Raw genomic sequence first — 288358 nt, forward strand, 5'->3', positions numbered from 1 at the left:
GATATCTCAAATATGAAAATCTGAAGCAACATTAAGCATCACCAGGTATATACTTCCATTATCCTCTGTATTCAATCTTAAGTGTGTAATGCACATTTTCTTACTACATGAGCAACTCGCAAGCAGTAAATAGCTGTATTCATGGCTTGGTTATTGGGTATTGCTGCTTTTATATATTTTCATTACGGTAGATTAGACCCTGCCTCTACTGTGGTTCTGTTTCAGCTTCTTTAGAAAGAAATATTACATATTTAAATTTTTTTATGATAGACATGATTTGTAAAGCTCAAATAACACTTCATTACCTATAGAATGTAGGTCGATTACAGTAATATAAAATAATAATATAAAAATTATTTAAAAAAAACAAACCCTTGGAGAAATGACATGAAGTACACAATGAAACATCCCACAGAAGACAACAACTAAACAAGCAAATTCGCAGAGGGATAATATGGCAAATAGGAGAAAAGACCAGCATCTTTTCTGTGTTTTTTGCTTTCAGTCTATTTCTTTTTGTTTTTAAAACTCCAGCTTAAACAAAAAAAGTCTTGATGTATTCTTGAATCATTTTAATCATATAGTCAATCATACAATATCAACTGACGTACTGTGGTTAAAAAATGCTTTTTTCTGCAAATTTCCTCTTGTTCAACTTTTTCGTTGCTCTTGCTGAAAAGCTTTCAAATGACCAAAGTAATTTGATATACAAAGATAAACTAAATAATTGTAAAAATCAGTTTTTATCTAAATGAACTCGGCCAAATGTTTTATTTGAATATGAAAAGCCAGTCTTGATGTCTAATAGATCTTTAGAATCATAAAATCACTTACAAAATCTGTCTGACAACACAAAAAAAAGAAAGGAGCTTCAAAAGGAACATAGAATGATTTGAGAGAGATATATTTGGAGATTCTGGGGAGGCATGCAATAATATTTTTACACCGAAATATTCTGTGCACTGACATGACTGATGTAGATGTTTTTTATTTTTAAGATGTTTGTCCTGTTACTAAGAGTTGAAAACTGTATTATAGGAACCGTGTTTGATTTAAAAATGAACGCTCCATCAGTGCCATATTCAGCGATCAGTACAAGGACTTGGTTTGTGCATCAAGAGGAATCGGCTGGATGAGCTGATCATGAAGGCCAGCTCTGTGATTGGATGCCCCTTAGACTCGATGCAGGAGGTGGGAAACAAAAGGATCCAAACTAAGACATTATCCAACATCTCTGTTGGATAATGTCTCCCACCCCATGCATTAAGCTGTTGCTAAGCTGGAGAGCTCCTTCAGTGACAGACTGCTGTACCCTAAATGCACCAGGGAGTGTTATCACAGATCCTTTCTCCCAGCAGCTGAGACTCTATAACCATTACTGTTCCCAATAACCTTAATAAATTGTTACATTCATGCTGATTTTTGCACAGTTTCTGTCATAGTCACTAAATAAATGCTGCTGTGATCTACTACTGTAAAAATGTCCACAGGTGTATAATGATGTGTTCTCCAGATGCACAGTATTTTATATTGTAAAAACACTGTAGATTACATTATTTTATTACATTTTTTTAACCCTGACACTGATTTTGTTATTTTTTATACTCTCTAAAGGTTCATATTTGTGTGACCACTTTTGCTGTAATGCTTTTGTAACACCACAATTTCCCCAATGTGCGACGATAAACGGATTTTCTACTCTATCTAAGACTATGATATAAAGTACAACAAAGCACCTCTGATGTTAATAAAAAAAATAGAGATTTGAAGTATCTTAGCCAAAGTTTTACATGGAATACAATTGAGACCCAAGCATTTTACTTTGTGTCTAAACTAAATCAGTTCTCCCCAAAAGAATGGGGCAAAAATTCCTATTAATAAATTTAAAACACTAATCATAATTTAAAATAACAGTGGGATGGCAGTTGTCAAAACAGCCTGCTTCTTGGAATTTTAATGCAACTTCAGCTACGCTTACTGCAGGAACACTTTCATATTTCATTAGAGGAAACAAACAAAAATATGAACAGAGTTATTCTAGAGCAAATACACAAGTTCAAGAGATTCAAACTTTACACACACCACATAAATAAAAATCCAGCATAATATTACAGGACTAATATGTTAAGTACCCTCATTACCTTATGGTATATGTGTCAATCTGATTATAGTGCCTCCTACACTCCAACAGCACATTTTAAAACAAGTAATCAAACATTGATTCTTATGCAAGCGCTAATTTGCAGAGCACTAGATTACTACTTAAGGTCATCCAAATACAAAACCCTGTCAACATCAGTGTGACCTCATCAGTAATTACAGGTCAAACATTATGGAAATGAATTTGTGTGTGTTTGACAGGGTCAATTTTCTGTCAATATGTTCAATGTTTGATCTCTCAAGGTCCTTCTGTTGTGCACCCAAAGGACGGCAGGTTCATGGCGGGTTTTAAAAAGCTAGATTCATAAAAAGGGAAGGACACTTTTTATTGTCCAGTTTCTGCTAAACAGAAAGAAATACTTAAACATAGCTGCCAAATCAAATATAAGCAAAGCAGGGACCCCGTTGGCCTCTGGCAGGCTGATGAAAGCCAAGTCCATCAAGGTCTGAAATTCTGAATATGTTGGAAGGGAACTTTTTAAGTTTTGGGACTTTTTCCTCTTCCAAAATTAATACAAGTTATATTCTGCTTTGATCCTCTGGGAAGCCAAAGGTGATGTTTTCATTAGACAATAGTGTAAATAAAAGACATGAGGAGAGGACCCCCCGCCAGCAAAGCATCATGGGAAGAAGCTTTAGGGAGAGCCCACACAAGTAGCTGATAAGGATACTAAAAGGCCCAACAAAGGCAAAAGCTTTGAGTTAACCATTCTGTATGATCTCCTTATTATATTTGGAATATACTGTACAGTATCTTGCAAAGAATTCACACCCTTCAAAAGTTTTCACATTTTGTTAACTTACAACCACAACTGTCATGATTGTGCCCTTTGTGGACTTTAGTTCCTCTTTGATTTGTTTTTCTGTGTTTTCTTGTTGATTTGTTTCTTTTCCATTTTGTGTTATATTTAAGCAGTGTTGTATTTGTCTGAGTTGCTCTCTGTTTCCAATAGTGCCAGTCTCCTTTCCCTTAGCCCCTTCGAGTTACTTTTGTCTTCACCTGCTTCTCATCAGATAATTAGTTCTCCTATTGTTTCTGTCTACCATATATACGCCTCCTATTCAGTTCCTCTTTGCTGATTCCTCTTCCTTTCTTTGCCCCCCGTGTGATTTCCCTGTGATCTCCTGGATTTTGGTTTAATCTCTGTTGCTCTTTGGACCTGCAATAACTTAACAATAACTCATCTGTCTCCTTCCGTCTCTACATTTGGGTCCTCATAAACCTCCACACATCCTGACACACTAATAGGTTTTATTCCTACTTTGAGTGAGAGAAGCTGTCCATAGGACAGGTAACCATGCACACGTTAAAGTTGAGAAAATACACCATTGTTAAAAGAAATCCGCTACCTGTGAAGGAAGATTATCTAATCAAATGTGACCAAACAAATTAATTTGTGGTGGAAAAAGTTTTTCTTTATTCACTGTAAAACATGCAAACACCTTTATTTTATATTATATACACAAGTGTTGATTATCATGATGTGGGGATCTTCACTTGGGACAACGTAGCTAGGAAAAGGATGGAGCTACATGTAAACTTGGCCAGGAAAGACTCACACAGAGAAAAAGCAGCCATTATGGTATTTTATTGACATGAAGAAATATGTCTTTGGTGTTTAGATGCAGGCAGAAGACATCGGTGCTGAATGCAATAGATCTGCAGGAGCGGGTAGATCTATGTTCCCCCTAGAGTCTGACAATGGAGATGTGATGGAGGCTAAAGAATGAGAGGAGCTACTGTATGGGAAGGCCAGTGGAATGAAGGTGGTAAAGGTGGTGAAGGGGAAGACAAGGGTTACTTCTAAAGCCAGAGCATCATTGGCTTTAGAGGTTTAAATGAAGATGAATCAATAATAACAGGCTAAGGTGAGGGAGTGGTGGCACATCGACGGGCTGGAGCAGGTGGCGATTGGTAGGCAGGTAAAAGTTTTGTAGTTGTTTAGCTGTTATGCTTCATTGCATGAACTTCAAAAGAGTAAAGGACAAATAAGACTTGAGACCCTGCTGGAGGTTCTTCTACCAGCAGAACGAACCTAAACATATGGCTAGAATTAACAAGTAATTATTTAGATCAATGTGGTCTTTGTCTTTACCTTACTAATGCTGATAATCTATAGCAAGTGATAAACAGTCAGGGAAATTTAATCTCTAGATGTACAAAGTTGGAGGCTGTGGTTGGATACCAAAAACCTGTTGCTGCTTTTTCAAGCATATGTGGGTCTTTAGAATATTGACTTTTCAGATGAAAAAAGGCAAATTAATGCATCATTGTCTTTTCACATTACAGTAATGTAATGTTGATAAAAAAATGCTAGAAATATGACGGACTGACATTTGACTTTGCTACCAAATGTCTAATTCTGTGCAGCTTCTTTACTTGAACAAAGTAATTCAGAGTGGATGTTTTTTTTTTTTTTTTTTTTTTATGGAAAAATAAAACAAAAAGAAAAGATGCAAACTATTTGTCACCATACTTGGACAAAGGAGTGCTTTAAGCTAAATACAAACAAAGAGAACTATCTGCTAATCTTCATCATTTTAATTTAGTTTAGTAGCATAACAGTAATTGCCAATTAAATCAAAATGAAACTACAGTTAATGCTAATGGAATTGCAATTAAGCTGGAAGGAACCTGTTCATAACCTGGCCTTATTACAGTTTATCTAAATCACAACAGAAAACAGTTTCTTTTTTTTTTCGTCTTTGAGCTGCAAAGCAATTTCCTTAGCACACCAAAATATACCTGCAGACCAATAGAGATCGTATTGGACATGATTCCTACGGTTGTTTTTCTAAAAGGTGACAGAAATCTGAAGCTAAAGCTTGCAGTGCTTTTGACCTCTCTGTGGTATTATCTGATTACACTTCTGGCAGCTGAACAATGCTACACCTCTGAGGACAGGAGCAAGACATACTGTACATGCATTCATGAAGCTCAGCGGCTGAAAGAGCTCAGAGAAGTACAGTATGTGCAGTAAAATATATAAACTGAAAACTCTTGTTTTTTGTAGAAGTTAACCTTGTCCAAGCTGTAGTTGCAATCTGAATCAGTGTGTGTACAATAAAAAAATATCGAGTGAGTAAATTAAGAAACCGCAGCTGCATTGAGACAATGTTTATAATCAGCTTGAAGGGCTCGGATAAACACAGGTGTTGATGTGTCTTTAGAGTTAAAATAAATAAATAAAAAACTACAATAAAAAAAACCATGATAAACTCTGTAGAGAAAACAAACATACTCGTATAATTTATAGTTTTGACCAGTAACATTTACTCTTAGCCATAAATTTTATAAATTATTCTGAATTCTTAGATTGAGTGATTTTGGGTTATTGGTTTGAATGTATTTCTGATGTGGTGTCATGTACAGAAGTTCAAAATTATGCATTCTGGCTCAAAAGTATCCTAGGCCCCTTTAAAAAATTGGGCAAACCCCAACGAGCCACAGGTGCGGGGCCACACACACCTGCCAACACAGCCACCTGTGGAAGAGAATCGGCAGAACACAGAATCCTGACACTGATTAATAGATTTGATTTTTAGAGCAGAACCAAATTTTAATCACTGTCCTTTTTTTTAATTAATTTATTTTATTTTTTACTGAAATTACATTATGAAATATTCAGATAACCTGCTCTTTTTTTTTTTCTTTCCAAATTCACTTTTGAGGTAGATTTGAGATCATTGTCTGGTTGTCTACCTTTTTACCATTTTGGAAGACTAAAGTGAGTCCACATTTTTGTTGTTTCATGCATATTGTCTTTTTCAACAAAATGAATGTGCTTAAAATGAATTTGCTAAAATGGCTATGTTGGTCCCTGAATAAAAAAAAGAAGCTAGTTTAATGTCAACAGAGATGGTGCCAATCAGGATAGAAAACCTCTCCAGTACCTTAAAGATACATTATAAAATACTTGAGACATGAAGTTCACTTGTGGATTATAGTTATGTAGCATTATTTGATTGATCCCTAGAAATCCAGTTTTTAAAACCTGGGAAATTCCTGTGAAGAAGAAGAACATCACGCCACACACTTGGTACACTCTTCTTCTTTACTTCTCTTGTTAAAGCATAGTTCACTTTCTTGCTACCAAACCAGTGGCCATTGAATTAATGCCTTTAACCTTTAAAGTATTCCAAACAGGGATCCTTGGCAAAATTGCAAATCTAACATTGTATAGGCTAAAGAGCAACCTCCTCATTAAAAAACATCACAAGCCAAAAATTACACCGGGGGAAAAGTGTATTTATGAGGAGTGTAAGAATATGTTTAGTGTCTGCCCCTCTGTGTCTCTGCTGAGTGCTTGTATATGTCTGTATGGGTGAAAGGGTAACATTGTGTGAATGTGACTGGATAAATGTGAAGTTGTCTCTGTCTACTTGTCAGATTCGATGTTTGTCTCCCCCGCCCCACCTACTGTACTTAACATCCTAGGCCCCGAGTGTAAGCAAGGTCTGCCTCTTCCCACTTCTTATGCTCCTCACCAGTGATCTCTGTCTGATGGTTCTATAAATGTAGGGATGGGTACTTCAGTAGGTGCTGTCTCATTTCTTGTGGCTGTCGGGCAGGGCCTAGGCCTCCTGGTCCTCTGGGTTCCCTTCCCCCAGACCTCAGACCCCAGGGCTCAACTCCGGGTCCACAAAAAGTTATCTGTGACAGGCCACGCAGTGTGGAACCTTGGCACTATGGCCTCCAGGGTCTGGCCCCTAAAGGACTTTTGGGTTTGATCCCTTGGGGGTCGGGCCCATGAGTCTCTTGTCTGACCTTCTCTGGTGAGTGCAGCCTTCTCTATGTCTGTCCTCCTTGTGTCTTAATGATCTGGGGTGCATTTTGATATCTGTTGCTGTGATCATCTCCTTATTGTTTCTGGGCCTTGTAGGGCAAGTGTAGGGCCACCTGCATCTGCTATTAAGCATATTTTAGTTCTGAAGAAACTTTAATACTTTATACACGCCCATGCATTCCTAGCATGGGAGTTTGGTTCCAGGTTTTCATGGATACACACTAATACTAAAACTAAATAAGCTGCAGCTACATACACATATATATATATATATATATATACCACAATTAAAAATATAGGTTTTGCCTTCCACACACATGGATATCTAAGGGATAGCGACTGCTCTTCGAGGTTTTTTATGCTTACTTTGGTTGTCTGTTGTCTCCTTTTTGTTGTTATGCTCTCTGTTTTCTGTTCCTCTCATCTCATACAGGTATGGGAGCACACCTCTAGGAGTTACTGTAACTTCTGTGTTATCTCTTTTTTATGTTTTTCTTTTATTTTCTCTTTATTCATGCAATCTTTCCTGTCTTTATCTCTTTCTCTCTCCCTTTAGTTCTCCATTTCTTTCTCACCTCCCTTTACATCTCTGTAGTATATGAATTTACTCCCTAAATAATTTTAAATAAAGTTTCATATACAAGTACCATAAATAACCTTATTTAACAGTCATAATGGTAGGCTTGTGAAAGCAAAGTTGTACGACTATCCTCTACCTTTGGGACATCTATTCCCACAGCCTATTTGGGAAAACAGGACACAAAAAAAGAAAAACAAAGAAGTAGAGGCAAATTCAACTAAAAATGTAATAGCTAAAGCTAACAATGATTTCATTTGCAGCATGAGGATGAGCACTGGCCTCTTAAACTGCTTATTTTGTTGCAGCAAATAAATACCTGGAGCAAAATTTTGCAGTCATTCTCATAAGTAATAAGCCTCCCTACAAAAGAAAAAAATGATAAATCCCCTACACTTAAACATAAAAACAGGGATTTTCATCCCAATTTAAAATTTCCAAAACAACAAAGATACCACCGAAATCAAATACTGTTTTGGAAAAAGAAAGGTATTCTGAAATTCAACTATTCCAACCCCAGTTAATCAAAACTATATGAACTATGCTTCATAGCCTACTCTTTGGCAGAAAGACAATTTTATTTAAACTAAATCTTTCAATTATTCCCAGACATACATATCCAGGCAGAAATTTAAGAGAAACCGATATAAATTATAAATTCAAACTTGGGCAACTACTGTCTGTCTACTGAATCTAATTGCAATACTTCCCTATCATACCCGTTACAAATAGAATGTTGTGTTTTGTTTCATGCATCTTGAGAATCAGCTAATTGTCAAAGAGTTGGCAGCGGAAAAGCGGCAGAGAGTTTAATCTGACCACAATGACATGTTTGATTGGTCAGAGTGCGGCTCGGTACACGGGGGGGGGGAGGCAGCAGTTCTCTCTTGTGGCAGCGGAGAACAAACATAAATCTTCTTCAACAATCTATTTTCCATCATACTTATTCACAGGGGACATCTCAAAGTGGTCTTTACCCTTTCTGTCAATGGCTGCCCTCATCCATCAATTTCATAGAGAATTATACCCAGGATCGATGTAGTTCACGACCGCTGAGCATTTGTCGAGGGGCGGTGGAGGTGGCTGTGGTGGGGAGGGCAGGGGTGTTGGGACTGGGTGCATGCATCACTGCTTGTTCTCAGCACTCTGATGGATACTTCTCCTTTGCCACCCGCTCATGCTTGGATAATTCACACCATGTCATGAAAACAAAACTCTGTTTTTCCTCGTCATTAAGGTCTGCCTTCTCCCCACAATTATGAACTTAGAAGTGACCAAGTAAACAAGGAAAGATTCTCCAGTAAATGGAAGCAATCTACCAAATGAATAACAGCCTTTATGCCAAAATTGTTTTAATTTTGCTTTTAAGGATTTATATGCAGCTTATACTTAATTAGTTTAAAAACACTTGGGTGGCCATTGTTGCACTATGCTAAAATTAAAACTGCATGAAATGGATGCCTGCTCACTACAGCTTACACTCCAGCATGAAAAGAAAACAATAAACTGTCAGAATGCCATATTATGTATTTGCTGTTAGCACAAAACAAAAGATATAATAAAAAAAAATAAATAAAAAAAAATAAAACATGTTTAATTTCATGGTGGAGCTGCAAAAGCTTCAAGTTTGGTTGCATTGTTTTGCCTTTCTATAAAAGCTGTCATTAAAAAAGTATTTTTAAAGAAAGACATAATTGTGGTGTGCGGAAAAAGAAACAATCTATTTGACTATTTTGGATTTTTTAACAGATATAACAATGCATCTGCAAATATGTTCCGGATGCATAATGAAGCTTTGAGGAACTGTAGCACAATACCTAATTGCTCCTTCTGAAACATTGATGAATTAGATTAGAGCGTGGCTGGGATCAAATTCATAAATCAAATTACAGTACCTTTCCTTTTGCATGCATAAAGAGTCGATGATTCTTTAGATGACATCCTCAAATTGAAGGGGATGACTAAAGTAAATGAAGTAGGCTTGATTATGTGTATTCTCACTCCAGCATAGTCTTCAATACATTTTTTAACAACAGGGACCATTAGGTACTAATATATACCAGTTAAGCCTCAGCATAACTGAATTATTAAATCTGTCAGTCAATATCCCATTACAGCCCTCTTATGAATAGTTGATTTAAATGACAAGGCTTGTCATGCATTTAGGTCCTGTGTGACAGCTTGCAGGCATATAAACAGCAATTTTTTCACATTTGGCTGCATCATAATCCCAAACTGTAATTTAAAATTCTTAGAATTATGTCATTGACAAAAGAATCTTGACCTTTCTTTTTGTATCATCAGTTCAGTTCAATAAAATAAGTTTGATGCTGCACACTGGACCGTTGAAAAAAAAGGTTTCACTAATATTTTGAAATTACACACTTCTATTTTAGGTTTCAAAATAGAAAAAAAGCATCTTTTGCAAAAAAAATAGGATGGATTTTTTTTCGATTAGATATTAATATTTAATAACCAAAAACAAAAAATTCTTTCTTTTTCAACCCAATGAAGAAGAAGAAACTGTTATGGTTCTCCCCTTTGCAACTTCTTTTTGAGTTTCTTTTTTGAGTTTTCAGTTTTATTTCATTCTGTTTTGTTAGTCATTGGTTTGCCTGGTTGCATTTCTTGAGTTAGTCTCTGTTGCAGGCTGCTGAATGGTGCAGTGGGTAGCACTGCTGCCTTGCAGCAAGAAGGTTCTGGGTTCAATTCCTGGCCCAGAATCTTTCCGCATGGAGTTTACGTGTTCTCCCTGAACATGTGTGGGTTCTCTCTGGGTACTCTGGCTTCCTCCCACAGTTAAAAAATATGAATGTTAGGTTAACTGGCTTCTCTAAATTCTCCTTAGGTGTGTGTGTGTGTGTGAATGGTTGTTTGTCTCTGTGTTGCCCTGCGATGGACTGGCGACCTGTTCAGGGTGTACCCCGCCTCTTGCCTGTAGACAGCTGGAGACAGGCACCAGCACCCCTTGTAACCCCCACTCTATGGCTCCATTCACACTGCAGCCTGAAGTGACCCAAATCCAAATGTTTTGCCCATATGCGACCTGGATCTGATCTTTTCATGACAGTGTGAACAACACAGATCCGATTTTTTCCAATGCGACACTTGGCTATGTGGTCCTGAATCCGATACGAATCTGATCTTTTCAAATGCGACCTGTGTCTGAACGGCCAGGTCGCATTCATCCGACCTGAACATCATTAATACCCCACAAAGGTCACTATTCTGCATCTTGCTGCGCAGAAGCGGCAAGAAAAACAACAACCATGGCAGATGATGATGCGGAGAGCAGTATTTATCTTTAACCATATTGAAAAGAATGAGTCTTTATGGTCGGAAAAGACTGCTAGATTTGCGCTGGCACTATCATCCATGTTTACTTCCATAAACATAGAGCACGCTGGCCTGTGACTTCATTGCGTCCTCTACTGCGCATGCGGGACACTTGCGTTGTATGACTGCAGTTCACACAGGAGATCACATACAAGTCGCATATATTTGGAAATATGAACGGGAACGCAAAAAAAATCGTATTTCACAAAAAAATCAAAATTGAGCATTAAGGCCTGCAGAGTGAACGTAGCCTAAGTTGCCCCCTTGTGCCAGTGTTCTTTTTCATAGCTCCCTTCCAATTACTTCTATCCACACCTGCTCCCTATCAGCTGATTAGCCCATTCTTTGTTCTGGCTCCCATATATGAACCTCCTGTGCAGTTCCTCATTGCTGGTTTCTTGTTGTAACTTGTAACTAGCTCCCAATGTGTGTTTTCCCAGGTTTTTGTTTTCCTGTATTTTGTTCTTGAACTTTGTTTCTCTTTACTTTTTTGATTACATTAAACCTGTAAGAATCATCTCTGTGTTTGGGTCCTCAACAAACCTCCACCCAACTTTTACAGAAATAGGTTTATAAAAAAATTAATAATTAAAGCTTTACAGATTCTGTCATCTAAATTCAATACATTTATGGTCATAAAAAAATCCTAAATTGTTTGTTTGTTACTATAACTGAATTTAAAAGTATTTGTTGGTTCATTTTTAGCCAAAGATATTTAAAACTACTGTTCAAAGATCCACTTGGCGCTCCAGAGCTCCTGGTTGCAGAACCCATTTATAAATCAGAAGCCTCTGTGCTACAGAAAGTAATACGTAATTGTGATGTTTAGGGAATCTGATAAATGTTTTTAAAAATTACATTTACACAGACTGTACAGCTTACATTTTCTTTTCTTTATTTTTATTGATAATGTATATTTTTAAGTCAGAGCCACATAGCTGATCCACATGTTGTTCTGAAATTTTAATGTTTGGCTCCTCTGATCAAGCAACATCTTCTACATGTTTCTGAGTCCCCAATGGTTTTTGATAACCCTCAAAGGGTTTTTTTTTCTTCTCGCAATGCCTTTCTTCTAAAGGTCTTTTTTTTAACTGACATGTGGACAAACTCTTCCATCAGAGGTGTGAATCTCTCCTGGTGCTATAAAGTAAGCATGGATCCTTTACGTGTTTTACCTTTTTTTTATATAATTTTTTTTACCCTCTTGTTTGTCATTTTTGGTTTGATGGAACCAAATGGTAGTCTTGGAAGATTTTCTTGTTCTGCCTTCTAGATGATGCATTTCACAATGCTGGGTAAGATGCTTAACGCTTGAGAGGTTTGTTTTATAACCCAAAAAACAACCTTCTTTAGAATCCATTGGTTTAGTTTATCAATTAGAAACTTCAGTAAAAGACATGGAGGGCTGTGGCTGTATGTTACAAAATGAGAAAAAAATAAATTAGTATAAATACTTGTTTTTCTTTGATAAGTCTTTGTAGATACTGTATATGGTACAAAATATGAGTTTATTTCAAGTTCATTTAATTCAAACACTTGGTTTACTTTCTTAAAGCACTGACATGTTAAGACAGTCTCATGGTGCTTTTTAATTATGGCTGTCATGTAGAACATGTTTGTTTACAGTCACTTAGGTTGTAAATTAACTGTCAAAAGTAAAAGAAACAAAACATTAAATAAGCCCCAACCTGGAACTACATTTTACAAACGTGATCCTGTTTTTAAAACTCCTGTTTCTTTCTAAAATACAAGTCTCTCTGCTGCACAGAATCCAACACACACACACTTAAGACATTAAGTCCTCAACCTGGACCGTGTTTCTGAGGGATATTGGCATGTAGACGAGATTGATGAAAATTACTTTGAGAGCATTTATTTCCTCTAATACCAGTGAAAGAGGAGTGAGCACTCAGGAGATATTTGATCTGAATTAGGGAAACTGATGAAGCAATTGATTAATTGGAATTTAAGCCATCAGTCACTGGAGCCATCAGCAGCATCATTTACATTCCAAACAATCAGCTGATGGTCCAATAGGACACTGGGTATTAATACACAAGAGTCAATGTGATACAGCCACGTCGCCACCAACCCTCATTGACACGCTCAATGACACTTTCAATCCCTACTTGATCAAATTGCGTATATTTGGTGATTATCAGACAAACTCAGTGAATCCTATGAATTATTAATTTTTATTCAGTTTTTGACAGATTAAGACTTAAGAAAAGAGTAAAACAAACAGTCTTAGCCATTTAACTTTGTAGTATAGTCCAGTAATAAATCAGCACATATTTAAATTAGGAAGCATTTAATTTACAGTTTTATGCTACACAGTCAGATTTTACAAATATTGATGTGTAAAATAATGGGATATTACATACAAATAGAGGTTTGCTTTAAAAATGTAAAAATAAAATAAAGTGATAAACATTAAATTTTTTGTATAGGGAATATATGTATTCACTATACATATATATATATATATATATATATATATATATATATATATATATATATATATATATATATATATATACACACACACATATATATGTTAATATTAAAGCCTGATGGAGCTCTTTAGCAACACTTTGAGGCAATCACTGAAATCACGTGTTTTCTCTAATATTCAGAAAACATTCAGTAAGATTTCTGCCCCTGTGACAGTTTTTATTTAGAATTGTTTTTTCTTTTAATTTACAAATAAAAAAAAAAACAATTTTGCATTTTACTAAATTATCCTTTAATACATATTAGTTTTTTTTTGTTTTTTTTAGCACTTTTTCAGTTTCCTCTTATTTTGATTACTGGTGTGAATATATATATATATATATATATATATATATATATATATATATATATATATATATATATATATATATATATATATATATATATATATATATGTGAGTGTGTGTGCATGTATAACCAACAGCTATGCTTTGTCAGTAATTGGATATCCTGCTGGGATAGTAAGTTGGCTTAAGGAAGAATTTCACATCACTGATGGTGCAACACAAAAGTTACTCCTCATAGTGTGCTGGATTCCCTTCTAAATCCATTATCCACAAACTTTACTCTAAGCGAAAGGATAGAAGAACAGCCCAATTGAGCATCAGAGCCACCATACCACAGACAGAAAGCTAAAGTGGCTGGTAAGAGCAAATCCCACCAATAGGTTGAGAGGTTTGGACTGGACCAGAGCAATAGAGGCCCAGATCTACCGTATCAGGCAAGATCCCACATTAGGCAAGAGGCAAAGAGGCCCCATAAACAACCAAGCATCTCACAGCAGAGTGCAAGATGCTAGCAGGAAAGGAATATATGGAACATCATAACTCAGTGGCAGATATAGTATATAGAAACATCTGTGCAGTATACAAACTGGAGAACCCCAGGTTTAAATGGAAGCCACCTCCCAATTTGGTGAAGAACGATACAGCTAAGATCCTGTGGAGGCTTGCAGATACAAATAGACAAAATATTGTGATCATTGAGATAGATGACAGATGACAGGAGTACAGTAGAGATCAATGTGACCAGTCTCAAATGTTGGAAGCATCAGGAAAAAAGAACATGAGAAACTGGAGAAAGACCACAGGCTCAGGGATGGACTAGAAAGTGCCTGAAAGGTGAAGGAAAGTGTTCTGTCCATTGTCATTGGAGCACCAGGGGCAGCAGCCCCCACACTGGAGAAGTGGCTCCGAATGATACTATGAGAAACACCTGACATTCTAAGAAAAGCCAAGATATTATGAAGAACCCACAAGCTCCCCTCCAAGGCCTCTGGCAGAGGACCACAGCCTGAAATGAAAAAGCCACCTTTGCCACCTAGGAAGATACGTATATATAAGTATATATATTGATATATAGAGAGAAGGGATCAACTCCAAGCAAAGCTAGTGCAAGAATAAAGTTACCATTGGTTAGACGATTTTATGAACAATTAAATGTCTTCTTTATTTTAACATATATATCTACATCTTAAAGCGAATTCCTCTACACTGTTTCACTTTTAGCCAAAATTATTTTCCTCTGTCTTTTAAGTAATAGATATCTTTGATGAATGACTTCATTCAATCAGTACTCTTTTTATGATATGCTATGATAGTTTTTACAGACACACTCGAAGCATTTTTGTCACTATAGAATCAGGACAAAAAAAAAAATTAAACAGCACAACAAAGTATCAAGTTTACTGTGACTCACAACATGAGCCACAGTGCTGGAACTCCTAAAAGGTCATGTATAACCATTAGCTTAGTTTCACCAGACTACAAATAGTTTTTGTTCTCATGCTCTGGCACCGATTTGCAAAGACACAAACATGAATTATACGTCGGCCTATATGATTCACTGAAGGCAGTGATTGTCCTTTCAAAGTGCCCATTACAGAGGCCTATCATTGCGACATCAAGCCCTCCTTCCCATTGACAGTGCTGACGTTTTCCCACTTGGCCTGAGCCCCCTACTGACAGCCATGCCAGTATCGCTCCCTTCCACCCTCCTTCTCTGTCTTCGCTCCCTCACCCGGCTGCTGCTCTCACATTGTTAGATTTTGCTGAAGAAGTTAGTCATCAGTTGAAACAGCAGAGTGTAGTAATGAAATCTGCCTGCCACATCAATAGTCTTTACTGTTGCCAGTTTGCTTTACGTTTTCTTTTCTTCTGAGTGTATTTGTTTGGTTTAGTGCAGCAGGAATAGTGATTTTTGCACCAACTGACATGTGAGGCAAAGTGACTCAACTATTTGTAAGGTAAAACGTGTGAATCACATATGTGTAACTTTTTATAAGCTGCCTATTATTCTTTCTTATGGTAAATCATTTATCATCGCCTAATAAGGTCTCATTAATGTGTGTTTTCCACAAAGGGCAGCCGGTTTATATAGCTTGTTGCCCCCATGGCTGATTGACTCATAGTGCTGCTGTGACTCGGTTCTTTTGCTCCATCTTAGAGATCTAATTAAGTAGCCGGGGTGAAAAGTGACAGAGAAACAGCCCCAGTAAACAGACTGTACTGATAGGACCGTGGCAGCAGTAGGCCCACTCCTATCCACTGATGGGTGTCAAAACATTGCCTCCAATCAAGTCCTCTGCACAGACATGGAAGTGAGCAGCTGAAACAAGATTAAAGAATTCTGGAAGCACTTCAGGCAGATGCACATGAACCAAAGATAAACTTCAACAGGCCACATCTACCAACTTTGCTTCAGTCATTTGTCATTTTCGATAATAGTATATTTCCAAGCAGGCTGAATTGGGATTCTATTCAGTTACAGCCTTGTCAAAAAGCACCTTCAGGTATTTGACCTATCTAATATATATATATATATATATATATATATATATATTTGTATATATATCTAAAGTTGTTTTTTTTATTTTGGGGAGAAACGTTTTTTTTTTTTTTTGGAAGTGTAAAATAAATAGATTGAAAGCTGATATGATCCACATAAAAGAGCAGAATATCTTAAATTGTTTCTCCAACTAAATGACAAGCAGATATTTATTACAGTTAGCAGCTATAGCTACTTATTAAAGAAAATGACAGCTACATCTGGTTAATTAAAAGAAATATGCAAAAAAATTTAATTAACCCCCCCCCCCCCCCCACACACACACATACACACACACACACACGCACACACACCGACACACCTCCACACTAAAATTATTGCTAACCATCCCTAACAATAAGATTAAAAACATTAAGAGATTAGTCCATACTGGTAAAGGTGGTTGCAGATTATAATCAGGCTTGAAGAATTTTTTAACAGGAAACCTTTCAGCAGATTTCTCATATGGATCACAGGAAGGGAGTAAAATATATAATTTATCAGTCAGTTAGTATCTTAAGAATATTTTTTATTTGCTATGTTAAGGTGAATTGTTGCCAGTGGGTCGAAAAAGAAGCTTTTCCTGGATGCCTATAAACAGTATATACTGTAATAAAAAAAGTGCAATACTGTAATAAAAAAAAGTGCAATACTTTTTCTTACTTTTTCATTAATTGAAATTCATACATTATAAAGATTTCTTACATATTTCTTAATTTCTTGTTGTTTTGATCAAGGATTACAGATAATTAAAATCCCAAATTCAATCATTAACACTCTCCAATTGGAAAATAACTCACAAGTCATTGCTTAAGAGGCCGGTTTGTGAAGGAGTGCTTACTGAAACTACTTTGTAGAGAGTAAAGTGGAAGGAAAAAATGTGGGATGAAATTGTGCTTTAGCAACAAGTAAATGTCTTTATTTGGAAGGGATTGAGGTTAGAGTCAGTACATCGAGATCCACTATGCATAGACAAATCCTAGACATTGGCTACCAATGTTACACTCATGTAAAGCCGTGTGTTTTAAACAGGGTAAGGAGAGAAAGAACTGAAATGTTACTCATTGGTCTAAAAAACTTGATTCAGAAGTTTTGACATCTTTAAGAAGCAAAGGTCTCCGGGTCTGAAAGAATGGTGCAGAGTAATAAAGTGTTCCTCCAAATGTAGTGTGAATGTTGTGTGGTCAGTGATAATTCGGGGTGTTCCTTTGTTGATCTGGTCAGCAAACTGGCCTGAGATTAACATTTTTTCAGTTCCGTAAAGTCAGTTTAAATTTTTTTATTTAATTTGTGTGTATCTAAACCCTTAAAGAAAAATATTATAATGTCAATTTGCAGATGAATAAACAACAAACTTCTTTATCTAAACTTGGCATCAGCAGCTGATCTTTCAACACAATCTGTTTGAGGCTCATCATGTATGAAGGTACACATATAAAGCTTCACCAATGAGCAGTCACAAAAAAATTGTTATTTACACCCACTTAACCCTCAGTTGCACACGCACTCAGAATGACACGCAAATGAACATGCATATACACATCCTGCCAGTCGACGCCCCTGTGCCAGCCAGCCATCTGGTCAAAACATGATCATCATATGCAATCTGCCCACCCAGCCTGGCACTGATTCACCATGCCAACACTCCAATTACCCTCATCGTGCCAACAGCGCAGGAGAAAACCAAACAGTGTGCAGGCACCACAATGGGACCCACCTGTGCCGGGAGGGGCACAGTTGCCTGGGAATTTGTTGCAGAGGTTAGCGGAACAGGAATGGGGGAGACTTGCTCTACTTTTTACATACATTGAGAAACATAGTGCAAGACTTTTCTTGTTTTATAGTCAGGTAAAAAAAAAAAGTATCATATCTACAATACTCCTACAACTTTATTTTACATTTTGTGATGTTAAATTTCAATCTAATGTATTATTTATATATATATATTCTATTCCATTCTATGCTATTCTGTTCTATTCTATTCTATTTAAAACTAATGCAAATAAACTGTCTTGTTAAGTCACCCAATATTTTTTTTCCACTATACATGCATTTAATTTAGTTTCAGTATAAATACAGCAGTTCTGTGAAAGGCTTGGAGTTTTGTTTTCAGATAAGTGAATAAAAAATGTCATGATGGACAATAAACACACCAGAAAGCATTGAAACGCTGTTTGAAACAGTTTACAAATCCCCCAAAATGATGTAATATTCAAGTTTTGACTATTTAGAAATAAAAAGAGCATGGGACACATACAAACCTAACAAGGGATGGGCATCCAACCAAACAGAAAGGAAAGTATTAAAGAATAATCTAAGTGTAACGCCACAGATATCCACAGCTTAGGTGGGAAACTGTCTAAATACCACTCATATTTGTAAAGCACTTCAGAAATATTGCCTTTGAGGCAGAATAGAAAGAAGGCCATATTTAAAAAATCTACTGTTTAAAATTAGTTAAAAGACATAGGGGGACAATTTAAAAATTACAAGACATAAAACCTTTTAAAGGCACTCTAGTTATGAGTGTAATTTCTAAACAGCTTAACCAACTCAGTTATGCTTAACTGAGATGTTTTTCTTCAAAAAGAAATAATACATTAAAATAAAATAAAAAATAAAAAAAAAACATTAAAGAGTTGGGCATTGTGAAATTGAATACAAAAGATCCTAAATGATGGATTTTGCCTCATAAGCTGAGCCTGAAATCTTCTTCTTCAGCCCATTTCTGTCGGTAAGCCCCCTGGCTCAACAGTAATCAATCTCTCAGCCCATCTCCCTTTTCTTAATTTTAATTTTCCCTTTCCTAACCCATGCTAATTCACCCCCCTCTGCTGTATGATCCATGGACCAGAGGCCTCGGCAGCACAGAGTGCCAGGAAGGGTCACTGTCAATTATATCCATTTAATACCCACTTATGTCTGCAACATCGTCTTCCTCCTGGGGTCACACAGACTTCGCCCTGCGCTTTATCCAATAATCTCACAGAATATAGGCTCGGATATTCCGAAAGATCAATGTCATTAACAGGGAGACACAGAATGCATTTGATTATGGATGTAATTAGTACAGGCTTGAGGGGGCTTGCTCTTATGCACAAAGAGGCAAAATCCATTTAGTATCAAAATTGCCTTAAAAGTGGACACCACTCTCAGATCATTTTTGCAACTGATGACCACCATAATGCAATTAGTATCACTAATGACAAGAAATTGGGGCTCATTTACATAATACTGAAATCTAACTTTGACAGATAGTGGAGAGCATTAAGTGTGGCTGAAAGATGTCCCAGCATGTGGTCAGAAGGTTCATTTTACCATGACCAGTCACTGTAAAGTCAAATGTTGGGCTGGACACTGAGAATCAGAATTGGAATTAGAATTACTTTGCTAAGCCCTTGCGGGAAGTTCTTCATCCATTCACAAACCCGTTCACATGTGACAGGAAAAGAAGTTGTCCAGACAAAAGGGTCTCCGTGAATAGCTGCATTAAGGGGATAAGAAATTGAAAATTTTGTCAAATGGCTAAAGAATATAAGGTTGGAATCACTTTACAGAACCTCAAATCTGCTCTCCACTGATTGGCAACCTAAATTTAAAGTCTGTCCCCTGGTGACTTTAACTCTGCGTCATCACATCACCCTGCTCTGTAACTTTGTTGTTCTGCTTCTCCAGCAAAGTGTCTCTCAGGTTTTTGACTATGTGCATATACCTCAACTTAAAAGTATTATTACTGCTGCTGTTATTTATAACTCTGCTTTAAATTCAGTCAACTTTACACATCTACCACATTATGTTTTTGTTCATTTCTGTGTAACCAAGCTCAAGCTCAGTCAGACTGAATGCTGACTTCTTGCGATCAGAAGTGTTCTCATATTGCCACAAATTCTGAAACTATTCCAGGTCAAAGTTTTGATTGAACAATTCCAAGGCATTCATTTAATTAGCTTTAAACGTAACCATTTTAACTTTGGCTCTTTGTTTTTAGGTTTTTGTCGTGCTAGAGTCTCTCTCCCAAGCAAAAGTCTTTTGTAGCATCTAACAGGTTTTCTTCATGCGTCACGGTGGGGATGGTGAATTGAAGGCAGTGAATCTGCAGTATTTCCATCCCAACTAGTCTGTTAAATATACTACTATACTGCAACTACAGTTGCTCAGTGGGTAGGGAAGTTGCTCAGATCTAGCTTCTCCTTGCCACATGTTGACATCCTGCTGGAGTTCTATAAAGGGCGTATTTGGGAAGTGGACAACTTAAAGATTATGTAAATGTTTAAATAGGATTATTTTAATTAATCTTGAGCTGTGGATCTTTGCAAATCAGCCAGAGTTCCCATTCACCTATTTGCTGCATTAACGCCCTTTTACTCACTGGTCTGTCAGTTTAAGTTGATGACTACATCTACAGGTTTTCAGTTGTACCCTTTTCTTTCCATTTCCAGACAATGCTTGAAACTGTTCTCTCTAAGATATTTAAAGATTGTGTCTTTTGTTAAATCTTTCCCGCTTTGTCATTGACCTGTTTCTCTGAGTGCTTTGGTCTTTAAATTGCTGTTTTATCAAAAATGTTCTCTAACAAACAACAGAAGAGTTTCGACAGAAGATCCTGGTAAAATATTAACACATATGTGGTTGCAATGTGAATTAAAACATGTCTCTGGGGGGGGGGGGGGGTGAATATTGTTTCAGGGGACTGTAGAGGATTGTTGGTTTTCAGTGGGCTCCTGTTGCTCTGGATGTGAAAGGGAACAGGCAAAATGACATGGCAGAGGAGAGTTTCTGTTATGTGTATTGGATTGCAACTACCCTGAAATTGAAGCCTGTGTGTTGACAAGGTACGGCCACTTAGAATGGGGAGATAACCGCAGTGACAGGTACATTTTTTATATAATATCATCAACCGGTTATGCTGCACAAGGGGAGAGGTTTAATATAAAAGCATGAGCAACCCTCTCTATCTACGACACCTGGCATGAATATGATCTTGTAACACCTTGTAATTTGTTAATTATAAGGACCAACAACTGATAGCATGTGTGCTTTGCATGTTAACAAAACCTCTCAGCTTTTCATGATATTCAATTATTAGCTTGTATATGCTTGGGTAGATTAAAGGACCCTATCAAATGATGGAAAAAAAGAAGGGGAGAACAGCCTTATAATGTCTTTCTGATTTTTCTTTATAATGCAGCTGAACCACCATACATGCACACGTGCTAAAATCTTCCTCTGTTTTCCATCAAGCTGCTGTGTAGTGGCAACGTTAAATGTAGGTGGTAAGCTCATATATCTAATTATACAATAGCCAAACATTTTTTGTTAATGAAATGGAAGGAGCGTAATTGAAAACTTCAGCATAATTATTGCTTGGCAAGTTTCTGGCCTCGGAAAATTGCACATGTAGGAAGAGGTCTCAGCAGGAGAACCTCTGACTTATGAATCAAGCTGTTACAAAAACTCCTTACAGTGAGGCACATAATCACAGCACAGGGATGAAACTGTTTTTAATAACAATGATACAATGATAAGATGCTGACAGTACGTACTGCAGCTGCATAGTGAAATTATCATTAAAACTGTACTTTCATCAAGCTTTTTGTTTGTTAGCAAAAATCCTTCACAAATTAAGCTGAAAAGTGAAAGTAGCGCGAAGATGTTTTAAAGGAATAGTACACCCAAAACATGATTAGCCTTCATTTTCTACTCACCCCCATGCTGAACAACACTCTGGAGTACTTTTTTGATATCTCAAATGCATCTGGAGATCTGGGAGGCTTCTTGCTGTCTGCTGACATTCAAATAATGGAGGTCTATGGTGACCGAGGCAGAAAGGTCCATAAAAGTCCACAAAAAACGTGTCAATATTCCTCCATACTGCTCGTCCAATGTATTCCAAGTGTCCTGAGTGGGTAGCATCCAGAATTTACTCGAAACGAAGTCATTTAGAATGATTTTAGAGCATAAACAGTAGTGTATAGGATTTCCTGAAAGCGCGCACATGCGCGCTCACGACGCTACGGAAGCCGGCAGACCAAACCAGATGAAAGTGCGCATTCAGCGTCTGCTCTGCCAATAATGCAAGCGTAGAAGAAGAAATGTGCTGTTTACCTGTGCAAAGAAAGAAACAACAAAAGAAAAATGTCTGAGGACTTCAGTGTTGAGGAAGAGCATGAGTTCTTTGCCGAGCTGAATGCGCTGGTTTGGTCTGCCGGCTTCCGTAGCGTCGTGAGCGCGCATGTGCGCGCTTTCAGGAAATCCTATACACTACTGTTTATGCTCTAAAAACATTCTAAATGACTTTGTTTCAAGTAAATTCTGGATGCTACCCACTCAGGACACTTGGAATACATTGGACGAGCAGTATGGAGGAATATTGACACGTTTTTTGTGGACTTTTATGGACCTTTCTGTCTCGGTCACCATAGACCTCCATTATTTGAATGTCAGCAGACAGCAAGAAGCCTCCCAGATCTCCAGATGCATTTGAGATATCAAAAAAGTACTCCAGAGTGTTGTTCAGCATGGGGGTGAGTAGAAAATGAAGGCTAATCATGTTTTGGGTGTACTATTCCTTTAACCTCTGAAGCAGCAAAAGGCAAACTTATATACGGTAATATAACTTTATATTGGATTTTATGACAGTACAAAACTGAGTCTGCAAGAGGAAATGACATAAGAAACCCCTTGAGGTGATGTCCCTACTCATTTAAACACCTACTCCAAAATAGCTTGTACAACTTATATTTTCATTTTGATTATTTTTGATTCACTGAATCAGAGCATTAGTCACATTCACTCCTAAAAATGTGTAACTGTCTCAAAAGTTAAAAGCTTAACTATATTTTAGTCATGAAGAACCATTTACTCAAACTCGTCAGGAGGCTGTGTAAACGTTCCTTTGTTGCTGTTGTTGTCAGCACAAGGGTCTTACCAAAAGCAAATGTTACAGATTTTTCTTGTTTCTGTTACCCAAATGACCCAAATCCAAATGATTTCTACTTTCTTTCTTGGCCCTAAATGGGTTTTTAAGCTGCAGGTGATCTCTCTAAGTGAATGAGATTGAGACCTCAAAGTAAAAATATATCTTGCTTGGTTTAGGGCGCAGCAGAAAATTTAACAAGGGAGTCATGTGAAAGTAGAGGCTGGAAATATTAGCATCATAATTGTCAGTTTTCACTCTTCCTTCCTTCCTTCCTTCCTTCCTTCCTTCCTTCCTTCCTTCCTTCCTTCCTTCCTTCCTTCCTTCCTTCCTTCCTTCCTTCCTTCCTTCCTTCCTTCCTTCCTTCTGAATGATAATACAAAATTATTTCAACCTCTATAAAAGCTGTAATGAATAAAAATAAAAAATACTTTCACAATAAAAGCATTTAGATGTCTGCTGAACATAAAAACATATTTTTTTAAACCTTCACAATAAAAGCCTTAACATATCTACCAGCACTAAAATAAAGCAATGATTTTGGCTCCACTTTAGCTAAATAGATAATATTGATAAACCTCATCTAATACAATATTCATAACATTTTTTTTCTAAGAATCAATAAACACATAATGTTCTCATTCATGGTTGTACTTTCACTTGCTAATCATAAAAGAAAAAAAAAATGTTACACAAATTATGTGCCGGCAACAGAGCTTCTTTGAAAGGGAGCAGGTATTTGGATAAATTGGGACATCACCTCATAGGTCCTTCCGTAAAGAAACCAAAGCAGCCAAGACATATAAATCCAGGTCAGAGTGTCTTGGCAGCTGGGCTAACAATGTTTGTCACAACTGCTCTCTTTCCATCTCGAGCTCAAATGAGAGAAGTCAGAGAAATATGGGATTACCATGAGTTATTTATGAAGCTGAAACCCAAGAGCCCTCTTTATGAAATCATCTCCGCTGATTGGGGTGTTTTTTTCTCTTTTTTTCCCCCTTTTGTTCACCATGCAGCATCTGATATGATTTTAAATGGGTTGACATCAAAGCTGACTATGTAAAGTATGAGTAGCTTTGCACACGTTCAATCAAAATACAGATCTTTATCGGCATCCTGCTGATTGATGCCAGAGAATTGTTTTGAAACAGATACCGGAGCTTTCAAAGTTGGACTGGATTTTTTTTTTACCACTATTAAGTTCTTCAAGCTGATTAGGTATATTTTTTTGTTAAGAAGAAAGAAAGAATGAAAGAAATGTTATTGCTTTTTACATTCAATTGCAATTGCAATTTTTTCTATTTTATATAATGAGTTCTACCAAACGTTTTGTTACATTTATAAGTAATACCCACAGTTTTAGTTTAGCTTTAAGAGAGTAATATGCAAATAAAAGTATGTTTGGAAAAGAAGACAGTGTTGCTGTAACCGCTATACGTTCACATTTGTAAACCTACACCTAGCAGAGAAATACACAAGGACACAATCAATGGCAGCTCATAGTTAATGAACTTTCTGACCTTTAGGAAAATGTACACTGCTTGACCAGATTCTGACTGTTTAATAATTCAGGTAAACCCTAAGAGAGATGCAGAGAGGAGCATCTTTCACCATGTTCAGTCAGCGATATTATTTTGCTCAAATGGAGGGCTTGACATTTTATATCGCACAAAATAAGACAGTAACGATAAAGCTCATTATGGGGTGTTGGGTGGTTGTTGTAAGAGATTCTTAATGAATCTTGGATGTAATACTGAGGGTAAAATCGCAGTAGAATAACAATATGCTTTGTTAATATAAAGGGAAAATGAAGTTGTTGCTTCAGGTGTTTTGTTGAAGAAGTCATGGCAGAGTGGTGAGGAGGTACCGGAGTAGCTTCAGCTGTCATTGAGAGCTTCTGAATGGCAGATCATGAGTGCATTATTGATGAGTTTCAGTTTACGTTTCAGCTCTAGAGGAAATGATAAGATGTAATGCAATGGTCCACTGTGATCATGTACAGCTTTGTCCTACATACTGTGTTGTCGGTGGCTAAAATGGCAACCTGCTACTTGGGCATATCGCTTTTTCTTATTTTGCTGTAGACAAGGTTCTGTTTGAACTTTGGTAAAATAAAAGAAAATAAAAAAGAAACGTTAAAATTTTCAATGTTCCACTTAGAAGAATAACCTTCAACTAGAGTTTGACAATCTAATATGGCTGCCGTTGAATAGGTATAGTTGCTATAATAACCTGTTCATCTGGTCAACTGAAGGAAAGTTATATTTTTTGACTATATTTTACAGTTTTTGAATGATCTTTACATTTAAGCATCAATTTAAAAAAAGAGATACTGAAATGTAAATTTCTAACACTTAAATAAATGATGTGAGATTCAATTTTTCTTTTAACTTGGCCTTTTTAGGTAGTTATTTCTAAAGCTTAGTTGCATTGAAACTAAATGTTGCCTCGCCTCAGTTGTTGTCCTGGGAAAAAAAAGAGTGAATTGATCTCCAACAATGTTAAGGGCCTTAATGATTTATACTCTGAAATGTGTTCAACACCATAAGTATTTCTTACAGAGCAACAGCATTATTTTAAAGCCTATAAATCAAAAAAGGAAGCCAGTGGAGCTTTATGAAGACTTTTGTGTAATGAAACAAATTTACTGGTGTTTGTCGGGTACTGGCTGCACAGCCTCTACTTATTGAATAAGCTGCAGCTTTCCGATTGACTTTTTTACAGTCACTGGTAAAGACAGATTAGACTAATACAACCGGTTTAAAATAAAACCGTGCTCTGCTTTTCTCTTTGTCCAGTGTTGACAGTAACCGCTCTTACTCAGGATGTACATAAAACATTTTCAATTGAACTCTGACTCCATAAGGACAGCTTGCATTCTTCTACTTCTTTAACCTTAGGATTCTTTGTACCAAAACAGAAATTTAGTCATTTTTACATAGCGTTGGAGAAAATTCACATCCCCTACCTCTGATATTACTATTAGGGCCTGGACTAATTTTGATTAACTAATTAGAAGCATTTTTTTTTTATTAAAGCAATGATTGTTCTTACATACAAACCAAAATCTCTAGTGGTAACCTTTGTTCTTGCTGTTTTTTATACACCTGTAAATCTGACACAGATTGGCATCAAAAGAAATGGCCCACTAGGTGTATTTAGGCCTAAAAACTATAGCTTGAATTGAATACCTCAAATTGGTATGGATATCTAACTAGTGGTCCATCCACGGTCGCCATAATAAGTGCTAAATATCCAAACAGTGCTGGCAGTTAGGAAGGAGCCAGGACCAGGAACATGGAGTTTTTGTATAACTTGATTAACGAGAAAAAGTAGCCTTAGCGGTAAATGCTTTTATTTCAATAAATGCTGCACACTGAATAGCAATTTTTATGCCCGTAAAGGTAATTCTTTAAGCAGAGCTGAACAATTCTATCAGTATTTTCCTGAAGCTGCACATCTTGGACAAACTCACCTCGCCTGTAAACACCACCTCACTGGTCAAGAGGGCAGAGAAGCACTTGTACTTCCTGCGGAGGACGAGGAGAGCCCACCTGCCTTCACCCATCCTCATGACCTTCTACAGAAGCACCATAGAGAGCATTCTGACCAGCTGTCTCACTGTGTGGTGTGGAGGCTGCAGCGCCTGAAAGAACATAAGGAAAGAGGCGAGGAAAGCAGAGAGGATCATTGGGGCTCCTCTTCCCTCCATATAAGACATTTCATCCCAGCGCTCCGTGTTCCAAGCCCGTAACATTATCAGTGACCCCTCACTCCCCGACCATAGACTGTTCTACCTGCTGTCCTCTGCAAAGATGCATTGCAGCATCTGCAGGATGCAGGACCAGCAGGTTCTGCAACAGCTTTTTTTAGTAAAAGTGTTTTTGCTCTACCAAAATTGCTAAACTTTTGTAATCCTTTTAAATAGGACACAACTCAATGCTCTACTTCATTTAGTAAGTAACTAGGTTGTAAAATTTAATTGTATCATACCACTAATTACTACACTGGCTATATGTGTCATGGGTCAGAACGGGGGACCCATTCTAGACAGACAGTGGGTTTATTCAAAAACCATTAATGTCAAACCGGCGGATCGCAGTAGCAGCAGCTAGTGCGTCTATCACAGGAAACTCTGCAGAAAGGAAACACAGGTTAGTGACCAGTGACGGGTTTTATAGGCCCGTCAGATAGCATTCCCCCCTGATGTCATTTACGTTGAGTTGCAATAAATGCAAAACTTTCTGCAGGTACTTGTCTTTGTCGTCCACTCTTTTCAGCTGGCTTTTGAAACACGCGGCGAGAAAGTAGGAGCCAGCGGGTGAGGGTTACGGGGGCGAGAAACGCAAAAGTAATGCAATAGTTACTTTTACTAGTAACTAGTTACTTTTATTGTGGAGTAACTCAGTTAGTAACTCAGTTACTTTTTGGGAAAAGAATTAGTAACTATAACTAATTACTTTTTTAAAATAACTTGCTCAACACTGTTAGTGACAACATAAATTACTAACCTGGTTTACATGTTAAGTCCGTGCCCAGAGAACAAGGTATCCATCCGGTGGCTGCCAACAAGATGCGGCGGGAACCGCCCAGAGTGTCCCAGATGATGCAGCCCTGGAGAACAAACAGGAGTCTGGTGACAGGTCAGGCAAAGAGAGCAGAACAGTAAAAGGCAGGATCCATGGTTGAGAGGCAGCCCAGGAAACCAGAAATTCTAAGGTACGCTAAAAACACTCTCACCACAGGCTGTAGAGAATAATAATAATCTGGCCTTGATGTCTGGATGCAAGCAGCCTAAATAGATGCAGGAGCAGGTGGATCAGATGAGCAGTGATGAGAAAACATGCAGAGTTAGAGAGGTGAATAGAATGAGTATTTAAATCAGTCATCACCACCAAGACCATGACACTATGACTATAAGAGACAGGAGTTAGATGGGGGCAGAGAAATATTTTGTGACATCAGTAAAACCGCCCAATCTCTGACACTCTGTGGGAGAACCACAGGTAAGTGACTATGATCATCTGACAGAAGATGATGATCTCAATGAGTCACTTAGCTGGTTTACAGTTCAGTCCATCACCCTTGAAGGGGGTCCAAGCCAGCCGATGGGCTGACACGGGGCGCATCACCCATAGTGTCACCGGTGCAGCAGCTCCAGAGGATTAGCAGGAAGCCGAACCTGGTCAGGGATACAGAACAGGCAGAAACAGACCGAAAATGCAGGATCCAGGGTTCCAGGCATCCTAGAGCTCCCAGGCAGGTTCAGAGTCCAGAAGCCCGACCAGGCAGACACGCACAGGAGCAGACAGGATCAGGTGCAGACGGGCAGGCTTAGATGAAGAGGGTAGCTGAGACAGGACGTGGAACCAGAACTTGAACAGGACCTTTAAACTGGTCTCCGCCTAGGAGCCAGGCTTACTGGAATAAAAACTGAACCTCCCCGCATAAAGAGCCAAAAACCCAGAGGACTCAGCAGGGGAGGAACAGCGGACAAGCAGGAGACGAGACAGACTCTCTTTCCTCTGGCCGCCAGGATCCTGGACATGAACCTTAGAATGAACAGAATGGAACAGACTGAACAGAAACAACTTGTAATGATCTGGCCATGATAGCTGGAACTGAGCCCAATATAAGGGCAACTGGCAGGTGAATGAGATGAGTGATGATTAGGAGCTGGAAAGAGTAAAGCAGATGAAAGATGAAAAATAGCACGTTGTGGGAACCGACTGCTCCTTGTGGGCCTCAATGCCTTGACCTCATGAGGGGATTTGCTGTTTTTGAGTCAGGCTTCACGTTAAGACATGACTTTTATTTAGGTTGGGGTTAGGGTTAGGTTTGAACCCATAATGGTTAGTTTTAGGCTGAGGGTCATGGTTAGGATGTAGAATTTAATGGATGCCAATGGAAAGACCCCACAAAGATACTGACACAAGTTTGTTTGTTTGCTTGTGTTTGTGTACCATGTGTTATTCTGTAATAGACTGGTAATCTTTCCAGGGTAGAGCCTCTTTCCTAGTTAGCACTGAGAAGAGGCATCCATTATAGATACTGAATGGGTCTTATAGCACACATTTTCCCAGTAAGCAGATCAGGGCCAGGTTTACATCTAGCCTGAAGAGTGAGATGACAGCATCTGGCATAGATGGCAAATTACCTGCCGGGATCATTTACTGAGCTGTTCAGCATGAAGAGTGTCGCACTACAATCCTCAGTTTAAACATATATCACATCTTGCTTTAACAAAATAAATCCAATTGATGTTTATAGTACCACATGAATGGAAATGAATAGGGATTGGAATTGGAATCCTCAGATCAAGCTAATCTTTGCTTCTAAGGACTAGAACCCTTACATTAGGCTTTTGGTTCCTATTGGGGTTTGTATGGTATGTATAAAGATGCAAGCCATGTTGATATCAAACTCAAATTATTATTAGGTTATGTTAATAACAGTTAAAAGACTTGCTGGACCTCTGGCAGGAAGAGATTCAGTAGAAAGGGAGTTCATGATTTTGCAAAATGTTGCTAATTTTTCTTTTTTTTAGACAAAGAATTCAAGTTTCTTTATAACAGAAAGAAGGAGCATGGAACATACAATTTTCATATCATGCTATATGCTTATATACGTATATTAGCAGGGCAGTGTATAAAAATAAAGTGAAACAGCAGTTTGCTATATAGATAACAGATAAAAATCTGCCTCTTTAACCAACTTGGTTATTATTGCTGTGCATATGGTGTTTTCTGGCCCTACACATATAATCAATACCCCGAGGCAATTTCAAACTTGATCACTTTAGAAGGATTATTGCTTGGAAGCAAGGCTTTTACATTGATCCCCTCATCATGTCAATCATTGACAGTGACAACTCTGAACTCTTCAGATTCCACACATCAGCAAGCCCTGTTCCCAATCAGTCTGCATCAAAAAAGAGCATGAGTGAAGATGGAGTTGCAGGATGTGCTGAGCCTAGCTTTCTTGCTCCTTTTTATTTACACAGTAATGTACTTCAAGCATCAGTCCGCTTTTTAGGTTTCTATCATTAGGCTACAGTAAATCCTACTCTCATCACTTTGAAGATTTATTTACAAAGGTATAAGGTAATTGAGGATATAAATTCTTCAAAGATTAAATCAAATTCAACAACAACAGAAAATCTGTGAATGATCTGCCTCTCATTGCATAACATATGGATTATTAAGTCAGATCCAGAATTGCTAAGTTTCTAAAAAAGACTGCTACCGCTAAGTCTAGTTCTTTTAGGCATGACTTTATTCTTTTCTGCAGTTGCAGCAGGAGCCTAAATCTCATCTAATGAGTAACAGATAGTAGAAGCTGGTTCAAATCAGTGTTGGGAAACTAGGGCTGGCTGGTGAAACATAGAGTGAGTTGTAATATCCTCATTTTCTCCCAGCTGGAGCAGACTAGAAGCATGTAACCGATAGTGTCTGCATGCATATTTTACCACCGCAGACCAGGTGTAGCCTTTCAGCCCTCACACAGGAACTGAATTGATTTGACTAAGGTAGATCATAAGACATGTAAAGAATGTCTCTATTAAGCCTGTTAAAGCCAATGATGATTAATTCCAAGGAAAATGGGATGAAATGCCATAAAAACTCGTTTAACTCGTTTTGCTGCATTTTTGTAAGAGGGAGGGATAATATTCAGCTTCACAAAAATATGTGGGTCTTGTTTGTAACAGGTGGACTGCCCCCTTTTATGCAGAGTCCTTGCCTAGTGATGATAGGAGTGGAAAATGAACAGATGGACTTTGGCTCTGCCTGTAGTAACACTAGTGCCTCCCAAACGCTGGAATATGATTTGAGCTACTTCCATATGTCTATGCATCCAACGATCATGCGCCTTGGCTAAATGGCCAAGGGGATATCCCTTTGGCTGACTGGTCAGTGTGCATGACCTGTGAGTCTGGGGATTGAATCCCGCCCAGATAGTGTTAATGGACTCACTCTTCGAGACAGGGAGAGGACTTCCTTCATCCACATGGAGCCTGGAGAGCCTGGAGAACAGTGTTGGACAGTCAGTTTAGTGCAAAAAGGGGGGTTCTTTTGGGTTCCTTCCTTTGGAGGTGGATGTTGGATTTTAGATGGTGCTCCTAGAGGAGATCCTAAGTTAGTACAAGAACTTGCTTGAGGGCTATTTCCCCTCAAAAAAAAACTCTGCATAACATGCTGGGAAATGTCACATAGAAGAGTAATGTCTGGGTTCCCTTTTTAGACGTGTTGAGACTCATACAACAAAATTTTGTATTTTTGTCATTGATTTCTCTTACTTTTTCTCATACTATTGGCTCTTACGAACACGCCACGTTAGATTTCAGCAAACATTCTGAACTTCAGTAAATTACTTTTTTTTAGTAAATTAATGTTTTTAAATTATCCTCATAAACCTAATGTAGTCCACCTGTGCATAAGTAAGCCCATGTTCCTGATAAATGTAAATCGGCATAATTACCGCCACAATAATACCATATAAGGGGATTCCCAGGTTTGTTGTTTCAAAGAATTGGCTTTGAAGGTGAAGATGAGAGACTTTATCAGTTTGGTGATTGTGGATTTCCTGACTGAGAGCTGAGCAGCAGAATTTAAACACTAGTAAGAACCAAGCGGTGAAATTAATCACACAAGCTTTAATTGGTGTGGTTGCACTGTTACAGAAGTAAAAATAAAGTAAAAATAAAAAAATTAAAGAGTTAGTAAAAAATACTGATGGGGGCAAGAGGTGAAACATACTGTATGATGTAAAAGTCATGATCTTGGCACTGATGACTGGCTTAATGGTTCATTCCATTCACCTGCCTAGCTCTGCCCAGTTTTCTCATTACTGTTTATCTCCTCCACCTGCTCCTGCCCCTTTTTTAAGCTGCTTGCCCACAGTCATCAATACCAGTTGTTGTAATAACTTGATACTGACCTGTTTCTGCTTTTGGAGCCTGTCTGTCCCTGTTCTGATCTGTTTGCCTGACTTGTCCTCGGTCTCCTGCTGGATTGTGCCTGCTTACGACCCTGGATCAATCTCCTAACCGTGCCATGGATTTCTTCTTTACTTCTTTGGATCTCTGATCTACAGACATGGACTTCTATTTAATTCATTGACACTGGCTTTGGCCTCTCCTTCTCGAATCTCCAGCTCTCACTCGTCTGCTGGCTTCTGCTCGTCTGCCTTCTCAGCCGCTTTCTTGGCTTTAGCTCCTGGAATTTTCTGGATGGCATCCACCGCTTGCTGTGGAAAATCATCCGGCTGGATTCCACTCCTTCCTCTGGGCTCGGATTGAACTTTATAACCAGGTTGGTGACTCACACGCTCATAATAATCCTCCGTCAGAGTCACTAACCTGTGTATTCCCCTCTACAGAGATTTCTGCCTTTTTTGCCCTAGCTGCTGAGTCGCAGATTCGACACACTGTCAATAAACACTATGGTAAATCACTTCAGTCTGTTCTGGGTCCAAGGTTCTGAGTTCTGACAGTAAATGCTTAATGTGAGTTGTCTATAGACCAACACGACACGGCATTCTGCTAAATCTCCATTTAATACACAGACCCAAACCCAAACAATCCACATTTTATGTAATAACAAAGCCAAGGAGCTGTCATGGAGTAAAATGAAAGCAACTGTTATCGTCAGAGGACTTTCAAGCAGCAAGTTGCTAAACTTTATTCTAAACTTTATCTATTTTTTTGTTCTTGATGTTATTTCAATAGTAGATTGATCTTGCATAGAACTCATGTACTTTCTTTTGACGAAATGACAGCAAAATAAACCCCTGGATACCGAAATGCCAGTTGCAGGTGCAGTGACCAATAGTTTGTTTATCAGCAAATAAAAAATGAATTTATAATTGCAGAATTGCATAATATACAATTATGTAGCCTAATAAAATTGACAATTTCTTCTAATTAACAACACATGTAGCAATTTATTAAAAGAGTAGGTTTGGATAACAGCTGACTGAGCTATCCTGTGTCAAGCTTGGAGCAATTCTAAAATTTGTTTGTGCCTCAGAGAAGATTAGAAATAGGAGTAAAATGGTGAATGCAAAATTTTTTAAATCACTTGTGTGAATGATTTCAGAATGAATTTGTTCTTAATAAAAGCTTCTTACATGAGGCCCATTCTTCTAATAACCCAGTCTAAGATAAGGAAGAAATACATTTTTATATGGGTAAAATCCCATAGGATGGACATTAGGTGATGCTACCTTGAGAAAAGGTAAAAGTGAAATAACTGTTTAAAGCTATATATAACAACACTATAGCTATACTGACCTATCCATACACAAAAATCATGGTTCATCAACCCAATTAAACTAAATTAAGTGATTGTTAAGCATTGGATGTATAAAATGTAAATCTAACCTCACTCATAATGGCTTTTGATAATGAGGAAGCTCATCTTGGTCATAATACTGAATTGGAATCTAATCATTGAATTGTTACAATAAGTCAAGACAGTTTATTGGCATGGAATTCCATAATGGCTCAGATCAATAGCAACCAAGGAGGGATTCCTCACAGTAGGATTTGATGTATTTGAATAAGTGTCGTTAGGGGGAATAGGCTTATGAGAAGAAGCCCTTACCAAGCAATTAATTATTTGTAGGAGTGATTTTGACTTATTGAGAATTACTGCAGAATTTATTGCTTCTCGAGTAAAAAAAAAAAAAAAACTTTGAAAAACCTTCAAATCAGGAGGAATTAAGCAGAGAACATGAGCAAATAAAGCAAACAACTTCTGAGAATAAAAGACTAAATCAGGCTTGTGCCCTTCTGATCCTTCCACCCCCTTTGAGATATATCTGTGGCTGGAATAATATAAGGCTTAAGGAAGCAGCTCGTGAGATAAAAGGGCCACATCACAATGATGATCTCTATCGATCCGCAACCTTGGGAACACAGAGAAGGTCCGGCATTTGTCACGTTGAAGCTGAACCCAATAGCTGATCTGCAACGCACTCTGATGAATTGGCCCTGTTCACCAAGTTTGTTTAATTGATGACATGTTCCTTTTCAGGTGCACCACCACTACGTTTCATGCATTCATTGATTTTTCAAAAGAACCCGATCTTCCATTCTGTTTTTTTCAAATGTTTTTAAACACCTTAGTACATTACAAACCCATGGCCACCTTAACCAGATCACAGTGTCAAAGGAAGACAGCAAGCGTTGAATTGGCATCTCAAGCCCCTGTCACACCTTGATGATTTAGACCAGTGTATGCCTGACGTACGGAAAATCTGGCAAAAACCCTGGCATACGTTGGATAAGTTATGGTTACATTTTGTATAAGTTATGACCATGTTGAAACACGCTGGCACACGTAGACATACGGCAAGTATGTATGCCAGCGTATGCCATATGTGGGGCAAAATTTACAGGTAACTTATCTGATCGTTAATATACATTAAGTGTAAGTTAGTCTTACGTCGTGGCATCTAGCTTATCCAAAACCTATGAGTAACTTGTGCATAACTTATGCGTAACTTATCAAGAACTTATCTTCAACGCATATCAACGATTTTACATGTTCCAGACAACCTCTGAATGGGTTTCTAACTCTCGGCTACTGTATAATGGCGTATTGGCAGCGTTTTGGTATGAAAAGGGGGTTCACAGGAGGAAACTGTCAGTTCTCCTCCAGACTGCAGCATCCCATCACAAGGTGAGTGAGAAGGTGAGTGTGAGGGATCCTCCCTGCACTCACTCCCAAGACCAACAAGCTTCCTAACAAACATGACGCTTAATCTGCTGCGACTGCAAACCTTCTTTCTTTCCTTTTTTTTTTTTTTTCTCGTTATTCTTTTTTTGGGGTCAGCGGTAAACAGCAGCCAGGTTAATACCGTGATCAAAGACATCGTTTTATGCAAAACGGGCGCATCCGGAGGCGTCCAGGCTTTAACTGATGCTTCGTAATGCCTATGAAATGATGCACAAGCATCATTTCATAGGCATTACGCTGCTGTGCATAATGCATAAGTTAGGCTGTTGTTGGACAAAAGTTCTGGACTTGTTATGAATACTCTATGTATACTCCCAAAATTGAAAAAAAAATCATGTAAAATTCAGTGTATGCCAGCATTTTAGGACATTCTGGGACATCGGGCATACACTGTCTAAATCGACAAGGTGTGACAGGGCCCTCAACAACTTGCCAAGTTTTTAAAGATCAAAGGATATAATTTTGGTTTATTTCTTTTAGAAACCAAGGTACTTCACTTGCAGCTGTATTTTGCCACAACTAAAAAAATTAAATTTCCCTTCAGATATGTTTTCTATCCTTAAATTCATTCATGCATTCATAAGTAGACAGGAAATATTGATGTATTTCCCTAGCAAGGTAGCTATCTAGTTTATTGAAAAAAAAAAATATATATAGCAGTCTCTAGTTCAGTTGAAGAATAATTCAAGTTTAGGACTTGGGAAAAGTTAAAATAATGTAATGGGATATGAATTTGAAAATCAGGACATGGTGTTCATCTTTTGCCAATAGTCAAGGCTGAAATTCAAATTATGATCAGGTAAATTTTTGCCCTAATTTAAAGGGATATTTCACTTCTTGTAAAAAAAAAATAATAATAAAAAACTTAAACAGTAATATCTTATAATAATTAGATAACTCTCCTGGCATTTTCATTTTTTATGAAGTCAGGTTAGCTGGTCCTGGAGGTTAAATTTAGTGTTCTATAAAACATAAAGCCAAATTCTACTATGCTAACTTCAGACACCAAAATTATCATACTTGTCTGTTAGCCTTTATATTGAAAGGGAAAGCTATTTACAATGAGTTGATAATGATTTTTGCTGAAATGTTTGTCGGAATAAGTGTATCATGATTGTGGTATGAAGCTGTACATATGATCTTCCTGTAAGAAACACAAACAGGGAAGGATGACAATGGTCAGAGTTACAAAAAAAAGTTAGAGAATAATTGATCCAAAATTGTATCCCTTTGAAATAAAATAAATAAACATGTTTGGGGACATCAATGTTTTAGATCATAGTCATAGCTGCATCATCATCTTAGATGCAATAATATTAGGGTAAAATCGATTTAGATTTATTACCAACAATAATGTCATATCTCAAAACCCCTAAGAGCTCCTTAATTGTATATTTAAAAATTAGCAATTTTGTGCTGTATGCTGGGAATATGAAGCTAAGGCGGAAATTCAACTGAAGAAACTCTGATTACTTCCAATCAATCTGAGGCTGATCCGCCTCCGATGCAGCCAATCCGCTTCAAGCTACATTTCCTCGATGCCCAATCATCTTCCAGCACTCAACTTAAAAGCAACTCCAAATCATCTCTCGGCCTGCTCTTCAACAAGCGCAAGATCCGTCGCTCCTATGTCGGACTTTGATTCAGACAACCCACCTCCATCCCCTTCTCCACCATTGTAGTAAGCTCATCCGACTCCTCCTTGATGCTCCTTCAACCTCACCTTCAGTGTGTAGTCCCTCCAGACTTTCATGGAGTTCCTTGTCACTTCAAACGGTCCCGCAGAAGACCGCCATGTTGAGCCTGGTTCTGCCAGAGATTTCTTCCCAAAGGGGAGTTTTTTCTCTCCACAGTAGCTTCATGCTTGCTCTTCATGGACAGTTCATGGACAGTTTATGCAAACTTTGTTCACTGTGACATCTGACTCAAGCATCACCTTGCATACCAGCCCCTATGGATTAACCAACTTCATCTATCTAAACTCCACCAGCAGTTTCAGGCCCGGGGGAAATATCCTTATTCTCATACATCAGTTTATCTGCATTAAAGTATAAATCAGCGTTTATGTTTCCTGAGCGCCAAAGTTCTATTGAAACCATTGTATCAATAAACTCTTCTAATTGCATCTTTCTCTCTCTGTGAGTTTTTCAGATTGAAATAGCCTGACATGGAAACACCAGTAAGAATTTATACATATATATACATATATATATATATATATATATATATATATATATATATATATATATATATATATATATATATATATACATATATATATATTTATACCTATACATTTATATATATATATATATATATATACATATATACCTATATACATATATATATATATATACATATATACGTATATATATATATATATATATATATATATATATATATATATATATATATATATATGTATATATATATATATACATATATACCTATATACATATATATATATATATATATATATATACATATATACCTATATACATATATATATATATATATATATATATATATACATATATATATATATATATATACATATATACGTATATGTATATATATATATATATATATATATGTATATATATATATATGTATGTATATGTATATATATATATATATATATATGTATATATATATATATGTATGTATATGTATATATATATATATATATGTATATATATATATGTATATGTATATATATATATATGTATATGTATATATATGTATATATATATATGTATATATACATATAAATTATGTAACTACTGTTTTTTCTGAAACCAAAATTCATACCTGATCTGCTCCCAGTAGTTCTGTTGACTTTTTCTTCTGCTGTTGGTCGTTGGCCCAGCCACACAGTCTTCTCTTTTACAGATTTATGTGATCATGTATAGTTTGGACTCTAACGCCACAATTATCTGCAAACGATGCAAGAAGTTCCAGTGAACTGTCTGTAATCCCTTTATTATGGAAAAAGACAAAGACATACACAAGAAATGGAGTTTATATACCTGAAAATCAGTACTCAATGGGTTAGACATTAAAACAAATCATTTTACCTCCACTGTCTTAGCTCACATTGCACCCACAGGTCTAACACTAACACAGGCAGGAAAAAGGTAGATATGGTAAAACTGCAATTGATAACAGCTGTTTAGAAATTTTGAACATAATCTCAAATATAAAGTTATAAGCTATATCTATGCAACTTCACCTGCAGTGACACACTTTGTATTGTTTGAGGTATTGAGGATATTTTCTTATTTCTCTGTCTTGCTGCACCTTATGGTCTCATATGATCCTCGTTATAAGACTGTGATCACTAATTTGCTGATTGCATTCAGAAAATCTTGTGGACTGTAGTAACAGGCATTCTCTGATGCGCCACACTGAGTTGTTTATCGCTCACTATAGCAAACAGTTAATGCTTCAAACGTCAGCTAGACTGAAGTGCATGACGCCTCAGCAATTCTCAACAGCCCATACGGGAAAGTATTTTCAATCGGTAACCACAAAATGCTTTTTTTTTCAGGGGATCCAGAGTGCACAACTTTGTCATCTTGAACCCCCCCGCCCATGAAAACTTACACTTGCCGGAGGAGCCAAGCAACCAGTCAAGCGCTAGCAGGGCAGCTTCTGGCCATCAAGGGAAATTCCAAGCTAATGGGACTTCAGACTTTCCAGTGTATCTTTACCGTCCACTGATTATCGGAGGACTTTTATCATGCAGACACACACACAAGCCTACACCTTTCACACTCTCTTAACTTTTAGTTTGCACTTCAGGTGGATGCACATGCTTTAGACAAACAAAAGTGGAAGAGATGTGGGTGGGAATTTGACAGATGAATGACCAAAGACCAAATTTGTGGGGCCATTAAAGCAGCACAGAATTTAGGCAAATATAAAGGACAACCAACGAAGCACCTCAGTAAGCTGCGGATTGACTCAACGACTGAGACGTGGAAGTAAAGAACAAAAGATGCCAAAGCAACAAAAGCAATTAAACTGTGTAAGAAAAAAAAAAGGGGAAAAAAAAAAAGAAAAACACACTTTTGGATTTAAAGCACCTATCTCCAATCCCACAGCCTTGAGAATGGGATTGGATTACTGTCGGTAAGATTTACTCCCGAGGCTCTTCACCACTACATCATCGCAGGGCCCCCTGCCTCTGGATCAATGGGGATATTTACTGCGCCTGTTTCAGGGAGACTTTCACAGTAGGCAGGGCATTAAACAAACAGCCGACAGGCCCGTCCCAATGATGGCCTGTCTGTTCACACTGTGCTGTGCCCAAATGTCACACACCTTCACATCCAACAGGTAGCAGACAAAAACAAGTGCAGCTAAAAGAAGAGGAGTTCAGGGTATGTGCTCCATAGAGACTTAAGAAAAAGCTGGCGCTTATTTTATAAAAAGGGAAAAAAGTGTAAAAAGAGAAATGCTAAGGCATGTTTATTTAGATAATTAGCCTTGTAACTTACTCTGAAACTACACTTGTTAAAGACCTCTTAAATGGACATGGCTGAAATGATCCATTGTCTGGTTTCTATTAAAAGTTCTTCACTAGTAAAATACAATTACAGGGCTATATTACATTGTATTCTATTGCCTAATGGAAAAGTAATAAAATTCTAAATGGAAAATCTGGAAAAGGTTGTTTTTCTAAAGAAATTACATTCATACAGAGTCATACGTTGTAACCTCATGTGACCACATGTTGAGCAAACATGCCATCAGGGTCCAAATCACGCAAATTTTTTTCCCAGAACCAAAAAGGCTACACAAATATGATATAAATGTGAGAGGCATTACTATTTTTTTTGTCCTAGACAACAGCCTCCTCATATGCGGATGCTGACTGTCTGCAAAATGATTTGCTAAATGCAAGCGCATGAGTGAAAGCATGAGTGGAATGTGATTTGTTGTCAGACAAATATCAGCAAAAATGGACGCCCTAACAGAGGAAAAATAGTCAGCATGAGGTTTCTTCATTACTTGGCTATTTCACTGACTAAGCTCCCGGCGATCAGCTGACAGAGCAATGTTAGACAATGGGTCTACATGTGGGAGCACCGTGCATTACCGGATCAGCCCGAAAAGAGCTCTCCAGCGGTTAACTCCCATCCGTCAACATGAAAAGTAATATCTGTGTAAAAGTGATTGGGGGCTGGAGTGGGTTACAGAAAAATAAACACTCCGGGCTCAGTGGTGAAAGCCCCTATAAGCTGGACTTTGATAGACCAGTCATTGCCTGGCAGCAGTGGTTTATGTCCTGGGTGACTAACTGGTTTTTGCAGCAGGAGTCATAAATGTTATTCTTGCACTGAAGGGGGCATTCTCCTTATTATTTCACATTTTAACCATATTTAGGTTCTGCATATATATATATATATATATATATATATATCTGCGCTGCTGATTTAACATTTATATGCATCTGCTCCAATGTTAAGATGTATATGTTGAAAAACTAAGTGGGTTTATTTTTTCTGATTGGGCTTACAGTAACTGTTTCATTTTGATCTTAAAGAATGACTCTCCTTGACAAAATTGTATGTAAGGACAAGCTAATTTGACTTTACTGTGAGGAATTTAGGATCTGACTTAAATTGTAGTCCTTCACCAAGTCATTAGACACAGATAAGCATTAAAAAGCTCTTTTGATCTTGGTGATTACATCAAGGCCAAGCTTTCATCTTGCAGCTAATGTGGATGTACGTTTTACATTGTGAAGATATTGCTTTTTCATCTATTTCCAGGAATAGTCCTTTTTTCTTCCTTTGCTGTTTTTTTCTTTTTCAAACATGAGACAAATATGAATTTTGTCACAATGTGAGGTTGTGCAAATAAATGTGTGTCTGCACATATGTATACCATGTGTCCAGTGTCCAGCGCTGCAAGGGAAGAATAATGCAGGCTAGCTGCCATCGGTGCACCGATATCATATTCAGTAATGTTATTTTACGAGTTATGATGTTACTCTGACACATTGTTACCTTCATGGTAGTTGCACAGCTTTGGCAGACATCTTAGCTTGAAAAGGAAGCCTCTTCAGCAAGATCTCAACATTTTACTCAAAACTGGTTAATTTCTAAAATGTGTTGCTTTATAATTTGTAGTGGCCTGGCCTCAAATCTAGTGTCATTTGATGTTGTAAATATCTTTTGTGTCATGTTGTTTCAGAGATAAACATACAGAAATACTCAAAAACTGGGATAAAAAGTTATTTTTATAATTTTTATTTCAAAAGAATATTATTTTATATGATTAATTCTTAAATAATTAAAACTAAATGCTTCAATTAGGCTTGATATGGATTATGAAAGACAGATTAGCTTTTAGCTACAGCTGTGTATGTTTTCTCATGAACAAATATTTATAAATCAAAACAAGACAAAATAAAATTGCTTAAAAATATTTTTCTTTCCCTTTTAATTTCTTGTTTTTGAAATCTCCAACTCTAAAAAGCCTATTTCGAAATATATAAATTCTGTTTGTAATATGCCTCTTAAAACAAAACTATTACTGGATAGATACAAAATATGAAAAAAAAAAAAAAGAAAAAAAAAAGCAATTTCTTCTTTACTTTTCTTTTTAAATAAGTTCTGTTTTTAGGTTGAATTATTATAAAACAATTCTATATTTTTAAGAATAATCAACAAAAAATAGATTATCTACTAATATAATGTAATCAAATTAAAAAGCAAGCATTTTAATAAAGGTGATAAGTAATAGGAATAAAAATTTATTTTATGGTTTGTTTTTTATTTTCTGACGGTTAATACGGTTAAATGTGACAAATTATGTTGATAATGTGATAAGTTAAATGCTGTTGTTAAATGTGACAAGTTACAACTCCACAGAAGATAGCGAGACCATTCAAACACACACCTGTTTTCCTTTTTTATTTAAGGGGGGATTGGATTGGGCGATGGGTTTGCACTCTGACGAGATGCAACAGATGCAATAACAGAAACCGACTCAGTCAGCTGGAGCAGTGGTTTGCTGAAAACAATGAAAACAGCACGTGATAGATAGCTCAGTCAAAAGGTTAACGGTAAATCACAGACAAAAACGTCTTGTTTTTAAAAAGTGCATTCACAAACATGACAAATAACTCTCAACTCATGATGTCTATTTTATGTGATAGAAAATATGCATACCTGTTTTAGATTTGTCTGTATTTCTATACATAGATATTTCTTCAAAAGATCACCTCTTTTTTCCTTCTCTTTTACAAAGGTTAAAATCAGGGTTGGTGGTTATAGCAGCTTTGGATATCTTATGCCTCCTTATCACATGAGAAGATACACATTGTGTCAACAGATATCCAAATAAAACCTACAATTTCTCTCTGTTGATCAACTCAACTGACAAACTGTCTTTAATAACAGAGATAATCATCAGTGAAGCCTGCTGTTTATAAAAAAAAAAAGAACTCAATAAAATGCTTGGGCTGTTAAATATATATTTGAATACCCGCTTTTTTTTGTCAATATCATAAATACTAAAGACACGGGACAACATTATAAGACAATGCTGAGAGACTAAATGTAAAGATTAAAATAGTCTAAACGTTATTTTTCAAGTTTTCTAGTTCATGAGAAAAAAGGCTGTATCAAGCGAGCACAAAAACACTACACTTCGATCTTTTCTTCAGTGTTGTCACGGCCCTTAGATTTAAAGAGCAACCTTTTACAGGACAACTGGACAAAAGTCAGAATCTCTTTGAACAAAAAGATGTTCTTATGTGAGTTTGTCCTGTCCGTAAAATATGCTTGCCCATTGTCACTTAGGCAGAATCCTGGTTTCCAAAGGAATTCATAAAAGCAGTCAAACATACCAATAAAAACAAATAAGTACCATGCATATCTTGCAAGACGACATATTCTCAAACAAGAGACACAGATTTCTTTGTATAGACGAAATATCAAGTGAGAAGGGAATGGGTGAAAGGCAAAGGCCTCTAATCAATACTAAATACCATAATTCCAAAACCAAACAAAAATGTAATCTGTACAAAGAGAAGTATGCATGAGTTCAAACTGGATCAGCAGTTTTCTTCCTCAGGAATTGTCTCATCATACTTTAGTCTTTATGAAACTGCTACAATACAGAAGTCTTTAATTGATCCCAATCTCTTTGTTCTCCTCCATATATCTGGAAAAGGGTCGACTGGATGGAACCTCCAGACCAGACTTCTCCATACCCGTGATGGGAGAGCTTCTGCCAGTGTGAACACGATCCATACCTACTGGCATGGCTCCTAACGAAGTGATTCCTGCACCACCGAGGCTGACAGGGAGCTGGGTGATGCCCCCGTTCTGAATTACAGATATTTCATTGTTCTTCATGGCCAGACCATTGGTGATGGCAGCTGCATACTGGTTCCAGAAGCCTGGGTCAACGTTCATGGCCCGGGCTGCCAGATCCTTCTGAAACATCTCACTAAACTTCATGGCGTCCCCGCCAAGAAGGGCCATGGGATTCTCCACTGATAAGCGTCGACCCCTCCGGGCAGGAGCGTTGTTCCACATATGTGTTCCCATGTGAACCTAAAGGCAGTAACAACAAAAAAAAAAACAATATGTAAGCACTGTTACTGTTTTCTTGTCAGACCAAACTTTAAATACTACACCAATAGCATGTTATTATCCAAAATAAAATGGAACATTTATATTTTACAGGAGTAAAATAAACCCACCTAAAAGAACAATACAATCAGCATCTTAAGTCAATCATGTTTAACTCCAACCCTCAAATGGACTGTAGCCTGGATGTTTTAAATATGTATCTGCTTTAGCATATCAATTTTAGGTGACATTATTACCTATATACTATGTATTTAATTCAATAAAGGCCGAAAAACAAATCGTTCATTTATATGGGCTTGTTTAACATTTAAAATGTCTAGAACATATAACACCTTCCTTGAGGACTAACACTACGGAACACTGCTAAGATCAGGGGTGTTCAAGTTCCGTCCTCAAGATCTACTATCCTGCAAATTTTTGATACACCTAATTTTTAACACAATTAAATCAAATGAGTGGCTCTTTACCATACCTCTGCCGGCCAAATCAGGGGACTGAGACTTTAGATTCAGGTTGCTTAGAAAAGAGATGTATCTAAAAGTTACAGGACGCTAACTGGACTTGAGCACCCCTGGATTAGATCAAGCAAAAGTCTCCAGAATAAGACAATAAACACATTTCCAAGAATATTGTTGTGAATCTAATGTTTAAATGTCAGTTTATCTGCAACAAGAATGACCAATTGTAAAAGTTTATAAAATTTTGTCTTGGGTCTTACTTTCAAATTGCCCTTTGTGGTAAAGGCCCTTCCACAAATAGAGCAGGCAAAAGGCTTCTCTCCTGTGTGTGTGCGCTCATGGATTTGAAGTGCACTAGCTGAGGAAAAGTTTTTCCCACATGAGTGGCAGTTGTGCTGCTTAGGGGTGCGACGCGGAGGTGGGGGTGCCAACATAGGGTTGATTGTGGGACTCATGGTGGTCTGAGGTGCTGCGGCTGGAACCTGAATCCCCACAGGCAGGTGAGAGTTGTCACTCAAAGACTTTCCATGTCCATTCATTTCCATTTTAATCATGTTTGATGCTGTACTGGCTAAATTGGGAGTATTTAGTCCTAAAAAAAAGCACAAAGGTACAATTTTAAAGATTAATGACTTAAATCTTAAAAATGGTAATTGAACACAATAGGATGATTATATACATTTAATAAATATGTCTGACTGTGCCCAAATTAAGCAAGGTTGTTGCCATCTAAAATGTTCTATTCTAAGAAAATAACTTAAATATAAGGGAAATGTGTGCACACTCACCCCGATCTCTGTTTAGAAATAACATGTTGAAGGGGCTCTCCTCCTTAATAAGGTTCCTGCCAGGTTGAGTGGCAGTCAAGTCTAGGATCCCGGTGCCTTCAGTAGTAGAAAGGGGAGATGGGGTCTCTGATTTTTCTGACTTCACTGTTGCCAAGCCAGCAGTATTGTTCTCTTGGCCCTCCTCTGCTGTCATTGCACTACTGGTGTTATTATTATTGAGCGTAGCTGGGGATTTGGATTGCTGGCTCTCAGAATGGCTGTGAGCTGGGGACAAATGCTGCATAGAGCCTGAGGACTCTGACAAAGCCGGGCTTCCCAAGCTCTGACCTTCAGCATCTCCCACAGCAGTTAGGGGATCAGTTGTAAAGCAGTCAGTCTCTCCAGGAAAACTGCTTCCATTCTGTGCTGTCTTATGGCCAAATGTGCGAGTTATATTGGCAGTAGAGTCAATCATCTTCATCTGGTTTTCCATTGCAGCAATACTAGAAATTATAGAAGTTGGGGGTGAGCTCCCAGGTGAGTACGGCTTAGAAGGGTCCACTTCTCCATCTTTTAAGTCCACTTCGTCATCCATAGCCTGCTCCATTTCATCAAGGAGGTCATCATCATAGTTACTCATTGCATCTAGGCTCTTTTCATCAAAAGATATGTCAGTTTCCATCTCCTGCAGATTGTCAGGGACAGGGGTGTTGGGAATCTGTCCACCCATATGCATACGGATGTGTTGTTGGAGCACAACAGCATTGGTGAATTTTTTCTGACATATAGGACAGGAGTGCTGGACTCTTAGTGGGGGTTTTGACCTGTGGACACCAAAGTGTGTCTTTAGATTTCCCTTAGTAGTGAATGCTCGTCCACATATCTTGCATTTGAAAGGCCTCTCACCAGTGTGGATACGGTAGTGCATCTTTAGAGCACTCTGGCAGCTCAGAACACGGTGGCAGATGACACACTGGTTGGGGTCGGTCATCTTCTTATCAATGTTTTCAACAAGCTGCTGCAACTTTGACGTTTCAGAGGTTTGCATAGAATCCAATAGTCCTCCAAAGGGAAACTTGGCCTTAAACTGGTCAGAAATCATTGGAAGGATGGGATGGGAGACTGTATTCGAAGCAGAGTTGGGGCTATTGTTTGGCTCAGTATTTTGGCCATTGCTTGAAAATGTTGTAGATGTGACAGTGGAGGGAAGAAGAGCTTGACTTACTGTTGTTGTGGTGGTCATGCTCTCTATTGGCCTGTTGAGGCAACTTGGGGACAGGAGAATGCCTTCAGGTTTCAAGAGAGGAGGTGCATCACTACCAATATTAGGTTTTGGGGAGGGTGAAGTAGTGGTCATGCCAGAATCACTGGCAATATTTGGGGACAAAGAGGCACACTCACTTGTGGGTGGAGAAGGTCTCTGAGGAGACCTGTTAAGTGGAGTGAGGCTTGGGGAATCGGAAAAACCTCCAATCATACTTGGGAGTGTTGGAGGCAGCTGGAGTCCAATTGATGTTGGGACAGTGGGAAGGACTGGTTTACTGTCAAGCCATGTAGTAACAGGTTTTTCTGGGGGCAACGACATGCCGTATGGTATACCAGAGCTTGTGGGAACATTGTCTAGGTACTCTGGTACAGGGTATGGGTTCATTTGAATGTGCGGGTATTTTTCTTTGTGCCTCTGGAAATGGACTTTCAGATTCCCCTTGGTAGAAAAACGATTGCCACATATGTTGCACTTGTAGGGCCTCTCTCCGGTGTGAGAGCGCAGGTGGATCTGCAGGGCACTGTCACTGCCAAACACTTTGGCGCAGAACCGACACTTATGTTTAAAAAAGGGGTCTTCAGACGTGGGCTTAGTGTCAAACACAGACACGTTAGGAGGCTTTCCCTTTCTGTGTTTCATTAGAGCAGAAAGAGGGTCAAGTGCATTGGCTGTTGCAGCAATGCTAGCCAGTGGATTGGGGAAAATTACGCTGCTCGAGGAACTGTGAGGTATCAGTGGTAGACTGGAGGCAGAGTTTAGGAGGCTGCTGTGACTTAGAGAGGGAGGGGTTGTGGAGCTTCTTGAAAGAGATGAGCTGTTGCTGATGCCACCTCCTCCTCCTGTCATGCTACTGCTAGTGCTACTGTTGTTATTTGAGACAGTGGATGAGCAGGAGGGATGTAGAGCTGGCAAGCCAGTGCAACTTGGTGGTGGAAAGGCTGTATTATTTGATGATGTGTTTGGAGGCGAGGAGTTAGATTGCTGAGTACTACTCTGTGGTGTTTGAGAGAGAGGCCCTTCTATTGCTGAGGTCAGAGGAGAGGGGCCTTGACCACTAAGAGTGGCAGGCAGCCGGACAGGTAGCTGATGGACAGGCGGTGTAATGAAATTATGTAAATGAAGCTGGTTTGCAACAGGAGGGACACAAGAAGATATAGAGCCTTGGTTTCCTGTAGCACTGCTGTGATGGTGGTTGAGAGTAGGTTGTGGAGTAGACTGTCTGTTCATGAGGGCTACTTGACTTCGTATTTGTTCTATAAGCTGCAGCTGATGAATCTGTTGCTGCTGAAGAGCCATAAGCTGATCCAGGATCATTGGGATAGCCATGGTGGAGACCCGACTTCCAGCTGCTGCTCTAACACTCTGCGAAAACTGTGCAACTGCAACTCGAGTACCATGCAGAGTCTCCAAGGTAACATTGGTGCTTGGCATGGTGTAGTTTGTAATTGCAGTGGGGACAACATCGTTTAGCTGAGGTAGAGAGCCATCTGGCTCAGGTGATGTCACATCTCTTTCTTCAGAATCTATATTTTTTTCAGGAGAAAGCTCCAGCTCCATCTGCTCATCTTCCTTGTCCAGGACATTGACCCCATTTAAGGGATCTGTTTCTGGGATGTCATCTCCCTCACCGACAGGACTCTGGTTCCCTTCCGGAGCGTCCTCACTATCATCTTGCTCACTGTTGCAGCTCGGGATCGGTGAGGGCTCCGAAGGATACTCCTGGGAAGGGTTAGGCGTGTCCTCATTTTCATTCACAATGAGCACAAGGGGGTTCTTTGTACAGCTGTTTAAATGTTCACAGAAATCAGACCACTTGAAGAACTCAGCACAACACTTTTCGCACACGTGAGTTTCTTCACTGCCACTTCGGCTCTCATTCCCACTGTCAGCATCATCCAGCACATCACCTTGGGCTGCTAGAGAGGTAGAGGGTCAGGGGAGTGGATGAGGATAAAAAAGAAGGGAGGGGGGTGAAAGAAGAATTAATGAATAAATAATCAATATAGAATTCACACATATTTTGCAGAAGAGTGCAACAAAGATTTAACCTTTAATTTCTTTTCTCTTTTAACATAACCAAAATCAATATTCTTTCTTTTTTTTTTTTTTTACACTGAGCAAATTACCCTAGTTCACCAACTCTCAAGACCCAGATTTGTGCATTCACACCCTCTCCATAGAGCCAGCTAATAATTTTCTTTGTGCAATCCATCAAATTATGAGAGCCTATCAATTGTGGATACTGCTGCTTAATGAAATTCCATAGAACCTATTGATTTCCAATATTTCATACAATTCACAGCAGCCTCATCTGTTGGGTACAAATAAGGACTTTGATGGCCCCATTAGGATTCCCCTCTGCTATCAAGCTCAGTCATTTCCACCTGAATTTCAAATGCTCCTGCTTTTTTTTTTTATTTAACACTGCACAGGTAATATTTTAGCCCTGAAAACAAGTAACTTAAAACGTCAACTGTAACAAGAACTTGATCTCAAATACTGTTTAAAAGTATATCCTAATTTCTGTAAAAAATGGAAGAATGTGAAAAAAATGTAATATTTAAAAAGCTGTAACCAAAAGAACAGATATTTTATGAAACAATAAGTTCCTCTCATTTTTCTAAATGCTTGATTTCCTTTCAGCCACTCACTTTTTCTTCCCAGCACTAGACACTACAAATTACAGACTTGTGCCATGGCAGCAAAGTCCCTGATTAGTTACACATGTTTAATCACAGTTGTTGGAAGCCACTTCCTCTTCCACATGCAGTCCTCAAGAGTCAAACAAACCAGCACAAGCTCTGAACATGGATCCAGTTCACACTTGATCAAAACCAAGGTGAATGGCCTCTTTAGTAAGTTTATTTTTTCTGTTTAAGTATAAACGTAAAGCATGTCCAACTCTATGGATATATATTGTGTACAAATTTATCACTTTAACGAGGCTTGGGATGGTTAACTACGTTAAGATATACCAGCGCTTTGAAATGACTACCATTTCCTTTTAGTAAGAAACCTTAGAAACCTTCCTACAATTTAAAGTTAATAAAATGAGGATTCAAAGAAAATGCAAATGAATTTACAGTGAGCAGCAACAGTAGTGCTTTCACTCCTGCCTGTTGCAGCTTATTGTAAGTCACTTCACTAACATTATGCTGAAACACTTTTTCCTGCTAATATAATCTTGTTAGGCTTGCAACGTGCTGGAATACTCTGCAGATGAAAATTACTATTACATTTAATACAATCAGGTAAAAATATCAAATAAGTATGTCAATTATGACCAGCAATTGTTATTTTAGCACTTGTGGGAATATTTATCTGTTTTTCAATAAAGGATTTTTAAACTAATTTCTAAATACCATGATAACAGGAATTTATGGTATTTTTACCCCCGGTTATTGTACCATGAGAGTCTCCTGCAGGCCCATGCCAAATTTTATCATAAGTAGAATAAGTATAAATGGAAATCAATTAAAAAATACTTTATTAATCCCAAAGGGTTATTAATCACAGCTAATAGTTATATTGCATTTATATGATCTATTTATTTAGATTATAAGTACAGACTTTCACCAAAGATAGTGAAAAAAATCATAATAATGTTCTTACTTTAAAATTAAAACTTTAATTACAGTTCCTGTTATACCCACAACCATTAGGCATCTTGCTTACATGTGACTTTATAATGAAAAAAGGACAATTCTGAATAGTAGAATGAATGAAGGAAAGGGAGCCAAAGCTAAACAGACCTAAGGTGAGGCTTCAATTTCCAGGTTTAATTTGTAAAGAAATGTATCAGTCTCCCTGCTATGCATGAAATACTCTTATGTATGGGGCAGGTATTTGAGGCAATGTCTACGTAGCGATCATCACTTGAGGCTAGAAGCCAAAGTATAATATCAGAAAACAATGGAAAAACTAATTACGCATTTTAATATGGACATAATTCTTTTAGGATTTGCACTATTCTTAAAGTGATTTTTTTTTTTACATAATCATCATTAAGAATTGGATGTTAAAATCCCCTTTTTAAATAAAAAGCTAAAAAAAAATAATAATCTTAGAATGAAACTAAGAAGAGAAAAAAAACAGCCAGCGCTTGAAAATGTAATCGACACGTGACAGCGGGCTAAAAAGCTCCTTAACCCGGGAGCGGACAGCACAACTCATTTCCATAATTGAGGGTTGAAAGGTCAACACAAATGAGCAGGCATTGTGTTGAGCTGATTAGTTATTAGAATGGTATTACTGTCAATCTCTTTTATTCATTCATACAATCACAAGTGGGGGCCTTTGTGTGCCTCTGACCTCACACACTCACACACACTGGCACGTTTTCCAAAGACAAAGAATGAACTAAAAGATTTCATATGTAACAAAATAAACATAAATATGCATAAAATGACAGGAAAAGTGTGGATTTTTTTTGTTTTTGGCCAGCTTATTTAAATGACAAAATGTCTTTTCTCTCTTGTGAACTAAGATTCTCCCAAGTTAATTATATTTTTGCTGTTTATTGCAGTAAATTAAAAAGCTAAGTGTGCTAGCTTGCTTTAATTCAGCATTTTTAATGACTTGAAATGCTTAAACTCTTTAAGACCATTTCAAATATTAAGAAAAACAAAAAAAAAAAACAATCAAGATACAAACACGTCATGCTGACTGTGTGAGGTTAAACGCTGCATTAATTAGTCTGTGTTAATTACAGTGATGCGATCCACAGCAATAAACCACCTGAACGCTTTTAAACCTGGAAATATCGAGACTTGAACAAGCTGACGAAAACAGCTGCAGTAGCGTTCAGCGCTTTGTCACACAGCTGTCAGAACTGTTGCATCTGCAGCAAAAAGGTGTGTGATTGCAGATATGTGCATGCGTTTCTGTGTGTGTGAGACTATTGATTTTCTTAGGCCTATAGGATGAGAAAGGAAAAAAAAATCCAATCTGTTTTTATTCATTTAAAAGTCTTCATTTACGGAGATGTAAATGTTTAGCTGAAAGTAGTCAATAGAGAGATTGTAGGCACCAAATCTGTGTCCACTTTAGTTGTGTGCTCTGGTGTGCAAACCTATATCACTGATTTAACCTATCAAGTTCTTATGCTTTCTGCTAATTCTGGAAACGACATCCAACATGGGATTGATGAAAACAGGCGCTGATGTTCCCGTTATCCAGATTTGATTAATAAGACATAGGGAAACAATGAGCGACACTTTGGACAACATGTCTCCTTTTAAAAATATAAGATTAATTTAGCAACTTGTGTTCTACATAAACTGTCAATAATCAGCATCTGTGCTCTAATTATTCCTACATCATCCATTTCTCTCTACAACCCGAGGACAATCACACACTCTTAGTAAGAGGTGATTCACTGCAAGTTCCCTCTCCAGCTGGGAGGAAAAAGAAAGGAAAACAAGGCCTGGTGGGTCCAGAAATGTTGGAATGCTGTAATTACATTTTTCCAGTAAATGTTCTTTTTAAATTTTTGCTTTCAAGTAAAAATCTATTCTTCCAGGGGATCATGTTTAAATAAAGATGTGTTATAATTTACATTCAAAACTGAAAGTATAGTTGATGCTTTGTTTGCTTCACAAGTTTGAAATATAAATCATGCTAAAAAAAAGGCGGATTTCTTTGGTTCAGGTTTGCTTTGAAGAAAACAATTCCGTTTTACTTCCACACATGCTGACACAGTTTTGTGTTTTTGGGTACTAAACAATTCCTAGTGACTGATGTCTGCGAGGTAATACCCAAGTGTGCGTTTCCCTCGACTGATCCCAAAGCATCCCTCAGACCTGCCGGAGGCTCGGCTCGTTCTGAGGCTGGCTCCGCGTGTGTGCGCATGTCATCGAGTGGTACAGTCATATCTGCAAAAACACACACAGAGGCCTTTTGTCATCCCCTGCAGATGTGGCGCAGCCAAAACATTAACGATTTGTTTGTGCAAGCGTTTGCAATACAGTATTCAGTGACGGCGCTCTGTCCAGATGACCGCGCCACTCGTCAGGATGGGTTTCTCTGCCTGGGTTGAAACCAAAGCTGGAGATCAGGAAAAGGAGGTTCTTCACAGCAGAAGGACATTTTATTAATTTGTGTTCCTCTTAAACTAAATATTTGCCTAACACTTCAAGTGCGGAATAAAATGTTTTGAATTTGGTTTTATTTTGACAGGCCATCCGTATCTATTAACTCTGAGAAACTCAGTCGTAGTCTGTCTGGTTTGCCGCCTAAATAAGATGTGTCCTTTAAAACTGTTATTAATTTTGCAGATTCATCTGTTAATAATCCCCCCCCCTCCCCTTTTTGTTGACCACGCCATTTTAGTTCACACTGCTGTTTGTCTTAGGACACAGCAGGAAATAAAAAGTGCAGGTGATCTGTAAGCTTCCCAAACACTCTCTGTTTCCCGAAGTCAAACAGTCCTTCCGTCTCCTGCCTTGTCCTTCCTCTTGATCCGGATCACGCTTGCTTGTGCAGTGTTTTTAGCTCTGAGTAGTAATTAAGACACAGCCATTTTTGAGTGCCTTCTCAAAGACATCCTTGGCACATCCATGTGGGTGGTCCGCAGGCCTGCACCCAGTGGTGAGAAGGGATTAAAACAAAAGGCAAACAAAGCCCCACTGCAGGGGAAGTGGGCAACAAATATGTTGTCATTGTCAGCAGGGGTTTTAGCACTCACTCCATATCTTTAATTTTTACTCATCAACAAAGCAAAGAGGGTGAAGTTTCGGGCTGAATAAATTACCTCTTTTTCTCAAGATTTTACACCCTGATTAATATGAACATGGGTTGCAGGAATGTTGCGGTTAAGAAGGAAAAAGAGCATCATCTTTTTTTTTTTAAGATCAAAAAACTATTTTTTCCAAATTATCCTTCCTTGTTTCCTGCATGTCCTCTACAAATAGAAAACCTTTCTTGAAACCGTCTTAATGCACATAGTTTGAACCTAAATGTGCAAGAGAAGTGACGGTGTGTTGCTCACTCTTACTCAAACACGAGTGAGCTGTGCTGCCAAGGTCAGCACGCATGTTCTAATTGTACAAAGAGCTTGACATCTAGCGGCAGGGTCTGCCCGGCCGGGGACTACACAAAGGTTAAGTCAGCAGGCTTTGTAAAAGCACTCCTAAGCTGACAACCCCAGCACCCCCCAGCTCCCCACATCCTCTCCCCACAACAACACCCATCACTGCCCCTCATGCCACAGTGGGGAGCCAGCATCCAAGAGGCCTTAGAGGTGGCAGACATGGTCCCTGGCACTGCATTTTACTTTTTTTTATAAGTTTTTTGACGGATGCGAGACCTTAACATGTCATCTTTGAGCTGCAGAGAACAAAGATTCACCTGAAAGAAATTGAATAAACACAAATATTGGGAGAGAAAATTCAATAATTAAATTTTTTGCTTAGATAATTTTATATATATTTTTATACTTTATATAAAATGTGCTCCATGGATATCTACCGGGGGCAAAGGAAAAAGCTTAACCTTTTCAGTTTCTTCATCAAAATCCTTGTTCTAATTAGTATTTTAATTTGTAAAATGGGAACTTTTTAAGTTTCTTCAACAGCAAAGTCAACATATTGTCGAAGGCCAGCAATCAATCCAATTCACTACAGTAGTGGGGAGCAGAGAATCCGATCATGCCGCGACGATACGCTGACTGTATTACATTAGGCGCTTGTTGTGTGAGGTGGCTTCGGATGCGACGTGGCGTTATTAGGTTTGTTTAAGTGACTATAGGCTCGCTGTGCCGTGCCAAAAGACTTGGGATTGTTTTGCTGCTGCGTCTGCCTGCCTGAATACAAGTCAGCCAGTGTGGTGTAACAATGAGGAGAGGACATTCCATGGCCACTTCCAGGCTCAGGCACAACGAGATTGTCAGGATACAGTAGAAAAAAACAACAACAAAATTAAAATTAAAACTAGTAAAGAAAGAAAATCACAACCTGAGTTGAAAAATCTGCATTTGCATCACCGCCTCCTATTAACTCTGCTTCTCTTTTGGATTTCTAACAGAAACAGGAAGTCCATTTTTTCCCTATTCCTGAATCCAACAGGAGAGAAACCTGACGGATGTTCTGTATCTATCCCCAAATATCTTGAAGGGGAGGGGCAGAGGTATCTAAGCCCCAAACAGTGAAGGTGTTTGTGTTTTTTGAATGTGAGCAGCCCATAAATTACCGCCCCCCCCTTCCTCAAACCCCATGCCAGGAAAAAAAAAAAGTAAATTGGACAAAAGGGCCAAGAATCATTAATGTGACCCCCCACACACACAAACACACACACACAAATATACTTCCTTACACAGCAACATTTCAACATGCAAAGACAGCCATTCCCCTGAGATTACATCATGCATTTCATTCCTAAAGAAGCACAGAGATTTCTCTGAATTCTGTGGCCGTGATTATTTATATTTTATATGAAGCTACAATTTAGAGCTTTATTAATAATTGATTTTTTATTATTATTATTTTGAATGTGCCAAATAGAGGCCTAAACAAATTAATTTGGAGCTGGTATATCAGTTATAATGAAAAAATAAGATAAAAGTGTTAGATATTTACAGAAATTAGTTCTGCACATCTAGTTATTTTTTGTAACAGTTAAACATTATGTTATATATTTATGTAAGTTTTAATTTTTTTTCAGGATTTCCCCACTATGCATCTGTTGCCTTCAGACTTAACTTTAACTCTAATATATTGATGCTTTTTGTTGGGCAGGATGACGGATAAATAATCCCTTTTCACCATATGGCGAGGACAAGCTCTGTCAAGCGATCTTGCAGAGATTGAGAGAAAAAAAAGGAACAAATCAAGTGTGGTAAATTTATGTGAGGGGTGGGGGGTAAACAAAAAACATTTCCATGACAAAAAAAAAAAAAAAACAAGGCTTCGACCCGCAACAGACTCCCGCATTTTGGCCCCTTCTTGTAGAGCGCTTAAGACAAAAGAGACAATTGCACAACAAAAAGAAACGTGAACAAACTTAAAAGGAAAAAAAAAAATTGAGGCCTTGAATATATTTATTTTACAAATTTAAAGACAGAAGAGAAACAATTTTAAAGATTCCGCTGCATGTCCACGCAGAATTATAGATTAAACAAAAACAAGTGGAAAACAACTTTATCTTAAGAGCTCCGACACTTATTTTTGCAAAAATAAAAAAAAATATTTACAAAAAGGCCTTTTCAAAAGAAGGCCTCCTGTAAATAAAGTGAATACTGTAAATGGGAACTATTCATTGCATGCATTTATTCCATTAATCCTAAAGGTCAGCTGTCAGCCAACAGCCGAACATGATGAAATCAGTGCGACAATTAAAAAAAGAAAGAAAACTTTCCTGCTTAATAAAGAAAAACCTTCTGCGTTTGCAGTTTTCCTTTAAGATATTGTTTTAAATGTTGATAAATATGATTATTCCATTAAAAAAAGATAAATTAATTAGATAAAGTGTTTTGTTCTGATGGAAAAGTTGAAGAAAACGCACTAAAAAAGGACGGGAAAAGGAGGATCAGCTGATCGGATCCACTCACCGTGCTCGGAGATCACCCCGCTCAGTGCGGGATCCTCGTCCGACTTGAGGTGCTGCGGCTTGGCTTGCTTGCGTCGGGACATGCTGCTGTGGCTGCAGGCTGGGGTGCTCTCTGTGCTGCTTGCGCTGACTTGACGCTGATGTGTCCGCGCTGTGCAGATGCATCAGCGAAGAGCGCTGAAAATAAAATGATATTTCAAAAAAAAAAAAAAAAAGTTCACAGACAGACTGCTGCGCTTGGAAAGTGTGTGAAGTTGGTTTGCAATCTGGGAAAATTAGCCAGTGTTGCCGCTCCTGTCGCCTCTGTCACTGTGCGTGGGATTGCGCATGTCGGGATAATAATTATGATAGTGAATAATGCCTCGCGATTAATGGCACCGTGTGAAGGTGGGGAGGATTGGCTGGGGTCCAGCGGACGCGCATTGGATATGGTAATGAGGGACGGACTGAACAATTAAGAGGTTTTTTTTTCTTCTTCTTCTTTTCCTGCCCCCCAACAACACAACACACCAAAATTTCTCCCGTTCTGCCCCGTTCACAGCGAGCTTCCCAAAGAGGTGCGCAGGGCTCAAACTAACCAAAGTGCCTCTCCGGTGATTCTGATGCGCATCGCGCAGCCTTGATGGAACCGAAAACTTCTAAAAGTCTCTTCTGAAACAGTCTGTCTTCCGATCTTGGCAAACTTCTCGCACTTTCTCTATCTTTTACCCACTGAGGCTGAACACGCACCTCCTCCTAACCCCCAAAAGGAAGCGATTTGACGTGTAGTCTCTCTCTTTAAAGTTTTCTGTTGAAGCGCATCTTTGCGCTAATTGGAGATGTTTAGGTTTGGAAGTTTCTGTTGAACCATCGCCGTTTTTCTTCTTCTGTTACAGCGCAGATCGGCTCTCCAAAAACTTTGACGCACGCGTTTTTTTTTTTTGGCTCAGCAACAAAACTGGTGGGAGCCTAAACTTAATTGTCCGCAAGGGAAGAGTCTCTTCAGTCGCTCTGGAGTCTCCTCCGCTCCTCCTGCAGCCGCGTTTCAGCTCCCGGTTGCGCCCTCGCTGTCAGTGCGCTCTGGGAAAGTGGCCATAAACGCACCGCAGGCTCTTGAGCTTGGTTCCGTGAAGGAGAGAAAAAAAAAACTTCGGTCGCCGCGTCTTTTTTCCTTCGGAGAGCGAAGAGAACTTCGGAGTTATCTTCTGGCTGCCCAGTCTCAGTGTCGCTCCCTCTCGTTGCTGAGCATGGCTCTCTGTGTGTGGAGGGGACTGCGCGCTCTCTGTGTGTGCAAGTGTGTGAGTCAACCCCCAAGCAAGGGTTCAGCCCATTGCTCTCAGCCACCACTAGGATGTACCACCACGTTGCTGTTCAGTGGCTCGTCCCCAGTCCTCCAGTGTGAACCACCCAGAGTCGACCTCCCATCATATCACACAGCGGGACAAATGAATTGATAGAGCGTCCTACTATTCTGGATTTTCATGGAAAGTTCGACTTTTTCACTTTCGTGTCATGAACCCTGTATAAAGTCACGGGAAATACATAGGATATTGTTTGAGGGTTAAAATAATTAATATATGTATCATATTAAAAAAATATATATTTATATTAAAAAAAAAAATGTCATGAATGGCCCTATGAGGCCTTCGCTCCGTTTTTTTTATTTGCGCAAAGTAATACATAAAAAAATACATCCTAAGTAGCAGCATCACATTTTCTCATTTAATTTTCTTGTATGTTGCTTTAAATAAATCAGATGATCCGAAGGATGAAGAAAAAGGGAGGAAAAAAACATATACGATTTGGCACAAGAAGTATTGCGACAGTTTTACTGCTTATTAAAACATAATTTACGGATATTTTGCATTTTATTTTTAATATTTTAAAGCAAAAATCAAAGGAAAACGTCTTCTGCATAAACAAAAAAATTATTAATACAAGTGGTTTCTTCTGATCTTGTAACAGACGCCTCTGCCTAAAAACTGAATGGTTCCTCAACAGATCTGAAACATCTGACATCAATGGAGGGTTCTTTTGTAGCATGTTAAATTTACCCCAATTAAATAATGGAAGTAAACCTGAGGAAATTTTCTACTGAGAACAAATCTGTGCTCTCTATCTAAAGAATGTGAAACTTTGGAATAAAAGATTTTAAAAAATGTCAACTGGTGTTTAATTGTGGTTGAGAAATTGATTTAATCAATACTGACTTTTCATAGCATCTCACATTTTCCCCATAGATAACATTAGGTATATTTTAGGGTTCAGGTCTATGTCTCAGATTTACCCTAAAAAAAAAACAACAACAAAAAACTATGAGATTAGCAACATTTGAGGAAAAAAACAACAAAATGGTGGTTTTTGAAGCTATTTCAAGTCAGCCGCTCAGAAAAAGAAAGATTTAAAGTAGTCTCCTACATAAAATGAACACTGAAGAGATCAAATGAAGCCACATTCTTCTTATTATTGTCAACACAAATAGGTCTCTTGATCTTGTTCGTGTCTTTTATCCCCCAAAAAACTAGAAATTCCACAATAAAGTTTAAACAAGACTTCCTGAATGCCTATAGGCCTATTTTAGGTGATGTAGTCCTTCCTTTATCCTGACATGGAAAAATGCATTAAAATGTGACTTTTTTTTGGCTGTGGAAATCTATTTGAAAAGTTAAATGCTTGTTTAGCATAATAAAAAAAAGATCACTTTTAGATGATAATGCATTTGTAAAATAAAGGCAAAATCCTTTTTTTTAGGCTCATATGAGCATTACACAACAGCTTCACCTTTTTTAGCTCCCTTTCTCTCCTCCTTTCCTCTTGCCTGCTTGACGTATATTCCCCTGTGTGCACCTCATATGAGACAAATCTGTTGACAGCAAAGTCGGCCTGCAGACCAAACTTTAGTCCTACTTTTTCCCCCATCGTCCCCTCAGAAAGCATACGTCCGTGAGGGTGTTATTATCTAGTATTAATAGATGCAGCCCCGGGAAGACAAAATCAGCTATTGATAATTGCAAGGAGTCCACGGCAGCTATACTGTATCGATCGGCATGTCTTCCACTCCCTCTGGTACTGGGAGATAAGGAGACACACTCTTTAGAGCAATATAATTTCTTTTGACCTATCTGCTTGCTACAGACTTATGATGAATAGCCACAGTGGCCGGACTCCTTTATCACCAAAGTTCCCCCCCTTGATATAATATTGATTCTTTATAACTAGCTCACCACACAAAAATCAAACTGTCCACTTGGCCATCATCATCATCAATATCATCACAAAGGCAGCAGAATGAAGATCCCCGTACCTCTGAGAGGGAGAGCCCTTACAATCTTCTTCGTATAGGCTTAATCTTTATTTAGCTGATGATGAAAGGGAAGGGGAAACCAAGGTGCCATTTAAGTCCAGGTGCCATTTTAATCTGGGATAGACTACAGAAACATAGAAGTAGGAGGGGCTGGTGAATAGATATCTGCAGGGAAAGTATTGGGAAAAAGTAGGAAATTCTCATGCACTAGAAAAATGATTTGTAGGCATATAAACTTTAGAGAAATAAAATTCCAGAAGATGCATTTTCTAAATTTATTTATTTTTTTTGGGAAACATTCTACCCAACTTTAAAAGATGATATCTGACGAGTGTAGTGCAGAGAATGGTAATGGCATGTTGGTATGAATTGCGTTATAGGTAAAAGTAAATTCTAGTTTCAAAAGTTTGTGTATTGGGGCAATATTTTGAGTTTGCATGCAGCTAACTTGTGACAGTATATATGCAATGTCAAATTCACAATTAAGGGTTCATAAACCCAAGGCAGCATCTGCAAATAAATCTTAAAACAGGAAGTGACAGCTCATTAAAACTCCAAGTCCAATTGGAATCTGTCTCTTAAGGTGAATTTTTGTACCATAACTATATATATTAAACCCCACAAATGAATGGGTGTGCATCAAACTACCTTATTTTTGTTCCTGATACTTTTATTTTGAAGTGTAAGAGGAAGCAGTTCTTCAATTGGCTTGTTTTATTGACAGTGGGGCTTGCAAACAACACTAGCTAACAACACACTAAAAAGGCCTTTCTTATTTGAAATGTTTATCAGGTAGAATTAACGTGGTAGAAAGACAAAAGTATAAAGAAACAAAAAAATAAAAGACGTTTAAGCACTATGGAAAAAAAAAATTGCTACACCTGACTATTATGCTAAACTGACAAAAATTTTGCAAATACTTTATAGCCCCCTGTATCAGCGGTAGAGTGAAGGGCTGTTTCACACTGTTTAAAGAACCTAGATTGCATCGAAAATCTTAAACTCAAATTCTAAAGTAGCTTACTTATCGTGATCGAACCTGAACACTAGATATAATTATACACTAAAGGGCCATTCTTTTAAAACTTCTGTTTATTAAAATTAAAATAGGCTTTGTCAACCTTTTTGGCACTGGGGCTACATTACAGTCATTGAAGTATGTATTAAGCTATACTAAAACCTGTCAAAGGTAAACTGGACTTATTTAAGACTGTTGAACATCTCTTCTACTGGTGAAAGCAAAACAAAAACAAGATTTTCAAATTATCAGAGGGATTTAATCTCATTCGAATGGATCAATTTGTGAGCTGGATGTATTTTTATGTCCCTATTTCTCATTATTTCAGCAACCTTTTGACACATAGGTCAGCAAAATGAGAAAAATACGAAGAACCATTTAGATAAAGTTTCATCTTATATTTTAAGCACTTCAGAAATGTTTGTTGCAATACCTCTTATTTATGCCTCTTGTTTTTTTTCGTCCTTCTTTCCCTTCAAGTGGCAGTTTATTCTCTAATAGGACTTTGATCTACCTAAATCACATTGCTGCATAGGCTATTAATTAGGTTGAAGCAGTTTTGTAACCCTGTAGTCTGGTATGAAAGGAATGTCTAGTGTCGCTAATGATGAATAAAAATTAGGTTTGCACATTTTAAGCACTAACAGCACAGGGAAAAAGCAAAACTAAGACCTTGTTAATGATGCTGTTGGTACCGGATGCGGCTCACTCTGTGGCTGCCCCATCGAGGCCACTCATTCTTCAACGAGAGAGAGTCACCGCTGCTGCTGGAGGAGCAGGGGGTGAGGGGGGTGGGGGGAGGCAAGGAGGGTGGGAGAGAAGAGGAACGCGTAATCTCCCAAACATCCGTTGTAAACCACTTCACCCCCTCTGGATCTGTGCGGCAAGGTAAGAAAAAAGCCTGCGCGGCTTGGCCCTCTCTGCATCGTAAAGTGCTGTGGCTGGGGTGCGTAACAGCTCCTCTCTGCTCTGCTCTGCTCTGGGAGGCTGATGCTGTCTTCTACTGCGGACAGAGAGCGCAGGGAGGCCGGGGACGGAGCTCCACTACAGCAGGGTAAATTCATATTTACATTCCTAACTTTATTTTTTCTTTGCCGCTTTGATCAGTAAGAGGGGATTTATTTTCTTTTATTTAACACCAGGAGCGATCCATCATGGGACATGGTATTAGAAGCGCGTTCTTGGGAATGGAGTAACATTTGATATGACCGCTGTAGTTGCGCAGCATAGAAAAAAAAATTGAGGACTGCGTGAACGACCAATCAGAGCTCTTTGCGGCGCCGCAACCGGAGCGATTACAGACACACAAACGCGCGCGCGCGCACACACCAACATATTACTGAGGCAGCCTATGGCGCACACCCCGCAGCATCAGCTGCACCAATCAGACAGCCGGGAACGTTTTACTTATTAATATTAACATTTTTCCAGACAAATCTTTTTCCCTTGTTAGTCTCATGTTGTGTGCGACCCTTTAGAGTCATGTTTCATCTAGGACTTGGTAGAAGGTCTTATTACTTGGAATTTCATTTTTATTCATTGTTTCTTTTCATTAACATTATTTGGTTAATATAATTTTTATAAAAGCATATTTTAATAGATAAGTTGTATTTCAGTAGTCTAGTTATTTAGTCACCTCTGCTATAATAAAACACTTTGAGGACTTTTAGGGACTAAATATTAAATATTTGAAAATGAGATAAAGATACTGCACTTTACAATTACTGTACACAACTGGATGGATGAAAAGCCCAGATGTTCTGTGAAAATCACAGTAATTTAATACATGTGTTTGAATTTGTTTAGGCGGGTTAGATTTAAGTGCAATGTTTAAGTTTTAAAAGTCAAATTTTGGAGCATATTGTTGGATTTTACCTTAAAAGAAAGGTACAGTTTTTTAGCAAAGTGTTTGTGGATTGTGTTTCAATTGTAAACTTTAGCAGGGAACTGTTTTAATGTGATTGAAATGTAGTTGGACAAGTTAAAAACCAGGCTAAAAAGAACAAAGTTGGGATCAATTATAAATTGATTCTAGGTGTGTTGATTTAGTGTTACAGGGTTGGGTCTTTGGTTTAACTCCACATTGGGTAAAGCTTTCAGCCAAATGATGCATCACTTATTCTAATCGTAATGGTAGAAGAGAGGTGATTAGAAATAAAAGAAAACTTTTTTTTTTTTTATTTAGCTAGGTTTAAAGTTAACATTATTTATTTTCAATCTATTTTGAATTGAAAATGATTCAATGTAAGAAAAAACAAAAGATACCAATCTCATACTTTATAAAACTTTTACTAAAAAGTAGCAGAGTTTATAGGATTTAATTTATGTTTAATGTATAACACATTAATAACAAACTGGTGTGGTAAATAATTATCTCTAAACTGATTTACTTTTAAAGGTTAAAAATGTATAAACGGCGCTCCCTCCTCTGCAGTTTGCTTTTCTTATTCAGCAAGAAGATTTTTCCTTTAATATTAATAATTATTCCAGAGATTTCTAAAGGACAGTGTGATTTTTTTAAGGGAGTCATGTGGATGAGAGATTTTTTTTAATTTATTTTTTAATCTGCAACAAACTTTGCATTGCTGTAAAAGGTTCATATACAGTGTAGTTGAGATGGTTTATCGATAATATTTCCCAGTAAAGTTACTAAAGTGAGCACAGAAAAGATTAGCTCCTAACCATATTGATTAACCAAGTATTATTTAGACTAAACTTGAGGAACTTACATAATTTTTGCCATATGATAAAAGCTCAGCTACATGAAATACTGTCACTATACTTTGGTCAAAATGAAAGATGACTGTGGAACATAATGAATAAAAGGGTAAAGCTAACCTCACTAGCATATTTTAACTTAAGTAAATAAAAGTAACATGATTTTTCACTATTGAAATGCATAATTTTAACCATTTACCATGACTTAAATGTTGTTCTGTGAAAAATGAAGGTGCCTTGTAAAGCCTTTTCATTAATCCAACAAAATGGGTGGCATTCTTTGACGTAACATTTGTTTAAAACGATTAAATGTCTGTCCGTTAGTATTAACTAACATTTTTGGTTAAAAATGTAATGAGTGCATAAAAGCTGCCTGTTTGAAGAACACTGTGTGTGCCATTTTCCCCCAGACGATTTGTAGCTTTGCACTTTGCCACACATCTCTTAGTTAAATATGTAAGACGCACAGAATCTGATACATAATTGTGGACATCATGAATTAGTAATGACTATTGTAGCTGGGACTCTACTAAATGGCGAATTGCTAAGAGTCTGCACTGAAAGTGGAATGTTTTACTCCCCCCTGGACTCAAAGTCAGCAACCAGCGGGGGCAATTGGGTTCTCTCTGAGAGCTTAACCAGAAATTATATTATTTACCATATCAGGGCCTGCTTATCTCGCTTCAGCTGCGGCGCCCTGAGATAAAAAGTGACAGGCAGGCTGTACCTGAGATGAGTCAAATTTGATCCGACCGGCCCGATCTGTTATAAGTGAAATGAATTGAATCAAGCCATTTCTGCCTCTACTGTAATTAAATTAGTCAGCGGGGTGTAATTGGACATCGAGTTGGCACTTTAGATGAGATGACAAAACGCTCATTCTAGCCACTAAAGGACTATGTGTCAAATTTAGTAAGAGTTACAGAGCAATAAACGCTGGCTGACACCGTGATGAGGCTGCTTTTTCACTAGACGTGTCTGCAAACAGGATAACCGTGAAAATAACCAGATTCATACATAAAAAGCCTCCGTTTGAGAGCAAAAGATCTGAAATCATTAGCAAAAGCCTAATAGAAACATCCAACTGAGGGAATGATTATTTTATATCTAAAGATGACAACTTTCATGCATCTGCAATGTTTCTTAAGTAAAAGTTCAATTAGACAAGACTATTTGAGTTGAAACCTCTTGTACATTCATTGTGTGGACATTCATTTTGGACATTTAAGCTGCTTCAAACATCCATCCTATGAACCAGGGCAAACATTTAGAACGTGGAAGAGGGTTTTTTGGCACAAAGTCTTTGGTCATATCAGGCCCTAATGCCATTTCCAAGAACAATGAGCAGAAAAGCGCTAAAGCCGCACTGATGACACTTAATCTCATTGGAATTCCTTGTCAGGTTTGACCTTGGGAAGATATTAGCCACCCAAAAAGTGCCTCTGGGTATGTGTGTTAGTGTTTGGGTGAGTGAATGTATTTTGAAAATTTCATCTATTATTTGAATCTGATTATATGTAAAAAAAAAAAAAAATGTTAACAAATTTTAAACTTAGAGTAATTTATGGTGTTTTCCGTGCTTTTCACCTCCATGCAAAAGTAACTGGGTTTGCAGCCAGATGTGCTTCTGGAAGTGGAGACAGCGAGTCAAACTATTGTGCTGCAGGGATCTGTGGCGCACGGATATGTGAGCTACAGTATCTGTTCACTAGAGGCTCATTGCATTTTTAAACAGCATTGGTTACTTCATACTGTCATTGTTTTGGCACCATTTGCATGCTTAATCCTGCTGAGTGCATATCTACACTGTTGAGAGTGTTGATGTACAGCTGTGTGTTGGTAGTTGTGTGCCATGAGAGGAGACTACATGAGCTGTAGAGCTACCTAACGCAGAAGTAAAGGAAAGTAACTGTAAAAAATATTTAATATTTTAAAATACAGATGGTAAATTTATGGTAATTTAAATTAATTTAATAGCTTTTGTGTTACTTTACAACAAAACCTGATCTTTCTCTGGGATTTTTTAATACATGAGGGAATGCGATTACATTGACACACATAAAAAATAGGATAAATCATAAGCGGTAAATGATACAGTATAGCATCTAAACATAAATTAGAGCTTTAATAAATTCATTCAGACAGCTGTTTTGCAATTCACTGGTTCTTCCTTTTAATGCTAGTTTGATGGCAGAAGTTTTTCAAGTCCAAAGAGAAGTGTAAAGAGTCTCTGACCATGTTCACTGCCCTGTTCCGACAGCAGCTTGGAAAAATTTCCCCTCACTATCCCCTGCAGGGCCTTCCTGTCTCCCACTTTGCAGATTACAAATTGTTAGCTTATACTTTTGCAGAAAGTGGAGACTCCACTCGCAAAATTTTAGAATAGTACTTTAATATGATTAATGATTATGAAAAAATATAGACAGTATTCTATATATATATATATATATATATATTATTATTTTTTTTTTTCCTGGGATGCTTTAAGCTACTTTTAGTGTTTTTTAGTGTTTTTGCTTTAACTCTTCCTATTAGTTCCAGGAATACAACGCCACAAATGGAGACTCTGCTGTAAATAGACTTCAAGCTGTAAAAGCAGCAATTAGAGTTAAAGTTTCACCTGACTGAATAAGAAACATACAGCTAAAGTAGGGGGCCAATAAGAAATACATTTTACATTTACACCACAAAAATTGAACAAATATCTGTTTTTTTATAACAAAATAAAGAAGTGAAAGACAAAAAAAAAATCTACAACCAGTCTGAAAAAGATACAGTATGTCCACCTGAACCTGAGATAATTTAAAATGCTTGTCTGACATCTGCACCTATTGTGCAAAAACAGTTCAACTTGGATTAAGTTTTACCTTCGATCAACGATCAAAAAAAAAAAAATCATAATAAAATATTGTTTCCTTAAATGGACAAACTGGGAAAAAAATAAAACTAGTTTTCTAGACACAAACTAAATGTATACTGAAAACAGTGGTGTTTCTGAGTAACCAAGCAGATTGAAATCAGCAAAGCAAAAGCTTTGATTGCTGTGACGGGATCCTACGTTCCTGAGTTTACTGTACTGGATGCTACGCTGTGTCAATGGACATTTGGTTCTTCTCTTTCTCTCACTACCTTTGTCTCCAGGGGAGAAATATTTGTACAGGGAAGCCTTTTCTTTTCAGTTTCTATAGTCATCTCTCTTTGTCCTCAGACTGACTTATTTATGGCTACCGGCTAATGAGCTATAAGGCCCTTTGTAGTGAGTGACAGCATGTGTAAACATTTAGATTTTCCCCCTCGACTACAAGGAGAAACCCATCGAATTAAAAGGCGTAAAGTGAAATGAAATCATAGAGCAACCCAACACCTGATCAAATACAAGGTTACACACTCTGTGTTTTTGTGTTTTGCCGTGTTAATGCCCTGTGTTGCTATCGGTCTGCCGTGTGTTTTGGAGGACTGCCAGCCGGCAGAGGAAGAGCACCTATTTGGTGGAGAGGTAATTGCTACACAGTAGCCTCTGATTGCCAGGATCTTTCACCGGGAACATTCGCAGCTCCCTTTTCACTCGCTCCAACAGCCTGATTACAAATCATCTTATTGATTTGATGAGCGCAAGATGCTTGCTAATAACTGCTCTCATACCATCTGTTAATCTTTGTTGTGATTAAAAAGGTAATCCCAGTAGCTATTATTCCCGATGACAAGTGTTGGGATTGTTCTCCTGCGCAAGCTTTCACAACAACAAGGCCAGAAAGGACTGAAAGAGGAACTAGGGGGAGTGGGATGGGGGGTGAGGGGGTTAGTTCCAAGGATATCAGTGATCTTTGAATGAGATTGAGAAATCTGTTCAACCCTTAACACAGCAAACACACAAAGAAGGAGAAAAAAAAAGAATTACAACCTTGCTAAAAAATCCATTACCTCGTATAATCACGCAAAATGATTTTCTTAAATATGATAATAAATCACAGGCTAAATCAATACCCTGCAGACCAACTGCTATGCCCTGATAAGGTATCAATCAATATTTAGTATTTAGATTTTAATTAATACCTTGGTGGGGCTTGCAGCCTTCTAACACTGGGAGAAATATGTTCTGTGATAAAAATGGATCAAAATAAAGCAACTGACAAAAGCAGGCCTGTTAACACTCTAAGCTGTTACTCATTTCTGCCATTGATCACTCAGTTGTTTTGCTGTGATTGAGGACCCTTTAAAATCAACCATGTGTGTGTTTGCGTGTCTGAATAAGTGTATGTTTGTGGGAGTTTATGCACTGCATAGGGGTGCTATAGATGTGTGCGTTTACATGGCAACATATTCATCGATCATGGTCAGTTTAAGGCCAAAGCTTTAAAAGTACCTGCTGCAGAGGGTGCAGGCAGACAACCTCTATCTGATATTATGTGTTGGATTAGAGGGCAGAGCTTCCACAGGTTACAAAAGAAGCGCCTGTTTTAGATGCATTTCAAAGCAAAAAACACAACTGAGATGGCTTATGACTTTTTAGCTTTTTAGTTTTTATTTTCCTGTCATTACATTGACACAGACTGCATCCTTAAACACTAATTTCAGTAATCCTAATTTTCATACTTGTGGTTATCTAATGGTCGTGTCATAATTTTAAAGTGCTCAACAATCTAATTTAGGGATATAAAACTAATTTAATGTTGCACAAAAAGTAACAAAAAACTCCAACTACTTGTGTTGGAGATAAGATATATTGGGTGGGCACAATGTGACGAAGAATATGAAAATATTGATTTGAAAATCCAGAGCTGAGGAGGAAAGTCTATTAGGGATCATTCACAATTTTCTTAATTTTCAAAAGTATGCCAAACATACACTTGTGAAAATAGGATACATTTTTTTTTTTTTTCAAATGATGATCTTCCAGCTCATATGATTGGATTTTAAATTTCTTTTCTACATCATTATGTCTTACTTGGTTTGACATAGCAAATTTGTAAATAGGAATCCAGCAACAATATAGTAACCTTATAATAGCCCCGTATGTTAATAGGTTCTTAGCTCTGGCTGGACTGAGGGCGACACCTTTGCTAATTACTCAATTAAATATTCCTCCCTTTAAAATAATCACAGCTATTGTTTTATTAGAACCTTTTCCTAAATACATGTGTGAAACTTTTGCCCATTGTACTTAATCTTTTATGTCAATAATAATATACTTATGTCAATTAAAATCCTTAACAAAAACCATTAAAGATTGTCAACTCTTTATTAGGTGCTTATACCAGCTACTGTAAACATTAACCTTAAAATTCCCATTAACATTCGCAGACACAGTGGACATTGCTTTGACCATAAAAACTTTGATTGACCGTTGCTACGACTACAAAATAATGCTGCATTTAATTTTTATGCATTAAGTTCTGGACTGCACAATTTAGTTCAACGTTTCCATTATTGTGCACAATTTATTTTAAAAGACAGAATATATATTTGTACTTCTTTGTATCGAAAAAACATCGTATTAAATTAGTGTGGAAAATTGTAGTGTGATTATCTATTCTTGGCATGAATGGTCACGTCATTTTGCCTGTCAGGAAATACCATCCTGTGTCTGGCCTGAACGTAGGTGTGATGTTACAAGATTAGCTCAGGACGAGTCTGGAGGGCTATGAAGCCCCCTTTTTTGGCAGAAGGCCTGGGAGCTCCCCTGTTCTCCTTGATGTGAACTAACCGGACATGTGCGTGGTGCCCTGGGTTGCGGCTGGATTTAAGTGTCTCAAGGCTGTCTGCTGTCTAACTTGGGTCAACAGGATATTAGGTCACACAAGGAAGGTCCTAGTGGATGGTGTTTCTTTTAAGCCGATTCCTGAGACACACACATTCAGTGTCACCGAATGTCACGGACAGAACACGCATGCACAAACATGCAACATAGGTCAGTTTAATTAGCCTTGGTGTCAGCTGGCATTAGTCATACATGATTTTTATCAAGCAGAACAATCATAGAAAGTTAAAGAACATAGAAATTAAAAGTTCTCCGGGTATCTCTAATTTTGCTAATGTTTTTTTGTTTGTTTGCTTAAATACAGGATTTTTTTTTTTTTAGTTTCAACAATAGTAAAATATAATATTAAGTCAGTCATACCGAGAAAACAAAATGCCATATTTAATGCAATCCATATTGGTTTGACTTTCTGAAATAGTATCAGTAAAAACAACCTGACTAGTTTTCTATTCCATTTAGAGATGCCATTAAATTGCAGTCATCTCTGTTGAGCTTAGCTGTGTGATAAAGTTCACACACCATAAGTCTAAACAGGATTAGGCAATCCTTATTAATCCCTTCTTACTGTTAGTTGGACAAGGTGCCAATGAGGGCCATGTGTTGGGCTGGCATGGACCAGGCATGAGCAAAGCGAGTCAGCTGCTACTGGAATTACTGTAATTAAATTAGTGTATCTGTGACAGCATTCTGTTTCAAACAACAGATTAAATCTGTTTTTAACAAAAAGAAAAAAAAGCAGCTCAAATGGTTCCAAAGTTCAATGCCTAGCATCAATCAAGATATCAAAACTACTTTGGAATAAAGCTTTAACTAATACTTAATGCAATTAAGATTTATTTAAATTCAAGAGATTCAATCACTGTTTAAAAATAGTAATGCTAAGCACTGTGTTTAAAATAACTTAGTTGAAAATTCTAGCTATATATAGGATTTTTTTTAGCAACTTCTATTTAACTCTATGCAGAAGATATACTTAATTTCAAGAATAAGTAGTATACAAATTTGGTGAATGTAATTCTGAACAAACTGTCCTATTTGTTACAAAGTTATTTGAATTTTCATCTTATAACTGAAGAGATAGGCTTATGTCTGTACTTGGCAGACAAAATTTCTTAGGTCATGTAAAATATTATAGATTTTACATTTTAAAGATCACTGTTGTCCTTAATTATGTAATATCTACTAAGATTTTTCTAAGATTCAGAAATTAAGCTATCCTGGATATCAGGTTAGAAAGACATACATTTATATTTTAGAATTGTTAATATATGATCAAAAAAACTAACTGCAGTACTTTTTTCTTTTATCATTATGTCCTTACCATTTTGTCACTACAAGTACACAACAACTTTTGTACATTGTGGAAAATAAAAGTTTCTCTAGTAGGATAAATACGTCTATAGAATGTTTGTTATATTTTATTTGAAATATTCTTTCTTTTGGTTTTGCAATCATTGATTTTGTACTACAGCTTGTCATTTGGTTTATTATACATCTTTAAATGTTCTCAATAAACCACCTTCTAAGACAAGTAGCTCTTCAGTGTTTACAGATACACAGCTGTTGCACACATAACATATATTTAATTTATAATTGATGGCAGAACTATGAGGTTGTTTACTGAGAAGGCTTTACTTACTTTAGTGAGCAGAACACCCTGCTTCTGACCTTTTGTCTAACTTTAATCTTCTTATTATCATTATAATCGGCTAACAATCTGACCTTAATGGTTTTTAGGATTACAAAGTTATTTGAAGTGTGTTAATTGACATAATCTTAGGCTTGACATATACTCATAGATCCCCTTTGTTAATAGAATGGCTTTCTTACACTTGTGCTGCCTGAAATCTGTGACCTTAATCTGTGTATGAAAAAAATCCAATTTGTAAGACCTTTAGCATTCTAATCTTTAAAAATAATTTTTGAAATGCACACACATATCCTGCCAGGTGAGGTTGATATGAGATACTATATAAAAAAAAAAAGAAATAAAAAAAAAAGCTGTCATATGTGGACACACTGTATATACTGTATATATCCATGCACCTTTTTCTTCCTTTCGCACATTCTTCTTCTATTTGAGCTGATGTAACAAGTACATTTCTCCACTGTGAGATCAATAAAATCAATCAATCAATGATTCAATGTAACTTAAAAATAGAGAAATAAAGACAAAAAAAATGTATATCAACATCATTACAGGTTAGCTATATTTCTATAGTTTCAGCTGCTTTGTTTTAAAAGACAACAGCCTAAATATTTTATATTTCTTAAAAAAGATTTACCTTATAACTACGACTATAAAGCTGTTCTTATAGTGTTAAGGTTTTTTTTTTTTATATATATATATATATTTGCTGTCCTTAAATAGGCATGTTCAAATGCAAAGTTAACTCAGAAGGTGTAAAAATGGCCCTCCTAAAAATTTTATTTAGTTATCCTCTTCTTCATGATTCTGCTTCCAGACACGGGTGAAACTGAGTCTTTTTTCTGTGCCCACAAACAGTGAGCACTGATATAGCACCAGTTTTCAGTATCAGTTACCAATTATTAGCACCTGTGTTTGACCCGTTAGGTAGAAAGATCCAGTTTAAGTCTTCAACAACAATATCTTCCAGACACTGGATCTCAAGTCAACTAGAGTGAAGCGTTCAGGGTTAGTTCAAGGGTCCACGTTTCACAACCTCACCTAATTTGATATAGATGGTGAAATTTTATGCACTGAACAAGAACTAAATGTATCAATTACAGAGAGCTTAGAGTGGTTTTGAAAGCCCCGCCTCCACTCTGAACCCCGCCAGGGTTTGGGGTGTCTTCTGGTTAATGCATGCACTGTATACAAGAGCTAACCCATTGCAACTCTAAGCAATATGCACAGATGTTAAATAATTTAGTTTGTGATTACAATTAGTTGTGGAGATGCACTAACCTGGATAATTCAAGAATTATTAAAGTGTTAGTAATTAAATCAGCAGAAACAAATTCATGGAAAGTTAAGGTTCCATGAGAGAACAGAGTATGTATAAGTGTTTGTTTATAAAATACATTTTAAATTAAATTGCAGTTTAAAATCCCTATTATTGAATGATTCAGTTTTTGCTTTTAAAATAGCGCAAATTAGCTCCACAGTGACTGTTGTCTTACTCTAAAATTGCCTTCACTAAAACTAATAATAGTGATTAATGATAACACAGGGGAGATTGACTAGAGAAAATATAATATTATAATTAAGCTATCAAAAACTGGCTATAATTTGTAATAGCATATCAAAACTTAGGGAGATATGGAAATCCAAATCCTTATTGGTGATTCTCTCAGGTGTTATATTTTGGTCTGGGGGTTTGGGAGTCAGATTTGTAAAATGAATGAACCAGTAAATTCTTTACGGAAGCAAAACATGAGTATATTTCTCAAGATGGCTGGGTCTGGTTGATGAAATTTCCTGTTTCTGGTGTTCCTCGTTACCCTTAAACCAAATCTGCTTCCTTGGTATTTTTTTCTGCAAAGTCTTATCTTTTGTCATCTTTCTGGGAACTTGTGATGTGTCATTAGTCTTAAACTAATTTAAAGGGGTTGGGCGTGACATTTTATAATTCCAGTAAAGATTTTTTCAACGATAAATACAAGCAGACTATACAAAGGTGTCACTAAAGCTCTGTGTTTCTAAGTCACCTCTTCATTTAAGCGGTTTATAAGTAAAGGAATAGATAGGAAGCTATATTGCTGTGTGAAAAAACAATACAATAAACCTCAGGAACATCAAATTGTATTTTTTTTTTTTTATATATATATAAGATTTGTGAAACCTGGCTGCGTTTTCTTTGCTTTCCAAAAACACCGGTGTTGTTGTTTTTCCCCCTTGAGTAGCAGTGGTTATTTTTGAATTATTGTGGAAGTCAAATAGTGAAATGTCAGTTTGTATGTCAGAGCTGAAACGAGGATTTTAAACTTTACAGAAGTTGTGGAGGAGATTTAACTGTAAAATATTAGTAGAAAAAATATGTGCAGTTTATACTGTAATAATAGCGAAAGTTAAATTTTATATTTAAATAAAATATGCTTAAAGTATTTTCTCCTTATCACAAGCTAGTGATGTTTTTAAATTACGTCTCATTAAAATTCCACTCTATTTAAAAACTGGACATTTATTTTGTAAGTCTAACATGTACTTTGCAACTTCAAACTGCAAATAAAATTATAATATTAGAATTTATTTTTTGTTAATAAATTAAATAATAACAGGATATAAAAGCAATTAAGTGAAAAGATTGGAATAAAGCTGAGGTAGAGAGCTGCGATAGTGGAAGGAGAAGCATTGATGGACAGCTGTGGAGACAGGGTTGTTAGTTTATGTAGGCTGCAGGCTGAGTCGACTGGAAAATTTTGATCACTTTAATTTACTATATCCAGCGTTGCTTCTCTCCCTGTCCAGCACTTTTATCAAGCCTTGTAAGACCGTATTGATTTTTTTATTTTCTGCCCAGGATAAGAAGACAGAGAGTTAGGGAGCTCTGGTGAATGGAGAACTTTCCTCAGATTGCTGCTATTCTCCAGCTTATTGCATCCTGTCGTTTGTAGTTTCAGATGATGTCCAGTACGCCACGGCTGCTCCAGCCAATAAACTAGGTGACTAACAATGGAAGAGGGCCAGGAATGAAGAGAGGGAGACAGGCCAGCCAACTACACCACACACAGATAAAAAACACAAGGTCGGAGGAGGACATTTTACAGCCAGAAGTTTCCACGTTGAAAGACGGAAAAAAGCAGTTTTCATACAGTTGGATTCAAATAGATGTAATGCATTTTCTTATTTTATGTTAGCTATTATTGGGCAATATATTGGAAGTATTAAAACATGAGAACAGGATTTCTTGGACACATGAGGATCACATTTGCGCTGATGATTTTTATTTCTGGTATTTTTTTTTTTATCTCAAATAATTTTTTCACCTTTATTTTTGATCTTTGCGTCAATGCTAAACTCTTTTAATACGAGTTGTTTTGTGTTCTTTTTTTGCCACGACTTTAACAATCATGGATTGTAAAATTTGAGAATTAAAGGCAGGAATGCTTTTTCACATTTTGTATGTCCCTGTTATTGGTTTATGCGAGCCTCCCTGAGCAAAATTAATTATCACCTTTGCCCCTAAGAAAATGCAATTAAAAAGTAGACTTAATCGTTTTTTTCTTGCTTTTTTTTTCTCTGCGAAATGGATGAACAAATTTCTCCTCACTTCACTCCTTTATCATAATGTGGATATAAGACAAATTGTTTGTAATGAGTTTCTTATATTTATTTTTCCTTCTCGTGGCAGTGAATTTGCATTTGCTAGTGTCTGTATGAGTGTTCGTGGTGTGTCTGTGTGTGTGTGGGCGTGTGTGTGTGTGTTTGAAAAAGACGAGTGTAGGTGGAGAGGAATGAAAGAGATTAGTGACAGTCTGATAAAAGATGTCTCCAAAACCCTAATTAAAATTGAATACCTCTACAAATGCAAAGCAACATGCAATCTTCAGGTATTTCATTTGGAGCAACTATCTCAGTGAGAGGCAGTTTTTATGTCTTTCTTCATTGCTACCTAATGGATCCTCTATCCATTTGATTTTTTTCACAACCTCTTCATCTGCTGTTGCCTTTGTCAGAATCACATAAAGTGATATCAGAAGTTCTGCCAAAATAAAATGCAACAAAACCTATCTGTTGTTTGTTGCTCTCTTAAATGGCAAATCACTTCATAGGTTCAGCTCATTCAGAGCACGGAAAATGTTTAAATTATTGTCTGATTGCAAAAATTGGTTAGAAACAAATAATTGTATCTTATCTTAAAAAACCCACTCTTTTATTCACTCAGCAGAAAACTTTTTAAATGTGCGTAAAAATCATCAAAATAATTTTACTGCAATAGCATAATTGTTCACAAAAAAAAAAAAAAAACTTTAACTATACAGTACCTTAGGCTGGATTTGAAAGCATGATGAATGAACTTTTATTACTCAGGCAATTCTGTTAATATTTATATTATAATAATTTATATATATATATATATATATATATATATATATATATATATATATATATATATATATATATATATATATATATATATATATATATATGTACATTATATATAACAAACACAATTATATATGTATATACTCACTATTCTTGAGTGGGATGTTATTTTGTCCTTCCGGTTCTAAGAGTGGTTTGGGGGAAATGGTCGCCTGTTTTACATGAAACAATCCACAGAAACAGAAAGTTATAGATTACTAATTTAAGTAAAAAAAAAAAAAAATGTGATTAATTTACAAAAGGAAACCTTGATCCTTTATCCATCTTTTGGTTATACAGATTTTTACAATAATTATTTTGTAGTTTTGTACAAAATAAAAAAAATAAGACAATAAAATAAATGAAAAAATGCATTATTTTGGGAGAGCAAGAACCGTGATTGCACCGTAAAGTGGAAAACCACGCTTGAGATCTGACTTGTGTTGTGGCTGTTGTAGCATTTTCACTTCCTACTGTCTGGACAAGGACCGCCAGTCATGTGACCGTCCTTTTTAGAGAAATTCACAGACATACACTTGCAATTCTCATCAGCAACTCGTGTATCTTGACTGAATCCTTATTTTGGAGGAATCAAAAAAGTTTTCAGTTTTGGCATCAGGCTGGTGTGAAATTAGAGCAACTATTACCTGACATTTATTTTGCTGATTTTCTTTTTCTTTAAGGGTTGACTTAGCATTGTTATTTCTCATGTTTCTTCATATGGGGGGCATTTGTTTGCTCACCTTTAGTGACTGGTAAAGAGGCTGGAATCTGCACAACTAACCATATTTCTTTGAAATAATAAAAAAAGTATGCATTTAAGGTACAGGAAAAAAAGCTTTAATGTGAAACAGTGTTGCTTAAACTACATTTTACAAGAAAGATGTCCAGACTACATTATATATTATAGTAAAAATGCAAAAATGTCTACAGAAGCAGTGTGCAATACCAGTGTTTTTACAGCCATTGTTAGAAGTTTACCGAAAGCTCACAGCTACAATTATTTCTACTTGGCAGCCTGCTGAAAAATACAAGGAAATTGCCCGGGCCTGAGCTGCCATTTAGTCATAAGTATATGGTCAATTTGGTGCCCAGCCAAAACCATGTCCTTGAGTCATTCACTGTATATATATATATATTTTTTTTTTTTTTGTTATCTATTCCCAGAAAAGCCGTTGACTCATACAGCAAATAAATTTCTCCCAGCTCTTGTACTTTTAGTGGTGAGGAGAAAACACGTGTCTTTAGTGGGTTGTTTCTTTTAACCACATACATATCTTGGTTATTTCATCATTTTTTCCCCCCTCATACAGTTGTAAACTTCTCTGATGATTATTTCATCACAGAAACTATCAATTCCTGTCATAATCACAGTGGGACAATAAGGACATATTCTTGATGGTTTGGTTCCAACTGCCAGAAATGACAGTCCCATGTGTTAAACACACGTTCAATTCTCTCCAGGATCAATAAATGTGCCACGGCTGTTATTGATGTATAACGTATCAAATTATGTAATATATGTTGGAGGAGGATGCACAAAACATTAAGGAATGCTGATATAGATCAATGAGATGTAGGAGTATTAATATAGCATTGTCATTTCCCTTCTCTAGCCATCCCACTTATTTTTTATTTGTTCTCCTTTCAGACTGAACACTGCTCCATATAGACGTGCTTCAACGTAAACTGGGAGAATTAGGTTTGCTTGTTGATGTTTCAGTCCAATACTCATCACTGAAAGGAATCTTTTCACCCCCTTGGCCAAAAGTCTCTCATTTTAGGTGCAGGAGAACAGCAGTACTGGTTAGATTTTTAACTCAGTTATCATGATAGAGTCCTTTCTATTTATATGGGTGTTAAGGATGTGATAGCAGGTTTTCGGTGAAGATGAAATCGGCTTTGTGGTGTCGGTGACATATCCTATTTTCGTGTAATCTAACAAGCAAAGTTAGGCTATTAGTTTGACATAGCATATTGTGTTTTCTTTATAAGTCCAGGAAGGCAGTTAAAAATTGTTTACCGTTACCTGGATATAACCTATTGCAAGTAAATGGAATCATTTCCAATTTCATTGTATTATTTTCAGTAGTTTTATTTTTCCTACCCAGCAATGTTCAAATGTGTCCGTCGCACAGACACATTTGATTTTAAAAGGAAACATTTATTAAAATAGAAATAAAAACTATAGCTTCTTGGTCTGTTCATATTGTCTTCACAACCAACTGTTTCACTTATGGTAAAAGTGCAGCAGTTCGCGTTAACGTGTGCTAACCACTTAGCAAGTAAAATTCTAAAATCAACAGAAAAAACAGTGGGTTGTTCTCAGAAAAAGAACACTAATAGTTTCGGAGTAGAAAATGAGAAAGTTTCTTTTCATATCTATATTGACGCTTTGACAACTTTTTTGGTTAAAGTCTGAATATTGAGCATAGCTAGCTTTATTTGTCTGCAGGTTTTTAAAGAAGTTTAAGGCTACTGAGTAGGGATGCAAACACTGCTACCGGGGCGACGCAACAATTGCAGCCCACTGCTCCCTAAGGAGATGGCTTAAAGGAAGAGGTAATTTCGTTTCTCTGTACTTGTGACATTGGAATGACAAGTGTCAGTTTATTAGATAATATTGTTTTCCATCCTATTAACTGGCATTGTCCACTTAAGCTTGGTTTATGCTTGACATATCCGCAAGGTCCACGCAGCCAACTGACGTAATTTTTGGCATTTACGCGTCTTTTCGTGATGTCTGTGAAGACAGAGGACGTTTCTGTATGGCTTTGTCATAGAGTGGGGACCAAATAGTGGACTTTATAGTGAACTCAGTTACCTTACAGTTCCGACAGATGATCACTACTTTTCGTTCCCTGTTGGTCACGAGATTATGCCTCCCAGCACGGTGCCTGTGCCATCTTTGTTATTTGTCGCCGCTGTCAGGTAGTGACAGCTGTAGGCGACAGCGGGCTGCTGTGGCGACAAATCCCATGATGCTTTATATCTGCTCGTCTAGGGATCATGGATGATCACTACTTTGTGGGAAATTTGGAGTCCACTACTTTTTCATCCACTGAACGTTCGGGCACTCATCTAAAATGGCGCAATCACTACATAGTGCCCTATATAGTGATTAGGGCAGACATTCGGACACAACCAATATGTGTATATGTTAGGGATGGAACGGTTTATGAAAACCGTCCAAACCTTTAGGTTCGACTGTCTCGGTTCAATTTGCGTGTGTTGCGTTCGGTTCATGCGCTGCTCTTTTTTCTCATAGGCGAAGCGTGTACACTCCCGAGCAGAAGGTGGCGGTACTGCGACCAAAGCCAAACACCAGTAGTAAACAAGAAGAAGAAGCGAAGCAGCGTAGCCGAGTGTAGCAGAAAAAATCTGCAGTTGTGGAGTTTTGCGTGGATATGGTGAGTGGGAAAGAACAGGAGTTGGAAGACGCGCCAGCAGCACTTTATAGGTCTGCTGTATGGGACCGCTTTGCATTTAGAGTGACTTATGATGACGGCGGGAAGAAAGTTGTGGACGAAAACAGTTTTCTTTATGGTAACAGCAACACAACCAACATGTCAGGCTAGCGATCAACATATACCGAACCGAAAACCGTGACCACGAAACCGTGAACCGAATCGTGGATTTTGTGAACCGTTCCACCCCTAGTATATGTGTGTTCTAATGTGCTTGTGTACTCGTGAAACGTCATCAGCCTCAGCCCTAGTAGACTACTGTTTGCAATTCACAAGAACATTAGACCAAGAATGTCCCTGGATGTTGTTCTCGCCCCTCCCTCTTTACCAAGCATGCATAAGAGCAGATTTGTCCATTCTGAAAATTGACAGCTATCCCAGCATTCACAGCTTTTAACATCACTAAATGGCCCATTTACTGATTTTGAAAAAAGTAATTAAAAAAAAGTTCAGATGTTGAGACGACCGTGGCAACCAGCGGAGCTCCGGGGCTAACCGCAGCTATTGTAGGGCTAAGCCCCTCTGCAGCAGCCCTCTCTCTACATAGCTGTGTTTGAAGTACTGCTGCCTCTGATTTTTTTATTTGGCAGAACGTTCATTTGATTTGTGTTTTTAAAAAGTTAATAATTTATTATCAACTCGAGACTATGAGTGGTGGAGAGATCCTGTGATTTAGCCCATAAATACCCCTACTATCAAAGGATTGTGGCAAAACTCCTGTTTAGGGGTGGAATGGTTCACAAAATCCACGGTTCGGTTCGGTTCACTGTTTCGTGGTCGCGGTTTTCGGTTCGGTTCGGTATATGTTTATTGTTACACCGAAAAATTAAAAAATTAATAAAAATTAATGAAATTAATGAAAAAAATCCAAAAATATTAATTAATTGTAATTATTTTTAATGATACGCGGAAACCATGGATCATTTCGGCACATTTTGCTGCTTTCAATTTAATCATCTCGCGCATGCCCTCTACGATCTCCAAGAAACTCAGAGCGGAGCGGACGGGAGCCACAGCGGAGGCTATAGGCTTTACTTTGTGCTGGTGGTCTGGTGCGCAGCGGGGCGGAGCGGAGGGGAGCGCTGATGGAGTATGTGGGATTTCGGGGTTAGCCTGACATGTTGGTCATGGTGCTGTTAGCATAAACAAAACGTGTTGCACAATGCTTGCACACTGTTGCACTTTTATCCACAACTTTCTTCCCGCCGTCATCGTAGGTCACTCTAAATGCAAAGTGGTCCCATACAGCAGACCTATAAAGTGCTGCTGGCGCGTCTTCCAACTCCTGTTCTTTCCCACTCGCCATACAATTCTCCACAACAACAGATTTTTTTCTGCTACACCCGGCTACGCTGCTTCGCTTCTTCTTCTTGTTTACTACTTGCGGTTGGCTTTGGTCTCATTACCGCCACTTTCTGCTCTGGAGTGTACACTCTTCGCCTATGAGAAAGAGGACCAGCACATGAACCAAACGCAACACACGCAAATCGAACCGAGACAGTCGAACCGAACGGTTCGGACGGTTTTCATAAACCGTTCCATCCTTACTGCTGTTTTAGGACGACATGAATTGACTTTGAAAAAGTTGCAAAAGGCTGTGTTTTCTACTTAATCATGTATTTTGGTGTTGTCAGCTTGCAGTTTGTGATGAAGACACAAGAACAGGGAGAAAGACAAACAGAGTATAAAAGCTGCAAATGCACAAACGTTTTTACACACAGTTTGTAGCCTACGGTGGCAAAGGGCAAAGGTACCGCAACAGCAAGAAGGCCTTTTTTATGTACGTAATCCAAACTGCAGGCACCAGGATAATAAGAGCAAATATTTTTTGCCGACAGATTTCTACATTTGAAGTTAATTTAGGCGTTAATAAACAGTTTCAGAGGAGTAATCACCAACACTCTGCATCATCAGTGCTGTCTGTCTCCCTGCGAGCCCTGTGCGATGCGCCGCTTTAGCTGCTCAGATGCGCTGCAGACAGCATGTGTTCATGTGTTTTGAAGGTGTGGTTTCAAGGGGTTCAAATGGAGAGGCAAGTTTGTGTATGTTCAAAAATATAGCTTTCCAAGATCTTCTGCAACTTTAAGAATTACCTTAATTAAGTGTTGTGTTGATGCTGCCAAGAAAAGGAAACCTCTGTTCATTCCTACACGGACTCACAGGCTGAGTTTGAAGTCATGGGCTGCGTTTCCCGAAGGCCGGATTCGTTTGCCGATTACGTCATAGCATGGCACCAAGGCCAATTTGTATTGGAAGACTCTGGTGTATCCTACGTAGCTGTGGGTATCCCGTGATTCATTGCGAGTCCAAAAAAGTTGGCTGCTCCGTGCTCAGATGGATATTGTAAGCGCAGTTTAATATAATGCAAGTATGTGAATGGTTCCATCTGAAATGAACGAAAATAGTTTTTTAAATGGCTGTTGAGTCAGATATGTGGTGGAAAATGTTTGGTTTATTGAAAGGTTTTATCTATCATTGTGCAAATGGGTTTGGCTGATATATAAGCACAGATTCTAATATCTCTGGAGTGAGGAGACTATAAATGTGATATTCGTGACAACAGTACTGCTGCGGAAGCTCCTCGAAGATGTTATTAGCACCCAGAACATTATTTAGAAGTTTTGCATCCATTCTTCTTAGGTGATACATTATATGGGTGGTGAAAAACAGAGAAGGCTGGACCTGTTTGAATCCATAGCCAAAACTGTTCCAGCCTCCTTATTTTCACAGACTTTGAAGGACCAAGTCCAGGTAGACCGGGTCCTTGGGGAATGCAGAAATCGAACTCACCCACAGTGATAACTGCAAGAGAAATAATGGCAGTCATGCTGGAGCAGAAACATGAATCAATCCTAAAAATGAAGTCCAGTCCAGAATTACATAGCACTCTTAAATGGCGGAAGGAATGAAGATGGCAGTTATGCTGTTCTGAATATAAAAAGTTGATGTTCTTCTTAATTTATTACCTAAATTAGTGCCCATTCTGCCATGTTGCATGGCAGGACAGCCTCAATTTCTTAACTGACAAATTACCTATGTGTGAGGAGGATGAGGGTCTGATGACATAAAAGTTGAGTCAATTACACAAAACACTGGAAAATAACAATTCATGATACATATAATGTTGGGCTATTGGAAGTTAATGCACTTAACAAAGCCAAGTTTTATTATTCTTTTGAGAGCAACCATAAGAAGCATGGCTAACACCACACAGTGACGCTTCCACCAATGATTGTTGGATTGCACTGAGAACAGGGAGCTGTGTCACAGTCCCATCCACTTCAATGAAACAAAGTGGCAAGTTGTCTGAGAGTAGACCTATAACAGAGCAACATAGAAGAATTCTTCAGGAAATGAAGAACATTGTGGACAACTCTGAGCATTCTCTTTAGAAAACTGTTGAACAACAACAGTTTCTTCAATGTCAAAGGCTTCTTCAGATCTACTACAAGACAGACCGCTACAGATCCTTCCTGCCTACAGCCATGAACATATAGCAACTTGTTAAAAAAAAAAAAAAAAACATTACAAAACATTCTATTTTTTTGAGGGATCAATAAAGTATTTTTCATTTTAATTTATCTGAATTGTACCATGACCTCTTTGATTAGAAGTTCCACATCTCTGTTCATGCGGTTTGAGAGATTCATATATTTTATTCTATCCTTCTCATTTTAAATAGTTTTTTAAGGAAATGGTCGTAAAGTTAGTTGTCCAACAAGATCAACTGCAGATAAATCAACTTTGGATAAACTTGTATCCCAATTTCTGACTTAACCCATTCAGTGAGAACTAAAGTGTATTTTGATTAGGATTTAAAAAAAAAAAAAAAAAATTATTTCAACTAAAATAATAATGTATCATCAGAAGTCCACTCACTAAAATTAGAAATAAATACAGCTGTAAGCTACTGTATATCAACTATATTTAATCGTTGTGAAACGTGTTGATCTTAAATAAACAGTAATTGCTAGGTATCTTTGAAGTTAATGTTAGCTAAAGTGAACTTGTGTTTTCTTGACTGTAAACTAAAACATAAAGCACAGCCCACTGGCGTTAATATTATTCTACAGCATAATTTACCATCTAAACATTTTCCCTCTGTCAAACACTTTAGGTTGTTTTGGGGTTTTTATGCATACAGTACCAACAAATAATAAACTGATTTATAAAATAACTTTATGTTAACCCTAACTACAGCCTTTTTCCCTTAAAGAATAATTTAATCCTTCCTTTGTGTTTTCAACATGAAGTAGCCTTTTCACTTTGCCATATGTATAACATTTGTGCGTGGTCACATCTGATCTCACATATAAAGTACACTCATAAAACCAATTTTCTATGACACATGTCAAGTTTGAAATCTGAATATATCCCCACTCTAGAGAACCACAGAGCCATGTTGTCAGCCAGCTGACCCTTGAAGTACAGCTTGATGAAGGGCAGCTCGGAGGAGGTGAAGGAGGAGGAAGGGTGACGGGTGGAAGGAAAACTTGGGCCAAGGTCAAGATAGCTAATTTGCTTCCTGCATCCCTCTGCCTTCCCCGAGAGGCAGACCACACACTTCCCATACAGAGGGGCCTTTAATGTGGTTAAGGGTGCATAACATGGGGTTAGGGTCATCAGCTACTGGGTCCTGTCATGAATAGGAGACATTATATGTTCTCTTGTGTTTCTTTGTTTTTGCTGTGAACAATAAAATAAGCTTGTAGAAGAAATCATGCTTAACTGCAAAACTATTAATTTTGTTTCTTAAATTTAACATTATAGATGCAACTCATACAAGCTGAGCGTTGACCTTTTTAAGTTAAACACTAGAACAAGTTTTATAAAGTATTTCAAAATTTAACCACCCCCCTAAAAACACACATTTCTATCTTTCTACAGAAAGTTTACATTGAATTTACAATTTAACTGAGTCAATTTAATTGTTATAGTTTCCACTAACCATGACATTTATCATAACCATTACCAGTATATTCCTAACCCTAACCTTAACCTAAAATTAATCCACACCATACCTCATGACTGACTCCCTAACATTAAACATGTGGGTCCACTACAAAAAGACCAGCATTTGGCCCCCACAAGACATGTTGGTCCTCAGAAGTTTAGTAAAAATGTAAAAACCTTCTTAAATAGGTAGCATAAGCAAGTAAACGAATACAAACATCTACTTAAAATACTTGGAGACATTTTGCAATGAAATAAATGAATCTTTACATGGTGAAGGTATCTTGCTAGGAATGGTTTACCTGACTAAAGATATAGGCACATAATTAAGTGGCTAATTTATTTTAGACATTTCCTGAATTGTGATTGTTATCACAGACTTTTCCTATTGCAAAGAATAGCTAACAGAAAAAAACACCTCAGTTAGCCAGGGATTAGTAATGAAAACTGTTATCGACTTGGAAAAAGATTAATTTAACTTTAAACAACATTTTGGTTTATTTTTAAAAATGTTGAAAATTCTCTAAATGTATAATAAATTAGCTTATTATTTATATATCTATCTTAAAAGCTACGTTTCCATTGATATTGCAGTTGGCCCTCCATCATAGTCCCCCCGACGCTCAACAAACGACTTGGTTAAGCCAGTATTGCTCGAGCAGCTGGACTGTCTTCTTTTAACAGTAGAAGTCAAAGGGGAAATGAATGTATTAGCCACCTCAAGGGCACACATGTTTCCTTAGTTGATCCTATAAAGATGTAGTTAATCAGCATCTGCGTAGGGGACTTAGCCTTCAGTGGGGAAAAGCCAACAGCCGCAGAGGAGGAAAAAAAAGCATACATTACAGAGTTGACACATTTGACAAAAAACAGACCCAGAAATTCTCCCAACCTAAGTGTGAAATAATTGTTAATGCGTTTACAGAACAAATACAGAGAAGCTGGAATATCTTGGCCACTGTTTGGCTTCTTAAAGAAACATCAGCCATGTTTGCAGAGACTGAACAAATAGATTGACAACCTCAAAGATACTGAAGAGATCACTTTTTCTTCTCTATTTAATTAGCACCTACGAGCTGTTTCCCATTAACACTGGCCACATTAAAAATCCCTCTGTTTTTTCTAATTAAGTAAAGTGGAAACAGATTAGATGGCTTCTTTGAACAAAGGTCAGTGATTGCACTCTGTCTCGCCAACCCCCCCTTTGTTTTCTTTGTTTGTTTGTTTGGCCGGCTAAAGGAGAGAGTGCCACCCCTTACCAGAAACTCTTTCCACAATCACCGTTTGCTTTACAGAACAGCTTTTTCTTCATTCTCATCTTCATTTACTCTAAAGGTTGTGTTTTGTTCTTGTAGAATTTGATAAATAGATACTCTCTTTATTCCTTTTTATCAATTTATTTTTGGGGGGGTGCCCTTTAAAAGTGACCTGATATTTCTCTCCACAGGTGGGCGGGAGAGATTTTTCTTCTTTTTATTTGAGGAGATGATTATAAAAGATTGGGAACTATCAGATTAAAGCTGAGCTGATGAAAGATAAAGCATCAATCTGTGATCTGTCAGGTGAGGCTGTGAGACATGACATGGTTGTCAAGATGGAGGAATATGGTGACTCAAGCCGCGCTAATCTTTGTTTCTTGGCCAGATTGATCTGACTTTCATATCCATTAGCTGGGCTTTCATAGCTGCTTTAATGAATGAGAAGACTATAGACATACTCTAAGAAAAAGCTTGTCTCTTAGAGAGAAACAAAAGAAGGCTATTGCAGAACTGGTGGAACTGATATATTGGTAATAAGAATGCCGCGTTGATTTATAGTATTTCTGTAAATCCATGGCAACATGGAAAAGGGTTAAAATATTTACCTTATTTTGCAGCAGGCTATTAGACTCTGCGAGGGCTGGAAGCTTCTAAAGAGAAAGTGTAAAGAATTTTTCTAATAAGAATAATTATTTTGATCTAAAAATGTGTCCAAAACATGAATAGATGTTAACTTTGTGTTTCATATATCAACATACAATTATGTTTTTGCTTCTGATCAAAAGTAAATAACTACTGTAATGTAGCTTATGTTACCAGTTTATAGATCAAAATCTCCTGTCCAGGTTCAAAGATTTTTTTTTCCCATGCTGACGCTCTGAATGATAATCCTGGCTGCCAACCTGCAATGACCTGACATAGAGGATCCTATTGCCCAGTGTAATAAATATATTCAACAATGTCACATATAATACATTTAAAGTTTCAAGAAGACGAAAAAGCGCTACATTTCAAATGCAGTTGTCTACTTAGATGCCATAAAAGTCTTGCAGTGAGGGTTTATTTTTTATTTATTTATTTATTTTGGTGCTATAATAATTAGCTTTTAAGTGTTTTTGACTTCTAGCTTATTTTGTTTTTATCCTGCACAGTTTTATATTTTATAAAAGTGCTTGAGTCTTACGTCTAAGTGTATGTCTTGTTTCATATGTTTTTCTGTACCTACAGATTATAACGGATCTAGAAAATTGTTGCAATATCACATTAAGTATCACATAAAACCACAGGGACACATAGCGCTGTAAGACTCCTGTCAGTGTGACTCGCTCATGTAGAGCTTGAAGATACAAATGTAAGAAATATAAGCTGTTACTGGCTTGTAATGCTGAAATCAGTTAAAATCTCACAAAAAATCTCAAATGACTGACTTACAATTGCAACCTGCATCATTCCATGATCTGTGCTACAATTTCCGATATAAATCAAAATACCTTTAATAATTACGCGTCTCCTGACGCCAAACCATGCTTGTAAAAATAACAGCTTTTTTTTTTTTTTTTATTAACTGCAGAGCATGTTACCAGAATTTAGACTGTAGTGTCACTGGGTCCTTATAATCCACCTAATACTATGGGGGGAAAAAACAACTAATTATTATTGAAGATGAGATTATTCCCTTTACAGCTAAAGAAATCAGACAAATAAACTGTTGATTCGGATGACAGAAACCTTGCCTAAGATATATAGACCTAATTATTTAAGCAATCTACTTTTAGAAGAATTGCTTGAAACAGCCACAGACACTGAATACACTAGCATAGTTTAGTCTTTATTTATGTTTAGTGTTCTGATTTATTATGGAATGCTTTATTATAAGATTACAAGCTCCTTTGAAATTTAACTCTGTCATCAATTGAAAGAAAAATGGCTTCTAACTAGCTTGTGAGCCTTACATATCAGTCTTTTATTTGTATTTTTTTATACAATGAATTCCTACTTTGGATGCATGTTTTTAGGTTTGTGCCTAATTTTATTAAATGCAGCAGGAATACCCCAGCCCAAAGAATCTGAAAAAAAGAGGAAAAAATAATGAAAACATCCGCGCTACGCATGAGAAGAGGCAGATAAAAGGAGCAAGATAGGAAAGAATGACAGAATTTAATAAAGCTCAACAAGGCAGAAAGGATTGCAGTGAAAAGAGATTCTACTTTCTTTATTCTTTTACAACTTCTGGCTACTTAAACACTTTTACACCCCCCTGTCCTTTCATCCGAGGCTGCTTTCCCTGGGAGAGGAATAGCTGGACACAGAGGGAGATGCTTGCTCCGTTTTTATTTGAATGTTGACCGAGGATGGCCACCATCTGTGCAAACTGTCAGACTCTATGACTCTTCTGCAGCCATAAATATCTAGACGGAGCTACCGTTTAAAGATAATTCACACATAGCAATTTATGGTCCCTGCTCTTGTTTTTCTGTTTTGTTTTGTTTTTTTGTCACTCTTTGGGCTTTTATCACCATTCTCTTAAGCTGACATGAGCAGAAGCACTTTATCATTTGAAGCAAACACAGATTTCTGCCTTTTATCATCATTTCACACCCTTCTCTCCCTGCCAGGCTGGGATCTGGGGCTTTTATTATTCCTGCTCCTCATCTGAAAGAGAAAACAAAAACTCCTCAGTCTTCCCTGGAATGTAGCATACACTTATCTTTTCATGTTTTTTTTCTCTCTTTCCTTTCTGGTCACTTTCACTAAGCTCAAACACAAAAGGGGAGTGGTGAAAATGGGCTAAATGACATTGTTTTCAGTGATATGGACGCTAGGCTTAAAGACAAAAACTGCTGGCTGACTGTTGTCATGTCAATAAGCCATCAGTCGCGCTGCTAACAATAAGTTAATGATTCCCCAGCAGTAATACATTTATGAATAGAGAAGTGTCTTCTTCAGCCCAGCAGGGGTGCCCATTAAAACAGAGCATGAACAAAATAATTGTGATTTGCAGATAAAATCCACTTTAGAATGGGATTCCGACTGAGGAATTGTTGAAAGAGCTGTAATTTTCCACTAAAATGTGACACACACTCTCAGGAGCTCCACTAATCTACTCGAGTGTGTGTGTTTGAATGTTTGAAGTCTTCTGCTTGGCACTATGCTTAAGTGAAATTATAACAAAGAGATTAAGTCAGGTGTTGGTGCTTTAGAGTTTAGATTTCTCTTTTTTAATAACTTGGATTTATTTGCTTCTAATTTGACTAAATTTCATCTTAAAAAATATACTTGAAAAGTCTGATTAACATTTGAATTTGATCAAATTACTTTTGATGGAAACTAAAAAAACTTAGAAGAGCTTTGGGAATCAAAAGAAAATGATTATGATATTGATAGATGTGATAGATTTTATAACTAAACTTCAAGATGTGTTTATTTAGTTTATATGAAATAAAAAATGTATTTCCCCCTATTTTCAATGAAAGATTTCACATATGTGAGAATTTCCTGCTTTTTTGGCTTCACCAATCTGGAAAAGGTTAGTCTTTAAATATAGACTAGTATTTCTGTAGGGGGAAGATTGATCCCATTCATTCTTGCCCCTGAAAAGTGTTTTACTGTTTCTTGTTGAAGCTGTTCATAATGATAAATGATTAATGAGGTATGTGTTTTTAATTAAAGTAATTTAATTCTTCTTTTCTTTTGTGCTTCTTTTCCACTTTTCTGCACTTCTTTGGTGCACTGAACTAAATTAGCATATTTAATTTGGTGGAACCATGTTCTTTAATTCCAGGTGGAGCAGGAAGGCCATCCAGTGTCTTGTTTAAAAATTTAAAGGACTTGCCGTGGCAACCATAACAAGTCATTTCAAAAGTAACTCATTTACTGGTTACTCCTCAGGTCTTTGCCAAAACCCATCCCCCCAAAGCATTACTTTGCACTCTACAGACCTCTTCAAAATGTATGGGAATTATATGCTTTGTACTAAACTTTTAGTTCAGTACAAAGTTATGTTATGAAGATGTTCACCTGGTGTGTTTGTGTTTTCCAAAAACTCCTTAATTGCACGTATCTCTATGAGTTCATTCCTCTACCTACTGGTCTAAGTTACGCATTTGCCATGTTTTTAAACAGCTTTTTCAGAAAACCATTCATGGTTATTCAAAATTTCAAAATTCAAGCATGCTTTGATATTTATAAATTGACTGGTGACAGAATGCATTAACACATGACTGACTCGCCATAACACCAAAAACCCACTATTGATCTGATCATGCACCATATTGAATCCAAGTCATGCTTTCAACAAGCCTTTTTAGTGTTACTGAGAAAAGAATGCCAAAAATAGTTCATTTTTAATAAAAGAAAGGGATCTAAGAATCAGGTTTAAATGTTTTTTTTTACTTTTGTTTTCCAGTTTAAAAATTTCTGCTGCTAATTTAAATTATGATAGAATGAGAGAGAAAGTCTCAAAGCAGAAAAGAGGAAGGTTTAATGGAATACGCCGGAAGCATTCAGTTTTAGACTTTTGAGCCCACAGTATATGAAGAAACATGCAGGATTTAGCAATACCAGCAGCCTTTTGAGCATCAAAGTGTTAAGCTAACATTCTCAACAGTTTTGGGAATGTTTGCGAATTGCTAATATCAGATGCTTTAAACAGTCATAAACTTTGAACTCCATTATCATCTTGTCATTGTTTAGAAATAAAACCGTCCATTTCTTCTGAGGTTTCTTTCTCATCTGTGGAGTTGGATGTGTCTGCTCGTTAATTAAAAGAATAAGAAATGTATGCAGCAGTATTGCTAGAAAAAATACATTGAAAACGTTTGCTATAACATCTCATATCTTTAATTGTTGGTTAATTATGAAATGATTAGTAAATGTACTCGAAAGTTTTTGCCCTCTGCTTGGCGTTCTGATCACATCATTTTGGAATGACGCCATAGCAATGAACCAGACTACACAGAACTCCTGATCAGGGTATAGCTTTCAAATAAAGTCTTTCAGATTCAAAATATAAACCGGCAACTTCTCTACAGGATCTTCAACAAATGCCACAACGCTAAGTGGTGCTTTATTTGCCTGGTAGTTGTGCTCTACCTGGAGTCTTGCTTGGGAAACTGATTCAAACAGTATAGTGGAATAACCCTCCCTGGTTTGTAATTTATAATCCCAAATGTAAGGTGTAAGTAGTTAAGGTGTTCTTCCTGCTCACTTCTGAAGGCATTTTTCTAATTTGACTGTCGAATTTCTAACTCACACTTATCACGTATGCTCCTGTACCTTCATCCAGCTTCTAGAAATCCAGGTCTCATTTTGCTAATATTCCTTGCTAAATTTGTTGAACTGTCTTTGCCATTTTTCTTTGTATCTTCATCCCTGTCCTTATGTTATTATAAGCAGTGGTTTTGTCCATCCATCCATCCATCCATCCATCCATCCATCCATCCATCCATCCATCCATCCATCCATCCATCCATCCATCCATCCATCCATCCATCCAGCCATCCAGCCATCCATCCATCCATCCATCCATCCATCCATCCATCCATCCATCCATCCATCCATCCATCCAGCCATCCAGCCATCCATCCATCCATCCGGGTCACTGTGGGGCTGGTGTGGCTCTCCAGTAGGGTTGCCAACTCCCTGAAACAAAAAAAAAGGACCTCATTTGCATGCCAGCTGAACCGATTGCCTTTATCCCTCCTGGTGTTTTTTTTTTTTTTTTTAGCCCCCCTTTGTGTGTGAAATTATTTTTTTAACTACTGCACTCAAATCTGCATTGAATTAGATACATATTTGCAGTGTGCTTTATATTCATTATTGCGGACTTCTTCCTTCCAGGTATTTTTTTTTTCCCATTCCTCCATATATTTCTGCGTCTTTTTTTTTTTTTTTTTTCAGAGGATGAGCATCGATATGCGAAGGTGCACCGCCCAAAAAAGCAGCATCAGCCTCTAAACTACAGTACTGCGTTCATCCCCGATAGTGTGCTGTCGTCTCCTGCTATCTTCTCCGTGAGCAACACTTGGCTCAACCAATGGGATGAGGGTATTCTGGATTGTTCCATATATGTTGTCAGCTCATTGGACACAACGCAGGAAAGGGCTGTGGAATAAGTTTACTGTAAGTTTTGTATCTAACGAGCCCTTGTTCTTTATTTTCCATTAGCATTTTACTAACTGTTTTTTTGCTCTCACAGTAATATAGGACAAAGTGCATTCCTTTTCCACTAAATATGGGACAAGTACTTCTATTTCTAAATACGGAACAATTCTGTTTTTCAATGGACAGTTGGCAACCCATACTCTCCAGCAGTCTATGGGCGATAGAGGGGGTACAACCTTGACAGGTCACCAGTCTGTTGCAGGGTAATTAGTTGTTCCATCCTCAAAAGTTTATCAAACTTTTTAAAGGGCACCTCTGATCAGCAATGTGCTCAACAGATGAACTACAATGGATCAGCGAGTTGAATGCTTATAACTTTACTAACTGCAAATCAAAGATGTCCCTTATCTCAAACCTTTGCTGCTCAGAAGTATTTAACTGAGACTTGGGAGCAAAGGAGAGGCTGATCTCCTTGCTTTGCTTAAGTAATAAAACGTCTAGACACCAACTAACACAAATTTCCCTGAAGAATTAGTGTCATCAGTGTGAGAGCCATGCCCTGTGCTCTGGGCTGTAGTTTGAAATACTGTCTTTCAAATCAATGCTCACCTCTCTTCTCTCCTTTTAATTGAACTTTGTGCCCTACTGTTAAGACGTTTTGTCCAAGACAACAATCAAGCTCTTAGCAGTAATGAGTTTAAATCAAACTTTTTCAAAATACCGTGGATGTGAAGAGAGAAAACATCTTCAGGTTTTATCTCTGCAGTCTCTGCAACTACTTAACTTTTTGTAAAGGAAGTATAATTCATAAAGGTTTTGAATAACGACTTTTGCATTGAAGAAATTTTGATTCCTTACAAGCAGAAAATACTTAAACACTGAACAGCATCAACATGCAGCAGCAGCAGAGGCTTTGTGAGGTGATTTAGATAATGGCAGATTTTATTTATCTTACTTTCAACAATTGGCACTTTGGAGAAAAGTCAGCCCAAAATGTCTCCATCCATCATGCTAACTGTGTTTCCACTGCAATGTTATTGACACCGTAAATTAAAGTAGCCTCAGATCGGGTACTTGACGAGTTCAAGGCGTCAACAGCAAACTTCTGTCACAGTGGGTAAGTTTTCTCTAGGTCTTCTCCTATTTTTACATCCACATTTCTAAAGTATTTGTAAATCTTCACTTTGTTTGTACCTCACAGATTTTATTTTACGCATACCTGAAAGTAGAAAAGTGGATTACATACATAGAGTAAATGTGCAACGGTCTTATTTCATTTATAGACATTTATAGTCTTTCATGTTTATAGTCCCCATATATTTGTTTATATTGGGGAGCAAAACTAAAAAATATAAGTTTTGCTACTAATTGAAATCATCTACAGTCAGTGTAACAAGATTTTTCTTTATAATTTATCCTTTTTTTCTCTCGTCAAATTAAAGCCTTCTTAAGAAGGGCAGTTAGATATAAAGATTGATTACTTTTACTGTTATACCTCTTATCTTTGTGGCTCTTGTAAAAAAAACAAAAAAACAGACAGTATTTCTCACTGAATGGTGGATTCTGCCAACATAAACTCTTTTTAATTTAAAGGATATATTTTTTATTAAGACCCACTCATCAACAGGCAGGCTCTAAAGAATTGGGAGAGAATGAGCGCTTAAGAATAGATGTGACTTTATGACACAGACCAATGCAAACAACCACAGCTGCACAGTTCCAGAGGCGTTCGTATTCCGGTGTCCTTCTAATCCAACCTATACATAGATTAGCATTACCTGAAGCATAAACTCTAGCTGAATAAGACTGCCAATTTGAAATATGAATGCATGTGGAGAGGAGAAGCATAAGAAAGAGAGAGGAGAGCATACCAATGAAATTCTCCCCACAAAGCTTACCCATACTGTTCAGGTGAATGCAGCAAATTGTAGGTTTGGAGTTGCACTTTATCCTGCATAATTTTAAAGCATTTCTCTAGGCTGACCTGCCAAATGTGAATGATGAAATGTCTGATAAAGTTGGGTTTGTTTTTGTATAATTAATCCACAATGTTGATCCAGGACAGGGTTCTTCAACTCTGCTCCTGATAGTCCAGTGTCCTGCACCTTTGAGTTATGTGCTGCTTCCACACCTGAATCAAATTGCTGAATTACCTCCTCAGCACTCATTCGGTTCTTCAGTGTCTAGCTAATGACCTGATCATTTGACGTGGAATAAAGAACCTTGATCGGGACAGATAAAATACCGAGAGACTTAGAACAGGTCAACCTTTTGGTGCTAATAATGCAGTGGGCTTTCCACTGGAGTCTCCTATCACTTCTGCAGGCAAAGGATTTTTATATTTTTTTTAAGTCTAGACTAACTTGTACAGGTAACATCTAAAATAGCTATCCCTGTTTAACTTCTTAACAGAAGAGAGATTTGTTTGAAAACACAATTTGGAATAATAATTTCACTAGCTTTTTACATGGATTTGGGGGTATTGGGAGGAATTATATTTAAAAGAAGCATGTAATCTGCAACATACGTACAGATTGTTCAATCTTGGTAAAGGATTACCCTGTATTATTATATATAATATTACTTCTTATTACCATTGTCGTCCATTTAACACAATTAGTCGTCCCACCTTGTGGTGAGAAGCTTGTTGGTCTTTTAGTTCTGCTGCTACGCCTCCATCTGTTTCCTGGGACTTTGTATTTTTTTCATTCTGATAATAAGTCCTCTTTTTTTTGTTTAACTTGATGATTTTGTCTGTATGAAAGAACTGGTGTCACAACATGAAATCTATTCCCAAAAATCTTTGACAGGCATTCTAACTAAAACTGTAATAGATCACAGCAAGATGAGAGCAGACATGAGAAGTCGAATACTGGTGATTTATTTTTTTTTTACAGTATCATAAAATTTCATTAATATTTTCATCTAAAGCACATAATGTTTAAGTTAGATTTTAAATGTTTTCTGTTACAGGAACAACTTTGAAAGAGTTTGGGGGGCTACTACCAGAAAAACACTACTTTTATGTCTGGGGCTAGAATCCTCCACATGGCATGGCTAATCACCCCGGTTGCCATGGCTATGTGAGGGTTCGAGAGCATATTAATCATGAGGATTTAGATTTCCCTTGCTCATTTAAAAAAGACACGGAACCTCTCCTTTATGAAGCTGATAAATCAGCCTCTGTGCACCGATCATGGGAAAAGAGTTCAGGAGTTCCCCTGTATTTTAGTATTTTAAAGGGTATGAGTCTGTTTTTTATTATTGTATTTTTAGAGTAAATGTTATTTTTTTAATCAATCATACTCAAAAATGCATTCTTTGACAAAATTTGTTGCTTTGGGCCAAATTTTATCACCTGCTTATAAGGGTTCCAACATACAGCAGGCTTTATCCTCATAGAAGATGAGATTATTCTTAAAACTATGATTGTTGAAAGGCGCCCTCTCTACCACGTCTTATTATGCAACCTGGATTTTACAAAGCATGTGCGACCCAGACTTGTGAGTTTGTGCCTACCATGATAGACAGGGCAGCTGATAAAAATGAGATCATGCATAAATAAGTTTCGCTCTTGCCGATGTGCCCCCTTTTCGGCTGCAATTTTTTGCCTCTTTGTCTTTGGTCAGAGACAGCAGATTGATGACATGGTGACAGAGTGACGTTGCATTCTGGGAAGCCAGGACCACAGCTATAAATCCATGGCGATTCAGCTTTACAATGGCCTACTGTCTAGCCATCAGAGGGCTGGGAGGCTGTTACTGCAGCTCCCTGCTGAGCTGCTAGGGTACAGCCATTATACGTTGTTCAGTTGAGGAACGGTAAAATGAAGGCGTCGGGACCAAACAGCCAAGACGCTAATGAATTATGAAAAACTAATAGAATTAAAAGGAGAAAAGGAACGAGTGCTTTCTTCAGTGGGGAGGGATTTCCCACACTCTTTACTCGCTGCCATTCTTTTCACGTAGATCTGTCAAATCTGCCGTATTAAAAAGCAAATAAAGCAGTCGGACAAATAAACTCTGTGAGTTCCTGACTGACCTCAGACAGCCAGCTGTGTTGTGAGTACAACTCAGCTTGGCTCCCTGGAATCACCGTCTATTATGGGATATGTTTGTATATGAGTGCTTAGTTTTCTGTCTCTGTAAATGACTCTGCTGTGTTTGGATCAAACCAAAGTGCTTCATGATAAAAGGTTCCCACTTTTGTAGTTTAATTTTCAAGAAACATGTCTTTGTAGGCAGTATAGCTATTATTTTTTTCCTCAGAGAAAGCTGACCTTAAGGCCTAGGCAGGTCTGATCTTATTTGCACACTAAGTATGGGCTGATATGAGATTCTCACGGTACGATAACCTTTGCGTAAACACACAGATGTTTCACTGTATTTAAAAAAATATTCTAAATAGAAATATAAAATAAGTGAAATGAAACTGGAATACAAATTAGATGTCTAAAAGGGATATACAATGATTATAAAAGTGAAAAAAACTTGGAAATATTAATTATTATAGTCTTATTTCGAGAAAAATAAGCATTTAGCTAATGTAGAAGTGTTTTAACTACATGTGCTTGTGTAGAACATGTTAAATTTTTTTATTGTTTTGCTTTTGTTTTTTTCAGACAATGTTAATAAATGACCAATTCCATTGTTTTGCTTTCCCATAATTCATTTGTCACAACTAAATATTTCCAAATAGTGTCTAAGATGCTCTGATTTTCTTAAAAGAGAAAAAAACAACAACTAATGATTGGTTTAAAGATCAGAAAGGATTATTTTTGAAAGAGGAAAACATGATACTTCCTCTCTTTTCTTTCTTCGAGGATTTTTAGAAACGATCTGCACATATGAGTGGACCACATGTTTTACATGTAAAACTGTATTTGTCATTGCCTCAGATATATAGCTGAGCAGCTTGAAGCCTAAAATGTTTCCTATTTTTTATGTTTATTTGTAAGATTCATTCAGCACTGATCAGATTTTTGTGAAGCAGCAAATCTTAAACTGCAAGTGAGGATAAAACTTGACATTAAAGCTTTTTAATTGGCCAAGATCCTTTTACGATTTTTAAACACAGATTTAAGTGTTAAAGCTACAAAAAAAAGTGGAATAAAAGGTTTTTATCCTAAACGGAAAATAGATTTAGCAAATTTAATACCGCGCTGTTAACCCCAATTGCTGTTTTGGCGCCTTAGCCTGTGCCTCAAGCGCTTTTATCCAAAAGTTGCCGAATTTTACGGCTTCCTTACATCAGTTTATTAATAGTTTTATTTTTTTATTGTAATCTCAGTTTTTAAGCCATTTTAAAATCTAAAGTTCCACAGGTTGATGATATGGCAACAATGTTTTCACTTTGATTATTAAACCATACAATTTGGAGGCAGTGAGACGGTCCCAGAAGCAAAATTCTCACACAAAAACTGAACTTCTGTGTATAAATTCCTTTCAGTGGGATTCATTTCTTCCGTACATCATTGCATCGTTGCATTTCTAATTTTTTCATGGCATAATAACAGAAAAAGCATATACCTATTTATTTTATTGATTTATAAATCTTCATAGCTTAAAAATGTTTTTCTTTTCCTCTAAGCTACTTCTGCAGACAATTATCTGTAGATGATAGTTTTCTTTGTGTAACTCACAAAGAATGACGTTTATAATTTCACCGTTACAAGAAGATTAAAAAGTTAATGAAGTAGATCCAATAACAACTGTTGACAGAGAGCTGAATTATCCAAGGGACACATTAGCTCATGACTAACATGCCTAGACATGTTTTATATGAATACAATCAGTTATTTCAGTCTTTGTTTTAAGACACTAAATTTTAAGGATAGAAAGTTTCCTACAGAGAACAATATTATAAGCAAAGCCCAAACCGTTTCTGAATTACACTCCAAACATATCCCGAGGTGGTAGCGGTATTAGTTCCTTTCAAGTTTTCCAAACTATTGAACACCACAAGTTTTCCAGATTCAGGAAAATGTCAGAAAGATTTTCTCCAAATGCAAACAAATCCCCCAAACGTTTCATTATTGCACAATAACTGCAGAAGTTAAAGGAGTGACATCCGTGTGAGCTGCCCGGTGTGGTCTGTCCGAAGCCATTCCTAAGCTAACTTAACAAAAATACTGTAAAAGTTTTAAATTCCACCCCGGCTAAATTTAACCGCCATGTTTCCCCTCATGAATAGAATGGGCACAATCATCATCAAGTGGAAAATATTTTACTCTTATTTGATTACCACAGAGAGGCTCTTGGTAAATTTGGCTCAGTAATGGGAGCCATACCTCTTTCCTTCATTGAAGTGACGTTGGACTAAAGCAGCAGCTCCACTGTACCAACCAACACCCCCGCTTCACTCCCTCCTTGCTACTCCCCCTCACCCACCTACCCCCTGTGTGATCTCAAGCCTGCAGCACTTGTCATCTCCCCAGTGGCAGCTTAGATCCTCCAATTTTAGGTTAATTAATCAAAAATGATTTCTTTTCTCATTAGCCATGCAGTTGGTTTGCAATCTGCGAAATCAATGTTTTACAGATGTTTCCCTGGGTTTTGTTTTTCAAGCCGGTGCTGATTTTTATTGGGTATAGATTTAAGAGGTTGCTGAGGGATTGAAAGTTAACTCAGCCACACAAAATCACACACATATGCAGCCTGAGCCACAACGAGTGCATATTATTAATAGTCACATGCTCACAGCAACAAAAGCTTCAATAAAGTACACAAAATCCTGCATATTGGCTCTGCTACTTTGAATCTGTTTTCCTTTGAATATGAATGTTCCTCGTCACTGATCACGGTGCGCTCTTACTGTGCTTCGGTTCTCCTGGAACCCGTCGATTGTTGCCAAACCCAGAGGGTTGCGCCACACACACGCCTGCTTACACTCTCTCTGGGTAGCGCTCTTTAATCACGTAACGGCTTCTTGTTCAAGTTCCTGCTGGTTGTAAACAAATGTAATGTTGCATTTCCTGTCGTCTAGACATAACAACAAACCTGGCACGAGCAAATACTGGAGCAACTGTGGTTGTTAAGGAGTGGCTGGCACGAGTTGCCAAGCCGGGGCATGTGAGGTGGAGATGAAGAGGCCTCAAGACGGATGCGGCGGCGGTGTCATCATCATCTGGATCAGTGAGTAAAGTAAGACATGTAATACTAAGGTATCCTGTGCTGCATTTGAAAATGTATACTTAATACAGGCTAGTTATTTATTTATGTTTTTTGTCATTTTGGGGGGTTTGGACATAAATTCACTCCTAGGTGAATGAGGGAGGTGAAAACTTCCACAAGACTTAAAGTACCTGAAACAAACATTAGCATCAGTCTAAGCCATTTTATCTTGTGGCCTAATAAAGTTTGTTTCAAGAACTTTAATTGTTGCTGAAGTTTTCACCTCAGCGGTTCTCTGACTCTTCTCATGCACCTTGAAAGTTAGTGAAGTTGTGCCAGAAAGTTTTGGATCTTGAAATACATTCACACCCACATTTTTACAGGTGTGAGGAGTACAAACTGTGCTTTGCACAAGTTTTCAAACCTTTTTGAACTTTTCTTAATTTTTCCACAAATATGCATTTAGCCTCACTTTATTTGATACATTTAAAAATGTAATCACTTGCCTTTAAAACTATTCACATTAAAGCTTTTATGTGATTTTTATCTCGGTATAAATCTAGCTGTTCTCTGAAGGCTGCAGAGGTTTGTTAGAGAACACCTGTTAATAAGTAGCACCATGAAGACCAAGGAACACAGCTGAGAGTTGTGGAAAATTTGTGGTTAAGGTCGTAGAAAAATATCCTATGCTAAACATTAGCTCGCCACTTATTCTTACATCTTATTATTCTGGTTCAAAAAACCAACCTAGACTGATGACATAAACCACAACTAATAGACGAGGTTAGGAGAAGATAAAAAAAAAAGCAGGAAAGAGTGTCAAGGTAACTATTAGCATTAACAGAGAGGAAACTAATACACGCAGAGCAGTGATACTTAAGCAGCATGGTTGTAAACCAGGAAACAGAATGAACATAATGAACAGAATGTGTTGGTCGATGAAAACTTTCTGCAAATGCTTTGTTTGTTTTAGAAAATAACACAGCGCATTCCCCTGGAGACTCCACACATATGTAAAACATGGTGGCAGCACCATCATACTGTGTGAGTGATTTATTCTTCGTAGAAAGGACAGGCTTCATTATAACAACCCAAAACATATAACCAGAGCTACAAAAGAGTGGTGAGATCAAAGCAAAATCTTATGTTAGAATAGCCCCGTAAAGTACAGGACTAAGCTCAGCCGGATAATCCGAGATCATTGTTTTGTTTTATTATTTTTTTTTATGGTAAATTTACATTTACAAACTGTCTCCATCCATTAATAGTAAACTTGAGCTGTTTTCAAAGAAACAATAACTAGAATCTAGCTTTCTAAATGTTCTAATATGGCTGAAACGTAATTTGGAGCATCTATAGCTTAATAAAACAAAACACTACTGTGGAGATGTTATTATTTTTAAAAACCAGTGAAACGTGGGGATATTTATATTTTTAACATTATAGAAATGTAAATGATTTACGGACTATAGATTTTTTTGGGTTGACTTTTCAATAAATGTTTCCAAACGATAACATTTTTTTTTTCTGGACCCACCAACATGCCCATCGTGCCATCTGGGACACAGTTGTTTGGTTTTTCGTGGCATATGGCTGTATGTGTGTACTTGTGTATGTGTGTTTGTGCGATGCATTCCTACTTGCATACTCTGCTCCCCGCCCACAGTTCCACTCAACTACACAGGAAAAAGAAGATGAAGCAGAGGAGCAAAGGAGCCTAAACAGAAATTATTATTGATTTAATCACATAATCAGCTCCAAACACTTCAGGCCAAGATAGCAAATCCATAAAAGCCTCCCCACATAACCACCCTTACAAATTTACCATCAAAGCCCTCCACGCACAAACTGCAAACACAGGAACCAGGGGTCACCTTCAGTCGTCGGCGAAATATTGACTCTCCTAATGCTTGTATATGTTTTTGATTTAGGCGTTATCAATCACTGATAAGGGCCTTGTGTCTCTAAAACATAACTCCTGTGGCAGCGGGGGATTACAGCATCGCTTTTCTTGTCATAATCTGAGAATATCTGTTCAGAAAAGATGGGGAAAATCAATGTAGTGCAGAGGAGGACATTTCCCACTGCGGACAGTCTAGACTGTTTTAACAGGAGAAGGAAAGATTTTGATTTCTTAGAAGATCTAAGTCAAAAGAGTTTTGATATTTGTCGGTCTGAAAATGTCCTGTCTTCACTTAAAAACAGCTATTGTATTCCTGTATTTGAGGCATTGTGTTTTGAACAATGAGAAAACAAAAACTACAACGATTTCATTCAGACTCAACAATAATCAGAGTTCTTTTTTAATTAATCAATTTGGGCCCAAGATCAAAACACATCAACTAAAGCTTTTTGTCTCATTTTTGTCCTGTAGTGTTTGACTTCCTTTATATACAAACATGAATAAATAAATAAACAATTATAAACAATAAAATCACATTTGGAAGGGAAATAATTAGTTGGGGTGACATTAATTGTTCTCATAGAATTAACTGCCCTTTTCTCTTATTTAGCTACAAAAAAAAGACATTTTTATAATGTGAGGTTTTTTTTTTTTTTTTTTTTTTTTTTTTCTTTGTTGTTGGATCCTTTTTATTTATTTTTTTTACATTGAATGCAGCTGTAAAAATACCAATAACAGAACTCCTCAAATGTAGCCCAATATTTCACAGTGTCTACGTGTCTGTGGCCCTTTGCATGCAATAATCTACAGCAGCCTTGGGTTAATTTGCTCCACTTGGTACTCACCTTTAGAACCCATGGTCATCATCATTGCCTCCCTTCTCCCTGGTTCTTCTTTAATGTTATTCCCCCAAAACTGTACTAGAAAAAAATTACAGACCTATTATGAATGGATTAATCTCAGTAGTTCTGATTATATTAAACTTAGACTATTTTTATTTTATTGTTCAAAAACATAACCTAAGTCTAAATAAACATCACATATTGTGACCTATAGCACATTAATCCTAGAATTGAAGTTGCTCGGGATACAATATCAAATTTTCTCTTCAGCAGAGACTAGAAGGTAAAAATAAAGTAAAATAAATAGATAAATAAATATATAGATTTTTACTGTGTAAGCAAGTACAAAATGATCCAGATGCAAGTAAGTTGCATGAATTTGTTGCACTCTAATGTAAGTAGCTGACTAGATGTGTGATGAAGTGGACAAACAAAACTGCTCAACTGACTGGTAGACAACTTCTTGGGAAAGCAACTACATTGTGCAATTGATAAATTGCAATAATCATATTTTACAGAGGTGTCATATTGGCCTTAAAGGTTTGCTATTCTGCTCAGAATGAAGTCATCTAAAATGTATTTCATCAGCTATGTTTATGTCATTCAACAATAAATCTGATTTAGATCTTAGCACTCCCTCAACATTCATATCTTAAGAGATCTATCCATTTACTTTCCTATCCTTGTCCATCCAGCCTGCGGCTATGGAAGCCTAATTGTTTACCAAAGGGTTGCGGCTCATTTGCTCCTGGAGATTGGGCCTAATTAACACTAACTTGTCTGAACACCGAGAAGCGCTGTCCACTCCACTTTAATCTAATCTGTACTCTTTCAAAAAATAATGAGATCATTTACACCTCATTAACGAACAATGTAATGTCTGCGCATTAATCATAATGATTGCTTATCATTTCACTTTGCAATATTATCTCCTCTAATGAAACTGTTCACACAACTGCCAAGAGGGCCTTAATTGGTCGTGTGAAATCACAGAGCACCCAACAGCTTGCTGCAACGTGTGTGAAGTTCTAATTTGCATGGATGGCAAAGGGAGGGGATATGGGAGGTGGGCAAGAGGGGACGGTATCACTCAGGAATGCACACAAACACATAACTCTGCATGAAAATGCTGGAAAGGGTAAAATGGTACATTTTTCAGATTTCACATTTCTTTTTTTAATCTACTATGCAGAAGGAGTGCAAAATAGATTTCCAACAAGCCCAACAAGGTAATTTTATCTTTTTAACACAGGTTAAAAAGATTTAAAATACCTTTATGGTCCCACTGTGGGGCATTTGGGTGCAAAATATGCGACACAAGACTAGAGAATATTTTAACAAAATAAAGTTTGATTTCAGAAGAAAAAGTAAACAACTCTTAAAAAGGAAAATCTGCTGTTACTGCTGTTCCTAAAAAAAGGCACAATTAAGTAAACATTGGAGAAAAAAGTATTGCTTTTATAATTTTATATTTTCAAATTTTTTTCAGTATAACTATTTTACTTAGATTCTATATGATAATCCTCAAAAGAAAGGATTTTTATGACTTTTATGACAAAGACAATGCGTTTAACAACTGTTTTTTCTAATGTTTTAAGTCAATTTGAATCTGATGCTCCGAAATTAAAACCAATACATTCAACTACCTGTGGAAGTAGCCTAATTGGAGGCAACCTATAAGCAGTTTTTAATAAGTGTAAATTTAATTATACTAAGAATGCATAGAGAACATCAATGAACCAGTAGAGGACAAGCAAGATAGCCGAAATAACATAGTGTACAGTTGACAGAGATAAAAGTGATGAAAGTGTGCTTAAGGTAGGATTAGGTTATAAAACAATATCCAAACCTTTAAACATCTTACTGAGTACTGTTTAATGCAGCATTCAAAAATAAGAAGCATGTGACTAAAATAAAAGGAGAGCATTCATCCGAAAAGTAGCCAAAAGGCCCTTGGTAACGCTTAAGATGCTACATAGATGCATATCAGGTAAGACAGCGATTAGACGTGAATTTTATTAACTGGACTTGATGTAAAAGAGCCGTAAAGAAAGCCATGTTTGAAATAAAGACATAAGATATTTCATTATCATTTCATTTTGAAATAAATAAACTGTGTCATTCTGTTTAGGTGCTTTAGTTCAGCAGAAACAGAGGAACATTTTTAACTTAATGTGAGGAAGGATATTATAATCATAAAGTCAAATCTGCATAATAAATAAATGGTTTAGATCGAAGCATTTCCTTAAACTGGCCCAATCAAAATCCAGACCTTAATCAAATCCAGAATCAGTAGCAACATTTCAGTTCACAGACACTCCCCAAATAATTTGACTACTTTTAAAATATTTGACAAAAAAAGTCTATAGTCATTATACACAAAGCCATGTAGAAAGATACTCAAAACAACTTAAAACTGCAACCTTAAATCCTTGCTATTTATTATCTATTTCAATTTCTGCCACGAAAGTAAATGTACACATTATTGTCAGTAGAAGACTATTTCCCACCATAATTTGCAGTAAAAGAAAAAGCAAAAAAACAGAAGAGAAAAAGCCTAATATTTATTTCAGGTAAAAAGGAAAATAATAATCAGAAAGCAACTTTTATGAGTTGTTTTTTTGGAATGACCTCATCACCATTTCCATAATTGTCATCCTTTTTCTTTTTAGTGATATATGTGTATTTGACACCGCATGTATGGTCTTTTTCCTCCATAATACAGGAAAATAATAATTTTAACATTGTTAACAGCGGATTTTGTTTTTGAATGTGACAATATAGAAAATAAATTCAGACGACATGAATCATTCTGCATGTTAACTGAAGGGATGCTACTTAATTCTAAGCCTCCACTTTAAAGCAGAAGATTCATGCCAGTGGTGGATGTGATTACTCAGGTGATGTGGTGTCCAAAGTGATCCCAGATTTGTGCAACCTCCTTGAAGCCCAAACAAGAAACCCAATCCAATATTCCAGTTTTTGCTTTGCTACACCCTCTTCCTCACTTTATACGCAGCCAGCTGGTCATCATTGGCAGCCGGATTTCTGGCATTGTGCTCTAATACAAGTTATATAAAACATTAACTATTGATATATAACAGTGTATGGACCACCTAAAGAGGCCATGCTTGACTGGTGGAAGGAGAGTTCTGGGACTGGTGTGTGCTAAAGCTCCCCAGACTCAGGAAGGCTTAAATATGAATGTCATTTACTCTGTCCCTGGTCAGAGTGCCTAGCTGCTAATTGTGGCCCCTGGTCTGTGATTTGAGCTTGTGTAGCCTTGGAAAAAGGCTTGCCTAAATTGAAATCTTATAGCGTGTCTGAGAGTTGGGGCAACTTCTTATCAGTCGGTGAGGTTTAGAGACATGGCCATAAATCCCTCTAGACTAATCCTGTCAACCATGCAAACATTATTTATTCTGTTCATTGCCCCAGAATCTATGATCCTTTCTCCTTTTTTATTAGTTTCTCTTTCCTGCAGATGATCTCTGCATGAATATATAAATACAGAAAAAAAGCAAACTTTAACTGACTCAAGGAGTCAGTTAAAGTTTGATTCAAACAGAGCTTGTAAAGTTTGAAAAATAAAATCTTTGCTATTGCCAAGTTACATCAATAAGAATTTAAAATATTTAATAATGACATAGAAAATTTGAATCTCAGCAACTTCCTTTTATGTCATTATGCTTCAAGTGCTTATTCATGACTACAACAAATGTGCATGATTTTTCTTTTATTTGTATAGAGGTTTGCATAGGGCTCTCCAAGTTTATCTAAGCTAATACTCATTTTAATTCACACTGGTCAAAATAAATATTTCAAATCCAATCTAATTTTGTGGGATAAAGTAATCTCCCAAGAAACCTAATCTCCCCTTTTCCAACTTTCTGGAATAGATAAAATTGGTATCAAGCATTTACAGTAGCTTGTAATCAGTCCTTTATAGTTTGTTGAGAAATGTTGGTCATTCATAGGTGGACTATCTGGTGTGCTTTGGAATCTTGCATCTTCCTATATTCTCCTTCAGAATTGATGGAGCAACATTCTGTTTGAGCAAAACATTGTTACATCAGTTATAGTGGGTAATCCTGTTCCAAGGAACCAATGCAATGCCAGACCATGGCACTAACACCACCATGTTTGACTACTGGTATGATCCTATGTACAACACATGTTGAGAATGGTTTCACTTTTATCTCACCAGTTAAACCTGTTGGATGTTATCAAATGTCCACGGGCCATTATTAGACGGGCTATTGTTTGCGTTGTCTTGGTCAAGTTATTTCCCATGGATACCATTTTTTGCCCAGTCACTTTTTGACAGTTGAATTTTGAACTTTGGTCTTACCGAAAGAAATATCAGCTGTATTGATTTAGATGTTTTTTGGGGTTCTTTTATGATCTTGTGGATGAACCATGTATGCATTTGGAGTAAAGTTGCCAGTCAACCCTCAGAAAGTTTTCTCACTGCTATGTTTCCTCCAATCGTGGGTAGCCCTTTCCACAATTATAACTGTCAGTGACTTTGTTTTTGCTCTGTTGTTGTATGTTTTTATATTCAGGCATGAGGTGCTGCTTTTTTAGGTCTTTTGGCCTAAAGTATTGCCACACGTGCTTTTGCAAATTTGCAGGCCAGACAGAAATCAGGACGGGGTGTGTCGACAAAAACTGAACCAAATGACTGTTATTTCTAACAAATTCATGATTTAACAAGTCATGAGGCTTCATATAAATTTATATTTTTTTTGATGATCTGAAAACAGTGAGAAATAATTACAAAGAAGAAGAAATCTTTAAAGGCAAATACCTTTATACATTTCTCTCTGCACACTCAAATACCAAGCAATTTCTTTAATGCAAAATTTTAAGAATGTTCTTCAAAAAAGATTTTTTCAAAACGTTTTTTATCTGAGTTTTTGTTCTCTCCAAATGTTTAATGACACAAGAACCATGCTTAAATGGGGATTTTTATGTAAACAGTGGTGTTGTTTGGCAAGAATAAATGTGTGAAGCTCCTAATTTCAGTTCTTGTCCATGCTGTTCAAACAAAGCTCTTTGAGTCTTTTTTTCTGTAAATAATATTTTTTCAAAATTTTCATATCGATTAAACTAACACTGAACCATTAACACAAAAATTATTTCAGTCTTATGGTTTTGTGGAAAATGAAATAATACCATCATGTTGTAACCACAAAAAACTCATTAATTTTCCTTTAATATGATCAAAAAATACAAATTCAGCTACATAAGCATGAGGTTTAAATAGACACAAGCACAACACATTTAGGATGTCAAAGAAATGTGTAATAAGTACCACAGCTATGTCTCTTGGTGTAATCCTCTCCTATCAGTGAGCCTATCAAAAGTCTCCTTGTCTTCTCCTCATTGTGAAGCTAGCTGTCAGTGCCTGTCTGGATTATTGAAGGCTCTGGTTAACCGCTGTATGACTGAGTCAAACGCCTGGGCTGCCATAACCACGTGATGATATGATTTATTCGCTCCCTCGAGTAACCTCCTAATGAACAGAGATGTATGCTCAGCAACCCTGTACAAGTAACCTCCGCGTGCTCAGAGGACGGCCGCGCTGTAATATGATAAGTACCATGTCGATAGGCTGTATGATATGCTAATCATACTAAAACACGGCGCCTCAGGCTCTCCCAGTGTTTATTTATGAACGGTTGACCTGAGGGAGAGCAGTAATCGGCTTTTCTCTGAACTCTGCAACCCTGGGAGCCCAGGGAACCGCCAATCACACACATCTGAGTCCCATAATTCCCCCACGTCTCTTTTTTTTTCCTTTCCCCTGTCCCCCCCCCCAACTTCAGCTGAACGGTAGATTTATGCAAGCAGCACTGAGTGCAGATTTTCCTGACCCCATTCGTCCAGGGCACATGTCAAGCACTCAGATCATTAAACTAATTATTAATTTGGGCCGACATAAACAAGCTGTTGCTGGCCTGAAGAATTAAGTATTTTTGGAACAAAGCAAACATGGCACCTTGATCTAATGCAACATGCAGCACCTTGGAAAAGTATTCATAGACTTGAATTTGTTCAGTTTGTCTCATTATTAACTGTCGAATATATGAAGACTTTTTTTGTATTTAAAATGTGCTACTAAGTGTTTTGGTCAGGGCTTAACTTATGTTACCATAAGTATTTGCTACTCACAAAACATAACATGGTGGCAGCAGGATAAAAACTGTGAGGATGCTGTACTATACAAGGAGAGGGAAGATGAGGGGGACGGAGATAATTACAGGTGATTCCCGGCAGAAAACTAAAGGTTTACAGTCATTTAAAATTAGAATCCCAGCTGATCACCTGAAACATTCAACCAGATTTGCAGACGAATGTTCCAGTACAAAGCCAAGAGAGAATTCCTGAGTTCATCCACCAATCCCCCAGATTGGGTATTGAAATGTGAAACTTAGAAAACATGTAGAACCTAACAGAAAGTATAACTCCCCTTTCAATATTTTCGTTTATATAGTATATCCAGCAACCAATTGTTTCTCACTATTTATCAGGCTGATGTAACACCTTTAACTCAAAACATAAAGCATGATAAAATATGTACTTATAGGGGGAGTTTTACTTAGTCAACAGATCTTCTTTTTTATATGTCCAGAATAAGATGAGAGCAAATTCTATTACAATGGTCCATTCACTCACAGATCTAATTCAGAATCTTTTACATGATTTAAAAACTGGAAGGAAAACTGGCTAGAAAAGTTACCAAAAAGATTAGTCCAATATACTAAGTTTCCAGATGGGACTCTTTAGAGCACGAGAATTTACAGTTGTTGAATCAGCTCCTGGTTAAAGGCTGCCATACGATCTACAAGCTTTTTCCCTTTTTGAGGCGATTCTGCAGTCAGGCGAGAATTGTTTGGGGCGATCAGCATCTCCCGATCCGGAATCGTAAGGTGAATTTGGCCCTCGTAAGGTGTTCATGAGCAAATCGTGCTGTGGAAGCAGACTTACAAGCGTCTATGAGCCGATTTACCAGAACCTCAAGCACTGTGCATGTACAAACAAGGGAGTTCTTCTTCTTCCAGATTGATGAGTCCGACCAGCGCCATCTCTCGGCGCTGAATCAGACGTGTGGTTTTTGGACGTAAAGTAGATCGCATCAAAGCCGTAAAATGTAAAAACATACATCTTAAGCTGTGAAATTTTAAACCCTGCGGTTTTGTTGTACAGTTTGAGCTGTAGCTGCGTGCAACGACTGAAAATATTGTACAGTGTATGCTTGGCTTAACGACTGGTATTCAATTCTGTTCATCCATGTTTTTTTTGTGTATTTATGCTATTTTATCTAAGAGAAAATTGAACATTTTTATTTGTCATGATGTTCTCAGGATCACATGGCTGTGTTTCTCTGTTGTTATTAACATTTAGATAAGCTGCTTTTTATAATCTTACAAAATAGTTTCTGATTCTCACATATTTTGTTATGTCAGTACGTGAACAAAGTCATGATCTTTGAACATGAAGCATCACTGTTGCTGCATTTGCATCCACAGTCACTTCTGAACATCTACATGCTTATTTTTAATGAAATTTTGACTCATACATATTCAAACTAATTAAATGCAACGTTTGCGTAATTTCCATGTAGGAATAATAAAAATGAGGTGTAAAACAAAAAAAGCACTAAGGTTAAATCTGTTAGTTTTGAGGGTTTGAGCTCTGATTTCATTTCCTCTTGAATCAAGAAAAGCAGAAGGTGATTTAAAGCGAGGAGAGACACTTATGTATAACATTGTAACTTTGATTTAATTTTTAGTGCTTGATCCACGTCAACTTAAGTTAAATAACAGTATGTGTCATTCTGCTTAAAAATACCTAAAGTGTGCCAATGTGAATATTCCGTTCACCCAGAAATTAAAGGGTCTTTAAATGACGTCAAGCTGAGCTGCCTCCCTTCCTGTTCCTCATGTAAAAAAGGTCTGACCACTAAACATAATCTGATTCATTTGAGCAATACTCTCCAGCTGTAATTACAACTAAAGGTAGTCCTAGGCTGTATTCACTCTGGGGGGTTAAATAAAATTGTGTGCCACATATTTTAGGTTTATATTCCTATCAATTCTATTTTCATATACACTTTTTTTAATCTCCTTCATAACTTTGCATTACTTTAAACGTATTCCATTAAGCCCCTCTAAAATACATTGGGGTTCTTAGCTGTGTGGAAACTGGGGATCATAAACACTAGGAAGAGAGCATAGTAAGAAATGTTTTAATAAAATACCATAAGAATGGCATTTATTAACAAAACGAAACAAAACAAACAAAAAAACAACGACTTATTATCTAAAAACCTTTTCTTTTTGTGTATTAAACCTAAAATGAAAAGAACAATGAAGGTTATTTATCTTAAGTTGAATGACTTGGCATACCTTACAGCTCTTTAGTAACTGCAAACATTGCCCTGTTCAAGTAGACTGCGAAAGAAAGACAAATGGATCCATAAAGTATGAGGGATATGGCTAACAGTAATAACGTTTTATTTTCCTGACACTTGGTTTTCAAAAACCGTATTCTTTTATACCATCTTAGTCTGAAACTATAAGAAAAAGTGCAAATAAGTTGCAGGGACGGGCGTAAATCAGAGCTCGCACAGCTTTGCATCTGTGAGCTAGGAAACAAAGGTTTGTTTGTGTGCCTCAATCACTCTTGCTCATGAAAGCAGACACTTAGCCGAAAAAAAAAAAAAAAAATCCTCTCTTGCGTTCTTTCTCTCTCCCTGTCTTACTCTTTTTTTCAGGGAAACACTCTAAACCAACATCCTGGGTATAAATTTGCAAAACGCAATACAGGGCTGATTGTGTGTTGAGTGGATGCGAGGTGCATACGAATAGACCCTGGACCCCTTCCTCTCTCCTTCGAACAGTTCTAGTAGTTCCCTGCAAGGCACCCCCCACCCTAAAGCATCCATTTTCTCTTCTCATGCATCCAACATCCAACACAAAAAAAAAAAACTTTTTTTTTTCTGCTTTTCTTGGCTTTGTAGGACTTCTGAATGCATGCCTTAGTTTTGTTCTGACTGCTTTTAGGAATTATCCACATACCCAAAGAAAATTAAAGGGATTGGTGTGAGGATTTTCACTGTATTTTTTATTTATTATTTTTTTTTTTTACAGGTTTTAAAGCTAAAACAACAAAAACCTATGTACATCAACTATGACACCTTCTCTAATAATGTGTGGGGAAAAAAATGTAAGGTATCAGGTTAATGTAAATCTGAAATTTTAGTGCAAAAGTACTCATTGCCAACTGGATACACATCTTGTTTACAGAGATTATAATGATGTTTTTGGTACAGTCTGCAGTGCCATAGAGAATGCTGAAGCTGGAAGACTTTGAATAGAAAGACTGAGAGCAGGGGAAGTCTTGGCACAGTCGTCAGGTCAGCTTGAAGCCCCCCTCTCACAGTACAGCCCCTCAGCACCAGGTGTTCTCCTTGCATTCAAATGATACTCTTATTCATAGACTGCTCCAACTGCAGTATTAAACTCAGAATTTGCAACTGAATGCTGATATAATCCCGCAAATATATGTCTCCATTAAAAAGTAGCCCATTTAGAAGAACAAGGCAGTCTTTGTGAGAGGCTTTATGTATATTTATCAAGGCGTTAAAAGGGAGCAAGAGGTGGGGGTTGAGGAAAGTGGGGGGGGGGCAGCGGAGACTTTCCAACTGTTTACATGTTAATTTCAAACTTAACAGCCCTTGTCATGGAACCATTTATGCACTGAATGCTAATCAATTTCTTGTCCTTTTGTTATCACCATTTTTTTTGTAAACAATTGACTCTTGATGGAAAAATGCTAATGTGTGTGGAAAGTTTTCTGACAAAATTGTTCAGCTGTAATTGAAGAGACATTTTGGATTTCGTAATCCAACATGTTGGACTCTTGCTAAACAGCCATTTTTAAAGATTGTTTTACACGAGACACACTTTTCTAATTATTATTCTGTTATTTGATAGAACAATAACAAAGTGCCTCTTCAGGCAAGCAGAATGAAGTGCATGCTTACTTTAGGTAACAGTTGATGAAAGTTGATGAACATCATTCAGAAATTAAATGAACATCAAGGAGAAACTGCTATTAGAAAAAACCCTCTCTTAAAATGGTCTGTTTAGCAAATTTCGACAGTTTAGACAAAGTTTTTTTGCGAGAAAAGTAACAATGAGTGTACTGGAGCCGAAGTAATGGTAACATCTAGGTTTGAACATGTCACATCAATTGTTTTTAATTCTTTAAATTATACCAACACATCGTATTTTTGACTACATGTTTAGGGTAGTTGTTTAGTGAAAGTTTTATGCTGCTTTAACAGCATTTTCTGTATTTAGTTTCATCAACTCATAAAACTGTAATTGCCCTGCTGATGAATGCACCCCTAATAATGCTGCCTCCACCATGCTTTACTCTGGTAATGGTGCATTTACAGTAAGGTCAAGTTTCCCCAAATATTTGAATGTCCTCTAAGCCAAACACTGTTCTCCTACTCTGACTTAAACTTTTGATTTTACATTTCTCCTGTGTCCTCTATATGACTGTTACCACCTTCCTATATTCTTATAAAGCCAGATTTCCAATGCACACAGCTCATAGTTGCCCTGCCAATAAATTCCACCTGAGCTGTGGTTCTCAACCGTTTCTCCATGATAATTTAGAACTGGAGACTCACACAGAGAAAAGTTGAGATTATAAATATTTTATTCAATTCATTTATATAAAAAACACAGTCAGGCTGGTGGAAAAAATATTACTACCGTATTTTCACGACCATAAGGCGCACCGTACTAAAAGGCGCAGTCTCAGTTATGTGTGCCATTTCTGTATTTAACACACACATAAGGCGCACCGGATTATAGGGCGCGGGTTTTATATCAGGTACATGTCCTCTACTACGTTTAAATACCTCTACTGCGTATTTAAAAATACAGCGGGAGCAAAACTAAGTATGATTGTGCTTTATTCATTTATTTATTACAAAGTATTAATCAAACCTGGTAGCTGGCCGTCAGACAGACACATCGCTGATGACACAGAGCGCTGTGATCACTCCTCTGAAACAGTTTATTGACGCATAAATTAACTTAAAATGCAGAAATCTGCCGGCAGAATATGTTCGCTTTTATTATCCTGGTGCCTGCAGTTTGGATTATTTAGATGAAAAACACCTACTAGCTGCCGCGGTGAACTGCGAGGAGGCGACCCGGCCAGAGGCTGCTGTTGAATGGGATTCCTACTGACAGCGCACCGCTGGTATGTGGGGGTCTGAGCGGCACCGACAGAACTAATATTAGAAGGCAGGATGATAATCTGGATGAACTGACTGCAATGATTAAGTTTTCAGGTGGACTTTCTCACTTAAAAACATATAAAATTACTTTATTCCCACTGATCACAGCAAATATAGCTGCAAGGCAAAGAAAGGATAGAGTAGATCCGCTCAACGCGCGTCAGACCCACTTTTGCACCGCGCAGCAAAGCTGCTTCAGCCGCACGTCAGAACTAACTGGTACAAGCAGCAAAAATGAAGCAGCAGACGCGTGAACGTAGCATTACTTTGAGCGGCCGGTTCACACCGATGTCGAGCGGTTGAAGTTCCTTTGTCAGACCTCCCGCAATAACAGCAAGCACAGCGTTCATTTGTTTCACAATGTTTTTCACATCGGCTGTGAGATGGGCACGCATGGAGTCACAGATTAACAGCGATGGTGATGCGTGGAAAAAAACACCTGGTCTCCTTACATACACCTCCCTCAGCAACTCTTTCATCATCTCCTCGAGTTCTGCATAAAACACATACCTGTTATTTTATACACAATCCACGCCCAGACTTCCCCCTTTAACGTTCTCATGGTGGTCTCAACAGCGTCCGCAGTAACAACACACATGGGCGCACCGCACTATATGGCGCGCCGCACATTTTGAGGGAAAAAAAGACGTTTATATGCGCCTTATAGTTGAGAAAAAAACGGTATCTAAGAAAAAACAGCTAATTGCATTGACTCATTGATTCTCTGTAATCCCTCACACTGAGCATACATTCAGCGACAGTAGAGAGGACAACTCCCTTTTTGCAGGAAGAAACCTCAAGCATAACCAGGCTCAGTGTGAGTGGACATCTGAGACAGAAGCAGATGCACAGATTTTGACATCAATGAAATAAGATCGTTGGCGCTCCTGGCCTGGCAGAAGATCTGGATGCTGAGAATCGACATTTGCTCTGGTAAGTAACCTAGGAAAGGATTAGATTAGACTCTCCCCTGGGGCCTGGACACTAGTGGTGGAATTGGCCAGAGGGTGAGTGCGACTGAGAACATTCTGAGAATGAGGGAGGAGATGGGATGGAGGCTGCGTGAGGAGCTAAATGAAGGGGATATATAAAGATGATTGGCTTCAGAGGAGGTGTGGCCCTGACGCCAATGAGCTAAAGCTAAACGAGGAACATGTAGTTCAGGTAGTTCAGGTGAAGCTTACAAGAGACTTCCAGACTGAATTTTCGCTTAAGCATTATAACTATTTGTCAACCATTCTGAAATTAATGCTACTATTTGCCCTGCTGGTTAGTTTGGCCTGTGCCGTGGATTGAAAAGTGCTCTGTGAGATTTTTAAACCCAAGGAATTATTATTCGCCACTCATCAACAAATGGTGCTTTGTCAAGAGGGGTAACCCTTTTTATATTTGTTATCATGAAGGGTGCATGAAAGGTTGTGACAGGAACTCGACAACATGTTCCATGATCTTAAAACCGGAAAATTAACTCTAACCGATTGCGTACCGTAATCCTAACTCCTAAACAACACTAATATGCATATAACATACACTCCAAAAGCGACCAACAATATCTTTGATGGCTAAGAATTTTGTCACAGATCATGTGCTTGTCGCGTTATACACTGTTCACAAAGTTCATTCACCCTGAGCATCAATACTCTACAAGAGATGTATCCCCACTGCATAAGTATTTGACACGCAGGAAGCTTTAACTAATTATTAACATTAGATTGTTGGGTCTAAGAACGCCTTACCAAATCCTATTTGTATTGATTTAGAATATAATCCTGCTTTAAACTTCAGTGCAGCTTTATCCTTGATCTATCTCCTGTGATTTTAAGTGTTTGATGAGATTTGTTGAATGATCATCTATGACAATCCTTTCAGGCATTCACAGAACAGCTGTATTTACAGTATACTGGCTCTAGGTATACCTACTGTTTAATAGTACTGAACTTTTAACTTTTAGCCCTTTAAATTGTTCATCTCATTGTATTTTTCAATAACGCATTTTTTGCACAAATGCCATTTTGCACTGAACCACTGCAACTTGCACACTGTCTCTTATCCTCTGCACTGTTCACACTTTGACCACTGCTGCACTTTTTGTATTTTTCTATAACTCGTGCCATTTGAAATATCAATGCAACGTTCATAAGCTGTATGTAACGCAATTTCGTTCTGTATGCACCCTGTGCATACAAAATGACAAATAAAGAAGTCTAAGTCTAAGTCTAATATAAATATAAATAAACATTTTTAATTGTAGTATAACTGTAAAGGAGAGAAGTTCAAAGGATGTGAATACCTCAACAAGGTGTAGCTGTTTTTTGATGACTTAATTAAATATGGGTAAATAGTGAGTGAATGATGGTAACGTTTTTTGTTTTTTTTTATAGGTTTGTAATTTATACAGAAGTGATTAGAATATATTGTTGAATCTTGTATATTGCAATCATCTCATTGATGTGGTAAAAGGTTTTGCAAAAACAAATGGAGGTAAAGAAGACAGAGGGCAGAAAGAGTTCATATCAAAACTAGTCAAATGAAATGCTATGGCAACTGGTCAAGAGTCCACAGAGAAGGAATGTGCCTGATGAAATGTAACAATAACCTCCCTCCTCACTCAGCCCTCCTTGTCTCTCTCTTGAGTGAATGAATTGGTTTTATAGTTGGAGTTTCAAAGCTCGGCTGCAGCGTTATTTAGACAGGTTTCAGATGTTGGCCTCATTATGTTTAGGTTTTGCTGAATGTTTTTTTAGAGGCAAATTTCTCAGGATAAGCAAATGTTGTCACTTGTGTGCTCTCCTCAGGGGGCTTACTATGTGTGTATATTTGTTTTGATCTTCCTCATTTATTATACTAGGAAATAAAATATAATGTCAGACAAACTGAGAAAAATGCAGTCTAAAAAAAAGTTAAGAATGTTGTTAAAGAATGAATTACTGTGATCAACCATATTTGTGGGTGAAAGCTGAGTTCAATTTCTCTAATCATACCCCAGGTGTGATTGCAGTTGAACGTGTATAATCAAGGAATCAATTAACCAAGCTGACAACATGAACTAGACTAAAAGACTTCAAGAAGCGACACACATCAATTCTGATCCAAAGAAATGATAGAACACATAAAAAGACAAAGTAACAGACATCTCTCGGTATGGAAACAGAATGCCATCTCTAAGGCTATGCACATATCAAAGATCCCCAATACTTCAAGCAAATAAATATGTGAAATAAGGGAAACTTATACTTTTTTGATGGTGTGTTTCAGATTATAATTGGCCTAAAATAAACAACATTGCAGCAGAAAAAAAAGACAGTCAAATAGATGTGCAAACATCATGGTGGTAAAGTGTCTTTATCAATTTGGGACCTGGAAAAATTCTCACAATTATTAGATGCATAAATTCTGCTTTCTTCCGAAAAATCTAAAACTTCCACTTGGGTCATGTGGCAGGACAATTAAGGCAGTAAAGCGCCACTTGCATCCAGGGCTGCAAGCTTTTTGTTCTCTGTGACAATGGTATTGAGTCTCTCTATAACCAATGACAATGTGAGATGGAGTATTCAGAGGAAGCTTCCCTTCCACATACTAGCGAACTGTGAACATTGACCTGGGACAATGAAGAAAATCGCTATTTTACTTGAACTGTTTTCCACACTAAACTCCTACCATGAGTAAATTATGTTAAAATATTTAATTGATTGTGTATATCCAAGTTCCAAGTCTGATCATGCTTGATATATTACCACTGTGTTATTATAAAAAATTACACAAGGATGAATTTGGCTGTTTTACCTGCGATTTGAGGATTTTTATTGTTTTGCGTTGTCATCGTGTATCTCTACCTATCTGGTTCCTGGTGTTCCCTTGCTGCACAAGTCCCACCAAAATAGACCAGGGATCCACCTTGGTCAGACCTCCACAAGCACAGTTACAGAGAATCACAAGCAGTCCAAAACCTTTCACTGTAATGTCAATGGTGTGACTTTATATGATTTGAATCTTTTGTCAGATCGGGCACTCAAACGGATCTGTTGTGTTCTGCCTTTCAACAAGATAGCAACAGCAAGTCCTCATCTAAATTATTCACGAGAAAAAAAATGAAGGTATTGAGGTGGTCAAGCCAAAGTCTGGATTGAATTCTTTTAGAGACACTGCAAGTTGAGCTTAAAGTAGCTATTCATGCAGGAAAACCCTCTAATGGGCCTTATGAGCACAAAAGAGTGGGGAAATAATTCCTGGTTTGTGATCAGGAGTTTGAGCTTGATGATGTTTGAAGTAAGAATGGCACAACTCGGTCGCAAATCCGAGCAGACCTCAAGCGGAAGTGCGCAGACAAAAAGCAGCTGTGATTGGTCCTCTCTGTGGTCATCCTCAATTCGGTGTCAGAGCGCGCCATTTAAAAAAAAAACAAGGAGTAATAACAACAATGGATGACCATGACGAAAGGTTGATCGGGGAGGTTCGGAAGTACAACCACTTGTACGATGCCTCAGACATGTTGTTTTGGAAAATAAACACTCCCGCTTTCTCGAATAGACTCCCCCTTGCGCTTTGGCGGGAAACTGCTGTGCATCCCTAGAAATTCCAGACCGACGTTGCAGAAGCATACCAGCAAAACTGGTTCGCGACCAGACGCAAGCGACATTTGATGTGTGCGGTTGCAGAAGTATAATCCACCCTTTAGTTGTCAAACACTAGAATGAAAATACTTTGATCCTCAAACAGAACAGACATTCACATAATTGGTAAATGCAGTGATTTACAGGATGAGATTAAGATTCTAGTTGAATAATAAATATTACAAGCACCTACTGTGACAAATTGAGCATCTTTCATTTGTCAGGAGTAGTAGGTTTTAGTTCTGTTTGCAAGGTACAGGATATTCAACACATCTAAATGCTGCATTTAAAAGTTGCAAACCATCGTCACAGATGATGCATATACTTTGCCTAACTCAGCTGTCATTGGCACTTCTTTCTCTCTGTCTGATTATGATGCTAATATCACTGCTTCAAACAAAGAAACAATCCCAGCGATAGAAACAAGGTAGATAACACTGTCCTTTACAAAAGAGAGGGAAAGTATGGAGGTATTATTTGCGCTCTGGAGCTGCCAGTCAAGGGTGATGCCTGCAGAGAGGTTGCATCGGCCTGCTGATGTGATCACCTGAATTATGCACAGTCCTTTGTGTCCAAATATCATAAATTGAAGCTTCAACACCCCCGCAACTCAAACATGGGCCAAAATTATTATTTATGTGGCTGCGAAGCTGCACAGAGACAATTAGTCATATTCGTATGGTGAAATTAATTGAGAGAGATGTGGGAGATAAAGATAGAGAACAAAGGCAGCTTTTTGTCACTTCTCTCCATCTGACAGCGATAATTAGATATATGAAATTGAAATTCCTCACTGGGGGGTCCTGTTGACAACGCCTTTTTTCTGTTTTGTTCCTAACCCCCCTTTTCTTTTGTGCTCCTGTTTATGCAAATCTGGACCTTGTGTTTTTTTTTGTTTTTTCTCTGACCGCTAAAAGCAGCATTCTCTCCTGCTTTCATTCACTGTAGACAAAGAGCAGCTTGTCAGCCTATTTACTGCTTCCTTACCTGTGATAGTAGAATTAACAGAGGGAATACCTCCTTTGTCTTTATCAGCGGTTGCATCTAATTTATTTCATATCCTCAAGTACATTTTTGCCTCAGAGTTCAAAGAGTATTTAAATTTCTATCTGACTATTTATTATTTATTTGTTGATTTTAATCAAGAAATTACTCAATTATATGATTGAGTCATGGAAGGTACAAATAATAATATATATATATATATATATATATTTTTTTTTTTTTATGTGTGACAATCTCTACCTCAGGTTGGATGAGATTCAAAGACCTCTAAAGAGAGACCGGCAGGTGGTGCCTGCTCAGATTGGTAAACAAACTCAACTTTTTATGAAGACAATTGTGGTTCTAAAGTAATGCAGAAGAAGATGATCTTCTAAGGTAGAGGTAGGAAAAAGTTTCTATTCTACCAGGATTATGATCAATTTTCCAACCAAGGTTCAGTTTGTTAATCTGAACCGAACATGTCGTTTTTGGACTTATGATCGAATATCTCACTTTGATAGGAATATCATAATGTAAATCTAGGAAATGGAAAGTACTGTACTTTTCCTTAGCCTAGTTACCTATTCGTTACTGTCTTATCCTCACAAATAGACAAAACCTCAACATACTTAAACCCATGTGCTTGTGGTGAAGATTTAACCCTGTAGCATCTGGCACCAAGATGAAGTAGATAACTTGAGTCACTGATGCCTAAGTCCAGCTATCATGCTTTTTTTTTTTTTTCCAATTCCCTCTCCAACTGAATTTATTGCTAAGTCAAGTAGTTGCCAGGTGGGGCCTTAAGGGAAAGAACTTTTTTTTTTCTTTTTATCATAAATACCAATAAGTTATAATTGAGTTGGAAACAATTCAACACCTGAAACTTTCTGCTGTGGTCATAAAATCTCTCTTGAATCATTTTTTACTTGTTGCAAGGTGCATAGTTCGTCTGAAAAAGTTCATATTCAAGAAACACAGTTTTCACCCACCATACACAAGAAATACTTTACGTCGTCATTATTGAAACAATAGGTGGTGATGATTTTTCAGAATATACCTGGATATCACAAAAAAGACCTAATTAAACACTAAAGGATGTCTCTTTTGCTGATGGGTATGCAAAGAGAAGTATACCTGTTTTTTTGTTTTTGTTTACTTGTGTACTAACCTTCTCAGGACCAACAGGCCTTGTGGAGACCAAAGGCTTATCCTTATTGTGGTGGACCCTCATTTTTAATGCCAGGGAGACAGTTTAGGGAATGATGTGATTTGACTTTAGGTCAGGGTTAGGGTTAGGAATATACCAGTAATGGTATATTCCTAAGGGTTAATTTCAAGGTTAAGCATAAATGCAATACCTTAGATGAATTTAAGTCAATGTAAGGTCCTAAAATGGAACTACAAACCTGTGTGTGTTATGCTATATAATTGACCTTTCCAGGATGTCCTCCACTGGGGGCAGCCACCACAGTTACTCACTGCAGACGTAGGTGAGCCCTAAAGAGATGCTTTTTGGAAGAGGCTTATAATCATCTTCCAAGCCAACATACACTATATTGCCAAAAGTATTTGCTCACCCATCCAAATTATTGGAATCAGGTGTTCCAATCACTTCCATGGCCACAGGTGTATAAATTCAAGCACCTAGGCATGCAGACTGTTTTTACAAACATTTGTGAAAGAATGGGTCGCTCTCAGGAGCTCAGTGAATTCCAGCGTGGAACTGTGATAGGATGCCACCTGTGCAACAAATCCAGTCGTGAAATTTCCTCGCTCCTAAATATTCCACAGTCAACTGTCAGCTGTATTATAAGAAAATGGAAGTGTTTGGGAACGACAGCAACTCAGCCACAAAGTGGTAGGCCACGTAAACTGACGGAGCGGGGTCAGCGGATGCTGACGCGCATAGTGCGAAGAGGTCGCCAACTTTCTGCAGAGTCAATCACTACAGACCTCCAAACTTCATGTGGCCTTCAGATTAGCTCAAGAACAGTGCGCAGAGAGCTTCATGGAATGGGTTTCCATGGTCGAGCAGCTGCATCCAAGCCATACATCACCAAGTGCAATGCAAAGCGTCGGATGCGGTGGTGTAAAGCACGCCGCCACTGGACTCTAGAGCAGTGGAGACGCGTTCTCTGGAGTGACGAATCGCGCTTCTCCATCTGGCAATCTGATGGACGGGTCTGGGTTTGGCGGTTGCCAGGAGAACGGTACTTGTCTGACTGCATTGTGCCAAGTGTAAAGTTTGGTGGAGGGGGGATTATGGTGTGAGGTTGTTTTTCAGGAGCTGGGCTTGGCCCCTTAGTTCCAGTGAAAGGAACTCTGAATGCTTCAGCATACCAAGACATTTTGGACAATTCCATGCTCCCAACTTTGTGGGAACAGTTTGGAGCTGGCCCCTTCCTCTTCCAACATGACTGTGCACCAGTGCACAAAGCAAGGTCCATAAAGACATGGATGACAGAGTCTGGTGTGGATGAACTTGACTGGCCTGCACAGAGTCCTGACCTCAACCCGATAGAACACCTTTGGGATGAATTAGAGCGGAGACTGAGAGCCAGGCCTTCTCGTCCAACATCAGTGTGCGACCTCACAAATGCGCTTCTGGAAGAATGGTCAAAAATTCCCATAAACACACTCCTAAACCTTGTGGACAGCCTTCCCAGAAGAGTTGAAGCTGTTCTAGCTGCAAAGGGTGGACCGACGTCATATTGAACCCTATGGATTAGGAACGGGATGTCACTTAAGCTCATATGTGAGTCAAGGCAGGTGAGCAAATACTTTTGGCAATATAGTGTAATATGGTCCTTGTCAAACTTGCTCAAATTCTTGGTTTTGCAATTTTTCCTGTAGTTGCTGCCTGACACAGCTTAAGTATCCGCAAGGTTTTTGGTAGATACACATTAAACTTTATTTGCTTCATATCTTATGCCTGTACAGAGTGATATACAGTATTTATTACTCATGGAGTAAGTAACATGAATTGTCTATTAATAAAATGTTATTCCAGGTTTAAAAGTTGCTTTAACTATGTATGCGTTCCCAAAAAAAAAAAAAAACGACAATAAAAAAATGTAAATATATATATATATATATAAATATATATATGTATGTATGTACGTGCAGCCTTTTTAGCGATTTGTCATTTGGAACTGGCTTGTATCATGTGAAAAGCCCTCGCAGCACCAGAGAGGAACATGTGATCAAAGAATATTGTGGTCGGAGTGGAATTATGGGTTAAGTCACCTTTCACCACAAAACTGGAAGCGGCCTCCCAATAGTTTTCCTTTTACATGAGAAACTAACGCCATCATGTTTCTCACAACTGAGATGACAAAGTAAGCATACAGTAGCACCATAGAGATAAAATGGAACCTGATATCATAGATAAACAGTTTTTCCGGCTTAAGATTGTAATGGTCATTTTTTAACCAAGAAGGCAACATGTATTTTCCTCTATAGTTTTAAATCACTTTTGTATGTACAGATCTACATTTTTAAAATACCTTTTTGTTTTCAAAATTATAAATATCCTATCTTATTAAACAGTTTTCACCCTTAATGACACTCTAAGCTTAGGACATCAGGACTAGTCCAAAGGAGGAAAAACAAGAGACAAGTAGAGTAAAAAAAAAACAAAAAACAAGAGGATGGAGTGCAGTTGTTAGAAGGGGAAGGAAGGCAGGATGAAGATATGAATTGAACCGGAAAGAGCCTTGTGTCTAATGCTTGCCACATTCGCTCTTGAATGAAGGTCTAATTACCCATTGGTATTTGGTGCCAGCGTTCCCAGGTCCCAGCAGCCCCTGGGCCCGTGCAGGCAATGAGCGTCCAAAGCCAGCTGCCTCTCAAACACTTGCAGGTATACAGGCTGAGGCTAATAGTCCTACCACAAGGGAGCCAGATGAAAGAGCAGGAAACTGCTGCCAGAAGCCCTGAAAGGATTTGTGTAAAGACAGAAGGGGATATGTGGGCATGTGTTTGTGGCTGACCCCACCTAAACTTTCTTACCTGTTTATAGTTGACAAGGTAAATCTTTACAGCCTGTTGTTCAGGCATAATTTGAGACGACAGAAACAAAATGATTAGTGTTATGGTAAATATGTGTGACCTTTCACCAGACGTGTACAACTTAATATAGATTTATGAATCTTAACTATGTCAACCGGTTAGCATGGAGAAACTGAAGCAAGAGATTTCCCCCACTCCACTTAGCTGCCCATATCCTCTGCCGCCATGCTCCTTTGTTCTGTTACACACTGGTGTTAATTTCCAGAATAGTTGGAGGACATCGTTATAAAAAAAGGAATAATAGAGTGCAGTAGAGTCCATACATTTGCTTATGTATCAATAAAATATTAGCTTTGAAATCTAAAATTCATTAAAAAGGAAAACTTACATTTGACGAAAATGTAAATTTTGCGAAAAATTCTATTTTTATTCATAATTTAAATTCAAATTTTGGTTCAAGTCAGCAGTTATACTAAATGTTAATCTTTGATTCCAAAAACAGAATTACTAAATATGTATATACCGGTTTTATTGTGAATTAAAGTAACAATTCACGAAGAGATAAAAACACTAGTCAAGGAAATTTCTGAAAGAGTATGAATTTAAATTTATTTTAAAGCACTTATGCTCTTCTGTAATACTCCCTGCATGAATTATAATAAAAATATTTATAAAAAGTGAAAAATAAAATAAGAAAGCACTTATGCTAAGTGTAGCTACAGTACTTTGAGGACATGGGTGCCAGTTAACAGCACATCCTGTATGAGAAAGATAGATACATTAAGTTAGAGTGTGGAGAAACCAGATGGACAAAATGTTAAAACATTTTATAATCAAATATAGAAAGTTTAGTAATAAAAACTTTTAAACCTGTGAGGTTTCTACTCAGAAATATTCATTTGAAATCTACTCCAATATGTTTTTCAGTTACAGTAAGATTGTCTTTCATTGTAAAAGTGTAAGACTTTATCAGTATGCAGGCCTATATGCATATAATCATTGGAAGGGCAACCAGTTAGTGGGTTTATGACAGCTGAAGAATTTTTTATTTTTTTTTTCTAGGCCTTTTTATTTATGTTTGTCTTTTTTGTCCTATCGTGTTTTGATATAATTTTAACAAAACAACAAAAAACTTGAAATATTTGCACAATCTTTTTGGGAGCAAAAGGTATTACATTCAAAACTGTTTTATTTTTGTGGTTCTAATAAATTCTACACTAACACCCCAGGGTTCCCAGACCAGCCCCGGAGCTGAATGCCCAGTCCGGTCCAGTCAGCAGCCCAGCAGCCACCCCTCAGTGGGTTGGTCTGTATGTCAATTGCTTGACGTGACAAAAGTACAGGCCAGAACCAAATAAGGCAACATCCCAAGTTGACGTCAATTTGGGGCTTCGTTTGGATTCGCCCTTTTTATGATGGAAGTTTAGAATTGTGAGATTTGCAGAGAAAGGAGATGTCGATGGGGTTTGAACTTCTCTGTATGTCCATTTCACCCACTGAGCTATCGTTATTCATCTATGACAATGTAAACTCAGTTTTGCATTCTATGACCCCTTTAAAGGATAAGGGGGATCAGACATCACCAAAATTGATCCTCGAGGGTTGCTGTCCTGCAGGTTTTAGAGGTTTCCTTGCTTCAACACAGCTGATTTTAACTGACAGCTAATAAACAGGCTTTTGCTGAACTGCAATCATCATAATCAGCTGTGCTAAAGCAGGGAAACGTCTAAAACCTGCAGGACTGCGGCCCTCGAGGACCAACTTTTGGGATGTCTCAGGTGGTTTCTTATGTGTTTGTAAACACAATAGTTAGTGTGTTTACAAACACATTAGAGGCCTCTCATTCCCCAAGCCAGTATACTCCCACTTTAATGAACGGTTTTGTTGAAATTCTGATTGTGAACATTGGATATCAGGCTTTCCAAAACAGACGAAACATAACAATAGCAGCTTTGTTCTGCACCCCAAACACATTGCAAAGTAGATTACAATTTTTGCAACTAACATCCAGTTTTGATTTACAGTGCTGAGTAATTGTTGGTATCATGTTCTCTCTATTTTTTCAGTCAATTATTTAAAATGCAGTCAGATAAATAATTTAAGTGGTTTCTTTAACGAAATGTTAGCTCACAACAACAGGACAATTCAAGCACCACTTCCTCTAACACATCAAAATAAGAATTTAAAACATATGTAGAAAAAAAAGTGTTATGTTAAACACAGACCCCATAGCTGAAGGTTTTAATTAACCGACTTGACAGAATATATTTCAGAAGAAGACGACCTTTTAAGGTAAAGGAAGGCAAATGGTTCTTCCCAAACAGTCGTCATTCAGTGCAACTGAAATGCGAATTTTAAGTGAACTTTTAAAAGTACAGAAAAATATATATATTGCAATGTTTCCATTTAGATTTAAAGCAAATTTACCAATCAGCGCAAAGTGTAATTGGTTACACACATTACATTGGCACACACGATTATAATAAACAAGAAATAGAGGCTGCCATGTAGCACAGATCAGTAATGTAGGAAAATTTTAATGAATGTGTTGCTATCAGGCAAGTTGTTCTTATGTTAAAATGTCAGTAATGGTGATGTTGCTACCAGCAATGTCTACATACATAATAGAAAATGTGGGAAGACAACGAGAGCAGAAACAGCTCATCAGTCATTGGAGGTTTAACTTTGCTACATCCAAGCTGATTTGAAAAAAGTGTTTGAATTCTTCATGTTTAGCACATAAACACTGTTTTGCAAAAAAAACAAAACAAAAAAACAATTTGTTAATTTCAATTTTGAGTTTTTTTCAAATTATTTTTTTTCTATCAAGCTTTTCTGATGCGACACTTCAGAATGTGCATTAGAAAACGCTGATAGAAACGCACCTATTTTCTCTTTTTGCCTTTCCTCTAGGTCCCAGTCATTATCTTTAACTTTCATTTAAGGTTTAATGGAAAGAAATTCAAATAACAAAGTAAAAATTTTAATTCACCAGTTTGGAATAATTTTTTTCATGAATATATTTTCTTTTCCGAGCTTTTGTTTGCTTTTGAGATGGCAGGTATAAACATAACAGGAAATATCAGTTTTTCAAATTAACCCGTTGACAAGTTCTGACTGAAAACATATATATGTTTGAAATGTATGGTAAACCTTTTTCTGTTTTTTTGCTACCTGGTGCCAAAACGTAATGTCTACAAAATGGAAACGTGAGTGACTCTCTGTCTGTGTGGGATGGGATTTCCATGAGAGAACCAAGCTGGGTGGGACGGGAATATCGCTATTTGTGACGACTGCAGATCTATCCTGAGGAACAGGAATTCCCACAAGCTGAATAAACATGCAGCTTGATGCGAGGGGGGAGCAGGGTGCTCGGTACTCCTTCTCTCATCTTTGAACATGGATATTCTCTAGATATTCTTATATCTTGGCCTGTCCATGAAAGTAATCTTTCAATTTCCTATCTGCACACTGGATGATCATCCTGGTTTGAAAATGTGCTGTTTTAGAGACAAAATGAGTCAGGATAATAGAATTGTGGACTGAAAGACACAGACAGGAGGTAATAAAATGGAGATGGGTGGAGTTGGAGTGCATTTGTCAGATTGCGTTTTTTCTTGATGGAAAGTGTCACTGTAAAAGGACTCAGGAAGGACAAGAATAATATGAATTATCTAGCAACCACTATATAACAATTCAGACACTGTGTCCTGTTGGCTTTAAAAAACAATATTGAAGACAACAATTATATCAGTTACAAAGTATTGAAGATTACTAATAATCTTTTTAAAAAAAATATGAATAGTTATTGTTCATCGTTCTTTCTGATATATGATCATTGTGAATTGAAGCTTTGTGCATGGTTTAAGTCATAAACAGGAAAGAAAGAACACTGCCATGCCAGAGGCCTAGCTCACTATAACGCTTCAGTGGCAGAAAATGAAAAGCTGTAATTCCTCCGGTGAAGTGAAGTCTGACTTGTCTGAGGAAAGCACTTCCTACCTTTTGTTCAGATCTCAAAGGGGACTTATAGGGGAGCGAGTTAGATATGGCTGTTAATAAGACCAGGGAGCTTTGACAAGATGAACGTCAAAGTGATTTAGAGCATGGAAGTTGTTTAAACTCATGAAAACAGATTAATGAAACCTGGATGGTTAGATTTTGGGGAGACATGAAACTGTGTATTTCTTCTTTTTTGGCAACCAGCTATATATATATATATATATATATATATATATATATATATATATATATATATATATATATATATATATATATATATATATATATATATATATATATATATATAGTTAGTTGTTACCTTTGGCTCTTATATTGATAAGCAAATAAGGAGCTGTGTAAGGTGGGAGGATGGTGTTGGGGGTATTTCTTGGAGATCAATGAGCTAATAAAACAAATCAATGGCATGAAACCACAGAAAAAAGTGAAGTCATTAATTTGCAGAGACAGGATGATCCCACCAACCACATGCATTGATTAGAAATGAGGTCTGTGGAGAACCTTCAGGGGGTATCATATTAGTGGAGGGAAAAAGGGTGGGGTGGTAGCAGTGGAGGTGGTTGGTGGTAGTGGAGGTGGGGTTCCTTTCCTCTGAGGGTTTGCTTCTAAACTGATGCAGGAGAATAGGTTAACCGGTGGATCAATAGCATCTTAGGAATAACTCAAAGAAGACACTGGCTCTGTGTTTGCTCTGAAGCGCCGTCAACACAATGCCTGCAGGTGGGATGCATTCTCTTTGCTTGTATGTGCATTTCAGTCGATTACAACCGCAACCCCCCAAATCTTTTCTTCTTTCGAACCAACGGTTGTCAGGCATGATTATAATATTGAATAAATCAAATGGGAACAAGAGGTGTCTAAATATGGTTAAAATGTGACTATTTGGGTTATATTATAATAGTTATTATTCTAGGTAATTATGATTTGTAATCACTTAAAAGTTACTAGTTACTAGCCAAGGTAACCATGCACTTCAATTTATCATCTTAAGTGTTGAATATTTGGAGAACTTTCCTCCTCTTGGAATTTTAAAGACAACCAGTGGTTCAATTATGGGACATAAGGTTTTTGTTATGAATAAATTAATTGAATAATGAATTTTATTGTTTTAGATGTCTACACATCTAAAAACATTGAAAAAGAATCTGCACTCTTTTGATGTGTGCGGTTTGACAAGAGTGAATTCAAAATAATTAACAAGACACAATGATGGTTCTTGTTTATGATAAAACAAAAGTCAGATGCTTTTACACATTTGTTTTACACATCAATAGCTGTTACATGTGCATGTTGCTCACACGTTCACTTACACAAATAACTTTGAGTCCTTATTTATGCACAATAATAACGAATAATGGATCTGTTTAAAGCGCATTAATGACACGTTAGTGACTCTTAAAAATGAATTAGTTATAGTGCTAGTTACTGGAAAAGTAACATAGTTACTATGGTAGTTAAACATATTAGTCCCAACACTGCTTTTGTTGGACACAGTTGCAGTGTTTAAAGGTATTGTGGAGGATTTTTGGATTTTTTTTAAAAGACCCACCCTCTCCACTTAAAAAAAATAAATAAATGCACATGCACAACCCTGTACTGGCTACTGAGAAGGAACGTCTATTAAATGTGTGCAAGAGCATGCATGAGCCCATTTCTCCTCGTGCACGTTCTGTTTAAAAGTTGCTGTTTTCATAGCTTATACAAGCTCACTGTGCCCCAACCTCAAACATTAACATATGTATATAGAATCTAATATCACAACGTGATGCATAATTATTAAGTGGATGAAAATTACATTGCCATCCTATTCAGGCCTGTTTGCTCTAATCACCATAAATAGTTGCCTTAAGATGTCAATTAATTTAAAGCTTGTTACATACTTCGCAGGAACCCTAGAAACTTGTTTTTGTTTTCAAGAGGTAAGGAACAAGAAAAAGTGTGTTTTGCCTTTGAGTATATATTCTTTGCAAGAAACATAACTGCTTGACTTATAGAAATCCCCATTCACAGTTTATTAAGTCCATCCATCCATCCATCCATCCATCCATCCATCCATCCATCCATCCATCCTGCCATCCATCCATCCATTATCCCTTTTACTCCAGTTGGGGTGGCGAGGGCTGCGGGTGTCTACCTCAAGCGGTCAATGGGCAAGAGGCGGATTACACCCTGGACAGGTAGTTTTATACATCACACCTGCAAAAAAAGCAAAAAAACAAAAACAAAACAAACCCAGTGGCAGAGGAGGCATATGTCATAACATTATTTCATATTATATTATTATATTAAAATTTTGTGTAAGCCAAAGTGCTGAACAATAATAGATTATGTAATTTCCCTTTGGGATTAATAAAGTATTTTTGAATTGATATTGCTTTATATTATATGAAAGATATATATTCAAATATTTATATTTTCTCACCCCCGCTGCTAGCTGACCTTGTATTAAATAACAAAACCCTAAAAGGATTTCTGCATCTAAAATGAGGAGGCAATTTCTGACCCCAAAACATAAGGTGTAAATCGTCTCTTTTTTCTACTCAACAGTACTCCTCTAAAGCCTGACTAATCCGACACTACAAGAAAAAAGTTATCCGCTGAGTCAAGAGAAGTAGCGAGAAACTCCAAGACAGGGCGGCAAGAACAAAATCATTTCATTTTTTTCGGACAGGTATCAGAGTCGGAAAAAATGGCCTCAGGATGGAAAAAAAAATGATTTAATAGGTAAAGGGTTAAATATAGCTTAACTGAAAATCTATTAAGACATCATTGTCTACCTAAGCTAAAGTGTAAGTTGGATTTGCTATTTTAAGTGATGTTTCTATAAACAAAAACACATGAGAATCCACCTGAGGCATCCCAAAAGTTTGTCCTCGAGGGCCGCAGTCCTGCAGGTTTTAGAGGTTTCCCTGCTTTAGCACAGCTGAGTTTGATGATTGCAGTTGAGCAAAAGCCTGTTAATCAGCTTAAAATCAGCGGTGCTGGAGCAAGGAAACCTCTAAAACCTGCAGGACAGCGGCCCTCAAGGACCCGAATTGACATGAACTCAGGGATGTTGCCTTATTTGGTTCTGGCCCGTACTTTTGTCACGCCCCGAAATTGACAACCAGTCCAACCCACTAGTTCACTGGCCCAAGAACATGAATAGAGGTAGATGTAAGACACCAGATTAGCTATTTAGACTACAGTTGGGTTTACTTCTACAAGAATTACAAAAGTAGGCAGTTTCTCTATTGAAAATGAGCCAGAACCACAGGCATACATGCAGTTTTCCAGGCTGCACAGAGGAAGGGGAACATTTTCACAGTCTTCCCAAGGATCTAAAGATTGAACAGTTCAAACAGGATTTGCTAAACTTCTTTTACTGAAACGAGGGGCTGTTCCGACCATAAGGCCATCAAAACCACAAGCTATTAGTATTATTATGTCGCTAAGCTGTTGATAGCAATGCTAGCACATCTATGGTAACCAGATTTGGGTTTCTGAAAATTCGGACACTTCGGGGGGGTTGGGATTTCGGCTCGGTCGACCAAAATCCTGATTTTGAAATTCCCCCTGGATATTTTTTAAGGTATGAAAAGTAGAACATGTCCAGGAAAAAGAGGACGTCTGGTCACCCTACCATATCAACAATTTCAATGTTCCACTGAACAATGTTCCATATTCATGAGCATACCATAAAAGGAACAAAACCTGTCGTTTCATTCTAGGGCTTATAACCAGGCTTGCATTAGGACTGATACAGCAGCAAATATGCCATATTCAGCCCAACCAATGTTACACACCCTATTCAGAGACCTTAAGAACCAGCACCAAATACCCTATATAATCATTCAATGACCCCTTTAAGTGCCTAAACATTAATGTTTATCTTTTAGTTCACATTATGTAGTAGGATCAAGACCCCATACTGGTTGATCCAGTACATGAAGTGGGGTCACGACCCCAACTTTGGAGTTCATTGGATAAAAATGAAAATTTGTAACTTTTCAGACGGATTTGTGCAGAAAACATTGCGAGCGAGCAGCAGCTCCTGCTGGTGAGGTTTCGCCAATGTAAACATTGAGAAAGATGCTATGATTTGTCTCATAAATATAACCACTATCAACTGATGGGTAAAAAAATACGAGGAAAGAAATTATTGTCGCTCTTGAATGGCATGAAGAGGTTTTGATAAAGCTATAAACAGCTGTGTTTTCTACTTCCTTGTGTTGTGTGGTGTTGTCAGCTTGCTGCTGGTGCTGAACACGTGCCCCCCAGAGATGGTCAAAACAGGGGCAAAGTTGCAGAAAGCTGAGTAAAAATGCTGCAGCTGCTGTGACAGACAGCACATTTCATGCACAGACTGTTCGTACATCAAGCATAATGAGCCCTTTATTCAAAGTTTAGAAGCTATTTAGAAAGAAGTTTGAGCTACTTTGGTCTATAGCTGTGCAATGCTGCAAAATATTTAAAAAGCTAGGTCTTGTTTCTATTATATAACACTGGGCTTATATTATTTAACAGAGCAAAGTGTAAACTGTTTAAGGTTTTGGTGCTTCAGTACTTTGAATATTCTAATAATACCAAACATGGGCAAGAAAGTGCATCAACAATCACACTGGAAGTATAGGAACTGTACAGGTAAACTGGGATCTTACCAAATCCATCATCTCTGTCTTACTTCTTGACTGTATCTGTGTAAAGTATGTAGACAGGTGGTTTTGGAAATAAAGTTAAAATTGTTTATAAGCTACTGTCTTCACCTTCGTTTTTTGATATCAGTTTTAGAAAACCCAGCTGCAGTTATTTGCCCTGTTGTTTTTCCAGAGGTCAGGGTTTGTCTAATGTGCAGACACAGCATCGCTTTTCTGCAGCTGTTTTGCTGTAAGAGAGAAAAGAAAAGCAGCTGATGTGAGATTGACGACTTAAATACTTCATCAATCAATGCTGCAGCCAATGTGTTGTTTGGTGATTGGTGGAGAATTCAGGCAATCCATCTTTCCTACCAGCAACTGGCATTCAAGATTCTCCTCAGGTTCTCCATGTATTGCTTTTATTTCTTTATTTCCAGAGTTAACCTGGGCTGGAGATATTTATGCGAGGCGGGTGAGTTTGGTTGGGGGCAGGGGCCCACACAGTTCACCTGTTATTAGAGGCTGTTTGACATGAAGGCTGCAGTATATAGTACAAGTAAAGCACACGTCCTATAGTGATCATGCTAATACTAGCAAACGTTAAGGGTCATTTGTATCTCTTTTTAAACAAGCAAATGCGACTAGTTTTTAGGTTCTTTCCCAGAACTTAATTTTGCAATTCAAAATTAGGTTCAGGGAAAGATTTTTTCTTGGATTACAATATAAACATTTCCAGAGAAACAATATTGCTAGAATGGTGCTTTAGATCCTCCAGTTTCTCATAGACATATAAGAAATAAAATAATGTCTAAAAGTAGAGGTGTAGGAGACCTTGTTTTCAAAAGTTGTTGCATTGTTGCTCAGATACACTTTATCTTTTTATACTGCTTCTATTAAATTAAATCTTTTTTATTAATAATAATGCGGTGATGGTTTTACATCATTTAACTGTTTCATATTTGTTTTTTTATTTACTTTTATTTATATAGGTAATCTCATTGAGACAGGGTGTCTTATTTCCAATATACCGTAAACCTGCAAAGCGAACACATCAGTAACATCAAATAACAGAATAATCAGAACTGAGTTATTACCCAGGAAGAACAAATAACCTTATCTCAGTTGAAGGCTTTTAATATTTATTTTCTTTTCAAATATTTTTTTTAATCTAAAAATATCCTAAAGAAATCCATCTGGACAACTGGAGGTATGATGCAATGTATTCCAAGATGATGGAGCAGAATACGGCTCCATATATAAAAGTAATATAAATATTACTTTATAATATAATATAAAAAGTTAGTGAGTAAGTAAGATTTGAGCTAATCACCCTCTCTACAGAGTGATTGATACACTTCAGCCTGCTGTTGTCTTTGGTGGTGGAAGCAGCATACCAGATAGTGATGGAAGAAGAGAGGATAGGCTAAATGATGGTGAAGTAGAATTGTGCCATAGGCACAGAGAGTACATCCTCTGCTTTGCCTTCTTGCTAAGGGAGGATGTGTTCAGCTCTTGCTGGAGATCCTGAGGGATAATAATGGCCAGAAGTAACTGGGGAGTGCTTGAACTTCTGGCTGTTCTGGCTGCACCAGGTCACCAGAGATGAGAGTGGTGTCATCTGCAAACTTCAAGAGCTTGATTGACTGCTACAGGAGAGAGAGGAGAAGGGAGATAATACAACCTTGAGTGGCACCCTTGTTAAATCAAGTTGTGTCCACTAATTATCATCTCAGGTGTCTACAATCTTGTATGGCAAGGAAAGTTGTATAGCACAATTCAGTACAAGGACAATGTGATGGACCGAGTTAAAAAAACAGGAGGAGTCACAGGATATTAATTAGAAAAATAGGGTTTTTTATTTTAACCCAAAAAATAGATGACAAAAGATAAACTGAGCTCATAAAAGAGGTCAAAGGAACAAAACTGAACTCAGGCAAAAATGTAAACAAACTGGCTGTACAAACAAACATAACTGACCTACAAAGAAATGACAGACAGGGGTATATATACTGGCTGATCAGACCAATTTAGACACAATAGGGGTAACTAAACAGAATACAATTACAAACAAAACAAATAACAGTACAGCTAAGTTTGACTAAACTAAAGACTCACAAAATGAAAATCAAAACCATTAAAGTCCAAATACCAATATTCACCTAAATGCAAAAACTAATCTAAAGAAAGAAACTACACATTCCCCCGCCAGCAAGGACCAGTGGCGCAGTCCAATCAGCATCCAAATTTGCTGAGCCCTGGCCCCCCATCTTTTGTCAACTTCAGAGTGTGGCCATGGATTTGGCCATCACAGACAAATTAAAGTGCTTTAGATTTTACACTTACACATGAATTAGACAATGAAATGGAAGAAAACTTAAAACAGAAAAATTGGACCACAACCTTACACTAATAATAGCTCAGTTAACAGTATACATTCAACAGTCAAATAAATTTGAAATCAGTAACTGAGCCTAATTATGGGGCTAAAGTTAGTCACTGTGCTGTTTGGTGAAATGGTGTTTACCACACTCAACATGGACCAGAAAAAGTGAAGGAAGCAGTTATTGTGGGAGTTTATAAAGGAAATTATCAAACATTGATAAAGATAGAGGCTAGATGACCATCTCCACCAGCTTGATGTTCCTGTGCTATAGTTATTATTATATAGAAATTCAAGATCCATAGGAATATAGCCACAGGGGGTGGCCGCAGAAGAAAATTTGATGACAAATTAAAAAGACCACCAGGGCGGCTCAGTGCAACAGTGGGTAGCACTGCTGCCTTTCAGCAAGAAGGTTCCAGGTTCGACTCCTGGCCTGTGATCTTTCTGCACAGAGATTGCATGTTCTTTCTGAGCATCTGTCAGTGCTCTCTGGGTCCTTTGGCTTCCTCCTACAGTCCAAAAACATGACTGTTAGGTTAATTGGCTTAGGTGTGTGCATGAATGGTTATTTGTCCTGTTTGTCTCTGTTTTACCCTGCAACGGACTGGCGACCAGTCCAGGGTGCACCCCGCCTCTCGCCCATTAACAGCTGGAGATAGGCACCAGCACCCCTCAAGACCCTGCTTGGGACAAGGGATGGATGGATGGATCAAAAAGACCAATTATTTTAATAGTAACAATAGAGCTTAGAAAAACTTCTCAAGAGATTTTAGATTAACTACACGCTTAAGGAAAATCAGTGTCAGATTTGAGCCCAATTAGACTTAGTTTCAGACTACCAAGAAGGACAAAATTGTTTAAAAAAACATTTAAAGAAAGCATGACTGGAATTTTACATGTTAAAAAGCCACAAAGCTTTTAAGAGAACACACTATGTTCAGTTGAGAAATGAAATACATATTTTGCCAAAGCATACAAGCTCTATGTTCACAGATGGAAAATAAAGCATAACCAGAGAACAATGGCCCTCATGCAACATGTTCGTATTCTTATTGTAAATTTCTTGTGAGCTCTTCCTAATGCGCCACATCAGATTCAACACACGTTCTTAACTTTAGTAAGTAGTCATATACCCCATTTACACTACCCTTGAAAAACCGTGCCGAGACCAGTCTGAGCTCAGTAACTGAGATAACTTATAGTTTGTAAATGGAAAGCAAACTGAACTGAACTGAGCTAGACACAACTGGACCGCGCTAACTGCAGACCAGTTCCAGAGCTGGGCTCGGCTCGGTTTTTCCCTGGCTCGGTTCTCTGATAACAAGAGCGCATGAGCAGAACGTGTCATCTCTGTCTGGCTGCACATCCCGATTCACACTCCATTCCAGTTGTTGGCGGTAATGCTCCTCCGGAAGTTGCTTGCCAACCAACACAAAATAGAAGAAGAAGAACAGCTATAAACAACAATCGAAATCTTCTCTTCTTGTGTTTTATGGCGGTTGGCAAACAACTTTTGGTGCATTACCGCCACCAACTGCTTGATTTTCTCCTTTAATACTGACAGTAATACAGCAGATCGTCACTAGGAGGCGAGGAACCGAGATAGCGTGATGTGTAAACTGTCGTCAGAATCAAGCTCGGCCTGGTTAACTGATCCGAGCTCGGACCGGTCTCGGCATGGATCGGTTTTTCAAGGGTAGTGTAAATGGGGTAATAAATGATTCTCGTAGACATGGTACCGTCCACCTTTGCATAAGTGAGGGTGTGTTTCCAAGAGATTTAAATATACATAATCACTTCCCCAACAAGCCCATATTAGGCTACAACTTCCCTTTGTAAATGAACATGAAGGTGTTCATTCATAGAAATGGCATTGAATACCAAGAAGAAAAAGACTGACTGAAAGCTGCACAGCCAAATTAAAGAAACAGCATAGTCCAAGCAATGGAAAATAAATTATAGGAGCTGTAAATTGCACTATATAGAAGTTGAAAGAAAATATTTTAAAAAAAGCATCAAAAGAAAAAACATTGATCCAAAAATTAAAACAACTGATTGACAGCAAAGTGCAACATATGATGTAAATGACTAATGTGAGTTTACTATCAACCAACACAACAACATTCTCTCCTTTACACACAAACACCTGTACTGTACCACTCCAGGCTATGTCTGTCATCCCTTCATCCACTTTCCATCTCTCATACAAAACATAAACATATATAAAATGTGAACGGTAAAACTCTAATTTGACATCAGACAAAAAGTCAGACCCAAACACAAACATTGTAAATTTATTGTAATAACTAAACCAAGGCGCTGCGGTGGAGTGAAGTTAATTCAGGACCTATAGTTAGGGCAGCTTTGCTGAACTTTATCCATTTTCTGTTCCAGGTATAATTTCAAAAGTTGCTTTATCTCTGACTGTTCTTTCTTTTGACCAAAAAAACAACCAACTTAACCAGTGTCCTCTTGAATCTGACATACCAGTTGCAGGTGTGATGACCAATACGTTTACTGCTTAAAAACATCTTAAAGAACATTTTGTGACAAGCGTAAGGTATGAAAAACAACAGTTGTACACTTGCCTTCATGGGTTACAGCTGCTGCTGCTGGAATAAAGTAAAGCAGGTGTACACAACCCCCAAAGCCAAGAAAGTACTTGGTCTCTGGAGGGACAAAGCCCCAGGAATGTAAAGCCCTGGGTAAGTGAATTTATCCAGGTAAATGTGTATGGAAACACTACTTAGGTTTTCAAAAGCCCCAGACTTTTTAAGTGGCAATGAAAAAGGAACTAGTGTTAGGAATCCTTGCTGGCAGTGATGCACAATTGACCCGCCTTTCTCCTGTTTTGTGGCTCTTGCGAGCCTATGGAGCAGCAAGTGAACATTTGAACAAAATGTCCAATGATTCCACCGATGATGCAAGAAAACAAATCCACTGGAGTTGCTCCTCTCTGATGATTGTTATCTCTGTTCTGGTGAAAGGGCTTGGAGAATCACAGCAGAAGATGGCATTAACCTGCAAAACAAAACAAAGCGCACCAAACACTGCGGCAGCTATCTGCAGCATCATCTTGGATCTCACTAAAGATTTCAAACCTGCTCACTCACCCACCTCTTGAGCTTTCCTCTCATTTTTTTTTTTTGAAGACCTAGTTAGCTGTGAGCCATTTACACACTTTTGTCAAATGTTTGGTATGTAATTCCTTTATTTATTTGTATAACTTCTAACTTGAGCTGAAGCCATTAGTTTTTCACATTAGTAGTTTAGGATAAGTTGTACACATGACAAAAATAAATTAGTCCAATCGGTGCTGACTCAGTAGGGACTCTATGCAATTACAAAAATTCATGTACAAAAATAAAAACCTAAATAGTTAGGAAAAAGAATATAGCAGACTTTATTTCTAGTAAATTCTGGACTTTAATCAACTATTTTTGAAATATGTAAATTACAGTCATATTTTTCTTGTCTTTTAGAATTTAGGTGTTGTATAGATCGTTGCTTTTAGGGGGGACATTTTTTGTTTTATTTTGCATTTTTATACATGCTTGAAATAATTAGCTTTACTAATTTTAACTAAGCGTTTTTGAAAACCTGTCCATTTTTACTCTCTGGTTTGACATACTCTACAATAATGACAAAGTAATAAACTGCTGGGAGCAGTGTCGGCATTTAAGGCACTCTTGCCTTTAGTTCAGTCTGAGCCCATAGGGTGAGGTTCCTGCCATCGGCTAACAACGAGACGCAGAGGTTGCCGCACAGAGAGTCCCAAACACTGATATTTCTGTGGTTGGAGGACAGGCAAGAGATCCGAATTGAGCAGACGAAGGTAGGGAGGATAATCCAGAAGGCCAAGCCAAAGCTGATGTCAGTGATGTGCTTGGTTTATAGAGCCAGGAGGTCAGAGATCCAGTGTGGTGCTGAGGGATAATCCAGAACAGAATTGGATAAAAGTTCCAGGTTCAGTACAAAGACAGGCAGAAATCCGATAGAGGTCAGAAGACAGGTCAGGCAAACAGATCAAATGGGGACAGGCAGGCTCAGAGGTCTAGTGGCAGAACGGGTCAGGATCAGGCAATCTGAATATAGAAACGCTAGACAACCTCGCACCATCGGCACACAATAATCTGGCACTGATGACTGGTCTGAAGGCTGGTTAAGTAGAGACTAAAGCAGATAAGCAGTAATTAGAAACTGGGTGGAGCCAAGCAGGTAAGTGAAATTAGTATCAGACCAGACATCAGTGCCAAGATAATGACAAATTCAGTAGATATAAAAAGGCTGCCCTTGTCATGATCGGTTCTCTAAAGGAGACCCAAAGATGCAGAACACCACTGACGGACACAGGATGAAAAGTTTAACAAGTTTATTTGCACAATCACACAGTTTATGCCGAAGGCTGGTTCGGGCCTGGATTCTGGTTTCACCGGAGTCTGCGTGAGAGACAGCACTGTTAGGGACTGTAGACGGGGTTTGGTTTCCAATGGTGCACAGATAGTACCTTGAGGGTTCTTGAGGTTCTCTTTGGGAGAGTCACTGTTGGTTCTGGAGAAGGATTAAGTAGCAGAGTCCGTTAGCTGCTTCAGCGTCTCACGTCTAGCTTGAGCAGACCTTAGCCTTGGTTTCCCAGCTCTAGCCCAGAGCTGCTTGGAGGTGAACTGAGAGTCTTCAGGGTTAGGCTCTGAGGGTCGGCTCGGCAGGTTAGCTCTTCCAGAGCTTTCACGGAGGAAGCACGGGTTTCCTAGAGGCACAGAGACAGAGGTTAGAATCCAACCAGGAATTAGAGTCACAGAAAATCACTGAGATCAAGGCTTTAGCGCTGACCAACTGGAACAACACTGCGGCGTTGAGGCAAGGTCTGAAGACAGCTTATATAGTGGATCCTCTGATGATCTTGATGAGCTGCAGCTGTGCAGGAGGCTCCCTCAGAGGATCCACGGCGGACTCTGCTGGAGAAAGATGGGATTTTCTCCAGCTCCCAACAGCCCTTCATGTTGACCTTGACAGTTTCATGTGCTAACTCTTTAGCAGATGGATTAGGTATAATTTGGGTTTAAGTAAACTCATTCTCAGATGTCAACTAAAGTCATGACCCAATCCACTTACATTGACAGCAAAATAAAATTTTTATATTATATTTACACATTAAGAATTCCAGATAAGTTGTGTTGATTAGTTATTACTAGTAATTAAAGACTGGCTGCATATTTAGTTTGGCAGTGAGTTGTGTTTTCTTATACCATCAGCATGGAAGACAAAAATATTTTAATGAGGTAAAAATAAGACAAAAATCATTATTTAATGTACCGTAATATTTATTTGATCATTATTGTTCTTTCAAATACAACTTCCATCTGTACTCTGAGTTGAAAATGAAATACCTACAATATACTTGGCTGTATTTAGTTAAATCAGTTTCTGTCATTGGTAGATCTAACAACACATTTAAACATGACAAAAAGGGAGAGAGAGAAATCACAGGGGAGGGATATTGGAGGAGAAAAAGAGATTGGAGTAGGAGTGGGTTGAAGAGGTGGCGAGTACCCCCAGATTGTGAGTAAACCTCCTGGATTTTGTCACTGAGCCTAGTTTTGGTGATAAGCTCTGAGCTTGAACTGAAATCCCCTCACTTATCCTCAAAATCCAAGATGAAATACTGTCAGATGTTCTGTGATCCAGGGAATTTGGTGGGAGACTGACAAGGGCAAGACCAGAGAAGCATGAGCGACTGAGGGTGAGATGCATGAGAGCGTGTGTCAGAGACGGTGGAAGAAAGGAGAGAGAGGAAGCTGAGAGGGAAGGAGGTTTGATGCAGTGATTGTCACATGACTCGTATTACTTTCTACGTAAAGTAAACAGGGACATCAAAAGAAGAAAGTAATCAATGAACGAACTACACAAAATTTTACAGTAAAAATCAGAAACAGATTCAACAAATGGTTGGATTAAAGTCTTCCTGAAAACAGCTTTTTTTTTTTTTTTTTTTTGGATTGGATTTGATGTAATAACACTGCAAAGGAATCCAGTTCGGAATCCAGTATTTAATGTTTTCTATTTTAAACTGTCCAGAATACCCTTCACCTGCCAATACAATGCTGAACATTTTGAATAAAATCTCAGTGAGGAAGATGCTCAATACCTGATGCAGGTATAACCCAAGATAGTAAGGGTAAATAAGCATTCAAAGCAATTTTTTATTTATTTATTTTTATTCATAACATTATAAGCCCTAGTCTTAGGTATTTATTTACGAAAATGAAGTGTCTCTGCTTTTAGGAGCATATTGTTAATCCCACGCACCATTAATTTTATAAAATAAACGTCAAGTTAGATGGTACAGCATTTCAGTTGTCAATATGACACGTTCAATGGCATAAATCAATCTCAATAGCAGTAATAATATCAGCAGCTAATAAAAATTCAATTTAGAGTTTATCGTTAAGTATTTTTTTTCAATTGAATGCGTTCAACCAATGATCCATTCCCTGAAAACAATTCTAGAGACTAACATAAAAATGTCCACCTTGCTTCTTGTTCTGCTGTTAGTATGTGTTTCACACAGAAAGACTGTTGATGATTCACCACCTCTAAATGTTAAATTAGAGGTAGGAGTCACAGAAATTCACGGAGAGAAAATCATCTGTGTAAGTAATCAGTGGCTTTCTGTGTAAATATCCACACTTTTAAATAATAAATACGACTTAAAACACATTAAATACATCAGAATTGTTAACCTTAGCATTCCAGACAAACTCATCAGTATTTGTACTTAATGAAGATGCCAAGAAAGTAACTTTCTGTACGTAGGTTATTAAGACTTTAAAGGGTGTCAACAAAACCACATTTTGTTACACTGTACTTGGGAACAAATACTATCTGCATGTGTTGTATTGAAATGATCTGAAAATAAAACGTTAAATTTGGAAGGTGGTGTTCGTCCCTCATCTCCGAATAGCTCTAAGGCACAGGCAGGAAATGGAGTTGTGGCATTTTGTTTTGCATCAGTGCTCCTCTTTATTAGAGAGGAACCGAATCGGCATAGAATAATAATTGGAAAATGCAAGCCTTGCTTTCATTATAATTAGCGAGATCACAAAATGCCATAATCCAATTATTTTACTTAAAAGCAGGTTTTCTCTTCCACCCCTCCACTCCGTGGTGTGCGGCAGGATGTGTGGGCCTGAACCCCACATGGACCTCCTGCCACTGAAATGGCAAACTCATGTCTGCCTCTCTCTGTCTCTGCCCTCAGATGTAAACACCAGCATGCTTGAGCGTACTCAAATGGGTGAACATGTACATGAGGGGCATGAAAAAAAGTGCCTCCACATAAACACACATGTGTGCGCACCTCTGCAACATGCAAATAATTGAGTAAGATTTGCTGCTACATTAAGTTTAATGTGTTTGACATGCAGGTGGGAGGGGAGGAGGGGAAAAGCACGACGTGGAGTGGCCAGCACCAGCGTCTTGCCTCAATCAGGCCACCACAGGGATTCTTTTTAGAGCCCCTGATGCAAAGTGAGGGCCGTCAAAGGTAATTAGCGCTGTTGCAAATGGACGCAGGTCATGGCTCTCAGCGGATTGGTCCTTGGATGGGTCAGAAGGGGTCAAACCTCCAGTATGGAATGATATAAACAATCATTCATGGGCCATGAGTCAATCAATCCCTTTTAACACTATCCACTTCCTGGTTGGTTGCTTTTAAAGGTTAAAGGTCAGTGTACAAAAAAAAAAAATTACTTGGCCATTGGGTTTACGAGAAGGGCTGCGCATCCTGATTATATGTTCTGTTCTCCTTCAGTATGGAATCAATACCTAAGTACATTTTTATTTATTCTAACATACGTTCTGAGAGAATTAAGTGATCAATCCTTTATTTTCTTGCATATTAATTACTTGTAAGATGTCTATAAGGGCTCCTCAGTCCTTACCTTTTTCACAAAATACTATAAATTGAAAGAAGGAATTTTGATTACATATAAACATTCTTTTTTTGTATGCCAAAGTGTGTGTCTTTATGCACACTGAATAAAACCACTTCAACATCAACACAAAGTTTGGCAATTAGCTGCCTAGAAAAAAAGAAAGGACTAAAAGACTGAGAGGGGGAGGAAGGAGGGGGGTGGGGGGGTAGATGGAAACCGACGCTTGAGGAATTGAATTACCGGAGCCTTTTCTCATTATCATTTAGCCGTCTTTTATGGCCCACCAGTAAGAGATGATGTTCCCATGACCCCCGCACAACACACAGACATATTATTCAATCCTGCCTCGATGAAATTCCTGCAAATAAAACCTTTGTGCTGGGCAACAGCTAATTATTTGACAGATTGGCCCCCTTCTGGCTCAAGTTACAGTGTAGAGTGGTCATGTTTTAGCACCCCACACCCCCTAAACCCCCACTTCCCCCTCCAACACACCACCAGCTCTCACCCAATTTCCCCCTACCCTAGAGCAGAGAGGGGCCACTTTGAGAAAATCCCACAGGGCCTCATTCTTTTCGGGAGATTATATATTTCGCCCCCTCCACACCCCATTCCCCCTCCTCTCTTCCGAACTATCTATCCATCCGAAATCAGGCGAGCATGTGACTGCATATATATATATATATATATATATATATATATATATATATATATATATATATATATATATATATATATATATATATATATATATATATATATATATATATATATATATATATATGTGTGTGTGTGTGTGTGAGCACGGGTGGTGCCGTTAAGGAGAGGGTGTGTGTGTCAGTGACACCAGACATGTCATAGTTTAATTTAAAAGATGTCTTTAAAGAGAAATATTTAATCTTCCCATGAAAATAAAGTTTTGTGGTGAAAGGAAAGATCTGAAAAAGAAAACACACCAAACAAGGTCAAATATGTGTTTTGTTACTCTGTATTTATGCTGCTTTGAAGAATTACTGCACCTATGAATCTAGTGTAGGTTTTGTAATTCCAAATTAGAGAGTGGCAAACATTAAGGGATTACAGTTTTGGGTGGGCATATGCCTTTAGCTTTGATTCACTCCACTAATAACAAGAGTTTGTCATTAGTGCTCGGACATGGACCACCAAGATAAATGCCAACACATGTTTAAATTATCTGGAGAGTAATGGCATTTTCCTTCAGCCCTGTTCCCTCCCTTGAAGATCCCCCCTGTTGACTTGACGAGGCTGACATTTTCAGTTATCAGCACAGGTTTAATCTGTTGCTTATTTTGTACCCATGAGGATTGTATAATTTGAGACGATAGGAGAGGTTATATAACTGTTACACACAAAAAAGCACATCTTTCATCTATATTTCTTTTTGCTCTTAGGACTGGAGTTATGTAGTTTTAACAGAAGGTCAGAAATTCTGACCTCATTTGTTGGATTAGAGAGGAGGAGCTATATCTTTCTTCACATAGTTCCATTTTGAAATATAAAATAGTCTGATCAGATATCGCTAAAATTTCTCATTGTCACTCATTGTCAAATTGTCACTGTATTGATTCAAGATGTCCTTTAAAACTTTTTAGCTACAAAAGGGTGGGACCCTTTTTGGCTAAAAAGCTTTTTGTGCCAAATGCTCCAAACTATTGGTTGAGTATAAAAAATATTTGTAGGGGGTGTAGGGGTGTAATGACATTACAAATTCCATCAACAATCAAAATACTTTGGTTTGACCAATTTTAGGTGATGCATTGATATCTTTAAGCTCTTTACCATAAATATTTATTGATAACTAAACTCTGCAGTGTCTAAAAACGCCATACTGGCTGATAAAGTTGCACAAAGTTCCTGGGGGTGCACATCACGGACAACCTCACCTGGACTGTAAACACTTCATCTCTAGTGAAGAGGGCACAGAAACACTTGTACTTTCTGCAGAGGATGAGGAGAGCCCGCCTGCCCCCGCCCATCCTCACAACCTTCTACAGAAGCACCATAGAGAGCGTTCTGACCAGCTGTCTCTCTCTGTGGTGTGGAGGCTGCAGAGCTTCTGACTGGAAGAATGTGAGGAGGGTGGTGAGGACAGCGGAAGGAATCATTGGGGCTCCTCTTCCCTCCATTAAGGACATTTCATCACAGCGCTGTGTGTCCCGAGCCCGTAATATCATCAAAGACCCCTCACACCCCCACCATGGACTGTTCTCCCTGCTGCCCTCTGGAAAGAGGTTCCGCAGCATCCGCTGCAGATCCACCAGGTTGTGCAACAGCTTCTTCCCCACTGCCATCAGACTGTTGAACCTTTGATCCACAATCCGAACTCTGCACCTATTGCACATTATCGGGCATCAAATGCTGCTGAACTTTTAACTTTTAGCCCTTTAAATTGTTCATCTCATTGTATTTTTCAATAACGCATTTTTTGCACAAATGCCATTTTGCACTGAACCACTGCAACTTGCACACTGTCTCTTATCCTCTGCACTGTTCACACTTTGACCACTGCTGCACTTTTTGTATTTTTCTATAACTCGTGCCATTTGAAATATCAATGCAACGTTCATAAGCTGTATGTAACGCAATTTCGTTCTGTATGCACCCTGTGCATACAAAATGACAAATAAAGAAGTCTAAGTCTAAGTCTAAAGGATCATGAGTTGGGTCAGTACCCCAACATTGGTATTCATAGTCTAAAGCCGCTTGCCCACTGAAAACCCGGGTTTCTCAAAACCAGGTTGACCCCTAACAATCGGCTTTTGTCTTTTTTCCCATTTGAAAAGCTGGGTCCGACCCAACTGTCCCCCACAACTGCATGTCTGATGACAGCATCACATTGGGTGAGTGAGCATTGATGATGTCGACAGTGCGAAGGAAATCAGGGAGGTAAACAATGAAGAGCAACATGGCCGTAAGCCAGAGCATAGTCAGTATTCTTTATTATTTCACTCTTTTATCTGTCGAAATCCCTCTCTCCAGTGCTACGCCATGCTTATTGAATGTAGAGTTGTTTCGGCTTGTTAGATCAGAAGTGACTGGTGCAATGTGTTGACTTCCATACATTGCATTCAATGGTGTCACGTAATTTAGTGGGCCAACCTGGGTCTGGTGATCCCATAGCATACCGATCAGAGCTGAGGCGATTTTAACTCGGGTCGCTTTCTGAGTTGTATGACCTGGGTAGACAGGCGTCAGTGAGCTGTTCCTACAGCCACTAAATGGCGATTGTTCCCAGGTTTAAACTGTTTTTTCAGCCAATCTGAAAGGGGTATAAAAGAGAACCATGTGAGCATTCAACATCATTTTAGTGATAAAACCATATGTATTTATTAAAAGCTCTCTTGTTTCAACAATTTTTTTAATATGTTATCTGTCTATCCTAAGCAAAACGATATGGCCTACAGAGAAATGAGAAATTCTTAAGGTTTGCAAAAAATGTCTGTTGACAGTTTATAGATGCCATCAGCATTCACAGATACTGAAACAAATCTTGATTGGCTTTAGTAGTGAACCATTTTTAACAACATGGAGGACATACATGAAACAATGACAAGATGCAAGCTTGAAACTACATAGTAACAGCTCACTCAAAAATGATCAGAGCTGAGTTTGTTTCCATTAATAAATGGAGGAATTAAACTGTTCCTAACACACAAAAGACACAGAGCTTACAGAAGAAAAGCTGAGCCAGAAAAAAAATGGAAGTTGAATTGTTTTTCTTCTTCAGTATACCAATTATTAATCATTTTCGGCTTATCTACTGTATGCGCCAGAAATGACAACATTTTTTTTTTGTGTAATTTTTATTTATTTTATCTACCACCTTTTTGGCAAAATAACTAAACTTAACTTTTAACATCAGTGTATTTTCAATTATTAAGAAAATACACATAGGAACAATTGCTTTTAATAAGTGTGCTCTCAAAACAAGCAAAGAGAACTATATCTGTTCAAAAATATTATTAAATCTATTTTGTTATATTTAGATATATAATTTCCTCATTATACAGAAAGTAAATATACTACTCAGAAATATTTATTCAGTTGTTTGTCTCAAAATGTTGAACAAAATCCTGCTTTCTGATTTCTATCATTGTGGCAGCATGTGTTTGCAAAACCATAACACTTTTACCAATCACCAAGAGAAGTAAAACTAGGAAGTTTGAGGTATTTCTGCTGCAAAGCTTTTACAAATCTAAAATGCTGCGTGTTTCTAAATAAGGAACAATTTCATTTAGTGGAACCACTAAAAATGGAAGTTGGATTTTGGTTAAAATCCAACCTTGGAAAGGTTTGATGGCAGTTTCATGAAGAGTTTAAATCTTTGATAGCAGTTTCCCAAGAGAAACATATAGATGACATAATGCCAAAAAAACCTGCACATAAACCCAATCTGGGAACCAGCTGTTATTTGATTCTTTCTTTAGAGTAACTAAAATAATTAAAAGTTTAATTATTCCTCATATTTTACAATTTCCATAGAGCTATAAGTACTGAAATATTTACCAATGATGATTGAAAGACTTTTAAAATCCTAAGAAATTTTCCAGCAGCTGCTTCAGCAATGTGGGGTGGTTCTTTATTTTACCAATTCATCGCACATATTACACCAATGCATTGCAATTTTGTCCCTTCAAACTTCTGTTTGGAACAAATGTATTTCAGTAATTATTTATCAGTTCATTTTCTTTTTAAATTAAGTATTAATGGCGGTAAACTGAGTCAATATCACAATGAATTAAATTGCTTTTGGTATAAAATGCTAAAATAAAATTAAAATACAATAATTTTTGTTTTGATCCCAGCTTGACCTTGAAGGCTCATATAATTAAAGTTGATGATAAAGGTAATAGTGGTCACTTCATCTGTAACTAAAAGTAAACTCAGTGTGATGTCCCAAAATGGATGCCACCACTTTGCACCCATAAAGGACTGATATCAAGCCAAAGTTACAATGGTACCAAAGGAAAGAGACAGCATTCCTTTAAGACAAGTAATGATTAAACACTTAAAGAGGCATTACAGTGTTTTCTAATGATGCTGCCACCTGTGGCCAACACGCAGAACTGCAGCACTCTTCTGCTCATTCTTGTAGCTCAGCCTCATAGTTGACAAAGTTGTTCTTTTTTTTTTTTTACTTTTTTCACATTACCTAGAGTTGCCATTGGTGTCTGAGTTGAGCTGATTGCCTGTCACTTCCGAATATACACAAAATCCATCTTGAATATTTTGCTTCAATAAATTTCTAGGTCGGACCCATTTAACATGGATGTGCTTGACGTCATATAAGCAGAACAGCATAGGAACTTCCGACCAGAAGTAAATTCAGGAAAATAGGCCACAGATCGGTCTGCACATCAAACAATGTTTTAATCATAAAGAGCCAAATAAAAAGCCTATTTTAAAGATATTTTCTTTTAATTTTACAAAATTTCTCTTTAATGTAAGTATGTTGTTGTTCATTCTTGTGTTGCTTGTCGTTGCTCTGCCCTTTAAAATAACCATAGTACTATAAGAAGTTGCTGTTAGCTGGGAAATTATGTGGTCTAACTGCTCTTGGAGATCCTTTGAACGGCTGCTTTGTAGAAATGCTGCTCCTATTCTGCTGCTTCACAATTTTAGTTTAAAAGCTGTATGTCCCAGTAAAACTACGGGTGGTGCCCTTTTGAGTTTCTAGAAAAACACATTCTGAAATCTTTTCATCCAAATTTGAAGTTTTTTCATGTGAAAAAGTGCATGAACTTTCTTAATGAAACACCAAGCGAAGGAGGGGAAATGCCATATTAAGGTTATGGCACTTTTCTTTGTTTCCCAAGCGCACATATATGTTGCTGTATCTAAGAATGTTTTTAAAGGAGGTTTGGAAGTGAGAAAATATATTTAATTTGAGACATCCAGTTCTGTCAAATCTACGGCGCTGCTTTGATTGCATTCCCATTTTCCATAGAAAACTTCAGTCCCTTTGACACTTTCTGGTGTCTCATTTAAAAGACAAAAAATATTATCAAAATTTAACAGTGTATCTGTCTAGAACCTCAATACAGTTTAATACGAGTAACCAACCTGTTATATAACTATTTGATAAAAGCTATTCTATTTCCTTTTATGGCCGTCTTACATAGAAAATATAAGCTATTTTTTTCATTTGACACTCAGGTTTATCTTAATACTATATGAATCGTTTCTCATACAAACACTAAAGCTATGAAAATCCTTTTTTTTTATTTTATTGTATTATAAAGTTGATCCATTTTATCTCTATATACTTATCCTCTTCTAGATACTTTCTTGCTTGGGCTTCTGTTGTAGGCCTGTGATGCTTATATACTGCCTTCGCCTGGCGTGAACCCAAGCGAGAGGAGCTTGGAGTATTCATTGCTCAACCTAGGTGAAGATCACAGAGTCCAGCCTTTTTCGTTCTTCTGCTCCCCAGCGAGTAAACATATGGTCACAGAGCACCTTGAACATGTTTGGGTGACCAGAAACTACTTAGCCTAAGTAGCTGCAACAAAGAGAAAGTGTTACTAAGGGGGAGTTTTGAGGCCGACATGCTAAGGAGACAACAAGGAGAAGGAAAATGGGAAGCTGCCAAAAATACGGAAAAAAAGACATTTGGTTGCAAAAAATTTAAACCCAAATGAAGTTTTCCTGGAGAAGGTCTTGGAACTCCACAGACACTGTTACTCGACTCCCTTCCTTTCTGCTGTTTGCGCTGATATGAACGCCTGTAATCATAAGGCACAATATCATTGCCCTGCTTTTTAAACAGCCAAACCTCGTCTAATCGCTTCCATGTTTCCTCAGTGTTAAGCTCATTAGTAGGTGACCTAAAGGCATGTATGAAAAGAGACACCCCACCTCCCCCCAAAAAACAAAAAAGCTTTGGATAATGGATGCTTGCTGTTTTGTGACTGTAAAAATAAACAGGTCTGCGGTTTTGATAATGAATATGCTGCTAACATCAGACTAAAGTGTGAGTTTATCACAAACTCCCAAACTGTGCTGTGTAGATGCGCTTGCACACTCATATATCCCGCTTGTGCGTAATCACGCCTCTGGTCAAGCCTGTGTGTCATCACACGTGTGTGTATTTATCTTCAGGCTGGCTGAGGTCGAGGAAGCGGTAGGGGAGTGTTAGAGATGTTGAATCGCTATCAGACTTTGTGAATGAAGGCGTTGGGGGGTGTGAGGGGGGGGGGGCAGTGGTGCCTGAACGTCCGGCCCAGGTGGTGACTGGAGGGCCGACTTCATTAGGCCTGAAGAGGAAACAAAGGAAGATGCATCGTAAAAAAGTGCCATCCCTCATCTGCGAGGCCACCGCCTGACACATTAGGAATCTGTATGCTCAATTAACCACTGGCAGGCTCATTTTTCCTCCCTCCCTCTCTCCCCCTGCCCCTCGCTCCTGATCAAACAGAGCAAGCAAGAGAGATCACACTGGACTGAAACAACTTTATCTGCAGCAGGGTTATGAGGAGTGTTCATATTTTGGTTGCATACGATTTACCAACTATATTTTCAGTGTGGAAGCAGAAATCGTCTTTTCCTGCAACTAAGCAAATTTCACTTACTGCAATGAAGTAAAAAAATCTATTTTAATTTCCATACGAATTCCACAACGGCCTCCCTCTTTTGTTACAGGGGGAAGATGGAAATCGGATGCCCGTTAGGAGAAGTATTGCATGCCAACAGCACATCATTGCTGGAGTCCATTTTTAATGGGAGGCGTGTTTCAAGGAACTCTTGTCTCATCCTTCTGTGGTAGGCAATGTATTTAGGATGTCTATATTTCCTGTACTCCAAACACAATACACAAGAGTCATTCATGAAAACTATTCCTGGCAGTTTTTTATTTTTATTAAACTGCTAAAAAAAAAAGTCTTAAAATAAATTTATTTTTTTCCTATTATAAAAATTACACCTGAAAGCGTGAGAAATGTAATTGAGTAGTTTATTATATTTAAAAATAATGTTTTTTTGTAGTTCAGGATGTTCTAGAAACTTTAAATAGTAGACCTTTAATGGTGAGAGGGGAAATGACAGGGATAACCATTTTACTTCTTCCCTCTTTAAAATAGAAAAGACCAAATAGCATGACTTTCAAGTAAGGAAGGCAGATCTATTCCTTTCTCTAAATAAGTTAGGAATTGTCTGCAAGACATTAGTTTCTCTTTATACATTGCCCATATTGTCAAAACGCAGAGCAATAATCCAAACGTTCAAAACTTTAACTACAGGATTGAAGTTCATCCCATGCAAAATTAGAAAAATTGTGTAGTGTAGAAAACAAACAAAATTACAGTCAGTTTGCATAGCTACTTGTTTATTTCTTTTTCTTACATTGGGAACAAAAAACTGGGAACAAAAAAAAATAAATAATCAAAGATGGTTTAGGTCAACCATTGTTTCTTGGACCTTTTCAGTTTTTCTATTATCGGCATTAGTTCCATTATAAAAATAAAAGCTTTCCTTCAATCTTACCAAATTAATAATTTATACCTTCTTATTTAATGAAATCCATATTTTAAGAGAATTTTTGCATGTTTGTAATAAATCTATGATGATGGTGCGAATGTAAACGTGTTCAGGAAGTAGTATGAAATATATTTTCCACAGCGTGTCAGTAGACCTGAGTGGCAATTAGAGAGTTTTCATCTTCCCATGAACCTTCTACGTTAAAGGAAGAAAAAAAAAAGATAAATGGCACCTGGCTTAGCTAGCATGTGTGTGTGTGGTTTGTCACTGTGATACGGATCAGTCTTTGATTAACGAGTTGAGATGAACAGTCTTTAAAATTCACAGAGGTCACGACTTAGGAGGCATCCATATGACACTTCACTACACTTCACGAGACCAGGAGTATTTTTTTTTTCATCTGACCCATTATACATTTCTCCCCCTCTCACCCCCTCTCTTTCTCTCTCTCTCTTCTTGCCTCTCTTTTAAGGTCCATCCGAGGAATGAAAAATGGCGTGCAGCTGGCTGAGTACTTCCTTCCCCTTGTTGGGGTCAGCAGTTCACCATGCTGATAGAGACCCTCACACCTTCTTTATTAGGAGCTCCCCTGCACTCAGACAAGTTGTTATTCTGCATCGCTGGACAGACATCAGCGCTACCTTTGTCTAGGTTATCTCTTATTACATGACTTCATCTCTAGATTGAGCAAACCTTTGCAGCATCTATCTTTTAAATGAATAAGAGGGGATGCTTCAGTGTTAACCTTAGCTGCATCAGCAAACTTCTTAAGATTTTATTTTGGACATAAACTCTTGCTTAAATAGAAATAAGAAAAGTAAAATTTCTATGTGTGAATATTAGAAATATAAAAACATTTGTTTTATTTATTTATTTTTTTTTACTTATTCTTTGTCTTTCACATTAGGGGGAACATAGTACCAATTTACTTTTCAGAAAGGCTTTAAAGGGATAAGATCAGCACCTATGAATTACTGAACAACTAAACCTATTACTTATTTATTTAGCTAAAATTCCCATTTAGAACATGCTTTACAACTAGGATCTGAACATATTCTCGTTGTCTGTTTGTGAAATTGTGTGAGGAAGAATACAGGAGAGAGGTAAAAAGTTGAAACACCTGTAGTAAGTCAGCACGCTGCCAAAAAGTGTATCTGTAGAACTATGGAAATTAAATGCATTTGCAATAAATTGCAAAGAAAGAAACTATCTTTAAATCATAGGGGCACTCCATTTTGGTGGTATTACATTTAACAAGAGTTAGTAACAACATTTCTGACACCAGTCCTTTAGGTTGCATTAATGTGTTTAACGTGGGTTTGCAATCATACAGAAGGGAAGAGAGCACCAGATTTATGCATGCAAGAAGAATTTGGCACTTTTTACACACAGAGGTTACAGTAAAGTCCTGCAAATATTGACTCTAGACAAGCAAGCTCTCAAGGACATTAAAATGAAATCGCAATCGCCTAAAATAATTGCAATTTTCATTTTGGGCAAAACCATTTAGGCCTGTGCAGAACTATGTTCAAACTACGTTTATCTCAGCTAACCTATGCTCTGTCCTTTTAATTAAAACTGCTTCTGTCCTATATATATATATATTAATATATATATATATATATATATATATATATATATATATATATATATATATATATATATATATATATATATATATATATATATATATATATATATATATATATATATATATATATATATATATATATATATATATATATACAGAGAGAGAGAGATTCATACCTCAGGTCATGTAACATTGTCTTAAGTAAAATAAGTTCCTTAGTAAATCGTTTTTGAAAAATCTGGATGCTGTGATTGTTTATCTCACTGTGGGGGTGAGGAGTCGGTTGCTTGTCTCACAATGCAGCCTTCATCCATTTTAATGCACATAGTCACAAGATGTGGTCAGTTTCCATTGTTTCTTATGAAAAACCTATAATGAAGAGTTTGTGAGGTTTTATTTATGAAATTGTTTTCTAAAATTTTCTAAAACTCTCATGTTCTGCCATTCACTGTCCTCTTATTCACATGTTGGTCTTTGATAAAAACAACATTGCAAATACTTTCCAGTGTCCTTTCACAAATAATTCCATTCTTAATCCATAGAGTTTACCACAAGATGTAGCAATGTGTTTGTCGACATTTTGAGTATTTACTGAAAAATCTTTTTGTAAGGACCGGTATTGTCAATTTCACTGAAAAAAGTTATTAGTTATAGTTACTAGTAAATTCTCCAAAAAAGTAAAAGAGTTATTAACTGCACAATCAAAGAAACTAGCGCAAATATACAGTTACTTTTTAGAATCTAAAATGTAAACGAATTTGGGTGACTTTGCTATTATTGCAACTTTAAAAGGTTTTATACGAATTAATGAAATAATTAAAAGCGACATTTACGTATACAAATCTGAAGCATTTTGGTGTGTTTGAAGGGACAAGTGAGTGTGATATACTGTATCTATGTAAATATGATTAAAGAACAACAAAGCAAATTATTGCAGTTCTAGCTCAAGCTTCCAGGCCTCTGGTAGAGGACCCGAGCTTGGAGGAATAAAGGGAGACCACCCGTGGCGGTGTAACTCTGTTCTCAGTTTGCATATATACAGAAAAAAAGCATTAAAAGTGTATAACACCTGTATTTCCATGTGAAATAAGTATGCAAGTGTATTTTGTATGACATTGACAAGGCAAAGAGCAGCATGTGTTAATGAAGGCAGTCTGTATTGCTGGTGATGGGATGATGTGAGGAGAATCAGAGCTGCACATAACCGATGAAGCTGAAGTCTAAGTTCCCTCTCATAATGAGCAAATCACAGGAACATTTAGGCTCTGAATGCTTTATGAATACTGTCACTGATTGAGCAGTTCCGCTCCATCTTCTCGTCTCTTAGTCTGGTTTGATGTCAAAACCAGACTAAGAGATATTGCCATAGGAAAAGTCCCTTTGATTGATCGAATTGTAGTAAAGTGCCACATCCGATTGCAGGTAGCGTAAAAGCTCTACCAATATGTCAAAAGTAATTAGTTTGATTACTTTTACAGTGAAAATCTAGCACACTTACTAAAACAATTTTTATGTTACACCGCTACTATAAACACTGGAGACATCATTGATGAGAGGACTTGGCTCGCATGCTACCCTCTGATTTGATCTAAATGTATTTTGTTAGGTTGAGTACAAGATTCTGTACAGGCTAGCCATGTTCATCCAAACCAAAGTGGCTCATCCATTAGTCCTCAAAAGCAACATGAGAGGGCATCCATGAAATTGTCTAAAATGCCTTGGTGTACTAAAGCAGCATGATTTCATTCAACTGATTTCACTCTGACTTTACTCAGTTTACCACTTCATGGACAACTTGTTGTCATGTTTCAGTTCCCTCCACTTTATTATAATACTATTCGCAGTTCACTGGAACATTTAGTAATGAGGAAAGTATGAGGTATTGCACAGTTGGCATTCCGCAATGGAACTGACTGATCAGTATAGATAATCTGCTGCATTAGGGTTCATTATAATATAGTTGCACAAAGTTTTTAGTTCCCTGAGGTTGTAAAAATGGTACATCATTAGCTTGAGTAATGTTCAGCAGCTTGAAGTGCATAACATAGTCTCACACAAACTTATACTGTGATAATGCTACTGATGTTTGCTAGTTCCATACAGAACAAACACAAAAGCACCACTTCACTATTATTGTTAGTTTAAGATAAATGATAAAAACTTTAGACATCTACACATAATTTAACTGGACCTTTAAACCATTCATACACTTTTAAATCTAAAATAACACAGTTAGCTTTTTAAATATATACTACCTACACTGCAAAAAATGGAAATCTGTATGAGTTATTTTTGCTTAAATTGAGTGAATTTTGTCTTGAATTGAGGTGATAAGTAAGACACTTTGCCAATGGAACAAGACAATTTACATTTAAAATAAGAAAAAAAATTGCTTTGTTTTATTTCAAGCGAATATTATCTAATTGTCTTATTTTAGGAGTAGAAATACTGATTCCATTGGCAAATCGTCTTATTTACCTACTAAAATTAAGGGTAAATACACTTATTTTAAGACATTTTGTACTTATTTCTAGATGGTTTTTGCAGTGTACTGCATACAACTTTTATAAGTATTTCAAAAAGAAAGTACCTAATTAATTTCATTAACCAGTCGGCAGGGAATGAAGGGCAATGACATGTTTACTTGGATTTGTTTTGGCCTATTTACCACAATAAACTTTAATAAACATTGTATTACTTTTAACTTTGAAAAAAGTCATTGTGCGTTTAGTTATGTATTGATTTGCTTGCCTTAATGGAAGCCATTTTGAACTTTATAGTCAATGAAAGCTGAAACTCATACATAATCATGGCCTATTGTTTGCTAAAATAAGACTCAAGCTAATTTTTGGAAGTATATATTTCTTCCAAATTACTCTGCATGTTTCAGAATTATATTAAATGCATTTAAAATGGACTATGTGTAGGAAGGTAGAGTGTTGACATCAAAGTGAGACCTTGCAACCTTTTTGCCAACAATGGATAATAGTTATCCAAAAACATGAAATTATGAGATAATTTTTCTTACATACTTTTTGATATCTCCTGCATTGACTGTGTAGAGAAGAATAAATTGACAACAGAGGTCTAAGTGGTCAAATTATAAGTGCACTCAAAAAGGGGTGCTAATCATAATGCTGAGCTGGCCTTGTCGAGCAACTAATTACCTCCATTATGAAGATGTAGAGGCCTGTTTAGAAGTGTGTAGGTGTGTGTCTATGTGCAGACCAGCCTGCTCCGATTAAGAGGAGGATTAGCCGTCCATCCTGAGGAAAGGAGGCAACTCGAGGGTACGAGGATAGGAGAAGGGGGAGGGAAGAGTCGGTGGATGTAGGAAGGAGGAGGGCGTCCCCCTCCTGGAGACAAGCCCTGACCTTCTCATTTCATCCTCATTAGTATCTCATGTCAACAGAGCAGCCACTCCTTAATCATCTGCTATCATCCCAGACCTGCACACACACACACATACACACACAGAAACACAGACAAACAGAAAGTTGCTCATACAGTTACTTTTTAAATGCAGGAACTGAAACGTCCCACATGTTAGTTATAGAGTGTCAAACATGTATATGCTTTCAATCAGAATGTGCAATCACCTTCTGTCAAAACTAGCTTTGTATCTTGTTTTTCATTCCGTCACAGAGAAACACATGCATTAGCTTTGCATTACACTAAGGGACGTGCCAGCGGACAGTGGCCCGACAGCATGGCACAGAGCGGGCCTGTCTGTCTGCATCAGCCCCATTGCCACGGAGGCCCCAGCAGGGGTCGAGGGGGGCGAGAGCTCAGGGTGCCAGCACAAATGAGCTCCATTCATTTCCACACTTCAGCATATGGTGGCCCTTTGTCCTCGGCCGCAGAGGCAGAAATGACGCAATTTGTTGGCATGTTTTGTCATTTTCACAAACTGTCCAACCCACAAAGGCCCCGGCCAGCAGAAGACAAGCAAGGGCAGCTTGTTGTTTTACAAGATACACACACATGTTGTTGGTGTGTGACCTGCTCTTAATTCAAAGATGAAAACAACACCCACAGAAGATGATAAAGACATATGTAGTGATTTGAAAACATATATTTTACAGGGAATTAATAAAGAGAGAAGGAAACATGAAGATTAACCAGTTTAAAGCTTCTGTATTTGTGTCAATCCTTGTTTTCCATGCCCCAACAATAGCTTATCCTTATTTATAGAATAAGGCATAATCTGATCTAAGACATGATAGCCTCAATGTTTGCTTTATAGTAAGCAGCTGAGCTTCAACAAAACTACTCGTGTACTAAAATGACCAAAACCATATTCAGCAATGAAATTAAAACTGACATAAAAGAAATAAACAGTGAAACCTCAGGTCTATGAGTAAGAGTGAACCTGGCAGCTCCACTGTGGCCTGTTCCTGGTTTCACTATGCCAGTCATGAAGCTGCTGTCAGACAAGAGGGGAAGGAGCCTTGTTCAACTTCCTTAAAAAAAAAAAGTGAACTTTTGACATGAGGTGCACAATATATGGGGCATGCAGCAGCAGTAGAAAAGAAGGAAGTGTCTAGACATGATTACATTTAGCTCAGACAGGGGAAAACATATGATCACAGTTGTGACCAAAAATGATAGCAGTGGATCTGAAGGACAGGGTCAAATGTCACTGAACCTATACCACTCTAATGTTTGTGGGTAAGTTTATGTATTCAAAGCATTCACGTTCATTCAACATCACAGCTTTTCATGCTATCTGATTGTATTTATACACAACAAACCAACATACTGTAGTTCTTATTTAGCTTTTGGATTCAACTTTTGCTCTTAATAAAGTGGATCACAGAATCTCACTAACTTGTTTGGAAGGATAGGTGGACATCAGAGCCAAATATGGTTAGATCATACTTACAAGAGAAAACCTTCTAACATAAGTTGGGGGGGGTGTTGTATTCCTTCCTGCACTGATCTTTGTCATGGTGTTCTGCAAGGATCAAGTGAAGGCTACCCTCTCATCTTATTTTATAAGTTCTTACTTGGCTCCATACTGAGGAAGTCTGGGCTGTCAGACCACTTCTACTCTGACAGCAGTCCTTCAAAAGGGAGCTGTAATCTGTGCAAATTGATAAAACCATCATCATAAAAGCCCTGGACAGCTTCATCCTTTCAAAGTAGCAGTAAGAAATCTTTTCCAAACTAGGAAGGCTGTTGAGCACTGTTTTTGGACCAAGGTGTGTAACAAGCTACATCTTCCAAACCCCACCCTTTTTTAGTTGTTGCCTCAAACATATATATTTACAGAGGATGAATATACAGTAAAACTGCATAAACTATCGGAGGAACATGTCTTGCGAAGAAGTAACTCGTAACTGTATGATGCTATTAGTATGAAAACTTGTATGTAAACTAGAACTGGAAAACAACCAGAGATGGTGGATGATGATGATGTTACACCAAAAAAAACACCTTTGATTTTTCATACTAGTATTTTTTATTTCTTTCTAGCTAAGCTGATGAATCATGCTCATCACTCCTTTAAGGTTAATCAAACTGTATTAAGAACATTTGATGATTTCCAATATTTTTTTCTTTAAAACAGTGTTACAAACTTACATAATTAGATTTGCTCTTTCATTATGCTCTACTCCTAACATGCGGTGCTCAAATGTTTTTCACACTTAGTAAAATTTTCTAAGTTAAAAATATTCAGTAATCATAATTAGTTTTATTGTTTTTCTAATTAAAAATGCTAGATAGCTCTGTCACTAATTATTTTCATTTTAGCTGCTGAGGGCTAATTAAACATGCAACATTTCAATGAAACAAAGTGGAAAATAACAAATCTTTAGGTCTATAAAGGTCTTAGGCTTTTAGAGTGTCTATATCTACTGTATTCTCAGCCATCAACAACAGTCTGCCCTTCTTCAAACAATTCTTACAATATTTAAGCAGATTTAATGACTGGGTGACCCAAGCCTGTTTTGAATAAAATGTCTCTAGATGTTCTTAGCACTTCTTTACTTGATTTAATGATTAAAATAAAATCAAAATAGGAATGGCTAATAAACCTAGGATACTTTGTGTTCTACTATGCTTTTTTCTCTATTTATCAGGGTATATGTTTGTGATTTTAAAAATCGTATCTCTAAAAAAAAAAAAATGTGAAAATCAGTTCCATTTGAAGGAAGATTACATTTCTACTATTCTTGAATGGTGGGCAAGAGCCACACAAACACATTTCAAAGCTCTTCCTGCATTTTTGCTTCCCCAGTTCTAGGCTGATGTATTGTGTGATTTCAGTAGTCATTCTGTTGGAAGTTGAACCTCTGCTCTAGATGTTTTTTAAGTATTTAACAGGTTTTTCTTCAGGCTGTGGGGATGCTTTTCTTCCCTGTTGAAGACAAGCATCCCCAAAGCATGATGCTGCCTTATTGAAGTTTACCCATGTAGTGTTTTTTTTATCTACCACACACATAATTTCACAAGTAAGAAGTCAGATCTCATCTAAAAGGACTTCCTTTTTGTACATATTTACTGTATCCGCCACATATTTCATGACAAACTCAGCATAGGTTGACTGTGTTTAAACAATGGCTTTCTTCCTGCAAGAACTCTAAATTGTGGATTGTACAAAGGTTCACGCTTGAATAGATGTTTTGCTAAGCTTTGGATTTCTGCAGCTTCTCCAATCTTAAAAAGGCCTTTTGAGACCTTTTTTTGGATCAATGCTTTTCTTACCCTGTTTGTGGAGTTAATTTGATGGCCAAGTCTACCATCCTCTTTTGGCAATTTGTCAGACTGGATTCTATTTATGGATAACAGAGTAAAAACGGTTGTTTGCAAATTGTTACATCTATGCACTACATGGGAGAAGTTTATCATCAGATATTCAACATTTCCAGCGAAATATATTCCAGCTTATGTCTTTCAAGTGATAAAATACAGGGCAGCTAAAGTGGTACCCATACCCTTTACTTCCAAATACTTCAGTTTTCAGCTCAAATGACATGATTTACATTTGTTTATTTGTTACCTATAATAGATGCCCAAACTGTCAGATAATCCATCTTTGTCCCCCCACACAAACATTTAACCAGGCTAGCTGTGGCTCTTGTAATTCCCAAATCATACATCCCTGACCTCAATCCTGGCCACACTTCTCCCTGGTCCCCCCACCTCCCCCCTCACGTTCTTTCAGCCACCAGCCAGTGGCAACTACGATCCCTCTTCATTCCTACCCTTAACCCCATTTGTACTCTCCACCCCCGCCCTGTCCTCCAAACCTGTCAGAGACTGGCTTCCCATGTCTATCACTAGGTGATGGATGAGGTGGAAGGTCATCACCCCACTCTCCAGAGTTTGACGATCCCATCAGCTGTCCAGACACCTCCGAATCATAGTGGGAGTAGTTATGGAAATTATACACTTGCACCCTTAAAAAAACAAGAAAATGTTGCCCTTTCTTTTCCACTGAGCCCAAGAACTCTATGGAGTCATAGTTTGTGTCAAAAAGAAAATATTTACAGACAGAAAAGGCTTAAATAAACTTGCCTTTGCCATACCTATGAGTGGGTATTAACTTGCTATGCTGATTAGCTTGTATTTCATCTTTTTGACCGCTACTATACATCTTGTTAAATAGATATATAACCCTGTAGATTCTTTCTATAAATAGATTTTCTTGTGAGAATGCTATTACATTTCCATTCATTGATATTATGAGTTATAATCCAAATATTTTCTACCTCTCAGTGTTACAGTAATACTAAAAAAAATCTTTTGGCCAGTTTTACATACCATGAAGAAATATTTATTCTCTTAAAACTTTTTTCCCAATTTCATAATGAATGCATTGTTTCAAGCATGTTTAACAAATACTGTAAAAGCAGTACACAATTTCCTCACCACCCGTAGGGAAAACCTTATGAAACCTACCCTTTAACGTAGATAAGGTTTGGCTTCAATTTGAGACTAACATTTCCGAAAATCGTTGTTTGGAAAAATAGCTAATATTGAATCAGACTGGTGGCAGAGCGTCTTTAAAGAGAAACTTTTAAGCTGTGTAACAGATTCCTAATTGGATTTAGGTATTGAGTTTAGCCCATTTTAGGTAATCCCGTCACTCTGTGATCTACATGTGTTTATTAAGCCACACAATCAACAGAAAGGTTCCCGCATGGACATGAGGGTGGGAGATGACCAACCAATATTGGACCTCTCATCCACCTCAGGAGGTGGTCATTAATCCATACTTATAAGCTATAACAACAAAGCCAGTATAGCTAAGTAGGGTGTTAAAAAGGCAGAGACATTCTATCTTTCTATAGTGTTAGTCTTATTTAAGAAATTTATGGATGAGCAGACCGTTATACAAATAATAACATACTGAGAATACTGATACAGAGCTCAGTAGAAGTCTTGCTCAGTGTTGCAGTCCCTCTCTTTTGATTCAGCAAGCCTGGTTGCAAACTGATCTGGAATACAGGGTTTCAAGACATGCATCAATGGTAGAGCTAAGATCTAAACAAAGAAATGTTATGAGAATTATGCTCTTACTTATTAAAATGTCAGGCCACTGGTGAAGTGGGTGACTTTCAGTGGTACCTAAAGAAATCCTTTGACATACTTCTTTATATTTATAGGTATAAATAAATAGTTAAGATGTTTCATTCACAAAACTAATCCTTGTTCTTTAAAAAAGCACCTTAACCAAACTGAAGTGGATAGCAGTGAAACAGGAACAAGCACTGTTGGTTAAATATGTGGCTCTACATTGATCTCAAAAGTTTGGGCTTAGATTCGAAACTACATTAAAGGTGTGTTGCAGTTCCAACTTTTAAATCGACTTTTTTTCTTTATTTGTTTATACATTTCTACATTTTCTAGCCTTTAATATTTGATCTGGATCCCTTCATATTTTTATCTGTTTATATTTTTTCTTATTTTTTAGAAACCTGACCTCAAGGTAATTTTCTTTTAGATTTTCAAACTTCAATCTTGACATTTTAACATACAAGTTTTTTTTTGTCCAACAGAACACAAAACACCTTTGTGATTTATAGTCTTAAAATGTCTGTCAGTATGCAGCTACTTGGAAATCATCAAAATAACTGAAATTTTACAGCCAGTAAGAGAAGTTCTGATCTTAGTGGCAGTTACTGTACTTTCCTGTATCTTTACGGTTGTTGTCCAACATGAAAATGAGAACGCTTTTTAGCTGAGTTTTTTTTTAGTATTATCCTGTGTCACATTTACACTACCCCTCTGAAACCGATCTGTGCTTGGATCAGTTAACCATGCTGAGCTTAGTTCTTATGACCATTTACACATCACGCTAGCACGTTTTTTTTGCCTCCTCTCACGGTCCAAGATACTAAAATGGCTGCCCCGAATACATTCGGGAACATATGCACCTGGATAGCGTCCTCCGCCCAAAATTCAATGACAGCCTTGGTCTCGACATCATCCCATGTGACGCCTTTATTGTTAATAAACTGAGAAGAAGTTTGTGTTGTGAACAGGTTAAGAGATTGGGAAATGTAAAGCCAGATATGCCAGAAAACCTGATAAATGAGTCAGCTGACTGTGAATAGGAGATGATCCGGTCTGCTCATGCGCTCTTTGTTACCATAGAACCAAGTCACAACTGAACCGTACCGAGCCCTACTGTTGAACTAGTACTAGATTTAGCATGCTTTGGCTGTGTCTGGCACCGTCCAGTTTAATTGCGTTCCATTTTCATTAAACAGTTATCTTGGTTACCGTGCTTGGACTATGCTCGGCGCTGTTTCAAAAGTCTAGTGTAAATGGGGTAATGTATTTATTTTTCTTCATCGTCCTGTCAATTTTTAGCTGATTTTCCTTTATTATAGAGACAACATGTGTCCCACTTTCTCATCAGATTCTGCCACCTTCATGCTTTACAGTAGTGATGTAGTGCTGATGATAATATTCTTAGTTTTCCACAACACAAAACCTTTTTTAAAGATTTATTTGAAAACTTTTGATACATTTTTAATCTCACTGCACAATTTTCCAATTTAAATTTGAATTTCAAAAAATTTAAGTATCAGTTCTCTTCCACTTCATAATTAGGTTATACTTTATTTTGGTATTTAATATAAACCAGAAAATGTATCGAGTCTTAAGGTTCAAACCATACCCAATGAAAAAGAAAAAGGTTAAACTTCACAAATTATTTTCACTGAACTAAAATAAATAACAAAGCTACATGACAAGATGGAAAGCTCAGTTGGTGAAGAAAGTAGATCTGCCTGCCTTCAGTTTTCCAGCAAAGGAGAATATGTCAGCCAAAGTAGGCAGTATAGTAGCCCACTCATATCAATCTGTCAGGACAAGATGGATACCTCAGAAACACACAAGAAATTTAAACAATGCACAATACAAGCTTCACCACTGGCAGGGGCATAGATCAATGTTATTTCCTGCTTTTGCAAAAATACCTAATTCCCCTTATTTAATCAAACGTCTCCTTGCTCTGGACGCCCCAGCTGATTTATGACACCAGCTGTCTTTATGAGTATCTGCTTCATTTTCTTGTCTATGCTTTGACATCTAAAGTGATAGGAATTTTATGCTTTTGATAACAATATGAGTTTCGCTTTGGCCCAGAATTCATGGCCATGTCAGTGGCCAATAAATAACAACAGAGAGGAGGAAACATTCGCATGCTTTCAACAGAAAACATCCACCCTTTGGGATTTATCTTAAGATGGAAGCAGAGAGGACAGAGCCATGAGCAGGAAGGAATACACACAAAGAGACACAATCTATGACAGGACAGCAGAAAAGGTGGGATAACAGTTAAAGGTCAAGCCAACAGCATGTAGAACAAGATATGTTGACTCTTCAGGATTTATAACTGCTGTGATCATTATTACACACTAATATTGTCAATAAATGAAATGACTGATTCTACAGCTACGTACAAAATGTTGAAAGAATATAAAAAGCTATATTTAAAAAATCTACATTGCCCTAAATCTATTTTGTCTTTTAGTTTTCGTTTTTTTTTATGCACAATGGATGCCACCACCAGGCACTTCAGAGACTACTACAAATTGCATCAAGTAATTTATTTGATGAATAAGCAATCCCTCATACTGGGCATGTAGTTACAGTTGAAAGAAAGACTCTTTTAACAGTGATTGGTCTACGGTCCCATACGACTGGAAGTCAGAAGACTGAGCAGATACAAAGAGAAACACAGAGGTTCTCCTCCAGAAGTACCTTTTCTGTTCAAAATAGTAATGTTAGACCAACCCCACAAATTGCTTTGTATAGCTATAAGAAATACAAGTGTGTAGATTATCTCTGGGCCAGTTTTCAGATTCAGAGAATGAAGGATAGCACATCAAATCATTTACTGTCTAAGCTCAGCTATTTATAGAAGGAAAACAGCTAAAGGTAAAAGACAGGCCAAATATACAGTATCTTCTATAGCCCTGTCTCATTTGCTTAACAACAAAGTATAATTCAATAACTTATTAAATTCATAAAGTATCCTGGTATATTGTGTGAGAGAGATTTGGCAATCATTGTAGATGATTGACAAAAGTACTTATTTTTAGTCTTAAGACTTATCACAAGCATTCAATCAATAATCCTTTTTGATAACAAAAAACATAGCAAAATATGTGTGATTCTAATGACCTTCAAATTTGACGGAAATTATAATTTATTGGGGTTCAATAAATGAGCTAACTTAAGAATTTAAAATGCATTTATTTAACTTAAAAATTTATTTTTAGTTTAGGAAGGACTCAATGAACTTGCCTTCTGCAGTTTTGCAACTGAATTACTTGAATAAAAGCAACAGGTAGTGCACCTTAGTTTTCAGACTATAACTCTGCCTGTTTTTCTAGTCAGGTTACTTTATTTCATCCGTTTTCTTTTTCCTTCATCAGCCGAACATGCAAAATGAAGACATCCTACATAGGGATGTTTCTGCCCTCCCTAAAAATGACTGGAACTGGAAGTTCAAATGCGCAGCAGATATCAGCCCAAAACATTCAACATGACCATACTGACCATAATGTGTGGTTATAACTTGTTTTTTAAAACCACTTGTTTCTCCTTCTATAAAGCATACTTCCCATTTATCTCTGGCTATTGCAAAGTGTGAGAAAGTGATTCTCCCAAACTTCTCATAAGTGTTAGAAATATTATTTTAGTTCATTTTGAAGGGATAAGATTTATATTGACACTTTACACATTCCATTGGCATATTGTCTTTTTCTATGTTGTTGCCAAAACCTACTGGTCACCTAGGCAATGACATTAAACTGAGTGAAATGGCTCTTTGCGTGTGATAAAGTCAAACAAAGATGACGCACTGTACCCATGACTATTTCTAAGGAATAGAGGTAAAATGTCAAGCATTTCAAAAGAGATTGGCCATAAAGCATGGTTATGGAGACTATAACGAATCATTGCTCAGACCCAAAGGTCTCTTTATTCTCGGCACCGTCTGCTCCTTGCTAACAGAATATTATTGGCTTGAGTGAAAGAAAAGAGTGTGTGTTTGGTTTTTGTGTATCACTACTTGAGTCCTGTGTGTGTTTGGCACAGGGGCCTCACAAGAGTGCAACGAAAACAAAAGAAAGGGTTACCACAAGTGTCTGGTGGTATAGGGGCTTGAACTGGCGCAGACTCTTGGCATGGAGACAATGCATGTTAGGACGACTGTGTCCAACAGGAACAGAAGCTGCTTGGAGCTGCATCAGCATCTCAGTGGGGCCACAGAGGAAGAAGAGAAGGAAACAAGATCAGAAGCAGAGAGGAAAATTGAGACAGATTTTCTTTGCAGGTGTTGAGATAATGGACGAACAAATGATGTAATTGTTGGTGCATTACAGAGAGAATTGAGTGGGGAAGGCCCTAACATGGCTTGCGGAGGAGGTTCTAGGATCTTTGAAAAAAAAATTTGAATCACAAAGAAGAACTGGATGAAATATACAAAAGAGAAGAATTTGGATGGCTCAAATACAAGACATTTTTTATTTAAATTTCGTCAAGCTGTTTTTCTTTCAGTTGTTTCTTTAAAGCAAGCCAAGAAACAAATTACTTAACATTTCAGAAAAGATACATTTTGAGCATTTTGAAATTACATACCAGGCTGTTAAAATACTTTTTGTTTGTTTAATGTCTTCTCAGGGTTTAAACTATATTTGCTGGTATGTACACTAAGCCACATGTATCGTTATTCACATTGATCATTTCAGTTTATACCTTGCTTGTTGTATTGATTAATGTGTCAAAATCCCTTTTTTCTTTCCTGGAGGATGATCCAAGGTTTTTTATAATAGAAATTTTTAGATTCAGTGTGCAAGGCCAGATTCTTGTTAAGGATTCCTTGTTAATGCCCTGTAGATGATTAGAATAAATAACATAGTTTAGAATCGCAAGCAAATCTAAGGTGTTCAAAAATAACAATATGGTGTAAGTTAGTGTTGTGGTGGAACACAGCTAATTACAATCACAGGATGCTAAAGTATTCATTATTATAACACGAAGTGGAATGACCTATACCTATAGAGGTATAGGTCAGGGAAGCTGGGACAGTGGAATCTGAACACATATGTAAATCTTTTGCTGATGCAACTCATTACAATCATAAAGATAATAGGAAGTACATTCATAGTTCAAATTTTGCTAGTTATGAAATATCCAAATAAAGACTTGTCCGCATATGATTCACCCAAATGAATGCAAATAACTAATGACTTATCAATTAGTCATTTAAACGAGAATTAACACATATGGTTTGTAAGCCATTACTATAGGTAGCTCACGCAATGTTACAGAAAGTTCAATGGCAGTACAGGGTTTTCAGTGTCTTTCTCTTTCATCTGTTGGTAACTTTTATTTTTTTTATTTTAAATGATGACTCAAAACAGCTGCATATCAAGAAAATACTTAAAACTTTATAAGGAGTCATTTAGTCAGGACACAGTGTTGACTAATACAGCAATACTAGAATAATTGCATAGTAGGTAGCATCTTAATCACATCTGTAGTAATCTAATCCTTTTTTTCTATTTTGCATTCCCTTTAAATCTGTCTTACAGTTTCATTATCAAGCAATTCAAGAGCTCTTATCAAAGCATATCATTTAGTAGTTTACAGTATTAGTTATGCATTTTCTTAAAGGTGCAGACTTTTAACTTTGAAACACATTTACAACCATTCTAATCAACCACCTCTGCTTTAAATTATTCAGGAACATGGCCCGGTCCCATCCATATGGTGAGAAAGGAGAGAAGATATATTTGGAGCATCACACTTTTAAGAGCGTGAGCCTTAACTCCCCTGGGTCATTTTCTGCTTTGGTCTTAATTGAGAGTGTTCTTGAAAAATCATTACTATATTAATGATTTAACACAAAGTAACTACCTGCTTTTTTCCAGGAGGAAAGTGAGATTTGCCTCCAATCAATACCCATGCACACTCATTATAAGGCAGGTAAAGTTATAGTAATTAGGCAGACACCAATAACTTTTTAATGATCTTTGTTTTTAATTGCATATTATCGGTTTGCACGGTGTGTGTGTTTACACCCAAATATAAGATAATGGTAAAAGGAGAAGTAGATTAAAGAGGAGCCAACAAGTTTTTTTTCTTTCTTTTTTTTATTCCTTTCAGCAGCAACAGCAGATAAGTCTGCGGAGTAAAGTGAGTATGAATTCAACCAATGCCTCTGGGTAATTTCTTTTGTTTGCATCAGTTTTACCACTAATGTGCCTACACCCGCTGTCTGGGATTTTGAAATATTTGTAAAACACTTCCCTTCCTGCTGTCTATGAGGGCGAGGAAGTGAAAGCACTGCAGGAAAAAAAGGGCTCAAGGAGCCTTTAGAGAAATGAAAACATTAATATGTTAGTTAACTTAAAGGCAGGTTACAATGTCATATTCGGTGTAAAATGATGCCTTACAGGTAAAGTGAAAATTATCAACAGTAAAGTTTACATTTTAGGTAATTAAAGGCAGTCTGCCAATGGATAGAAGGGTTTCATGTTGCCTGTATAATAAAGGTAATAAAAATATAAATGAAATTCAACGTAAGTGTGGCCATCTGCCAGCTATTAAAGGGGAAGTAGTCTATTTAAAGTAGAGGAGAGGACTATGTCTACCACAAAATGGGAAGAGAGAGATATTCGCTAACAGAGCCCAAGAAGGCCTAGCTGGCAATCCAGTACCGTTTGTATGCAAGAGAGCTATCATTAACCCCTCCCCACACTCTCTCCACCACCATCCTCACATGGCCTGTTCGGTGTGGCCCGCTCCCCCAAAACACTTCAGCAGATTGTTGATTCAATGACTCCCCCATCAGGTGATTATCTAGGAGCTTTAATGTAATCTTCCATTCACACGTACCATATTTAAATTACGACTACCATCGTGAAACATGCTGCATATTCAATTCGACGATCGCTCTGCCGCCACCTCAACAATGTCAACTGTAAAACAGTGCCAGCTGAAGGCAATTACACATGTTTTCAGAGCCAATTATGATCGCTCTCACTGCAGCAGTTATGCCACAAGCAAGGGAGTGTTCAGAAATTTTTAATTTAATGACAATATGCTCATAGCAGGATTCGGCAGGCTGCCCCTGCTCCCTGGTCTGCCGTCTCAGAATCCACAGAGGGGACCATTAGGTAGACAGGAAAAGATGATGGCTCCTCTCAAGGGCCACACTGGGAGCACTGGGAGGGACTCAGGAGTGTAGGGTAGATAGCATACACTCATCTTTTCTAAGTGAGCACAGCTGCCAGGGCAAAATACAAACTGGAAAGATGAGCTGTATTGGTTCAACGTTCAGTTTGGTAACAGATGACGGTGGGAGCTCAGATTCCCACGTGCTTATAGCTTAGCAATAGACATAGGCAAGATGATATTCTCATGGAATGTCAATACTCAATTAAATATGATCGTTGTAACTATAACATAATCTACATTTATCAGTAATCATTATTTATCCTTAAATACCATGTTCATATGGGTGCTTAAAATCCTTAAAAATTCTTGAATTTCAATTTATGTTTTTAAGGATTAAAAAATGCTCCAAAGTGAGTCTAGTCCTGGTAATTGCTGGAGATTTTAATCATAAATATCTCACAACAAATAGACAGCTCACAAAATATAATGCTTATTAAAAAGAGAGAAATAAAGTAGTAAAATAAAAACAAAATATTAACCGCATTGTCTGGTGTGCCTCACGCAAGCCTTTGGGTCAGTGTCATGCCAGTCTGTTGCCATGCTGACATAGCTCCCAAACGGACAGAATGCCAAACAACCATGTTGGGAGTATGTTATTTTAATCAACTGCAGCTGGAAAATATTAAATATATATGGTGGCTCAAAAACGGAGCAAATCCAACATTTGGCAAAATGCAAAGTATGCAGAAGAGAGATTTGGCTTTTTGCAATGGGAGAGTCATCACTCTCTAGTCACGTGAACACTAAGTCATGCAGGCACTTGCTACAATGTTAGCCGTACATGTTCAATTTTTCTTTTTATTTATACTACTAGCTAGCTACATGCTAACCATACATTATATAGAACCCCTTCTAAAGATGTATATACAGTGGGGAATAGTAATAAGGTGTCTTTCCAAAAGAGGTATTCCCACCAGAATTAGGCTGTGTCCAAATGTCCGCCCTAATCACGATATAGGGCACTATACAATTACACCATTTTAGATGAGTGTCTAAACATCTAGTGGATGAAAAAGTTGTAGAATCGAAATTACCCACAATGCACCTTGAAAAGTAATGATCATCCATGGTCACTAGACGGGCAGATATATCCTTGAATATATAGCTATCCCAAAATTATCACTTTGCAATAGCTCTCCTCCCTAAGCATTATGGAATGTGTTGTAACAGCAGGCCGTGGCAAATAACAAAGATGTTGCATGCACCGTGCAGGGAGGTGGAGGTACGTGACAAACGGAACAAAAAGAAGTGATCATCTCTCTGAACAGTCAGTTAACTGAGTTCCCTATGAATTCCACTATAATGTCCCCGGTCTATATAGTGAATGAGGAATTTAGGGGTAAGGTTGGACATTCATTAGAGCCACAGTTGTTTATGAAAAAAGAGAAATTGCCATTTTGCGTGTGCTTGAACTTGTGTCGTATTATGCAATTTACAACCGGTTAAGGTACTGGAAAATTTTGAAAGTTCTTGAAAAGAACTTCAAATGAAAGCATGAAAAATATGTATGAACCCTGTAAATAACATGAAAACGCAAAATCTGAGTTATAACGTATGGTAATTGTTTTTCTGGTCGTTTTTTTTTTGTGTTTGTTATTGGTTTTTTCAAATATAATTTAGTAGCACTGTAATTGTGTCTGGTAATCTGTCGGTGACTTTGGCTAAATCTAGCTTAATCGATTACTTGGGTTTTTTAATTCTACAGTATTTATATTGACAGAATATATTTAGACATTTCTCAAAATGTTGATATATAGAGTAACAACCAGCTTCCATGAAAAATGTGTATATTCACCTCACAAGAGCTACAGAATACTGTTTGCCCACATATTTTGAGTTGTTATTTAATGATAACATAAATCCTAGAGAAATCAGCTTAGTTGATCAGTTGATTTGTCCCTAGCTGCCACTAAGATGTTTGTATAAAACCCTGTCATCAGTTCTCAGGAGTAAAGGTTGATAGAAGAAGACATAGCCTCCATCCCTGGGAGATTGGTGAATGCAACACATATATTAATGCATTAAATGTGTTGGCAGTGCTCAGCCCTGGGACGCAGGAGTGGAAGAGAGAGAGAGGTTAGGGAGAGCGAGGGAAGAAAAAAAGCTGATGTAATGTATGGTGTTGTCTTGTATAGCATGTCTGGCAGGAGGAGAAGGAGGTGGTGCTGGGAGGTGTGTTCCAGCCAGATTATAAGGCCTGTGCTGAGAGATGAGGGATAGCCGGCTTGTAAACAAGTGACAAGCGTCCTGGATGACAATTCCTAATCCATCATAGGGCTGTCAGCGGTGACCGGTGGGGTGACGGACAGGACCCAGGAGAGGGGACAGCTGCTGAACGTCAATCCACATCATAATTTGAAATGCTTCTCCACATGAGCTAAAACAGAAAGGAAAAAGGAAATAACGTACTATCTGATACCTCTGTCACCTCAATAGCCATTCCTTCCCCTTCCTAATTATTTGCGTGACTTTTAGTGCTGCCAAACTTGTGATGTTCCCTTCCTTGTAAGACACTGAAATGACAACAAAAAACAACAATAACAAAATAAAAAAACATGGTCATTATGGAGGCCAGGCCAACAATGCCCCTAACGACCCTTTCAGAGAGATAGACCAATTTTGGGTATTGCAGGCTAACAAAGACTTCACGACTCCCTATTCCTAAAAGGTGGACCCGTTCTTTAGGTTCAATTAGCATGTTTTCTAAGCCAAAACAAGCCTTTGTTTTGGAAGACTCTATAAAGCTTGAAACTCAACTCTAAATCTGTCATTTTGAATTAAAAAAGCTTCCTGGATGGGAAGCAAAATGTCTTTAAACTTGGAAACAAAGTCCAGTGGATTGTTTTTGTTTTTTTTGTTTTTTTGGAAGAGCCACAAACATTTGTACTAAAGCTCAGAACTTCAAATAATTCATTCAGGATAATAAATTAACTTTTCTTCTTACATGTTGACATCAAATAAATAGAATTTGAAAAAGATTTTCTCAAATTTTTAATGGTTGAACATTCATGCTGTACAAGGAGACCTTGTTCCATCCCTTGTAATTTGCCTTGTGTAACAAAGGTGTCCATATTTAAAAGACTATATTGAGGATTGAACACTTTTCAATTTCACCATTAACACTTACAGAAAATTTTAAGATAAATTTTCTTGTAAGTACTTTAATGAACATATGCTTTATTTTTTTGTATTTTCTTCTGTTCTGTTTTCACCAGAACTTGCCCATCCACTTTCACTCCTATTGAGACCTTGTTCCACCTCTTGTAATTTGCCTTGTGTAACAAAGGTATCCATCTTTAATCCATCTTGTTGAAGATTGAAGACTTTTTAATTTCCCCTATAAAGGATAGAAAAAAATTCAGGATAATGTTTCCTGTAAGAAAGAAATGCTTTATTTTTTTGTATTTTCTTCTGTTCTGCTTTCATCAGAACTTGACCATCCACTTTCACTCCTATTTTTATGTCTCAGCAGACTGAATCTCTTGCTCAGAGACACCGTCCTAAAAAACTATGTACTTTAGTCAATGCCAATCGATGTTTGAGATTTTTTGTCTTTTGGTTTTACTTTCAGCATTTTTTGTTAACAAGATCACTATTGTGTTCCAGGTGGTGCTCCGTTAGTTTGCTAGTTTGGATTCAGGTTTTTATTTTCTCTCATTTTCTGTTTATGGTGCATTTCCAGTTCGGTTCTGTAAGATTTATACTTTAGTTAGATAATGCCATTTTATCTGTACAGTTATATTAAGGTTTTAGTCTCCATTCTGCCACCATGCAGTCAGCTCATTCAGTACATCTGCCGATTCATTTAACTCATGTTCCCCAACTGTCAATGTGATATCTAATCCCTAAATCAAACAGAGTCTCTCATCCATGTGTCCTCCATTTAATCACAAATAGCAGCTTTTCTAGTCAGTGTGGTAATTCCTACTGACTCTGTTGCGCTGCAGCACAGGTCCCCTCCATCATCTATCAGATGCATGGATGGAGTAATGCATGACAGAGCAAAATGTATTTTTAACATTTTTAGGACACTAAGAATGTATATTTCTAAAAATCAGATTAACCAGAATGAAATCTAGACAGGTGGAAAGTGCAATTAATACAGTAAATTTTATAATAAAAGGGGATGTATGAATAGGTCCTGTTTGCATCGAGTGAGGACTGCTCTATATTCACGTTTTGATGCAGCAGAAATCTAAAGTGGTATCTGTAAAGTCAGCTTCTGAAAATGCTATTTTTAATTAATGCCATGCCATCATACCTAAGTTACGTCCGCTAAGTTCCTGTGCCTGTTTGTTATAGACTTCATTTTGTTCTATGCATTTCAAAAAAGTTAAAAACAATCCACTGGACTTTGTTTCCAAGTTTGAAGACGTTTCGCTTCCCATCAAGGAAGCTTTTTTAATTCAAAATGTCAAAAATAGCGTTGACTTTAAAGCTTTATAGAGTGGACCAAAACCCAGGCTTGGTCCAAAACCTGAATCCAAAAAGTAGCAACCTAACAGAGCACCAGCTGGCACACAATACTGATTTTGTTGACAAAAAAAAAAATGCTGAAAGTAATACTAAATGAAAACAAATCTCAAACATCTATTGAAAGTGACTAAAATACGATTGCAAAAATATTTGCAGGATTGTGTCTCTGAGCAAGAGATTCAGTCTGCTGAGACATAAAAATAGGAGTGAAAGTAGATGGTCAGGTTCTGATGAAAGCAGAACAGAAGAAAATACAAAAAAATAACGCATTTCTTTCTTACAGGAAACATTATCCCAAATTTTTTTCTATCCTTTATAGGGGAAATTAAAAAGCCTTCAATCTTCAATATAGGCTTTTAAAGACCTAACCTTTGTTACACAAGGCAAATTACAGGAGGTGGAACAAGGTCTCCTTGTACAGCATGAATGTACAAAAGCAAACCATACAAAATTAGAGAAAATCTTTTTCAAGCTCTATTTAGTTGATGTCAACATGTAAGCAGAAAGTTTAATTTACTATCATCAATAAAGTATATGAAGTTCTGAGTTTTAGTATAAATGTTTGTGGCTATTCCAAAAAAGTAAAAAAAAAAAAAAAACAACCACTGGACTTTGTTTCCAAGTTGGAAGATGTTTCGGTTCCCATCCAGGAAGCTTTTTCAATTCAAAATGCGAGAATTAGAGTTGAGTTCCAAGCCTTATAGAGTAGCCCAAAACAAAGCCTTGTTTTGGATTAGAAAACATTCTAATTGAACCGGACGAACGGGTCCGACCCTCAGGAATGGGCAGTCGTTCTTTGTTAGCCTGCAATTCCTGATGCCGGTCTATGTCTCTGAAAGGGGTGTCGTTAGAGGGAATTGTTGGTCTGGCTGAACAGGTGAGATATTCTGGTATGCGGGTGGGGGTTGCGATGATAGTGGGAAGGAATCAACTCTATCGCTGCATTGTAGGTTTTTGAAAGCTGAAACCTGAGTCCACCCCTTCTGTTTAAGGTTGTTTTTTACTTTCTTAACATAGATGGCTTCCTTCACACCCCTCTCAAACAGCTGTCTTCTTTGTCCAAAATGTGAACATTAAGACAGACGTGTTGCAAGCTATTTTACCACTTGATCTGATGATTGTCATTAAAAGTAAGACTGAACCCTGTAATTATTCTCTTGTCGGTCATTTTATCTCTGCCTCCCTCTTGCCACAATGTTTTTAATATGCACAAACTTCAACTGTAACTTAATGGAGGTTTGATAAATTCCAATTGATAATTAATAACTTAATATATCATCCAGGCAGTATTTTGCACGTTGCTTTGACATGTTGTGGAAACAATGATCTGATCCTGAATGTAAATAAAAGACAGGTAAATTTCAGAACAAGGAGCATTAGAGCAAATTACTTGAAGAGGCTCAACAAGCTAGTAATGAAGGTCATCTTTGTTCCTGGAGCTCCTCTACAATGTCTGAAGATGGTTTAGAAAAAGGAATTTTTCATGAAATGCAAAACATTAAAGACAGCATTGAGCATGCATTTCATCAGATTGTTGTAAACAGAATCCCTTTAATTAGAGGATATACTGTACTGTACCACTGAAAGCCAAACTGTTACACTAGATCTCTTTCGTCTACAGCCATTAGCTTTAACAACAAGTTATTGAAGACACCCTTAAAAAGTTAGAACATGTATGCCTCACCTTCTAAAACAAATAATAATGGGTAAAATATTAAATATACTGTGCATGTTATTTTGCCCAGTTAATGCTTGCTGTGCTCTTTTTATAGATAAGGTTTGCACACATGGTCAGGTCAGCATGTTTTTATTTTATGAATAAGCTAAGCACTAAATTAAACTACATTTTTAAAAGCATATCGAAAAACTGAAATATTTAATGCAAACACATAACTGAGCCAGAAGAGCCAGACACCTGACAAAAAATATGTACACACTTACAATTAATGCTCAGTTGAGAAATGAAAGGCTGTTCCCAGCAGGTGTAAAGTATCCCCATATATAGAGTATTAATCTCGGGAAGCTGATTAAGTCTATTTCACCGGGTCAAGGCCGCCATTCTTTCCCAAAAGACCCCATTTCCCTGCCAAACCGGGGTTTCCGATCAAGGGGCCCTCAATGACAACTTTGATCTGAGCTACATCTCATACAGCGAAATGAGAGGCAAGTGCGAGCAGGGCTGCACAAATGTCCGACCTACCCGCTGCATCTGCACAGATCCCACTCTAAATGGTCACATTGATGCCCCTGCTTAGCTCTCTGCTGGGAGCCATGATGGAGCCAAAACCGGGGGGAATGGGGCACAGCAAAGCCTGGATACCTGCCAACAGACTGGGACAAATTGATTGAGATAAAGCCAGCTTCTACTGCTTTCACTCGCTGTTCTGTTTTGTAAGGTCTTTCTAAACCTAAGTTTTCATTTTGTATCTTCCTACTCATGCTTATCCTTTTTTTTGTTCTTATTTGAAGATTACATTAAATTGTTTTCTCTCTGTGCTGTTAATTAATATTCAGTTACATTCATGAATGTCTCACATAATCACAAAAAGATGTTGGCCTTCAGCCTCACTGAATTTGGAATGACACTTGAATAAATATAAAGTTGGGGGAGAACACTTGCTGTGTGCCAGAGGCATTGTCTGTAAAACCGATGAAGGTGAACTAAAATTCCCTCCAAACTATGCTTTCTTTTAATAGAGCATCCTAATAAAATAATGATATAAAAAGCACTTGAGAGGTGATTTACCTTCACTAGCAAACTTTTCTCCTATCAGGTGCAGCACAAGGACGTGGCACTTATCCAAAATATGCCATGTATTTTCTATACATGATTAAATTAAAAGGAAAAATAAAGTTTTGTTTCAAGTTACAAGAGTTTAATCTGCCACTTTCTGGTTATGCTTCCTCTTTTACATCTGTCTCTGTTCCATTGAAGAGGCCATTGCTTCCCTCCCGGAGCAGATGGCGGATCAGTCGTACGCTTGAGGTCACAACCACAAAGATAAGAGTTGGAAGAATCTGTGTGCAAAAGGAAGAGTGGTCAGTGTCGATTTAAGGGAGAGGGTAATAGCGGGGGGGGTCAATCAATAGTAACATAAAACTGATTTAGTGTGTGTCATAAAACATAAGTAAGTGCTGTGAGATGGAGAAAACCGGGGTCTCAATTTAATCTGGACAGCAGCTCCACTGTACAGATGAAGTTATGTCAAGAGGAGGAGAGATAGGAGCATGGAGAAGGGGGAGAGGGTGGGAGGTAAAAGGAGAAATAGAAGGAAGGGGAGAGAGGTCCACAAGATATGGAGAGAAAGATGCAATAAAATCTAAAAGACAGACACTTAATTGTCATATTAAAGACTCTCTCCAGTGCTTGGCTGAGTGGAAGGTTAGCTCCCATTCATCATCTGGCTAACAGCCACTTGAATGAAATTACAATTAAAATCTGCTCAATATTGTCCCTGGGATGTTTTGTGAGCATTAATTTTTTCCCATTGATCCTCTACCCCCCATAAATCAGAAATGTTGCGGCGCATGTAATGGTTTATAGAGAAAGGATTATGGTGTTATGAAGCTAATGTAGCAAACCGTCTCATTTACACACAGCCTCCCAGACCGCTTTACAGGGGCCAGAGTTATTACACCCTCACGCTGACTATAACACACACAACTCACTGACATTGTTTAAAAGATTCACATACTGTAGCCTTTTATGATCATAACAGTGTTATGTTGAAGGATGATGTTTTTAGAAGCTCTCTAAGCGTGAAGGCAGGCAGAGAGAAATATATTAAGTAAAGGCTCCGTTCACTAAAATGAAAACATAATATCATAAAATATAACTGTGGTATGTTCTCCAATGATGTTTATTTTAATTTGGGCATCAATTAATTAATTTCTCAATGACTGAAAATTAAAACATTTTCCTTGTTTGAATATTCAACATCTAGCATAAAGTTAATTTCCAATCTAACTACGAACATCTCTGAATCTAGTTTGTTTCAGCGCAGAGAGAAGTTGGATTTTTGAAATATTAATATTCTAACTTTGTCTGCCCTTTATCCTTCATGTATTCTGGAACCATTTCTCTTTTGATAAGTTGACACATCTGCCAAAGGCAGACATACATCAATATCTGTGGCAGTTAGCTTATTGTTGGACTAAGACAGGTCAGTCTCAGGACCAGGGACACGATGGAATGGCAACGGAGTAAAAAGAACCAGAACCTGGTGAAGTCCTGTGCCATACTCCTGGATTACCAACTGGTATGCCTCCAAACATAATAGTTTTATTCTAAATAGCTGTTGACTTCCTCTGACGTCTCTTCTGAAATCCTGATACTGCACACACATTTTAGGGTGTTCTTTCAAGAGTAACAAGTCCGACACACTGAAGTGTGTTACAGTTGACCTGGTGGTGCTTTAGGGTTGTTAATCTGACTGGTGGATCACAGACTAGACCTGATCAAATTGTCAATTGGCGGATGCTGGTCACAAGCCAAACTAACATTTCTAATGGTAAGCCATGGGTTATTCAACCGTGTAATGATGGGCATACACTGTACGATATTTTCAACCATTGTATTCAGCTACAGTTCAAACTCTACGAGTTTTTCCCAGCCCAATGCTCTGTTGTGATCTACTGTAACTGCACACACTGTATGACCAAAAACCACATTTCGGACTAAGAAAGAGATGACGCTATTAGGACCCATAAATATGGAGGAAGGAGAAGAAGAATTCCTTTGCTTTCACATGTGCAGTGGTTCGGGTAAATTGGCTCATAGACACTCGTATATGTACTTCATCAGCACGATTTGTCCACGAATACCTCTCAAGGGCCGACTAAATTTCAAACGTTTGATTTTCTCCCTACCTCACGATTCCTGATTGGGAGGTGGTGGGTAGAGGCTAATTGCCACTCATTACCCCCTGTATTCTACACGACCGCACGATGAGGCTGAAACTCAGTCAAATATATAATACTGGAGAATCGGTCCGAAAAAGGAGAAAAAACTTGTTTGGTGAAGGCCTGCCTTAAGCAAAAGCGGACTGAAAACAGCAATATTCAGGATGTATATGATTGAGAGGCAAGGACTGTGCAAGATCTTAAACCGCCTCATGGAATAAAATTGCAAGTTGCTTACACACGAAAGAAGCCTGTTAAATAAAATCCCTTCTTCCTGTTCAATTTACTAAGTTTTTAACATTATAGTGTTAGATATATCTATATGGTTAAAGTAGATAAAGTTAGATTATGTATTTTGTGCTTTTAAGAGACAGGTATAGAGTAGTGTGACCTAGAAGCTCAGCTATCCCACCACTGACAGTCACACTTTAATCTGAGCATGTGTGAAGGAGACTCGCTACTGAAGCATCAAATCATCATCACATAAACTGGCCCTGACATCAGCTAAAAAGGGTGATGGATCATGTGGGTTTGTTGTGCTGAGAAAGTTTGTCCCTTGATAGGACCCTAACTCAAACCTAGTACACCCCCCTCCTATTCCCATTGCCATCAGACATCCCTGAATAGCACCAATCCTTACACACATACACACACACTGGTAATTTTCTGTCTTCTATGTCAGCAGCAAAACAGGGCCATATAAAAGCTATAACCTCTTGTTCTTGCCAAGCGTTAGTCTTTGTACATAATGAGTAAACTGTTGTGTTTGTAATAAAAGTGTAAAAAATGTTTACAAGCAGAAGGACAACCATATCCTGGAATTTCAATATGAAAATGAAAAGCTGTAAGTCTGTTTGACAGCTCTCGCAGCTGCTGGTGACTACATGTAAAAATGATGAAATATCCATAAGTGCAATAGCCTGCACTGTTTCGCTCGCATGGTTTTCAGAGAGGCAGGTGACATGGTGAGGACACTACAAGCATCCACATCAATGACAGCTTTACTACTAGCATAAAAGGCATCCGTAGTAAGAGGGGTGCAGAGTCATACTTTTTTTATGTCTCCAATTTTTGAGAAACAAGCACCTCAAATCTGTAGGGGGATGGCAGTATGGGCAGAAAAACATGGTACTATTGTCCATGCTATTAAGTACTCATTCTAAGCTTAAATTATTATAGTTCCTTTCCAGAGTTACATACAAAAAAATTACAAAAATCTATACAAGATTATTCGACCTTCAAAGATTACATGAATCTAGGAGAAATATCACACACTTTCACAATAGTAAGAACCGTTCACTGTGTTGCAGTGCACATATTGAAGTCATATTTTCCAGACAGCTAAAAGGACAAAAAAATTGTGGTTTTCTTCTTTAACCAAAATAGGGGAATGCTGGAGAGAAAAGTCCGGAGAGAGTCTAGTTTTTCCTCCTAGACTGCCATCTTGAATTAAACAAGGACCTGATTGGGAGTCACTGAACCCCTCTTACAGGATAAAAGAGAGATGACATTTTTTTTTCAAATATCTGAAATAAAAAAAATATATACTTTAGTTAAAGGAATAGTGGAGAATTTAAACACATTTTTGAAAAGACCCACCCTAAATGCACACTCACAACCATGTACCCTATTAAAGTCGTGTGGTCGCATGCACGAGGAGATTTCTCCTTGTGCATGCTCTGTGTAAAAGTTGCTGTTTGCATCGCTCATACAAGCTTACTTTCTAAAAGAAGATTAGCAGTTTTTCCACTATTTCAGACTTACCACCGGTAAGTTATAATGGGGAAGAGCATATAAGATGGCCTTATGTAAACATATCACTAGAATGATTGACAGTTAGGAGGACCACTTATTTTGATGATCCACCCGGAAAAAGAAAATCCTCCACTATACCTTTAACTCTTGAAGCTTTGTTTGTTCAGTTAAAGTACTGTTAGTCTTCTGCATGCTAAGCTAGTACAGCTATGTTCAACATTTACTGAAGAACTACAGTAGTCACTGTATAGTGATATATGTAATATATAAATACCTTTATTGTCCCACAGGGGGAAAATTCACACTCTGCATTTTAAACCATCCCACCCGGGGAGCAGTGTGGGTTAAGGGTTTTGCTCAGGAACCCAAAGTGTAGGCTCTGGGCATTGAACCGGGTACTTGCAACCTTCTCAGAGCACAAGCGCACTGCTCTAACCACTAGGCCAATATTCCCCTGTACGGATTGTACTGAATGTTCTGAGTTCTGAAAGTAATTTGAATCTTTAACAAAATGATTACTTGTAATAATCGTGGTAAGGGGTCTTTTTTGCTTTCTATATTTGGATGAACCTAACATTGGATATTTGTGACTATCGATGTGTGGAGAAGCCACTATGTTTTTAATAACAATAAAGTTTGGTTTCCAATGTGCTGTGGAGTAGGTCTTAACATGAGACATACTATATTCTAATTAATAAGTTGAAAGCTAGCATTTTAGCTAAATATTCCTAAGGAAGCTTTAAGTTTGAAACTGTCTGGAATCAAGATTTTAAGGATTTATTTTAAAGAAAGTGGCAGTTCCTGAATCATAGTTTTAAGACATTGCCAAAAAGGTAACAGTGAACAAAAGCAACAGCAACATATATTTTTTTTTTAGAAAGCTGAGAATATATTGCTAACAGAATATCTGGCTAATCCTAAACTCTAAACAGTGCTAAAGCTGACATCCAAGTTCCTGCAATAAAGGGTTACATTGCTATCTTTAATGCTTGTTGTAAAGATCTTAAATACCTCGAGATATCAAACCTTGACAATATGATTCTATACTTGGCATTGATTTAATTATAGAGTTTGACAATAGAGAAACATTTATGAAAAATCCTTTTAGAAAATACAGTTTAATAAAGTCACTTGATTTGTTTAGAAATCCAAACTTAATATGCTGGTTCATGCTCATAATTTATGTTTTTGCTTTAAACAAACCCAGGCCATGTATCAGTGGTGGATTTTTCAGAATTATTAACCTAATGGTAAGTTAGATAACACCAAATTCGGAATGACAAAAATGTAACATTATGACAAAAATAGATTTATTTACTGACATTCATAAAACTGATTTTGTGTTGCTTTTACTCAAGTGTCTAACATTACAAGGAAAGCAGAACACTCGTGTTGTAAACCATATAAACAAATCATTTGATAAAAGCTATGTTTTATCTCTATAATGATATCACTGTGAATAATGTTTTATAAAGGGAAAATAAATGGTGACTTGAAACAGATTGGGGATTTACTGGGTCTTTGGGGAGAAACATGATAGGAGAAAAATAAATGCATTTTAAAACAGCCTGTTGTAATTCAATCTTTATTTTAAATCTTTACGGTGGACCCAGGCCTCTACTGTCAGCTGCCGGCTGCCATAGAGCGCCACATCTTCTTGATAAATTCTCGAGGCAGTCTGCAAAACGCTCCTATAACAGTGACACGAGATGATTTCCCGCCTCTGACAAGCCTTGGTATTGAGTATGATAACACTTACTTTGTCTTCATCCTTGGCCGGAGTATAATATCAATCCGTTTGATGATCCAGCAAAGCGAGTCGAGCACTTGTGTATCAATCTTCATACATCGCTGCCTGGTGTCTAACAAAAAGCCCAGAATGGGATCATTCAATCACCCCTCTGCTGTGCAGTGTGCACATCGCTTGCCATTCCCTCTGCAGCTCAAGTGTCTCCTGCCCTGTCAGCATTTGGTTTATTTTTTATCCTCCTCTTTTTCCTATCTATTTCTTTCACTTGCTGGGGATAAAGACACAAATTACATATGATCATATCACTTTGTGCTCGTCATAACTAAATCTTCCATTTTATCAATCCAAACAGCGTGTCATCATCTTTCAAGTAACCAGGCCTTTTTTTCCAGAAACTGCACATATTACAAGGCCTTCTTAACAGATATAAATAAAAACTGAAATCAAATTTGTATGCTTTTTTATAATTAAATTAAATATGAATTAAAGTTTTTGTATATTTTTCAGTTTCTGAAAATACTAGAACAATATTAGGTTTCAGCTTTTTCATCAATGCAAATATCTGATCTAATTTCTTATGCAAGTAAAAGATTTTAAAGAGCACAATCCACACATGCAAAGGGCAAGATCTACAAATGCATAGCACAGTACACACATGCACAGGACAAGATCCACACAAGAACAGAGTAGATCCACTCATACACAATACAAGATCCACAGACACACAGGGTAGATCCCAACATGCACATAATGATTCAAACAAGTACATAAAATTTGCATATTCACAAAACAAGAATCACAAAAGTATTTCTGATGCATACATAATTACGTCTTGATCCATACACTACCAGTGGTCTTTAAACTTTGCATTTGCGTGTGGATTTTTGAGACTCACTTGACCTGACTCAATGCACAAATGCAACCAATTATATAACTCCATTGTTGCAGTCAATCACATCGATGTTTACCACATGGGTAAAGATTTTGTTGGATGAGTAGGATGTTGCTGCAGAAAACAGAAAGAGACAGAGACTGACCTCATGGTAAACCCTTACTATCTATGGACGTTATATCGTATTCTCGGTGTTATTTTCATGATTTTTGATTAGTTCTTATTTCAAAATCTACATTACTAACTGTAAAAATGTAAACAAAATTTAAGCACAAGTAATGAATAAGTAAGAAAAATAGTGCAGTGGAAACAAAGCTTTTTTTTTTCAAAGATAGCAAAATGTTAAGGAAGTCAGGAATGCTATTTAGAGGAATTTTCATTTTTTAAAAGAATTTTTTGGTTGTATTTATTGTAAAGATTCTGTTTCAATGTAACCCTTAAAAGCACTGTCAAATCTTCCATTATTCATATACCTCACATAGCTTACAGAGTTGACCTCTACCCCACTCTGCACAAGACACAGCCATCTACTACCTCTGTCCAGCTCTGGTGACATCTGCCGGGCATTTGGCTAAGATCTACAGCTATCCTCCTCCAAACTGTTAGAGATGGCGCCAAAGCAAGACAGACTACACTGACCATATCCCACTCTGGAGCAAAGAGAGCTCTATGACCTGTAGCGAAGTCCTACTCTATGTGTGATTGGCTTACAACAATCGCTCAGATGGTATATTTTCTTGTGATCAGCAGAATTAATGAGGTTATCTAATTGGTTGCAAATCATAGCTTGTTAAAAAATTATTTGTGCATCGATTTATATCACTATATAATTGTGTATGCATTGGAAATGCTTTTGAGAATCTTGTCTTGTGAATATGTACATTTTATGTGTTTTCTTAATAATTATAATGCATGTTTGGATTTCATCATGTGCATGTGTGGATTGTCTTGTGCATGTGTTCATCACATGTGTGAGTTTGTGAGTATTGAGACTCTTTTAGCTCCATAGTTTATTTCTATTGTCTTTATCTTCTTTTTGCATCTTCTACAATTTGAGATTTAAAATGCACATTGTCTTACCATAAAGTGAAGCTTTTTTATTAAAGTGACATTAATAGTTCAGAATAGTTCAGATATTAAATACTTACTTTCAAAAAACAATTGTGCAAAAACCAAAAAAAATGTGCAAAAAACATTAGCAATTGAAGTGTTTTTTTGATGTAATGTTCTATGAAGTTGTAATAAGTAATTGTTCACACTTGTGACTTTCATTTCATTGCCACTCTTGGCATTTCGCTTCTTCTGCTGCCTCAGTAGAAATCAGGGGAATCTTAAGCATTGCACGTGCAAAATAATCCCCTGTTCAGCACACTATTTCTACATTAAAAAGTCTGCACATTTGATAAATACTCCTACGAGCACCTTTACTTCATACATACAATCACGCTCAGAACTGTAGGACCCAGTATTTAAGCCAGGATTTCTGAAAATGTTTATTTGAAATGGATCTGCAGTGAAAAGAGTGGGCGTCTAAGGCAGGAAACTCTCCAGGATCACAACATAACCTGGTCTTAATGCTCAGCCCATGGCAAGATGGTGAGGTTGGTTCCAGCCAGTCAGAGTCCCATAGTCTGAAGTCCTGGAGGGAGGAGAACAGGGAGGAGATCAGAACCAGGCAGACAAAGGTAGGCAGGATAATCCAGAGGGCAAAGCCAAAGTGGTGTTGAAAAACAGTTCAAAATTCGGCTCACAGACAGGCAGAAATCCAGCAGAAGTCCGAAGACAGGTCAGACAAACAGATCAGAACGGGGACAGGAAGGCTCAGAGGTCCGATAATGGGTCAATATTAGGCAATCATGTTATGCTAGAGAACTCCCATCACAGCCTCAAATAATCTGGCACTGATGGCAGATGAGCAGTAATGAGAACTCGGAAGTGATAAGCAGGTGAGTGAAATGAGTAATCAGACCATACATCAGCACCAAGATCATGACAACAGACACTCAACTCCTCCTCACATGTTTAACATGTTGCATGTGTAAATCCAGTATCACATGGCCCCAATATATCACACACGAGTGCTTGTTCCTTCTTTGCGCATCTGTGGTTTGATTTACACCCACGTGCAGCGTCTTTTCACCTTGTATGTGGACCCATTTGTGCTCGCTCCTGTTAACTTTTGTCACTTTGAAGGCGTGAGCCTCCAGAAAATTGAACATTTACACTCACAACCACTTGCTCAAAACCTGTCTAACCTGCAATCAACTCTGACAATTTATGATTTACTACGTTTCTGTGAACGCCCGATTTTGTCTCTGTGTGCGTTCGATAGGGTTACCATACTTCATTAGCAAAAATAAGGGACATCTCCCTAAACTTACCAAATCAATTGTAAAAATAGATTGTTAGCAATAGACAATCTATTATAAAACATTGCATTTACCAAGCAATCAGTTAATTATGATAAAGTACCATGCACACAACAGTTGCACAGATATATATGTCTACTTTATAAACTACCTATCATGAAGAGGGACAGATGGACCCTGTTTTCAAGGTGAGACAGTCAGTAGGAAAGTTCAAAACGTTTATTCAAACAAAACCATAAACAAACAGAACTGAGGCGTGGGGCTGTGGAACTGCGACTGCGGCGACTGCAGGAGGGGGGCAGGGCTCCCTGACACTCTGGGGGGGATAACTCAGGTAAGTGATCACGATCATCTAACAGGAGATGATTATCAGAATGAGTTACTTACCTGGTTTAACAGTTCAGTCCATCCTCTCAGTAATAAGCAGCATCAACCAATGCACTGAAAAAGAGATGTGGCCCCGAGCCGCCCAGAGTGTCCCCTATGCAGCAGCCCTAGTGAACATGGAGGAATCCGATCTAGGACAGGGATTCAGATCAGATTGGAGTAGTTCTGGAATCCAGGAGTCCGCAGTCCAGTCAGGGGTTCCGATCCACACAGGAACAAACAGATCCAGGTTCCCGGAACCTGGATCTGTGAGTGTGAAGGCAGGTTAAGTCAGATGGGTCCAGAAGCGTGCCCAGACAGACAGAAGACTGTTAAACAACAGCCAAGGATCTTTAGTCAAAGGCTTCTCCAGATCCCATGTACACAGACAGAAAATCCCATACAAAAAAATGATATCATTTTATTTTCAGTATTTTTATTGAATTAATTATTTTGAATTGAATTACATAAATCAAATTAAATTAAATTGAACTGAATTAAACTTAACGGAATTGTATTGTTTTAAACATGCAGGTAAGAAAGGCATGGAAAACCAAATCCCGCCCCATCTTTGAAGAACACATGTCAACTTTAAAGTGTGGTCTTTATAAATTGTGCATGCCATCATGTCCCTCATTGTTTTGTTTTGTTTTTTTATATTCCAAATGTAATAAACTGCCCATGCAGAAAAAAAAAAACATGGAACTGCTCTGCAGGTCCACATAATCAGATATATACTAGACAAATTAATACAAAAGTAGGCCAATTCATCAGTTCCACTTTCAATTTTAAGCATCAAGTATGCCAAGATGAGCGGTCAGTCCAACCAGCATAGAGGAGCAAGACATTTAGTAATAGTATTATTGGGTAATAATTGTAATATCCCAGCTTCAGTTTGGATTCTGTAGTTGAGGTGAAGATGATTGTAAAATGCTTTCTGTGTGTGTCTCAATACTCATTTAGAGAAAATGGTAAACTTGCTAGGGTTGCACGATTACACAGTTTGTATCACCATTCCATTGCAACAAAAACTATGTTTGATTTCACCTGGGGTCTTTCTGCATGGTGTTTGCATATTCTACCCGGGCATTTGTGGGTTCTCTCCAGATATACTCCTACATTAACTTTTAACCCCTAGGGGCGCTAGACCAGTAACTTCAAGGTTTAGCTCCCCTGAAAGCGATTGGCGACACTGTACTGCAGCAAAATTCAACAGTCTTCCTCTTTGTTTTGGAATTTGATAGCAGACCATTTAGGACCAGCAATCAGGGAACCCAAAGTATGTCTGATCGGGTAAGTAAGTATCTGTTTTGTTGCCTAACAACAACTTTTTGCTTAGTTAGCTTAATGTTTAAGGGGACCTCAGATTGCCATAAAGCTAGATCACCACTCGTTTTAATGACGGTTGGCAATATTGTTGAGTTACATAGCCAAGTCTTAGACTTTGTCTCTATGTGCATTCTATAGGGTTACCACCTTTCATAAACAAAAATAAGGGATACCCATTGCCCGAGTCTCCCCAAATTGTCCAAATAAATTTTAAAAACCGTTTTTTTTAGCAATAGACAATTTATTGTAAATCATTGCTGGAAATATAGCAAGCAATGAGTAAATTATAATAAAGTACCTTATGCACACAACAGTTTGAAATATATATGTCTACTTTATAAACCCCCAAATGTAATTAAGAACTATTATATGCTATAAGTACTTTCTTGATACAATCCTCTCGTTACATAGCCAAGTATTTGAAAAAAAGAGCAGCCTGTGTAAGAGCAGACAATACATGCCAAGTGATGTATATTGCTCTGAAATATATTTAAGTACATCTCAGATTAAGTAAATAAATGTAATGCAGTGTTGCTTTTAATAATAATGTGCCCCCATCGATTTTTTTTTAGGTGCAGAAGTACCTCCTAAAATCTGGAAGTGAAAACAGATAGCCAACTTAACTTACCATCTGCAGGTGGCTAATTCCATATGGCTGCCCGTCTCCAACTACTGAGTCTTTGGAGCTTGGTTTGGTGCTCTCTGAAAACAACTAGAAGGCTGTGCTGGCCCTTTGAAGAATAGCCCAATCAACAGACACTAAGCAATCAACTTTTAGTTGTCAGATTTGATGTATCCTATCATAGCTTTGGGTTGTTTTGTGATGTCTAATGTTCTGTGAAGATGGGCTTTTCATATGCTTTATTGTTTCAGTGTTTTTTGCCCCCATCGCAACAAAAAAATGTGTTCACACTTTTGTGGAATAAAAACCCTCTGAGGGAGAGAAGCATGGGGGGGGGAGTGGGTAGAGTGGAGTCGGGGTGCAGAAAACAATGAAATTTAACCCGTTTAAAACTGTATCATTTTCCGACCATACCTCAGGGCACATGGGTGTTTATTGGCGGGACTGGAGAAGCAGAGATCACTGAACTGGTAATTGTTTCCTCTAAATCTGCTGAGCTCTGAGGAACACCAGTTTTTCATCAGACAGAGAATGAGAGGGTAAAAGGACAACACAGAAAAAAAGCTAAAATGCTTTATTCCATTGTATTGGTTTTTATCACTTCATCTTGCAATTTAGTAAGATCGGTAGCCTTCCTTGCAACATAATCACAACCACAGTCTTTGTCAGCAATGAAATGGATGGAGCCTGTGTTGCTATAAACATGTAACATCTCTTAAAAAAAAAAAACAGCCGGATTGAAAAAAAAAGAAAAGGAAAGAAAAAGCATTAATTTGCAGAGGTATTTGAATTTGATTGGATCCTAAAGAGAATAGAGGTGCTTTAAAAAGGCACCTATGCGCTAACTTCATTTGACGTTTTTCTATTGAGTCACAGCTCAGAAATAGGCCTGATATCTCATTCAGCTGTGAAGTGATGGGCTCTCCTCGCCGCCACAAAAAGACAACTGAAAAGCGAAGTACTGCCACACTCTGTTCAGACCAATTTGTCTCCATCACTCTATTCATATAAAGTGCAAATGATTCAGTGAAAACTGTGCAGGGATTTTTGCCGGGATTTTCTTTTACCCCTCCCACTTTATTTTCATTATACTCGGAACGATGCTGGAGGTTTTGACTCTGTGCGTGCATTTAGCTTTGAAAGTCTCAGATTTAGCGTGGTGGTATTGGCTCATTTTTCATATCCATTGTTGGCTTGTCAGAGTGTCATAGCTGTTCGACGGAGCTGTTAGATCAGTCCAAATGTATAAATCATCCAGGATCTGACACTCTCATTTAATTTGGGGGGCCCTGCTGCAGCAGCGGGCCTATTAATGAAAAGTCCCTGCCCTGTTTGCTGAATGGGAACATTCAGCCTGTTTTATTTTATTTTTTTTTTATCAACCTGGATATTCTATATGATTTCCCACAGTACGCTTTCGGCTGCCAGCTTGGCACTTAGTCATTTATCATCATATGCTATGTTTGTCAATCTGCTGAATTCTTTTACTCAACAGTACTTATAAAAATCACTTTGCATATTAAAGAAAAGGGGCAAACTCTAAGGGCATTAGGTGAGGCACACCCTGCACATTTCCAACATGCAGCAGTGGTTCCAACCCCAGAGCCTGTGTTATTGTTTTCCATCTGTGAAATAAAGTAACAGGTACTTAATGTACCAAAAACAATTTGTACAGCAGTTCTTTTTCCCCATTGAAGGCGTGCATGGCTCGCTGAGGGCTCCCCTTATCTCAGCGAGGCTAATCCATTTTCACACCGCACTCCGGCGCTCTCATTTTACAGCTGAGGAGCTCCCGGGCTCCACGCTGGGCCTGAAATGGGACCCCAGTCACTGCGGCCCCTTGGAGTTTGCGTAGGTAAGTGTGCAGAACAAATGCTGAAAAAGTCTTTAGAAAGTTAAAAGCACTAGTTTTGGCTTTTTCCTCTCCCTCCCTCTTGCCCGCCTCCCCACCTGATCACCTTCGTTTCTTAGTGCATTTCACAGTGTGAGCTTCTGTGCTTGAGCGCCGTCACAGGAGAGTGTTTGTAATTGGAAGTGCACAGAAGAAAAAAGAGAAAAGGTGTATGCAATAGAGAGTGTGCGTTGCTGTGTGCCAAAGAATATTTTCTAAAAATATATGCATACATGATACCAACAAAACGCTGGTATAAAAAAAAAAAACAAGGTTTAAAAAATGGTTTTAAAACTGCTTATATATTTCACCACACAAAACCTTTAAACCAAACATTTTATTTTTCTTTCTTAGTAGTGAAGAATAGCAATTGATGAATTGAATTTAATATTTCTATCCTATAGTTTGTCCATTTACATGCCCCTTTAAATAAGATAAGGTTAAAAAAATAAATATTTCACTAACTTCTTAAGAGCACTGCTCTGCTGTCCCTCCCACACCTGTTTCTCTGCAGAGTAAGTCCAGGATACAAGTAATAGGAAATGTGGCAAATTTTTATGGTTTTGGTTCTGTTCTGTTCTGCTCCTGGTCAAACAGAGAAAGATCATATAAGAACAGGCTGATTTTTTATTAATGCAACCTGTCTACTTTAATTTACAATCTAACTCTGATTTAAGAAGATAAATGAAGCAAATAGCAATTTATCTGTAGATATTCTTCAAGTCTGCCCTGGCACCGACAGGAAGGCAACTTTTCCATGTGGAGAGCCTGCTGTTCTGCAAAAGAACATAAGTAACAATGTGGAAAAGTTGGGTTTCATTGCTTCCAACTGGTCTCTCAGTTAATACCACTAAAATCCCTCATCTTTTACCCAATTAACAATTATAAGTAGTTTTTGAATCTGATTGTTTTAGTTCTATGATTTGAAAAATTCTTTCATTAGGTTTCTGTTTAAATATATGCCTGTGTCAACTTTGAACTAAACACTTTAATAATAACTAAACAAAGAATCTCAAGAAATATGTAATGAATTTTAAAGTGTTATATTGAACTGTAACTTTTTTGTTCTTTTTCAATTTTTTCTCTGTATGCACCTATCACTCTGTGTACCTGTACCACAGCATTTGATGTCTTAGAATGATCTGATCGTAGACTACCTAAAAATTGTACTTAAATAAGAGTAAGCACAATTAATACCCTTTTTTTTACTCAGTTTAAAGTAGAAAATAGTAATTTAACAAACTATTCAAGTAAGTGTAAAAAAGAGTATGTAAAATTGCAAATTAATTATGAGTGATTGTTGCGTCATAACATCTGCTTTAATGTTTAAAATGATGTATTCAGACAGTTATGTCTAAATTCTGGTACTTCAAATTATGAGATTACAAAAAGACAGATACATATAAACAAATAAATACATATAAACATATAAATATATGATAAAAAAATTATACATCTGTCCTGAAGAAGCACTTTTCCACGACAACTTTTCTACATAAACGTATAAAACTAATCTCTACAATAGTTAAATGCATATCATAGTGACCTCCAGTGACATTATGTAGTGTACTGTATTTTCTCCTGATCTACGAATGCCTCAGGTTACTTGTGGTAGCTGTGGTAAGCAGAAAATTTACTCAGAGAACAGTGATACTCTCACAGGGATATTACATAAGTAAAAAGTACTTTAAAGTAACACTACTCCTAGGAGTATTTTTTTTTCTTTCTAAAAGTTACACAAGTAAATGTAAATCCATCTACTCATCCATTCATCTTCATCCTCTTATTTGACAGGTTCACGGTCGGCGTGGTGGATATCTCCAACAATCTATGGGCAAAAGGTCTGTCACAGGGCAGATACCACCATGCATAAACACACCCACACATAATGGCAGATTAAAGGCAATTTAAAGATGGACAATAACCTATTAGTAAATGTAACTACCTACCACAGATCTTTTATTTGCATCTCAGTATTTTATATGATAACAAAATAAAGGAATGAATACAATGTACACATAGGTCAGGCCTGGCCTTTCTAGAGGGGTAGGGAATCTATGAGGAGCTGTTGCTGGATGCCCAGTATGGATCCAGAATTTGTAGGATTTAGACTTTATGAAGTGATGATTTTTGTTAATAATAGTATTTTGTACGATCACTATCATGGATAAAGGAAATGTTTCTTTGTAATTTTTATTTCCTCTGTTTTTTATTGTGTTTTTTCTCCAGTCTATCTATCTATCTATCTATCTATCTATCTATCTATCTATCTATCTATCTATCTATCTATCTATCTATCTATCTATCTATCTATCTATCTATCTATCTATCTATCTATCTATCTATCTATCTATCTATCTATCTATCTATCTATCTATCTATCTATCTATCTATCTATCTATCTATCTATCTATCTATCTATCTATCTATCTATCTATCTATAGCAACTTTGCACAACGATTTCTCTTCGCAAAATAGATGGAACTCAGTCAGATTAGATCAATGAGGATGTCAGGTGTAGCCACAGATTTTTATAAGTTTAATACTCTGACTCGGCCTGTCTAATGCTGTAACTTCAGCTGTGTATGTAAAGTATTTTTCCTACATAAAGTAAACCACCACAGTCAAAACTTCTTGCATCCATAATTTAAATTCTCCTTCAGAATTTTCGGCATCTACAACCATCCATTATTCCTATACAGCATTCTGTTGGTATGTTACTGTCACAAGTGTGGTCAACAGCACATATAACTTAATTACTGCATTGTCAGGTCTGACAATACATTTAAATTCTAGTTAGCATTTAGCTCTTCCTTTAATTTGCTGATATGATTGTAACTATGATGGACTTTCTGTTTTTCTGCCACTTCTTCATTTAAGGTGCTTCTCTTCTTATTAAGTCACATTCCGCTAGAAACAACTCTTGATTTCTTCATGATTTGTGCTCCAAGCCCTTTGCCCTGCCATCATGCCAAGTCATTTAAGGCATCTGTGGCCTCCCTGGCCAAGCCTCCTAAGGCCCATCAACTCCCCGCTGTGGCCCGCTACAGCGCATGCCCACTTGGCTGTGCTGGCTTGGAGGGCAGCTGGGCCAGGACTCCTAGGACTTCCAAGCATCCAGAGCAGCTGGTAGTCCCGTCTTCCCATCCCACTTCTGAGTAAAACAATCAAAACAAGGAGAGACTATAATAAATCTGTCTATCTGGGAGAGGAAAGAAAAAAAATAATAGAAATGGGACATCAAGAAAGTAACAGATTGACAGCTGAAAGCAATAAATCTTCTTGAGACGTCAGGGTTGCAGGTTAAACCCCAGATAGCTTGAAGGATATAATGTAATGTAATGAAGTGTAGTCCTCACACTGGCAGGAGCAGAATACCCTTTTCCACCAATAAACCTTGGTCATAATTGCAAAAGAAAACACAGCATGGTGCATTAGAGGGGTCGCTTAAAGTGATTTCATCTGAGTCAGACATTTGAAATTGTGCATAAGTGCACGCACACATTGGCTCATCTGATTCGCAGCTCAAACTTACTTAGCCTCATCAAGTTAACCACCCTAACCTAAACAACCCTAATGGAAAGCAAGAAAAAACACTTCCCTCCTCCTTTTTCTTCCAACCATTCCTCTCTCTCTCTCTCTCTCTCTCTCTCTCTCTCTCACACACACACACACACCAAAACCATGCACACACACTTGACCGACCACCCCAAAGCTAATGCAGTTGACTCAGGGGGTCATCTGCAGTTCACAGGGAGGTGAGAAACAGGTCTCCTCTTGTTTGCCAACCTGTCTTCATGACAATAAAGAAAACAAAGACATGAACATTTGGATAAAAATATAAAAATTATAGTTTTCACAAATTTCCTCACCTGCTCCCTACAGGTACACTGTTTTTTCAGGGTTCCTATGGAATGTTGTAAAGTCTGATTTATAACTTATTTGTAAATCTGATGAAATAGAGAAAACAAGAAAAACTGAGTAAAGACAAGTGTTTGATTTTCCAAATTTTTCCCCCTTTTTTCACCCAAACTTAAACATTTTGAAAAATAAAGAACTTCTTTATATATTTTGAATCATTTGTATTTAATTTGTCACCTAAAAATATTTATTTTGTAAGTTTATTTACAGCATGAAGCAACTTTTACAGACACAAAGCACAGAACAAGACAAATAACATTACGGTTACTAGTTTAAAGACAAGGATTTAAAAAAGCAAAAAAAAAAAAAAAATGAGATGAAAGTTTTCAACTGGTTTTCAAAGTGTCCACACTATCAGAAAAGCGAAGTTAGAGGGAGAAACTAAAAGGTCACGTCTCATTTAGCTTTTAGAACAAGCATAAAGCACTGAGCTTGGTATTAAATGAGAAGAGCAGCTGGAAGTTTAGTTAAAAGCTGCCCCTAACATTCAGGAACCTACTGTAGCCATTCAGAACTCTGTGCTGTAGGTGAGGATGAGTACTTAAAACCAAATTTGGTTCTTTAATTCAATACAATTCTGATACCAAGACACTGATCATGAAACACACATATAAAAAGGTGTCAAATCTGATGGGCAAACCACTGAACCCACATGGTTTTTCTCATGTTTCTAAGATGAGGCTTCTTTTACTTTTACACTAACAAACACGTGGAGTTATTTGAAGTTTGCTCTCTCATCCATGTAGGAAGCGCTAAGAAAGGCCAGGCTAGAATGCATCTGAATGGACCTGGGAAGAGATTCATAATCGCTGGCGAGATGACAGGTGGATCACATTTCTAAACGTTTTTTTTTATCGCGTGTGTTTGAGCAGTGACAGGCTATCAGTCAGCAGGCAGGGGATGGTGTTTTCTTAACCTGAGAGCTGCATTTAGCTGACATCCTGCTGTAGCGGAACTAGTTGACATATTGATGTGGAGAACAGGGTAGAAGTTTTAAGACTTGCTGGAAAATATATTAAAAAAATGAAAGAACTAGGTAATTGTCGACATTTTACTACTTTAAACATTCCTGTTACAGATTTATAGCAATGATGCATAAGAAGTAAAACAAAAATCAGTGCACAAAAACGTAAAAGAAAGAAAGAAACTGTTAAGTGAAATTATTAGTCTTCAGCAGATAGAGAATAAATGTATAAATTTTATTAGGAAAAAAAATTGTTTTTACATTGTGACAGGCATAAAAGAAAGAATAGTCAGGCTTTAATGACCACATTGACATTAAAGAAATCTGCCCTACAGGAATAGAAAGTTGAGCCACGTGAGATGGAGCTCAGTCATTGCCAGAGCCTTTCAGCTCGGTGAAAAAGAGTAGTGAACATTAAATAAGTTAATCTTAGAACTGTTTCACGTTTATTCATATAAATTGTCATGATATCCTGCAGAATTCTATTAGATTTAATGTCACAACATAGTGCAGGAAATAGAAGTAAAATGCTGCATGCTTTTAAAGTTTTTTGCAAAGCAAAATCTAAAAATCTGATGTGCGTTAGCATAGAATCCGCTTGAATGAATGACCACATTGTTACTGTCTGTATGGTAATGGGCAATGTCTGACTGCAGGCTAATGAGACTTGATATATGAGAGTTCAAACAGCTTTTCTATAAAAAACAATGTTTTTAGCACCAAGTCATATCAGCTCTGAATCTTCCCTATTTCATGACGTGAAGTGCAGTGTTAGTTTTCTACCACAATGTTTTTGCATTGAGTTTAAATCTTGCCTTACCTTCCCCAATAAAATAGCAGTTTACCTACAGGACTTGTGGAGATCTTTAATCAACACTTCATATACATGTAGGCTGTGCACCTCTGCAGCTCCTCCACTGTCTCAAAGTCTCTTCTTCTCTGGATAATGCTCCCCTTACTTGGTCTGTTGGTTTCGCTGGAGATAGAATCATTGGAATAATTAATTGAATAGTGATCATCTGCTTGTAGTCATTGGTGCATTCAGCAGCCATGCCATTAGATCACATTCGCAGTTTACTCAATTTCCCTCATTTGCTTTCCAGTGTTAAAGCATGGGTTGCTTTCTTAATTCAGGTTTTGTTTTGTTTAAATTGAGGCTTGTATAATATTTGTTATCAGGGAATCTTTTTTTTTTCATGTGAATGGAGGAAGGAAAAGTAATATCAGCTTAAAATATCTGCAACAAAGTTGCAAACAAATATAGGGATTCAGGCTGAAAACTGGCAATGGCCTCAGAAAACTGTACTGATCAAGCTGTAATAAATACAAATGACATATCAGAGTTTCTTTTTTTTATGATTACTGCTATTCTTTAAATTCCACTTCAGAGTTATTCACCATTTTATGCAGGTATGTGGCCCTCAATCTTAGCAAAATTAATACTATTTCAAGGAATTAACCATTACCATTGAAATTTTCATGAGGGTAAATGCAACATTTTTATTGATTAGGCGCACATGGTCACCCAACAGCAATTTTCCAATTTAGGACCTGAATGATGATGCCCCCCTGCTCTGTAAGCTGAGTGTTTTGGTGACTAAAACCCATGCATCAAATCAAAGTGCAAACTGCTACCTTGAGCATGGAGACAAACTGCTCTGACGTTTCTAAGTACAGGAGTCTGTGTTCAGTTACTTTGTCACAAATCACTGCAAGGCTTCCTCCTCAATCCGTCATTTTGGGATTACTGGGAGTCTGAGTGCTGCCACAACCGTCGGCACACAAGCCTGTCACCTGCTCAGTGGGGGCAATAATTAGTATGAAATACTGATATGGAAAACTGAGTGCCCTAGGGATTTCTGTTTTACATTTGGTAAAGGTTTGAGGTTCCAATACATTTCTGTTCTCGGCCTACAGTGTTGTGCATGCTGTCAAAAATAGTGTTTGAACATAAAGCACTGGTTTGTATTTAAATGGAAAACTGAAAAAAAGAAGGAGAAAACATTTTAAACAATAAAACTGAAGAAAAAGAATAGCAGAACAAAAACAAATCAAGAAAAAAGCATGACCAAAGCCGGCAGCAAAACAAAACCAGTTGGACCACAACCTTAAACTAATAATACTTCAGTTAACAGTTTAACTTCAACTGTGAAAGGCAGTTCTAAACAAATTGGTTCTAACTTTCAACACTTTTACTGTCTTGAAGGAGTTTGTTCCAGATAAGTGAAGCATAGGAACTAAATCTCTTCTGTTTGTTTCTGATAACAAATCTGTTCTGTATTGTGGTGCTGATCCATTAAGTGATTTATAGACTAAGGTTGCAAGTGTAAGGACTTCAGAACTGGGTTGATGTGCTCTACTTTTTTAGTTGTTGTGAGAACAAGGGCAGCGCCGTTTTGGATCCGCTGCAGCTCTCTGATGAAGTCTTTAGGCAAACTTTAGAAGACACTGATACAGCAATCAATTCTATAAAAGATAAAAGCATGAATGAGTTAAGCTTGATCCTGTCCATTAATCCTGGAAATATTATTCAGGTACTAAGAGGCTGATTTAGTAACTGCCTTTACTGTATGTGCCTCTGAAAGTTCAGGTCTGAGTCCATTATGGCACCAAGATTTCATCCATACACAGGTGTTTCTAGCAGTAGTAGCTGAAGCTGTGGATCTCTCCTCCTTTCGTCCAGTGATTATTACCTCAGTTTTGTTTGTATTCAGTTTGAGAAAATTATGGCACATCCACATATTGATCTGTTTTTTACAAACCTAACCAGCGCTCTGAAGTATTAATAGTAACCTAGTGACATTGTGATGAAAAGCAGTGTGTCATCTGCATATTTCTGGTAACTAATGCTGTTGTTTGCTATAATCTGACATAAATGAAGCATGTAGATACTGAGTATGAGGGGCTCCAGAGGGGATCCTTGAGTAACCCCTACGTGATTTTGGCTAATTTTAAACTCCCCCTGACAAATAGAAATCCATGTCCTGTAAGTAGGATTTAAACCAGTCCAGTGCTGTACCAGAAAAGTCAACCCAGTTTTCCAGACATTCTAATAAAAGTAAATGATCAACAATATCAGACGCTGCAAGGAGGTCCAATAAAACCAGCACCGTGGTTCTTCCTCTGTCTGAATTTACACAAATGTAATTGAACGTCTTAATAGAGGCGGTCTCTGTACTGTGGTTGGCCCGGAAACCTGACTGAAAGACATTAAAACAGGCGTTGTTGTTAAGAAGGCATTTAACTGTTGAAACAAAACTTTCTCAATAATTTTTTACTGATGAAGGGGAGGTTTTGAAATGGGCCTTTAGTTCAGCAGGATTCATTTTTCCAAGTGTCTCTTTGTGGACAATGGTTTGATAATTGCTGTTTTTAAGTCCTGTGGGGGAAAAGACCCAATATAAGAGATGTGTTCATGATTTGAATCAAATAAGACTCTAGAAAAGGTAAAACCTTCTTAATAAAACCTCTGGTTAAAAATCAAGACAGCAGAAAGAGGAGCTTAGCTGATGAAGAATTTCTGCTAAACTTTTACAGTTTAATTGGCAGAATCTGGGCAATTTAATAGAGTTTATTGTAAATGGGGACAAAGATGAACTGAATAAAAAGAAGACTGTCGGAGAGTGAAATATTAATTTTCAAAGCAGATTTACACTTAAGCAGTCCTGCTTTATTTATAATACCTTCAGTGTTATTACAAGACGCAGATACCCAAAAAAGGTCAGATGGAAAAGGTGTCAAATGAAACTCTTAGAGAGAAAAGTTAAACATGAAAAATACAATTAGGAGCATTTAGACCAACTCAGATCAACTGCCCTATATATTTGTAGACAGAGAGTGGATTTAAATAGTTTTATGATTTATGGCATAATTAGCCAAATGGAAGTGAAAGCTTACCATCATGTGATATGATATAGAAATAAAATTATCCAGAGTGGGTCCGCAGGATTAGGCTGCAAGATTTGGTTGCTAGCATTGGTTTTTGCACATACTAGAAACATTTCCCAGTGCTGCTGCATGTTTTCTTTGATGAAAAGAAGACAAAAAACAGTCTAGATGAAGGACAGAAAAGGAGAGAGAGAGTGGTCACGCTGAAAAGTGACTTACTTCATGTCTGTACAAAATAAACAGGCGTAGAAATCAGCCCTCGACGGGGATGTGTAAAGCAAATCACACACTACGACATGCCTCTGACAGAGAACAAGGGAAATTTGTTTCAGTCACACATGAGACAAAGACAGGAAGGGTTATAGGAGGAGGGTAGGAACATGAGAGTGGCACTTACACAGAGTAAGACATGCAGAGAAGCTGAAGGGTTAAAATTTGTCACATTTGTCAAAAAGTAAAACGTCTTTCACAGACAAGATGTTTATAATTTATCAAGAAACTCACCAAATGCATAAAACCATGACTGGTCTTTTTAAAAAAAATCCTATGAAAGCAAACAGAAAAAAAGGTCAGACAAACCAATTCACACCAGAGCAGGTTGAAAAATAGAAAAAAAAGTAGTCACTTCAGATCACCCGGTTGTTATTTGTGGCTTAATTCAGCAGCTGGTATTAGTCTCTCAAAAAGGCAGAAGCAGCAGGCGTGAGGCTGCAAGCCACACATATTCTTTTCTATGGGCTTATCAGCTGGAAAGCCAGAGGAGCTGTCCGGTCTCATTCTCTCATCAGAGAGCACATGTCAGGACCTATTTGCCACTGGTTACTCTGAGAGTGACATCAGTGATGACCCCTTGACCTCCAGTGACGGAGAAATGCTTCTGAAATAGTTTTCCATTATAGAGGCGAGAGAGCAGGGGTGGATATGAGAAAATGAGAAAATAGGAAAACTGGAAAAGGCATTTAGACCTGTAGTTGACCTATCATGTTTTAGTTTTCTGCTGGAGGCGTTTATGAAATGAGTATTTGACCCATGAACGAAGCCTTTGTCATCTTCCTTCTGTGATTCCCATGCACCGACTGCCCACAGAAGGCTGTTGTCGAGGATAAAACGCAGGTCATTAAAGCAACACGCTGAGCTTGATTCTGTCCTTCTCCTTCGCTTGATGATTTGGACCTTCCTGTCAGCTTGGGCGATATGGGAATCAACCTTGAATGTTATCTGTGTTGGGGTTTTGAATTAAAGAACAAATTGTTGTCAGTGAGCTTTCGACATGCCTCTCAACAGGTTGGAAACTGGTGCTTCATATAGATTTGACCTGAGACAAGTCGATATCAATGTTTGTTCACCCAAGAGCCCACCGCTTCAGAATGCTTTCTTTTGTTTTCCAACAAAAGACATTATTGGACAATGAACATATGCTGTATTACCAAAAAAATCTGTACATTATGTAAACAATCAGTTTGTTGAGAGAGTGTGCATTTTTCAAAATATTAAATGTGAGAGCTTTTTTTTTTAAGAAAAAAGTTCTCTGATGACTATCAGACAGAGGAAGCGGACACTTATCAGACAGTTACCAAATATATACCATCTATTATTTTACCTAATGATTTAATTTGACTGGAAATAATTCAATTCAAAGGGCTTTACATTGAGAAAAAAAAAATTATTTCTACATTATAGTGGCATGAAGGCAACACAACTAAAATCGACACATTAAATTATGACGACTAAATAAAAATCAGGTCATACTGGAAACTTAACTAATGTTTAGATTGCAGTCAAAGGCCTCTCTAAATAAATACACTGTTAATCTTTTCTTAACTTAGGTTTTCAACGTTGTAGCTTTCTTTTCTGGGAGTTGAATCAAGATTTGTGGAGAATTAGAGCTAAATGCTACTTCTTTATGTTTGATTCTGATTATAGGTATGCTGAATAGATTAGAACCAAAAGACCTGAAAGATGCACCACCATTATAGAGAAAGGCTTTTGTCTTCTTAAAGGCATGTTTGTCCATGTATTAGTTATATTTAAAACTGACCATTTATATGAAATTGCTCATTTGGCTAAAATTGAACATCCAATACCTTTGACGTACAGTAAAGAAGACAAACTCCAACTCCCTCACCAATAATAGGTTGGCTGCCATAACCTTTCCTGTCCTTTTTTTCAAAGAGGCTGATATTTGCACTGAACAGAGGTTCTACAGAACCTCCTTAGTGTTGTTCTCCATCATGAGATAAGCTCAGTTAAAAGAGAAACTAATTTTCTTGGAATTTAACACATTAAAAGGTATACATTTCTCATGTTCTTCTATGTCTGGTTCATGTAGCAAATAATCATTAAGAAACTGCTGCCATCCAGATTATGTGGAGCAATTTGGAAAAGACTAGTGGTGGCATACTTTCTGTTTTAAACATAAAAATTAAAAAAACTCAACTCATTATATATTTCGGTTTATTTTAAATAAAAATTATGAGATTAAAACTAGTATTTTTTGTTTTAATGCTTTTTTTATGATTTCTCCTGGCCTTTGTTAAATGTTTTGCGTAAGAAATGTTGTCCTAATCATAACCCGGAACACTAACACTTAACATCAAACTAACTGTCAATCAAGACTTGTCAGAAGCTGATCAATAAGTTATTGCAATTTGTCTGAAAGTGAAACAGACATGCTTTCTATGCCAACATAGCCATGACTCTGCATCAGGAGGACACAGTGGACTTGGGAATATTGTTCCAATAGACATCTAATAAAAGGCAAAGTCAGTGGCGAATATATAATTTCAGAAACACTTAGCTCGAAATATTTTGAGGGAGGATCAAATTTTATTTTATGTTAAAACCAAAAAGAAGTCTTAAACAAAGTTGAATATAAACATGAGCACCTACGCACAACAGTCATTAAAGAGAGCTACTGGTTGCTCGTTTGAGTAAAAAAAAAATTCTTCCGTTTTTTGTCATCATTGTTCTTTTTCCTATGTTTAGCTTGGAACCAGCATGTTTTGCTTAATTAATAACCCAGGACCACATGGAAGGCATGAAATGTACAGATTAGATGCTTGTGTAAACAGTGATTGGCATGGAGCTGTTAAGATTGTGACACAGCCTCCTGGATCATTCTCACAATAAGCCCACATAGAAAGTTTGCAGCAGATTATTGTCATCCCCACCTCCCTTTCCCCAGGCACACTGACCTCCTCAGACCTTCTAATATAGAATCCTCTGTATCTTCAGAACAACTGCACCCTAAGGATTAACAAAACAACACACTGCTGGGCAAGTATGGGCCCTCCCATGGTCCACCATCTCTCTCTCTGCATGGAGGCGCCACTTCTGATTCTGCTCCCACACGTGGGATCTAACAGAGCTATGAAATTTTATATAGAACAAACCTCTTAACGTCTCGCACTCAAGGTGATCCGAGTTTCAGAAGCTGCAAACAAAGTTTTCCATCACCAGGAGGTGGAAAGTGAAAGTTAAAGGCAGCATCTCCTCACACATTCATAAATTCATTAGTGCAAAGTTTTCAGTGTATCAGTTACATTAAGGCTCATTAACTTCTTTTTTCCTCCTTTATATCAGCTAATTAGCTCAGGGGTGGCCACAAATTAATTACCATCTTCTACAGCCCCATCCAATTGCATTGTGTTTATTTAGTCTCTGCTATTAACTTTTAATCTTTTCCCACTCGTAAAAACAGGCAATTAACATTTTTTGATAAACAAAAATGATGCCAGCTCAGGGATAATCAGCGACTCTGCATGTCGCCCATGCAAGATTACCCTGTCAGCTAAATTGACCCTTGGAAGTTTCCTCATTCCACACTCTTTGGTCTTTGGTATGGTTTGCATGTGTGTCGGAAAAACAGTATATACCAGCTTAATGATATTTGTTTCCTTATGCTATTTTTCAGAAGACATTTCCATGTTACCGTAATTGCTTTGTATTTCTTGTTCAATGCTGTGTTTGAGTTCCCTTTAATATGACAGCGGATAATTCTATAGATAATCTACAGAAAGTCTTCAATTTTCCTCAGTGTATTTCAATAAACCAACACAAAGGCTGCTTCATTAGCTCATTGATTCATTAATGTAGCTATCATTCTTCCTCATATTCACAGAACACAAACACTGATGATACAAAAGGTAACAGTAATGATAACTCCTGCCACGGTCGAATTCCTGTTAAGGCACCAGGCAGCTATCCGCTTTGATAAAGAGGCCCATTTATACGCTGTCTCCCAGCTTAGGGTCATCCTTCTCCATATTCTGTGTATTGACCCAGGTTGTTCCTTTTATTACAAGCAGGTTTTTTATTGAAGGATGATTACATTGAATGATGTCAAGCGAGGGGCGAGAAGATCGACCAGAATAATGACGTTCCAGAGAGCGAGGAAGCAATGGGGGTGGGCGGAGGGGTCGATTGCGACAGTTGCCCACTATTTCTGTGCGGCCTTACAAATTGAGTCGCATCCTCACTCATCCATTATTTAACGCTTATCACACCCTCTTGGCAGCTATGAATTTGATAATCATTCCCATGTCCATATTAAATATGTGACATAAATATCACAGTAGGGGATTGTCAATACCAGAGGAGCAGTATAAAACCCGCAAGTAAAAAGGGAACTAATATATAGATATGGGAAGGGAAGGAGATGAAAAGATGTCTCTGAAGCCCTGTGACAAGAAGTTGTTAAAGATATTGGTATTGGTGATGAAGTGAAAAAAACAAAGATGGATAATTGGAACTGAAAAAGATCAATTTACAAGGATTGTTCTCCAAAATCAAACTGTGGCTCAAAGGGTAATATCAAAAGAAGAGCTGGCGATAATTAAGCTAATCACAATACCTTATGTTAGCATATAGGTTATACTGGTCATATAAATAGGTACAGTTTGAAAGGTTTGCAAAGATGTATTATCAACCACATTTTTTTGCAATGGCTCCTGCACGGGTCTGATTCTTTTCAAAACTGTATCCGCCCCCAACCGTAGAGTTCAGAACTCAGACCCGACCCGTTAGCTGCAAGTATCCCATTTAAAACCCAGCAGGGAACGCATAGACCCGTAAATAAAAAAGTGCGACCCTACTTGTGATCACAAAGTGTACATACAGCCATTTATAATAACAGAGGCAGTAAAGATCATTGCCTCACGCTGGCATCCAGTGTGCGCCGCGCTCATAGATTAAAAGCTGCAAATTGGCCAAAGTAAGGTTTGCCTAGTTGCTTAAAAAGTACTGTTGTCTGGATATCAATTTATTTTTAAGATGTAGAGTTACTTACAAGAAAATATAAATAAGTTTCATTCATGCTTTAACACTATGATGCCCACCTTTTGTTCATTTACACCAGTGCCCGCACCCGTGAAATAATATGGGTGTTTATCTAGCCGTAGATGTATGTTTTATATGGGTAGCCATTAGATACCCGCAGGTACCTGACCCGGTGCAGGACTCTGCATCCTGATAACATTTGTTAGCTAAATATATATGTATATATATAAATTTGGGGGGGGGTTTACAGCCCTAGTGGCTTGTCGCTTAAGCATTATATATGGAAAGTTTCAACTGATTTAAGTTGACTCCTTTCCCAATAGTTATTTGTGGCTAGGGATGGGAATCAAAAACCAGTTGCAGTTCAGAACCGGTTCTGTGTATTCCAGTTCCATGGCACCGTTTCACAGCTCGCTTAACAATTCTCTTAACGGTTCAAGGCAGCACCAGAGCCTAGCGCTGGGCAGCGCGACTTACGTCGTTTGCCTAGAATGTCTCAGGCAAAGGTGGACGAATGTCACCGAGCACTTACCAAGTTCATTGTTTCACAGAATCGATAAGAGAATTGGTAAGGAATCGAATCGTTTCACAAAATAGATGAGGGAATCTGAATCGGAAAAATCATATCAATTCCCAACCCTAACAGAGACACATTTAAGGACAATTTAACGTCACCATTAAATCAGGTTAGTCAGAGGAAGCTGAAATACCAGGAGAGAATCTTTGCATACATTGCAAGAACATACATACATATCCAAGAATATCCTCCTTGCTTTAAGGAAACAGTAATAAAATAACTGTAAACAACCCAGGGAAAAGTATTTATTTCACTCTAGATATTTTTTGTTGTTTTTTGTTATTCTACTCTTATTTCCATTTCAAGTAATGTAAAGCTTTAAAACTAAAGAAACATTAGAGCAAATAAAGCTAATTATATTACCTCATATTAGCTCTAATCTGACCAGCTCAGAAAATGTCATTTTCTTAAATGAAACAATCTCTCAGGGTATGACTCAGGTTTATAAATAAAACCTGACAGAGATAATTAGAATAACCATATTAGCTCCTACTGTAGATCAGAGTACTAAAGCTAAAAATGAAGGTCAATAAGATAGTATTGTGTAACTGTTCAGTGACATTACCAAATTTAACTAAACCCCCTTTAAATGTGAGTTTTAGCTTTACAATCGGCATTTTCAAAGTTTGTTTTTTCTTTTCATTAGAAAGAGCAACTTACTTTCTATATTTTGAATATCCTTTGCTGGTTATTACACAGATTTCAACTTATAGGATTACCAACAATGTCAATAAAGTTTTGACTTCCAAAAATGAAAATAAAAACTGAAATCTATTTATCTGAAAATGTCTGTGTGGGCAAAGAGGCGTGTGCGGAAGCAGTGATAAAAGAGGGCGAGTGGTTGTAAGTCACCACATAAATAAAGAGATGATAACAAGAACCAGCATCTGCCAGGCAGAGGCAGTATGTTTCCTCTCTCCACTGTGGACTCCTCGACTCCAGTTATTTTCTCCAGCTGCTGGCCATGAATACTGGCCTATGCAGTCTAGATTAAAGCACAACACATGTTTCTCTGCAGGCTAGACTATACATCATCCCCCGATAACCAAAGACAAGCACTTTTCCATATTGTCTGCGATCAAAGACAGACAGGGGAAAGACGATGTTTGGATATGAGGTGTTGGGGATATACAAAGTCTGTTAAAAGACTAAATGGTAAATGGCCTGTTCTTATACAAAACGCCTTACACTACATTCAGTCATTCACCCACACACTCACTCACACACTGACGAAGGCAAGCTACATGGTAGCCACAGCTGCCCTGGGGCTCACTGACAGAAGTGAGGCTGCCGTGCACAGGTGCCACCAGGGCCTCTGAGCACCATCAGTAGGGGAAGTGTCTTGCCCAAGGAAATAACGACACTGAAAGCCATAGCTGGGGCTTCAACCAACAACCTTTTGGTTGCAGGGCAAACTCCTAAATCCAGTATCGCCCTTTTCTGTCCAAATTTGAGGATTGCATTTCACAAAGCCTCTAGGTCAGTGTTGTCTTTTATAGTAAAAGATTATATTAATGCCAACTTTAAAAAAAACTGTTATAATAACTTTTGTTTTTAATTAATAAAAACTTCCACATAGTTTATAATGTTTTTATGATCAGCATTTCCATTTAAAAAAAATGTTTGGTTAATGTCAGAGGTTTAGTGTTTATTCAAGTTTTGTGTCTCAATAATTTAATCTGGTTAAGGCGGCCCCTCTGTGGTGTAGTGGGTTAAGTCTGTGTCTTTAATACACAGGATCTGTGTTTGAATCCTGGTTGCATCAGGAAGTGCCTCCGGCATTAAATCTCTGCCAGGACTGTGTGTAAGTAATGGCTTACTGTGGTGACTCCTGAATTATGGAGCAGAGGAAAGAACTTACTCAAATTATTTCAAGGCAAAAAGGTTTATCAAAGAGTTTTATTAAATCAAAGTTAAACACTCACCTTGTATGACAACTCCAGGTGGATCTCATTCAGAACTACAGTCAGATTGGGTGATGAATGGTGCAAAATTTTACAAAAATCAATACTAAAAAGCTGATAAAAAAAAAAATGTACATAAGCCGAGAATTTCAACTAGGAAAGAGCGGCTGTGCAGAGTTCCACCACTGAAGAGACTAAAATAGGTTATGTTGATAGTTTCCCTTAATACTGATCTGAAAAAAAACATGAATTATGGGCTAAGTTAAAAGAAACATGCAAAATATATATATAAAAAAACTTTGTTTAAAAGACTTTTTATTGCAAATTCATGGGTTCCCAAGTGGCTACCTGAAGGCTACAAAATACAAACGAGTCAATTAAGTTCCCAAACACTGATGCATACAGACGGCTGTGTGTCCATTTTGTCATTTGAAAAGATTTCTATTGAAATTGCCCATAAAGAAAAATAAACTGTTGTTAACTTAGATGTGACAATATTATTTTTTTGTTGTGTTTTTTTTTTTAAAGAAAAATCTAACTAGCAATCGGTTCAATGTCACATGCTTGTGACATGCAATGTCACAAGCATGGTTTCTATTACTAACATGTCCAGCTTGCATACATGTTTATTTAAAATGCACAAACATTTATGTGGCAGATTGCTAAAAAAATCTTTCCATGCTGTTAATAAATATAAGAAATATTTTTTGTGTGTCTATGCCATCAATACAAGTCTTGCTAAAATACAAGTTTTTTAGTATTTAAATTGTTTTGCAAATTCTATCTTGACTTCTAACTATTTACTATAAGCATTTAGTTTTTTCCACGAACCTGTGAACCTGAGCAGAACTTGTCATCTGTTTTGCATTCTATCATGACAGCAGTGAGCATCTTTGTGAATGATTGATGATTTAGTTACAGTCTAATGTTTACAATAAGACTAAAGTCTTCTCCTCATGATTTGAGCAATTATGCCTAATTATATTACATGCCTTACCATGTAATTTCAATAATTAACATTTAATTGTAGCAAATGTCAACTATGAATCATTTTACTTGTTTTATTCTCTGTCAAACCAGTCAGCTTACTTATTTAGAACAACAGAGAGATGCATTAAGACGCAACAACCTTCAGATGTTTTGTTCAAGAGTACTAGTAGGTATAAGATGACAATTGAAAAAAGATGGGTTCCCAAAAGAAGGAGGCCTAATAGGTTTCAAGTGCTGAAAATTTGTCAGATGAAAAATAAGCTATCCTCCATGGCAAGACAGGCTCTTTACTTTAATGGGAGTACCCACCGTCATTGGTGCTTCGCTGCTAAGGTAAGTATCAGTGAAGCAGGGAAAACAAATTCAATAATAATTAACTTGGGTCATCTACTCATCTGCTATGGCTCATAAACCTTAGAGAAAATTTCCCCAAGAACTTTCCCAAAGCTTTTAACTCTGCCAAGTGCAAGTGAGAGATATTTTACACAGATTGAGCCTAGAGTGGAAAATGTTAAAGCGGTTATCATCAAGGCAGACATACATGTAAAATAATTTATAGAAAACACTTTATGTCATAATAGCACAGTTTCAGGTCAATCTACCTTTTTTCCAAGTCCACTTCCATTTAGTACTTGTAAACAAACTTTAATCTTTTCAGATAATTAAAAAATGCATTACCTTCATTTGAACACACGTTTAGATATGATTTTAATACATTTTTCAAATTTATCTCCATCACAATATTATTGAGAACTTTTATTTTTATTGAAAAAAGTTTATTTTCAATTGCGTCAAATTATTAGCAAGACAATGCATTACATAATTGTGTGGCTATTTGTGTCATTGCCAGCTTTCTATGGCAAGAATATCTAATATAAGGAAGTAGGTGTTAAGAGGAAGAAGGAAACAGAATGCGGTATTATGTCATTAGATGATAAAAATTTATTAATACTTGTTATAGAACAGTTAGAGAATACCACAGGCGGGGCCCGTGTAAAATTGACCCTATACAAGGGACGGTCAACAGCTGGTCTTAATGGAGCTATCCTAATAGTTCTTATCTTTGAGTCTATGGAGCAAAATGTATTTCATTATTTGGTACCAATCTCATATAATTAGTGTAAATTCAACTTTAACTAGCCTTAAATGCTTCTTTGTTATGAGGCATATTTCCTGAAATTGATTAAAGTAAAACTTATTGACTCCCCTGTTTCCCACAATTTCTATTCATGTGTTGTTATTTCATCAAAATTTGAAGATATGGAGAAATGTTTATGTATTATTTGGTAAGATTCATTGATTGCCCAGCTTCCTAGTTTCCTAAGAGACCATTATCTTTTTCCAAGTTGATCGATATTCACAAAGGGGCATTTTTTAAATAATCCACATTTATTTTTTTAATATTGTTATTCAAAACATTGTGATGATGTTTATTTTTGGGACAAAGCATATCAGCAATGTTCTCTACATTAAAATTACAGAAAGAAAGTAGTGCTGCATTTCTCTCAGGTAAGTCTTTGCCTCTGGAAGACCATTTTCTCCTTATTTATGTTTCTTCAGCTATCTTTTACTTTTGCACAGACAAAATTTGGCCCTTCAGTGCACCGGCTTTGTTGTTGTGTGTCGTGTAAGCTGCCCTCTATGCTGGCTGTCAGCTGGCCGTAGAGCTAATATCAGGGCTGCCTCTCAGGCTGGCAGACCCAATCAGGCTCTGGAAGCCGGCCTGATTGGACTGACATACTCCATCAAACCCTGCATCAAAGCGTCGCTGACCATACACTGGGGTCTGACTGCTTCGGACGTTACAGAGTGGGCCGATGCAGGCTTTTTTAAACAATCCTAATATAGATCACCAGGGTTTCTTTTCTTGCTGCCTCCCTTTTGACTCTGAGCTCATTTCTCAGCTTGTGGTCTTGATTTGAAAGATGTGCTTCGAAGGTTTATTTCATTCAGCTTTGATCTAACAGATTATAACATTACTTTGGTTAATTTAATCATAAGCAGTTAAACGACATTGCTATCTCCACCTAAATAGCATGAAATAAGACTTACCTTTTTATATTTTAAGTAGAGTTACATAAATTTGATTCCATGATTTTTAACTTTCAATAAACAAACATTTACATACATCTTATAATTTTTTCAAAGAATTCCCTTTCATTCATGTATGTCTGGGCATATCTGTCCAGGAGCTTGTGACAGTATTTTGCAAGAATTCTGACCACTTTCTCCAGACAGCCATGAGGTAGTAGGTTTACAGTTTTGCATAGATGATAAGATCTTTGGGATTGAAGCTGCTCTGAAACCCAGACTTTTTCATCATTAAAAAATGACTTGGTAACAAAACTGGGGGTCAGCTAAGGACCACTGTCTATTTAGTGGAACAGGCATTGCCCAATCTTTCTGTCTGATTCTTTTGCATGTAACTGCAACATTTCTGCATTATGTTCCTTATGCCTTTAATTTTGTAAAGTGCATAAGGGCTTCCTATTAAAGCACCGACACAAAATAATGCTGTTCAAGTTTAGAACTCAAGTGTTTTTCTCTGACTTCCCCACTTTTTTGTCCAGAGGAAACATTGGTCATTTTTGTAAAACATGTCTAGTTTGATCAGACCAGAAGACTAATCAAGGCATTAGTCCCCGAGCATTTCTGTAAACTGCTTTCTGGACTTTTAAGTTGCTTTTGGATGAATGGGTTGTTTCACTGTAAAATAATGACTTCCTCTAACCAGTTTCAATCATAGTTGTAAAAGGATCATTTGCTTTGTTCTCGGGATGATTTTGGCACCAAAACCCATTCCTTTCTGAAACACAGAGCTGCTTCTTGAAAAGTACTATGTTTGTGCTTTTAATACCTAATTAGATGTTTGAAGACATGAACTTGGTACCTTCAGACAGGGTTGATGATTCAGATTATCTTTTGTCATTGTCGTGATACATTTTGTTGTTGTGCAAAAATAAAGATGTTTAAAAATACAAATAAAAATGACTGTATTGAAAGAACAGCTATTTTAACTATTTAGTATACCATTTATTCTATAAAATAATGAAATTGTAGTTAAATAGAGTTACTGCGTACAGTTTAATAACAGAAAGAAAAAATTTTGTAAATGGTGTCCTGAATAAGACAATAAGTCAATACGTATTTTAAAAATGCTATTTGTGTTTCTGGGGCAGCAATTGCTTTGACTTGTTGTTTCGCCATACAGTTGTTCAAAAAAAGATTTTTTAAATTATTTTCACAATAAAAACACAAAAGAATAGAGAGGCAAAAGTTGAACTTTATATCGTCTATCCCTACCCTTTAAATAGGAAAACATCTGGGAGGTGCAGCCAAGGATCAACCAGACAAGTAGAGATTCACAACTCCATTTCTGATTGGCTAATTTCACTAGGTAGGTGTGAGTTGCTTTAAAATTCAGTTCAATTTTTTTATTTATTTTATTTATATATACACAACACATGTCATCTCAGGACCTTTACAATTCAACCAGATCATACAGTCAAACTGATTAAAAGTTTTCTATCTAAGGAAAACAGGCTGATTGCATCGACTCATTGACCCGGAGGCAATCCCTAAAGGTAAGCATGCTTGTAGCGACAGTGGACAGGAAAACTTCCTTGTAACATGAATAAACCTCTAGCAGAACCAGGCTCAATGTGAGCGGCCATCTGCCAAGGTCGACTGGGGCTCAAGGAGACAGAAGCAGAGGTATAGAAAGAAGCAGAGCTACAAAAGGCAACTGTCAACCAGCTCCACAAGCGGCCCCGTCTAGGAAACACACAGCCAGGCAGACGAGCTCTGAGCCAGTTCCCATGTCAGAGGACAAAGAGAGCACATCTAGCCACTCATAGTCAAAGAAACAGGTCTACACTGAAAAACAGGCCGAACATATATAAACAAAGATGTTGATGGCAGCAGCACAGCTGATATTTCTCGCCTGGATGATATCACAACCAAACAGGAACATACATTTAGAAGTGTTTCCAGTTACTAGAATATTGTGAATTAACCTTCAAAGCCATTTTAGATCCTCTGAGCTTTCATTAAATTATTTTAAGCAGTAGTATCTGTGTATGAAAATATCTGACTTTAGCAAGTTAATATTAGTATGTATTTTATTTTCCCATAAACATATTTTTTTTCTGATATAGTTTAGAAAACAAGGTTTAAAGAAAGCAGTCCTAAATTTAATATCAAAACATGTGGCATCAAGACTTGTCTAACCAAAACTGAATTTCTCCATTAACCAGACCACACTTCCCAAATAAAACTGCTACAAGTTTGACATAATTAAGTATTTCATATAACTTGCTTGACTTTAATCATCTTCAATCATACTGTTTGAATCTATAATTGAAATGTTTATGGGAATGTAGCATTCTTGTGGGAATCATCAGAAACCTAACAGCCTTAAACAAACATGTTGAACCTTCTAATTACGTTGCACCGCCGAGCAAGTACAACCAGCATATGTGTGTGTCTTTTTCCATCTCTCTATTCCGTGAGTCAGATTAAAATTGGAAATTTATTGGATGCTTTTCACCATCAACTAGATTAGTAGGGTTTAGATAGCAAAGTATAAGAAAAAAAAAATGGAGGTCTTGACACTTTTCAAATCACCTAGTACGTGTAGGAACTGACTGCTCCTCAGACACAAAAGCAAAGTAGAATTTCAGTCCTTATTGCCAGTTATTCAAGACACTCCAATGAAGCGTTTGTAAATGATTTAATTGACTGTGTCTCCCGACAAGCTGTGGAACCAATTCCATCCACAGCTGAGGAGGTGCGCCAATCACTGTGCCACTGTTTCTAAAATAACATTATGGAAAAAAATGCACAAGAGCTGCTTGGATGCCAGTTATCTCTCAGCTCTGTATTAGTTATGTTGCAATTTAAAAGCCCCTGGGGTTTGACGCCAACCCTGCAGTGACAAAACAGGTTGGACCTGCAGTGAAGAGCTGGAAAATCTGATCACTGGTAAACCACTGAGACCATTGAAACCTTACACCAGATAGTCACTTAAATAGCACTTTAGTAACATATAAGATGTATATCATACTTTGTTGCATATAAGATTTTTTTTTGTATTTTTTATGATTTTGTAGAACACCTGGAAAAGATGAAAATGAGTTTAAAATGTAAAAAATAAAAAATAAAACAATTTCTGTGTTTCTTTATTGTGTAAAGAATTTGGAGTTTAAAAAAAGCAAACATCATCCTTTTTATGTTAAATCTGTAAAAACCTAAATACCATCTAAAGGATTTAGGTCTGTACTTTTATTAAGCTTTTCTAATATACCTTGATCTAAATGATGCCTGTCATAATCTTGGAGCTGATGACTGGCTTGATGGCTCATTCCATTCACCTGTCTGGCTTCACCTGTTTTCTCATTACCATTCATCTGATCCACATGTTCCAGCCTCTATTTAACCAGCCCTCTAACCAGTCACCATTGCCAGATTATTCTCAAGCCTTTTGTGAGAGTTATCTAGCATACCTGATTGTTTTCTGATTACCTGATTCTGTACTGTTCTGCCTTTAGACCTCTGAGCCTGCCTGTTCCTGTTCTGTTTGTCTGACTTGTCTTCAGACTCCAGCTGGATTCTGCCTGTTGACGACCCTGGAAATGCTTCCTGACACCAACCTGGATTTCCCCTGTGGTACCTCTTTGGATCTCTGATATTCTGACTGGACTCCTGTGACCCTCCTCAACACCGACTTTGGCTTTGGATTGTCCCGCCTTCTTTTGTCTGCTTGAATCTGATCTCCTGCCATTTCTGTAGTCATCAAGGCTTTATTGTCTCAGACTCTCTGGGCAGTGATCACCGCGTTGTGTTGGCAGCCGTTTGGCTGGTATTGACCTCTACCTGTGGGGACGGACTAAATTTTAAGACCAGGTTTGTCATCCTTTGCAAGTTTAACATGGTCACTAACCTGTGTTTTCCTCCTGCAGAGGTTCCTGCCTTGGGCGCCATAGCTGCTAACTGCAGATCCCTTGCCATTTGAAATATCTGTCTGTCTGAATACTGGGTCCTTTGTTCTGAGCCTTGACAGATTCCATTGCATTTGTGGATTTGTGTCTTGGGTTCTGTCTTACCAATAGGTGATTCTCAAACAGGTTTCTGCAAGGATTAACATAACCTTTACTCAGTTTATCTTCTATAAACCTAAAAAGCTTCACTCTTTCCTTTGAAGAACGCTATTCCCACAGCATAATGCTGCCACCCCACATCTGGAGTGGAGCGCAAAATTAGTAATTGTTGTATCCTAGCAAAAGCGTTTCTATTTTTCTTTACTATGCTCAAACTTTGGGATATTGTCTTATAAAGATGCTCTACAATCTTCAAATCATTTTGTGACCTTTTAAAGAGATTGGAAGTTATTTTAGGGTATCAGAGTAGGGATGGCTGAATACAAATGCATGATACCCTATTTGGTAGTGTGATATTCTCTTAGAGTAAATTAAAATACATTTTTTGGCTGCAAAGTGAAAAAAATAAATCAAACCAGCTTCTGCAGAACTAAGCTAATAAAGAGGTGAAACCACCTATTGTCATGTTAATATGTCTTTGCTCTACCACACCCTGGTTAAACTTGGCATTTTAAATATTCACAGTGACCAAGAGAGGAGTGGAGCCCAACAATTTTGCTAAACAAATAAATGAAAGCCTCCTTGGCTATATGTTGCAGTAACTCGTTTGTAGAGCCATTCCCAAATTATTACTAATTCATTTAGTATGAGGAGAAAACAGACAAATATAATTACTCTGAGCTGATGGAGCAGCACAATGTCCATTTTGCACCTCTCCAGCACGTCCACAATGGAAGGGGGGACTTTTATAATCAAAACACATATTTAGAGATTGCTCAGTACTTGATGTTTCAAAAGTGAGATTCTTTCCTTGTATTCGGGTTCACAGAGATGGGAAGTAACGAAGTACAAATACTTCGTTACTGTACTCAAGTAGATTTTTCTGATATTTTTACTTTACTACTTATTTTTATGGCGACTTTTTACTTCTACTCCTTTCATTTTTACACAAATATCTGTACTTTCTACTCCTTACATTTTAAAAAATTGGCTCGTTACTTTAGTTTTGAATCATTTCAATGGAGTTACCATTATTATTTTTCATGTCATCAATAGCAAATTCAATCTAATTGGATGGGAATCTACGTTGCATTTGACGCACCACTACAAGAAAAATCGACAGAATCGGCGGTATTCATTCGCGGCAAATCATTGCAGCTTGGTGGCGGTGGCGTTAGCATAGTAGTATGGACGACGAGATGATTGAAAATGAACACAACGGAGATCTAGTCCTATTGGCAGACATCCATTTAAAATGTAGGCAACGGCATAAAAAAAGTGGTTTTTACTTTTACTATTATACTTTAAGTAAATTTACAAGCCTGTACTTTGTTACTTTTACTTGAGTAAAGAAGTTTAATCATTACTTCCACTTTTACCAGAGTATTTTTTACTTTTACTCAAGTACGGAAAGTGAGTACTTTTGCCATCTCTGTGGGTTCATGTGCAAAGATATGTCTGAAAAAAAAGCAACACCCACACTGCAGCTTCAAGTTCATTAAGGGAATAGTCAAAAGAAAAATATATTGTAGGTAAGAAAAAAGGGTAAATACACAAAAAGATAACATTGTGTATATGTGATTAAAAATTATTGCCATTACCTAAACAACAAGTAGTATAGAAGAACTCAAAAACACAATAATTATTTTCAGCTTTATTGTTCCCAATAAATATATAAGGGGCCCATGATTATCAGCAGTTTTACTATTTGTCATTTCCAGCAACGTGTGAAATTGAGAAGACTGAGGATACAATTATGTTTTCATTCTTCCTAGTGGCAATTGTTCAGCGTTTCCACTGAAATAAGAGTTGGACTGATGATACATTTAATTCATTATCAATTTAATACAGCCAGAGCTCCCAATAAGCAGCAATACAGGGAAAACGAGGCTGGGAAAACAAATTAATGGAAAGCCTAAGGAATATTCGTTTGCCTTTACCCTGCATCCTCGTGGCATATGGCTACCTATTTGCAACAAGAGTTCATTTGCAGATGTATAAAGGAATCGGTGCAGGGACAAATAAAATGATCTAATAAAACCCAACCGAGAAGAAATATTGGCCATGAAACATATGGCACTGTCAAAAATTATCACTTGAGATGCTAAACACAAATACTGGTGAGTAAAATTGTAGCACGTTCCAGTCTGAATGAATTAATTCACTTCATTATAGAGTGAAAAGGTAGGAGTTATAATCGCTTCAATTAGAGTGCAGCCATAAAGCAGAGATAATGTATATGTAATTTCTTTTCATTTAGCTGCCATCTGTTTGTTGCAATTGAACGCACTGTAATATTTAGCTTGTCATTAGTTTGTTTTTCGCTTAGTGAGGACGATTATGTGTATTGTACGAATGAAGCACTTTTCGACTCAAATAAATCCGAGATGATTGATTTTCAATGTAATCAAGTTTATGGGCATTAATCAATATAAAACCTCTCTTGTACTGAATTAGAAGGGATAAATACCAATCTTAGGATATAATATAAAGTAATTGATCTACTTTTGCAGCACATCTAATCAAATAAAGGTGGAAAATGGAGATGAGTAATTACTGTATGTGCCAGGATAAACACACAAGGTTACCGGCCTTCTTTCATCTGGTTCAACTACTAAAACTCTCTCAATAGTTCTTCAGAAGACTCTCAAGCATATGTCCCCCCTCATCTGCTTATCTTGGCAAAACACTCGATGAGGGGTGGATGGAGGAAAGTAAGTTGGTTGCATCCTTTCCCTGATGGCCTAGCTGCCTGGCTCGTCTTGCTTCACACAGAGCAAGAGCTCTCCCCAACCTGCCATATGGGAGCCATAGCGCTTTTCTTTATCATCCCTTCTTTATGCCCAGTGGTTGTGCGGCTGCCTTTGTTGTTCAGGAATAATCAAATGTTGATAGCATAGTTCAAATGGACCATTAAGTATGTGAGAATGCTCTATGGAGATGGAGCAGATAAGAGACCAGGAGCCAGGCAGTCTGCCACGTTCAATAGCCAGCCTAGTGGTGGTGCTAATTTGATTATAATATAGTCATCTCAGAAGATTAGAGCTATTCAATTAAATATTCTAATTAACCTGAAGTATTAGGCAAATGATGCTAATTACAAATATCCTCAAGAGAGCCTGCCGGATGAAAGACGCTGCTGATACTTCAGACCACTGTCTCGTAACAAGATGTCCTATATCATAGAGTCACTGAATATTAAATTCCAAGTCAATTTGCCCCTGCCCCATTTGTTTAATGGCATTTGCATTTTGTTTGAAATTGAAATAAACATGTGTACCAAGCTCTTAACTTCCCCGAGAAAGTGCACTCTTGGGGTAGCTTAGCATTTTCTGTTTACACACTCCCCAGAAATCACACACAATAAAAGAAAAAAAAAAAAAGAGAGAGAAACACGCATACACATTCACAAACACATATAGCCTGGCCCATTAAACTCAAACTGCTTGCGCAGACTGTGGCTTAGTAACAATACTTCCCGGCCGTGTGAACAGCGCAACATCAGACTTTTGTTGTGCAGGTTTGCAATAATTAGATACATTTTATCATTAATTTAATAACAAAGCTGCACAAGGTTGGTAGTATATGCATATGTGTCTGCAAAACAGAGTTAGAGAAACACTTGCGACAATGCAAAAAAAAAAAAAAAATAGAATCACTTTTGCAGAAGTCAGCTTGGGTCCAATTGCTTTGTCTAGAGTCATGAAATCATCATATTTGACAAAGGTGTAAGAAAAAGCAAAGCTATCACGTTACAAAAACATGTAGGTGCCTTCACTGATTAATTTATATTCATAGTTTTTCCACTGCAAGGTCGCGAATATGTCATGTGCATAATGCCGGCCCTCAGCGTGGCATTATAGTCACTCTAAGCAACGTGTTTCAATAAGGCAATTTTCTCGCTGCCTAGGAACATCAGCGGGGCGCCACTCTCAACAAAGACAGAGTATGACATCTTATACAAGCATACATCTGCAGGACAGAAACATACTTTATTAAAGGAAAATAGGAATTCACAAATGTTTGGACTGGAGAAGGGGGCAGAGGGGTTTACTGTGGGTAGAGGGACAGCAGAGCTGACTTATGGCTTGTCAGTAAAACTAAAAAAAACTGTTGTGGTGATAAAAATGGTTTGGGATTATACTGCTCTTAAATTATTTTTTTTTATTTGGAAAAAAGAAAATTGCACTTGCTTAAGATGAGTCCTCCATTAAACCAAGGTAAGCCCTCTCAGAGCAGTCAAGTACGTGTTATAATACTAGTTTGAGCGAAAACTAAAAATAACCTTTATTTATAAATAGAAAAAAGGTTTTAAAAAAATAAAAACTGTATTTAGAAATATCTTTTTTTGGGTGTACAGTAGAATAATTCCGTCCAGGACTTATGGGTTCATGTTCTGCTAAGAAGACAATTTATGTTATTTTCCCTTAGAGATAACTGAGGCTGTACGAATTCTTTATCTGCTGTGTTTTTGGCACAACACTTTGAATGGGAGTTTTATTGTTGGTGTCCCACTGTCTTTACAATCACAAATTTCTTAGCACAGCACAAATTGCCCATGGACAGTCCAAGCGGACCCCAGTGAGCAAGTGCAGTATAGGAGTTTAAAATTTCTCTCAGTCGGTATGGATTTGTCTGAACTATACTAAGGTTTTGTAGATAATATAAAGCAAACCAACTTTAACAGATGTTAAGCATCCTTAATCAAACATAACAGCTTAGTAAAGATGGTTGCCCCAGGTTCAAAGGCCAAAGTAAGAAGGGGTAAAGGAGCCTGCACCGAGGGGAGAAGTAGATGGTTGAATAATGCTGGCTACCGGGAATCATCAATTTATTTTTTCATGCTTTCTTGCTCAGGTTTAGACAAGTTAAAAAGATAACTTGAGGGTAAAGTGGTCCCAGGAAACAGATCTATGGTTTTGAGGTTTGAGGTGTCTCTAGGCTACCAGCCTCTTCTGCAAAATCTCTAATGCCACTGACCTTAACTGCCACTGTGCTGAAGCTTTTGCATACATCCTTGCTCGAAAACACATGAAACAAAAGGCCATATTACCTCCTTGGTACATTAGTAAGTTTAGCAGAGGCCTTGCCATTAACCATGTATTTGTTTCAGGTGTGTTGAGGAAAGCATGCATGACTACCGATGTTCTACACCGCGTCAACCCAACTCTGATTGTTATCCAGATTCCTGATCACTTAGAGGCCTCAAATTTTTACCTGGTCCGCTTCACCTCCCAGAAATATGTCACACTGGTGGCTTTCTGCATCTGGGTCAAGAAAATTCCCTGGATCATTTAAATTTTAGGTTCTTTGATGTAGCTATTAATGTTGTGTGGTGAATGTGGTAGTGTCTTTAAAAGCCACATGAATTCTTTTCGTCTGGTATCAGAATCCCAAAAAAACGGAGGGAGGCTGTTTAATTTTGTGACAGTGTGTCGTTTCCAATTGCTTTTAGGGAAACTAAACCTGTTACTGTCCTATGCCCCTAATGGCTAAATGTTAAACAGCTTTGATTTAGCAATCTCTTCTGTTCTTGCTTTAGTCAGTAAAGGTCAGTGTTTATTACTGAACATTAAGAAAGAGATTAGGGAAACATCGCCATTTCCATGATCACTTCTAAACTACTAAACTTGAAAAAAAAAATTCTCGAAAAGTATTTTTGAGACACATGATATCGTGAAAAGAGAACCCTGCCTATCAGTTTAGGACAGCGATAATGCAACACTAGTAATGTACTATCTGTGTTACAATCTTCGTTATTAATAATCATATTTTTTACTGTTATAATACTCTGTAAAAGTATACTATCTTTATCTTATTAAAACTCAGCTTGATTAATGTCTGAAACCTTTAGGTGTGAACAAAAAGCAAAAACAGAATATAATAATAGGAGGATATCTACCTTCTACATTTCAATATATTTCTTAGACAGAATTAAATATTACACAGGAGTCACAACAGTGATTAAATTAAATGTTTCAAATGCAACACGTAGCTCTTTATATAGTTACGCCCACAAATTCAGGATTAGATTTTAAAATATGAATTGTAGCAGAGTAACTGTTTCATTATAAAGTAAGAATGTTTATTATTACTACATAACTAAAAAATGACTTTATTTACCTTTCTTTATCACTTTTTCCGTACACATATACTGACTGGGTATCTAAAGGGTAACCGCTGCACTTGAAGCAAGTTTAATGTTTGCTTTGATTGTCTTTTGTTTTCCTTTTGCTGCTCTTTGGTTCACTATTTTCTTTCCCTGTCGTCCCATGCAGGTGGGCATTCAGACATCTAGGACTTACCGTATATCAGCGGTGCTCAAGTCCAGTCCTCAAGAGCTACTGTCTTGCAACTTTTTGAGGCACCCAATTTTTAACACACCTGAATCAAATGATTGGCTCATTACCATGCCTCTGTTGGGCTAAATGAGGGGATTGCGCCTTTCAATTTAGGTGTGTTAGAGAAGAGATGCATCTAAAAGTTACAGTATGGTAGCTCTTGAGGACTGGACTTGAGCACCCCTTTTGTATATCTTCTGCATTGTTTATTTCGCTCATTACTTCAGTCGTTTTGTTTTCTCTCTCCTCTTTGCTTCCTTCTTTTGTCTCTTTCTCTCTCTCTCTCCCCTTCATTTTTATCCAATAACCCTTTCTCTCCTCCTCTTCCATCTCCATGTCTGTTTTGCTACCATGTCTGTTTTGCTACCATCTAGTTCTGATTCATTTATTCCAAGAGCTATATTTGCAAAACAGGACAAAAACTTATGAAGAAATAAGATTGCTTATTATCAGTATATAATCCTGACAAAAAAAAAAAAAAACTTTCTTCATCACCATCACAATAAAAAATATTTTTACCAGATATGATTTATTTATTACAGAGTTGAAGTTTTGCGAAAGATGTGATAGATGAATCTTGTTTTTCTCTAGTGTAGAAGGAGAAAGGCAGAGGCATTTTTTTTCTTCTGTTTTTTTTTTTTTGCTTGTTTGTTTGTTTATGTTTTTTTTCCATAGATTTTCAGCTCCTTTTACAGCTCAGCTAAAGCATGAACCTGCTGCATGTCTGCAATAAGGCTGATACAAAAACTGTATTTACTATTGGGGATATCATATGAGTCAGGCTAAGCCAGGAGGGATGATATCAGCTTTTGTTTGAGCCCCTTCTATACGGACAGACAGCAATAAGTACTGTACACCTGTCTCATTAGGACAACCATGCTGTTGACCCAGTGTATTAGCCTGGGCCTAATCCTGCTAGATCTGAACAGGCTGCTTTAAGCCTCTCATATGGATAAGTCTTCCCCTGAGCCACTATGGCAAGGCTGCGGCACAATAGAAAACCAGGCCTCACTAACACATCATAATGTCTCCAGAAAAGATACAGATTATGAGCGAGGCTGGGTTTTGTTTGTTCACTGGCAACATAACTGCCAAATAAGAGCTTTTCCTGAGAGGCCCTAGTGGAGTTTATTCACAGGCAGTCCCTCACATGTAGATATCATTCAGAGACATGCTTAAGGAAAATTGTCAGTGGACGTCGTAAAACTGCCAAGTCTTTAAACCATAGCATAGTCTTTAAATCATAATATGGAACATGCAGGTTCTAGTCTGTAAAAAAACAATTATTTGCTGACACAGATTTTTAAATGTTTTTATGCAGAATGCATAAAAGCAGAAGCACGTCTGCCGACAGCTGTCGCAGACCTAGGGTAGATGGGTGGCCTTGAATCAGCCCCCTACATCTATGGCTAAGCAGATTTTTTTAAAGATGTTTTCAAAAAATATATGCTTTATTCTTGAGTAGGGAGGATTTTTTTTCCCTTTCTTGCTAGATTAACTTATACTTAAGACCGGACCAGTGGGTATATAAGAGGTCACCAACACAACTACCAGGTGTCTCCACAGTGGAATCAGGCAGGTAGACTACTGCTCTGGTGCAGGTGAATGAATAGACAGTCCTGTTGTACAGCCTCAATTGCTTAAAACAAGAAATTTGACCCTAATAGTTTGTGCTTAAATCTAAATACTACATGTAGAAACACATACAGAAATCTATAAATGTGTGAAAATGTGACTGAAAAAAGGTATGGAAAGCCAAAACTGCCACATATTCAATCATTTTAAAGTGGCAAGATTTCTATTTGTAAATATAAAATTTTTAATATGACTTGGAATGCATGCATTAAATAGATAAATATACCTTTTAATTGTAAATAAATAAATAAGACAATACAAGCTTACTTTCCAAAAGAATATTTGCAATTTTTCCACTATGTCGGACTCACCACCGATAAGTGAAAATAGGGACGAGCATGTAGGACAGCCTTACATAAACATATCACCAGAATGATTTACAATTAGGAGGACAACTTTTTTTGATGATCCACCCGGAAAAAGAACATCCTGCACTATACCTTTAGCTGTCCTTTATACAGACTAGTGTTTCCTCCCTGACCTATACATAGTATAGCTCATAGGGAGCCACTGACAGACCAACCCCACAGCCTGCAGCAGCACAAAACAAAGGTGAGGATATTCTTTTTTTTTTTTACTTCTCTGTCTGTCTTGGTTTATTTACTTTTGGCCAAATTATTGTGATGTTTTTTTGTTTTGTTTTTTTATTTCATTTAATTAATTTTTTTTAATGTAAGCAGTCAGACCTAATTTTCTACACTAATAAGAAAATAAAAACATTTTAATTGTTTAATATATTTTATTACCAGAAAGCAAATATATGTATATATCACCTTCACATACATACACTATATTGCCAAAAGTATTTGCTCACCCATCCAAATTATTGGAATCAGGTGTTCCAATCACTTCCATGGCCACAGGTGTATAAATTCAAGCACCTAGGCATGCAGACTGTTTTTACAAACATTTGTGAAAGAATGGGTCGCTCTCAGGAGCTCAGTGAATTCCAGCGTGGAACTGTGATAGGATGCCACCTGTGCAACAAATCCAGTCGTGAAATTTCCTCGCTCCTAAATATTCCGCAGTCAACTGTCAGCTGTATTATAAGAAAATGGAAGTGTTTGGGAACGACAGCAACTCAGCCACGAAGTGGTAGGCCACGTAAACTGACGGAGCGGGGTCAGCGGATGCTGACGCGCATAGTGCGAAGAGGTCGCCAACTTTCTGCAGAGTCAATCACTACAGACCTCCAAACTTCATGTGGCCTTCAGATTAGCTCAAGAACAGTGCGCAGAGAGCTTCATGGAATGGGTTTCCATGGTCGAGCAGCTGCATCCAAGCCATACATCACCAAGTGCAATGCAAAGCGTCGGATGCGGTGGTGTAAAGCACGCCGCCACTGGACTCTAGAGCAGTGGAGACGCGTTCTCTGGAGTGACGAATCGCGCTTCTCCATCCGGCAATCTGATGGACGGGTCTGGGTTTGGCGGTTGCCAGGAGAACGGTACTTGTCTGACTGCATTGTGCCAAGTGTAAAGTTTGTTGGAGGGGGGATTATGGTGTGGGGTTGTTTTTCAGGAGCTGGGCTTGGCCCCTTAGTTCCAGTGAAAGGAACTCTGAATGCTTCAGCATACCAAGACATTTTGGACAATTCCATGCTCCCAACTTTGTGGGAACAGTTTGGAGCTGGCCCCTTCCTCTTCCAACATGACTGTGCACCAGTGCACAAAGCAAGGTCCATAAAGACATGGATGACAGAGTCTGGTGTGGATGAACTTGACTGGCCTGCACAGAGTCCTGACCTCAACCCGATAGAACACCTTTGGGATGAATTAGAGCGGAGACTGAGAGCCAGGCCTTCTCGTCCAACATCAGTGTGCAACCTCACAAATGCGCTTCTGGAAGAATGGTCAAAAATTCCCATAAACACACTCCTAAACCTTGTGGACAGCCTTCCCAGAAGAGTTGAAGCTGTTCTAGCTGCAAAGGGTGGACCGACGTCATATTGAACCCTATGGATTAGGAACGGGATGTCACTTAAGCTCATATGTGAGTCAAGGCAGGTGAGCAAATACTTTTGGCAATATAGTGTATTACCAGGTCTCATTTTAAAACAAAATACATTTGTTTTACCAAGCAAAGTAAGAACACAAGAGAAAGAGTTTCAGAAATCTTTTTCCAAAATTATTTCATCCACCAATTCAACTTTTATTTTGTATAATATGTTTTTGATAGTTATGGATTTTATTGTACTCAGACTTATGTGTTTCATGTGACTTTAGCATCATTCTGGGCAACCAATGTGCTAATGACAGTTTGTATGTTACAGTCAGTCTTGGAAAAGTCAGTCAATGAATCCTTTTTGTGGAAAGCTTCTCTGAAGCCCTCTGTCATCAATGTCATATTGGGAAAGAAGGAGAGACAGGGACAGAGGCAATAATGGCTGATTTGGACTGGAAGTAGAAATCAAAGCTAATCACAAAGCTTCTTCTTCACTTATTGACTCTTTTTTGTAAACATCAAGAAGAGGAGATTGATTATTGAGAGAAGTTAAATCAGTGTCGACTGCCTCTTTTAACAGGTCCTTGTCATTTATTTCTGCCTTTTCTTTTGCCTTACATAGTAATTTAAGAAAACACGTTTACATGAAAATGCAAAAAATATACCGCTTTTTTTCCTTCACATTAAAGTTTTAATGTGAGCTTAAAATGTGACACTTTGGTACACTTTGTCCTGAATGTTTTGGAGTTAGTGATACAAACCATGTATCATCGTGGCCAATCTGTGACTACGACTCTGCTGAAGATGAGAGACGAGGACTGAACAAAGCACTCAGTGGAAGGAAGCTGTCCGACCTCTGGGAGCTGTGTGCATCCCAGCTTTGCCTGGCAAAATGCAAATGTCAAGTGACACTCGACAAGTCTGTGATTAAGATTTAATAGAGAAAAATGGGAGACGAGGATATTAGCCTAACTGAGACACATCAGCTGCCTTTCCTTAGGGTGCCTCATGCTGTCTTTTGATATTGTGTCTTTTTCAGCAGGGAACAACTATGTTAAGAGCGGAAAAAAACTGTTCACTGGAAAGCTAATTAATTACAGAGATATTAAATTACAAGAAATGCTAACTGGACTTTATTATTAGTTTCAGTTTGGTTTTGTGTTTACAGCTTGGATGAAAATAATACACTTCCAGATTTTATGAAAGTCACCTATATCCAGCCACCTAAGGCGTGTTATTGCCAAACTGCTCTTAGACAACAATATAACTTTAAGATCCTGATTTGTCACCAGCTGCAGCACACAAAGTCAAAGAACACCTGGAGGGAAAGCGAAGGAACAGTGTGAAAGAATAAAACCTCATTCTGCATCAAATAGCGCTCTGTCATTTGAGTTTTTTTAGTTCTTTACCACTCAAGTTTCGCCTTGTCCTGTTTTACTTCTTTTTCATGGTGATTTCCAATATATCTTTCAAAACACTTAAAGGATGTTTTATTAAATTAAAGAATTTTGTTTCCTAAGTATCTTAGAGCAAAGAGGTTATTCCATTTGAAAACATGCATCAGAACCTGATTGGCATGCTAACAGAATAAGGTTGGTAAAGGTCTGCTTGCATTTAGCAGGTAATCTTCAACTAATCGCTGTATCCCAAAAATCTCCTCTGAAATGTACAGAAATTAATTTGTCAACATGTTTCGCTCCATACGCTCCATCACTGTCCGAGTCACTGGAGGGGGCCAGAGGCCCTAGGGGGCTGGTCGGTGACGGAGGGGGGAGCTGACGTGCAGTTTGACCAAGCAGCTGCACTCAGATGAGAAGACGTGGCTCTGATTAGGCCCTCACGCTGTTTGGAATTGTCCTGGACAGCCTAGAAATCAGATTATTAACTCTGATACCAGACACTCTGTCTCCTACTAGGGATTACCATGAAAATTTTGATATGGATCGATAAGCAATCTTTCCCCTTCTTCTCAATCTCCCAGGGCTTCATTAATCTGTGTGTATGTTTATGTCAAAGAATTAAGGCATCCCAGTTACCCCATCATCCTCTTCCCCATTTAGACAGACACACCAACACCCTTCCTGTAGCTCTGCTTTCTTAGAGTTGTTAGATGGGGGCATCTCATAGAGATTTATTAAATCAACCACTGGCTCTACTTAACAAAAAAGTACATTTCCTGCTGTTCAACTATCCATCTTTTAAGGCCTGGAAGTCAGTCTTCTGTTGTATGAATATCTTGTGTGTTAAATCACAACTGACAAGACTGCCCTGTCTGATCTACAGTAGACAATATATTCTTTGAAAACCTATAAAGATACATCTAATAACAAATACCTTTAAAAATGATCCTGCAGGGTTGAATCAATTGCACCAAGAAATATTTTTAATTGTTTCTTTTCTTATTTTCTTTCTATCACTGATTTTTCTAAAATTAAAGTAAAGGGAATCTTAATTTATACATAGAATTAAACCCTACTCCCTTAGATTTAGGTTTAAAATAATAATAAAATATATAATTTTCATTTTACCAACAAGTTTCTTCTGACTGTAAGCAATATTTATTATTTTGGAGCGGTCCAGCCATAAGGATAACTTTAATTTAATTAGGCAATCTGGAATGGAGCTAAACATTAGGATGATGGAACAGAGGTCTTCAATACCTCAAAGACCTTGAGGTTGGAAAAAAAAATCTGAAAAATACTAGCACCACCAATCAAATGATGGATTCGATTACCCTAATGCAAAAAAATGTATCAAGGGTATTAAAATTGTTTAAATACATTTACAGCAATGGCTATCTACGTAGTTAAGTAAAAACAGAAAAATAACAGCTTACTGAGTACCAAAAAAATAGTCAAGGAGGATCAACCTTTACCTTAATGTTTTGAGGCTAACTAAATCAATTATTAAAACTAAAAAAAAAAAAATCTGTTTTATTAAATAGCTGGAAAACCTAATTACATTCTCAAGCATTAATTAGCATAGATTTTTATAAACCAACTTCTTCCGTCACCAGCAAACAGTTGTGTTAATCAGTTTGTGTCTTCAGATTCTTTTAAAATCTAGAGCAATGTCTAAAAAGCCGTACATTGAAACCATACAGTATCGACCAAATGTACACATCAATCTGTCATGTTTCTATTGTTTGTGTTCACTACAACAGCCTATCTTTTATCTTAAAACAATACCTTTCTAAAACGGGTTACACAGTAGAAAAATACCCATCCCCTACCTATATGGGGAAGCCCCGATTCATATCAAGTATGACTACCAGGGAGTGTTTGTATGAATAAACAGAATGGGGAGGCAGGATAATTACACCTTTTTTAGTGTTTTTTTTTACTCATGTCTTGTGTGGGGGGAGATATGCTGTCATTTAAATGTGTTAAGGGACGCAGATAAAAAATTTGAGCAATTGTTATGTGCACAGGGCCTTACTGGAGTTAATTTTACTGGAGATCTACTGTAATGAAAACTACAAAATTGAATTACTTATATGTGTTAATATAAAAATAGATCTACCTTTGTAATTAATCCTCAAAATGTAATTATAGTCCCTGCAGGTGCTGGTATAGTTAAACTCTTCACAAACCTTTAAGTTCTGTGCCCTGGAACTTTCACTTTGTATATTTTAACCTCCATCCTGTGCGGTCAAACAAAATATTTTGTAACCACGTACTTTATCATTGCAGAATTTTTCCTTTGCAAGCTGAATATTTAGATTACCTGCTTCTGTAATTTGTCATAGCAAGTGTCAAATTCCATGTATAATTAGATATAAATGACTATTATCTTGAGAAATTCTTTGTCTGACCAAAACCTTTATTTGAGTCGCATAACATATCCTTAAAGTAGACTTTGAACACTTTATGAATTACTTTAAAGCAAGAGTTGTTAAACCATTTGCTAAACTTTCCTAATGCAGCTGCAAAGGGTCCCTATGAAGCCTTCTGTGCAATTTTCTTTTAAAGGTCAGATATAAAACCACAAACATTGCTAAAGTACACTTAATAAAAGTTTACATACCTCAAAGAAATGCAAATTTTTCACTAAATTACTCAAAAACACAATGTTTTCTGAAAAGATTTTAAAGAATGTTTATTAAATTGCTTATTGTAATATAGCTTATAAAAAATTCACATAACTCAGAGCAAAAAAATCAATCTAATCAACTAAATGCAGTCACTCTGCAGCATCTAATACTCTGTCCATATTTTCTAATGTGAGGCATAAAGGAACAAACATGGTGTCATATATAAATAAGCCAAAGAATGAAAGCAATATGGGAACGTGTTGATGGATCATCTGAAACTCAAGGCATAGACAGAGAGTGGCCAAGCATAGCCGGTGTAAAAGGATCAGTGCTCGTATAATTATGACCCATACGCGGAGCATAATTAATCTCGCCTGCATCATTAGGAAACACGAGTCCGGCCATGTCATTAAAGTGCTTTTAGTAGTCCTACTGTCCTCCGTTTGCCCTGGCGCTCTCTGCTTTTTACCATCCCACTGCTGGTCATTTACAGAAAGAGTACTCATCTGCGCGGCAGCATGACTCCTCACATATTGTCTTTATGTCCAATCACGGTTAATAATGAAGAGCTGTAGAAGGCAGGAAATGAATGAAAGTCTTGGGGGGAGAAACATGGAGTCAAGTTTGACAGTGACAAAGTATTTCTACAGAAGTTGAACTTAGGTTATTATATGATTTGATGAACTGCATCAGCCATTTTTCTGATTAAAAGTATCCTTAATAAATTGGACTGCACATATAGAGTCTATGACCATGCATCTTAACATGGTTTTTTGACGTTTTATATACCAAAGGGGTGAAAAGCAGAATTTAACACAATTTCCTTTGAGGCTTCCAAAGATCCTATTAGCAGAGTCATATTATTTACTGAAGTGCTAATACCATTCTCCTATGTCCATTAACAAAGTGAGGTATGTGTATAGGTAAGTGGATCCAATTGGCTAAGAGCTTGTGGTTTCAGCAGAGAGTGCTTTGAGTCTGCACACTCCAAAGTATTGGACTAGGGGTCAGGTTCAAATTAATTAAAGGGCTATAAATGAAAGGGCCCACTAATGACTGCAATCTTACCTACCCAATATTTAATATTTCATCGTTAAACAGTAAAATGAGCCGATATGATCCTAATACAGTCCCAATTATGCAGCATTGATCGAAGTGACCTTTTCATACCAAGGAGTAGAATAAAAATCAATCCAACACCTCCTCCTCTGTTTTCCATTTTGCCTGACTGTTTGCTGCATACTAAAGTCCCACTGTCTAAAGGCCAGCCACCACACACGTGTATATCATACATACCGGGCAAAACACTGCTTGTCAGATCACCCAAACCAAACACAGAAAGCAATCTCTCCGTCCCTTTCTGTATAATTCCTTTGTTTACAAACATGTATTTCTCTTTACATAGGTTTGTATTTGCCCTCACCCATAATCATCCACCCCCCTACCCTTCCTCACATTCTCTGCGTCTTGTCAGCTGGCAAATGTACAGCCATGTTAAATCCTTGAAGACAGGTGACAAAAACCCAGGCCAGACTTCTTCGCCCATCAGCCAAGGCGCGGAGGCCGGGAGCCATCATAATGGCTAATTCCTCCTCCCGCACCCAGCCCAGGGAGCAGGAAAAGAAGCGAGACGGGAAAAGTGAAATCGGTACAATGCCTAAACACATTTCGCTGCAGGATCTGTCTTGATTTGGTGTACAGCTTGACAGTCTCCATTTTCTGTTTGACTGGTAACTGCTGATGTGCTTTTTCCCTGTCAACTCACCATGAAACAAGTTCAATGTTTCTCGAAAGATTGTCGAGTTCAGGGGCTGTTTAGCTGAAAAACAATAGACCAGATCAGCTGGATTAAAGATTTACTGACTAAAAAGCCTTTTTTTCACCATCAACTGGTCTGCAAAGAAATAAATTTCCTGTGAAAAGTATTCATTCCCCATTTATTTATTATCAACCCCAGTTGCAGTATACATAACATAAGCACTGTAGGCACAACTACAGTACAAACCATCCACATCCAACAAAATTTACAGGCATGTTGACGAAATAATCAATCCAAGAAGCAACAAAGAAGCTTGTGGAGGAACTGCACAGATGCACAGTTGAAGTGTGAAGTTGTTTACAATACAACAGTTAGTTATTTACTCCAAAATTTGGATAGCAGAAAAAGAAAACTATCACTGAAAGAAAAAAAATGTTTTCAGCTTGTTACATTAAATTTAGGAAAAAAAAAACAACAAACATGTAGAGTAGCTGCCATTCCAAATGGCCTTTGCCACTCAAAAGCCAGCCGAATGCCAGCAACTTCCAGCCACTGGCCTTCTCATGGGCGTGCATATTCTTTTACTCTGACACCATCCTTTTACTGAATTACAGGGTCTGACCTGGAAATGACGCTTCTCTTTAAATCTTAATGTCCACAAATCATTACGGAAAGAATATTTTAGTACAAAGATTAATGTTTTAGAAGGAATTGTAGGGGTACAGCCAATGACCAGCTAAGGGCCCATCAAGGAAGGTGGGTCAATTTTAAATGGCTACTACTGTAGAAAGGTACTCTGGTCAGATAAAACGTGGTGGCAGCAACATGCCTAAAAATAGAGCTATTGTGGAATAGGACCTGTTTGAGATTGTAAATACGACCAGGGTAGAGGCTGACCTTACCACAAGTCAATGACTCTAAACATCCAGCCAGAGCTCTGATGGTTTCCACTCCTGATGTGTTAGAATGGAACAGTCAATATCCAGACCTTAATCCATTTACGAATCTTCAGCAAGACTTACACATTAATGCTCACAAATGTAATAAATCAAATCTTACTGAGTTCAACTTATTTAGTCCAAATAAGTTCAAATTACCATATAATGTATTTCATTGTTGTTTTATACCAGTATAATATACCAGGAACAGAAGGGGAATATTTCTTAAGGATGAAGAACACAAAATGTTATAAGTACAACACTGACAACAACTGTAAATTAAAATGTTATCCCTAGGAGATGAATCCCATCCAGCAGAGAGGAAAGTAAACAAGTATAATCTCTTGCTTCCTCTTTATGAATTAGCCTGCTTATGAATCATAGCCTGATAAAAGTGTGTCAGCCTTAGTGGAAAAGTAAAAGATTAGTTTTATGCTTTATGACCCGCCTAAGGAACGACAGTTATAATCCACTAAGCACATCTTAATCAACACCCCTCCCTCCACCATGGTAAGGCCTGAAAGGAACAAAACAGAACATGATGGATATAATCTGTGTAAAATCCGTGCCCTGAAGCGGATTAATTATGATCTTAGTAAGTCATAAACACATCTTTTTAATTATTGATGGCTAACCCCTTTGAGATGAAACTGAAATTAAATCTGTCTGATTTACAGTGGCGGCATTATGAGCTGGCCCGTTCTCTGCTGCTTTATAAAGACTTAGGAGGTAAGTCACCACTTGCATAAAACATTTCATTGGATAAATGGCTTTGGATCACGTCCTCACAACAGAATTAGTTCGTTTTCATTGGAGTGAATCGCAGTGTGTGAAGGTGAGCCCCCTGTGTGTGTTTGTGTGTATGCGCGTACATCGGGGGGAGGGATCCAAGCTTTCTCATGACAGCTCAGCTTGAATCAAGTGTGGCACTCTCATATGAGTGAAAATAATGGAATCCTATATGTCTTTGCGCATGTCAGCATTTAGTCGAAAGTCGAAATGGAAAGTGACGGTTGGACGTAGCCAGGAAGGGAGACAGGAAGGCTGATTTGGGAATTGGGTGACCATAGGGCCATCCCTACAGCTGACCTGCAATCAGACAGAGGCCGAACTCACTGTCATCAGACATTAAGAGGATAAAAACTCCATCCTGTCATTGTCATCTCTCCATGTTGTTTACCTGCATTTTCATGAGCAAAAGACAAAAGCAAAAACAGATGTTAAAAAATGTATAACTAAGCTCCAAAGAGGCTTTTTTTTCCCCAGACTAAAATCACATTTTAAAATGGCTATTAAAAAAGGTATATATATATATATATATAAGGCCAACATATTAAAAACATAATTGTTTATTTATTTATATTATTTTTTATGTTAAATATATTTTTCACATGCTATAAGTCGAAAATTTCATTAATAAAACGAAAAAGACTAAAAACGGTAGGAAACAGAAAATTCACTTTTTTAGATGAGATTAGTGCACAACCTCTGTAAAATTAAAGAATCTGAACTTTTTCTGATTAGCTATCAATATAGTTCCCAAACATTTGTTGCTGGCCCCCCAAATGTAGTAATTTATCTGTGTTCAGCATTGCTATCATTGCCATATTAACCCCTACCCTCTCATTCTTCATATAAATAAATGAGTCATTGCGGCCTACAGCATCATCACCAGTTTAAGAAAAACGTATGAGTTACTGCAACATTTAATTTTCCTTTGAGATTGATAAAGTTTTTTAGAATTTAAATTGAATTGAACGAAGCAAAGCTAAAGTTATTTTATTTAAGTATCAGTGCTGTATTTACGGTGAAGTTAGGAGATAGCAGAGATAACTCAGTGATGTAGGAAGCTACTTCATTTTAAGTTGACATGTAAGAAACATTGGTTGTTCAGTCAGGTAGTGAGAGAGAACAGGACTTTCAGGGAAAAAATGAGAAGGCTGTATGCAATAAATAGCCAATATGAAAAAAATTGGGCATCCTATTAGTAATTTTGAGTTAAGGGCAGAGAATCAACATGCTATACAGGTAACCTGGGCCAGAATAGGGAGTATAGAAATCTGAGATAACTGAAATAAAATATTATGATATCAAAGTATAGCTTAATCATGTGTTGCACAGTTTATAATCAAACACGTTGCTATTTCATTAAGGCTAATGTAGAATTAGACTTGAAGGCCATTTCCCTAATCTTAAACACCACGGACCAGTACTGGGTAGAGGCTACTCTTTGAGAAATTGCTTATAAAATGTGTTTTTTTTATTACATTTCGTTTATTGGCTTTTGTGCTTTTAAAAAATGACCGGAAATAAAAAATGTTAGGGTAATCAAATGTCTTTTAGTTTTACTTTAAACTTGGAAAATTTTAATTTTTTTTTATTTCCTGAACTAATGTTACTTTAAAGTTCCTATGATTAATCATGCTACTTTTTGAATTCGAATTTCCAAGTCAAAAACAGTCAACATAAAAAAGAATTCTACTATTTTGCACATAACGACCTGCCTTATCATTTAACTGAATATGTCAATGTGATTTCCAGTTTTGTACAGAATATGTGTATTGGAATAAAGTGTAAATAAATGGTTATATATGTTTTTCAGGTCACTGTCGCTCTTTTTGTATTTATATGCTGAATTATCTAAAGAGGAAGGTTCAGTCAAAATGCTAAACTGCACAAAATGTAAATCTAAATAAGTAATTTTTTTTCTTAAATAAGTGCATTTTTTCTTGAATTGAGGAGGTAAGTGAGAGACTTTGCCAATAGAACAAGACAATTTACATTTGAAATTAAAAAAATATTGAATTTTCTTATTTCAAGTGCATGTTTTCTAATTTTCTTATTTTAAGTGTAAAAATACTCATTCCATTGGCAAACTATCTTATTTACCTGCTCAAAATAAGGGTAAATACACTTAATTTAAGAATTTTTTACTTATTTTCAGATCTTTTTGCAGTGTATAATTTCACAGGGATATTGGCTGTAATTATACCAAGATGTCTTATTGCTGGGAGCTGTATGGTGGCAGAAGCAAAGAAATTCTCCAAAAATTTGAAGGATAACAGCTTGTCAAACACAAAATACTTAAACTCTATCATAGTAAATATTAAACACTGTTACTATGTTTGTTGTTGCCTTAAAAAAAAAATGATTAGAACCACGCAGCTGAGGATAAGAGGCAGTGGTGTACCAGAGATTTAAACTCTTGCAGGAGTTTGTGGCCAAAGGCAACATGATTCAGTAAGTATGCAGCATGCATAACCTGGAAGCACTTAGCACTGAGGATGTCCTTTTTCCTCTCCTACTAAACAGTTTTTAGAGCAAAGCTCTGAAACAGCACCTTCCTACTTAAAACCAATAGAGTTAAACAACAACCTTATATTGCAGGATTAAGACATCATCCACACTATGACCCCCAGCACATCTATTTCTAATCAAAGATGAAAAGCCTTTATTAATAAAAACAATAATAAAAAAAAAAGAATAAGTTTGCCTTCGGAAAGATGGGAGCTAAGTGATTGCTCAGATGTGCCCAATTTGAGGCAGATATGCTGGCAGACTTGGCATCTGGATTGGGCGGGGCCAGCAGGAAACTGTTACATCTGGAAGCTGTTTCCTTGGCAGAAATTAAGAGACGCACCACGCACAGATACCACCCGCAGTCACTTACTTGGAGTCTGAGTGACTGTGTGTCTGCGTAAGTAACACATGTTTATCGGGCGCGTTTTTGGTGTTTGTGTTCCTTTATAATGTTCACTGGTGTAAGAAAATTATATGATTGTGATTTTACTGCATCTGGGGCAACTGTTTCCTCATGTGACCGTCTTGTAACGGAAACATCTCTTATGACGCAGCTGCAGCACGCAATACAGTAACTAATTTAATGTCTGCTACATGAAGCAGATGCGACTGGAAGTCCATTTCTCCCCAAGCCATTACGGTTATGTACAGATCCCACCACCCCCAAAAAAGTCATTAGAGAAGTTGTCGGTAATCGTATAGATTAACAGTCCTTCTGTTTTGTTTTGTTTTTCCTTTTTTTAAGCCCTTCTGTTTTTCTGCCTCTCAAAGTCTTTTCTCTGGTTGCTGTGGTGAAGGAGGAATGTCACATTAGTCTGTGATTATCTCTATAAGGTCTGCATTCGGTTTCCTCCAACTTGAGTAATTGCATTTTTTTGTCGTCTTCTTCTTTTTTCTCTCTTTTTTTTTTTTTTAATCAAACTCACAAACAATAAGCGGGCAGGCGCTGACAGAAAGTCAATGCTGCCTCGGACAGCCGTTTGGTCTAAGAAAAAGGCTGAACATGGAAGTCTTTTATGCTCGGGATGACGAGGCCAAGTGGGCCCCATCACATGGCCGCCAGGTTAAACAAAAAAGCTCTGAGCGATCTTCCTCGGAGGAATAAAACGAAATCCAGTGCAACGGTGCAGACAGCCACCAATGTGCGATTCTAGTCGTGTGACAAAAGACTGATGCTATCTAATAAAGAAGACTGCATTCATCCCGAGCACACAAACGTGACCGACAACTCAGAGAGGCAGAAAGAGGAAGGGAATGAGAGTATGCTGTCGTCTCTCAAGCACCTTAAATAGGTGCTGTATTCTGTCAACAACAAATGAGGTAAATAAATGAAGTCTTGGATGGAGAACTGCAGATGTAGGGTGACAAAATGAGGTCATTCTCTCAGATACTATAGGAACCAGAGTCTAGGGGAGTATGTCAAAGTAATTTAATGCTTTATTAATTCCCTTGACATTTTCCAGTTTTAAGGTTTACTTTGATTTGTTGGTAACCTTATGGAATTAAAAACCAAACCCATAATGAAGAGTTACGCCAACAGGTGGGTTTTTATATGGCTTACATGACTTAGTGTCCAGTGTGCTACTTTGTTAGCTCTACTCTGTACTGTTAAGGGGTGCTCAGTTGGTGCTTTTCTTGCTTATTCACCGGTCTGAGCAACTGGAGTTGGGTGTATTCATTTCATAAATGATTTGTCCGAACCGAATGTCCACCATGATCAATGTATGGGGCATTATATAAGGGTTGCGCCATTTTAGAGGAAAAGTCCAGTCAGCAAGGAAGAACCAGTGGGTCATTATTTATACCTAAATGTAATATGTTTGCGGTGATTTAATGAATTTAGCGTTAATCAGTAAAAAAAATATATATATATATATATATATTTTTTTTTTTTTTTTTTTTTTTTTTTCTTCGCTATCAATGAGTCCAAGACCGGCTATTTTTACCCAAATATAGTAACACTTCACTCCTGACATCTTCGAGCAGTGACATCACAGTGCGATAAGCTGAGGGCCATTCTCCTCTGTTTACAAACAAAACCAATGGGAGCTACTAGACACATCTGCAATCAACAACAGCTATTTAAGATTTCGAAAGGACTTAACCATTGAAATTCGTGAGAGCTATAGTTAAACTTACAAGGCAAACATGAATGGCAGTTTGATGTTGTAATACATTGGGTAAAAGTGAAAAATAATTTGTTATTTCACCTTTCCGATTCCTGATCCTCCACAGATACAAACTCAGTTTGTATACTCAGTTTTAATTCTGAATATGACCGGACTTTTCCTTTAAATGAGTGTCCAAACATCAAATTGATGTGACAGCGGCTCGCTGTCGCCATAGGATTTCGCTATCCAATAGTGCGACAAGTAACAAGATTGCACCGTGCAGTGGAGGCGCAGTTATGTGACCAACAGGTAGCAAAAAGCAGTGATCATCTGTCCGAACTGAGTCCACCATAAAGTCCACTATAGTCCCCACTCTATATTGTGATTGAGGGATTTAGGGGCTAGGGTGCATGTTTGGACACAGCCATAGATTTTCAATAGCTAATATATAGAAGTTTGTTTGGACATCTTTTTTCATTATTTTAACTTGTTGTTATGTTACCCTGATGTCATGAAGTCTGCCCCGCAAATATATTTACAGTCGGAAATTAGAAAAATGTTACTGATCTCTGACCTCAAGGCAGGGTGCTGGGAGAGAGGAAGAGATTAAGTAGAAGCTGGCATCAGAAAAGCAGGCAGACAGGTGGCAGTGAATGTTGTATCTTAGATATATTGTCCTAAATGTTAGGGTGTCCTTGTTATATGCAGCAGGATGTTGAGAAGGATAACATGTGAGGAGCCAGATGGAAACAAGTTGAAGAAGCTGTAGCCTCAAGAGAGTTTTAAACATGGCAAGCAGTCTTCCAGAATGAAAAGGGTGTGTATTAGGCTGTATTATTTAAGTGTCACTTAAACAAAAACTGTCGGTGTGTGTATCTCTTGTGCATTTTTGTTCAAAACAAGATTAAGTGAAGTTTCTCTCAATGTGTAAAGGTGGATTTTGTTCAAGTAAGAGTAGTGATACTATGTAATATTTTTACTCAGATTAAAGGGATAGGGCAGGGGTCTGCAACCTGCAGTTCTAGACCCTCATGTGGCTCTTTGGACCTTGCACAATGGCTCTTAATAAAAGCTAAAAAGGATATAAAGAAAAAACGAATATAATTGAATAACAAAGACCAGTCTTAGGATTTTTTTGTCGTTCTTGTAAAGAATATTTCAACTGAATCTTCATAACAAAAGGACATAAAAAAAATCAGAAATATGTTTATAGTGCCATTTTTCTTTTGATTACCTTTGAAATTATGTGTTTTATCACAATTTTTAAAGCTAAAAATAATGATAAACTTTTGGTGTTTGAGATGGCAACAGATTCCCTACGACAGATATTTAATAAACATAATACGGTGTGTTTTATTAAAGTGTCATATGATATTTTGCAGCTCTAGATGACTTTCACCTAGTCGGACTCTGGGAAAAAAGGCTCTTTGTATAAGAAAGGTTGCAGACCCCTGGGTTAGGGTAATGATTGTGTAAATATGGTAATTTTATCTTTAACTGGATAAGTTCTATAGATAAATATAAGAAAGTATGACAACATTTATTATAAAACAGATAACTCTGATTAATATGTAGCAGATGCTGATGGTTGAGGGATTTCTGGTGAAACTGTGTACCAGTCTGGAAAAGAATGAGACATGACTGCTGTTAAAATTGAACAGTCAGTGAGAGCGCACTTTCATGAAAACACAAGGCCGATGTCAGGGCTACGTGGGATCTCCACTAACATATGCATGACAGCGACTGAGCTGAGATGTTTGCTAATTTCCCTCTCATTTTAAAAATTCCATTTTATTTGTGCTCATTGATTTGGTGTGAGGATGGGAATGGCCAGCTATCAGAGCTGCAGGAATAAAATGCTGGCACTGACCTGTGCATAGATAATTCACCATGAAAGACAATCAATAAATAACAAACACTCGCTAATCAGCCGAGGAGCTGACAGAATGACATTCCATTATCCCCCTTTGGCCCGCTGCTCTCAGAACAGCCAAATCTCAGAGGGCCAAGTCTCCCCATCACACACTTCCTTACCAAAGCTGTTCCAGTCTCGGATATCACATCACAAAAAACAAACACGCATACATGGACACATATATATATATATATATATATATATATATATATATATATATATATATATATATATATATATATATATATATATATATATATATATATATCTGTATGTATTAAGCATACAGTGTATGTGTATGTATTAAGCATACAGTGTTTTTCTGGAAGCATCTTCTTAAAGAACCTTTCTTAATATCTAGAAAAACTAATATGCTCTGGACATTAGAAAATCCCCGACAATGTAATTTAGGTCAGTATTTTGATTCAAAAAGTTAAAACAGGTCATTAGATAGATTAGGTAGATTTAATCCATGCGGGCTTATACATAGCATTAGGGTTGATGCTGAGAAACTAGTCCATGCATTTGTTACTTCAAGGCTGGACTATTGTAATTCTTTACTATCAGGAAGTCCACAAACTGTAGTTAAAAGCCTCCAGCTGATCTGAAATGCTGCAGCCAGAGTTCTGATGAAAATTAAAAAGGAAGGTCACATCTCGCCTATCCTAGCTTCTCTTTATTGGCTTCCTGTTAAATCCAGAATATAATTTAAAATTCTCCTCAAATAAAGCCTTAAATGGCCAAGCTCCATCCGATATCAGAGATCTGATTGTTCCTTATGTCCCTAACAGAGCACTCCACTCCCAAGCTGCAGTTTTACTAGTGGTTCGTAGAATTTCTAAGAGTCGAATGGGAGGCAGATCTTCTGGTTATCAGGCTCCTCTCCTGTGGAACCAACAATCAGTTTTAGTCCGTGAGGAAGACATTCTGTCTACTTTTAAGGGTAGTCTTAAAACTTTCTTTTTTGATAAAGTTTATAGTTAGAGTGGCTCAGGTTGTCCTTAGCATCTCTCTAGTTATGCTGCTATAGGCTTAGACTGCTGGAGTACATAGGGACCCCTTTTTCATTATTTTGCTTCATTCTATCTCTATGCTCAAACTCTTCAGTATTTGTTAGTTCAATCTGTAACGTTATGCTCTCTGCTATTTTTCATAGTAGCTTCATCTGGTCTATTCCTGTTTGGCTGCGACTCAGTCCTGGAGATAAATATCAGCTGCGCTGCTGCCATCAATACCTTTGTTTATAGATGTTGGAGCTCGGCCTGTTTTTCATTGTAGTGCTGTTCCTCTGAATGTGACTAACTGGAGGTGCTCTCTTCATCCTCTGACATGAGAGTTGCCTCGGAGCTTGTCTGCCTGGCTGTGTGTTTCCTGCGGGGCCGAATGTGGAGCTGGTTGACAGTTGCCTTTTGTATCTCTGCTTCTTTTTCTTCTGGTGGTTTCTTCCTGTTAAAAGTTTTTTTTTGTTCCTCTCCACTGTCGCTACAAGCACACTTAATGTGAGGGATTGCCTTCCAGTCAAGGAGTCGATGCCATCAACTGGTTTTTACCTAGATGGTTTTCCTATGATCTGGTTAAATTGTAAAGTGCCTTGAGGTGAGATCTGTTGTGAATTGGCTCTATATAAATAAACACAATTGAATTAGAAATATCTAAAAGATTCATTATCCTATTTTGATTAAAATCTCTAAAACTCTAATATCAACAGTTTACATGTATCAAATGAAAATAGATTTCTACTGAGTCCATCTGCTCAAAAGTATAAGTACTGTACAGAATATCAACTTAAACCTTGGTCAGTTCTCTTTTGGCATTAATTATTGCATGAGTGCAGCTTTCCCAAGTGTTATTCAATGGCAGATTTCTTTGGCCCCTCTGCATTGTTGCATTTACTGTCTATTATGTATGTCAGAACTGTAGCCCATAGTTTATATAGGTTTAGATCAGGTGAGTGGGCTGCCACTTACTAACACCATGGTCATTAAAATAGGTCCTTGTATTTTTTGGCAGTGGGCCTGATGGAAATTGAAATCAGCTTTTCTACAGAAAAAAGGTTCTCTAAAACATGCCAGAGATAGCTAAGCTGATCTTGGTTTTAATAAAACAGTCTATCAACACCTGCTGATGATATGACTTCTTAAATCATCACTCACTCTGGAAAGTTTACACTGGATCTTGAGCAACTTGAAATGTGTGACATCATTCATTAGAGTGTGGGACCTCAGTTACCGATTAATACTGGCTTCCATCTGAAAATGTGTCTTCTGACCAGTACATAACACTGCAACTACAAAAAATACCTTTTGTTTAGGCCAATGTTCAAACGAACTGAAACTGAACATTATATTCAATTGTAAATAAAAAGCCTTTGTTTTTATGATAAAAGCATGAAGCACTGAAAAAAATCACTTGAATCAAGACAAGGTAATCTAAATCCCTTTGTGTATCACAGTCATAAAACTCAAAAAACACTTTTTGGTTATTATGGGCATTTTTAAGTGTACACAAACAGCACATTCTCATGGATCATGTGTCTGCTGAGTTCCTCATAGACAAAATAGCTCTTACAGTTTATTGTGTTTTAGGTGGACATCTTCTCTTCTCTTTCACTTTTGTTTGTTTTTTGTTTTTATCTCAAGTAAAGTAACAATAGCAGGAGGTTTACATTCTTAAAAATACTGGGCCCCTTTATAACCGGCTCCACTGACTCCAATGTACTGATCCATTTGAATTTATTCAATCTGAGAATTACAAAAAAAATAAAAAATACCATCAGCACCTGTATTACCATGTCTTTGTTTCTCCAATGAGAATATTCAGTTCCTTTGCTGCCATAGGGAATCATGGCTACAAAGCCTGTAAAGCTCTAAGCGGTTTAAGCTGCACTCCAACTGAGAGGTAATAATGTCAATGGTGGCTGTATACACATATTGTCACAAAGGTGCATGTGTGTGCGCTGGCAAGGTAACAGTGGAGTCTGTGAAGATAATCTGCCGTTGGTGGGAATTACTCCCATTCAAGTCATGAAAAGCAGTATGATAGACAAGGAACAATTAACAGTCTGGGCTTTGTAAAGGATGAATTTAGTAGTACACAAAGCTTCTGAGCATGCTTCTCAATGTGTTTGGAGGAAAATCGCAGGTTAGTTTTGCCTGAATAGAGAATGAAAACCGATATGGGTTTTATTCTGTTACCATTCCACATCTTATGTCCGCTTTGTGTACTGTATAAATAATTGTGTATCTGTATCTGTTTGTGGTCTCCCTCTCTTTAAAGCATAAAGTAAAAAAGATTCTAATATATGCTGTTAACTTTGCTTATATACCCCTAAATTACATTTTCTGCCCCGAATTAACTCCAGAACTCTGTGAAATACAGAATCCAGTATGACACAGGTACAAACATAATTTCCATCATCCAAAACTAAAAAAATATACATTGAAGGAAGTCAGAAGATCAGCATGCAAGGGTTAAATGGTTAAATGAAGGAGTTGAACAGGTCAACAGCCCAGGTGGTACAGTAGAACTTATTGACACCTATTTGTTGTGTACATCACCAATCCTGTATTAGAGCCTCCTATAAGAGGTCCTACATTTTTATTTTCTCAAGCCATATTAGGCAAACAATAAACATGTGAAGGAAGATGTTCTTGTCAAACATGACTAAACTGAACATTTTAGCTACATCCTAAAGGCCAAGCTATTCATCCTGAGCCATTTGATACACTGTGGTGTCAAAATCGTACAGTGCTAATGCTAATCTTCAGCATGGGATGCATTCAGGCTTTATGGGAAGATGAATGTAAGCAAATAATGACAATCTCACAAAACACAGTTTTGGAGGCGAATACAAAAAATTATTCAGAATAAAGCAGAGGTTGTAACTAATGAATATCTTCAGTTTTAGCTGAAGTATATAGCTGAAAGGGCAACAATTTCAATCTCTAGATCTAAGTATTTGGCAAACATAATCTTTTTTTCCAGACCAAACTCACAGTTAATTCTGTGTCAACACTTCTGATTTCACAGAGCACCCCTGTTGCGTGTACACAAAACTGTGTATGTATTCCTACAGTGGGGGCTCCTGTTTCTAACCTCATCACTCATGCTGCTCAACCGCAGCAGCTACTTTTCATAAAGTGCCAATGCACAGCATGCATTGAACATGAGCATGGTATCATGTTGCTTCTGAGTATGGCAAATCTTTAAGTAGCTTTACTTTTTTTTTTTCTCCCAAAGATAGGACGGAAATGGCAAGATGTGAGTCATGTCTCTGTTTCATGCTTTGTTTTAGAGATTAAACATTGTTAATTAATCTAATGGGAGCTAATGTGCCGATGCTTCCTGCCTCTTGAACCTCAACTTTGAATGCTTCTGTAATCTGAGAAGAGCCTTAAGACAGAGCAAAGCGCTTATAAGCAACCACAGGTCTCTGGATGATTATGTCACTGATGTTTTGCCCAGGCTCATTGAGCTGCATCATGAAAAACTGATTGTCTGATATGAGCGGCTTGCTACTATTAAAATATCTGTTGCTCAGAAACTTGTCTTGCAAAACCGTAATAAACTTGTCCGCAACACAAAACCGTCTTAACCAAGAAAAATTTAGATATCATGTAACAACTCGTGATTCCCGATGAATACTTCAAGAAGCTGAGGTTCAATTATTTAAGTGGCTCAGTGCTAAGTGCTCCTAGTTTTCCCCCCATCTTTCAATTCTCTTCAACTGCTTGTCACACATTCTCGAAGCAGTCAGGGCCAAAATGAGTTTCAGTCATGGATCATGGCGAGTAATGAAATAATCCCAAAATGACACTGTGAAATTGCTGAATGAAAGAAGGTGCCGCTTGTCAGGCAGCTGATTCTATTCCCCTCCTGCATCTATATCTGATCTGCTAAAGTCACACACTATCAGGACCAAGGACCGTCTGCGTATACATTTGCTGGAGACGTGGTGGTCGGTGACAAGGGGTGAAATCCGCTGTGTGGGAGTTATCGGATGTTCTAGTTTGTGCCTCCATAAAATCGACATAAAACACCCCTTCATGTCTTAGTTCTACAGCCAATGGGATGGTTAAAGGTAGGGAGTTGAAACAGCAAACAAAAAAGGCAATGGCCACTCACTGACTTAACCTCTGTCATCACAGTGCTCCGATGTCAGCATGTGAATCAAATCAAGATGAATGGGCCTATCCCAGCCACTGGAGGATCGCCTCATTGGGCCCAATTTCATCTGCGCCAGTAACTGTTCATATAGAAAGATTAATAGAGCGTCTGACCATGCCGCTGCACGAGAAGGAAACCCAGGCGCATACAAATAGGTTCCTGGTCGACAGGAGAAGGGGAGTTATTAGGGAGTTGCGCGACAGGAAGAATAGGTGGAAGCACCACAGTGGGAGCCTCCACTTTGATAACTAATTGATAGGGTTCCACAGTGACATGTTCATTTGTGAGACTTTTATAGTTTTAATTGGGTTACACTGTGTCACTTAACTACTGTCTACTGCTTTCTTATTCCCCCATTCCTGCTGCAGAGAACAGTTTGGGGTGGAGGGGTTACGAGAGCTTGTACTGGCACCCTGCCCGACTGCATTAAATATTATGGCATACATTTCATTTGCTGAGCTGGTCGACCCACAATGAATGAAATGCAAGGTGATCTCTGTAAAAAAAAAATCGTAATACATATATATATAAAAATCCCCTGCTATGCATTTTTAAAACAAGGGGATGACAGAGTTTGAAGCCTCAATAATACAAGCAGGGATTTAAAAGCTGCCTGCTCATAGTCTCACTTCTGCAGAGGTTAGACCAGCACTCCCCCTCCAGCTATTATCCTGCCACAGCCATGTTGACAAGCTTATGTTTATGCTGCTACAACATCCTTTTATGGTTTAGGATGTAATCTTGTTAATGGCATTAGCCATTTTGTGTAGTATTGTTTTTGAGGCTTTGTGTGTGCCATGGACTGTGTGTGATGGCTAAGTCCTTCTGTTCCCTCTCTCTCTGTAAATACAATTGTGGCCTTGTTCAGAGGCTCCATGTTTCTGTTTTAAGGGCACATTTCTTGTTTTCTAGTCTACCTTAACATGATTAGGAAGAAGTTGCTAGAGCTTGTAACTCTTTAACACAGCTCTTTGGACTTTTGCTACAGGCTTTGAAACAGCACAACGTCTGGTAAATGGCCTGTAAGCCAGAGAACTCTAAAGTAATTAACACAACAGTCAACTTCACACACTGATGGGGGCACGCTACATTGTAGTCAAAGTTACCATGGGCCACAATGACAATAACAAGGTTGCCATACACAGGTGCCACCAGGCCCTCTGGCCAACAGGGAGGTAAAGGTCTTGCCCCAGGACACAAAATGAGAGACAGGTGGAACTAGGGTTCAGACCAGTATTACTCTAGGTTCAAACTTCTGCATCCTACAGCAGTGTGGCTTCCTTGTTTTGCCTCTGGGTGTTTATTATATCAATGTATGATCATTAGATTTTTTTGGTGCTAGAGGCTAGTGGTTATATTTGACCAGAAATATGCTGAGATAGAGAAGCAGTACATGCAGCATAGACCCTGATGTCTGGATTCCAATCAAAGACAGCAGCTTTAATCATTAATGTTCTTCAGATATCAGTGGTGGCCTTTCTACAACTAAGCCTACACAGTGCGATGGGAAAATTGCCTTTTTTGAGTTTCTTACCAACATGTCACCTATCAGGAACAACCATGTTGAAAATAATTTAATTCCTCTCACCTTCTCTGCAGCTCTCTATAGTTAAAATCTAGCCCTCATCATCTAACCCTGCAAAGGAATTTTAAGAAATTTTACATAATCAAAGGTTTGACATGGTTCATCTACTCAAGCACAAGAGGATGTCCTATAGAAAGAGTAATCGATTACTATGAAGTGTATATGTCCTGTCAAATTCAGGGCTATGAAATTACATTTTACTGGGGGGAAAAAAAACACGTTTTGATGTTCCAATACATGATTGATAAAAAAAATATTAGTCCTGAATTTGACTAGTTTTAAGTGGTAATTTTCAAGTTCAGGTATATGTGTAGCTGTAGGTATTGTACTGTTACTTCAAAGATAAAGCTAACCACAGTGTTAAAAAAACAGCTATGCCAACTGGCTCACACTTCAAAGGTATAGTGGAGGATGTTCTTTTTTCAGGGGGATCATCAAAATAAGTGGTCCTCATACTTCAATCATTCAATCATTCTGGTGATATGTTTACGTAAGGCCGTCCTACATGTTCCTCCCCAGGTAGCTATCTTACCTTCTGACATAGTGGAAAAAATTAAAATCTTCTTTTGGAAGATGAGCTTGTATGAGCGATGCAAACAGCAACTTACAAACAGAGCGTGCACGAGGTGAAATGGGATCATGCATGCTCTTGCACCCATTTAACAGATGTTCCCTCTGGGGAGCGGGTACAGGGTTGTGCATGTGCATTTTTTTAAGGTGGAGATGGTGGGTTTAAAAAAAAAAAAAAATCACAGAAATTCTCCACTGATTTTAATTTACAAGTTCAATCAATACTGCTGCATTGGAAAGACCAACATGGACAAAGAATTCATTGGTATGAATTATTTTCAGTTGAGTTAATACAGGGGGTTCCAGCACTCTGAGAATCTTTTCAGGTCTTAATAAACTCACAGGGAATGAAAAGCTTTCCACTTCACTTAAGGTAACCATGGTCTCACTGATCCCAGTCTATGGAAAGTTACCATGAAAAAGTAAATCATCTCTATATATATATATATATATATATATATATATATATATATATATATATATATATATATATATATATATATATATATATATATATATATATATATATATATATATATATATATATATAAATATATATATGTGTGTGCAAGGAGACCAGTTAAAAGGTTACATAATTCAACATAATTCTACATTTAATGAGAAGTTGTTAGTTTTTCACCTTTGTACATTATGATTTCCTTGATTCTTTTCTTACTTCTTATCTTTTTGCAGATATTTAGCCTTTTGAAAACTCATAAATTAATAACAACCTGAGATTATAATAGAGTGAACCATTAACTGTGAATTCTTTGAAAATTACTGATTATCTGAGAAAAGGAATTCTTATGACAAATCTAACTTCTATTCAATTGTCTAATTGTCTAATAAACATAAATAATCGGACACACTGTACTGATCTCTGGTAGTGCAGTGAGTAACAAATGACTTCTTCCTATCATCCCATCATTTTTCTTATAACTGCCAATCTGTCTTGCTTAGCAGGAACTATATAGCTGATTTTGTATAAACTTAATATCAGCTTAACCTTTGAAGTTAGAATATTTTATATTATAGTTTAATACCTATTAGTCTCCAAAGTGTGTTTCGGTCTTGTTTCTCTGATATGTTGGATTGGTTGAACTTATGGAAATATATTTTTTATCATCCTATTAAACATGAGCTATCCTCCTGCTCTCTTGGTTTTCATACTTGAATCATGCAATATTCTGTAGTGCAGGTACAAGTAAAGCCAGCAACGATGAGCTAACTGTCGCTCTCTTTCCCCATCTTCTCGCCCCTAACCAATGGCATCACTCCTGTCCTGAGGCTCACATTAATAAACTCAATAAATAAAGTGCCACACCAACCCATCCATTACGTGCATTCCTTTCAGAACAAAACATTAATCAATTCCACTGTATGTACTAATGCAGCAGCCCCAATCAATCCCAGCTTCTTATGACAATTAACAAAGCTTTAGTGGGCCGTTCCACAACATGCTGACCCATCAATTACAGCATCTATCAAACTGACTGGCACTAATGGCAGCTCACTCCTGACACTCTCCTCCAATCAGACTCCACTGTGAGGACAGACGCACACGTAGGGATAAAGCGTTTGTGGAGCAAACAAAAGGAATCAATTCATATCAATTATACATGCTTCACATAATGTGTTAATTTGTGTGTTTGATCACAACTCAGCCGGTTCATGCAGAGGCTGAAGCTGCTGGTTCTCTGGAAACATCACGCTCTCTGCATTAATTTTCACTCACCATGAATTTCAAACAATAATAAGTGTATTAATCCCTATGAGTAGAATCGGTGCTTGTTAATTGTCTTGTAACCAACAATATGTGTTTAATCAGAAATCTCAGTGAGCATGTTCAGAATGAAATATTGAGTAAGAACAAAAGAATAAATGAAAGCCAAAAGCAAACAAAAAAACACACACAAATGGTTCATATTTCAGGCTTGAATTACAATGCCTTCTAAATAAGCCCTATTATATCTTTTTATTTCATCCTGTTACGACTACAAACAGTGTATTTCAGCTTGTTTTTTATTTTATTGACTGAGAAGACATTCTGCACAATTGTAATTTAAAAGATTTTTTTTTTCCTATGAGTAAAACAACATTTTTTTTTATAATGAATATATATTTCTAACAGCACTTTTAGAGACTAAATTATTAATAGCTTGTTGTGGAATTATAATTTCTATTCCTGGGCATTTGGGGTGAGTAGAGGTGCTGATAAGGGGTTAGGCAATTTGAGGGTCAGTGTACTTTAGGCAAATACTTTTTCAATGTGAATATAAAACCATGCACAAAATTCTAGAGAGCAAAAGCAAAGAACTAAAGTTACAAATTTCCCGCAGCAAACTGAAGCTGATTCACACTGGATGGAGAGCTTCTGAAGGCAGTAAAATTCAAGTCCTGCTACAAGCTAAATCAGATTTAGGTCTAAACCTTGATTCTGGAAATCATGTGAATATCCTTTAATGTAGATTTCGGTGTTTGTTTAGTCAGGGTTTTGTTGAAAGGTAATCTTTTTCCCCAGTTTCAAGTTTTTGCAGACTCTAGAGAGGGCCTGCCCAAGGCTGATTTCCATTGATAGTTGCTTAACAGGGTTTTGCTGGACTGCAATTATTAGAGTCAGCTGTGCTGAAGCAGATGGACCTGTAAACCCTACAGGACAGTGGTCCTTTAGGGGGAAGGAAGCTTTTGGGGAGTGGCTACCCAGTGGTGACCGCCAAGTGGTTAGGACATAGGATCTGAGCTCGATCCCCACTCACACAGACTGACACTCTGGGTCTCTGAGCAAGACCCTTAACCACAAACTGAACCCCAGGTGTCCCACTATGGCAGCCTACTGCTCCCCAAAGGGATGGGTATTATGCAGAGGTAAATTTCTCCAATGTGAGATCAATAAAGTTCAATTATTATAATTAATTATTATTATTAATATTCCATAATATGTTTTCAGCCAATCGTAGCATCACAATAGGATTTGTCTGCAGCTTCTTGAGTGTTTTCACAACTAGCGGAGGAAGCTAATAAAATCAAACTTTTTCCAAATTCTGTCAGATGAAGAGTCCAGACATCTTTCCCACCTGGAAATGCACAGAAGGCTTCTCTTTTCTACATTTTTTAAACGAGAAATTGTTGATATTTTAGCTAAAACCAAGTTAATTGTGGTATCGACAGGTGGATCCTCAAGCATAGCCATGTTTGTTATTCCCCAGCAAGGTCCTTCTGACTGTCGTCATTCCTACATGTCCCACCCAAAAAAACACTGCTGGCATGTCATTGGTCAGACTCGGTGGTTGCTACAAGACAGACCTATTAGCGGGACTCTTTCAATATGGATTTGTTCTGAAACGGAAAACTCAGTTCTGGTGACAATCTAGCTTGAAACGCAATGTTATAATAATGCCACCAGGTTTAATTTTCAGAACAATTTGAGGCTGATAAGTACTGCTCTTCTTTCATGGTTTGTTGGGTAAGGTGGACAGTTAAGTGTTCTTAGGGTTAGATTTTCTTATGTTCTTCCCATGTTTTTTGAGTGCTCGATTTTGAGATATATTCCCCAACCTGTTTGCATTATTCCTCAGCCACATGATGCTATTTTATCCTTAATGTTCTCTAACAAAACATTGAGGTACTTCAAAGAACAGCTGTATTCAGACTGAATCAGATACAGGATTACTCTGCTTCTTACTATTATTGGGTGGATTTTTAAAGGAACTTGATTTTATTGAGGGTTATAAAAGTGAAGGTTCTGAATTTACATACACAGTAATCTCTCAAATTTCAAACGAGACATATTTTGAAGAAATATGTGTCATTCTCCATCCTCTTGAAAACCACCTACTGCTTTGTCCTGCCCTATCGCACAACATAAAGATACATCAATATATACTGAAGCTTCAAGTTGTATTGTAAGAAAATGTCAGAGTTCGGAGGGTATGAATACGTTTGAATACTGACATGTCTTTGTAACTCTCCCTATCCTCCATCAGGCCTTGCAGCCCCAGGGCCCTGATCTCATGTCAAAGGCAACATGTTGGTACCAGGGTTCATCCCACAGCATGTCTGTCTGCATAATTAGAGAAGTGGCTTCAGCCTCTCTGTTCAGGAGAACAAGTGAACCCCTGCTCTCCTCCTATCCCCGTCTCTCTGCCTGCCTTCCTGCTGTACATGGCTTAACGTGAGCGTGTCGCGGCTATAACAAAGGTTAGAGGAAGATGGTAATTAAAAATTTAAGTGGACAAGAGGGGGCTGGATGCACCTCTCTTAACATCAACCAATCAGAAAAAAAAAGCCAAACCAAACGAGTCTGCCTCTTGGTAGCAGCTGCTGCAATCTCTATGCCTCCAACTGATCTTTAAACAGTATTACACCCTTCATCATGCTCAGTTATGTATATCTTCAGTTGTTTTTAAGAAATGTTTTGCAAATTTTTAAAAAGACCCGCCCTTCCCTCCACTTAAAAAAAAAGAAAATGCACATGCACAACCCTGTACACGTGCCCAAGACGGAACACCTATTAAACACGTACGAGAGCATGCACAAGCCCATTTCTCCTCATGCACACTCCGTTTAAAAGTCCCTGTTTACATCGATCATACAAGCTTACTTTCCAAAAGAAGAACTGCAATTTTCCAGTATGTTAGAATCACCACCAGTAAGTGAAAATGGGTAGGACGGCCTTATGTAAACATTTCACCAGAATGATTGACAATTAGGAGGACCACTTATTTTGATGATCCACCCAGAAAAAGAACATCCTCCACTTTGTTTAAGGTTAAACGAATTTTGAATGTGGAATTAGAGAAATGCCATAAAATTTCACAGTTTTGGTTCATTATAGGTGCCTATCAGCCGGAGCTCATCCAGACACTTTTCAAAATTGGTGCAAGTTTTAAACTATTAATAATGCATGGTTAGCACAGGAAAAAAAAAATAACAATACAGTATTCATATATATGTTAAAAGTCTGACAGAGAACACAAGAATTCAACTGGACACAGAGTTGTCCAGGTCTTGACTAGAGTCAAAAGCCAATGGGAAACCAGTGAGGGTCAGGTTCTCCTAGAGGTGCCAAGATCAAAACAGAAAATAAGAGAAGAAAGAGGTTTTAGCGCTGCGGCCTGCAGATTATAAAACAAATATTCCTTTAAAAAGCTGGCATGCCTCTCTAGTGTCCACTTTTAAACCTCTTTTTAAAATGCATTTCTATTTTTTGACTTAAGTCACAGCCTGATTTTTTTTCACTTTTTTTTATTATTGTTTCACAGATCTTATTGTTTAGAGTTTTTTTTTTGCCAGTCTGTTTTAAATTTTTATTTTTCTTACGTTTCAATTTCAAATGTTACTTGATTTCAAAGTGTTTCATAATTAAACAAACTAAGATAAACTTGACTCAGTTTCCTTTGTTTTTGTCAGGTCATTAAGGATTATCCACTGTAAAGTTGCATTAATAAAAATTATCATCATAATGGCTTAGGAGAAAGTCATACAGGTTTCACAGTTCTACTTCTAAATTCGGTGTAGACAGGCAGCAAAAAAGAGCCGGGGAAACTGGAGGGTGGAAGTGTGTGGCTTGCATGCAAGAGTCTATTAAAGTGATCGCCACCAGTAGTCCTAAATCATTCAAATGATGTAAACACTTTGATGTTATTTGCCCCTACCATCCGACCACCAGTGCAGTGTTTTAAAGAATTACCTGAACCATTTACATAACATTGGGTCTGCTGTTGGACTATTGGATTTTATGTGGCCTAAATATAATTTAGGTCTCCAAGGCGGGAAAAAGGAGTTGCACAGTGTTTTAGGAGTGATAACAACCTCTTGCATTTACATATACATTTACTTTGTCTCTTGTCACAATGTCTTAACCTCTCTGTCCCTGTTCCAGACGTAAATGAACCTGTCTGAGATTCCTTTCCCACCTTCCCTTCACACAAACACACAATCACTCCTTCTGGCCTCTTATTCTTCTCCTCTTACTCTTCTTCTCATCCTCTTTCTAAATTGCAACTCTATATTTCTGGACCTCTGATGCAATTATGCCACCTCGATTGCCTTGACGTGGAAGCGGGATGGGGTGGGAGAAAAAAAACACACACACATAGAACCGCACACAAAGCCTGCCTTTTGTGTATCAAGAAAATAAAGGCTTGAAATTGCCTCCGACCGCTGCTCTGTCTCTCTTATTCTCTCTTTTCTCCTCTCTCATGGACACAAACACATTCTTGAGCCTTGTCTCAGTCACATACACAAACACACACGACAGACAGCTCGTCTTCACCGAGACCGGACAGGATAAGAGTCGACAGTTTCCATTATCAATAACAAGATAAAATACAGAGGTCTTTTATCTCTTAAAATGTAAATTTATACAAGGCTCCATAGCTCGGTGCTGTAAATATCTAACATCTCTTAAGACCACAGAACTAGACTCAATTGATTTTTCTCCCCTCCTCATGGCTGCAACCATCTGCAAAATCTCCAAGTCTGGCATAATATCAATGATGAAATTAAAAATCTTCCATTCGTCTAAACCATGGGGGAGATCACCTTGGTCCAGGCCATTTGCTCTTTAAATTATATGATTGATTTCCTTTAAAGTTATTTGTTTATTTCAATGTTCATATCTGCTCTATCTAAATCATTTCTTAAGTTCATTTTATTGATTTTGTTGGGGACACTGGCCTCTCTCTTTGTCTTTCTGTAACCTTGCCTTAGCCGTATCAGTTTGCTTCAGAGCTCATTTGCATGAGTAAACCTGGGAGAAAAAAAAACATTGATTTCGATCCTTACAATGTGGTTTGCAGTCGTCATCTTGCATGATTAATGTATGCTGTATGCTATGAAACAGAAGCTATGCATAATCACTTTCTTGTATTGCATGTGCTCTTGTTCTTTAATGAAGTCACTTTAAATCCTTTTATGATGAATATGTTGTGTCTCTTTATTCACTGCTCTACAAATATTTAGAAATCTATCTACAGGAAGTTATGATCTCAGAAAGGAACACACCTGCATTTTTTATATTTTGTTTGGTAAAATATATAGATAATCATTGTGCTCAAAATGTAGTAATGTTTACTGCCGTGAACTACTAAGACTGTTAATCCAAACCAATTCCACATTTGTAACTGCAGTGTTCAATCGGAGCATCCAAGGGAGCTGAGCAGCTCCATGCCTGTAGAACCGACCTTGCATCTGGTAAAGACCCTCAAGAGGTTGGTCTTCAACCCTCTCACCACCTAGTAAGGTCTTTTGGGAATCGGCTGCAGTTCACCTACCAGTCTAGCATAAAGGTATATGAGGCCGTGATCTACCTTATGAACTTATCCTCCTGCAGAAGCCTTGAAGCATTGCAGAGATAATTTCTTTGATTTCTGTAGTACTTTTGATACCAGTCTGCTGATACATTTGAAAGACAACCTAGAGCTTTGTAGTATACCTCCACCTGTTCCAGCAGATACCAAATTGACTCACTGGTTCCCACAGTATGTAAGGAGACAGCACTGCATCTCTGACAGCATGGTTTGCAGCACCGGCTCCACCAAGAACCATGTAGGCACCATTCCTGTTGAACATTTAGATACACAGAATTTTCTAGCTCCTCAGGCTGCCAGAACCTGACACAGAAAATTGTGGACCACCACTAGCACAACCATCTCATGATCAATACATTAAAGAAACTAAGGAGCTGGTGGTAGATATCTGCAGATATAGACCTTCTACACAAGCAAGTTTAACACCAGGGTAACAGACATTAAGCACCTGGGTCTTTAATTAGAATATTAAACTGGTCCAGATGAAAACTTCAGCTTTATAGAGAAGCATTTAGGCTTCAGGGATGAACTTGCTTAGAAGGGAAAGATGAGTGCACTTGATGGAGTAGAAAAAGATGGATGATGCTAAATACAGGACAATAGTGAAAGCAAACTAAGGCACATCAGCACAGTGGCCCTAACTACGCTTAGAGCAACATAGTTCAAATATTCAGGTGCAGATATACTTCCATATAACCAGTTGAAAAAAATCTTTTTTTAGAGATCCTCTGCAGTAAGTTTGACTGAACGTGAGCTCTTTACAACTAAAAGCAAACCTGGCAAAGGATTTTTTTATAGGAAAACTGGAAAAGACGTTCTCCAAAACCCTTAACTCTATGGAAAATATAATTTGGCATTAGGTGTTAAGAATCTATTTATGCATAATTGTTATGTTATAATTAGAGCTGTTTTGAAAATATTTAGTTTGCCGTCTTTGATTTTTGTTTTCTCACAAAAATATATATATTAGAAACAAACCAACGTTTCTAAACGGCCATAAGGCAGCAAATGTATTATTTACAGAGTTACATTCATGTAATAAAAGGGTATATTAATCTTGGGTTTGTCGTCTTTTAGATCAATCTAAACAGTCCAGTAAAAGGATCAAGCATCCTCTTCATGTTTGTCCTGATGCCGCAATCAAAATGAAGAATTATTTCTAACCACTGAGCCAACAAACTCATCAAAGCTTAGGCTCTAAAGCATATTTTAATAAATCTATTGTCACTTTTACTAAATACGTCTTTAGGTTGATAAAATATAGGCAGTTTAGATCTATGCAATGATGTATAAAAGTCAGTGGATATCATGTTAGGCTCTCATAAAACCAGTGACCCGAAAACTGGGCCAATCAAACCCCACCCCATTCATGTCCCTTTGTTTTGTTTTTTTCCAGTATTGTCGTTGATCCCATTGCAGCATTTAGATAATGCTAATAGATCACAGGCCAACGGGACGGAGCAGGATAATGGAGCTTTCATTGCAGCCTGATTAACTTGGCTGTAGGGTTCCACCTCACCCCTTTCGGCATGATGGCCCTAATTAATAACGATTGCTCCCCCAAAATGTGCAAATGGAACGATAAACGAAGGACCAACTAATTAACTGAAACCATTTCTACTAATCATTAGTTAACATCCCGTTTTGTCATCATTACACTCATGCGTGTGCAAGGACAGATAAAAGTAGCCGGCCGTTATTTTTCCAGTCCCTCCCATAAACTCTACAGCCATATTTTTTGCCCTTTATAAAAGACTCATTAAAGTGAAAAAGTACTTGTGAGCTTGTGAAAGTTTTTTTTTTAGTGTTTGTAGTTTTACTGAAACCATCCTGATTACCAATATTACCTCCTTGACAACTGTGAGTTTGAAAAATGCAGCAAATGTGCACCCAAAACTACTCTGAGAAAGACTGGCAGCACTCAGCTTCTGCTCTGCTGAGTGTTTAAAGTCATTTATTTTATTTATTTATTTTGCCTTTTGCAAGAGATGAGATCCAGATCAGGCAGAATGCTGCTGTTTTCCTTCTACATTTTTTATGGGTTTGGCAATGCAGTCCTTTAAGAGGATGCTGAGATGCACTGTTCATACTCAGACCTCTGAATTTATGTGCCGTTTCCAGATGCTGAGGAATCGACAAGACTCAATGATGAACAGGCACCGTCAGCCCTGCTGCCAATCAAAAAGTTAATAGTCTGTCCATCGAGGAAGGGAAATGACCCCCTGGGCTTCAGCAGGCACATCTCACTGGCTTGCAGCAAGTCGAATACAATCGCTTTTGGCTTTTGTCTGCTTATATACAAGAGGCGAGATTTTTGACTCAGCCTTGTTCCTCATGTTTCTGTCAACTTGGATTTGCATACTGTTGTTAAAACAATAAAAAAAGAAGAGCTTATAATAATATGGATAATTTATCATTAATTTAGATTGATACCATACACTTTCATGTATTTTATTTATCTGTTTCACCCAGCAAAACAAAGTAATCTTCCACTATAAAGTGAAAGGAAAAGTAGCTGCTTCTAAAACCTTTTTTATATAAAAATCTGAATCAAAAGGTGCGAGATGCATTAGAATCATTACCCTTTACTCCAGTTAAAAAGACCTCAAGTGAGAGAATCTGTAACACTGATTAGAGCTGCACACAACAAATCTTATCTCTATAGAAGACTGGCTTGGTTTATCTGCAGTTTGCAAGCATGTAGAAGAAAACATAAACATTTGTAGAAGATGTTCAAGTCATTGTAACCAGTTTTCTCACTGTTTCCTGTTCTAACAAACCTAATGAATAGCTCCAGGTTAGGTCTCCTCAGAACTTAATGATGCATCGAAGAGTTGCATCTAAGTGGCTCTCAAGGATTTGAACTTGAGAACCGCACTATAACATCCGATCTCTCAGGTTAAACATGGAGGCAGCATCATGATTAGGGGATTTCTATAGCAGTGGAGGCAGATGGAACTAAATATAGAGGAAAACCAGAGGGAAATATTAGAGGCTGCAAAAGGCTTGAGAATATGTTTACGGTTCATTTTTTAGCCAAACAAAGGAATTAAATTAACCTAAAGACTTGAGTTTTTATTATAGCATTCATGTATTAGATTAGCCCACTTAAAGTCCAGACGTATATCTAAAAGACACTTAAGAATAGCTGTTTATATAAACTATGGTGGAGACAGAGCTTTATGTCTGTAGATGAGCATTGCTGCTCAAGACAATGGTCAGCTGTAAATGGAACAAAGATGATTGTAGAAATATTAACCCAGGTGGATAGAAGACAAACGCAGTTCTTTCTTCTCAGATTTTTATTTAAAAAAAGGAAAATTATGCATTATTCACATAAAATTGACTCAAAATGTGGAAAACTTGAAGCGATTGAATGTTTTTGTAAGTATCTGTATTTGCAAGACTTTTTGGATCTTAAAAGGGAAAATAAACATCTGATTTTGAAAGCTAAAAAGATTACAGAGAATAATCATGCTCTCTCTCCAGTCCTGCAGCCTTCCGGTGCACTGTTTTTCCTCTCTGCACACCTCCATATGTGCAATTCTCAGCCAAAGCTTAAGGCAGTCTTTGTCAGTGTTAAATTGGAAAGTAATCCTGTTATAACCTCACAGAGGTTATATGTGAGTCTGGGTGATTAAAATTACCTCCAAATATTCCAAAGGAGCCATTATTTATCGGTGCATGAAAGACACAAACGAGAAAGCTGCTCTCTTATTGCTAATACTCAAAAACACTTCAGAGAACCCTATGTATGGTAATGAAAAAGCTGTCAATAGTCCTTTTAAACAGCCTGATTTAGTAAAACTTTTATGAAGACAGTAAATTTCATGTCTTATTTTCCTAATCCTCCCAAAGAGGGAACATGAGGAAATCAATACACTGGCCTTGAATTTTGCCAACCTCTAATTATTATCTGGCTTGTGGCGATGATCAGCAAGTAATTGCAACTGCTGGGCTTCTGATGCCAACGACAGGTTCAATAGCAAATGTCTACATGCAAAGCACTTATCTGGCTTAGTGAAATCTATGTGAGAGGGTCACAATCTCTGCAGAGAATATGCCTGAAATGGATGCTTTTAGCATATAGGTGGAACCTCTTTATCTGTACCAAAAATTATAAATTAAAATAAAATATTTTCACCTGAAAAAATGATCAGCATATACTGCAAAATTATTTTTTTTCCGATTACTAATAAATGTGCGAGTTGACAAGACTGAACATGGTGTTCATTTCTAAATGTTGGTTAAACTATTAAGAATAAAACATTTCTAAAAGCTGAAAATTAGAACCCAATACAAAGTTGACATTTCTAGTTTAACAGTTACACTTTTTAAAGACTCCCTTAGGCTACGTTCACACTGCAGGCCTTAATGCTCAATTCCGATTTTTTTGTGAAATCGGATTTTTTTGCGTGTCCGTTCACACTTCCAAGTATATGCGACTTGTATGTGATCTACTGTGTGAACTGAAAGCGTTCAACCGAAGTGTCCCGAATGCGCACTCGAGGACGCGATGACGTCACATGTAGCAAGCGTACTTGCCCAGTATTGATCTAAACTAAATTTTATAGTTTGGTGGGATTAAAGGTGTAGAATTTCACAGTGTTGTGCGAAAACATAGTATAAAACTTTTATCATGATGTTTAATTTATCCTTATTCAGGCATCAACTGTCTGACATCTGAGTTTACAACAGGAGGTCTTTGAATTATATCAAATGAATAAAACTATTATAGTAAGACAGTCCGCTTATAGCATTATGACATCACAAAATTCTATTATGCACCCATTTCGGAAAAGTGATGTAATTTACTGTAGTGGAAACATGATTTGGTAAAAATTGTATCTTGGATTAGTTCCAAATATTGTGCAAAAACATGTAAGCTTTGATTCTGTCGCTACAGTTTCAAACACGAAGGACAGAAAAGCTGTTTTTGTTTTTTTTCTCTTTACACAGGCGAGTGAATCTTTTCAAAACATTCCAACACAAACCAGATCATAAGTAATAGCAACATAGTTACTTTAGATCAACTGTCTAAATGATGAGCTTGAAATTACTAGTTTGTTTCTTAGAACTAAAAGATCAATGCTTTCAATTGTTTTCGTATTTGAGGATATTATAAGTAAAGGACATTTCAATGCTGATATTTTATCAGTTTTTATCAAGCTTATCAAAGTATATGAGTATTTACCAAATGGCAATAAGGGGTAAAGTGATGTTTTATACCTGAATACATACGGAAAGTAGCTCCATCTTAAAGAGTAACATGGAGATAACAGAGAGGACTCCTTGGTCCTGGATCACTACCGTCTAACCTACATCAAGCACTGTGTATCTCTCACTCTCTCATAACCATGTAGAGATGATGTCATTGACTAAGATCCTTTGATCCATTCTGGTGCTTGAAGAAAACCGAAAATGTATTTAACCTGGTATTTTAACAGTTCTATATAAAAAAAAAACATGTGTTTTGTCTACCAGATCTTCAGGACAAGGACAGCTTGCTTGAAGAAATGGCCATAATTCTGCATAATAGAGACTCATCAAAGGGGATGTTCAGCATTCAGTTTGCATTTTTATTCTCAGGAGGATACTGATGATAGCCATCAAAGGTTTTGGAGGGGATTATTATGACTCTGGACTTAAATCTGATTTAGATGCTGAGGTGGGACCTTGAAAAGGCCCCTGAAGATGTTCTAAAAATTGTCCAATGTTGGACAAATCCCCTGGATTTCCACCTGTTGGCAGCTGTTGCTACATAGTGCATTACAACCAATTATTGGGTTGGGAAGGTTTTTAATGTTTTAATTTGTAGCATTTTGGTTTGGATGGCATTTAACCTGAACAAATATAATTATTACTTACAAAAATACTGTATATATTATTTAGTCAGGTTATCCTTGCCTGTTACTGAAACAATGGGAAACACTGAGAAGTGAGAAAAAGAAGAAAAAATTAGAAGAAATGTGTAATGGTTGAATACATTTTATATCTAAAAAAAGAAGCTTTGATCCCACTTTTTGACCACTTTTTTTATTTGATAATGTCAAAAATTGTTAAAGAATGCATAAAACCACTAAGTATGAACCCTTCCCAAGAACATTTCAGTGAAAACAACAATTTATTGGAGCATTCTACAGCAGTATGACACTGACATGTCCTGACATTGATATGAGTGTCAGACAGAGGGGAGCAGGAGTGAATGGTGTGGAGTGACAAATAATAGGGGAATTAGAAATTAATGATTGTGCCATTATGTAAATGGCAATTAAAGGACAAGCAGTGCTTCAGGCTCTATGGCCCAACCGCCTCGATTTGTTTGGATAGGGGCTAACTCACACGTACACACACGCACATATGCTTGTGATGCGTACTGAAGCTGTGACACACATCCATATAGGCATAAAAGAAAATAAATCCACAGAGCCCTGGACCAGATCAGATCAATCGGCCATAATGGCAGGGCTGATCATTATGTGCTGCTTTTGTTTGTTTAAATGAAGAGTGAGTGGGTCTGCCATATCGAGTTGGATTAGGCGCAGGGAAACTGTTGCCTGCAGCTGAAAACGCTGGATGAGAGTCGCCACGTCAGGCTCTACAGTAAAACACAACGATGGCCTATTTAGAAATCAATGTCAAACTTTCATTAGTAGGGTCAACTACGCAGATATATTGTCTAATTGCAGTTGGTCAACAAGGCATGAGAGGAATCTGCAGCAGAGATGTTGCTTCCCAAGGGGTTCCAGCAAAGCCAAAAAGATTTAGAGCCATGGATTCTAAATTCAATTCTCTGTATGGACCGTTAAGTTTGGAGAGCACAGACTCGTTCATCAGAAATGTGCTGCATCCTCCAGATATTTGTTTGCTCCTTCAGCTGTTTTTGAGCTGATTTCAGTAAAAAGGCCTGAGCTCAGAAAAATTCTGCTAACAGGCTCATCGACAGGCAAAATGAAAGGCCTGTGTCCTGCCTTCTGATGATGAATGTTGGGCTGCTGAGACTGATGGAGGGTCTCGCTCAAAGAGATGGTCAGCGCTGACCTATACTGTTATGGACAAACCCATTTTGCTTCTGCTGTTTTGGTTAAAAAGCCTCTAAAGTCGATATTGGCCAATCAGATGATGAGGCGGTGAGGCCTTATTACCTAAAAAAAACATGGAAAATTGTTGGATTTTTTAAGGTAATTTTGCCTCCTCTAAGGGGAAATGCTGCGGATGCAGTGTGACTTTATTGTGCACATAAAAGTATCAAAAATAATGGTGAAAAAAATCTTTCAAAAAATGTATTAAGGAATTAATGAAAATGTACTCTTTTGCATCATGACAAATAAGAAGTAAATTGTTCTGGAAAGTGAATTTTACCACTACAACGTCTAATTTCTTAAAACTTCTCTTTTTTCTTTCTTTAGAATGTCATGCGCTGGACCAATATGAGGGTAATGTATGATTTAGAAATGATTTTCTAAAAACAAATTAAAAGCAAATTATACTATATTGTATTATTACTATATATATATATGTATATATATATATATATATATATATATATATATATATACATATATATATATATATATATATATATATATATATATAGTGTTGTACATGAGAAGAAAAAGAAAAGTACTGCAGAAGTATTACATCATTGAGGCGTAAAGGCAGCACAAATATCTAAAGGGATTACCGATCATTAATTGAATATTATTATTTTAAAAAAGATCAAATTTAATCTTATATTGTGTATCTCTAGAAGGTTTTTGCAGGCAGCTTTTTTTGTTTCATGTTCTGTGAAAAAAGAGTTTATACTATAAAAAAACTCTAATTTATAAGGGTTGGGACTTAAACCATTAAATCTACCATACCTTCAAGTCTTTTGGAGTCTCTAAGACATTTACTATAAGTGTCATCATGTGTCTAGATGCATTGTACTGTTAAAGCAATGTTAAAGAAACACACCCCTGCAGTGTAACCCTATAATCACTACTTTTGCACTGGAAATAACAAACTGAGTTAAATCTGCAAACTCATTTTTCCACCACCAGTAGTGTCTTGCCTGTAAACACCATCATATTTTTTCTATCCTTTTTTTCTTTTCACATAGATGCTAGTTTGTTGTAAAGTCATTCTTCCTTAAGGGTCAGATTTTCAGACTTCATCTGTTATAATTGTCATAACATAGCATTCAAACATCTGAGCTTTGGTTCTCTGCAACTCCTCCAGAGATGCTGTGGGGTTCTTGGGTGTTTCTCTGATTAATGCTCTCCTGTTAATCTGGCACCCTGACTTTCAGAGCTTGAAATATTGTTCCTAATTTTCTCTGCAAGAACTCAAGTATTTATGGATATCAGAGAGAGAAGAGTTAAATACACATGGACACCACTCTCAAAAAAAAAACCTTTGCCCAAACATCATCTTGATTCAATTTCAGAACCAAGGACTACTTTTGCATTTGGCTATCATATTCAATCTTAATGGCATGCATTCAATTTGTAACTTCAGCTTTAGAAAAGTAAAACTTAAAGCAATGATGGAATTTAACCATTCTTGTTTAGATACCTTCATAATGCTAAACCTTTTGGTGCATTTTTATGTTTATTATAATTTCAGTAAATTTTAAAGCAAAGAGTTCAGCAAAACAACCCACATTAGATTGTCAAGGATTTTTTCTTCTTTTGCTTTTTGGGACTTCACAACTTTTGGAAAAAAACAAATCCTGTTTTATGTTGAACCTAGATGAATTCAGACATCACATGAAGAACTCAAAACAACAAGAATGTCGTGATCAAGATGATCCTGAACTGAAGACGTTTACAAAACAGTGTAGCTCCTGGTTTAACCTCCATCAGAGGTGAAAATTCTCCACCGACCACCCCCTTGTCATGTCGGACCCCCCTCAGGCATTAAAAATGACAGAGTGCTAATTAATCCATCATGCCAGTTAATTGAAATGATGTATGGTAGTCATTTGTTTTCTTTGATCCCTCAACTATTAGCGCTGTGTAACTGTATGACTAATTAGCATGGAATCACTTCTCAAATAATTAGCTGTAATTAATCTGTCAGCCGGTGGATAAAAATGACTGCACCCGACAGTTATGACAAATTGCTTTGTTGATATAATTATGTAATGTTGGAGGCTGCTGTGTGTAACAGACCCCCTGCATTCTGTGGTGTAAATCCAGTTTGTTCTGTTTAATTGCTTTCTTTGTGGTTTTGAAACCCCCCCACCTACCCCCACCCTCCCGTCCACATTTGAAGAAGAGATACCATCCGACTCCTGGTTTGTTCTTTTGCAATCGTTTCTACGGCAACGATGTCAAGTGATTGAGGTCAAGGGTCAAACTGACCAATAGCAAGTAAATTACATTTCTCTGGACGCTTCCCCATGAGTTGCTATTGAAATCGAGCTCCAGTCCTCTGATGGATACATCCTGTCATTCACAGTTTAGAAGGCAAAGGAGCAAAGCATAAACATAAAACCGACACTCATTCACTCAATGCCTTGTAAGCAACTATTTAAAATGCCTAACCAAGGATGTTTGCTACTCATCAAGACAATATTTTTTTAAAGAAATTATAAAAACACAAGTGAGGATCTCTTGGTTCTCTTGAGATGTTTTCCGAGTCCTTGCTTCAACACTTTGGGTTGTTTATTACCACTCCAAAAGCGGTAAATAGAGCAGTTCAATCCTCCACAAACACTAGGCCTGAAGGTCATTAGTTTGTCTGAACCAAAGCACACTCAATCCCTCAGCTAGAGTTCAAGTGCTGACACTTGCCCCCTGTCTTCCCTCTGCATTTTACAGTCCTTGGAGAGCATCCCAACACCTCATGTGAAAGCAAAAAAAAAAAAAAAAAAACATAAAGAAAAATAAACGACTGTGATTTATTGCTGATTGTGTGGCAAAAAGTGGGAGAAAAACAGAATGAAATCCATTCCAAATTGAATTGTCTCTCTGTGAACTGGGGCCACCTCGGAAAACAAAAAGAGATTCTATGGCAGAGGCCATAAATGATACGCAGCAATAATTTGCAGAGACCTGTCTGAGCGGCTGATAAGCCATCACTACAGGGGCTGGTCGATACTAACTATTCATTTCTGAAATTATCTCCACATTGATCCAGGGACAAGTGCAGGCGAGGCAAGGGGCACACTGGCCTTAATACAATAATTATATAAAGGGTTACAAGCTCATCCACCCGACCAATAAAGCCTGTCAGCAGCAGCAGGCACAGCGAAGCCCCATAATCCATCAGCACATTGGCCCCTGACCTCTGGGCTTGGAGGCTTTTCCGCGCCATCACCATAAAAGTTGCTTACGAAAGGACAAGACTGCTGGATATACCTCAGCAGTTAGAGATGGAGGAGATCAGTGGAGCCAGAGTCATGACAATGCTGTCTCATAACACTGGATAACTCCTTTTAACTTTCACCTGCGGACTACCTTAACTCTTTATTAATCAAAATATCAGCCTATTGAAGATTTGAGATATCAGTTTTATTTAGAATAACAATAGCTCTCAGTTATGAGAATATTATAGATCTTTTTTTGTTGTTCTTCACAAAGAAAACCTACAATCCAGGTTATAATATTGCATATGATAAATTCTAGAAAGATTGTCAGGTTACGACTTAATTATCTGAAAAACTGGTGGGTTGACCTCTTCTTAGAAGGACAACTGGTCAAATAATCAGGGATTCAATTTTCAAAGGAAAGCTAACCCTTCAGAAAAAGCTGTATTGAAACACTTAAGGTCATGTTGTGGGGAGTGAAAAAAATCATATATAAAATCTAATTCTTGAACCAAAGATGTTTCTCAAAGTTGTATTTTTCAGATAAAAAAAAATTGAAATACAGTAACAGGAGGGGACATATACCATGTTTGCAGAGGTCCAGCATGTCAGTGATTTAAAAAATGATTTCATCTGGTAATAATGGGTCACTATGTTGAAGTTCAAAGGAAAAAAAAAGCTTTGCTCCTGCTGTCAAGCTATTTTGAGATGCTGTTTTTTTAAATAACTAGATCCTGGTCCTGAACTTTCAGGAAACAACCTCTAGGGGCTTAACCTCCTAATGCATTTAAATTTAAACAATGAAACTTAATGCTTCTTGTTTTTTTGTAGTATCTTAAGTCTTTAGACAAATTTAATTTGGGGTTAGTATCAAAAGATACATAACAGAAAAAAAAAACACTTGAAATATGCTTCATCATTTACATTTAAAGGAAAAAAATAAATAAACCTAGTTAATTAACATATTTAAAGTGATGCATCTGAAGTTTGAAGAAACGGAATCAGTCTTAAAGAAAACAATTTTCTTAACTGCGCTCTGGGATTTGGACTGATAAGAGGGGGAAATTTCTTGCATATAATTCTTGCTGGATTGCAGCTTTAAGCATGCATGGATTAATCTGTGGAATTATCAAAATGAAATGAATATTCAAGCCACCTGCCATGGCTCAAGCAGTATCACTGGCATACCAAATAATAAGGGGCATGCCATCTGTCTGTATCACAAAGCATTCATGCACGATTAAGGACATATATTCCACCTAAAAATCTCAAACAAAATCCAAGTCTGGATGACGTTAGGTGTTACTTTGACAAAGCCTGCTTTATAAACAATTACACAGAGTCCATGCAATTTTTCGTACATTAACGAGATCCTTTAAGTTAGAGATCAAGTGTAAAAGAGCCTAATATTCTTTTTTTGAAGAGCAGCGATGACAACTTTTCACATTAGAGCCGGTGTAGAGGACCTATGTCCCTGGTTATCTTAATAGACTAATTGATCTGCTATCGAAGAGACACGTTCCTCTGAGCATCACCGAGACAGCCCGGCTCCGATCAGACAGGCATGTGTTATCAAACTGGGAAGTCAATTAAGAGAGAGAGGAAGAGGCAGAAGGGGGACAGAGGGACTGGCTCCAGGCTGTCACCAGACCGGTTCTCACAAAGAGAAGTGGGTTTTGGAGACTTTGTCTAGGCAGTGGCACAGGATTTAATGATTTAGTGCTGGATGATGGGATATTATCTGAAATGTAACTTTGCCTTTGTTGAAAACAACTTCTTTCTGTTGTTTAGCTTAAAGTGACAGGCCTCTATAAACTATTTTTTTCCTTTTTTAAATCACCATGGCAAAATATAAAATTCTGAAATTGTTATCGATATAAAACAATTAACACACTAAAATCTGTTCTTTTAAGGTAAAAAAAACATTTCTTTTCCAAAAAAAACAATCCACTTAAGTTAAGTGGGATTGTTGTTAACTTATCAAAACTTTGTGTTTTATATGAAGAAGATTGAGCATACAGTATGTACATAATACTAATAATGATGTCAATTTTATTTATTTTTTGTTTTTTTTTTACATTGGGTGTGTCCCAGAGCAAATGTGGAGATGGTAGGGAAAGGTTATGAGCATTACAGTTGGTGCTTTAAGACCCCAGGTTTTACCAGTACACCATGTTGACATTTAAAGCAGAGATGATCAAGTTCAGTTCAGGTTAATTTAAACAAAAAGTAAAGTCTTTTTGTTGCTGGTACAGTCAGTGCATGAAGTGCATTGTGAACAGCTGCCGTCCTTATGTGTCTTCAGGCAATTGACTTTATGTATTTCTTTCTCTTATCACCCCTGCTTTCCTGTGCACTACAGAAACAAAACTACTAAAGAGATGCTGTTTTCCCATTGTGCTCTTTTCCCTTTGACCTTTGACAAAAAAAAAACAAGGGAATTGCTCCAGGCAGAAAAGTAATTTGATTACTTTTTTACTAAAACAACATCTATTTTTATTCTCTATTCTTCCCAGCATTAAAAGAGAGCAATTGTACCGATACAAAAACAGTTTGTTCTCACTTGTTAATGCCCCAAATATCCATAGGAATCTATGTGACATCCTTCTCACTTAGAAATCCAGCACAGCAGTCACTGAAGAAACATAGATATTTGCAAACAAACATTTGCTTTAACATTTAGGAATCTGACTTCCATATCTGCACATTGAATTTCCATCTTTATTTTTTTCTCATAAAATGTTTTAGAACAAATAAAAGACAATACAAAAAAAACAGTAAGACCATTCATATTTTGCAGCAAATCTCCAAAGTTGTAGTAGCTTTGCATACAAGAGCTTAACCTGTGCCCTAATTTTGTATTGTTTTATAATCTTTCTTTTAACTAGCAAGATTAATTCAATAAACAAAATTTTCATAAACGCTGTAAGGGAGTATCAAACTGGCTTTAATACTAATGTTACACCAGTCCCCTTGGTAATGCAAAATTTAAATAAACTGACGTAACAAATACTTTAGGGAATCTACGATTATTCATCAGTGAGTAAATATTACTTTTTATAACTCTACAATACTTCTAAGTCTGCAACACTCCAAAAGCATTAAGCTCACAGGCTTTTGGCTTATTCTGGTTTTGGGAGACAATTACAGCAATAAAAAAAATAAAAAATCAGCTGCATCTCCAAATGTATAGTAATGCATTACTGTATAAGGTTGCTTTGATTGTTTAGAAATATATCACATTATTGTGTATGTCAGCATTTGGTTATAATTGTAAGAGAAGTTTCCACTGGAACACATATTGCCTTCCTCCATTTTAAGATCTTGCCCACAGTGTCAGTCAAGAATGATTAGCCAGATGAAGCCACTTCACTGTCCAGGCTGTCATAGTATCACTTTAAGGCAGGGGAATCAAAAGCATAGATTTAGGTTTATTTCGAGCCCTTGGAACAACTTTAATGAAGGTGTAACAATGACCTGTTGTTATAATAATCTAATTTTTTCCATAACAGTTTTTTTATATCACCTATTAATTCCTGTTCACTGTTATTTACAACAGTTAAAACCAGAATCTGGTATTGTAGTTTGGTTATTTTTGGTTATTTTTAATGCAGTAGTGTTTGGGGTGTGGCTTCCTTGGCAGGCCTCATCTTGTTTTCTTTTTGTTAAAAGATAAATTGATTTTCTTTTTGTAAAAAGATACATTGATTTCACTTTACAATATTTTTATTAATTGCTTTAACTCTTCCTAGAAGGAAAACGCATTAATTAAAGAGGTACAATGTCAAAGTTAATTTTGAAATAATTACCTGTGCTATTTCCCTCTCCAAGCAGGTGTGCACAGGACTGCACCATTAGAGAATTTAAGGGGGTGAGTTTGGTCTCATGCAAGATGTTTGTTCTGTTAAGTGTTGAGTATTTGTTTGGATTTAATTAAAATAGTTCTGTTTTGTCTTGATTGATAAATGTATTTCTTCATTTGCTGTTCATTTAAAACAAATAGCCTTATTTCTTCTCATTTTCCAGCTGTATATCATTTTTATAATGGTTTCTTTCAACTTAGTTCCTCTATATAAGAAACATGTCTGCCATTGTTTTGGGTTGGTGTGGTTTGGTTGAAGTGCTGCACCAGAAAAAAAAAAAAGGTTTCAGCTGAAAACTCTTTGGAGCAAGTTTTTCTTGCACCTGGTTTGGGTCCCACATCCAAGAATGCTTGGCCTCCTGAAGGGTATGTAACAGAGGGCATGAACACAATTCAAGAAACCCCTGAATTATGGTTGCCCCGTATGGCAGTTATTAAACAGATGAGAAAGAAGCATACTCCGTGCTTTTATCTTTTAAGTGACAAAGATTAAAACCTCAAACTGGAAAATGTAAGGTGCATACAGTATTTTTTTGCTCTTGCTTGTAGTCAAATTGGACTTTAATCTGTTACAATGAGGAACTGTTTTTAAAGCTTAAAAATTAAAGCAAGAGTGAGCGACATCTTTTTTGCTGGGATGATCTAGAAAATCTAGAAGAAAATGTTATAGTTAGCCTTTCTTTGCAACAGCAGCAGGTGCAGCATTTTTTTTATACACTGTAGAAATAGAAACAAATATTGAGACAAATAGATTTTTTTAAGCACACTTTAGTGTGATGTATAGCCAGCCAGCAGTGAAAACAAAGTATTGTTTTTTTAAGGTTTAATGTTTACAGACTGCATTCGATGCTATATGTTATATCTCATATTTTTTTTATTTTTTATTTTTATTTTTTTTTTGCCATTTGGGCAGCCTTAGAAAGTAATAAGCATAAAAACCTTCATATAAGGACTAATCAAACCTGTAGGACATATATGCTTCTGATATGGTATACATGCCTCTTTTTTGTTTTGGTTCTGTTTCAAATAATATCAGATCAAATAAAATAATTTAAAGTTTTCCAAAACACATTAAAAGCATGTTATTTCAAATGTCAAATGATGAGTTCTTTGTATTTTACATACTCCCTGTTTCAATTGCTATCTCCTTTCATTGGATCACAGAGGTCTTTGCTAAGAGGTGAAGATTACACTTAATGTGTGTCCTAAACGCCATTGTGATTGCATTACTGATCATTTTAGATACAGAAACTAAATAGGCCTTTTTTACAAAGAGGATGTAATAAATATTGAAAGGATGCACCAAGGCTTTATCCACCATTTTCCTTAATTGCTTCAGACTGTGTGACAATGGCTGTTTACTGGACTGTGGCGGACGAGCATCTCACCAGAAGACAAACAGGGGATGTATCCATTATCTGAGTTGCATGGAGGTCGCCGACCTACGGCAAGTGAAGAACCAGAGACATTAGAGATCATGTGCAATTTAATCTTCACCTAAAATAAAAGAAAGGTGGATGTACAGAGAGAGGCAGCATTACAAAACGGGGCAGAGGAATGGACAGCTGTCTTGGACAGGCCCTGTTTCCCAAAGGATTCTGGGCTTTTTTTTTTTTCCTGATCCTCTCTAAGTCATTGCTTTGTGCCTGATTCTGCTCACTCCTCTGACACTTGTATTAATGGTATTTTAGCCTGGAACTGTAGATGCTGAAAAGTGATTGTGCAGAAGCAGCTGTGCCTCTCCTACTCTCTTTTTCTCTCTCATACTTTACCAGCGTCTCTTTCACTGACTCCTCTGTCCTTTCACAGCCTCTCTCAGGCCATCCTTCAGCCTGTTTCATGCACACACACACATAAACGCACCTCCTCTACTCTCTATCCATTCCTTCAGTCATTATTGGTCAGTGTCAGCACTTGAAAACTGTTGCACTGTCCGAGGCGGTGTCATCACAATTGAAATTAACCATTTTCTCTGTGACTGCAGGACGATCTACTTATTTCAGCACTCCTATTTACTCCATCAAGTCGTACTGACGGAAGGAAGGCCTTCTAGCTTTCATTAAATCGCATTTTAACAAGACCTGTTTTCTACTTTGAAGGAGGTTTGTCAGGTATTTAAAGCATGAAAAAGGCAATTATAAAACTTTGCAAGTCACTCAAAATGTAACTTAAATTTGTATTTTAGCATATTTTATTTATTAAAGAATGAATTATGTAAAATGCAGAAAGAACAAGAATAAACTAAAACTGCTATTAATTGTTGTGGGGATAAGGTTCATCAGTAAGAGTAAACAGGAATTAATAGGAGATTTAAAAAAAAAACAGCTAAGGAAAAAATGAGGTAGAAATAACCCTAAAAAAAAATCATATATTTAGGGTTAAAACACCAGTGGGAATAAGGCTTTGTCACTTCTGTGCAAAATAGTATAAAATTGTAACTCAATCGAAAATAGCAAAAGGTTCCTTAAAGAAGATTTTTAAACAAAATTTAACCAGTTGAAACTCAAGCTTTTCCCCTTGAGGAGTTCTCGATAGAGCATGTTGTTGGGCAAAAACGTTTATTCATCTTAAATGCGAAATGTTTTCATATTTTGTTTTACAATTTTGGTATAATTACGGCTCTAAGTCGGTCGCTCTGTCAGCTAAAAGCATGCTTTAGAGTCTCTACACTCCAGTTAACGATGATCGATTACTAAATTAGTTGACGTTTATGTTAATAATCGATTAATCACAATGAATTCTATAAATTTTTTCAGCCCAACATTAAACACAATTCAGCCTGACTTACATTGGCAGAAACGCCGGATGATTGAGCTGGAAGCTTCGAAAATCGTCACTTTTATTGACTAACGGACCACATTTTGGAATCTGAAGGGTTAACTGTCTAATTAGTTAGTCAGGAGTACAGGAGCACCATCCTTAATGCACCCAATAACTGCAGAGTCGTCTAAGTATTTTTGGAGATGACAGTATCCTGTGTTCTCAGAGATGGAAAGGAACGGAGTATAGGGAGTTGGTGAACCACTTTGCAGCATGGTGTGGAAACTATAATTTGATCCCAAATGTCAACAAAACAAGGGAAGCTGTTGTCATCGAACAGTGTTTATCAGAGTTGAAATGTCCTGTTAGCAGAAGACATCCCAAGTTCAACAAAATAATTTCAGGGAGTTGCTTATTGAACTGGCTCCAAGTTTGAGTGTGAATCCAACTTTTTCTGGCACATGTCACTGAAGCAGTCATCCTGTCCTTTGCAGCAGCGGCTTTTGATATAACTGAATCGGCACCTTTAATCAAGCAGCTGAGACTGATAAGGCTTCAGCCCACTGAGCTCCAAAAAGGCTCGCTGCACCTGTGGCATAATGGGGCATGGAAAATAGTTAAATTCAAAGGATCAATTTGTGGCATAACCGCCGTCATCCCTCTGCTCACCAGCCATGCTTCACTAAGGCTAAGCTAGCCTAGCCACTTTCTCTCATCCTGATCACATCCCTGCTAAACAACCTCCACTTATTCCCACACTTGGTCCTGCACCTCAGGGTTTCATGGCAGAACTATCACTAAGTACCTCTCAGTACCACTTTGGTGGCATTTTTCAAAATTGTATTGGAGCCGGGTTACGTTTTCACATGGGATGAGTTACACTTAAAATTAAAAAAGCCTCTCTGGCAAAGGTCCATCAACAGCAATTTTCAGTCACTGTGTTTAATTGTTTGTTTGAACTTGGACTGATTTTTGTTACACGTAAATATGCTTTGCTCTAAACCAGCGGTCCATGGGTCATTTGGTACCGGGCCGCACAGAAAAAAGTTTATATATATATAATTTATCGACGATCAGAGTCTGAGTGATGTTTTATTTTGAAAAATATCAAAAGTTGTGGTATTCTCTCCCAATTACATCAGTCGGTGCATCTGTGCCTCGACACAGGTTAATTCAGTTCAAGACTCATTCTATCTACAACATCCTATCTTTGTGAAGCAGGATTTTCTGCGGTTACAGCGAGCAGACTAGACATCAGGAGTACACTTCGTCTGTCATTTTCTCCTATTACGCCTAGATGGGACCGGCTTGTTGTTTTATTTTAATGCTGTTTGTATTTGAATTTATGCCAGTCATATCATTTTACTTGATTGTAAAATCCCCCCCCCCCCCGGCCGGTTGTGAAAATATTGGCTGACATATAGCGGTCCGTGGTGCAAAAAAGGTTGGGGACCGCTGCTCTAAACCAAAGATCTCAAACCCAAATTTTTGAGGCTTCAACATACCAGGCTGCATTATAAGGTTATCAGAGCTTGACTGCTGTAGTGTGTTAGTTAAGCTACTATATTTGATTTATGTATTTAGGCCAAGGGATACATCTAACAGTAGCAGGACACCGCCCCTGGAAGATTTGAGTTTGAGACCTCTTCCTCCATTTGACTCCGCATATCTAGAACACCGTAGTCTATCACTCAGTATATCTGCAGATAGTGTCTAAGGTATGATTTGCATTCGATTTCTCCAACATATAGAATGCTAAACCTATGGAAAGAATATTTTTTTGTTCTCATCTGACAGCAGCCTTATCCTGTTGCCAGTAACCCCTACATGGCTTGTGGAAAAACAGGAACAGGACTTTTCAGGAATTTCTATGTCTTAAAAAGAAAAAAAGAACACAGTAACCAGAACGATTGATTGATTGATGGCTTTCTTATCCAGCCAGTGAGTTTAAGTTTTTCCACTATCTATAACACAAACAATGTAAACAACATTTTGACTGACTGCAGGCACATTCATAGTGATGACAAGTTATAACCAAGAGGAAAAGCCTTAAGGTTAATCCCAGAAGGACACAGTTAAATACCACGCAATCATTTTTTCCCCAGGTACAAGTAAAAGAGGTCAGTTAGAAGCCAATGATAGCATCTACCAGATTTATCTTGATCTCCAAGGATAACATGTTAAAGTATTCATGGACTATCACATACAAACAGATGAGGAAATTAATTCCTACGAAAAAAAGAAAATCATAATCACTGGGGATTACATCTAAAATCTTAATATCTTTGTATTTAGGCCTGCAATGGGAGTAATCTTCTGTCTGATCTGTCCACTATTCCTTGAGACATTTGCAGAAGAACATGAAATTGCATTAGTAATACAATACAAATCCCCTCCCCCCATTCATGTCTTTGCAGAAGATTACAAGATTTGCAAAGATTTGATCTAACTGTTTACCATCTTCATAGGTGGCCTTGACTTTAAAGTCACAACGAGAACTTTAAATAACCATTACCAGCCGGATCAGCTTTTTTCATTTTTCTGCACAGCAAGTGCTTTTCGGTTAGATGTAGTGCATGTATAGTGTGATACAGGAGAGGGAGAGAAAAAAAATAGGAATACAAGGGTCTCTCAGTTAATGTATCATCATCTGAGTGGGTTTGGATTGGAGTTATTAGAGTATTTCACTTCATTGCATGACCTCCTGTTCCTCCTCAGATCATGAATCCTATTCATTACCCAGTCCTTCTGGAGTGCCCGCCTTTATAATATTACTCAATTTATATTCTGAAGCGGGCTCCTGGGAGAGCGATCAGCGCTCCGAAACAGCAACCCCCCCATAACCCAATCACAATATTTAAAGGGCAGCAAAGAGCTTTTTAATGCGCGTCGTAGATAACCATTTAAAGTGGATTGCTTTGGTTTAATATGACCTTAACAGGCTGGCAGTCACATGTGAAGAATGAATAAGCTAATAGGAGAGGCGACAGGGAGAAGGAATGAAATCAAAAAGCAGAATATGAGAGATTTGTTTCAATGCAAGCTGGCCCCTTGACGGCTGCTGAGAGGAGCATGATGGAGAATCACAAGCGTGTGAATGAAACAGGACAGGCGATGAATGAAGCTACTGCCTGCATTTCTCTTTTCCCTTTCTCACAGAGTATGAACTGCTTTATCACCATAAAAGACAAGACAGGTATAAATGACACATTTACATTCCGTTATCAAAGAAAAACTTGTCTCAATCTCTATGAAAGCATTCCCAAAGCTTGAACCTGCTTGTGTTCTCTGCAGGGGGAGAGACAGCTACAAGAGCATGCAGTTGTAACATGTTAGTTCAGACATAAATAGGAATTTGTCATTACTGGGAACTTGAGCTGTGCCCCCTGTGCAGGTTGCAAAAACAACAAAAGAATCAACTTCATATAGTCAAAATAATGCATATTCAGTAGAATTAAGGATTCTGTACAACAGTAAGCAAAAGTGACAAAACTGAGATCATAAATGAATATTAGAACAGTTTCTTAAATTAAATAAAAACGTAAATCAACAACTTGTTTATATAGTTGCGATCAAAAAAATATCCCTCAAAGGCACTTTGCAAGAGAAAACTAACAAATCCTAATAGGGTAGGGTGTTACATTTCCAGGATAAAAGTCTTATGAGTGAAGCCTGATGTCCTCTGATTTTTTTGAAGATCCTTTGTGAGTGGAAGCTCCTTCCAAGATGTAAAGTCAATCAACATTAAACAATGACCTATACTTAAAGGTATAGCAGAGGATTTTCTTTTTCAGGTGGATCATCAAAATAAGTGGTCCTCCTAATTGTTAGTCATTTTGATATGCTTACGTAAGGCCGTCCTACGTGCTCGTTCCCAGTTAGCTATCTTTTTCTGCACATGCGCCCAAAACATGATTAGCCTTCATTTTCTACTCACCCCCATGCTGAACAACACTCTGGAGTACTTTTTTGATATCACAAATGCATCTGGAGATCTGGGAGGCTTCTTGCTGTCTGCTGACATTCAAATAATGGAGGTCTATGGTGCCCGAGACAGAAAGGTCCATAAAAGTCCACAAAAAACGTGTCAATATTCCTCCATACTGCTCGTCCAATGTCTTCCAAGTGTCCTAAGTGGGTAGCGTCCATACAGTAATTTACTCGAAACGAAGTCATTTAGAATGTTTTTAGAGCATAAACAGTAGTGTATAGGATTTCCTAAAAGCGCGTTCACGACCTAAAACCGCGGCAGACCAAACCAGACAAAAGTGCGCATTCAGCTCGGCGAAGAACTCATGCTCTTCCTCAACACTGAAGTCCTCAGACATTTTTCTTTCGTTGTTTCTTTCTTTGCACAGGTAAACAGCACATTTCTTCTTCTACGCTTGCATTATCGGCAGAGCAGACGCCGAATGCGCACTTTCGTCTGGTTTGGTCTGCCGCGGTTTCCGTAGACTCGTGAACGCGCTTTTAGGAAATCCTATACACTACTGTTTATGCTCTAAAAACATTCTAAATGACTTTGTTTAGAGTAAATTTTGGACGCTACCCACTCAGGACACTTGGAATACATTAGACGAGCAGTATGGAGGATTATTGACACGTTTTTTGTGGACTTTTATGGACCTTTCTGCCTCGGGCGCCATAGACCTCCATTATTTGAATGTCAGCAGACAGCAAGAAGCCTCCCAGATCTCCAGATGCATTTGTGATATCAAAAAAGTACTCCAGAGTGTTGTTCAGCATGGGGGTGAGTAGAAAATGAAGGCTAATCATGTTTTGGGTGTACTATTCCTTTAAGCTCGCTTTTCTCACCGCAGTTCTTTGAAAATGGCTGAAGGTCGTAGAGAAACAGAGAGAAAGAAGACCAGAGTGTGTCTGGGAAATTCTTTCATGCAATGGAGCACTTTGAAACCACAGGTCAGGCTTCCCACTGGTGCCTCAGTTGCAAAGTTTCTACTCAAAAGGTAACGTTTGGCATGTTATTTGGAGAATGCTATTTAAAATAACTGCTAGTTAAAATGCTCTACCTCTATATTGTAACTTTCCAGGGAAAATAAGTTTCTTTATTTTGCAAGATTAGTAGTTATATGGTAGTCGCAGAACCTTATTTACCAAACAAATATGTCAAAATTTCCACTGCAGCACACACACTCATACAAGCAGTTCATGATTTCTTTAATGTGCCAGTAGTTTTTTTATTTGTTGGTAAACTTTATATGAAGAAATATGGGTGAGATGGGATCCATCCAAGCGACCGTCTTATCATTGCATCACCGCACAAGCTGAAGGGGAAATGGGGTCGTGCTCCCCTTGGGAGCAGGTACAGTGTTGTGCATGTAATTTTTTTTAAAATTGGAAAGGGTTGGTCTTTTAAAAAATTTGCGAAAATCCTCCACTGTAACTTTAACTGCCTTATAACCTAGTTGTGAAGACTTAATATATTTTGTAGCAAACCATGGTCGGATTAACTTTGTTTTGAAGAACTGTTAATTTATTTTGCTGATTTTTTTCTGTTAGAATTGGTCAAATTTGATTTTAATTGTGTTGCTTGTTCTGATGTGTTGTGTCCTTTCTGTATCACATGTGCGAATTTCAAGGCCCGTGGGCCAGATTTGGTAGAAACATCACAGTCAACTGTAATTTATTACTTGCATTGGTAAATGCTTTTCTATATAGGTAAAAGCAGCTCCTGACTGACTTGAACATGCAGCGACAGTAGGCAGTTGAATGCATTCTGTTATTAATTTTGTCGCCACCTCTCATTGAGCTGCAGGGAAAATTATAACTTAGGAGTGAAGAAACCTCCATCAGAACTTTGTTCCATTTGAGCTAGGGCTGAAACAATGAATCGGATTGACGGGATTAATCGATTATTCAAACAATGATCAACTCCTTTTTTTTTATCCTGAATAGTCTGTGAATAGTCTGTGGTTCCCTCAGATGATCAGGGAGGGCATTCCAGGTCCGAGGAGCGGCAGAGCAGAAGGCATGGTGCTTAGCTTAGTCTTGGAGAGGAGGAGGTGGTTTGAGTGTTTTGAGCGGCGGGATCGTGTTGTAGTGAGAGGGATGAGCAGTTCCTTCAAGTATAGTGGGGCATTTCCTTAGATGCACTGGTGGGTGAGAATTGAGACCTTGTATTTAATCCTTGCACAAACAGGAAGCCAGTGAAGGGGGTGGAGAATGGGTGTGATGTGGTCGTACTTTCGGACTCTCATCAGGATCCTTGCAGCACTGTTCTGAATCCACTGTAGTTTCTGTAGACTCTTGTTAGGGATCCCGGTGAGAAGTGCATTACAGTAGTCCAGCCTGGAGGAGACAAAGGCATGGACCAGTTTTTCTGCATCAGCCAAGGTGAGTGTAGAAGTTTTGAAATAATTCTTTGATAATAGAAGGAGATTGTCCAGAGGTGTTTGATATGGGGTTCAAAAGTTAGCTGTGGATCAAATCTTACACCGAGATTTATGACAGTTGTGAAGAGGGGAATGTCCTGGCCAGAGATGGTTATACTGGTAATGGAGGATGACTGGACTTGGTGTGATGTGCCAACAAGGATTGCCTCAGTTTTGGAGCTGTTCAACTGGAGAAAATGGTGTTTCATCCACAGTAACTCACACGTCTCCTCCAGTCAGACAGTGAGTTTTGAAGATGATGATGTTGTTGAAGCTGCAGTAGGCTGATATTTTATGTATAGTTGTGTATCATCAGCGTACAAGTGAAATGAGAGTCTATGATGGCTGATGACATGACCAAGGGGGAGGATGTATTTGATGAAGAGGATGGGCCCCAGTACTGATCCCTGGGGGACTCCGCAGGTGACTTCATATTGCAGTGAACTTGTTTTGCCAATTAGGATGTACTACATTCTGTCAGTGAGGTATGATTGAGACTAGTTCAGAGCAGTGTCAGAGAGTCCTGGGGTTTTGTGTAGAGGTTTAAAAGAATTTGATGATCCACAGTGTCAAAAGCAGCAGAGAGATCAAGGAGTATGAGGAAGGAAGGTGAGCCTTTATCTGCTGCCATCCATAGGTCACTTGTGACTCTAACCTGGGCTGTTTCAGTGCTATGACCAGAGCGAAAACCAGACTGGAGTTTCTCAAAAGGATTGTTTTGTTTGAGATGGTCGTGGAGATGTAACTTTTTTCAGTACTTTAGAAATATATGGGAGATTGGAAATGGGCCTGTAATTTGAAAGTGTATCTGGGTCGAGGCTAGGTTTTTTTCAGGAGTCGTCCGATTATGGCTGTTTTAAGGGCAGGTGGAACATTGGATGGTGTGGTTTACCACATTGGTAATCAAAGGGCTTAGGGCCGGGGCATTTGCTTTTACTAGAGTTGTAGGAAAGTGGTCAAGCCCACAGGTGAAGGGTTTCATAGTCTTAATGATCTTTTCAACCTTATGCTAGGAGATTTCTGGAAGGCATTGTAGTGGCTGTGTGATTTCAAGCTATGAGTGTTCAATTGGGATTGGTGGTGCTGAGGAACAAAAAAAGGAAGAGTGGATTGAGTCTATTTTTGTTTTGAAAAAGTCCAGGAAATTATTACAGTGCTCTTCTGTAGTTACTATAAGTGAGGGGGTTATTGGTTTGAGAATTTGGTGTATGGTGGAGAACAGCTACTTGGAGTTTCCAGGACTGTTTTTAATGATGTTTCCAAAAAATTGTGACCGTGCCCTTGTGAGTGACTTTGAGTAGTGTTTTTGGTGTTCTCGGAAAGCTTGTTTGTGCACAGTAAGGCCTGTTACTTTGACTGCCTATCTCCAGCAGTCTATGGCAAGAGGCAGAGTATTCTCTGGACAGGTGGTCAGTCTGGCACAGGGCAATACAGAGACGCACAGACACATAACCATCCCTGTTAACCCAATGGTTATGTTTTCGAACTGTGGGAGGAAGCTGTAGTACCCGGAGAGAACCCATGAATGCACTGGGAGAACATACAAACTCCATGCAGAAAAAGAACCTGGGCCAGGAATCAAGCCCAGAACCTTCTTGCTACCTACTGTACCACCATGCAGCCCTGCACCAAAAGTAAAAATTCAAATATACCTTACTTCAAACCCCATATATCCCTTTGTTTGAATGTTACAGCATTGTAGTCTTGTGGTGATTTAGTTTTTGAGCAAAATGTGAAGCAATTACCAAAAGGTGCTCTGACACTCAAACATCAGACTCCTCCCAGCATCAGTGTCTTTAATTCAGTGTTTGGAAAGTTCTCTTTCTACGTGAACTAGTTCAAAGTTCAGTTCACACATTTTAAAATGAACTTGTTCAGTTCATAGTTCATAATTCAAAATTTTGAACTAAGTTCACAGTTCCAAAAAATGAACTAGTTCATATTTCTTTTTTTTCATATTTTGCTCAATTACACCATAGCACTACTGTAGAACCACAGACAACGATTACTTTATCAGTTGTAACACTGAAACTGTGCGTCAGATTTCATCTTCATATCCAGTTTTGAATCCTTATCCAACCAGGGTTTACATTAGCATTGAGGGGACAGCATTTCCCCATTGTTACTTTAACGCTTTGTTGCTGTCCATTCAGGAAAAATGTGCTGCTTGAATTGTCTTTTTTATGAGGAATTATTAAAAGAAAAACAGGAAAGTAGTCTTTAAGGTGCAAATGTTTTTTTTATTTTAATATTTTTTTCCATTTGAAATTTCATTTCAGTACATACTAAAAAGGAATACTGGAATCCTGGAAAACTATACCAGGCAGGTTTAAGTGTGGATTTTTTTACTGAAAGCCGGCGGGCAAAATTTGCAGAGAAATGTAAGATTGTTGCCATCATTCTCACCGACCACCTGGTCATAAACCTGTTTTAAGTGATCATACTGCTGCTTTATCGCATCCAAGGTCGCCTCCATGCTGCTGTTGCTTCCCCGCTGCATTTTGTTTTGATGACGCACGCGGCTGTAGGCCACGACACTGGTAGCTGGTGTTGCCAGATTGGGTGCTTTTCCCGCTAAATATTAAGGCCTGTTTACGATGTGATTTAGCCGGGGTTTCGCCTGGAGGGCTCTATAGAAATCTGGCAACCTATTGAACGAAGTTGAACTGAGAGAGTGTGCCGTTCACAGACACCAGAATGAAAGAGTTCACAATAACCTTCATCAGGCAGTAATACAGTATGTTCAGTTCACGTTCGCCCAAAATATGAACGAGTTCATCAACTTTCGTTTAATGAACGCGTTCAGGCACAACACTGCTTTAATTAATGCTTGTTCTAAGGCTTCAACAAATATTTCAAAAAATTTTAAGTCACCATTGTTCCTACTTACCATTGTTGCTTTTCAATGGTAAGTATGATGTCTGTGTGGTGCAGAGTCAGCATCTCTAACTGCAGCTGCAAGTCATCTATAGTTAGATGAACTCTGATGTCCTTGATATTAATCTCAGTGCATAACCAAAGGCATCATTTCATCTTAAATCTGGCTGAACAGAGCATTTTTAGCCAAATGAAACATTGTTGCACCCTCCGCCTCTTTCATTAGATAAAGCACAGACGCACATTGAAATTGACAGGAACCAACAATGACAAGCAAGGTAAATTATCCATGCATGTCATTTGTTTATATCCTTTCAACTTTTTTATTAATCAGTGGGTTTTGTCATCATGGACAAACAAACAAATGCAGGGACACATCTGCAACTCAATGCAAATGATTATAAACAATGTGCAGTAAGAGGAATAAATGTTAAATAATTTACGTTGTTTATTTGTAAAGCCAGTTTGCTTTGAGTAACGTTTTCATTTACCAGTTGTTGGTGAAGAAGTTAGATAAAGAATTTAGCAATTAGTCATTTTTTTAAAAGATTGTAATCAGCAAATGAACCTCTCTGTGGACAAGTGATTGATGCGGCACAGTAAATATCTTCCTTCAGACTGAGTAAGTGGGTGAGAGCAGTGTGTATGTAAGCATGTGAACGAATGTGGATCATATATAATAATCCTCTAAAACCAAAAGACAGAAATGTGAAGCAGACATTAAATTAGTGTTTTAAAAATGTGACTTAGAGAGAAGGGTCACTATGTCTAACCAATATTAACCTCTAATTGGACATATTCTGCAGTGGAGGCCTGTCAAATCATAAAGACTATATCTAGCTGATTGCAGAGAAGCCTTAAGCTAATGCAATATCATCTTTTACTGACGAGTTCTTTTTGTAACAGTGGTCATTCTCCTCCTTTGTATTGAGGAGAACAGTCCTTAGAAGGCTGACATTTTTCATACAAATTCAGTTTCAGCTGCAATATTCAGTACAAAGCAAAAGCCTTTAAACTCCCTAACCTCTCCACATTATGTATACAACCCCAGTACATAATAGTTTATTGGAGCTCTATGAAAAAAATGTGTATAATTATGTAAAGTTGAATAGAATTTATGCAAAATAAAACAAAAAAAAACATAACTTTGAATTTAATCATTTGAAATCTGTTGCTTCCATATAATCAATTAACCACCTTCAGAAGTTCCCTAGGTAGTAAATTAGGCCATCTGTCGCAAAGTTAGAATAGAATAGAATAGAACATAAATGATTAGTGTCCCAGATGAGTCAGCAGCAAAGCAAAGAACTAAGAAAGAAAAGAGTAAACTGTAGAGGAAGAAAAGCCAAAATCTCAGAAATGAATTAAAGATGTTCCTGTATATTAATTAACAAAAATGAAACTTTGCTGCACACAGCAATTATTTTCTTTCCCCTATGTTTAGCCAGCAGGGGGCTGCTTACCACATCAGGGAGACAAGGTGCATGAGGCACTGAAGTGCACAGATTTAAGCCTCTTCAAAGTTGAAGTTGTGATCAACTGGAAGCACCTAGAGGCTTCACAGTGGGTGCAGTTCAGACATTTGAGCTTCTGCTGAACAGAATTTGAAGGCCTTTCGGATTCCCATGTAGATTTTCATTAAGTAAACTTGAATAAAATGTATGCAAAATAAAACTAAATATTTGCCTAAGAGAAGATGGTATAGGAGCCATGTCTTCCAGCCTAAAGAGCAGAGGTTGGCCGGCTGTAACCAAGGGCAGACTTCTTTGTCTGCCATCAGCCAAAGTGGCCAAGAGCAGCGGTCACATTTAAACCTGAAAATCTCACTCCTGGTTGGTCATCCTATTCATTGAAATGTTTATGTTACAGGATAAGTTTGGTGTGATACAGAGATTAGATCAAACAATTTAGATAGTGTTTATTTCATTTATTTTGATGTGTATAATGTGTTTACCAGAATACCAAGTTCAGCTACTACTAACAGCCTTAGGGCCAGTTCCTACTGTGTCTTTATTTTTAAAAACAGTCCACAAGGATGGAAATAATGTTCCCTATAAACAACTGGATCTCTCAATCAACTACTTAATAAAGTTTTTCCCTTTTCAAAGCAAAAGGTAAGGTCAAAATATCTTTTGATCCAGTGCCTTTGATGCCTTTTTGGGGGATGAGACATACATACTGTAAGAGTTAGAAACAGAGAGCAGCATTTACTATTTCATGTTGGCAAAAGAGCAGCAGCCACCAAACATGGAAGCAAGCAAGAAAAGCAGACCTGAAATAGTATTAATAATAACTAAGAAGTCTTCAAAGTTTTGATTTCTGTCTATAACAGTCTTTGGGAAAGGTGGGACACACCCTAAATGGATCACAGGTTTAAGTGTAGGACAGCAAAACTCTGCACACATCAGCACTTCAGGCCAATTTGGAGACACCAATCAACCAAAAGTTTTTCTAAGTCTAACCTGACGGTCATGTTTTCGGACTTTGAGATGCAGCTGAAGTACCTGAAGAGAATGCACACATGCAAGAGGATCATGCAAGTTCAAGCAGGGAGACCCAAGTCTGGGATGCAAACCCAGGACTTTATCACTGCAGGGCAACAGTTTTAAAAACTGCAAAACAGTGCAGCCTATTTTGGAAAATTATTCTTTCAAACCTCTTTTTTTACTGTATTTTATTCACCCTTCTGATTTGTTTTGAAAATTGATTTAAACACATACCGTACCAGTTGTTTCTAACATATGCACATCCACACTAAACAATTACATTGTTGCATTATTTTATTGGTAATCAGCCACTTCTTCTTTTTATTTTTATTTTTTATTTATTTTTTTTTTTATTTACTATAGTTACTTACCTGTCTTTATTTGCTTATGCTTTTTTCTTAGGCTTTAGTTTAACTTCACTAGCATCGTTAAAGAGCTACTGACTGAATTATGTTCAACTTGGAGCCAAATAGTTTTTTTTCTGTTTAGTTTAGTTTTAGATTGTTTTTTTTTTAAGACAAGGGAGTAGATCAAGTATGCTTGGTATTTGGAAGTTTAGAATATATGCATATTATCCTGAACACACCATACCTACATTGAAAAATGTTTTTGGCAGTATCATGCTGAGGGGAGCTCTTTTTCAGTATAGCCATAAATCCACCTGAGAAACATAACTAGACCTTACAATCTAATCTGATTGAATTTCTGCAAAATAAGTAAGTATCTTCTTGTTTAGACTGAAAGACATACAGCTGGAACAGAAAGCTCCAAATTCTTTGTATACCTTTTATTTTTTTTTTTTTACAAAAGATATTGACAATTATGCACAACTGCGTTGATCTATATGCCATACAATGTATAAAATTTGTGGTTTTAAAGTAACAAATATGCTAAAACATTCAAGCACTTTTAACACCTTTTTTAAGGAACTGCATATAGATTCTTCTCTTGCTGCTGTTAAGTTTCTGCCATGTATCCCTTAGAAGAAGAAGGGAGTACATTTAGGAACATTGACTGTGCAACCTAGCTTCCCACGATGCTGATTGTTAACTGGATCGGTGCTTATAGGGATTGATACCCCCATAGAGGGATCGCATTGAATGCTGAAGAGACTGTATAAATCATCCCCCTCTGTACTGATATACAAACTGTAAGATGCATGCTTAGTGGGCAAATAATGAAAAACAATTATTGGGTGCTTTAAACTTCTGTTTTATCTGCATGCAAGATGGAGCCATTTTAGAGGCAGAAATGGTGACAAATAACTGTAAGGTGCTGTGAAACGCTGCTGTTTACACTTTTTGAGATGAACATCATTTATATCAGTTTAAGAGTTAGAGGAGCTAAACTGTGTGATGAAGGAGATCTGAGGTAGCTCTCACTGAAACTCCAAGAAGAAAGAGGAAAAACAGACAGAAAGTAAGGTGAAGTAGATAGATCCAAGGTTGTGTTTGTCAGGTGGGTTGCAAAGGGAGGGACGATTCCAAGGTCAAAGGTGGATCTAAAGCAACAGAAACAGAGGAGCGTTACATTTCCTCTGGCCACCCTAAATAATGTCTACAGGCCCAAGTTATTAACCTCTTTAAAGCCCATAGAGCAGAGGAGCGCAAGCCTCCACTCAGGCCTGACTGTGGTCAGAGGACAGATAGCAGAGATAATAGAAGTGCACATTGGGGAACAATGCACTGCTGCATCTGGGGAGGGGGGGTTGGGGGTAAAACAAGCGATGGAGCAAATAAAAAGAGAATAATCTGAGCTGCAAAGAATCGATGGGGAGATGAAGGGGGAGAAAAAGAAATGCACCTGTTTTTTTTCTGCCTTACGTTTCTGATTCTTTTTGTAATAGAGTTTATGATGTCTTATTCTTCCCCCTCATAGGGGCTGGGGCAGTATGAGATTATGTGCTACTCGGGTGGCGGGTGCTGTGGAGGCTAAGGATGCTGGTTCACGGAAGGTTCACCCATTACCCAGGCCCTGCAGCCAGCTGGGGGGCTAACCAGGATGATCAGCACGAGCCACAGCCTGCACAGGCCCCAATGATTTTCACATCAAGCCGCCTGATGTACAGCTCCACCGTCTACCAATCGCTCTCCCATATCGATCCCCCCTTAAATGAGCCTTCCCCGCTTTGTACCATGAGCAATAATTAAAAAAGCAGCACATTGATTTTAACTAATATTATGAGAGATCAGGATGTGCACATGCTTACAAAACAGCTAAGTCGCCTTAGCCGCCATTGGCAGCAGAAAAACAAAGCAGAGCAGAAAATGAGAGCAGGGGAGGGGAAACAGTTGATTAAAGCCAAGGTAGGGAAAGCTGCAAACATACAAACACTGAAAAAAGTATTCAGTTTGGACTCTTTCTCAAATGGAGTTTGACACAGGCCATCAGTGCAAATTGTGCTGCATTGCAGTTGCTACTAATGAGAAAAATCTCAGATCTTTTAGGCTGAACTTTCATTATAGATTAACAATGTATGACTGCAAGAAAGTGCAAGAAATCTCACAAAGAAACCATTGACGGACTTGTATTATTGTATAGATGTTTTAAGATAACTAGCAAATATGTATCTTTACTTTTTCATCTACCATGAAAACATTCTCAAAGTATACTGATGCAAGGAAATACAGTCAAGGTTTGAACTTTGCCACTCAGTCTTCTTCAAATTAGCTGCCTCCTCCCATCAAATGTGCCTTAAGTTTCAGTGCAAGGGTGAGACACAAGGGGCACTTTCTACTGTATCTGATGCTATCTGATGTTCTCTAAATTTATGTTTTCTATGTTCAGAAGTGATTGCAAAATGTATTAACATAAAACCAGGACTATCTGCTGCTGCAATCTGAGTGGTACACAGATATCCAGACTGTGCTGCCTATGACAATAACAATCCTTATTCAAAACATGGAGCCAAACATACAACAATTAAAGAAAATATCTGCTCAGATCATTAACAGAAGAAAAATCAAAGACAATTTTTTTTTTTTTTTTTAAGAAATACACCATGAGGAGTTGGATCATTTTCACCATTTTGACAAAAACTGCATTGATTTCCTAGAGAGAAATCGCTTAATCCTTTTATTGTTGTCTTCTTCTTCTCTTTTAAAGAGACAATGTACAAAACATTGCATTATCCCATTAGGTTTTCATGAACTGTATAACAATAGAAAAACAATAAAAAAAAAGAAAAACTGGTGATTCCGTGGTATGCTACACTATGATGACAGTCTTATCTTAGTGATGAAGATTTATCCAGTGGTCATGCTGAATGGGCAGAGAGGCTCTAACCAAAGGCAGCCAGGTCTACTTTCTGTTCAATTCCACCAATAACTGTTTGACCACCTTTTGGAAACAATAGACTGTGTACTTTTTTGCCAAGATGACCAAGTATGAAAACAATTTATGAAAAACAGTTAGTGGGATCACAGGAAAAGCAATGGAGTGATTCCAGTACAACAGTGTACTTAAGTTATACAGTGTCGATCTAGAAATAAGTTGGAGGCAAATTTAAAATATATTACAAAATATTTATGTTTTAGAATAGCCACATCATTTTACATCATTTAGAAACCAAAATATATTATTTTTATGTGAATAGTTTTTGCTATATGCTGCTATAGGCTTTGGCTGGTGATGGACATACTGTTTAGGTTCATGTCATTTTTTAGGATTCTTTTTTTCATTAAGCAAAATACAGCACAAAAAATAGAAATAATTATAATAACTGTAGATTTTAATATGTGTCTTGTAAAATCAAATGTAGAAAAATGCTGATTTTTTTGTTTTTTCTCCACTGTGTCCATCTGTCCAACAGAAAACTTAAGACTTTTTTTATGATGCAAATGTTTTAAACAAAGAGGCTGGATAAATGCTGTGACACTGCGAACACTTAAACCTGATAAGTGTCACGAATGGGAGGGGTGGGATTTCTCTGCTGCTCTGTGTCTGTGAAGCTGATGGCAGCCCCCAGCGGACACTCCACTATACTTGGTCACTATGGCGCTAACACCGGCAGTGGGAGCCATTAAGAGGCTCCTGTAAAGTGGCCAAGGCCCGGGCGCCTGGCTCCGCAGTTCCGTCTGCTTATACGACAACGCAGGCATTCCATAATCCTCAGCATATGGCCGTCCAGCGTCAACAGGCATGAAATTACATCAAGGGCATTTTTTGATAACTGTCAATATGCTCTCAAAGACGGTCAGCCCTATTGACGCCAAAGTCAAAGGTGTGTTCGTTGGTGTGTGTGTGAGGGAGAGATGAAGAGGGAGGGGGGGTAGTCTGGATGTGATGAGGGTCCTGCAATGTCAGACAGATGCCAGTGAGAACTGATCCAGAGGGAGCCTGCTCTTTATTGATATGAGTAAATTGATATTGATAAGGATTTGGATTGCTATGGATTGCGTTAAGCAGCAGTATAATAGAGAGGTCCTCAAAAAGGATTGCGGTCAGAGAGACTTTATTAGATGAGTGGGACTCCTATGAAGTTTGACCATTACAATAATATTCAGGCCTTCTTTCTTCTTTTCTTTTTGTCATTGAAAGTAATCAGAGCAAAGCAGACTTGCACCCTTCTTCTTCGCATAGCAGAATGTATGAGCTACACAATTCTGTTCAAAATCCTTTAATTTTGGCCCCTTTAATCCTGGTAAAAAAAACACACACAGGTGTTTAGGGGGAATAACCACAGATTAATGCTTCTGGGGAGAAAGAAAATAAATCGAAAGTTCAGATGTGTCTGTGTTTCTTCAAGTGAGGTACAGGAGATGCAGCCCTCAGGGTCACATGATATCAGAGGCCTTCAGTCTTACACATATGCATATGTCCAATATTAGCATGCTCTACTGCCACCTAGTGATAAGTGAGCATTTCAATATTCAATCTAGGCTCATGGATACCATGTCCCATCATGTGGCACCTAATAAAACGTTCAGGTTCTAACAGTATTTTGAGAGTACCTAATTTGTATCAGCAGTAAAATCCTAATTATTGATAAAAAGGTCTAAATCATGATGGATGAGGACTAGTGGTTTTAAACCCTGTTCTAGAGGGTTTTCCTGCAACTTTTAGATGTGCCTTTGCCTAAAACACTTGATTACAATATTAACTCATTTGCAGAGCTCTGTAGAGTTTGACTACATCATACTATTCATTTGATGTGAAGGGGAAGGGACACATCTAAAGTTGTAGGGCTTTAGTCCCAGAGGATTTGAGGTTAAGACAACTGATTTTGACATTTTGTACAATTCTAAAAACACATAGATTTTGTTGGTGTTTATGACCATGTTATGTATCACAGATTGAAAAATCAACAGCTGAAATATCAGCAGGATTTTTTAAACAAGCGGGAATAAAGACGTCAAGAAAACTGATTCCCTCAGGAAATATATGCCTCTATATCTGAACTGAAAAGGGCATTCATGTTTTAACTCTGATGTAATCCAATGATTGTCTGAGTAAATGAGAACATTTAAACATCTTATAGTTAATTTTGCGTCTTCTATACTTAATTTTTCTCTTGAGATAGTGTGGGCCAAAAAATAAAATGTTTTAAAATGCATATGGAGTTAAAAAAGAAGGTAGATCCTTCTAACTGCCATGGACTAAACTGATCTCTCCCAAAATATTTAAGATTAACCGTGTTATGGACACATTTATTATGTATATTAAAACGGAAATTCCTGCAATTTATGCATTAATATAAATACATTAAGAAAAAAAAACATGTTCTTTTATGCATTTTTTATGTATGATAACATTCAGAGCAAGGTCAGGAGCTGGGACACTTTGATACATAAAATATATAAAAACAACTCTGTCCAAGAACCTTAAGCATTTTTTCTCTTTTTAAATTGTCATAGTCTTTCAAAAGAAAAAAATAATCTAAATTTCAATCAGCAGATTAGAGGAGAAGGAAAACAAACTATTGGCCAGAAAAGGCCTGAATAATGGGTTAACAGACCAGAGATTCCATAATAGATTTTTTTTAACAAACAGACTAGAAGCACATTTGAAAAGTTTGGCTAAAACTTTCTCCCCCGCCACAAAAATAAGTAGATAATAATTTCAAAAGTCAACATTGTTTGTTGTTGACACCATAACTCAGAAGCCTCATTTTATATTGTTATGATAAACGAAATATAAGAATAAGCAATTTATTTTTTTTAAAACATTTGGAGAGGTTTTGACGGACTGATATAAGAAAATAAATAAAGCAATAAAACTGATTCCCAGAATTTGCTTTAAGTTTAGGAAAAATCTGATGACGATTTAAAAGCTATGTTTTGATGCAAATAATGTTACATTTCTTTTCTAATTCCTTTGGATTCAAAAATTTTCAAGAACGATGCCACAATTTCTTTTTTTTTAAAATACATTATTGAATCAAAGCAAAATATCTTTTTTAGGTTCCAGCCTATGAAAAAACGGTGCATTTCAAGAAAGAAGTTGTAAAAGTAATCACCCTTAGTACACCACAAGGTACAGTTATTTAATTTAAGATGAATTTAAGAAAACAGGGTTGTTTTTGTGAACAGACAAAGCTTATCTGTGCACAAAACCAGCTCTTACATTCTGTAAGGGTCACGTCTTTGGTGAATGAGGAGCTGCTATGTCACTGGGGCAGGACGCCTCATTATATGTGAATGGGCTCCTTCCTGTTCTGCCATGCTGAAGCACTTTAAGCCACCAACTGGAAATAAATATATGTTCGTTCTCTTCCTGCGGTTCGGCCGTAGAAAACATTTATCCAGCAAAACAAGTTTGTCAAAAGTGCAGCAACGTGACCTCATGAGTGCACTCCTTTTTTTCCAAGCGTTTTCATCTTCACTCAGTTTCACATTACACTGCGACTTTAATGTGTAAAAGAGATGCATGATTTAATAGAGGAAGGAATATGACACATACATTTTTATGTTTTTCATAAATTAAAAAAATAAACAAACTGTGAAACATTTTTATTTAGCCAATTTGGGACAACACTTTGTAAAAACATCTTTAGTTGCAACTGCAGACTAAAATCTGGTTATTCTTCTTTGCAGCAAAGCATATCTGCAAATGTTTTTTTTTCTTTTTTTTTTTTTTTTTTAAGGCCTCCCAAATAGACTTTGGTTCTAGCTTTGAATAGTCCATTTATACTTCTGAATGCTTTTGTTCTGGCTGTACATTTAGGAGTTAGTGTGAAAGATGACTCTGCTACCACCTTATGTCACCATGCAGGTTGTATTTTCTGGTTGATATCAATGAATAAATGATAGTTACCCGGCAGAAATGCCAAATATTTGATGCATTTTATAGTTTTTTACACTCTTTCTGCAGTGGAAAATATGAATATTGAACAAGTGCAATGCTTTTAATGTTGGTTACTCAATCTTTCTTTAAACAACTTCCTAAACTTCTCCCTGAATATCTGCTGTTTCTTTGTGAACTTTGATCAGTGTTCTCTAATAATCCTCTGAATTAATCTTTACATAAGTTAACTCTCTACATAAGTTTACTCTCAGCTGTAAGAAGGCAAAACATGAAAAAAATGTAAGGATAGGTTACCTCAGAAGGCACTTTAAAAATGCATCAGATGTGATGCATATTGATAGTCATGTGCCTAGCCCTTTCTGAGCCCAATTAGTTTCATTTTCCAGCAAGTGCGATCCTCGTTACACCGCTGACACACTGTTTTACATGTTTCACACATCCTCATTCATTCATTCATCTCCACCCTTTCTGCCTTACACACCCCGTTTTTCTTCTCCTTACCAAAACCCATGCACTCCGACTCCCTCTCTCTCATACACACACCCAGAGCCTGTACTTTACAGATATCAGCTGTTATCCCCGTCTAGCATCAGTCCCCAGGCACTATGCTAACAGCCTCCTCTACAAGCCAATTTACAAGGATTCTGGTCATGTTTACATTAGCCCTCTCTCAGTGCATGAAAAGAGCAGGGCAGCGCTGCAGAATAGAAATGAGCAAATATGAATAATTCAATCCTCCTCCTGGCCATTAACACGTCTCCCTTGAATAAAGTGATAATAGGTTATCATCTGTGAAATGGAAATTTCATAACAGAGACGGTGCGGAGAGCGTCTCCGGTTACACCAGAGGAAATTAATTTCACAGCACATCTGCTCCACAAAGCCCCGGCCCTCCAATGCTAAGTATGAGAAAATGTAGTCGTTCAGCTCTGCTAGCTTTCTAATTAGATTAGCACGCTTATTTGAAGGCGGGAATCTTTAGTCTAGTCAAAGGAATTAGTGTTCCCCATTATGGACACCTAATATTTATAATAATGAAATGACTGCACCAATTAGAGAAGGATAAAAATGTATTACTTTGCCTTATTATATCAGCCAGATGGCTGACTGAATGGTTCATGCTGAGCTGTACTCTGGATAAGAACTTTGGTGGCCTTTCCCAAATACATGAAATACACACATTCCTGCCTTCTTACAAAGGAGAAGTAGAAGCTTTAAGAGAAACAAGGCTAAACTATGTTGACAATAACCCAAGATGTTGGCCTTCTTTGCTGGAAAAAAGGTAAATTCATCTGAAACAAGTCTATCTTTAAATTGAAAAACTTGCAGTGTGCGGATAAGGCAGTGACAGAGGTGTAAGCAGTTATGATTTTGATGGCGATCGCGATAAAGCAGTAAGGGAGTAAAAGCTCTGAAGCAATAAAAGGCTTCCTCCCCTTAACTTACCTCCCCTTTTCAACTATTTCCATCATTTTTTTTTTTTTTTTTTTGTTTGGTTGTGTTGTTTACTGGTGGACAGCTGTAAATGATAAGAGATTGAGGCCCAGTATCTGAAATGGGGATCAGCAATCCCTCCGGTGCGTAGCTATGAGACTCAAAGCAGCAGAGTTTAAACCCTGCTGAGTCTGGAGGAAGATCAGTGGGAGGGAGGAGTGAAGAAGGGTGACTTGGACATGAAGGCTGCTAGTTGTCCTACTATTGGTATTTAGGAAAACCAGCATCTCCAGTAGTCATAAAAATAGAGGGTCATGTTGAACCTCCATATTTGTTCGCATTGGACAGATTTTCTTAGTTGTCTTTATTTTTAGGTTTGTTGTTGATTTCTGGCATTGAGACCTGGGTGCTTTGTTATGTGCCATTCTTGTGGAAACCTTGTTTACACAATCGAGGTCAGACAAAAACACAGGTGCTAAGATTGAGGTGATAAAACGTGGTCCTCCAACAGCAAAACTATAGAGATAGCTCATGATAACCCGAGTCACTCAAACTATATTTTTATCAAAAAGGAATATTTTAAGCCTAGTCCTCGTTTGTCTGCCTCACAGACTAGAAGTGAAAGTTGGTTTTTACTGGAGAGCAGCATTCTGGAAACTCTAGGAAACACTAGTAAAACAGCAAATTGAGAAAGTTGCTTTTAGGGACATACAGAACATGTATTGTTTACACCTAACAAATTTAAAATCGTATATCGACATATATCGAAACAAAGTTATGAAAAACTGTAATTTGTTAAATGTATTTTATTCTAATCTCAATAATCCCAGCTGCCTAACTCATAGAATGTCCTATTTATTGTATCTTACATCACACCCTAAGAAAAAAAAAACAGAGCTGAAGCACAATAGCAGATTGGATAACTAAAAACAAGGAGAGCATAATGCTCTTTGTTACTTATTGTAAAATATGAATCATACAAATGTTGAAACTGTAATAAGGGGGGGGACATTTCTAACCTGTAAACAAGAGGCAAAAAATATGTCTGTCTGTCTGTTTTCCCCCTGAACAACAATGTCCATCCAAATCCTAACCAATCACACAACTCTTCTTGGAAAAGCTATGAAACAGTTTTGCCCAAACAGTTTTATGAACGAGCACTGAAATCCCTCCAAGATAGATCAGAGAGAAAAAATATGATGTGATTCACTGCCAGAGTGACAACTAATCAGTTATACCCTTCATGATACACCAGATACTGCTATAAACCTCCTTTTTATTTAATAGATACAATTGTATAACTGTCTCGGCTAAACTTTAAGTGGTGTACATTAAACTGCATATCTTTTCATTGCACTTTCATTTTAAGGCTACAATCATAAACCATGCTGCATTGAATAGGCAAAAAGTCCATCCATAAAAAAATAAAAGTTTTTTAAAAATGAATATTGGATACTTTCATACACAGAAATGGACAAATGTTGACTTTAGAAGTCCATTTAGTATAATCAACCTGTGTGTGATTTAATCTCAGTATGAGCACAACGGTTACGTAAAGCAAAATGAAATTTGCTATGTCACATTAGTGAACAAAAGGAGCCATGAAGAACAAGAGTGTTCAGACAGGTCAGGGGTAATCCTACAGATTGAGAGCAAAGTGCTCTGATAGAAACATAGGGAACAATCAGATTTTTGATAAAAGATGAAGCTTCGTTATTTAGGGCTTTATAGGTAAGAAGGAGGATTTTTAAATTATATTCTGGTTTTAACAGGAAGCCAATAGGGAGAAGCTAAGATGAGAGAGATATGATGTCTGTTTTACATTTTCATCAGAACTTTAGCTGCAGCATTTTGGATCAGCTGAAGGCTTTTAATTACAGTTTGTGGACTTCCTGAGAGTAAAGCATTACAATAGTCCAGGCTTGAAGTAACAAATGCATGGACTACTTTCTCAGCATCAACCCTGGACAGGATATTTCTCATTTTTGCAATATCCCACAGATAAAAGAAGGAAATTATAGAAAACTCTTTAATATGGGATTTAAATAACATGTCCTGATCTAAAATAACACAATTTTATTATCTGAGATCAGTTTAATCCCATCCAAATGAAGTGATTGACTGGTCTGCTTCTTTTTCAGGGACTTTTTGGTCAAAACACTATAACTTCTGTTTTTTCTGCGTTCAAAAACAGAAATTTGGAGTCCATCCATCCGTCTTCTACTGGTTAATTAATAATGGTTGCAGTTGGGCTGGTGCTTTTCTCCAGCAGTCTACGGGCGTAATGCAGTACACCCTGAACAGGTCACTAGTCCATCACAGGGCAACACAAACACACAAAGACTCATAGCCATGCACAAACACACAAAAAATAGGAAAATTTAGGGACGCCAATCTAACAATCATATTTTTTGGACTTTAGAAAGAATCTATAGTACCAAGAGAGAACTCATGCATGGAAAGGGAGAACACAAAACAAGATGCAGAAAGATGCTGCGCTTGGAATTTTACCCAGGATACTTTTGCTGCAAGGCAACAGTGCGACAAATTGCATCACCCTTTTCCTGTGAAATTTAGAGATAGCCAGCTTTTTATGTTTCATCAGGATGTATGGAAAAACACAGCTGAGTACCATCAGCATAAAAGCAAAAAATAAGCCCATGCTGACTAATAATTCTAACATTTGGAACCTATATAAATACATATATACTGTAAAGAGAATTGGCACTAGCACAGAACCCTGCAGTACACCACAGATAACCCTATAGAATGAG

At 37.5% G+C, this 288358-nt stretch overlaps 1 protein-coding gene and 1 long non-coding RNA gene across 12 annotated transcripts; one reads left to right on the top strand and one right to left on the bottom strand.

The window, feature by feature from the left end:
• Positions 1-41756: 41756 nt before the first annotated feature.
• sall3a (spalt-like transcription factor 3a) lies at positions 41757-56848 on the bottom strand. 4 transcript variants are annotated; one of them, XM_038289107.1, is made up of 5 exons: positions 55509-56848; positions 51721-51837; positions 44719-47877; positions 44191-44522; positions 41757-43433 (listed from the first exon to the last, which is right to left on the bottom strand). In XM_038289107.1, the coding sequence occupies exons 1-5, from the start codon at positions 55588-55590 to the stop codon at positions 43002-43004; spliced, it is 4122 nt and encodes a 1373-aa protein (XP_038145035.1). In that variant the 5' UTR covers positions 55591-56848; the 3' UTR covers positions 41757-43001. The 4 variants fall into 4 exon arrangements, with proteins under 4 accessions (XP_038145035.1, XP_038145026.1, XP_038145055.1 ...); XM_038289098.1 differs by having other exon boundaries at positions 44719-47880; XM_038289127.1 differs by lacking the exon at positions 51721-51837 and having other exon boundaries at positions 55509-56847.
• Positions 56849-60597: 3749 nt separating this feature from the next.
• LOC119786057 lies at positions 60598-167088 on the top strand. 8 transcript variants are annotated; one of them, XR_005281141.1, is made up of 8 exons: positions 60703-60862; positions 89911-90132; positions 97099-97256; positions 147521-147640; positions 148827-149005; positions 164161-164233; positions 164348-164402; positions 164583-167088. It is a non-coding gene; the product is annotated as an uncharacterized LOC119786057 (long non-coding RNA). The 8 variants fall into 8 exon arrangements; XR_005281140.1 differs by having other exon boundaries at positions 164348-167088; XR_005281142.1 differs by lacking the exons at positions 164161-164233; positions 164348-164402; positions 164583-167088 and adding an exon at positions 60598-60696 and having other exon boundaries at positions 60795-60862; positions 148827-149560.
• Positions 167089-288358: the final 121270 nt, after the last annotated feature.

This window comes from Cyprinodon tularosa, unplaced genomic scaffold (assembly GCF_016077235.1).
Source record: "Cyprinodon tularosa strain WSP-4 unplaced genomic scaffold, ASM1607723v1 ctg107, whole genome shotgun sequence".
Taxonomy (NCBI): domain Eukaryota; kingdom Metazoa; phylum Chordata; class Actinopteri; order Cyprinodontiformes; family Cyprinodontidae; genus Cyprinodon; species Cyprinodon tularosa.

Bases quoted from the DNA above. Each gene is read 5' to 3' on its own strand.
- sall3a (XM_038289098.1), bottom strand. From the start codon at position 55,590: ATGTCCCGACGCAAGCAAGCCAAGCCGCAGCACCTCAAGTCGGACGAG. The intron at 51,838-55,508 runs GTGAGTGGATCC...GTGTTTTTGCAG, and splicing joins CGGGGTGATCTCCGAGCACG to ATATGACTGTACCACTCGAT. The intron at 44,523-44,718 runs GTGAGTGTGCAC...GCTTTTTTTTAG, and splicing joins ATTTCTAAACAGAGATCGGG to GACTAAATACTCCCAATTTA.